General features: G+C 46.0%; 8 protein-coding genes and 1 long non-coding RNA gene across 24 annotated transcripts in view; 5 read left to right on the top strand and 4 right to left on the bottom strand.

Annotated features, from left to right (window-relative positions):
• Positions 1-7,859, top strand: part of VDAC3 (voltage dependent anion channel 3) — a 53,914-nt gene extending 46,055 nt beyond the window's left edge. For all 8 annotated transcript variants that reach the window (XM_065584758.1, XM_065584759.1, XM_005286481.5 and 5 more), the window contains 3 exons: positions 166-316; positions 3,330-3,387; positions 4,500-7,859. In XM_065584758.1, coding sequence (XP_065440830.1) covers positions 166-316; positions 3,330-3,387; positions 4,500-4,591 — 301 coding nt within the window. In that variant the 3' untranslated portion in view covers positions 4,592-7,859. The remainder of the gene's footprint in view (positions 1-165; positions 317-3,329; positions 3,388-4,499) is intronic.
• Positions 5,216-27,916, bottom strand: IKBKB (inhibitor of nuclear factor kappa B kinase subunit beta). Of its 5 annotated transcripts, none has more exons than XM_005286470.4 (21): positions 27,766-27,916; positions 27,336-27,455; positions 26,606-26,700; positions 24,362-24,479; positions 23,476-23,545; positions 19,262-19,350; positions 17,926-18,015; positions 17,388-17,512; positions 16,643-16,750; positions 16,190-16,319; positions 13,153-13,347; positions 12,795-12,903; positions 12,280-12,403; positions 11,741-11,892; positions 11,560-11,621; positions 10,314-10,423; positions 9,999-10,048; positions 9,303-9,402; positions 8,928-9,075; positions 8,130-8,257; positions 5,216-6,405 (listed from the first exon to the last, which is right to left on the bottom strand). In XM_005286470.4, the coding sequence occupies exons 2-21, from the start codon at positions 27,435-27,437 to the stop codon at positions 6,225-6,227; spliced, it is 2,286 nt and encodes a 761-aa protein (XP_005286527.2). In that variant the 5' UTR covers positions 27,438-27,455; positions 27,766-27,916; the 3' UTR covers positions 5,216-6,224. The 5 variants fall into 5 exon arrangements, 4 of the variants coding, with proteins under 4 accessions (XP_005286527.2, XP_008170085.2, XP_065440819.1 ...); XM_008171863.4 differs by lacking the exon at positions 27,766-27,916 and having other exon boundaries at positions 5,216-5,877; positions 6,315-6,405; positions 27,336-27,449; XR_010598667.1 differs by lacking the exons at positions 8,130-8,257; positions 27,766-27,916 and having other exon boundaries at positions 5,216-5,877; positions 6,315-6,405; positions 27,336-27,449.
• Positions 27,917-28,128: 212 nt separating this feature from the next.
• Positions 28,129-31,652, top strand: LOC135981585 (uncharacterized). Its single transcript, XM_065584750.1, has 2 exons — positions 28,129-28,392; positions 30,243-31,652. The coding sequence occupies exon 2, from the start codon at positions 30,262-30,264 to the stop codon at positions 31,498-31,500; it is 1,239 nt and encodes a 412-aa protein (XP_065440822.1). The 5' UTR covers positions 28,129-28,392; positions 30,243-30,261; the 3' UTR covers positions 31,501-31,652.
• Positions 31,653-49,149: 17,497 nt separating this feature from the next.
• On the top strand, positions 49,150-75,248 carry PLAT (plasminogen activator, tissue type). Of its 4 annotated transcripts, XM_065584748.1 has the most exons (15): positions 49,150-49,248; positions 51,752-51,919; positions 61,954-62,052; positions 63,059-63,098; positions 63,531-63,662; positions 66,235-66,348; positions 66,729-66,903; positions 68,255-68,346; positions 68,618-68,789; positions 69,168-69,253; positions 69,645-69,840; positions 70,905-71,041; positions 71,117-71,257; positions 73,045-73,190; positions 74,081-75,248. In XM_065584748.1, the coding sequence occupies exons 3-15, from the start codon at positions 61,990-61,992 to the stop codon at positions 74,237-74,239; spliced, it is 1,653 nt and encodes a 550-aa protein (XP_065440820.1). In that variant the 5' UTR covers positions 49,150-49,248; positions 51,752-51,919; positions 61,954-61,989; the 3' UTR covers positions 74,240-75,248. The 4 variants fall into 4 exon arrangements, with proteins under 4 accessions (XP_065440820.1, XP_065440821.1, XP_005286526.2 ...); XM_065584749.1 differs by lacking the exon at positions 51,752-51,919; XM_005286469.5 differs by lacking the exons at positions 49,150-49,248; positions 51,752-51,919 and adding an exon at positions 54,611-54,758.
• Positions 75,249-83,950: 8,702 nt separating this feature from the next.
• Positions 83,951-98,866, bottom strand: AP3M2 (adaptor related protein complex 3 subunit mu 2). 2 transcript variants are annotated; one of them, XM_024108230.3, is made up of 9 exons: positions 98,846-98,866; positions 96,600-96,948; positions 91,060-91,231; positions 90,398-90,535; positions 89,686-89,771; positions 88,675-88,808; positions 87,570-87,777; positions 86,193-86,337; positions 83,951-85,697 (listed from the first exon to the last, which is right to left on the bottom strand). In XM_024108230.3, exons 1-9 carry the CDS (start codon positions 98,848-98,850, stop codon positions 85,597-85,599), a joined length of 1,338 nt encoding a protein of 445 aa, XP_023963998.1. In that variant the 5' UTR covers positions 98,851-98,866; the 3' UTR covers positions 83,951-85,596. The 2 variants fall into 2 exon arrangements, with proteins under 2 accessions (XP_023963998.1, XP_005286524.1); XM_005286467.5 differs by lacking the exon at positions 98,846-98,866 and adding an exon at positions 97,891-98,156.
• A 5,241-nt stretch (positions 98,867-104,107) lies between these two features.
• LOC122172717 (mediator of RNA polymerase II transcription subunit 15-like) lies at positions 104,108-125,200 on the bottom strand. The gene is made up of 6 exons (XM_065584755.1): positions 118,583-125,200; positions 114,141-117,653; positions 112,751-112,860; positions 107,904-108,008; positions 105,150-105,208; positions 104,108-104,167 (listed from the first exon to the last, which is right to left on the bottom strand). Exons 1-2 carry the CDS (start codon positions 118,983-118,985, stop codon positions 117,151-117,153), a joined length of 906 nt encoding a protein of 301 aa, XP_065440827.1. The 5' UTR covers positions 118,986-125,200; the 3' UTR covers positions 104,108-104,167; positions 105,150-105,208; positions 107,904-108,008; positions 112,751-112,860; positions 114,141-117,150.
• A 3,088-nt stretch (positions 125,201-128,288) lies between these two features.
• Positions 128,289-211,983, top strand: KAT6A (lysine acetyltransferase 6A). The gene is given in 20 exon segments (XM_065584788.1): positions 128,289-128,425; positions 130,012-130,060; positions 130,176-130,945; positions 163,186-163,294; positions 165,698-165,813; positions 166,012-166,093; positions 166,934-167,069; positions 169,115-169,133; positions 169,136-169,390; positions 169,393-169,435; positions 172,296-172,414; positions 183,994-184,109; positions 185,576-185,717; positions 186,180-186,341; positions 187,428-187,521; positions 190,475-190,706; positions 193,169-193,370; positions 194,509-195,198; positions 196,651-196,951; positions 206,809-211,983. Coding segments are annotated over 18 exon segments (6,024 nt in total). The 5' UTR covers positions 128,289-128,425; positions 130,012-130,060; positions 130,176-130,342; the 3' UTR covers positions 209,412-211,983.
• LOC135981594 (uncharacterized) lies at positions 175,244-177,582 on the top strand. The gene is made up of 2 exons (XM_065584789.1): positions 175,244-175,966; positions 176,961-177,582. The coding sequence occupies exons 1-2, from the start codon at positions 175,390-175,392 to the stop codon at positions 177,434-177,436; spliced, it is 1,053 nt and encodes a 350-aa protein (XP_065440861.1). The 5' UTR covers positions 175,244-175,389; the 3' UTR covers positions 177,437-177,582.
• Positions 211,984-266,921: 54,938 nt separating the features above from the next.
• Positions 266,922-272,532, bottom strand: LOC135981583 (uncharacterized). The gene is made up of 2 exons (XR_010598666.1): positions 271,923-272,532; positions 266,922-268,305 (listed from the first exon to the last, which is right to left on the bottom strand). It is a non-coding gene; the product is annotated as an uncharacterized LOC135981583 (long non-coding RNA).
• Between the last annotated feature and the right edge of the window lie 14,617 nt (positions 272,533-287,149).

The raw sequence follows: 287,149 nt of genomic DNA, 5'->3' as shown, positions 1-287,149 counted from the left end.
CCACAGGGTTAGGGTTATCCTCAGGTTTATTTGGGAAGTGGTGGTAGGAACTTACTTTGTTGGAAAGACGGTGAGAGGGAAAGATGAGACTTCATAGTGATCAGAGGGTTAAACACCAGCAAACAGGAGAGATCTTCACACACTCTTTTTATCTGTTACAAACAGGAATGATGGCACTGAATTTGGTGGGTCAATCTATCAGAAGGTTAACGATAAAGTTGAGACATCAGTAAATCTTGCTTGGACTGCTGGCAGTAACAATACCCGTTTTGGCATTGCCACTAAGTATCAGCTGGATGAAAATACTTCCATTGCGGTAAGTATTTCACCAGATTAGCATTGAAAGCACAACTGAAGTTTGCTTAAATGCTGTAAACTGATGGCACAGGGTGGTTATTGTTTAAACCTATGGCACCTTGTGTTGTTATGCTGTCCCTTTTCAGTTATTGGTGTATGGAGAATGTATGTTGTAGACTGTTGGTGAATTATGGAATATACTTAAGCCTCATTCTGTCTGTCTCTCTCACACACACACACTCTCTCTCTCTCTCTCTCTCTGGCTTATCTATACCGACCATTGGTTTATGACAAGCTGGAGTGTAAATATACAGCACTCTAGTGCAGTGACTCTCAACCTTTCCAGACTACTGTACCCCTTTCAGGAGTCTGATTTGTCTTGCGTACCCCCAAGTTTCACCTCACTTAACAACTTGCTTACAAAATCAGACATAAAAATACAACAGTATCACAGCACACTATTACTGAAAAATTGCTTGCTTTCTAATTTTTACATATAATTATAAAATAAATCAATTGGAATATAAATATTGTACTTGTATTTCTGTGTAAACTGGATAGAGCAGTATAAACAAGTCATTGTCTGTATGAAATTATAGTTTGTGTACTGACTTTTAGTGCTTTTTATGTAGCCTGTTGTAAAATTAAGCAAATATCTAGATAAGTTGATGTACCCACTGGAAGACCTGTGCGTACCCCCAGAGATACTCATACACCGGTTGAGGATCATGCACTAACTGGCTGTGTGGACTGTGCTACCGCCCACTAGAAGTTCCATAGTGTGCTTTGACCAATTGCAGTAGGCTTAACATAGCTTAACTGCAGTTGGTCAGAACTTTTAGGTTATGTCTACACTGCAGTTAAACACATGTGGCTGGTATGTGTCAGCTGACTCAGGCTTGGGCTACTGGGCTGTAAAACTGCACTGTAGACATTCAGGCTTGGGCTGGAGCCCAAGCTCTAGGACCCTGTGAGGGGGGAGGGTCCCAGAACCCAGGCTTTAGCCTTAGCCCAAACATCTAAACCACAATTTTACAGCACTGCAGCCTAAGCCCGCTGACCCAGGCCAGCCACAGGTGTTTAACTGCAGTGTAGACATTCCCTACAGTATACCTGTAGTGTGCTTTGACTGACGGCCAGTAAGATGAGCTATGTTAAGCCTCCTGCAGTTGGTCAAAGTACACTAGGGAACGTCTAGTGCGTGTAGCAGAGTCCACACAGCCTACTACAGGGCTGTAGACTTGCACCCCGGCTTTCCCTACGCTAATTCTCCATATAGACAAGCCCTTAGCTATGAGTGATGCAGTGTGATTTCATAATCTGCCATTACTTTACTTTAGCCCTGTGTGAGGCACTATAATGAATAAGTTAAGGGAACACAGCAGGTGCAGTATATCTAGATTTCAGGAAAGCATGTGAGAAGGTGACTTTTTTGGGGGTGGGGGGGAATAATTTAACTAGCTAATTTGAAACAGGTTGAAATTTGCTGAAGACCCTAACCAAATAGAGAGGTAATGATAAACTGTGGTTTATTGAGTTGATGGGAGGTGAATTACAAATGGTACAAAGGAGTATTAACCCTTCTCTCCAGAATGGGTTAATGCATGCAGTCAAAAATCTTACTTTAATACAAATACTGTCATATTCACTTGCAAACATCTGTTTTCTGGTCACTATAGCGCCTAATAATTTTGAAGAATTACTGCTTCCTGGGTTTCTCCCTCTTTGAGATCATCTCTTGCAGAAAGTAAAGTAACTGCATTAGTTACTGCCCATATGTCTGATCTTCCTGGGTTAGTTCAACACCTTTATTTAACTCCTGGGTTGAACTTCAAGGGTCATGTCACTTACAGCGGAGGGCTCGCAGCTCTGAAAGTCACCCCCTTTGATGATTTTTAAGATTATGTATGCCCATGTTGTCATAAAGAGGACCAGTAAATCAGGAAGCAATTATCCATTCAACAGGTGGGAGATGGGTGAGGTTAAAATCCTATCACTTTGTGCCCACTGTGAGCAACAAATCTTGTTTTTAATCTCTAATATGACAATGACAACATGGTATTGGGTAAGTAACTCCATCATCTGGGAATTTCGTTAGTTTACTCTATGTACTATTTCCTCAAGATTCCTAAGTGGAGGTAAATAAAGCAGACATAACATCTCTATTCCCCTCATTCCTGTTTACACCCATGAACTAGTCAGAGGCTGAGCACAGTCCCTTAAAAACTTTTAGATAAATGTTACTAAGTCCTTCCACACTCTTCAATTTCTTCTGCCTACTTAATAAGTAGTTGTTACTCACGTTCAAGTCTCTTGAGTAACAAGAAGATGGTTGCAAATTGAAGTGCCTAGAACAATACACAGTTGGCAAGACTGGAGGGGAACTGTGTGGAAGAGCTTGAGGGATCATAGGTAGCAGCAATGGGCTAAAATTGAGGGGGAAATTGTGTTTTTTTGTTTGCTGCTAGCCTATGGCCTGGTCCCCACTTAGTCCGGACTTCAGACTAAGATACGCAAATTCAGCTACGTTAATAACGTAGCTGAATTCAAAGTACCTTAGTCCGAACTTACCGCGGTCCAGACGCGGCCGGAAGTCTCCCCCCGTCGACGCCGCGTACTCCTCTCGGCGAGCTGGAGTACCGGCGCCGACTGTGAGCACTTCCGGGATCGATTTATCGCGTCTTAACCAGACGCGATAAATCGATCCCAGAACATCGATGGCGTGCCGCCGGACCAGCCGGTAAGTGAAGACTAGGCCTATGAAACAGAATAATCGCTCAAAGAAACTGGCACAAACCCCATTGATCTAATTTTAAACAGAACTCTTTATAGAGCAAACTACTCTGCATTTGCAGGGGCATATATTTTTGAGAGCTCTTTTCCATTGCTGGTTAATATGTCTACTTTCTGATGCTTGTAGATTTCTCTGCGACTGCTGCTGATTCCAGTGGAAAAGTTATTGTGCCTGCGTGCCTATAAAAGTAGGAGTGATGGTGTTTTGACGTGCGCTTTTATTCTGTCTCTACCTTTAGGCTAAAGTGAATAATGCCAGTCTGATTGGAATTGGTTACACTCAGACCCTTCGACCTGGTACGTAAGCCCTGACAAAAAATACTAAAGGGAATCACTTCCTACTGGGTTTAATAGAAAAGAAGAATCTTTTAACTTGAGCTATTCAACAGAATGGGTAGCTATGGAGGTGGCAGCCATTAAGTAATCAAGGATTAGCAGTCTTAATAATAGAATATCAGGGTTGGAAGGGACCTCAGGAGGTCATCTAGTCCAACCCCCTGCTCAAAGCAGGACCAATCCCCAACTAAATCATCCTAGCCAGGGCTTTGTCAAACTGGGCCTTAAAAACTTCCAAGGAAGGAGACTCCACCACCTCCCTAGGTAACGCATTCCAGTGCTTCACAACCCTCCTAGTGAAATAGTGTTTCCTAATATCCAACCTGGACCTCCCCCACTGCAACTTGAGACCATTGCTCCTTGTTCTGTCATCTGCCACCACTGAGAACAGCCGAGCTCCATCCTCTTTGGAACCCCCCTTTAGGTAGTTGAAGGCTGCTATCAAATCCCCCCTCATTCTTCTCTTCTGGAGACTAAACAATCCCAGTTCCCTCAGCCTATCCTCATAAGTCATGTGCTCCAGACCCCTAATCATTTTTGTTGCCCTCCCCTGGACTCTTTCCAATTTTTCCACATCCTTCTTGTAGTGTGGGGCCCAAAACTGGACACAGTATTCCAGATGAGGCCTCACCAATGTCGAATAAAGGGGAACGATCACGTTCCTCGATCTGCTGGCAGTGCCCCTACTTATACAGCCCAAAATGCCGTTTGCCTTCTTGGCAACAAGAGCACAGTTGACTCATATCCAGCTTCTCGTCCACTGTGCCCCCTAGGTCCTTTTCTGCAGAAAAGGAATTAATGGAATTATTCTTTCATGTTTGCAGACCTACATGAGTCACTTTGCTTTGTGGGTGTTTGAGATACTTGTGTATACAGGTGGTGCCTAAAATGAGACTCCTCATTTCATTTAAGTCTCTGCCCAAGTCAAACTGCAGATAAAGATTGAGGTACTCTAGCACAGCTGTATTATTAGCTGTTACTATATACCCAAATTCCTTATTTGTGGTATAGCATGAGTGACTGACTGCATTTTATTTGAGTGTTAGCATCAAAGTTTGTTTTGTTTTTTGCAGGTGTGAAGCTGACACTCTCAGGTTTGGTTGATGGCAAGAACTTCAGTGCTGGTGGTCACAAGGTTGGGCTGGGCTTTGAGCTGGAGGCTTAATGCAGTTTTAAGTGGAACAGCAGCTCTGTTCCTGGAGATGAAGGGGAGGGAGAAAAATAACCCAACATGTTTTGGCCTTAAAATTCTTCTGTGAAATTTCAAAAGTGTGAACTTTTTTTATTCTTCCCAAGAATTGTAACTCTTCCCCCACCCCCACAGCTATAGGGTGTAAACTCATAAAAGGAGATACTTGAAGGCATGCATGGAAGTTGTAAAGGTTGTGCCACATTTCAGTTCCTCAGTGTTATTTTAAATTTAATCCTTAAAGGAAAAAATCCCAGCTCTCCCAGCTAGCATATCACATCCTGCATGTCCACACCTGATGACCTCTTATGAAATTGGTCTCTGTGCAGTAGTGAAAGCTTTGGTTTCGCATCAAAGTGAAATAAATCAATCACATTTGGAACATATCCCTTCTGCGTGTTCAAGATTGCTTTAGATTTGGCAGGATCTGTTAAAAAATGCAACTAAAATAGGTAACCTGTTTTTTTAAACATGCTTGGTGCTGGTTTTCAGGGACAAAACTGAATCCCATGGAGCAGTAAAGATTCAGGAAGAATGAATCAGTGATGTGTGGTTTTTTTTTGTTCACTAGTTGAGGGATGTCGCATAATGAAAAGGATATTGGACTAACTCAAACTTTATTACATACTTGTATAGTGAAAAATATTTCTCCTTAAAATTTTATTTAACATTCAAATAGAGCAAACTAAAAGTTTACATATTTCAGATAGTTCGTTCCCATACAAGAAACAAGTATTAGGTAAGTACAGACATTACACTTGAGAAAAAGTGCAACCTAGTATGGTTAGCCAAATCTGTAAATTCAGTACTTTTTCATAAATGTCAGGAAAAGGCATTCAGACAAGATTACTTGTAGACACACACTGTCTACTATTCAGCAGCTGGATGGGAGTGGTGGAAGATGACAAAGTATCTTCAGTTGCTGTTGTATAGGGTGAGTAAGACATTTCTCATCAATTTCTTACCCAGATGCTGTATGTTTGTGGGGGAGAAACAGCAATGAGTGATCAAAATTTGTGTCTTAAAATTAGGCTGCCAGCTTTCCTTAAAAATAGGAATACATGTTAGTGTAACCACTAGATGGCAGTATAAATAGAATGCAAGGGATTTCATTTTCATGTGCAGTAACCTGTCAGGCTTAACATTTTTTACATGAGGAGTTTATCTGGCTTGAGCTGTGCCCGAAGTGATTTTTACATCTGGGTTTGTTCTGGGTTATTTCTGTCTTCCCCTTCAAGCTGCAACCAGCTCCAATCCAGAGACTAAAAATGAAGCAGAAACACTAATTAGAGTTTAGATACCATCTTCCCAACCCAAAGCAAAGCTACTGGATTTTCTTAAAGGAAAATACTATAAGCACATCTTGGGCATTGAAACTTTATGCCCAAAAAAAAAAATTAGACAATACTTAAGGGGAAAAACTTACAGGAGAAGGGATGTACATTTTTTCTGGGTTTACTTAAACACTAAAAGTTTCTTCATACAATGTATTACTGACATTTCTAGAAGTCTCTTGTAATATTTATTTCAGTAACCCCATTTTGTATAGGGAATGAGGTCTCTTTCTGCCATTTTAATTATTAGTGTATGCAGAGTGTTAGAAATCTATTCAAAACTTCTTACAGCCCTTTGGCTTCCACATTACTTGGCCAGCACTCCTCCCAAAAGTATGCTTATGGTTTAAAGTGATAGAAGTTACCATAAAGCTCTGGTCCTGCTCCTTCATTGTGTCATGCATCACACTTTCTAACTGGCTGCAGAGATTCTGAGATTCCATCAGTAGTCCCTCACTGAAAAGAAAAGTTACACAAATGATTACATCTATTGAAACTGGAAGTCTCACCTGTTAGAGGTACATCCTCACATGCAGGTACCTGTACAGCAGGGGTATATACTCAGGCTAGCAAGCCTAAACTGATAGCAAATGTTATTTTACCAATCTGTTGTTGTTGCCACTTACATCAACTAAAAGTGTTATTGCAGTCTATGGTACCTTAAGATTTACTGATAAAGTGACCTAGAAAATGCATTCAAGATGGCATCAAGCTTGTATCCCTGTTCACTCATGGAAATTGTATAAGAGTCCAGAAATCAAAGACTAGAATTTTACATGATGGGCAAAATAAGCCTGGCTCTGACAGACTATTACATTTTTAATTAACCAAAGAGGAATTGGTTCCATTTTACTCCTGTAAACCAGCCACAATTACAATTGCTTGTCCCAGTTTTTAGGGCAAATATGCAAATTCCCAATGCCATTGTGCTCTAAAGTGACATTGCTTCAAGTCCAGCCCTGCCATGTGGTTTCACAGTGAAGTTTTAATACCACATCTCCTTCTTCCTGTTACTGAGACAGAACCCACAAGGGAACTGACTAGACACAAAGTGCACATTTACACTGGAGCTGGAAGGTGTAAAATTCCAGTTGTGTTCTCTCTAAGAGCATAGATCCAGCAGCATAAGTAGGATGACCAGACAGCAAGTGTGAAAAATTGGGACACAGGTGGGTAATAGGAGCCCATATAAGAAAAAGACCCCAAAATCAGGACATCTGGTCACCCTCAGCACAAGCCGAAGGAGGGCCTAGCCACAGAATATGTACCTAGTGTTTCAGATAGCTTCCTGGAATAGGATCCTACCAAGCAGTACTCCTGGGGGAATCCTGTGCTACTGCATGTGCACATAATTAATTTTGCACAGGAAAAACAGTTGCTGCTGATCTGCCTTTTGCCCACCAGAGGGCACTGTGGTGATAAACCAAGGCAGTAGTGCTGAGCCTGCAGAGCCGTCTTTACAGCAGGCCAGGTCAGGCAACACCATGGGGGGCTGTGAGACAGGGGTCATAAGGTCTAATGGAGGTGGACAAACTGGGGCAAGGCCTCATGGTGACAGGAGGGGACCTGGGGCCACATGTGCCTGACACTGGGAGAAACTTCCTAACAGTCCATTTCCCCCCCACCCATACCTAACAACTCTCCAAGTTTACACCCAGGCTCCTTCCCAGCAATTATTTCCCTCTCCCTCAGCTCCTCCATTACCCGACTTCCCCCACAGCCTTTGCACTACTTTTGGGGGGGTGGAGGAAATATGATTCTATAGGGTAGTTTAAATGAATTACAGAGTTCTGTATTAATATGGCTAATAAGGAATCTATTTGTCAAAAAACATTTCTGAATCTTTGACTGTATTGTTACAGACATACTTGCTGACAGGTATTTTGAAATAAATTAACAATGTAATCACACCAGTTTCAATTATTTTTGGTATTTTGACAAAAAATATGCAGAATTTTGCAAATTTAATTTTTTGGCACAGAATTCCCCCAGGAGTAACACTGTGTATGTCTCCTCGAGCTGGAACTTACACACCTTTCAACTCTACTGTAGACATGTCCAAAGTAATCTTAAAAATCCTTGTCTGCTAACAGTAATCTTAGGTGTTAGCTGTAACCATCGCTAAACAATGTGTCCATTTAACATATGCATGGATGTAACTCCATCATTCTTCACTTTACCTTTTCTTGATAGATTCTGGTAAATTGTAAGTTACAGCTGGGACCTGCGACAGCAGCTGACCTGGGTTACTAAGCCGTGATGCATTCATACTCTCTGGGCTGCCACTGACAGGACCACGCACCTTACTCTGAAGGGAGAAGGCAGACAGGAAGGCAGATTCAGATTGCTGCCTGCATTTTATTTCTACATAAACTTATTTCCAGGACCAAGTGCTGCCATTTCTCTTAATGGCAAGTAAGGATTTGGGGTTTTCTTTAATACTAAGCTAGGCCCAGATTTTTAAACCAAAATTCAACAGAGGGAGGTAAGGATATCAAGATTTTACCTCGTGTTTTTCAGTCAGAAGAAATGTGATCTCAGGTCTCTGTCTATGCAGCATTTTTCTGGGTGCTGCCTTTAGCCCTGTACAGACTTCATACAACCCTCAGTAGCTGGTCACCCCACTAGAGTTGCAGAATATTGACTGCAGTTCTATTTTCTTCCCTCAGAATTCAACAAAATTTATCTTTTGTAGTACGTTCTTTATAGCAATTAAAGGACCACACCCACCCCTTAATGTATAAATGCCCTGGAAAAGAACAAAGCAGAGCATAATTGTGTTGAGAAGGGGGGGGGGAGGGTTTCCCATGTGAAATTTCCAACACTGGTGATGAAATAGCTGCAGGCCACAGCATTTCAAAGAAGGGGTTCTAAAACCAGTGCAGGCTCTTGGATGAACAACTGCAGCTATATTCAGGTCTCTACCATCAAAAGGGGTGGGGGGAGGAGAAGAGGCCATTAACTTCTGTTTCACTCACACAAGCAATTTTCAGCAGGTTCCATAATTCTTTCTGTCGTTTTTCCTGAAGCCTGACAACTGTGTTCTCATCTTCATTCATCAGGTTCATCACTTCCTCCACTCTGGGGAACAATTCCAGTGCATTCTGCTTGCAAATTACTGTCTTACTGTAAAGAACAATAATCAGGTCAGATCAGCAGCTGCACTGTGTCAGTTAGAAGCTCCAATTGTTTAACTCCTAATAATTGGAGAAGAACATGATTCTTAATGTGTGAAGTTGTCTGAATATATCTTACTGAGACTAATACATCTCCTCATTGTACTAAGAGCAATAGAGAAGGCTGCCCAGATGTTCCTTGTCTCTCTTTCATAAAATGGATGTTCTGGGACTCACCTGAGCTGAGCATAAATTAGACGGACTGTCTTTTCAAATGTCTGGATTGCCTGCAGGAGCAGTCGCACTATTTCCTGACTGTCACCACTGGTCCTCTGGTCTAGAGAGATGAAAAAGGATCAGAGTGAGTTCATTAGAGAGACTATCATTGTTTCTGTAGCACTGTGTCCTAGGCTCTAGCTCTTTGGAAAGAAGCCACATGGCAGGGGGCTGTAGCCCAGAGATTATACTGGGGGATGGGTCTGTGGCCATAGGGAGGAAGGGCTGGGCGCAAGTCCTGCCTACAGCACATGCCTTCAGCAGTAGTTTGGGGAGAAGGGCCCAAAATGGCTTCATCCTGAAGAGGCAGCCAGCTGCTAGGACCAATTGGTCAAGAGATCAAAGCTGGCCTCCGTGCTTTGAATATTCATAGATTCGGAGACTGGAAGGGACCTCAAAAGATCATCAAGTCCAGTCCCCTGCCCTCATGGCAAGACCAAATACTATCTAGACCATCCCTGATAGACATTCATCTCTTTCCCAGGGTAGGGGTAGGGGTAGCAGTGCTCTTTTGGAACTGGAAAAGAGGAGAGAGATCATTTGTTATTGGAGTGTAGGCTACAGGCCTGGAATGGAGAATTCTCAATACTGTTGAATGCTCTTTCCAGTTAATGGTCACACACAGCAACAAGACAACAGTGGCTACAGGTTCTTTACCTCTTGGCTTCTCCCTTAGTCGCCGGTAAAGTTCTCTGGCTTGTTCTTCCCTACAAAATAAAAGACAAGTGTTTCTCTGGAACCCAAATTGTAATTGGCCCCTTCAAGGACTCTTAAAAACCCTTCGCATACCTGACTATGCAGCTGCCAGGCAGCTGGGCTATGTCAGCAGTCCAGTGCTGGCTTTTTGTTAGGCCCTGCCAACCCAGTCTGTGGTCTGGGCTGATGAATAGGTGCCTCTGATTGCTTGCATTCAGAAAGGAGCCACTGTGCTAGAAATGCTAGCACCACAGGCTAGAGAGGGTTCCAACTTACAAATCCTCCAGGGTGCCCCCTTGCTTCCGCCCTAGTGGGCTTCTCTGCAGGTCCACAATGTCTGCCTGCAGGGCCATCATCCTCTTCACCAGCTGATCCACATCTTCCTCCTGAGAGGAGGAGCTTCAGTTAATAACATTGTTCCCAGACATAGGCCCGCCACAGGGTGAGGGAACTCTGGTTCTAACTGGCCTTAAATGGAACAGGAATTGCTTTCCCTTTTCATCCACAATCCTGCAGTCTTAGACAAGGAAGAAGGGCCTTGTGCAAAGACTGATGGGATATTTCCCTTTGATACCAGTAGATTGATTTGATTTAGTCCTCTCAGACTAGCCCCTTCTAATGACCTTGCTGCTTTGGATACCTTAGCTCAGCTTGTGAAGAGACACTGTTTGTTCACATTCTAAGGTGAACCTGCAGCTAGTGACAAAAAGAGGAACAAAATTTCCTCTCAGCTGTTCCGAAGGACTATTGTAATTCTCACCTCACCCACCAACACCCTTAATCTTACCCCTCAGATATCAGCATCCCAGTCCTCACATCCAGAGTCTACCTCAACCTGTGACATACTAATGTCAGGAAACAGGATCACTGACTCCTCCTTAGGCAGAAACCTTCTGTCCCCCTGTATTCTGAGGAAAGACGGTATATGGGCAGGTAGGAGGATAGTCACCAAGGAAATCACTTTTCAGTAGGCTTCTGCTCAGAGACACAGCACAGCTACCAGGGTCTAACATTCTGTATTTCAGATGCCATCTCAAGTTAGCCTGTCACTCAGTCCCAGTATTTGGGACAGGTAAGTGAACACACTGAGCAGATGGTAAAGAATCCCCTTTTAGAATTTGGTATTAACACTTCCATTCCTACAGCCTTTCTGAGCACTGCAAGCCAACCATTTTCCTTTTCAGTTTTAACTTCTGCGTGAGCCACATCCTCTTCTCATTACCCCAGCAACAGCCCCATTGGCAACAGTACAATTGCTTTTGTCTATAATTGGCCCTGTTACAAGTATCTCTCAGTTTAGGCATTAGGAATCATCTCCTCCATATCTTTCTGTCCTGACCCTTCTCAACACAGAAAGGGCTGCATAGGCCTGTGGACAAGGAAAAACTGATGCAACCTAAAACAAGGGAGGGGCTTGGTTTATCAGGCCAGTTCAGCCCTGGAGCGGAGGATGGAAATGCAGGGTAGCAGCAGAAAGCCGCCTCTTTCAGGCAGGCAATTAAACCTAAATCTAGAAACATACCCGCCCACAAAGCTCCACAGCCTGCTCCATATCCCTCCAGGCAAACAACAGCTTCTCAGAGGCTGAAAAAAGACGGAAGAAAAGTCCATTACTCTGCTGCATTGGAGGAAAGGAAGCTACCATGCTGGGATTGGAGGAGCGGATGGAGGACTCCCCTGCATGTCACAGGGGCTGTACTCACTGATTCCAAACTCTGTCTGCTCGCTGTACTTCTCCAGGTCAATCTGGATGCTGGTTTTAAAGAAATCCAGCTTTGCCTTCAGCTGTTGGGACAGGGAGGCCATGGAATTCTTCATCTTGGAGAGATTGCTATTGTAACGCAGCAGATTCATCCTGTGGAGAAAGTGAGAAGGGTCATGTCGGTCCAACCCCATAGGAGTTGCACATAGTGTCTCAACTGATCCCACACACAGCTTTCAGAGTCACTCTCATTCAAGCTTACAGATCCCAGGATTCTCCAGTTGAGCCATGATCAGCCCACATTTTCCTGTGTCACCAAGACAAATGAACAGGGCTAAGTGGAGCTGAGATTGCACAAAGACTACAAGGTTAGAGGCCACAGCTCTTAGCTCTCCATTAATTGCAAATAACTCCACCTTTATCAAGAACTTCCCCCTCCCAGATAGTGCACCACTGTAGGGCAGGTTTCTTTTCCTGTTATCCCCCTCTAGCCAGGAGGCCCAAGTGGAGCCAAGTATTCCCAAATGGACCCCACTGTACATGGCTGCTCGCTGCCCCTGCTGAAGCAGGTTACAATCCTCCTTCAGAGTCCGAATCGTGTGCCAGACCTGACCCCACACCTTCCGTAGCTGGAAGAAGGACAGATTCTTCTTTGGATCCTGAACTGGAAACACAGAGAGAGCATATGTTGTTAAAAAAAAAAAAAGGACTTACAGGAGCAGTGCAGGAGTTAGCACCCAGTCCAAGTCTGAGATAGGGTGCTACCTCTTCTTGAACCTGCACAGCCAAGTCTCTGTGCCCATCACATCCCGTATGGGGCACTAGAAAGGCTATTTCACTGCAACTGGCCACAGTTTGAGAGTCTAACTCAACAGGTCATGATTCTTCTCTACCCTCAATTAAATCCCACCCCAGAGATGGAATGCTATGACAATCTGCTTCGCTGCCCACTCCACTCTCAAGAGCAAATGTCCGCCCCCTACAGCTCGCATATACAGCAAGCTCTCTGTGCTGATTCCCCATGGAAATAACCCATGCCCAGGGGAAGTCCTTACGGATGCAGTCAACACTTTCTGGATGAGGCCGCAGGAAGATCTGCCTCTCATAGGCAACTTTACGGTTGTCAAAAAGGAAAAGGAGGTCTGTGTCCGTGGCGTCATTCACCTGCAGAGATGAGACCTATCTCAGTACTCTCAGATACAGTATCCCACAGCAGCCTCCACTGAAATAACCCAGAGCCAGCTGGCTCACCATGGCCCAGGATAGTGTGAGCAGCAGGAAGGAGGGCTGCTCTGCTTCAGTGAAAACAAGAGTGGGGTGGAGGGAGTGTGAGGCTGGGGTAGGTGCTCAGAGTGCAAGTGCCAGCAGGTGCAGGCTTGGCTAGCAGGGTTCAGGTTTCAGCCCCACGCTCACCTTGCTGTCAGCCATACACTGAATAGCCAATTTTTGAGGGTATAGTGCAAGCCCCGCCTCCTGCAAGAGCTCCTGCTCCTGCTCTGGAATACCAGTATCTGACTGAATCCTGGCCTTCACAGTCTGCGAGGTTTCCTCTTCTGTCACAGGGTACATGTGCAGAGTGCCCGTAACCATGTTTAGGACGCGAACCAGCTGCAAGAAAAGAAGTGGGACATGGGAAGAAGCCAGGGCATGGAGGTCATGGCTGAGCAGAGATGCCAGGACTCAGACCAGGGGATGGAGAAGGAAACTAGGAACACCAGGACCATATGGCCACTTTAGGGCTGCTTGGCAACATCGTGCCAAGATCTTTGACCTGCATCAGACAGAAGGGAGGCCACGTGACACAGAAAACAGGATCAGCAAGTCCTCTTCCCTCCGCCAGAGCGAGAGAGACACAGACACTCAGTGGAATAACAGACAGGAAAAGCCCTGTGAATACTTCTCCTCAGCTGGCCAGGAAGAAGCCAATGTGTCTTGGACTTCGCCCTTCCACATCAACCATTGCTAATTCTCCCTGAATAGTTTTCCAGAGTACTTTTCCTTGATTGTTACCAAGTGACTATCTTTCAGCCTCCAGTAAATCTAGGTCCCCTTGTGGCTTCAAAATAAACAGACTTTAACAAGTTCAGAACTGGTAAGTAAGAAAATCTAAGGGTTAAACAAGTTCACGAGAACTGGCAGTTTCTCAAGGAGACACTATTAAATGCATAACTTCAAATTATTCTGATATGAAAGAAAGATAGGACAAATATTAAGAGGTCAATATGGCTCCATCACGAGGATTACAATAAAAAAGTGGAAGCATGGACAAATTGCTAATGAGGAGTACAAAAGAATAACAAGCATGTAGGAACAAAATCAGAGTTATATACCTAGCTACTAACTGATGACAAGAAGGCTGAGGAATTTAATGCCTGTTTTACTTCAGTCTTGTGGTTAAACAGTGACCACATACTCAAACACACTTATTAACATCAAGGGAGCAGGGACAGACACCAAAAATAGGGAAAGACAGGTTAAAGAAAATTTAGATAAATTAGATGTACTCAAGTGGGCAGGGCCTGATGAAATTCATCCTACGGTACTTAAGGAATTAACTGAAGCAATCTTGGAACCATTAGCATTATCTTTGAGGATTGGACAAGGGAAACATACTACCTGCCTTTAAAAAGGGGAACAAAGAGGACCTGGGGAATTACAGACCTATCAGTCTAATTTTGATACTTGGAAAGATACTGGAACGAATTATTAAACGATCAACTTCTAAGCATGTAGATGATAATAGGGTTATAAGGAATATCCAGCATGGATTGTCAAGAACAAATCATGACAAACCAAGCTGATTTCCTTCTTTGACAGAATTACTAGCTTGGGGGGGGGGGAGAAGAGCAGCAGACATGATAGATCTTGATTTTAGTAACACTTGACACAGTTCCACAGGAGGGTCTCATAAGCAAACTAGGGAAATGTGGTATAGATGAAGTCACTGTAAGGTTGGTACACAACTTGTTGAAAGACTGTATTCAAAAGTAGTTATCAATAGTTTGCTGTCAAACTGGGAGGTCATATCTAGTGGGTTCACACTGCAGAAGTCAATCCTGGGTCCAGTACTGTTCAATATTTTACTTGGATACTGGAGTGGAGATTAGGCTTACAAAATTTGTGGATGACACCAAGATGGGAGGGGTTACAAGCATTTTCAAGGACAGAATTCGAATTCAAAATGTCCTTGACAAATCAGAGAATTAGTCTGAAATCAACAAGATGAAATTAAATAGAGGTAAGTTCAAAAGAAAAATAATGAAATGCACAACTACAGAATGGGAAACAACTGGTTGGGTAGTAATACTGCTGAAGACAAGCTGGGAATTATAGTAGATCACAAATTACATATGAATCAACAATGTGATGCAGTTACAAAAAAGGCTAATGTCATTCTGGACTGTATTAACAGGAATGTCACGGTAACTGTCCTGGTCTACTTGGCAACAATGAGGCCTCAGCTGGAATGCTGTGTCCAATTCTGGGTACCACACTTTAGAAAAAAATGTGGACAAACTGGAGAAAATCCAGGAGAATAACAAAAATGAAAGATGGTTTAGAAAACCTAATCTATGTGGAGAGGTTAAAAAACTGGGTATGTTTAATCGTGAGAAAAGAAGACATGGGAAACTTGATAATCTTCAAATATGTTAAAGGCTGTTCTAAAGAGGATGTTGATCAATTATTCTCCATATCCACTGAAGGTAGGACAAGTAATAATGTTATAATCTGCAGGAAGGGGAGACTGAAGTTGGATATTAGGAAAATACGTTCCAACTCTCAGGGTAGTTAAGCTTTGGAACAGGCTTCCAAGAGATGTGGTGGAATCCCTGTCATTGGAAGTTTTTAGGAACAGGTTGGACAAACACCTGTCTGGGATGGTCTAGGTTTACTTGGTCCTACCTCAGCACCAAGGGTTGGACTTGACTTCTTCAAGTCTCTTCCAGTCCTACTTTTCGGAAGTTAGCAGAAGGACCAAACTCTGTCATTCTGCAGCCCCAGAGAGCCTAAATAAACCACCCACACTTTCTCACCACAACATAGACCAATTCAGTACTGAAGGAGCTTCCCAACATGGGGCCCGTCCATTTTTGTGCCACAACTTTGTCTACTTGACAGCTCTGCAACTCTACTCCCTGCGGATCAGCTCTGCATTTGGGGAGACCAATACTGACCTCCTTTGAAAGTGCTTTGAGATCTACTGATGTAAGAGTTCAGTATGATTACTGTTATTTAGTACCAGGCTGTAACAAAAACTCACTCTTGTGGATATACTTGCTCAGACCAGCCCTCAGCAGGGCTTTTCCTTCTTACAAAGCAGCCTCTCCCATCTTAATGGGGTTTCCACACATCCTTCCTTAGCCCATGACTCAGGCTTCTCTCATAGGCTAACATAAGCCACGCTCTCTGGACACTGGTCTGTCCATGAAAATCCAGTCCCAAGACTCACCTTTAGGTTCAGTATATCATCCAATGCCTTGAAACAGCCATTGGGTCCATAAACAGGGTCTGTCCCTCTCTGCCGCGGGTGCCACATTAACATGAGCTGCAGCCATTTCTCCAGCCGCCCAGCCAAAATGCTATGAGGCAGAAACAAGAAGAACCAGAGAACAAAGACGTGTTTCAGTTGGCCATACCAGTTTGCATCTACAAAAAGAGATCCAAAGCTCAGACCTCCCCCCAATCTCTTAACTAGAGAACAGAGAAAGGAGCATGGAATCTTCTACAGCAAGCTAACAGGAGCCTCCTGTTTTCATCTACAGAAACTTCAGCCAGATGAGACCATGTGCATTGGGTACTAAACTTTTCAACAGATCAGCAGGTCATAGAAACAAAACAGACCCCTTCTTATTCCCAGGAGGACATATCCAGCTTATCCCCATGGGGTGCATTTGGGTCTCACCTGTTTAGATTATTGGGATATGGTAAACTGCTAGAAAATTTCACTTCTCCAGACAAGTCTTCATAGACAACAATATCCAACTCGCTCTTCTGTCGCACTTTTGTGTGCCTAAAGAGTTCAAGCAGGTACAGTGTCAAAGTAAAGAAAGTTCTGCGATCCCTCTGCATGACGACAACTGCACCTCACCCTTTCCAGGACACACATTAGCCTCTAGCCAATTTCACAACACACAGAGGCTGCTGAAAACACAGACACACAGCTAACAAAATCAGTCCCAAATATCTTATTCAGACATTTGCAACTCCCCTGCAAAACATCCCAACTTGAATTTAAACCTGACAGCAGATATGCTGATGCTGCTCCAGGTTAATTCTGTTTGCCCAAAGATTGTCAATCTCACTGGCCCCATAGATAACGTAGGTCTGTCCAAAAGAGATTTACCAGGGAAGACTGAGCCTAGCAGCCAACTCAACACTCAAGTGAAAGGATCAGCTCTCCCACCCCAATGTGAAGGGTGAGATACTAATTCTGCCAACCCCAGGAACCACCCAAGCTGCATGACAGTCAAGTGTTTGAAGCCAGGAAAGCTCTTACAATGCCTAAATTCAAATCCCTAGTAGGCCATGAAACAAATAATGATTAACCCTAAAATTGATAACCCCTTCCATCAAACACCATGAAAACAAGACAGTAGTTTGGATGCCAAAGAGAGTTCCTCCTCCTTCTCTGGCCCCATCTTACTCACCATTGCACAGGCTGCCAGTTGGGCAAAAATGGTCTGAAACCTGTTATGCATTCAAATGCCAGTGTGCCAAAGCTCCAGTAATCCACCGTCACTGTGTACTTCTGCTGTTCCAGCAGCTCTGGAGCCTGGGTCAGCCAACACAGGTTAAAGATTAAGCCACTTTTCTCTCAGACCTCAACTGCACCTGCCTCCTTAGATGTTCATTACTGTTTGCGCATCACTTTGGAAAGCTCATGCTAAGTGTTTTAACACTCAGGAACCTTATTGGCCTCTTTGACCAGTCCTAGGGGTTAATGAAACTCACACCCTCTATGCAGCAGAAAGTTAGCAATGTAATGTGAAAACCCAAATGTTGGCAAAGAGAACAATACAGCCTGTTCTTTTGCTTCAGCATGTGTATCCCAAACACATCCATACCTGCATGGTCGGAACTCCTCTCCCACCCCACAGCCAGATTACAGTCCCTGCTCCCTCCTGCTGCTCTTCCCCACAGACCTTGCTGGTCACAGCAACACTACAAGCTAAATCCACTCCTTACCAGGTATTGCAGCGTCCCAACGAAGGAAGTGCACAGACTGCCCTGATCCAGCTCCTTAGCATACCCCAGGTCAATGATCTTGTGTATTAACTGAGAGAGACAGATGGCAGACAGTAAGAGGACTGAAAACACATTCTGCAAAGAGGGCATGCACTTCTACAGAGAGAACAGATGATTTCAGTACTCATAAGCGCTGGGAGAAGGGCAGGAAGCATCAAGGCAGTGTTGTGCTCCTGCATGATCATGAGAACAAAGCCGCAGATAAAGCAGCTCCCCAGGGTCATTATGAGCTTGAAATGCAAGGAACTTGAGATGTTATTGCTGACTTACAATAGAGCCCAGTCTGAATGGAGGGACTTTCCTAGGAGAGCTGGATCACTCTGGTCTTTGAATAGGAGTTTATTTTTATTTCCTGAGGAGATGTTCACTGCTCCCTTGAGGAGAAGCAAGAAAGATGGCCAGATCTGTGCCTCTTCTGGCACAACGCTGCCATAGCCATCAAGTGGGGGGAAGCCTCACATGGGTAGAGCCATTATAAGAACTCCTGTGCTGCACCCCTGCTACCCTTATGTAGAGGGTGTGACCTGGGAAAAGTGGGCATGGCCATAACTTTCCCTAGTTACTCTGGTGTATGTCGTGGTCCAACCTGGCCCTAGGATCAGGGAAGCATAGAGATGGCTTAATGGTTCCTTGGAACCACCACATGAGATGTCATGTGCCACCCATGGTGCCCTGACTGGGAAAGGGCAGTCCAAATAGTCATGCTTAGACTGGCAGTCTGCAGCAGTACAGTACAAAGCCCAGCCACCATTTCATCACACAGCGAGGACTAGGCACAGAGTGTTTAAACTAAAGCCTCGTGGGAATTGCTTCTGCACATCAGCGAAGCATCAGATAGGCAGAGCTATCTGGTAGTCTGAGCTCAGTCTGTGGAACCACACACCCCCAGCCAATTTCCAAACAAATCTGACACCTATTACCGCTTTGGCAAAGTCACTTCCTCTCTGCCTCGCTTCCCAGTCTGTAAAGGGTGGGGGTGGGGTGGGGAGAAAGAGAAGGATATAACTCATAGTACTTGGATGTTCAGATAAATCATTAAATTAGCAGTTTGAATAAATACCAAGAATTACAAGATGAAACCACCACCACCTCTCAGATCATGTTCAGACACCCTCATTGGGCTAGTCATTTTAGCTTGCGAGATCTCAGAGAGGGATCATATTTTCATCTTCAGCTCCTAGTCATTCACTCTCTCACTCACACACACACTTTCATGCTCCCGCCCTTACACTCCACTCGCTGTATATATGGCCAAAGTCACCCGGCTCCTGCTCACCCTTTGTTCTCCTTGCTGTAGGACAATGTTCTCAGGTTTCAGGTCTCTGTGGATGATCCTGTTCTCATGAAGGTACCTGAGAGCAGAGGCTGAAACAGAGAGAGGCAGCTGTTACTCAGCACAACTAACACCTCCCAGCATTACTCCAGAGGGGCTAAGCCTGCAGGTTCTAAAAAGCAAACACGGCTAAGAGGAGAGAGGAGATTACAGTGAGGGAAGACAGGGTAGGGGATGCAGTACAACGAGAAGGTTTGGCCTGGAAGCCACTTGCAATATGCTGTACCCTGAAGTAGCAAGGACAGGGGCTGGTACAGCTGCTCCAGGATATGGAAGCAGAGCTTGTTGTTGGCAGCTGCTCTCTTTGCATACATGAAAGTTCCATCACATCCATGGAAAACCCTCAATGACCTATCCCAATCTAGTTCCCCCTGACATCCCCCCAGGAGACAGGTACCTAGGGGAGCTGCAGCAGGGAGGAGATGAGGCTCCAGGTGGGAGAGGGGCTGTAAGGGCCAAGCCCACCTTAGAGAGAGGAAGTGCTATGCTCAGCATTTCCAAGCCTCATCTGTCCTAACATCAGTGATGACCCAGTAGCCACTGTGCCAAGCCAGGTCTGCGTTGCCCTCAGTCCTTTGGCTGGCTGCAGCCCTCCCCACCAGGGAATACTTCGACCACATCCAGCTGGTATAGCCATCTCTGCAGCGTCCAGGCTCACACCTAAGGCAGAGAGCATGCCCAGGGACAGAGTCATGGCTGGAAGGCTGATACACTCCAGCTATGCTGAGCCAACACGATCATCCCAGGATATGGGGAGACACAAAGAGGTAGATCAGAGCCACTTCCCCACTTTGTGTGTCAAGAGAAACTCCGGCTGAATGGAGAATTGGGACCAAAGTCTGCATTTTTCATGTTCAGCCAAGCCAATCCCTGAGCAAAACCCTGCAGCCGTTAGGTGGGGACACAGCTCACTCCGGCTGTTTGTAAGGAAGAGGCTAGCAGCATTTCCATAGCCTGCAGCTGCACTTTCCAGCACTAACTCAAAGGGACTCACTTCCCACTCCCTCTACATCCCTCATGAGGCAACACGTCACAGAGCGCAGAAGAGAATCCAGTGCCTCCAGACTCCCCTACAACCATCAGTCTGCCTAGCCTTACTTCAGGGAGACATCAACAATCACCCTACTCCAGGGGTGACTTTAACCCTTAGGATGCTGACTAATCCCCAGCATGGCCAGATCCCAGGGTTTCAGATGGGCCACTAGGAGGTACTACTGAGAAGAAGGGAACATTTCTAGCTAACCAGGGTCAGGGCCTTGGATCATTAGACCCGGGGTTGCTCCCTCCATTACCTGTCCTCTCAGCATGACACCCCCTGCCTCTGTTACCAGTCCTCAGCCTCTCCTGGGGCCAAGAATGAGCACAGGGGAGGCAAACAGAAGCTGTCACTGGGCCAGAGGTGCTCAGAGTGAGGGGCAGGAGGAGGAGATTCTGTTCAGCTTTTGTGCCTCCAAGAAGAGCAGTTTGCTTCTCCTCTTGCTCATTCCCCAGGCCCACACCAGCCCAACAGGCACTTCTTAAACTCCTTCCTCCGAAATACACTGCATCTGCCAAGACCTACATAAGAGCCGCAAACAGGCCACATGGATGGGGGCCTGGCTGCCCTGGAGAGGGTTCCTTCCCATGCTTCACCACAACAGCAGACACTTTGAGGTGCACCTGTCCACAATCTCTAAATACTCATGCTTGGGGATTGGAGGCTGGCTGTGCTGGGGGCATCACCTCATTACCATAGGTCACTTCGGGTGATATATGTTCGAGGAAAGGGGGCCTGTTCAAAGCAAACAGTCCACAACAAGCGCTATAATGTCGTTGTGCGTTCCCATCAGTCTCAGATGCTATGGTGATAATGTAAGTCAATGAGGAGCCCACCCCAGCCCTGAGAATGGGCTGCAGCTAGGAATCCCTATGAGGAACACAAGCTGGAACTCGCTCATCCTGCCTAGCACCTCCCAGGAAATCCCTTGAGCACGTTTCTCGCTGGGAAAGGAAACACACTACTTTCCACATCCCAATGTCAGAGACGAGTCAGAGGCCACTTCCCTTCTGGGGAGGCTTTCAGAGCAAGGCAGGAAGGAGAATACTATTAGACACCTACCTAAAGGGGAGGCATCCAGCGTCACAAACCTACTTCACATGGAACTAAAATGGCTCCCTTCCCAGACTGGGACAGCGGCAGGCCCTGCTGCCACAAAGCAGCAGTAGGCAGACCCAAAACGAAAGAATTTGAAGAGCAACTAGCAAAAGACACTAACAGCAAATTCTTTTGCAAGTACATCAGAAGCAGGAAGCTTGCCAAACAGTTAGTGGGCCACTAGATGATCAAGGTACTAAAGGAGCACTCAAGGAAGACAAAGCCATTGCGGAGAAGCTAAATGCATTCAGTCTTCACTGCAGAGGATGTAACAGAGATTCCCACCAGGGAGATTCCCACACCTGAGCCATTCTTTTTAAGCAACATATCTGAGGAACTGTCCCAGACTGAGGTGTCAATAGAGAAGGTTTTGGAACAAACTGATAAGTTAAACAGTAATAAATGACCAGGACCAGATGGTATTTACCCAACAGTTCTGAAGGAACTCAAATATGAAATTGCAGAACTACTAACTGTGGTATGTAACCTATTGCTTTAATCAGCCTCCATATCAGATGACTGGCAGATAGTTAATGAAATGACAACTTTTAAAAAAGGCTCCAGAGGTGATCCCGGCAATTACAGGCTGATATGCCTAACTTCAGTACCAGGCAAACTGGTTGAAACTAGTAAAGAACAGAATTATCAGACACATAGATGAACAAGATTTGTTGAGAAGAGTCAACATGGCTTTTGTAAATGGAAATCATGCCTCACCAATCTATTACAATTCTTTGAGGGTGTCAATAAACATGTGGACAAGGGTGATTCAGTGAATATAGCGTACTTAGACTTTCAGAAAACCTTTGATATGGTCCTTCAAGGCTCTAAGCAAAGTAAGCAGTCATGGGATAAGAAAGAATCAGGAACTGGTTATAAGACAGAAACCAAAGAGTAGGAATAAATGGTCAGTTTTCACAGTGGAGAGAGGTAGATAGTGCTGACCACCAAGGATCTGTACTGAGACCAGTGCTGTTCAACATACTCAACTGATCTGGAAAAAGGGGTAAAAACTGTGAGGTGGCAAAGTTTGCAGACAATACAAAATTACTCAAGATAGTTAAGTCCAAAGCTGACTGCGAAGAGTTACAAAGGAATCTCACAAAACTAGATGGCTCAACAATAAAATAGCAGATGAAATTCGGTGATCAATGCAAAGTAATGTACAGTGGAAGACATAATCCCAGCTATACATACAAAATAATGGGGTCTAAATTAGCTGTTACCACTCAAGAAAGAGATCTTGAAGTCATCATGGATAGTTCTCTGATAACATCTGCTCAATGTGAAACAGCAATAAAAATAGCTAACAGAATTAGGAAAGGGCTAGATGATAATAAAACAGTAAATATAATACCATTATATAAAATCCCTCTTATGCCCATACCTTGAAAACTTCATATAGTTCTGGTCGCCCCATTTCAAAAAAGATATATTAGAATTGGAAAAAGTACAGAGAATAGCAAGAAGATTGATTAAGGGTATGGAACAGCTTCCATGTGAGGAGAGATTGAGAAGACTGGGACGGTTCAGCTTGGCAAAAAGTTGACTAGTTGACTAATGGGGGATCTGATAGAGGTCTATAAAAATCACAAATGGTATGGAGTAAGTAAGTGTTATTTACCTGTTCACATAACACATGAACCAGCAATCACCCAATGAAATTAATATTCAGCAGGTTTAAAACAAACATAGGGAAGTACTTCTTCACACAATGCAGCCAACCTGTAGAATTCATTGCTAGGGGATGTTGTGAAGGCCAAAACTATAGGTTCAAAAGAGAGTTAGATACATTCATGGAGGATAGCTCCATCAATGGCTATTAGCCAAGATGGTCAGGGATGCTACCCCCTGCTCTGGGTGTCCCTAAACCTCTGATTGCTAGCCACCAGGTCTGGATGACAGGGGATGGATAACCGCCCTGTTCTGTTCGCTCCCTCTGAAGCATCTGGCACCAGCCACTGTTGGAAAACAGAATACTAGGCTAGATGGACCCAGTTTGGCCATTGTTATGTTCACTTACCGATATCAGAGAGCAGGATGAGAATGGCTCCCTCCCGTAAGCCACAGCAGTTCTCAAACTGGTTCAAGTACTGCAGAGGATCAAAACAGAGTGTAAACTAATCTCCTCTGTGCCCCAGTCCTGGGTTTGGCCCCAATCCTGCAAATGCTTATGGATGTGAGTAGCTATGCAGAACTCAATAGCATTACTCACATGTGTAAGTGTCTGCAGGATTAAGTCCTTAAATAGTAAAACTACAACTTCAAACACCATTTCCCTCTCCACAGATAGGAAAATTGCCATCATCTTCTCCAGCAGCTCTTCCAGGAGGAAGAAACCCCTTCACAGCTCCTCCCCCGTGTCCCGCAGCAGTTGGCTCAGCCAGCCAAGCACCAGTCTCCCTAATTGCAGCCATGTGCTTTGGGCACTATCTGCATTTGGGCTTTAAGCAAAAGTTAGAAAAACAACATCAAGACCAAAAAGAACAAGTTCTTTTTCCTGCTGACAGCTGGGAGCTTATCATTTCTGAGCAGAGGTCCACCCACTGACCTGGTCTGGGATGTTCTGGGCCATACTCACATCCTGTTCTCCATCTCTTACACATCCCTTGCTCTCTACGTGTGCATCCCACAGACACACATTTGCTCACTGCCCCCAACAGAAATGGAAAGTTTCTAATAAAAATCCAGAAAGAGGATGTAAAAATGCATCCGGGATCAACCCTGCCCCTTGCTCAGAGGAGGCACAAGCAGGCACAGCCCCAGATCAGGAGGATTAGGTGGCAACAGTATGTGGAAGCAGCTGGGGAAATCCCACTGAATCACCCACAATTGAGCCTCTTCAGAAAAAAACCTACACTTCCCCCAGTAGCCCCTGCCCTCCCAGGATCATCAGCCCAATGCCTCACCTTGCGAAGGTCTCCACCCTGGCAGTATTCCATGGCCAACAGAGGCAAGTCAGTGGGTGCAAGGTTCTGCATCCCTTCAGGGACTTCGCGGGCAGCCACCACATTGGGATGATTCAGTCTGAGGAAAGGAAATGAGGGAAGCATGAGATCACTGGAACCAATTCATCTCAGCCTCCTCCCAGCAATAACGGAAAGGGCCAGCATCCTGAAAAGTGATCATCCAAACGAGAGCTTTACAGTCTCACACACAGGTAGGTATTAAGGAAGGTCACAATGGGACTTTAACCCTTCGCACACAGAACTAGTGCACTTCAAAAGCTTCCTTCACCCTGCTCAATCCACTCTCCCCCCCAGGACAGGGCTTTAGTCCTAACTCGTCTCCCAGTTGTCCGTTTCCTCATTCTCTCTATAAGCATCCAAACTTTGACATGCAGCCTGCTCCTAGCCCCATGAGAAGTCAGGGCTACATTCAGCCCATTGCAGCCTGCACAAAGCGGGCTGATTCAGCAGGGATATAAATGGTGGGGTAAGTTAGCCAGGAAACTGGGTACCTAGCAAAGTCATGTAACTTGCACTGATGGGGCTTTCAGTGCATGTGCAGGACACTCACAGAAGATAGCACAGGAACAACAACAAATAGGAAGGTGCAAGAGGAAGCAGCTCCCTAACATGCACTGCCCCCAGGCTCCTGGGGCCAAACACAGCCCCAGCCTCCATGGACCAAAGCACCAGGGGCAGATCTAGATGCAAGTTACAGGACTTAGCCTCAGAAAAGGAGGGTGAGTGACATTCTCCCCCAAGAAATGTGACCTGCATTCAGCACACCGCATTCCCATTACTGCTGAACTGGGCTCAACTGGAAGCTGAAGAGTGTTGTAGGCATCTCCCTGTATGACACACCCTTCTGCATGCACTTCACAAGCATTATAGGCGCACATGCTACATTACAGATGCTCAAATGGAGTCTGAGTAAAGTCCCCTTTGAAAACATGGGTCTGGTTTTGTGAGCCCTATTCCTATTAGATGGAATATATGAGCCCAGAGATGTTAACAAGAGTTTCAGTCTTAAATAAGGTTTGTTGTACAGAGACCTCAGGCTGCTTAGTACCATGGCAAACAAACAATATTAAACACCTCTTTAACCTTTTATTGAAGACACAGATAAGGGAAAACAGTGAATACTTTATATTTCAAATGTTTTAACTAAGGCTTTCATATTAACATCCCTTGCTCCCTTTCGCTGAGAAGAGTTTCTAGAAGGAAAGATACCCTTGTTTAAGAGTCTCTTCAGTTGCATTACCATGAAAATAATTGTCCTTTTTGGGAAAGAGAAAGGAGGGGGATAGAAAAGAGAAGAAATAAGATAGGGGTGAAAAAGGACACGTGGGGAGGAGGCAGGGGAGAAAAAGGCTCACAGCCCAGGTGGTGTTTGGATTTCAGCCAAAGACAGTAGAGATGGTGACGTCCCCTGAGTCACTCTCTCTGCCCTAGTCTGGTGAGCACTTCTCGCAGAGTCAAGATAACAAAGGACAAGGATCCCAGAAAATGGAGGGGTTAGTAGCTGAGATGGTGCAGTTTGCCCACTGACTTTTTCCCTGAAGTCTTTCTTTAAAGGACCCCAAAAGGAGTGATAGGTGGGATAGCCCACCCTCTCATTACTTTGTCCACCAATTAGATCTAATTGCCAACACACTAACTTTCGTTCACAGATTTTTGGTGTCACACAGTCTTGCTCTTAACAAAGTTCTTCAATTATATCACTAGGCCTTTTCGTGAGGACTAATTCAACCTGTCTCCATTTCACACCTTTTCCCATTAACATTATTATAAGTTATTGTGACCTTTTATAAGCTTTCATTCACTTTTTACAGTTGAGCTCACAATTAGGGTAAACGTGTAGGTCCAATTATCACAACAGTGCTCTACAAACTTTTGTTTCCCCACTGTCTCTGCAGAAGCAGCAGCAAATTACTAAAGCTTATTTCACATCACTGATGATGCCGATGCACAAAAACAGAAGGAAGTAAATAAAAGGCAGTGGCACTGATTCCTACCAAAACAGATCCCCTCTGGGGAACAGTCAATGGAGAAGACATGTCAAGAAATAGACTTCACCTTCGAAGTGCTTGACAGTGGCCATCCCATCCCTTCCCGCGCTCATAGATTCAGACTCTTCTACACACAGATCTAGGCCCTCAGCTGCTGAGCAAGATATCAAGGAGTAAGGGATCACACAATGCTCACCTTTTCATTATCTGTATTTCCAGACACCATCTCTCCCGATTTCGGAGACTTAGCTCCTGACGACATTGTTTAATAGCAATCTGTTCCCCTGTTTCCTGCACAGACACAAAGAGAGTTAGGACAAAAACATGTTTCCACCAGAGATGTATTGTGAGGACCAACAGAAGATGTAGCGGCCCACAAAAATGTAAGGCTATTCTTGGGGATCCTCCCAGCTCTTCTTCAAGGCCCTTCCCAGGGAGACAGTCATTTAGAGCACCAAATATGCACCAGAACAGAAGACACCAGCTCATGCCCCCTTCCCCAACTCCTCAAAACCAAAATAGTACCCTGAATTTCACGCTCATGCTTGCAAGTCTCCCCAGTGAGGCTAAATTCTGAACCATGGAAGTTCACCCCTCTTTTCATACAGAATGTGTCCAGAGGCCAGGTTAGCAGAAACAAGAGTCCAGCAGAGTTGTCATGCTCACAACTCAAGGAACTGGTTCTCAGATTGGTTGTTTTCCATAAGCCTTAGCTGGCTGTGGGGGTTCAACATCAGAGGAAGCAGCCAGCAGCCATTTGCTTACAAGACGCAATGGAACATCTAGGCTGCAAGCAGAGGAAGAGATCAGAGAGAGCTGGAGGCTGAACGCTCTCACTCCCTAGGTGTATGAGTGGATGGTGAATGCGATTGGAGCATAAGGGACCAGTAGCCTCTCCCCCATCCCAGAGAAAAGGGAACCCCTACCTTGTTGTGCCATCTGAGGACATTTCCAAATCCCCCTGTCCCAAGCCTTTCCTTCATCTCCCAGGGACCACACGTCTGGATTTGCAGGGGAGGCCGGCTCATTGCGGTGAATGCCTGTGGCTAAAGGACGAGAAGGGAAGGGACAGAGACCCTGTTATTAACTTTCCTGTAAGTGAGTTAGTTACTTTGGCAACACACGAAGAGGGCTGAAGACATCACACCAGGGCCCATCTGCCCGGGGGAGGGGAGGCTACCGGGGGTCACAGACCCAGGCGCGGGGCAGTTCGGCCTTGGCCCACGGGATAAAGGAGCGGCCCAGGAGTCCGGGTCTCCGCTCCGAGGGGAAGAGCGGCCGGGCCCGGCGCGGCCGCCCCCGGCGCCGCCCCGCCTGCCCGAGGGGGGGTGAGCCGGGCTCCGCGGCGCCCCTCACCTGCCGCGGGACGAGCCTGGCGCTGCCGGGTCTCGGGCCCAGGCTCCGGCGGCCGACCCCGCCCGCGGGACTCAGCAGCAGCCTGGCACCAAGGCCGCAGCAGCGCGCTTCCGCCAGCGCTTCCGGCTCTGACCTCACACGACACGTGGTGCCGCCAGGCGGCGCCCCCTGCCGGCCGCCGGGAAGCACGGCAGCGCTGCGCCAGGGCAGGTGGGAGCAGGGATCCCAGCCCCCCGTGGGGACAGCGCTGGCTGCAGCTCCGCTCCTAGGCGCGGACGCGGTTCCGAACTGCAGGCGGCTGTACTGCGATTGCTCTGGCGTTAAAGGCGGGGGTGTCACCAACGAAGCTGCAAATCCGTAGGGCGTTTGGCCTGAGGGGGAGAATGGAGAAAAAACTTTCCAGCGACTGGGAGGCTACTAGCTATAGCACTGGCAACAGGATTAAAACCCCAAGTCAATAGGACAACTGATCTACGTAAATGCTTGCCCCATCGGGGCCTTCATAGACCAAATGGCAGGGTTTGCAGACACCACTTCAGTTCCAAAGAGTTACTTTTGGCTTTGCTTGATTGAATAACATTTTCTGTTTCTACTGTAATGGGAGCTGCCGCGTACAAAGATAACAAGGTGAGTGAGGTAGGAGGGCACCCCAAGTCAAGTGCAATGCACCACTCCTTGCACACTCTACCTTGTACTTCATTCAAGCTCTCTTGGCTCTAGCAATTTTTCTGCAGGCATGAGTTCGCCCCTCCCCCAGGAAAGCTGGGACAAGCTGTTTAAGTAAATAGAATCATTTTGGTACCACTGGTTTCTCTCAAATGAGAGCTAATGGGACAGTAAAGAATGTCTTACCCAATGGCCAACACACTCCTTGTCACTGCCTGCTCTTTCCCACACTCTCCCTGCTTCTCATCACAATCTCTCCCTTCCCTGGCTCTTTTCTCCCCCCTCACCTTATCCATCTCTCCCTCCCACCCACTGTGCTCCACAACTCAGAACATTGTGACAACTCACCCAGAGATTGGCAGAGATGCTTTTCAAAAGCCTGGTGAGCTCGGAGAATAGGAAAGACAGGCAGGCACCTGAGTCACAGTTTCTCTTCACTGCAGAGCCAATCATTTGTTTATCTTGTTCACACCCTGCAGCAAGGAGGAAGGAAGTTCAGCTCTGAAGCACCTATCGTTTTTAAAATTCTCTGAAATTAGGGATTACAGCAGACCTCAGGGATCAAGAGCTTTGTTTTTCTCACTAGTACCCTCCTAGACAATTGCTAAGATCTGACTCTTGAAAACTGTCATTTCTCATCTGCCACCTAAGATAGGTGAATTCTACACATAGCCACGCAGGTAAACAGGACAGGGGTCTCTGACTGACTGACATACATACACATCTGCCTCAGGCATGTGAAAGGGGATGGCTGGTTATGAAACATCATCAATCCCTTCAGTACTCTGAATCCACCGGGCAATCAGGAAAGGCTTGAGTTATAGTAATGGTGGGTACAATATTCATAGATAATACTCACCTATCTCACAGGGTTGCTGGGAGGGTTAACTAGTTAATATTTGAAAAGTGCTTTGGAAATGTGAAGTGCTCCCCCAGATTAATAGATTACTATTGTTAGTTAATGGATTAGAAGGGTCTAGCACCAATAGTTCCAGATATTTAACATTTTGATTATTTGACACAATGGCATCCACATACTAATGGGATTTTAAAATTGGAGCACAGCAGTAGCCCTACCTTATCCGGAATAGGCCAACGAGTGGGAGTACCAAGTTCACCAAATGGGTTAAGCTCAACCCTGCCAAGGTCCCATGATCTGAGGTTAGGAGCAGGTCATTAATTACCCAGAAGAGGGCAGAGTCACAGTGCTATGAATGGGCCATAAACCAGACCAAGCACATTCCAGGAGAGAAGATTTAATCAAGAACCCTACCGCAGGTAGATTAGAGAGGTTGCTGATGGGGGCAATTATACATATATGGCTGATGTGCTCCAGTGAGAAGGTGCTTTTGTTCAGAGGAGATGAGGTCAGTGAGTTTGATAGAGAAGGGAAGGGAGATGTGGAGCAAATGGGCTGCCCAGAGAGAGTGTAGAATTTATGCTTACTTCTCAGGCCTTGGCTACACTTGCAGATGTACAGCGCTGTGAGTTAAACCTGACTTCGTGCAGCTGAGTAGGGAGAGCGCTGCAGTCTGTCCACACTGACAGCTGCCCAGCGCACTATCGTGGCCACATTTGCGGCAATTGCAGCGCTGTTGGGAGCAGTGCATTATGGGCAGCTATCCCACAGAGCACCTTTTCCCATTCTGGCGCCGTGGGTTGTGGGAAGGAGCTGTGGGTTGTGGAAAGGGGGCGTGGGTGCAGGGGATTCTGGGTCCTGTCCCAATGCCCCGTGATGCATCGCTTCGCATCCCAGAAATCCCTTTGTTTCCGTCCACCTTTGGCGTCATCTTTCAACGGTTTCTGTGCAGCGCGATCTGTCTGCGGGAAATGGAGTCCGAACTGCTGAGGCGTATGCTGACGAGTCTCGCCAGCACGTCACGTTTGGCTATCGAACTATTCCTTAAGATCCAAAGTGACAGTGAGAGTGAGGGTGAGGATTCCGACGATGCTATCGAGACACGTAACGCGTACGACACGAAATTGCTTGTGGCATTCACGGACATGCTTAGCATCGTGGAACGCCGCTTTTGGGTTCGGGAAACAAGCACCGAGTGGTGGGATTACATCGTCATGGAAGTCTGGGATGACGAGCAGTGGCTGCAGAACTTTCGGATGAGAAAAGCCACTTTCATGGGACTGTATGAGGCGCTTGCCCCCACCCTGCGGCGCAAGGACACGAGATTGAGAGCTGCCCTGCCAGTGGAGAAGCGGGTGGCTATTGCAATCTGGAAGCTGGCAACTCCAGACAGCTACCGGTCAGTCGCAAACCAGTTTGGAGTGGGAAAGTCGACCGTTGAAATCGTGTTGATGCAAGCTTGTAAGGCCATTAATCGCATCCTACTCAGAAGAACCGTGACTCTGGGTAACGTGCAGGACATAGTGGATGGCTTTGCACAAATGGGGTTCCCTAACTGTGGAGGGGCAATAGATGGGATGCACATTCCTATTCTGGCACCACCCCACCTAGAATCCGAGTACGTTAATTGGAAGGGGTATTTCTCTATGGTTCTCCAGGCACTTGTGGATCACCGTGGGCGTTTCATTGACATTAACACAGGCTGGCCTGGAAAGGTGTATGAGGCACGCATCTTTCGGAACACTTGGCTGTTCAGGAAGATGCAGGCCGGAACTTTTTTCACGGTAGGGGAAGCTGAAATGCCCATTGTGATCCTTGGAGATCCCGCTTACCCGTTAATGCCGTGGCTCATGAAACCCTACACAGGGAGCCTAGACAGCAGCAAGGAACGGTTCAACTACAGGCTGAGCCAGTGCCGAATGACCGTGGAGTGTGCCTTTGGCTGTTTAAAGGCCCGCTGGCGATCTCTGTACAGGAAGCTGGACTTGGCCGAAAGCAGCATCCCCGCAGTTATATTTGCGTGCTGTGCCCTCCATAATGTTTGTGAAGGGAGGGGTGAAAGCTTCACTCAGGCATGGACCTCCGAGGTTCAACACCTGGAGGCTGAATTTGCACAGCCAGAGAGCAGGGCTATTACAGGGGCCCAGCGCGGGGCTGCAAGGATTAGGGATGCCTTGAGGGAGCAATTTGAGGCTGAAAACCAGCAGTGATATCTGGTGCCCTGCACGGGAGGAAAGTGCAGTAGTTCCAATCTTTAGGAATCAGTGTCTGCTTAGCAGACAAGCAGACTTGCAGGGCCTGTTTATTTCCTGGGCTAAGGAGTCTTTTACTTTATGCAATAAAGAATGTTTTCAAAGCCAAAGAATCCATTTATTGAAAAGAAAAAAGGGGGTGGAGTGGGGAACAGTGCAATCACAGATTCGTGTATGTCCTGTCTGGTGTGCTGTGCAGTGAGTGCTGCACTTCAGGATGGCTATATTGCATGGTGATGGGGGTTGAGTGCAGAGGGTAAGGGTTGTGGTCTTCAGGGTTGGGTGGTGAAGGTACTGGTGTTGGAGGCAGCGAGTGGCGTGAAGAACACGGAAGTTGGGGACAGTGGGTTGGAGGTGACAGTGCGGCACAACGGAAAGAATTTTGGGACAAGGGATGTGGGGGGGGTGGCGTTTTCGGTACTGCTCCTCTTTCTGCATGGCTACCAGCTCCTGGATAGCATCTGCTTGGCGCTCCAGGATGCTGATGAGCCTATCAGTGCTTTGCTGCCGGTGCGCTGTGTTTTCCTGGCAGATCCTGCTTTCTCTCTCCCTCCAGTCCTGTGCCTTCTCGTTCTCTTTAATAGATTGCCACATCACTTCTTGCAGCATGTCTTCTTTGCTTTTTCGCGGTCTCTTCCTGAGTCTTTGCAGTCTCTGAGCAGGCGATAAGAGGGACGGCTGAGGTCTCAAGGTTGATGCAGCTATATAGGCAAAACGTAACATTTAAAAGAGGCAGCATTGTTTATACCAGACAGAGTAATGATCCCTCTCCCCCCCCCCGCACTTAAGGAGTAGAAAACACACAGGATCTATACAATAGCATAATTTTCCCGTCCGAAACAGAGCACACATTCCACGGGAGCCTCAAAATGGTGAGTAATGGGGACTGATTGTTTCAGGGCTGCACTGTCCTCTAGGTTTCTGTGCCTTGGGGAGAGCCAACAGCTTCAGGGGGCACCTACACTGAACACTGTCCCAACATTTTCCACAGGAGTTCGTCCCGGACGATATCTCGCTGCTGAGGGTGACCTGGGAAGCAAGGGAGGGTCTTCTACTGCAATGCGGCTTCCGCCCTGGCCCATATGCAGCTTACCTGTGTGCAGCAATGGTCCCCCTGCCCCTCGCGGCACAGTGGCGCAGACATGTTAGCCTGGCTGGGACAAGGACCACGGTGGCTCTCCCGATAAACCTGCGCAAGTGCATTGCACACGTTCTGGATAAGACATTCGAAGAGATTACCGAGGCTGATTACCGCGATGTGATAAACCACATCAATGCACTATACCGCATCTAGGCATGCATGCTTAACCCTCCTCTCCTAAAGAGCCCGCACCGAAAAAATTCCTTCCCGAAAAAAAACAAACTCTTACCGGGAACCTGCTCTTCTGTTTGTCCTCCACCAAGTACTGGCCGCTGCGACTGGTTACCATCCTCCTGGCTCAAGAAGAGCTCCTGGCTGCATGGCTCCAGGGATTCTGGGGTGTCTCCATCCGGCCCACCACCATCACTCCCGTTTTCTTCCTCCTCCTCCCCCCCCCCACACCAGCTCTGAAGTGTCCATGGTGGTGCTCGGAGTGGAGGTGGGGTTAACCCCAAGTATCGCATCCAGTTCCTTGTAGAATCTGCAGGTCGCAGGGGGAGCACCCGAGCGGCCGTTTGCGTCGCGGGCTTTGCGGTAGGCACTCCGCAGCTCCTTGACTTTAATCCTGCACTGTAGGGCGTCCCGGTCATGGCCTCTTTCCATCATGTCCTTTGATACCTTCCCGAAGGTATCGTAATTCCTACGGCTGGAGCGCAGCTGGGACTGGACTGCTTCCTCCCCCCAAACACTGATGAGGTCCAGCAACTCGCCATTGCTCCATGCTGGGGCTCGCTTGGCGCGTGGAGGCATGGTCACCTAGGAAGATTTGTTGATAGCACTCCACGCCACGCCGGGCTGAGCAAACAGGAAGGGGATTTTTAAAATTCCCGGGGAATGTAAAGGGTTGGTCACATGGTTGGTTACCTGAGGCCAGGGCAGTAGAGTTTGAACTGATGACCAGAGTGGCTAGAACAGGCATTGTGGGATACTGTCAAATAATTCTGGAGGCCATTCACAGCGCATTGGGTGGCCACACTGGCGCCACAGCGCTGCACTCGCTATTCCTCCCGGAGAGGTGGAGTACATGCAGCGCTGCAACCAAGGAGATACAGCGCTGCAAATGCCTTGCCAGTGTGGATGGGGAGTGAGTTACAGCGCTGGGGGCGGCTTTACAGCGCTGCAACTCGCAAGTGTAGCCAAGGCCTCAGTCTGCAAGAGGAAGAAAGGCTCCAGGGTGCTTGAAGGAGACCAGGATGGAGGGAGACTCATTAAAGGTGGGACTAGGAGTCTATAGTGAGATATTGGAGCCTTTGCTGATGGCCAATGAAAGAAAATTAATCTTTTCCTTCAGTGCAACCAAGAAGATCAGCTTCTGATGTCTCAGATCACCATGAATTCCAAATTGCACCATTGCCACATTCTCAGGAGGGATGGGTCCAACCTGTGGGCTCAAGTGAGCACATTACTGTACCATTACATTTCCTCTAACATCCAGTGGGCTGGAAATTCCCCAAGGAGTGTAAGGTTTACTAATTATTTACAAGACATTTCAGCAATCTGGTATGACCCTTGTCCAAAGCTCCTTTTAATAGCAGCCTCATATATTGCTCCCTTCTGGACAGAGTCTTTCTTGTGAATGGATACAGCCCACAGATACACAATACTATGGCCTGGCCAGAGGAGGTTCTGAGTGACTCTCCTTACTGAATGCAGTGAGGGCCCAAAGTGCATAGCATGTCTCAGGATCAGACCTATGCAAATTTAAGATTCACATTTCACTTGCACAGGAGTCAGGAAATTCACATTTAAGGTTCCCATAGCAACAGGAACTTGGCCCCCCCTTGCGTGTATGTATTACAAAAGGGTCTTTTTATAGGAGCATATAACACTGGGCTCTATCAGTTGACAAGAAACAGCATAACACAAAGGACATTTATTATATATAAAGGAAAATGTGCAAATATACAGACTCATAATACATAGGCTAGGAGGGAGTTTTACCAGACCTGCCAGAGAAGGGACAAGTAGGGAAGCAAAACAAGGTTATAGTATCAGTGAAAGGCTGGTGAGCAAAGCTCTCCCTGAGGAAAAGAACCAAGTTCTCTAGAGGGTATATGTTGTAAAACTGGTGTGGGCTACCTAGAAAGGTCTCCATTTCTGCACGTGGGGTTACACAGTCAACTCTCTACTCTCTGGGGTCACACAATTCTACGGCACCTGGGATCCCACAGTCATTCCCCATGCCCTCTGGGGATGCAAGGGTCAGTACAGTCATGGCTTTATCCCAAAAGCTTTTTTTTGTACAGTAATAACTAAGGCTGTTGATTAATCACAGTTAATTCATGCGATTAACTAAAAAAAAAAAAACTATTAAAAATTAATTGTGATTAATTAACAGTGCAATTAAAACTGTAAACAATAGAATACCAATTAAAATTAAATATTTTGGATGTTTTTCTACATTTTCATATATATTGTATTCTGTTTTGTAATTGAAATCATAATATATATTACTTTTATTATAAATATTTCACTGTAAAAATGATAAACAAAATAGTATTTTTCAATTCACCTCATACAAGTCCTGTAATGCAATCTCTCTGTCATGGAAGTGCAACTTACAAATGTCGATTTTTTTTTTTGTTACATAACTGCATTCAAAAAACAAACAATGTCAAACTCCAGAGCCTACAAGTCCACTCAGTCCTACTTCTTGGTGTTCAGCCAATCGCTAAGACAAACAAGTCTGTTTACATTTACAGGAGATAATGCTGCCCTCTTCTTATTAACAATGTCAGCAGAAAGCGAGAACAGGCATATGCATGGCACTTTTATAGCCGGCATTGCAAGGTATTTACGTGCCAGATATGCTAAACATTCATGTGCCCCCTTCATGCTCTGGCCACCATTCCAGAGGACATGTTTCCATGCTGATGACGCTCATTAAAAAACTAATGCATTAATTAAATTTGTGACTGAACTCCTTGGGGGCAAATTGTATGTCCCCTGCTCTGTTTTACGCACATTCTGCCATATATTTAATGTATTTCATGTTATAGCCGTCTCGGATGATGACTCAGCACACGTTGTTCAATTTAAGAACACTTTCACTGCTGGTTTGACAAAACGCAAGGAAAGTACCAATGTGAGATTTCTAAAGATAGCTACAGCATTCGACCCAAGTTTTAAGAATCAGAAGTGCCTTCCAAAATCTGAGAGGGATGAGGTGTGGAGCATGCTTTCAGAAGTCTTAAAAGAGCAACATTCCGATGTGGAAACTACAGAACCCGAACCAAAAAAGAAAATCAACCGTCTGCTGATGGCATCTGACTCAGATGATGAAAATGAACATGTGTCAGTCCACACAGCTTTGGACTGTTATCGAGAAAACCCATCATCAGCATGGACACATGTCCCCTGGAATGGTGGTTGAAGCATGAAGGGACATATGAATCTTTAGCGCATCTGGCACAAAAATATCTTGCGACAATGGCTACAACAGAGCCATGAAAATGCCTGTTCTCACTTTCAGGTGATGTAAACAAGAAGCAGGCAGCATTATCTCCTGCAAATGTAAACAAACTTGTTTGTCTGAACGATTGGCTGAACAAGAAGTAGGACTGAGTGGACTTGCAGGCTCTAAAATTGTACATTGTTTTATTTTTGAATGCAGATTTTTTGGACGTAATTCTAAATTTGTAAGTTTAACTGTCTTGATAAAGAGATTGCACTACAGTACTTGTATTAGGGGAATTGAAAAATACTATTTCTTTTGTTTTTTTAGAGTGCAAATACTTGTAATCAAAAATAAATAAAAAGTGAGCACTTTGTATTCTGTGTTGTAATTGAAATCAATATTAGAAAATGTAGAAAACATCCAAAAATATTTAAATAAATGGTATGATATTATTAACAGTGCGATTAATAGCAATTAATGTTTTTAATCACTTGACAGCCCTAGTAAGAACGACAACACTACTTGGCAGTAACACAGCATTGTAGGCATTTAGAATGAACCATAAACCATAGCCACTCTATGGCCAAACCCAGTAAGGCATGTTCAGGCTTAGCCTTGTTCCTCACAGTCCCCCATCCCCACAAAGCCAGGACTCGGGACAGATGGCCTATCAGAATTCACAGGTATTTATTCATTCTATTATTGTATGTTGGATATTTCCTTCTCAGATAGTGCAAAACCTCATAAAAATCTTTGTGCTACATGAACTCACCCTACACAGAGCCAGGACATTATTAATATTTTTATTACCGATTTCTGGTAGTGCGCACTGTGTGCTATGCACTTGTTAAATATACATGGAGAAACAGTCCCTGCCCCAAAGAGCTTACAATCCTGGACTAGCAACATACAAAGGGGGCAAGAACAATAAAATGTACAGTCAAAACATTCATGGTTTTCCTTTGAGTCTGCAGTCAAATGCGCAGTAACACAAGATTGCAATGCACCTAACCTGATTCAGCTCCCATTTCCTCAGAGAATGGAAAGGACACACCCAAATAGTCAGAAATCTCCTCTTAACTAGGTGTCTCACACAGTGACAATCACAACTGATCACTATAGGCGAGTGGTTCTCAACCTTTCCAGACTACTGTAGCCCTTTCAGGAATCTGAAGCCCAAGCCCTGCTGCCCAGGGCTGAAGCATGTAACTTAGCTTTGAGGGGCCTGCTGTGGTGTGGGGCCACAGGCAACTGCCCTGCTTGCCAGCCCTGCACCTGCAACCCCCTGGGGCTCACAATCCCCAGGTTAAGCAACACTGATCTAGAGGAGATGATGTACCCCTAGAAGACCTCTGCGTATGCGTATCCCTGGCTGAGAACCAAGGCTAAAGGTCATGGCTGAGGTAACTAACTGGTCCCTATATTTAATCTAGATGAGGTCAATGACTGGTCCTTACCCATCATCATAGTTACTGATAAAAGTGAAGCTGCCTCTGTAAAAGAATGATGCTCTCTGTAACTCTTAATGGCCTGTTTCCAGCTTGCACTCCATGATGCAACTCTAAGATGCACAGAGAGTCATTAGTTATTAAAACATTCAGCTTGGACATCTGCATTAGTTTAAACACAAAACATCCTTTCCTGAAAGTGACCGGAACACACACAATTTTTCTTCAGCCTGCCTCTTCATCATTGTGGCTGATGTAGGAGTTATATGATTGGGGGAGGGAGTGTATAACAGTTGGAGGGGGGTGTGGATGAACAACCGTTACCATACAAAGATAGGGGAGAGCAGAATTTGGGCAATTAGCTGAAATGTTAGAACCTGTTTATTGTGTGTTTCGAAGACAGTTGCTCCATCCCTCATCTATGTTCTTTCTGTTTCTACCAGCAGTTGAGATAAGTGCCCACGCTGCACTCCCTAGGTTTGCAGACTTGCCATCCACTCAGTAACAAGGGCCAGGCTGTGCTGAGCTGAAGGGATAAGGAAGCGAGAACTGCGTGATACATAACTAAGGAGCTGCATCACTGCAGGAAGAACACGCTAAAGTACACATGAAAAATTCACCATACAATCATAACACACCAAGGGTGCAGAAAGAAACCAGCTGAAGGGGCAGCCCCTAGAAATCTGCTCCAGCTCTGGGGCAGCTCTAACCCCAGCCCTGAAGAGACACAGTGAGACAGCCCCATGTGGGCCTTGCAGAGAACTCAGCTCTGCGTGACTGGGGATATCACTTGTTTAGCTCTGGCCAGCTCTTGCAGTAACTGTTACAAATTAAAAACTTTGTTCTTGTTTCTGGGATTTGTCAACAAAACAAGTCAGAACAAGTCTGTTTGGAAAGAAGCTAAACTATTCACTGACACAGTGTTCTGTAGACAGAAAAGATTAAATGCTCAACTTAGCTGGAGGGAACTAACTACTCTATGAGATCTGGAGGCAGAAAAAGGAGACCAGTAGCAGAAGGAGCTGCCAATCATAGAATATCAGGGTTGGAAGGGACCTCAGGAGGTCATCTAGTCGAACCCCCCGCTCAAAGCAGGACCAATTCCCAACTAAATCATCCCAGCCAGGACTTTGTCAAGCCTGACCTTAAAAACCTCTAAGGAAGGAGATTTCACCACCTCCCTAGGTAACCCATTCCAGTGCTTTACCAGCCTCCTAATGAAAAAGTTTTTCCTAATATCCAACCTAAACATCCCCCACTGCAACTTGAGACTATTGCTCCTTGTTCTCAGTGGTCATCTACTACCACTGAGAACAGTCGATCCATCTTCTTTGGAACCCCCTTTCAGGTAGTTGAAAGCAGCTATCAAATCCCATCTCATTCTTCTCTTCTGCAGACTAAATAATCCTAGTTCCCTCAGCCTCTCCTCCTAAGTCATGTGCTCCAGCCTCCTAATCATTTTTGTTGCCCTTCACTGGACTCTTTCCAATTTTTCCACATTCTTCTTGTAGTGTGGGGCCCAAAACTGGTCACAGTCTCCAGATGAGGCCTCACCAATGCCAAATAGAGGGGAATGATCACATCCCTCGGTCTGTTGGCAATGCCCCTACTTATATAGCCCCAAATGCCGTTAGCCTCTTGGCAACAAGGGCACACTGTTGACTCATATCGAACTTCTCGTCCACTGTAACCCCTACATCCTTTTCTGCAGAACTCCTGCCTAGCCAGTCGGTCCCTAGTCTTTAGCAGTGCATGGGATTCTTCCGTTCTAAGTGCAGGACTCTGCACTTGTCCTTGTTGAACCTTATCAAATCTCTTTTGGCCCAATCCTCTAATTTGTCTAGGTCCCTCTATATCCTATCCCTACCCTCCAGCATATCTACCACTCCTCCCAGTTTAAACAACAAGGAGTCCAGTGGCACCTTAAAGATTAACAGATTTATTTGGGCATAAACTTTTGTGGGTAAAAAAAACTCACTTCTTCAGATGCAACAGACTAACACGGCTACCCCCTGATACTTGACTCCTAGTTTAGTGTCATCTGCAAACTTGCTGAGGGTGCAATCAACATCATCCTCCAGATCATTAATGAAGATATTGAACAAAAATGGCCCCAGGACCAACCCTTGGGGCACTCTGCTTGATAATGGCTGCCAACTAGATATGGAACCATTGATCACTACCCATTGGGCCCAATGATCTAGCCAGCTTTCTATCCACCTTATAGTCCATTCATCCAGCACCATACTTCTTTAACTTGCTGGCAAGACTACTGTGGGAGACTGTATCAAAAGCTTTGCTAAAGTCAAGGAATAACACATCCACTGCTTTCCCCTCATCCACAGAGCCAGATATCTCATCATAGAAGGAAATTCGGTTAGTCAGGTATGACTTGCCCTTGGTGAATCCATGCTGACTGTTCCTGATCACTTTCCTCTCCTTGAAGTGCTTCAAAATTTATTCCTTGAGGACCTGCTCCATGATTTTTCCAGGGACTGAGGTGAGGCTGACTGGCCTGTAGTTCCCCAGATCCTCCTCCTTCCCTTTTTTAAAGATGGACAGTACATTAGCCTTTTTCCAGTCATCCAGGACCTCCCCTGATCGCCACGAGTTTTCAAAGATAATGGCCAATGGCTCTGCAATCACATCCACCAACTCCTTTAGCACCCTCGGATGCAGCGCATCCGGCCCCATTGAGTTGTGCTCATCCAGCTTTTCTAAATAGTCCTGAGCCGCTTCTTTCTCCACAGAGGGCTGGTCACCTTCTCCCCATACTGTGCTGCCCAGTGCAGTAGTCTGGGAGCTGACCTTGTTTGTGAAGACAGAGGCAAAAAAAGCATTGAATACATTAGCTTTTTCCACATTCTCTGTCACTAGGTTGCTTCCCCCATTCAGTAAGGGGCCCACACTTTCCCTGACCACCTTCTTGTTGCTAACATACCTGTAGAAACCCTTCTTGTTACTCTTAACATCCCTTGCTAGCTGCAACTCCAAGTGTGATTTGGCCTTCCTGATTTCACTCCTGCATGCCTGAGCAATATTTTTATACTCCTCCTTGGTCATTTATCCAATCTTCCACTTCTTGTAAGGTTCTTTTTTTGTGTTTAAGATCAGCAAGGATTTCACTGTTATACCAAGCTGGTCGCCGGCCATATTTACTATTCTTTCTACACATCGGGATGGTTTGTTCCTGCAACCTCAACAAGGATTCTTTAAAATACAGCCAGCTCTCCTGGACTCCTTTGCCCATCTCCCAGGGGATCCTGCCCATCAGTTTTCTGAGGGAGTCAAAGTCTGCTTTTCTGAAGTCCAGGCTCCGTATTCTGCTGTTCTCCTTTCTTCCTTGTATGAGGATCCTGCACTCGACCATCTCATGGTCACTGCCTCCCATCCACTTTTGCTTCCCCTACTAATTCTTCCCTGTTTGTGAGCAGCAGGTCAAGAAGAGCTCTGCCTCTAGTTGATTCCTCCAGCACTGAGGGGGAAGGAGAACTGCGGCCCCCAAGAGGAACAGGGAACAGCTGTGTAAAGCTCAGATTATAGTATGTCAGGGTGGGGAGCAAAAGGAAGAGAAACAAAAATGGGAGAAAAAAACAAGGAGACAAACAGAGAAGGGACAAGCAGGACTGGATGGGGCATCATAGGAGTTCTGGGCTAAGACAGGGCAACACTGGCTGGAAACTGAAGAGAATCTGTGGGAAAGAGAAGGGATTCATGATTTAACGCTTATTCTCAGTTACTGGAAGAAGCATTTACTCCTAAATGAGAATATTAATTCTGGTGAATACTCACTGGGAAGAGGGAGTTCTAAGAAAAATGAAACAATACTAGACTCTGGAGGTCACCATTTTCTGAGGTTAAACAGTTTACCTTGTTGCTTCATCACCTCCTGAGTCTTGTGGTCACTTATCAGATGCTCCATCACCACAATGACCACATTAGAACTCAAACCCAGTAGTTTTACATCTGTTCTTTTAGCCTGAGACATTATTTTGCATTAAGACTTCTGAGGGATGCCAACCCCAAAAATGCATATAACCTGCACCCTGTTTTACGTAACTAGACATTTAAGGCTTGTCTATGCTATAAAAATTATCCATCACTGACAAACAGGTACAACTGAACCTGGAACGAAGAGGGTTACCTCAATCAGGGTATACTTGTTAAATATACATGGAGAAACAGTCCCTGCCCCAAAGAGCTTACACTCCTGGACAAGCAACATACAAAGGGGGCAAGAACAATAAAATGTACAGTCAAAACATTCATGGTTTTCCTTTGAGTCTGCAGCCAAATGCGCAGTAACACAAGATTGCAATGCAGCTAGCCTGATTCAGCTCCCATTTCCTCAGAGAATGGAAAGGACACACCCAAATAGTCAGAAATCTCCTCTTAACTAGGTGTCTCACACAGTGACAATCACAACTGATCACTATAGGCGAGTGGTTCTCAACCTTTCCAGACTACTGTATCCCTCTCAGGAATCTGAAGCCCAAGCCCTGCTGCCCAGGGCTGAAGCATGTAACTTAGCTTCGAGGGGCCTGCTGTGGTGTGGGGCCACAGGCTACTGCCCTGCTTGCCAGCCCTGCACCTGCGACCCCCTGGGGCTCACAATCCCCAGGTTAAGCAACACTGATCTAGAGGAGATGATGTACCCCTAGAAGACCTCTGCGTACGTGTATCCCTGGCTGAGAACCAAGGCTAAAGGTCATGGCTGAGGTAACTAACTGGTCCCTATATTTAATCTAGATGAGGTCAATGACTGGTCCTTACCCATCATCATAGTTACTGATAAAAGTGAAGCTGCCTCTGTAAAAGAATGATGCTCTCTGTAACTCTTAATGGCCTGTTCCCAGCTTGCACTCCATGATGCAACTCTAAGATGCACAGAGAGTCATTAGTTATTAAAACATTCAGCTTGGACATCTGCATTAGTTTAAACACAAAACATCCTTTCCTGAAAGTGACGGGAACACACACAGTTTTTCTTCAGCCTGCCTCTTCATCATTGTGGCTGAAGTAGGAGTTATACGATTGGGGGAGGGAGTGTATAACAGTTGGAGGGGGATGTGGATGAACAACAGTTACCATACAAAGATAGGGGAGAGCAGAATTTGGGCAATTAGCTGAAATGTTAGAACCTGTTTATTGTGTGTTTGGAAGACAGTTGCTCCATCCTTCATCTATGTTCTTTCTGTTTCTACCAGCAGTTGAGATAAGTGCCCACGCTGCACTCCCTAGGTTTGCAGACTTGCCATCCACTCAGTAACAAGGGCCAGGCTGTGCTGAGCTGAAGGGATAAGGAAGAGAGAACTGCGTGATACATAACTAAGGAGCTGCGTCACTGCAGGAAGAACACGCTAAAGTACACATGAAAAATTCACCATACAATCATAACACACCAAGGGTGCAGAAAGAAACCAGCTGAAGGGGCAGCCCCTAGAAATCTGCTCCAGCTCTGGGGCAGCTCTAACCCCAGCCCTGAAGAGACACAGTGAGACAGCCCCATGGGGGTATTGCAGAGAACTCAGCTCTGCGTGACTGGGGATATCATCTGTTTAGCTCTGGCCAGCTCTTGCAGTAACTGTTAGAAATTAAAAACTTTGTTCTTGTTTCTGGGATTTGTCAACAAAACAAGTCAGAACAAGTCTGTTTGGAAAGAAACTATTCACTGACACAGTGGTCTGTAGACAGAAAAGATTAAATGCTCAACTTAGCTGGAGGGAACTAACTACTCTATGATTTCTGGAGGCAGAAAAAGGAGACCAGTAGCAGAAGGAGCTGCCAGTCTGATTTGGAAGGAGAACTGCTGCCACCCAAGAGGAACTGGGAACAGCTGTGTAAAGCTCAGAACACAGTATGTCAGGGTGGGGAGCAAGAGGAAGAGGAACAAAAACGGGAGAGAAAAACAAGGAGACAGAAACATAGAGAAGGGACAAGCAGGACTGGATGGAGCATCATAGGAGTTCTGGGCTAAGACAGGGCAACACTGGCTGGAAACTGAAGAGAATCTGTGGGAAAGAGAAGGGATTCGTGATTTAACGCTTATTCTCAGTTACTGGAAGAAGCATTTACTCCTAAATGAGAATATTAATTCTGGTGAATACTCACTGGGAAGAGGGAGTTCTAAGAAAAATGAAACAATACTAGACTCTGGAGGTCACCATTTTCTGAGGTTAAATAGCTTACATTGTTGCTTCTTGTGGTTACTTATCAGATGCTCCGTCACAACAATGACCACATTAGTACTCAAACCCAGTAATTTTACATCTGTTCTTTTAGCCGGAGACATTATTTTGCATTAAGAATTCTGAGGGATGCCACCCCCAAAATGCATATAACCTGCACCCTATTTTATGTAACTAGACATTTAAGGCTTGTCTATGCGATAAAAATTATCCATCACTGACAAACAGGTACAACTGAATATGGAACAAAGAGGGTTACCTCAATCAGCGTGGGACGGCATGGCAAAGACTCGCCGCATCCAGTGTGGGAGGGGAGGGCAAGGGCAAGGGCACACTGTGTCCTGCACTATTTTAGAAACTGTGATTAAATCTTCCTCTTCCTTTTGATGTCTGAAGCAGAATTTTGTAGCATGGTCAGGATTGTTTGCACTGTTATTGTAGCCATGTTGGTCTAAAGATGTCAGTTCTAAGGCTAAAGGTGTCAGGACTCTGGAGGCCTGGTCCTAGCGTCTCCCGTGCACAGGAGGGCCGGGCTTTAAAGTCTCAATCTTGAACCTATTGGAGACTGATTTATCTTTGACACCTGCACACCCTCCAGATGTCTAAACTAAAGGATTGGCAGAAACACCATGAGACTATGACAGGCTCAGTTACTATTTCTCTAGAGATCTATACCAAGCTCATTGCTGTGGTTCCTTGGTATAGAGTCCCCTACAGAGGACAATCAGTGGGAGTGGGGTAAGGAGAATTTGTGGCATGCTCCTGTTAATCATTCACAGATCAACTAGTTTCCTCCAGGGCAGCCTTATAAAGCCAAGACCCAGTAGCTAATCAAGGGAGTCAGGCAGGGCCAGGAGGAGATGATGAGTACAGGGTGAATCCAGCGCCAAGAATCCTAAGAATTCTTTTAATTAGCTGACCTCATGGCAGGTGTCAAGTGAAATTATGGCCTCTGATATGCTTGGCTCCAGCTGACATTGGGCAGGACTTATTGAAACAAAGTAGAAAAATGCCTCTGGCCAGAAGGCAATAGGAGGTTAGGCACTGACTGCACCGAAAGGAGACACAGTCAGAGAAGCTGCCCTTTCCGCCCATCCCTTTTGAAATACTCATTGCTAGATACCATCATGCCAGGGCCTAGAATCCACTGAGAGGATGCAGCCTAAACAGCCTGTCTGGAAATTCCCCAGGACTGCAGTTGAGGGTTGTTAGCTACTGTGTTCATAGACAAGAACCAGGAGCATGAGGTGCTCACACTGCGCGGCATGACTATCTGGGTAGTTAGACCAAACCTGTCTCTGTGGTATCCGAGCACCTTGTTACTGTCTGCTCCTATCCCATCCCATTAACCTAGACTTGCTGGTGTCTGACACTCTCCTTAACACTGAAGTAGCAGATTGCTGCTGTGCAGCAAAAGCATTCAAGCCCAGCCACCAGGACTGTAGCAGGTTAATCTCAGGCTGAAGTTTGGGGCATCCCTGCAGGGGATGCGCTGAGAATCGTTCCCAAAGACGCTTAGTTGCGTGGCCACAATCTTATCTCACTGCATCACCTTCCATTCTCAGGTTAGCAGAAAGGTCCCCTGCTGGGCAGCGACCTCTCTTCTAGTTGTGACATGAATATACCTTCACTATAGACCCAAGCTGGCAGAGGGATCAATCAGACTTTCAGGAGAGGGGGCCCCAATTTGCAAGACACTCCTTTAGATCTCACAAGCAGCTGTGGGATATGCTGCTCCCTGGCTTAAGTCTCTGCAGGCTCTGTTCACCTCTCATGTGCTGCACAGAAGCAGCCGTTGTGTTTCCAATAGGTCTTTTAAAAACATACTATTGGACTCTTAATACATTCCATGGGTGGCGTACCCAAGCCCACCTATCCACTGATGCTTTAAAAACTCCCACACCCCAATCTTGATCTATGCTGGTTATGTGATATGTGTGTACCTCGTGAACCTTGTAACCAATACTCGCAATCCCCCAAAACCCAAGCCCGACCCCAGATGTACAGTACCTTCCCTCTTAACTTGTGTAAATTTGATTTCAAACATTAACTTTAATAAAAATTTTAAATTTGTTTCTTTACCATATTGAGCTAAAGTAGCTTTGTCCTGATATGGAAATGTGCATTCACTGTGTCTTGGAGTAAATGAGTCAGTGACACCTTACCCCCTCCTTCTCCACCTGCTCCCACCAGGAAATACCTAGGCAAAAGAACCAGAAACTCAGGGCTTAGCTACACTTGAGAATTCACAGCGCTGCCGCAGCAGCACTGTGAAGCGTAAGTGTAGTCACGCCGCCAGAGCTCTCTCGCAGCGCTGCAAGTACTCCACCTCTCCGAGGGGAAGAGCTTGCAGCACTGCAAGCGAGCGTGCAGCGCTGCAGGCGCTGATTACACTGGTGCATTATAGCGCTGCACTCGTTGCGCTCGGGGGGGGCGTTTTCACACCCCTGAGCGCAGCAAGTTGCAGCGCTGTACAGCGCCAGTGTAGCCAAGGCCTCAGTCCCAGTCACCACTGCAACACCACACCAGATTCTTCAGGTTCATCCCAACAAAACCAGTTCCTCTCATAATGGCTCTAACAGCAACTTTGTTGGAAAATACTGCTGAAGCCAGCCCTGAGAAGTGTGTGGCAGTCAGGGCTGTTTCTTTCCCATTAAGCACAATATGGGAAGGTGAGCTAGTGGCTTTCTGGAGTACTAAAGGTAGGAGCTCATAGCAGTCAGCTGATGCATATAAAAAGGAACCAAAACAAATGTCTCTCTTGAGCCACAAGGAAAAGACACCTGGTGGAAACCCAGAGCATTTGTGACAAGGTGAAAGCAGATAGTGAGGGGACATACGTAATGGCTGCCACTTCACCTAGTCTTCTTTCATCAGCATGCACTGCTGCAGAATGGGGAGTCTTTATTTGAGAATGACATGCTTGGGCAAGTTACTTCACCTCTCCTGACTCAGTTTCTACAGCTGTAAAATGGCTTTTGTACCCACTCACCAGCCTCTCGGCAGTTTAGGGTCAGTTAATGCCTGTCCAGTGTTCTGAACACGTAAAATGCTAAGCACTGTTATTCTAACAGCCTATTACTGACCCCAGGACCATAGTGTGACACCCTCTTCACATCCCAACCCTCCTACAGCATCTCACTCCCTTCTAATCAGCTGATATTTAGATCACACAAAGATGCCAGCAGGTAGAGGTGGGCCAGACATTCACCTAGTGTGCCACATTTTAAGGGGCACCTCAATAGTCCACTGAATAGCAGTGCTCAGATAGTGGGCTATTTTGCAGATACTTAAAGAAGCTCTTGAGCCCTCCTCCACAGACTCTGGTGACTCCATCAGCTTTGAGAGACACCTGCCCACTTCTAAATTCTCTTTTGAAGTTGTTAGTATTGGAGCATGTATATTAAAGTATTGCTCTGCTGAAAGGTGTTAATGACTACTACCAAGCGGGTCTTTGATCTACACACAATCAGATTTGGTTTAAGTCAATGGCTGTGCTAAGCACCCTTCTCACAGGTGAAATGGAAGGAGCAATTACATGCTCTTTTATGTAGTGATAACTGGAAACAGGAAGAGGTTACTGCCCAAAGTCTCGCAAGGAAGCCTCAGCAGGACTAAGATGTGTGGTGTGACTGATTTCCCTGGGACTGGGTGCAATCACAGGGGCTAGGGGAGTGTATGCAAGCTGCTTGTGCTGGAGCAGAGAAAGACAGCAGAAAGCAAAAGAATCAGTGGTTGAGTGTGGCCCTGACATGGAGCAGAGAGACAGAGCTCCTTGGGCACATAAAGTACTAGAGGAGCAGACTTGGAAATAGCAAGAAAAGAAGATGCCTACTGTTGTTTCTATTGTGTTCAAGGAAACAAGACTTTGGTGTAATCCTGTTTATATACAAGAAATGCACGCAAAGAATATACCTAATTCATATCCTCAATTTCTTTTTCTAGTGGAGAGAATTCTGCAAGGCTCCAAATATTGTCTAACCACTCGGGACAAAGGGGCAATAGTAAATTAACCTGTTGCAGATAGAGGCCTCACATGATCATGCCCTGCTTTCTTGGCTTCTCTTGCTGAGTCATCCCCTTACATATTCTGTTGGCCCAGCTCTCTACCCTGGGTGGCTTCATAGTACATTTAAAATGAAAAGCTGAAGTTGTGGCCCAGCAGAAGCCCCTGAACAGCTTCCTTCCCTCAGGAAGCCTCAGCTTATGACACACCCTTGCTGCAGTAATAAGTAGGTTCCTCCCTACACAGAGGAAGTCCAGCTGGAAACAGTCAGCCCTTGACCCACCAAGCCATGTCATGTTTAGTCCAGCTGGGTCTGACACACTCCCACAAAGCCACACACATATCTGGGACTGTTGAATTAAATTTGAGTATAATAAGATACTCCCAGAAGCACAGTTAGATTTGCATCCAGTCTCTGATGTTCCTGCCGCTTCACATTGAATACGTAGATGGATCAGTTCATGACCTCACCATTAGACATAAAACATGACCTTTAAAGTGTGATTCAGTACAACAGCCTGCACCATGACAACCATCAGATAGGAAATGGAGACTAGCAGATAAGGTGCTTCCCCAAAGAAGGCCCCTGAGAACTTCTTTCAGACTCTTGTGGTCTGGACTGTGGCACAGAAAGAAATAATCAGGAAAATGTGCAATAAATGTTAGAAACTCAATTGGACTAGGAGTTTCCATATTTACCCACTGTGAAAAAAAGGAGATCTCTGCAAAAAGTTAGGGACTTACCAACTGGAGGAGACACCCATGAACAGGGAGGCTGGAATGAGAGCTGGCTTTCTCTTATTGCAGGGGAAGTAGACTACCTGTGCAGTCTCTGAGAGTAATGAGGACAATCTGTGTGAAATAATCTTGGGCTGTGATAAGAGAAAATGTGTGATATTCCAATGCCCCTGGATCTCCCAATTCCAAAGCTCACTCAGGGCTACGGTGCATCTGCTTGAGCCTCTCACAGACAGCGATGGGTATTACTGAGAAGGCTCAGAGCCAGCAGATAAGCACAGACTGTATTTTCTGTGGGGGCTGTGTGAAGCTTACTATGTTCTGTACTCATCCTATGTACAAACAGAGGACTTCAGTCTTATCAATCTGGCATCTTTCAACAGCATTAAACCGACTGGAGAAAAAAATTAAATCCAAACTTTCCTGTGCTGGACCTGATCTGCTAAGTGTGCCAGCCCCTGGGAAAGGGAGTAGTGATTCTCTGCTCAGGGTCACTTCTAAACTCCTTGAAGAACTTCAATATCTATGAATAAACAATAGTGGATTGCCTAACCCCTGCAAATGCCAGCTGATCTCCTAGCCCCACAGGGATTCCAGCGGACACAGAAGCTCCTATAGTGTGACTCATGGTTGCCCTTTGGCCACTTTACAGTCATTAAAAGGAGCCAAAGAGCAACCACAGGCCCCTTCCCTGGTGAACAGTCCCCGCACAGCACACACCCCTCCAAGTGCAAAGCCTGTTCTACCAGCCGCATGCCAACCCTGCAGAAGTCCTATTTGGATACAAGGTCAGTTCTGAGGTGGGCTGACAGAGGAAGGGGGTGTATTGAAGCAGGAGGAGGCATATCCAGGGCAGACCTGTAACTTAGCAATTGCTTAGCTGCCACAAGGCAGCCCTAGCCTGCCCCAGTAGCTGAATTGTCTCCCAGCAGCCCCAGAATGGGGGAAGTACAGCTGCATGTGTTTAGTCCATAATCCATCTGAGCACCTAGGCAGAACTAGATGGGTTAAAGAACACTAGGATGTCTGCAGGTGCAGCCGGGGAAACATCTTGTTGCCGTCTAGCAATCAGAAGTCCATAATATGCTAATTACCACTAATATGGTCTAGAGTCAGTGTTATCTAATTTACACAGCTTTAATTTACTACAACAAGGGACTTAAACACCTAAGGAGGTTCTCAGACAAACAAACACCTCAATCAAGTTGGAGTTAAGGTTAATTCGTGTCAATAATTTAAAGGGTAAAGCATATTAAACCCCTCCCCCAAAACACATCCTGGAATGCCAAGAATCATAGAATCATAGATTATAGGACTGGAAGGGACCTCGAGAGGTCATCGAGTCCAGTCCCCTGCCTGCATGGCAGGACCAAATACTGTCTAGACCATCCCTGATAGACATTTATCTAACCTACTCTTAAATATCTCCAGAGACGGAGATTCCACAACCTCCCTAGGCAATTTGTTCCAGTGTTTAACCACCCTGACAGTTAGGAACTTTTTCCTAATGTCCAACCTAGACCTCCCTTGCTGCAGTTTAAACCCATTGTTTCTGGTTCTATCCTTAGAGGCTAAGGTGAACAAGTTCTCTCCCTCCTCCTCATGACACCCTTTTAGATACCTGAAAACTGCTATCATGTCCCCTCTCAGTCTTCTCTTCTCCAAACTAAACAAACCCAGTTCTTTCAGCCTTCCTTCATAGGTCATGTTCTCAAGACCTTTAATCATTCTTGTTGCTCTTCTTTGGACCCTTTCCAATTTCTCCACATCTTTTTTAAAATGCGGCGCCCAGAACTGGACACAATACTCCAGCTGAGGCCTAACCAGAGCAGAGTAGAGCGGAAGAATGACTTCTCGTGTCTTGCTCACAACACACCTGCTAATGCATCCCAGAATCATGTTTGCTTTTTTTGCAACAGCATCACACTGTTGACTCATATTTAGCTTGTGGTCCACTATAACCCCTAGATCCCTTTCTGCTGTACTCCTTCCTAGACAGTCTTTTCCCATTCTGTATGTGTGAAATTGATTTTTCCTTCCTAAGTGGAGCACTTTGCATTTGTCTTTGTTAAACTTCATCCTGTTTAACTCAGACCATTTCTCCAATTTGTCCAGATCATTTTGAATTATGACCCTGTCCTCCAAGGTAGTTGCAATCCCTCCCAGTTTGGTATCATCCGCAAACTTAATAAGCGTACTTTCTATGCCAATATCTAAGTCGTTGATGAAGATATTGAACAGAGCCGGTCCCAAAACAGACCCCTGCGGAACCCCACTCGTTACGCCTTTCCAGCAGGATTGGGAACCATTAACAACAACTCTCTGAGTACGGTTATCCAAGTTTAAAGTTAAGGTAAAACTACAGCTTTTAAAATTATCGATCCCTAATACCCAGATTCGTCCCATGAAGAGAACACTTGTCTTCTTACGGCACCATAGTTGTCAAAACTCTGACTTATTGATGACCACGTAGACAAACCACAGAAACAGACATACAAACTTTGCTAGTTCATGAACCGAAAAGAGCCTTCTCTATTATTTCTAAAGTGTGCACGTGCTACCAAATATAAAGGTGTCATTAGACACAGAACTGGCATATCTTTGTGTACAAACCTTTGAAGCCAAGATTGTAAAATTATGCCTCTACGTGGCAAGATCATAGGATGCAGTAACAACAAAGCATCACAGAGATGTGAAACCAGAAATAAAGCTACACTCTTGATAGGCAGCTTGTAAGCTGTACAAAAGTGTCTCATCCATATTTCACCCACCAGTACTGCAGCTTCATGAAGGTGAAGGTAACTACACAGGAAGAAAGCTGGGATGGGCCTTTTTGCTTGTTTTTATTTTGCTTCTTTCTAATGTATAAAACTGACTTGAAAGGTTATGAGAAAAAAGAGAGTTTTCTTTGTGCTTGTCTTTGCAATTAGAAATTCCAGCCCTGCACCCAGGTCTCTAAGTGCCCCTACCTGGACATTTCCATACTTTCCAATATTTGTTCTTAAACTTTACGTTAACTGACCATTCCTTGGCTTTCTGAACTGTGTTTTTATCACACTGCACAATACCTTCAATGCTTTTTCCATGTAGCTACTGATTTGTTTTAACAATCCAAACTCCAGCTTCACTAAATTGTTTTGTTTTTAATCTGGAAGCAGAGATATGCCAGCAGCAGATAGCCTGTGTCTGTCTTTAATTCCCAATAAATGGTACCCTTTCCCTCTCAGTTAGCAGACATGTTCTGTCACCTTTTTGTCAAACTGCTACAGAAACAGTTTCTCTCCCTCACAGCAACAGCTGATTGATGGTCCAGCTGCCCTTCAATCAGATGCTACATCACTGCCCACAGATCTAATACCCAAGCCCAACAGCACCGTTGCTACTTGCTTTGTGAGTGACTCATGAAGAGAAGGATGTGATAAGGCCCCAGTCAAGCGAAGACAAGGCCTCAGAGGGAAGGTATCTCCTCACTGCATGGAAATCATGCCAAATTCAAAGGTTCACCAGCATAGTCTTAGTTTGACTTCTATATCTGGGGGGAAGCTCCAATCAGGCCAATGGGGAGGGGGGAATTTTGCACCTGCCTGAGGCTTGCAGTTTGGGGGGGGCAATGTCCCCCTGCTTCTCCCCAACTATGCCCAGGCCAGCACTTCCTCTTGCTAAAGGTGCCAGGTAACCCTCATCACAGAGCCTGACAGGGGCTCTTTCCAGCTATTTCCTGGGTTCACAAACTGGGAGTCCTGACTCCTCAGGGGATCATGAGGTTATGATGTGGGGGGTCGTGAGCTGTCAGCTGCCACCCCAAATCCCACTTCATCTCCAGCATTTATAATAGTGTTAAATATAAAAGTGTTTTTAATTTATAAGGGGGGGGATTGCACTCAAAGGTTTGCTGTATGAAAGGGGTCACCAATACAAAAGTCTGAGAACCACTGAGCTATTTCCTGAAAGTGAAAGCCTTTCACACACTGTTTTCCCTGGACATACTATCAGACTGTAATTTCAGTGTGAAGTTGAGGGCAGGAATCTGATTCCTATTGAATCAGCTTCTTCATAGTTCCCGCAAATCTGTTATTGCAGCAATTATCTCATCAGAGTAAACCTGTGTGCAATGATAATGCCATAGTGTCCAGCTCTAAGGCTGCCACCTTGTCCTTTGCCCTTCATGCTTACATACAGTAGTACCTATAAAGCTATATGTCAGATCGCCCTCTCTTCTGAGACAAGCCCCTCCCCCTCAGCTTCTCTGCTTCCATAACCCCCCATATGTAGTATCCTTGTCTTATATACTCAAGTCATTAGTATTTACTGATGCAGGAGATGAGACTAGAGGACCTAATTGTCCCTTCTGGCCTTAAACTGTATACAATTCCTCATAAGAGAGCTAATTTCTCAGACTGCTTCTCTAGGACTGAACTCATCTGTGCCTTGGCAGGGTAACCATTCCTGCTCTAAAAAGTCCATCAGGGTTTTCATAAAGCATTACAAACTCTCCAGTCTTTCCCCTCCACATCCATCACTGACAGCAAACCCACCAAGTGTCAATTCCTTTCTTTTTAGCAGCGTTGCCTATTGTGGCCTTTTCCTGGAAAGGAGTCTGTAGTTCATGCTGCTTCCAGCTATTTCAGCCAAATGCTCCATCTTCATGATCTGAACCCAACCCAATCCAATCTGCCTCAGGGAATCAGAAGTTAGGGACAGAAAGGTTCGAGGTCGTGTTTAGTCCTGTCACCCAATCCCTCCTCCAATGGGATAAATCAGCTTTGTCCCTATGGGAATTTCTGAAGGGCTTTAATTGATTACTGGTTTTAGGATGTTGGTTCTAAGGATCAGAGTCATAGTCTTAGATGGACTCAAATCATGAAAAATAATTTAACTTGTTGGTCCTTAAATTCCTATTCCCAGTTCCCCCCAAAACGCTCTCCAGCCTTGAGCCTCCCACCCAATGTCTATTTCCCAAGAGCCCTAATGAGCTCCCCAGACAATTTAATCTCTGAGTGTTAATGATGTGACCTGGTGACAATCAGTCATATGGGGCTACACTAAAAGGCTGAGGCATATCCAGGATCTCAGATGAGGCAGCAAGAATCTCCTGAGAGCAAAGAGAAAAGCTAAGGAATCTCTGTGTTAAAGATACAGGGTGTATAAAGATCCTAGTGGTTAACAAGGGAACTGGGCAATAAGAATTCAAACCTCTGCTGTTGTTAAAATCAGGTAGCCTCTATTTTAAGAGCATCATCAATGTGGGTGGCCCTGCACAAACATGTAAGACACAGTCCCTGCCCCAAGGAGTAACGGCCTAACCTTTAGAGAAAAGTGGCCATTTGAGAGAGTGTAGTATCCACTAGGAGGTAGACTGGGTGCATGGAGGCTCTTATCTCCGGTGCTAGGAGCACATTATCCCAGCACAGGGCCTCAGACTGCAAAATTCAAACCTAGATTCAACTTGTCCAATATCTCTCGCTGTGTTTGGACTCAGGGATTTTGTTGAGGCCCTCGTCTACTCTCCCCCTTCTTCCAGTTATCTCCCTCACACCCTTTCCTGCCCTGTCCTCTCCCCCGTACACTGCTCTGTGCTCTCTAAGACTGCCAGGGCAGGTATTGTTCCACTCACAGATCGGTGTCTCTTTTTCAAGTGATGTGAATAGGCACCATTCAGAGACGGACGCCTGGTGCATTACGTGCCTGAACTGCATCATCTGCTTGTTTAGTGTGGAAAGCTCCCTGGAGGAGGGACATGGTCTTTCTCTATAGTTTGTACAGCACCAGTTAAGATGATGGCCCAAGGAAATAATGAACTTTTGTATATCTTGGGGCATTGTGTGGGTGATTTTCTCCCCCCCCCCCCCATTCCTGGAACCGTGATGAAGGTTCTCTTTGTAAGTGGCACTTATCTGATCTGTTCCTGGCTCTCAAAAGGAGTCAAGAGAAAAGGGAATGTACCAAAAAGAGACGCTGTGGAGTCACTAACTGCTTTCTGATCAGGACCATGAATAATACTGATTGGATGAGAGCCAGGATGTGTTCTGCTGACTTCATCAGGCACTTCCTCCCCCTCATCTTTGGAAAAAACTAACCCAGCCCATCCTGACCTCATCGCCACAGCCTACCACCGTGTATCTTTTCCTCTGGGTGAAAAAGTCCCACCCCCTTTCCCCTGTAAAGTCTCCACCTCCTTGCCTGGCATTTTAAGAAGGACACTGGAGCTATTTAGAGAGATCAGAGCTTAGACATATTCAAAGCACATCCAGGCTGCACTGAAAGGAAACCATCAGCAGAATACAGAAGAGAAGTGAAGGTATGTGTTATTCTGCACCTGTCTGTGCAGAGTCTTTCCCTTCCCCCCTATGGCTTAGTATTGCAATCAGAGCAGGGGTAAATAAGGTCACACTTCTGATATTAATGATTATTTCTTAATTAATTAGCATGATGTACAGTGCTTTAGAATGTGGAATTTAACTTAGCTGTTTCTTTTCAGCCTCTGGGGAGAATTATGAAGTTGGGAACAGATGATGCTTTCCAGTTCTCTCAGGAAAGCCTTGCTACCCCAAGTCAGGGAAAAGTAGAGCAGCTAAAGGACTGACAGCCTTTGGCACTGAACTGCACTTGGGTAGGAGCCCCCTGCACAGAGAAAAAGAAAAGAATAGTGTACATAAAAAAGAAGAAAAAGAAAAGAATAGTATAAATAAAAAAGAAAATAGTAATATAAATAAAAAGAACAGATATAACAAATCTTCCAAAAGCAACAAAAGACCGAGAGTGCCAGCTGTGCCATTATCATTTGTCCTATTCATGAGAGGGGCTGAGGTCAGACTGCACATTTCTCTTCAGGATTCCCGTCTAAGCAGGGATGACAGAGGGGCCTCCATGGGCTCTCTAGGCTTCTTCCTCTTCCCAAACACAACCAGAGCTACAGCAAATATTCAGAACAATTCCCAAGGGTAAATCAGACTTCACAGGTGTCAAGGGAATGGTGTATTTCAGAGACCGTGAAGGGATAGGATATAAATATAAATGCCCTGGCTATGGAGGTGGCAGACAGGAAGAAATAGTAAGAAACTAGGCACCACAATGCTCAGTACAGGATTGGGGCACTACAACTCCTCTCAGCAGGCAGTAAAGGGGAGAAAGGCACTAAGGCGCTTTCTCCCTGCAGACAGGAGGGGCAGTGAGGCCCGGACTTTATGCCCCTCTGATGAGCTAAATCAGCTTAGAGAAGTACAATCAGCACAAATGGCAAACAGCTACTGATTCCAAATCCAGAGTCAAGGCAATGGGTTCTAATGAGAAGAGGATGGAACTGGGAGTCAGGACTCCTGACTTTTAATCTCTATTCTGCCTCAGACTGTCAATGTGACCTTGGGTGAGTCTCTTCACCTCCATGGGTCTTGCTTTCCCCACCTTTAAATTGGGAGTAACATTTATTTACCTATTGCTGAGGAGAGTTGTGATGCTTAAATCATTAACACTGAACATGTGACGTTCAAAGTAATCTTGTTTCTGAGGCATCTGCAGAGATGTAGCTGTGTCTGTAGAATGCAGCATCCTTTCGCTGTGTTGATTCCAGATTGGTAATGAGTTTTGTGCTACTAACACAACATGTGCTTTAGGTGCACTAACTCCAGAACTGTTCCCCGGCTTTGTTTAGCACAAGGTTATCATGATATCATCAAGCAGGTGCACCAGGATCCAAGTATGTGTTTCTGGGGGGTGGCAAAGCATCATGAGGCAGATAGACTAGTTACATGCTACCCAGCTCACTTGGTGTTATGCAGAGGTTTGCACTTGGGATGGTGCTGCACTAAGGGCATGTCTGCACTATACTGTATCTGGGAGGGAGGGAGCCGCCCAGTCTGGATCCACAGACTCATGCTAGCCCATTAAAAATAGCTGCGTAGACACTACGGTTCAGGCTGGAGCTTGGAATCTGAAGCCTTGTGGTGGGGAGAAGAAGGTAGCTTGAGAGCCTGAGCTGCAACATCAAAGCACTGTCTACACAGCTATTTTTAGAATGCCAGCATGAACCTGTTACCACAAATCTGTGGATCCAGGCTGGGAGGCTTGCTTCCAGATGCAGTGTAGACATCCCTAAAAGTGCAGCCCATTAACCTCTGCACTGATTCCTAATTGATTTCTACAAAAGGCAGCCTGGGGGTGTTTGCTCTAGTCAGACTGTAAATGCTTTAGGAAAGGGTCTGTCTCCTTAGGTGTTTGTGCAGACTGAGCACAGCAGGTCCTGGAGATCCTGGAGTGCACACCCTCTCTGGGCTTCACACCACTTAATACATTCCTTAAAACCTCAATCCAAACATTTTAAAAACACCCTATCGTAGCCAACCTCCTCTTTCATCCCCCCCCCCATCCTATTTTCCCCTCCCTCCTCTTTGTTTCTCTACTTAGGGATGGTCTATACTGGGGGATGGAGGGGGAATCGATCCAAGATACACAACTTCAGCTACGCGAATAGCGTAGCTGAAGTCGAAGTATTTTGGATTGAATTACCTGGGGTCCACATGGCGCGGGATCGACGGCCGCGGCTCCCCCGTCGACTGCGCTACCGCCGCTCGCTCTGTTGGAGTTCCGGAGCCAACAGTGAGCGTGTTCAGAGATCGATATATCGCGTCTTAACGAGACGTGATATATCGATCCCGGATAAATCAATTGCTACCCGCCGATACGGCGAGTAGTGAAGACGTACCCTTAACTTCAGACAAGAAACTAGTTCATTCAAAACAAAACATTTGCCCATTTACCTAAATATGCCAGGTCTGCACAAATCAAGCAGATTCTAATCCGTTTAGAGTTCCATAAGAATCTAGCCAGAGAGTAAATTTAAAGTGACAGCATCAATTAAAGTATAGTATGACCTGGATTACCTTTAATGTATTTTATACAGAACGAAAGTGTCAGCACAGTAAATCCAGCCCTTTCTATTTTATCACTGGATTAATTTACCAAGGGTCATGGTGGATTCTCCATCACTGGCAATTTTTAAATCACAAGTGGATGTTTTTCTAAAAGATTTTCTCTAGGAATTATTTTGGAGGAGTTCTATAGCCTGCTTTATATAAGGAGGTGAGACTAGATGATCACAATGGCCCCTTCTGGCCTTGGAATCTATTTGCTGGTCACAGGGGCCGAAGCAACAGGCATAACTAGGCCAGAGGCAGGTAGCCGAAAAAGATTATTGCTAGAAGGTCTCTGCTTCTATCCATGTAAACATTCTCATATTTTCAGAAATCCATGTGCTTTCCTAGATAGGGCTTATCATTAAGACCACTCTGATTGATTGGGTAAGGCACAGCTGAGGCCAGGGATAAGACTAACAACACACATTGGGCAAACATCAGTTACCAGCCTTCCAAGCACACTGGACATCAGAACTGCCCAACAGCTACAGATAGGGGATTATGCACTCATTTTTGTGTATTGGAGAGGTGCTGGCTGGAAGGAATAGCAAGGGTTATTGGAACAAAGGAATCAGATGACATCCATGAGATACAGGAAGTACTATCTGGTACAAAGAAAATTAAAGGATATGAGCTGCAGGTCAGCACTGCTAGAGTGTACAGTAGACTACATTAAAAACTGACTAACAAGCTAAGTGTAATTGGGACAGAATTTGTTTTATATTTAATTCTTTCTTTAAGTAACTCTGGTGCTTTTTAAATGGAAGATTCTCCTCTCATACCAGTCTCCAAGATTTTAATACAAAACCTTTCAGGATATAAAAACATCTCTGATTCCTTCTTTTTCCTATCCAAGCTCCTGTTCCACCTGATTCCACATAGCCAGGCTCCTGGTAGGTGACTACCCAGGTTAGCTCCAATACTTTGTTCTACTGCAGGAAATTCAGACTTTGCCACAACTGGCTTATTTCCAGGGAATCCTAAATTTCCTCAGAAGAAATGGCTCAGCAGACACACTTCCACAGACAGATACTTGCTGGAGGATTAGGTCAGAGATTCTTCCTTTCGGATGAATAAAGTCTCACTTCCCTTACATAATGACAGGTTTCAGAGTAGCAGCCGTGTTAGTCTGTATCTGCAAAAAGAACAGGAGTACTTGTGGCACCTTAGAGACTAACAAATTTATTAGAGCATAAGCTTTCGTGGACTACAGCCCACTTCACGAAAGCTTATGCTCTAATAAATTTGTTAGTCTCTAAGGTGCCACAAGTACTCCTGTTCTTTTCACTTCCCTTAATGAGGTTTCAGAACCTCCATTCTCATGTGCTGCTTTAAGAGGAGGAATTGCAGCCTCCCTCTGGCTGGCAAGAGTGACATTGGTCCTATGGTGCTAATTTACATCAAGTTATGGTTATACTGCAGCATCTGCAAGAATTCAAAGTCATAGCATAGCTCTGATTTCAGGCAACAGCCTGAGGACTTCTGTGTAATAAATTGGCACTAGATTTGATCAACAGTCTTGTGACTTTAGGGTAACAAAGACAGAGATGCTAGTTTGCTACAGCACTCCTGGGGACTTCAGAGGCTTATGTCAGATTCATGTCCATATTCCTGAGAATCATTGCCTGTTTGTAAAATGTTTCTGCACTTAAAAATAAATAAATAAATAAATAAAAAAGGCCTGCTATACAGCAGGGACCCATTTGTAAAATGAATTTTGTAAAGCCAGGGCCCTGAGAGTCTTTCTTGGGAGATTCTGTGAACAGAAGACAGAAGCAAAATCCCTTAATTTTATGATGCTCTTGTCACAATGTAATGAGAATCTATTTACATGACAGTTGGACAAAAACAAAAATCATTAGTTTCTGACAGCAGCACCAGTAACACTGGGGGTTCTGAAATCTCACATGCTGGGTACAGAGGGCCGTCACTAGCAATCTCCTGAGAAGTCTTCCCACTCTGGCACTATATCCTACCTTGTTCAATTGGAAAAAAATGTCCCCAGTATGATTTTAGGTGAAAATAACTTACTTGAAGGGAGCTGTGCAAGTATATGGCACTTTACTGAATGTCCCTAGGAATTTACCATCTAACCCAGGCAAATATGATACCTGGAACCAGATATCTGATACTTAATTATAGGCTTGATCCAGGAAACACTTGGTGAAATTTGCTGGCCTGTGTTATGCAGGATCAGAAGGACCTTAACATCTGTGGCTCAAAAATGTGGAAAAACAAAGTGTTGGAGTGCCCTTTAGTGCTATTTTGCTCCCAGAGTGGAAGGCCTATGAACTGTATACTAATTCTAATCTACCTTCCTCAGTAACCTAACCTCTGCTGTACCACATGCCCTTAACATTAGTATAGAGCCTCTTTATTATCCCAGTGTGACTCCTGGTTAGACAGTCAGGTTTATTACAAGTTCTTGAATTCAGTAACATTTCTGAAAATGATGATGAACTTCCCCCTGCAGTTGTTAAGCTCATGCTCTCAAGGTCAGGATTTGCAGGAGATTGCTTATATACCCTCCTTTCCCTAACTTTTATTATTGCTATGAGGTCACTGAGCTAACTGAAGAAAAAGGAAGCCTTTGTAGGGAATGGTCACTGAGATGAAAGTAGTGCTATGAGACCAGAGCAAAGCTGCACTGCCCCTGTGGGGAACAGATCTCCTCAAAGAGCGCCTCAATGCCTACACCCCTTATTCCAGGGTGTTCTACTTGTGCTAGGATAAAAACTGCCTGGCTCTATCCAGGGGCAGTAATGGATGTTATCAGTCTGGACTGGAGAATTTTATATATAAAAATGCTTTAATCTGCTCAGGACTGAAGTTGTATTATAAAAGCTTTCCGCAAGGTGCTCAATGGGGCTCTCTCCTCTCTCCAGCAACTTCCCCAAACCACAAAGTAATTCTCTACTGCTATAGTGAAGAAAACTGCCTGTCTCTTGCCTTTGTTTGTGAACAGACTGGGGGAGGGGATACTGGAGAGAATGAGATGGCAGAGTAGAGCTACAGAGATCAGAGCTCATGTTGCTGCCATTAAGTCGGTCACCAAAGGAGGCTGAAAATGCTGCTCAGTAAAGGGGCAGGGAACACACAAGACTACTGAACTCCTCAGAGCCCGGATTGTCCCACTGTAAGCAGTAGTGATCTGGGCAGCTCCAAGCAGCCAGGTAAGAAAGAGGACAGGGGAAGGAGAGAAGGAAAGTAATGTATTCATTGGAAGAGCTGGATGCAGGCACAGGTCTAAGTCCATTCTTCCTCTCAATCACATCAGATGAGCTAATGAACTGTGCAGGAACAGATTGTTTCCCAAGGTTACTGTTGTGGGGGACAGACCATGTAAAGATTTCTCATAAGGGCTGGAATAGAACTTTGTCTGAAGTGACAGCTGCTGAGGTAGATTAAAGGGAATGAGAGAGTGTTTTGACTACAGGGAAGTGAGTCAAGGAAAGAAATGCATGCTTGGATAAGTGAGATGGAGTGCCAGACCACAAGCTAGCATCCCAGCCAACTAACCTACTTTCAACTGCCTGCAAGAGGGGCAGGATGATAGTGGAAATAAAGTCCAGACCCTACAGAGAGTGGAGGTTAAAATACTGAAAAACAGATCTAGTGCTTTAAATTGATTAGTTCTGTCCACAGCCCTATCAGACACCCCGTTGGCCCTTCAGCCTTTTCCCTCTCCCAGTGCTAACCAATCCATCAGCAGGCAGCATTATCCTTTGAGTGACAGCATGTGTGTGTAGGGGGGTAAGGATGGGAGTGGTCAGGCTTCTGATTCTATGCAAAAAATTTACTAATTCCATCTGGAAACCCTCTCACACAGACTTGTGACCTAGACTGGAACCAGCAAGTTCTTGCTCAGCATGGGTGTTTCTTGGGCCCCCGAGAGCAGATACCCCAACCTAGACACTGCTACTCTTTCAGACACCTTGTTTTGGCATCTCTTGACACTATAGTCTGTTTTATTAGACAAATATGGGAGTCACCATTTCTTTTGTGCGAGTCTAGAGTTCTTGGCTGCCACTAAGCACCCTTGGAATCCCACAGCCTGCAGAGAAGTAAACTGGACTTGTCTCTTGCCAATGTCATCCCCAGTAGTGCCAGACAGGCACTGCTTAGTGCCAGAGCCCAGGAACTTGGTTTCTGCCATTTACCTATGGGAGGTGGCAGTGCTTAAAGTGGTCTGAAAAAAGTAGGGGGTCTATCATAACCTGGGAGCAGCAACTTTGGTAACAATGAAGTGCAGCCTTCAATGATGCAGCTCAACTTTTATTTTATTCTTTTCCCCACTCCCAGGTCTGCAACCCCCCCTCCTCCCCCTGCCACTTTAAGCAGTGGGAGGTGGGTCTGGTTCCAGACTGTCAGGGGCCCTTCCAAGTTACACCAAGGCTCTTAGGCTCTCAAATTGCAAAGCCAACTCAGGGATTTAGCCACTCCCTGCAAGCCTCCTTCCCTTTGGAAATCACTGGGAGCTGTGTGGATAAAAACCCTTGTTGTTTGCTTTGACAATATCAACCTCTGCTCACACTGGAGGCTCCTTGCTCACCCCCACCCCCACCCTTTTTTTTTTTTTTAAAGATTCTGAGATTTGAAGGAAACACTGGAAAACAGAGAATGGAAGGAAAACTCCTGTGTCTCTACCTGCTGATGGCAGCAATCACCACTCTGCAGTGCCAGGTAAGAGGCCAACATGCCAGTGCCACTCTGGGAGATCCCTGGAGGGTCCTGGCACCCCTTGGCGCCCTAGCCCTGGCCTGGCAGCACTCTCCTCTCTTCTTGCCGGAGCCTCCATTGGTCTCTGCTGGTCAGGAGAAGGGACTGAGTTACACAGTTATAGAAGTCAGAGACAGAAAAGCCGTAAGAGGGTCCCAAAGTTCAGCCCCGGGTCCAGGCTGCGATCATTCCCTGCAGTGAATTATCCAGGGCAGTTTTTAATTGTATCAAGCAATGCACCTTCCATCACTCTATTTGGGTGACTGTCCACAGCCAGATACCCCTGACGGTTAGAAAAGGATCCATCATGGTCAGCCTTTGCTTGATTTCCCCACATCAATCTTACTTACACCATCCTATCATCCTCAATTACACTTGACCCTTTGAATTTATGCAGAGGGTTCCCATATCCCCTAGCCTCAGACATTGTGTGGCCTCCAAACTGTAGATCCAGACGAATTCTAACTTTCTTCGTTCTTAATCTTTCCTCATTAGCAAGCCCCTCCGCCCTTCAGTCATTTGTGTGGCTTTGTGTTACTTGGGACCAGATTAAAGAGATGTTCTTTGTGAAGTATTTCTATTTCATAGACCCTTAATGGCTCCACTCGATTTTCCCTCTACCTCTGGGCCTGGGGAAGGGCTGTTGCCTAAATTCTCATGTCTGGCATTTACACAGAAATAGTGCATGATCGTTAGCACATGTAAATTGTGTACAACTGGAAGGATCCTTAATGCACAACCCCAGGAACTTGAGCCAATTTGTGCTTGATCCCTGCTATCCTGGACTATTATAGGTGTGTCTAAGGCACTCCCCCCAATACCAGGAATGCCACATTGGGGAGGGTGGGAGTGGGTCTCAGAGCTCTCCAGGGTTGCAGGGCCTGGTGAAAGGAGTCCAGATTTTGGGAGCACTTGGTAATTGAATCTCTAAGACAGCAGCCACTCAGGCTTCCTCTTTCTCTGCTTGCAGGAGTTCCTTGTGCGTCTCAAACGGGGAGCCAGATCTAAAGGTAAGGAGGGGAGAGGAAACCCATTTAACTTGGGCTAAGCAGATGTGCAAGGCAAAGCAGGCTAGTGCTGAGGAAGTGAAACCAGGCTCATGCTCCAACTATGCCCATTCTCATAGGCTGTACTGACAGCGATTTGACCATGGAAGATATGGAGAACATACCCAGCATGCTGTAATATCTTACACAATTCAAAAGACAAGGAAGATCTTTCCCCCTCCTACACACACACAAAGAGGCCTGTGGAGCACAGAATTCTACATCCAGCAGCACAGCAGGGAGAGGGACAAAGCAGCTCTGGCCTGGGAAGGGAAGAGAGCTCTGTTAACAGAGGGGACCATTCTGCTGTCCAGGGAAGGGAGCGGAGCAGAGCCTCTATGGTCAGACAGCCCCATTTGCCTTTTCCTAAGGAGGATTTCCTGTCTCCAATTGCAGCCACTTGCACAGATCGTTCATCCAGACAGGTTTACCAGCAGAGAGAGACCTGGCTACGACTCGCAGGAGCCAGAGTAGAATATTGTGTGTGTGAGAACGGCTGGAGTAGTTGCCACAGCGTGCCTGTCAGAAGTGAGTATGAAGCAGGAGCTGGGAAGGGAAAGGGGAGCATCTGCATTTCCAGCATTCAGCCCTGTTAGACAGAAAGGGGAACTCTGCTCTCGAGGGAATGATGATTGTGCACATATAATCTGGGGTTTGCATGGATGCACTAGGATGTGCCTACTCATTGAAGCAGGAGTAAGAGTGCAGGCTGGGCCAGAGGGGTAAGTGGAGATAAGAGCCAAAGCATGTGCCAAGGTGAGTGGGGAAGATGGAGGAAAGGGGTGGAGGTGAGTACAAGCTGGACCAGCAGCAGGAAACAAGATATATGTCTGGCAACATGCCAGAGAGAAAGGGGCAGTAAGGAGGCTGACAGGAGAGGTCACAGATCATAGTTTATGGCCAAAAGGGATCAACAGATCATCTAGTCTGACCTCCTATTTATCACAGACTAGCAACACCACCCAGCACCCACAGTTACAGCAAAAATTATACAGCCCACAAGAGAATACACTATTGTGTGCCACAGGGAGAGAATAGGAGGGATAAAAGTTCACCAATGTCTCCGGCCCCTGCAGTGGCAGAGAAATGATTAAGTGAGATACACCCAAATAATCCTGGCAAGTGACCCGGGCCCACAGAGGAAAGCGAAAAAACCCAAGCTTTCTGCCAAACTGACTTGGGGGGAAAATTCCTTCCCAGACCCACATATGGGGTCAGTGATACCCTAATCATGTGAGCAGGAACCAGCCAGTCAAGCACCAGATACACAGGTGCCACCTCAGAGCCCTGAATCACTCTGCCCAATGTCCCTTTTCTAGCTTTGGCCAGGCCTGATTCTTCAGAGGAAGGGGGAGTCCCTTTGATCCCTGCCAGTTGCCAGCTGAAACCCAGAAGCTTGAGCTTTTAGGAACATAAGACAAACTGGAAATGAACCCTAGGACTGCTGAGTCTTGCCCCTACCATCACAAGCAACCCCATCATACCATCACTCATAAATTTGTCCAACCCTCAATTAAAACTAAAGTTGTTTGCCCTGATAACTCCTACTGGGAACAGTCTTTTTTCCAGCCCGAATTTGTTCATGGCCAGTTTATATCCATTTGTTTGTGCCCCCACATTGTCCTTTAGTTTAAATAGCTCTTCATCCTCCCTGGTAATTACCCCCTTTTTGATGTTTTTATACAGAGTAATCCGAGCCCCTCTCAGCCTTCTTTTTGCTAGACTAAGCAAGTCAAGTCCTTTGCATCTCCTTTCCTAAGACAGGCCCTCTGTTCCCCTGATCATCCTAGTAACTCTTCTCTGCATCATGGGTGACCAGCGTTGTATCCAGTATTCCAAATGAGGTCTTACAAGGATACCTTGTACAATGACATTAGTTCTTCTCTATCTCTACTGGAAATGACTTGTCTGATACATCCTAGGATTGAATTTGCCTTTTTCACAGCTGCATCACACTGGTAGATCATAGTCATCCTGTGAGGGACCCCCACAGCCGGGTGTCACTCCTCATCTGTCGCCTCCAAATGATGAGCTCCCAACTTGTAGTAGAAAATCTTATTAGACCCTTGTACTTTGTAAGGTTGAATTTCATCCCATTTCTGTCACTCCAGTCTTCGAGATCATCCAGCTCTTCCTGTATAATATTCCAATCCTTCTCAAGATACCTCCCAACTCTATATCGTCAGCAAATTTCATTAGCACATGCCCAAGTTTTGTGCCAAGGTCATTAATAATAATATTGAATAAGATTAGTCTCAATCCCTCATTGGTCTCATCTGGAGAACTCATCTGATAACTTCCTCCAGTCCGATAACTCACCTTTCAGCACAACCCACTGCCCTCTCCCCTTTAGCCAGTTCCTTATCCACTTTACAATGCTTGTACTGATCCCCATCTTCCCTGATTTAACTAACAGTTTCCCATGCAGTACCATGTCAAATGATTTACTGAAGTCCAGGTATATTAAGTTTATTGCACTTCCCTTGTTTAAAAAAAACCAGTTATTTTCTCCAAGAAGGAAATCAGGTTAGTCTGACACAACCTACCTTTGGTAAACCCATGTTGCATTACATCGCCTTTACCATTACATCCATGAATTTAATTATTCTTTCCTTCACAATTTGTTCTAAAGCCTTGAATACTACTGAGATCAGACTAACAGGTCTGTAATTACCCAATCACTTCCCCCCGCCCCTTCTTAAATATAGGCATGATGTTAAGTATTCTCCATCATATGGTACTAGCCCCAAAGAAAAAGATGTATTCAAAATCCTTGCTACCCGACTAGCAGTCTCGTGCCAGTTCTTTCCATATTCTGGGATGAAAATTACCTGGTTTCCGCCCCCCCCAACATTTGAGCACATTAACATCTTTAAGTTTTCCTTCCACCTCAGATGTGGTAATTTTCATTTCTAGACACTCATTTCCAACAGATGTACTGCATGTATTCACATGTTCCATATTATCATCCTTATTTAAAACTAAAGCAAAGTATTCATTTAATTTTTGGGCCATACCAGTTTCTCAGATGGGGAGATATTCATGGCTGCCTGAGGATGTGAAATCTAATGAGGTTTCCTGGCTTGTGTTTGCTTGACAGGATGTGCTGACAAGAAATGCTACAATGGGGGTCAGTGCAAGCAGGCATTATACTCCCCTCTGCACTTCATCTGCCAGTGCCGTCAAGGCTTCTCTGGGAAGCACTGTGAGATAGGTGAGTGCATGTGCAGTGAGTACAGCTACATATGGCTGGGGGAATGGCAAAGGGTTTGGCTGCCCAGAGGTTGCTGCAATGTAACAGGCCCTGAGCTATGCTGTCTCTATTTCAGAGCTAATATTACAGGGGATCTTAGGCTGCATCTGGGGGAAGGATACCTGTGCTGCGGCCTGACCATAGATAAATACTGTCTAGCCTCAGGGCTGAAGACCCTCCGCTACATGTGGGGTCTGGACTGTTGAGGCATTTATGCTGGGCTAGTGACTGTGGTACCTAGGGTCCCTCCATAAGGGAACAGCTCTCAGAAGCTCACGGGAGGGAAGCAGAGTCCATGTGGGACCAGTTTGAAGCTACCATTTTGCTTCCCTGTTGCTTAGATACCGAAGTCACATGTTACAAAGACTTGGGAGTAACATACAGGGGGACGTGGAGCATGACGGAGAGTGGGAATGAGTGCTTAAACTGGAATATCAGTGCTTTGGCTCAGAAAAAGTACAATGGGCGGAGACCAGATGCTGCTCAACTGGGACTTGGCAATCACAACTACTGCAGGTGAGAGGCAAGGGAAAGGAGCTGCCCTTGTAGTGATGGGGGTATACAATGTGTGGTGCTGTGTGTATGTGCAGGGGGGAGGATCACAGTGCTACGTATAGCATGGGGTGGAGGAAGATTGTATGCAGCGTAGGGGACCTAGCACAGGGTGACTGGCCCCTCTAAGAGGAAGCAGGGTCCAGTGCAGCTCTGACTGGTTATATGCCTCCCAACTGGGTTTAAGAGAAGGCATCTAGGCCCATAAAGGGGCAGGTGAGAGTTGCCTGAGAATAGAAGGGAGACAAATGGAGCAGCAGAGAGTTGTCTGAGGAGAAGAGATGAAGCAGAGCAGTAATTGTGAGTTGCCAGCAATAAGTGCTGAGGTAAGCTGTTGAGAGGACTAGCTATTGCTTCGGAACCCTGCCAAGTTGCAGGAAATTTTGTGAAGAAACCCCTAGGAATGAGAAGAATCAGCTTAGTCAGTGTAAGCTGGGCTCAGAAGCAAGAGGCTGCGGATGGTCCACAGGAGCAGGGGTAGGACTCACTGGTGATGAAGTGTGAGGGCGTATAACACTGTGGGGAGGCCCTCTCATGGGTGACCTGACGTGGGGTTACTGGAGAACACTGATGGGAGAGAAGTGTGTCTTGGAACTCTCAGGGTGGTGGCCTGGAGATGGGTCCTGAAGCAGGCTCACAATGAACGGGAACAGAGTGACTAATGGTTCTCGGGTGGGTGACCTGGGAATGGTGACCTTGGCACATGACTGAAGAGCTGCTGTAACCTTGTTTTGCTTTGGGGTTTTGGGAGGAACTGTGTTTAGCATACGGGGTCTGTGGCACTTCATGTGAATAAAAGGGTTTGAATTTGGTACTGAAAAAGACAATCATTCTTTGCATGAGCAGATGAAGGGGAAACTAAGGAAGGTCACACCTGATCTGCTGAGGTTGCCCATGACAGGGTTTCCCTGTAACAGTACCATGATGAAGCGGGGACTGTATGTGGAAAGGGGCCAGGAAGCTACTTCCTTCCTGGGCCCTACATTCTGGCTCTCCCACAGGGAATTTCACTCTGCTTCAAGCTGCATATCTAATCACCCCCTTTGTTCCTTTCTCGCACCCTTGCCTCTGTACCTGAAACCCCCTTCCTGAACCAATCTACCTAACCACAACCTGCCTCTCCAAAACCTCCTTAAATAACCCAATCCCTAGTGCTCTCAGCTTCAGCACTGCACACGCGCAAGCTACAAACAACACTCTACTACTCCTGCCTTCCATGTAACAATCAACATTCCTCAAGTTACTCAGTTAGACTGCAAGGGCTGGACTGTGCATTGGTATGGAGTTATATACACAATGTTACCATCTCTCTCAGGAACCCAGATGAGGACTCCAAACCCTGGTGCCATGTCTACAAAGGGGGGCAGTATACCTGGGAATACTGCAGCACACCTGCTTGCTTTAAAGGTATGTGCAGGGGCAGAGGGGATACCTGCTGTGGAGACTAGATTTTTAAGGGTTCCCTGGGCCCACAAACATTTCCATAGTCTGCAGAATTGAGCACTTTAAACTATATTTAAGCTTCTAACCTTTCTGGCTGAAAAGGCACAGACATCAGCAGTCTTACTGATGTAGTGGTGATTATTAGTTGATGCACTATATAAACAGCTGAGGTGGTGATGCTGGGAACAGTTAGCAGCTGGTACTAATCAGTTAATCTGCAGATTTCTTGTTGCAGGAAAGGACGACTGTTTTTCTGGGACGGGCATAGAGTACCGGGGCAGCCACAGCACTACCAGCTCCGGTGCCGCCTGTCTGAGATGGGACTCCAAAATCATTGCCAACAAATTCTACACAGCTTGGCTGGTCAATGCCCAACAGCTGGGTCTCGGGAGCCACAATTTCTGCCGGTAGGTAGGGAGTTAATTCACAGTTTTTAAAAGGAACCTCCCTTGCCCCATTCTCCCTAAGGTGCAGCTCTGACCTGTCATGTGAATTAGGACATAGGGGATACACAGTACTGCAGGGAACATGCAGCCTGGCCATAGAGTGATTATCTATGTGATGTCACTCCATGCACGCAGTTTTCTGCAGATACTACTAGGCACAGCTCTGGTATCCTCCAGTGAAAGCTCACAAGATGGCCTTGTCCCTAAGTTACACTCGAAGGATACAGACGGTTTTTGGAAAACAATGCTTTTTTCCATTGTCCCCTCCTCCACCGGGCTCTCTACAGGTCCAATGGGAGTGTGAGCAGCTGAAACATCTGCCCCTTTTTTGTGTTCCAGAAACCCTGACAATGACTCCAGGCCATGGTGCCACGTGCTGGAGGCAGGCCAGCCAAAGTGGGAATACTGCGACGTGCCTGTCTGCTGTAAGAGACATCCCCACACTTGCTCTCCCTGTCTTCTCTTCCTTTGAATCCCCACTGATATGCTTCTTGCTACTGTCACACTCAAGCCCCTTTCAGTAAGTAAGAGCTGGATTGCAGCTGTGGCAGAGCAGCAGGGGAGTCTGTGGCTCCACACAGGTGTCTCTTCCAGACTTGCAAGGAAGGCAGCAGAATGGGGGGCACAGGCAGGGCTTCCTTGCTCTCTTTCCTGCCTGTGTGCCAGGTTTCCAGGGGGTAACAGAAATCAGGTCATCAACAGCATTGTGTTCAGTGCTACTTCAGCAGATGCTAAGCACATAGAGACCTTTTAGCCCATGAGAGAGCAGAATAAGGGCCACAGCACAAAGCCTATTTCTGTGTTTGTCATCCACAGCCACGTGTGGCCTACGGCAGCACAAAGTGGCCCAGTTCCGAATTAAAGGCGGCCTCTATGCAGACATCACCTCCCACCCGTGGCAGGCTGCCATTTTTGCCAGGTATCGGCGAGCGACTGGGGAGCATTTCCTGTGTGGAGGAATCCTGATCAACTCCTGCTGGGTCCTGTCAGCTGCCCATTGTTTCCAGGAGAGGTGAGAGAAGAATCCAATTAGCGCCTCTGCCACAGGGACTAGATACTGGGTCTCCCTATTGCAGTAATATGAGATCTCAGTGCCCTGACTACCGAGACACTGAGCCACGGTGGGAGCTGCTGCATGCAGAGGGAGGCGAGATGAGTAACTGTGCCCTTCAGAACCTCTTACTCCCTACATTACTTTCCCAGCTATGGAATAAGATCCTCCTCCCCACCACCACCTTTGGGGATGTAGGACAGCTTAAATAGATACAAAGGTCCCCTCATCACCTCTCTCACTGCTGCAGCTAGGAAGGCACTCTCCTGCAGCAGTAGCACTGTGAAGGAAGGTGAGGCTGTGGTCTCTGGGTAGGCCTACTGTACTTAAGAACTATAGTGTAGGAATAGTGGGGTTTAACCTCCGCAACTGCCTGACAATGTCATTCTCTGTGAGTTAACCCTGCATCTGCTAAGCTAGGCTCAAATCTGGGGAATGGGAGGGATGTTGCAGTGACTGCTTTCTACAGAAAATTAACTACACAGTCATGGAGACCCCTATCCCACTGTGCATGGCTCCATCGAGACCCCATCTGGAACCCTGCACGCTACTCTAGTTACTGAGTTTAAGAAAAGATTATCTGATTTTTTTTTTCCTGAGAGAGAATACAAAGGAAGCATCTGGAGTTATCAGAAGTCCTACAGTAAAGAGATGGTCAAGATGAACATGACCAGCATCAAAAAAGGAGATTGAGAGGCAAACAAGCTGTGGGACATAAGATACCTCAAGGAGACTAAGACTAAATCTGTTATACAGGGCAATGAGAATAGAACCTGGGGCAGCCTGAGACATGACTGGGTGGGGAGAGAGAAGGGGAAAGCAGATGAGCTTTTCCACTGTATGCAATAGTCAGTGCTATGAGGGAGACAAGGATGCCCTGAATATAAATCCAGACTGACTAGGTATGTAAGGAGTAACAATTCTACATGAGAGAAAGTTGAGCTCCTGCTGGGCAGCTGACACCTTCAAAGGATGGGTCTCTGGAGTTGAAGCTGGGAGACACTCAAAGCTCTTTCATTGTCCAGGTTTAGTGTCAACCGTCTAAAGATTGTACTGGGTAGGACCTATCGAATGATCCCTGAGGAGAACGAGCAGCAATTCCAAGTGGAGAAATACATCCTGCATAGCAAATTTGACCCAGAAACTTATGACAATGATATCGGTAAGAACTATCCTAGCCACAGGTTCAAAAACTGCACCACCAGCCAAAGCCTGTTCTTATACATTTTCTTTTCAGTTCTGTTACAGCTGAAGTCTGGGTCAGAACAGTGTGCTATTGAAACTGACACTGTCCGCACTGTCTGCCTCCCAGAGCCAGGACTTCGGCTGCCTGACTGGACGGAATGTGAGATCTCTGGCTACGGCAAGCATGAGGAATGTAAGGAGATGATGTACCCTATGTAAGGGATTCTTCCACAGGGCTCCTGTCCCTCACCTTCATATTTTAAAAGAACTAAGTGGTCCCTGGAATCACTACTACTGTAGTTAGCATTACAGTGACTGTACACATCAGTTCTGCCCAGAGTTATACCTGTAGCACCCTTGTGAGCTCCCCTCACGTGGGCTACAACCGTCCCTTGTCTGAAACCTACAGACAATTGGAAGTATCTTGGGAGGTGCAAGACTCCAGCACAACGAATGAGCTAGGTGGAACGTGGCAGCCGTAACTCTGCATTTCCTCTTCTCAATTTACATGTAGAAATATTCTCTCACTCTCATTCGGCTGGAAATAATTCTCCTGTCAAGGATTATTGCACAGTTGCAGATAGTGGTGCTATCTGTATGATGCTGAGTAAGAGAACAGGAACAAGAGAAACAGCAATAAGAACAGATGTTTAGAAGCCAACTAAACCACACCTAGATTATTTCTAGTTGTCTTTAAAAAAAAAAAGTGTTTATCCATCTAGATATGCAAATTGCTGTCTGATGAAAATAAGTGTTCTTATGGCCATCTTCTTCCTCTCTCCCCTGGCTCCTTCCTATTGCCTGTTATCCCTACTCTTGCATCTTTTCTCTTAATAAATTGCATGTCCTTCAAAGTAAGGGCTGACTGTTGTTGCAGGATCCAGCAAGTGGAGCCCAGATTCTAACTGGGACCTCTCCCTGCTGCTGTAGTTATATCTCCAAGCGTATATCAGCGTACTTTTAAGACAAACAGAGGGTTAAGTGACGAAGTGTTAAAGGAAGCTAATCCTTAATCATCCTTTGGTGAAACCTCATTTGAAATCAAGTTTTATGTTTCTGAAAAATCACTTGACAGATAACTATTCTGCCAAGTTTCAGCCCAATGAAGCTTGAAATGGCCAAGATATTAACCTCCCAAAACAAAAGCTTTGTCCCTTCTGAGTTCAGTAGAGCCATAATGCATTCCTATCTAGTTACACAGTTACATAGGCTCGAGTTTGCATGTACACAAATAGGACATCTGGTTTCCATTAGAGCAAGTCAAATCCCCTAAAGCCATAACCCCTTTCAGAGAGTTCACAATACCCTCCCCCACCTCTTTTCCTCCCCACTCCATAACTTTACACAAGTAACAAACCATTTTACCGAACAAAAGCTTTGGCTGAAATGGAAGGCTTTTAGTCGACGCAATTTAGGACACTACAGCCAGCTGAGAGAAGCCATATCTTGTCCCACCTAGGTCCGAAGCAGTTTCCCAGTGCCAAAACAAAACCGATGGATTTTAAAAGTGACTCAAGTAGATAAGAGTTGAGATTTTTCTGTACCTACTTTAGAAACTTTGCTCTCCCTGATGATAGTTCTGGAATGGGGAAGGTGACTTGCAAAACCCCAGAGGTATCTGGGGACAGGTGGGGTAGTGCTCCAGGAATAGAAACTGTGTAGGCTCTCCCCCTGCATAAACTCATGTGTGTGTGTGTGTGTGGGGGGGGGGGTGACAGCAGGATCCACAGGGACTGGAGCAGCTGCCATTGCGCCAGGGAGTGGGATCTGGAGGGATTGGAATGGGCCTGGGAGCAGATATGTGAACCCCCAGGACCCTCCTTCCAGCCAGAAACCAGCTGTTCCCCCCCCCACTCCTCCCCCCACACACCTCATTAAGTCTCAGTATCTCCCGAGTCCCCTTCCTATCCCTTCACCTATCCATTTACAAGGAACTTCTGCTTCCCCCCCTCCAACCAAATACATCCATTTCCCTTGCAGTTTCTCCTTTCTACTCGGAGCGGCTGAAGGAAGGTCATGTCAGACTGTTTCCAGCTAGTCGCTGCACATCACAGCACCTGAACAAGACAGTCACTGAGAACATGCTGTGTGCAGGGGACACCCGGCAACTGGATGATGCCTGCAAGGTAAACCTACCTCTGTCCCTACCTGTTCCCTCTAGTTTCCTCCAGAAAATAGTTGCTAACAAAGCACTATTCTCCAATAAATCAGAGCAAATGCAGCCCTGCATCAGCCTATGGTGGGCTCTGGAGCAAGACTGTCCCTTGCTGCGAAGCTTGCAGCATCAGCAACTAGGAAAAGAGGCCACATTTAACCAAAATAAACCTAGGACAATGGGCATTGAAAACCCAAACTGCAGGAAATGTTACCAATAGCTGGGCAGGAAACCCCACCTGGTGCAGGGTTTCCTGTAACTTTCCTTTACAGAAACAGAACATGAGGTGTTCATCGGGGGGGGGTCTGTGATAGGATAGGGTACTGCCCAACAGAAATGGGAATAGACTAACAGGCAAAAAGGAGAGTAGCATCAGAATTGGGGGGCACAAATAGTTAAAGTTCCTGAAACAAAGCCCCACGTATCAGCATCCGTGATTCCCTAATGAGTATGTTCTCTACATACCTCAGCATTATACAGTGTCACCAGTTTACACAGTTTGGGGCGGGGGAGGGGGGGAAACCTGACCAAGATTCTTCTAGGATTATTGTACTTTAAAGATTCCTCATGTGAGTTTCAAAGGGATGATGCTGGGAAGTGTTTTAGGATCTCACTTTTTCCTTGGTATAGCAGAAGGGGTGTAGGATGCTATCCTAGTAAACACAGATCCTAGTTTTTCAGAGGGGCTTTCAGCGACTGTACTTGAAGCATGGCACCTTTGAAGATCAGGCCCTATGCAAAGCCTAAGCTTGGCAGTGCAGAGGAAGTATCTATGGGGAATCTAATATGGGAAGGCTTAGCATCCAGTCAGCAAGTAAAGAAAGCGAATGAACCTCTTACTAACCTGCTTTCTCCTTGTAGGGTGACTCCGGAGGGCCTCTGGTCTGTATGAAGGATAATCGTATGCATCTGATTGGGATCATCAGCTGGGGAATAGGCTGTGGACGGAAAGACACACCAGGCATCTATACAAATGTGACTCGTTACTTTGCCTGGATTCAGGACAACATGAAACCCTGAAGGAGGAAAATGAACTACTCAAGGCCTTGCAATCATGCCGCCATCCCTCCCTTACAGGAGGTACTAAGGATGCTGACAGGAGCTGCTGTTTACACAGATGCCCTATGATCACTCACCTGTAGGGTGCAGCAGAGTGGAGGGCGGGGCATACATTTTTTAGGTACTTTCTCTCTCTTTAGAGATTATTAGAAGTCATGGGTTTTGTTTGTTTGCGCACCAGGTCATACAGGCACAATGAAAAGCAAGTTCTACCCCCACGAGGACTAACAGCAGAGTCTATGCATCCCACAGCAGTGAGAGTATATAGAAGGCAAAAAGGGCACAAGTCTAAACTCTAGAAGCCATCTTCTCTCTCTCTCTCTCTGAGGGTAAGGTTATGACACTTGCACTATACTCCAAAGTATGTATAGAGAAACACGATTGTAGCTGCACTGTAGAGCTTGGACCATGTCCCATTTCCACCCCCACCTCAGGGTATGGGCTGCTGTTTAAATCCACTCCCACCTCCATATTTTCTTAAAATAAAAATACTGAGATTATTTGGCACTAGCCCCACCTCCCCAAGGTGCCCTTGAAAATCGAGAGAGGGGCAGACACAGTGAAAGATCATAGCTTAGGATGCAAAGAGAGAAACCAAGTTTTGTGATCTCAGGTGAAATAGCCGAAGGTGAACACACACTGAAAAACAAAGGATGAGAGCATGTTCTACCACCACCCTGGTTCTGTGCAGTGGGATTCCTAGAATAAGTGAGTACTCTGCCTGATGTCAGTTCACTCATAGGCACAAACATATTGTGAGTCCATCCACTTGCTCAGAACAATCTTCTAATGTGACACTTATCTCCTGCAGCATTTTTAAAGATTATTTTTATACTATGCAGATAAATACAGGAAAGTTTAAATGTCAGTTTTGTTTTTTTGTATGACAGTATAATTCCTACCACTATGCTGACTTTCTGGCAAGCCTAGGCTTATCTCTAGGAATATTAAACTATATTGGTCTTCTGAATTCAGCTTTGTTTTCATTGACAGACTTTATATTAATAATGACTTTGGAGGTAATAAAGACTGATTTACATTGCAAAAAAGGGCAAACATCATTCTGGGATGTATTAACAGGAGTGCAATATGTAAGGCACAGGAAGTACTTGTACCACTAATCAGCACCGAGGCCACAGCTGGAGTACTGTGCATCACATGTTAACAAAGATGTGAAATTAGAGTCCAGAGGAGAGCCAACAAAAATGCTAAGAGTTTTAATAAACATGACCTGTGAAGAAAGATTGAAAGGGTTTATCAAATATGTAAAGAAGATGGTAATTGATTGTTCACCCTGTCCACAAAGGGGTAAGACAAGAAGGAATTGGCTTGTTTGTAGCAAGGGAGATGTAGATTAGATATTAGGAAAAACTCTTAGTATAAGTTTCAGAGTAGCAGCCGTGTTAGTCTGTATCCGCAAAAAGAACAGGAGTACTTGTGGCACCTTAGAGACTAACAAATTTATATGTGGAATAAATATTGAGGAGATATATATACACACATACAGAGAGCATAAACAGGTGGGAGTTGTCTTACCAACTCTGAGAGGCCAATTAAGACAACTCCCACCTGTTTATGCTCTCTGTATGTGTGTATATATATCTCCTCAATATTTATTCCACTCTATATGCATCTGAAGAAGTGGGCTGTAGTCCACGAAAGCTTATGCTCTAATAAATTTGTTAGTCTCTAAGGTGCCACAAGTACTCCTCTGCTTACTAGAAGGATAGTTAAGCACTAGAACAGGTTACTAAAGAGGTTGTGGAATCCCCTTCATTGGAGGTTTAAGAAGTTAGTACACTCAGGGGTTTGATTAGCAAAACTGATGAGTTGCTACTGCATTTGTACTTCATTACTAGCTCCAGCAGCACTCAAGCTTCATCCTATCCCACCAGATGGGCCAGCTAGCTTGAGTACCATTTAGTTTGAGCTAGAGCTTAGGGCATTAGGGACAAATGCCAGTTATACTATGAGCTAACAATGCAATGAATATAAGCTCTGTCCTGGCCCAGTTTACTTTGGTAACTTGAACTGTTTGAGATTGGCTCTGGTATGAGCAGCAAAGCAAATTACATGGGTTGCTCAGCTCAACTGCTTCATAACAGTGCTGAAGTCCAAAATGTATGAATAAACACAGGACAAGGCATACACTAATGGGTTTAAGTTGCAGCAAGGGAGATTTAGGTTAGACATTAGGAAAAACTTTCTGACTGTAGGATAATTAAGCACTGGAAGAAATTACCTAAAGAGGTTGTATAATCTCCATCACTGGAGGTTTTTAAAAACAGGTTAGACAAAGACCTGTCAGGGATGGCCAAGATAATACTTAACCCTGCCTCAGTGCAGGGGACTGGACTAGATGACCTATCAAGATTCGTTCCACTACTGCATTTCTATGATTCTACTCTTGATAATACACCAGCTACTCTTCCATTTGCTTTCCTTCTGACAGACAGCTGAACACTTAGACAAGAAAAAGGTCAAATAGGTAATGATGGAGCTGTCAGCAGAAAAAAATTTAAGCCTTTTGTATGTTACCCTTGATGCCTGGAATAGCCTCCCTGCCCTATATACTCAGGATGGTCACTGAAGACCCTTCTAAAAATTCAAATTTTTACCCCTCCCCTTTCACTCCTAAATGTCACTCTGACATTTAAGCCATTGCAACACAGAAACCTGTAATCTAAACCATCCACAATGCATTATATGTCACACTTACCTCTTGCACATACATAATTTGTCTACAGCTTTTCTTATCGTACCGCTCAGTTCTGCCACCCTTACTCACATTGATTAGTATCACACTCCTCAAGCAATCCCACAGAAATCAATGGGATTGCTCTCAGAGTAAAATGCCACTCAGCACAAGCAACACTGACAGGGTCAAGCTCTTGGCTCATAAGTCCTTCAGGGCACAGACTTTTCTTATCACTGTCAAGAGCTATATAGACATATGGCATTTGCCTCTCACTAGTATTGTGTCCTGCTACTCAGTACTCACTGGTGTGGCAAGCCCTCTGGAGTGGCAAGCCCTCTGGAGTAATGTCTGGGTGTTTTCTAGTCATGTTTCACCAGGATGGGCTCCCAGTCCCACTGACTGCAGGATGCATAGGGAGAAGAGATAGGATTCAGCATAGAGTAAACATAAGAACGGCCATACTGGGTCAGACCAAAGGTCCATCAAGCCCAATATCCTATCCTCTGACAGTGGCCAATGGCAGGTGCCCCAAAGGGAATGGACAGGTTATCATCAAGTGATCCATGCCCTGTCACCCAATCCCAGCTACTGGCAAACAGAGGCTAGGGCCGCCATTCCTGCCCATCCTGGCTAATAGCCATTGATGGACCTATCTTCCATGAATTTATCTAGCTCCCTTTTGAACCCCGTTATAGTACTGACCTTCACAACACCCTCTGGCAAGGAGTTCCAGAGGTTGACAGTGCATTGCATGAAAAAATACTTTCTTGTGTTGGTTTAAAACCTGCTACCTATTAATTTAATTTGGTGGCCCCTCATTCTTGTATTATGAGGACTAAATAACACTTCCTTATTTACTTTCTCTATACCGCTCATGATTTTATAGACTTCTATCATATCCTCCCTTAGTCACCTCTTTTCCAAGCTGAAAAGTCCCAGTCTTTTTAATCTCTCCTCATACAGAAGCCCTTCTATATCCCTAATAATTTTTGTTGCCCTTTTCTGAACCTCTTCCAATTCCAATATATCTTTTTTGAGATGGGGCGGCCACCTCTGCACACAGTATTCAAGGTCTGGGCATACCATGGATTTATATAGAGGCAATATTTGGGAGTGGCCTTTGTTGTACCTGTGCTTAATGCCAGAACTGTTAAGGGCAGCTCCTTTTCCAGAAACAGGGTTGCTTGACTTTTCCCTGGGTCAAGGAGTTCTCAATGAAATTTGCTGGCACAGTTTATAAGAGTTACTACTGAGAAGGTATAATAGCCCCCAGCAGCCATTAAGCCTGTGCTGAACATATGTGCCAGAGTCAGAGATTTTGATTTTAGATCCTTATGCATCCAAATTCCTAAGATACACACAATTTTCCTCTCCTCACAGAGAGGCTTATTCTGGATAATCAAGAAATACAGTATTACTATTTGAAAAATAATAGTTTCAGGGCAAACAAAGGGAGGAATTTGGCTGCATCCCACTGGGGCTGCCCAGGCATGTTCAAACGGGAATCATTTTAAATTTAATTAACCAGAGCCGTTTGGCCTCCTAGTTTGAAGATGAAAAGTGAAAAGACAGCAGCCTCTCAGACTGGGTAATGAAAACCACAGACTGTAGAGACAATGCCTCAGTGCAGAGGTTGCTGACTCAGCAGCACAGCAGGTTCGAGCACCAGGGTTGTTTGCAATGTCCTGTTCAGGTTTCAGTGCATTTTTAGCAAGATTCTCAGCCTGCAGTGGTGAAAATATGGAAGATTTTAGAGATTTAATTGAAACAAAACAGCAGTGTTTATCAAAGAGAGATACTTTAACAGACTTACTACCAAAAAAAAAAAAAAGAGAAGCATTCTGTTCCCAAGAGGATTAGCAGGGCTCTGCAGTGAAGTTTTCTTTCCTTGGATGCGGGGGTGCAAGTTTATAGATCTCTGTTACAAAATCTGCTAACAGTAAAGAAGATAAACATTCCTTCCCAGACATCAAAGCTGAGTCTTGAGCCACAACAGCAGTAGCTTGTAAGAAGCCTGTTTTATTGGTCAGAAAGTATCTTTTAAATTAACATTTCCTTCAATTGTCATCTGATGTGATGGAGCACAGGCTTCCTCTGCACCAGACCTTTGATTTATAGCACAACCTACCATTTAAATGTTGAAGAGGTTGAGATAATTTATTAATTAATTTAATTATATCCAGATGGGAACATCCCTTGACAGGAAACAGCATAGGCTAAACCCTGGTACCATATACCAAGACAGCCAATAAAACTTACACCATTATTTATTTGCATTATAGCAATGCATAGATGCCCCAACCAAGATCAGGGTCTCATTGTGCTAAGTGCAGTACATTCACATAGAGACAGTCCCTGCCAGAAAAGTTTATGATCCAAATAGATGAGGGACAAGGGTAGGAGAAAGTAAGTATTATCCCTGTTTTACAGAAGTATAAACGGAGACAAAGATATTAAGTGATTTGCTCAAGGCCAGATAGGGAGTCTGTGGCAGAGTTGGGGACTGATCTCAGCTCCCCCAGGACTGCCTTACCCACAAGGCCAGCTTTCCTTATTTGGTCAAGGTGTGTACATTAGAAAACATTTCTGTTGGTTAGTGATATATCACAGCTTTGAAAAAACTCTGGTGATCCACCACCATGCTCTTCCACCAAAGACAGAGGCCTATGGAACAGTTGGCATACTGAGATTAGAGTGTTCAGAGAGGCCCATCCCTCCCACTCTGGCCCTGGGTGAAGTGAATTCCCTGTAGAAAGCAACCCTGTCTTTCCAGCCACCTGCTTGTAAACAGGCTCCTGTAGAGAAAGTCATCCAGAGTAAACCCCTCAAACTAACCTCAATGTAAGTTAGCCCCATTCCCACAGTATAAGTACCCCTACAGTCCCCTCTGCAATGCACAGGATATTTATGAACAAGTTCTAGCTTTCTCCACAGTTATCTAGTTGCCTTTTATAAATATTACTCTTAAAGAAGAGGAGACAGGTCCATTTCCATCTTCCCTAAAATCATCTCCAAACCTGCTGGGCCTCAGTTCTCTTGGCATGTGCAAGTCCATCAGCCTCCACCAGATGCAAAAACATAATACACCATTCCAGTGCAAGACATGAACAGTGTGTATAGGACAGTAACTTTGGTCCCATGTTCTATTCCAGGGGTCCCCAACGTGGCGCCCGCCGGGGCATCTATCTGCACCCGCGTACTGGCCGGCGGACAAGCATCCGCCGAAATGCCGCCAACAAGCAGCGTCATCCAGAGGCGTCGCCGCCAAAATGTTGCCAAAAATCGGCGGCATTGCGGCAGCGACGCCTCTGGATGATGCTGCTTGTCGGCGGCATTTTGGCGGCGACGCCTATTGATGTTGCCGCTTCTCGGCGGCATTTCAGTGGATGCTCGTCCGCCGGCCACGGTCCACGGTAGCTCATCATCTGGCACCTGCCAGACGAAAAAGGTTGGGGACCACTGTTCTATTCAGTAAAAAAAAAAAAAAAAAAAGTTCATTATTTGAGTTAGGACACCACCTACTTGGCACAGGAAAGAAATACAACGGAACCCCACAGAGATGTAAATCACAGAAAGCAGGTGGAAGCCTCAGATAAAGGGTTTGGCATCATATGTATTTCCAACTCTATGTTTCACAAAAAGAACATGAGTACTTGTGGCACCTTAGAGACCAACAAATTTATTAGTCTCTAAGGTGCCACAAGTACTCCTGTTCTTTTTGCGGATACAGACTAACACGGCTGCTACTCTGAAACCTATGTTTCACAAGTTACTCACTGGAGGATTATCCTGAGACAGCCGAGGGGCAGAGGCAATGCTGTAAGTTTCACTAAGGCAGCCAGCTTTGGCAACCATCTCTATACTGACAACTCACATCCACTCCTGGCCTGGAAAGATAATGGAGCGGCTGATATGAGACTCGATTAATACAGAAGTAAAAGAGGGCAATATATAATTAATGCCAACCAACACCGGTTTATGGAAAATAGATCTTGTCAAACTAACTTGATATCTTTTTTGATGAGATTACAAATTTGGTTGATACAGGCAATTCTGTTGATGTAATATATTTTTATTTCTGTAAGGTGTTGACTTGTATTGCATGACATTTTATCAAAAACAGAATGATACAGAATTAACATGGCACACATTAAATAGATTAAAAGCTGGTTGATAAGTCTCAAAATGTAATTGTAAATGGGGAATCATCATCAAGCAGGCGTACTTCCAGTGGGATTCCAAAGGGATTGACTCTTGGGCCTATGCTATTTAACATTTTTATCAATGACCTGGAAGAAAACATAAAATCATCTCACTGATAAAGTTTGCAGAGGACACAGAAACTGGGGGCATGGTAAATAACGAAGGGGAGAGGTCATTCTGACAGAGCAATCTGGATCATTTGGTAAGCGGGGAGCAAGCAAGCAATGTGTGTTTTAATACAGCTAAATGTAAATGTATATATCTAGGAACAAAGAATGTAGGCCATACTTACAAGCTGGGGGACTCTAGCCTGGGAAATATTGATTTGGAGGTTGTAGTGGATAATCAGCTGAACGAACGTAAGCTCCCACGGCAACTGTGGTTAAAAGAGTTAGTATGATCCTTGGATAAATACACAGGGGAATCTCCAGTAGGAGTAGAGAGGCTATTTTACTTCTGTATTTGGCACTGTGTTTGGTGTGACTACAGCTGTCAAATTCTTGTGTCCATAGTTGAAGGATGTTGATAAAATTGGAGAGGATTCAGAGAAGACCCACGAAAATAATTAAAGGATAAGAAAACACGCCTTATGTGACAGAATCAAGAAGCTGAAACTATTTAGCTCAACAAAGAGAAGGTTAAGGGGCAACTTGATCACAGTTTATAAGTACCTACATAAGGAACAAACATTTGATAATGGGCTCTTCAATCTAGCAGAAAAAGGCATAAACATAATCCCATGATGTCAAGTATCAGGGGGTAGCCGTGTTAGTCTGTATCTACAAAAACAACAAAGAGTCTGGTGGCACCTTATCTGTTAGTCTTTAAGGTGCCACCAGACTCTTTGTTGTTTTTATAATCCCATGACTGGATTGTAGACAAATTCAGACTAGAAATAAGGCACACATTTTTAACAGGGATGGTAATTAACCATTAGAACAATTCACCAAGGGTCATGGTGGATTCTCCATCACTGGCAACTTTTTAACCAAAGATCTGCTTTTAGGAATTTTTTGGGGAGTTTCTATCACTTATTACACAGGTGATCACACTAGATTATCACAATGGTCCCTTCTGACTTTGGAATTAACGAATCCTTCCATTCAATCCATCATATCAGCCTGTTACATACATCTCTTGGATGGCTTGTGGTCAGTTTAATAAGGACAAGACAGTGAACTCCCCATCTTTCTTCCCAAAATCCCTGCCTCCTCCACTGTTTGTCACTAAGGCCTCTAGCCTGAGGAGAGAGTGGGAACCTTGACACCTTCCTTTCCCTCAACCAGATTGTGTCCAAATACTACCACTTATTCCTCCACAACAGCTCCAAGACTCAACTTCTATATGTAGCACTCTCATTCTGGCCCTTCTCTTATCTCGGGTACTTCCTCTCCAGTCTCCTTGGAAGCCCATGGTGCCATCTTTAGTTTATTAAAAAGACAACCTACCATTGGCAATAGCATTTCCCTGACCTGTCACTGACCACATCATACTCAACTTAATTTATCTCACCTTCAAGATTTTCCATTAGTGTGCCCTCAAGCACTTAACAGACCTTATTTCTCATTGCATTATTCCCATGCCTCATTACTGATGCCAGCCTCAATGTCATTTGTTCTGCTTCTCCTTTCAACTTTCTTACCACTCTGCTATTGCCTCTGATGCACAGCTCACCCTTCACTAACAGGTCTACAAAGCCAAGACCCACATCTCATTCAAACTCCTCAAGAACTTCCAGCCCATTGCCTACCAAAAGTTTGCCAGCTAGACATTTATTCTAATTAAAATACACCGCAAGGCCGCCTAAAATCCCACCTTCCTTTCCTCCACCAAGTCACGTCCTAGCCATCACAGTAAACTCATTAAATGTTTCCCTCCCCTCTACTTGGTGCCTTGTTTGGCCCTACATTCTACATTAGCTTGTAATCTCTTCATGGAGGTATTTATTTATTTAGATTATGAACAACAAAAATGCCTATCCAAGGCTCTAGGCATCCTAACAAACCATTTAACCATACAATACAATGAAATCCCAACCACATTAAAGTAATTATTTCAACAGGAACATAGCCAGACAAGAAACCTACTGAACTCCTTCCTATTCCTTCATAATTTTGGGAAGCACACTCAGCCCTCTCCAAAAAACATATTGAACAGGTATCTTTTGCAGCATACCTGGACAGTCCAGGCAGGCTGCAAGAGACCCATTTGATAGGGTTTTTGTAGAGAGGTCACCAAATAAACACTGGAATAAATTGCCTAGGGAGGTTGTGGAATCTCCATCTCTGGAGATATTTAAGAGTAGGTTAGATAAATGTCTATCAGGGATGGTCTAGACAGTATTTGGTCCTGCCATGCGGGCAGGGGACTGGGACTCGATGACCTCTCGAGGTCCCTTCCAGTCCTAGAATCTATGAATCTATGAAATTCAAGATATGTTAGACCAAGGAAGGTGAATAAGATCTAGAGTCTCAGAGCCTCACAGAGAATAAGCTATCAGCCACATCCTGTCTTTTATAATGAGGTACCTACCATGTCTTCTGTTTTGGGAGGCGCATAGCACATCTTTCGGTGCCATCAGAAATAGTAATCCCAATAAACCAATTAATTTCAGCATGGTAGCTAGCTGACTTGGGAAAAATTCAGATATTGATACAGTGATCAGCTCACTGGGGTCCCCATCATCCAAGACCAGTTAGCATGATCTAGCTTCAACCATGCACACCTTCTACATCCCTTTTGAACCCCAGACAAAACACTGAACACAGACAACAGGTAAAATTGACCTTTATTAATACCCCGGTAGAACTGTTACATTTGCACTCAGCATGCTCAGATCCTAGGCTACACTGCAGTAGCATTCATATTAGTTGTACAGGAATCTGTAATTCAAAAATGAGGTACCACTCACCCATTACAAACATCCATCACACACAGATCAGAGCAGAATGTAGGTTATCCCACAGTGGGTGTCACTCCTCTTGGTCACACACACACACAGGTTATGTGTGCTCGACTGCACAGCCAAGGAAGCTTTCCGGGTTATGTAGTCATATGCTCAGTAGTCCACAGGTAAGTTCTGTTGCTCCAGAAGAGCACATATGGCTTTCAGTGGCCAAAGAGCACATGATGGGCAACCTGGAGTTATATGCACACTGTCCATGTATACTTTACTCTGTGCAGCACAGGCTGGAATGGGAACAAATGTGACAGTCTCTCGTAGGACAGATGGCCCCAGAGGAATGACAACAGAGGCTAGAGTCTACCGGCACAGTAGCAGAACAAGGCAGGGAGTGGAATCAGGTAATACAGCCAAAAACATCATACAGATACCAGGACACAGGACCTTAAACAAACACGTCAGTGAGCAGCAGAACCACCACAGCCATTGTTACAGATAGGGAGAGAGGCATCGCTCTCACCCCACACTTTGCCAGGACAGAGCCTATCCTCTTCATTCAGCAGCAGTTAGGGTTGCCATCAGACATCACTTCATAAAGATGCTTAAATAATTATATACACAACTGTTCCCCCACTCCCAACAAGGGAACCAAGAGAAACCTTCCCGCCCCCAAATACTGAATATAGAAGAGAAGCAGGGTCTCATGACAATAAGCATGTTCAGATAGCCCCATCCTTCAGACATCACAAGGTAATCCCTGCTCCAGTCAGCTCTTGGCAGGGCATAAGGCTAGGTTTAGTTGGGAATTTCCAGTCTATTCTCAGAGGCTCAAGACATGTAATGATCAAGAGAGCTCTATGTAGCAAGAGATAACCAGATTCACTCTTCCAACTTCCTCCCTACTCCCCTTGTGCACCTTCTGAACAGGCTCCTGCTCCCTTCTTCCCATTTCTGGAAAGGAAATGCCTCCATCTCCCTTTGCCTCTCCAACTGACCCCTTCTCACATGACTAATCCTATCTCTCCTTCCAGTTCTAACAGGAATTGCCAGTTAGGGAGAGGAGCAAATTCTAAACCATTAAACTTTGAGTCCAGCTTCTTTAACTGAACCTTGTTCGATCTGCATAGAAATGCTAGCCAACCTAGCAATGCCTGGTAGGGGGCTCACAAGGGGAGTAGGCCTCCAGAGTGTCCTTTGCCAAGCAGGTTGAGGATGGTAAGAACTGAGTTGACATATCTGAACCCGCAGCCCCGAGGGACTGGAACATTTCTCCTATTTTCTTTTGACCCCACCTGAGAACGTAAGACTCAGCTAAAGTTGAGATGGTTTCAGGTCAGTCCTGCTCTTCCCTGTATATGCCATTCCCAATCCGCTAGGTACTGGCATCCCTGGAGGAACTAGAAAAAGGCAAGGGAGCAACCCCAAGGGGTTGATAGCGGGCAGAGGCTGGATCCAACAACTGGGTACATAGGAAATAAGAAAGTGCTTGTGGTTCTTGCCTCACTCTTGGGCTCTCTAAGTTCGGACTTGGAACTTGCCAGCCTTGGTCATGTATTTAATGCCCTTGAACGGTTTGTACTTCTCCCCATACATGTCCAGGCGATTCACCTTCAGCCCTAAAAAAAAAAAAAAGTTGAAAAGACAGTGAAACTTTGGGGATTGGAGGAGAGCTGCAATACTGCCACAGATGATGGGGAAAGGCCTTGAGAGAGCACAAAAGCTAGAAACAACATGCAGGCAATACTGGAAAACAGAAGGAAAGCAAAGGGACATAGGCTGCTGGTCACCACCTGCCCCAACTTTAACAACATTGTTCACACACGCTGTACACTTCCCTAAAATGCTTTACAGAGCTCTAGAGAGGGAGAGGAATTAAGGGGGGCACAGACAGGCTGTTCCACACAGCAGTCAGGAGAGACTGTATGAACAATCCCCCAAGCATACACCAGTGTGTACTCCAACTACAGAGACTATTTCAGATCGAAAACCCAGTCATGACACTCACAGGGCCCCATATGCATCCAGAAGCACATTCTGTATGTCAGACATACGCTCACCCAGTGCATGAAGTAGAATAGGACTGTGCAGGCTCCAGGCTGACAGCCACTTACCAGAGATAGCCAGCTGCTGAATTTTAAACTGAAGGTTGATGGTGGGATTCTCATCAGGTTTGGATGTGCCAGCTTGAAGGCTCATAGTCCCCTTCAGACTCGGCAGCTTCTGGGGGTTTATTTTCCCTACATCCCATGAGAGCAACTTCAAAGGACAGAAAGAAGGTATTGAGATAGATGGATGTAATGATGATGCCCTGTAACGCAGTGGCTCAACCGTTCCAGACTACTGTACCCATTTTGGGAGTCTGACTTGTTTTGCATACCCCCAAGTTTCATCTCACTTAAAAACTACTTGCTCACAAAATCAGACATAAAAATACAGAAGTATTACTGAAAAATTGCTGTGTGTCTCATTTTTACCATACAATTATAAATCAATTGGAATATAAATATTGTACTTACATTTCAGTGTATGGTATATAGAGCAATATGAACAAGTCATTGTCTCTATGAAATTCTAGTTTGTACTGACTTTGCTAGTGCTTTTTACGTAGCCTGTAGATGAACTGATGTACCCCCTATAAGACCTCTGCTTACCCCCGGGGTACACGTACCACTGGTTGAGAGCCACTGCTGTAAAGGACCATCCCATTGATGGTTTTGAATAATGATGCTTTCAGCCCATCCCAGTATTTGGTTCTTTGCATTCAAGCCATGAAGAGGATTTAATGCTGCATGGTGAAACTGTGGGTCTGATTAAAGGAGTGCGCCCCCCAGTGGCCAGGATTGGCACTGCCAGTGAGACTCCACCTCACTTTCACCCAGTTGGGGCATCAAATGTTCCCTGTAAAGGAATCTGGGCAAACGGACCCAAAATAAACAAACTAATAAAAATAAGTATATCTCCTTTAATAAGACCTTATGGCAAGGAAATTAAAATCCTTCTTGTTGAGCATTACAATCCTTGTAACTCTGTTCCCATTCCACCCAGGAGTGAGTGACCAAAAATCAGGTGTTTTACTGCAGGAGATAATCCCCATCTCCACTTCCATGGTATTGCCCATCCCAATTCAGAGGGAGTTGGCTTTTGCTCAGGGGCCTGAGCTGATCAGTCTGCATCACAATGGGCAGAAGTGACTGGTTTTGGCCCACTATATAAGAATTCCTCTCAGTACAGGGCAGGGGGCTCTCTCCAGGTAGGGAAGGCTCTGCTGGGAGTGATGCTCAGGGCCAAACAAGTGGAGACATTTCTTGAGACAAGAAGCTCTCCTCCAGATCTTAGGCCAAAACCCAGAGAAAGCAGTGTATGCAGTTTGGCCACTGTCGGAAGACAGGATATTGGGCTAGATGGACTTTTGGTCTTATGTTCTTACCAAGAGAGTGGCCCATGTACATCAGGCTACAAGAAAATCCCACTGCATCCTTTTCTCTCACCTTTGTAACTGGATCAAAGGTGTGCATTCCCTGTGAGGGAGTGAGGCTCATGTTCAAGACCCCTTTTGGCATCTGGCTGGTGACCATCACCCCCTCTACAGTCTTTCCCATAGTCTGCTTGGGTCCCACAGTGATCTCAAAGCGTCCCAATGAGCTGCTGTCACGGAAACTGATGTTGTGTTTAACATAGACAGGAATTGCCACCAAGCTGAAACAAAGGACAAGTCACTGCTATTGTAACCTATCCCTCACCACTTTCTATTCCACAATCATCACCCAGGCCCTGCATAGCCAACACTACAAGACATTCCTTCTGCATAAGGAGGAAGAAAATGAGTGTTGTATCATAGCTAAAGCCCAGACCAGGAAGTCAGGATGCCATCTCAGCTCTGTTAACCATATCCTTTGGTAGGTCACAATCTTTCTGCACCTCAGTTTCCCACTTCCTCACATTGCTGGTGTGTCAAAGATTAATTATTGTTTGGAACATGCTTCGGGGGTGAAGGATGCTGGTTTTTCTTGCAAAATGGGACCATGTTGGCAAGTTGCTCTAAGCAAAGGCAGCAGCACTGCCTTGGACTATGTAAGTGTGTTTGCAGCCTGACGTCATCCTTTCTGCTCTTTTCTATACAATGCAGGTTTCAAGATGCACTTTGCTCAACCAAGTCTAATAAATGGCTTCAGCGTCTAGAGCCAAGACGTGCATCTTTTCATGGTGAAACTCAAACTGCTGGAATAAAAACTACCAGTTCCATTAAAACAGACACCAACATCATTGGATTATGCTATTATTTTACTTTATTTTAAGGAGCCTCATTAGTATAATGAATTAAAATAGACGACAGACACTACTGCCTACTTTGTCCCAACCGTAGATTACACACCTGCCACTGGAACGTGGACAGAGTTGGCTTGCAGAACTGAAATTGCAAGATTATTGCCTCAAAGAGTAAAGAGTTTAAATTAAAAAATAGCACTAGTTTTCCCAGCTCCTCACTCAGCAAAGGAAGCAAGTGATCCTTCTCTAGAGACCCTATTTAGCAATGGGCAGGAAGGGACGAAAGTCCAGATTTTGAAAACCCTCAGTTCTAAATTCCCTACTTACTTCTGAGCGCTGACATGATAGGAGAGCAATCGGAAATTTCCATCTGGTGGGATGAAAGAGAGGATCCGCTCTGATTCCCAGCGCTTGAAACGGACACATGGATGGAAGCTGACATCATCCAGTAACCGGGGGTTCTGAAGTCCAAGAAACCAACAAAATTTATGAAAAGGAATCTGTCTATGCTCTTTCCTCTTGTTCCTTTCCCGTGTCCCACCTCAAGCATCTGCCACGTGGCACACAATACATTCTCCCATCAGACATGCCAAACCCGTGAAAAAAAACGCAGAAATTGGACTTGCTTTTGGCTTAACTGGCTTGTGAGTTGCTTGTTGGCTTGTAGCTTTTTTTTTTTTTTAAATCGGTTTCCCGCAAGCAGGGGGAGAGAGTCAGGGGTGCACAGCGGGCCCACCATAGTTCCAGACTGCACACCGGGAGGATCTATTCACACAGAGTGGTGGGGTTCTTAGGGATTGGCTTGTTTTGGCCTTGTTTTGAAATGGGATTACCTTGATTTTTGGCTTATTGTGAAAATCAGGGTGCTTATTTACCACATGACAGTTGGCAAATGTCTCCCATTCTGTTCTGTAGCAGTGTTAAGCTGTTTAATATTTGTGTAACAGGTGTACCTATAGTGGTGGTAATTCTATCCTAGCGTATAAAAAGCCTATCTACTTAGTCATGTCAAATAACTACCCTGATGTGAACTCATTACAAATGAGCCCCGGGAGAAAGCTGCCTTAGGCAGTGCTACATCTTGGCGCTCAAGTGAGCCTACACACTGTTGTAGGCGACTTCTAACAAACATCACCCCCCCTCCCCCACTCAAAATTGTAGATGTTTATAGAGATTTTTCATCATATGCATTCCTTCTTCCCTTCTCTACTTGGTATTCCTGGAATCTGTCATAGCTAGAGGCACCTAGGAGCCCAGTGAAGGCTATTTGATTAAAGAATCCTGCACTTCCTCTATACAGTATCAAGAGGACCGATCACCCCTTTCCTTGAACTTTACCATGAAAGAGAGGGTGAGGTCTGGCATTCCAGTCAATTTAACACAAGCATCAATCACCCCTTGGATTTCAGCTGTAATTGTGGAACCTATAATAGGAAGTAAAACAAAACAGGTTATGGAAGGCAACTGTGGACCTGATTGAAATTCATCCTGGACAAGTGGGGAAGACTGCAACACAGAGCGAACAACCAGAGTTAAAACCAAACCCTACATAAAATTCTGGAGCCTCTAGCTTGCTCAGTACACTAGCCTACCTATTCCTAATGTCATCTAGAGACGATACCAGAGTAATGAGAACTGCTAATATGGGCTCTCACCTACTTTACAGCTGACAGTGACAGCCTTCACCTCCAGTGAACCTATGGGAAGATGCACTAAGATTAAGGAAGTAATTTCAAGAACAAAGGTTTCCTCTCACCTTCTATTTTCAGATGTAGAGTTGGTAATAAAGGTTTCATAAAGGAGCAGAGGAAGATGACAAGACTACTCAGTGCCCAAGACAAACTCTATTCAGGCCTTACAGCTTGAATCTACTGACACTTTACAGAAACTTAAGACTAAACAGCACATCTAAGCTGTCAAGAGGTCAGAATGAGAACAGTTTCCAAGAGCTTCCAACACTCCTCCCTCCTCTAAGAAAAATACACATCCTCTCCCTCTAGGCACTCCCAGAGCAAGATCTCTCAGCCTTAACTGGAAGGAACGCTCATACCTGATTTGTCAATGATTGCATCTATCTCCTCAATTACATCAAAATATGCTTCATTATTGGTGTATTTCACACCGGTACGTCGCCATGGCACCACTGATAGTTGTCCAGTAGGGAGCTGGTCACCTACATTGGTGCTTCCTGGAAGGGTTAAAGAGATCAGGATGAACACAAGCAGCTACCAAAGCCCCAGAAGAAGCCCCGGTCCTCACCCATATAGAATATTGATTTGTTCCTGAAGTCCTCAATCTCATTAAATAAGAGCACAGTCACTCTCCAATGACTCATAGTATGAATTCACCAAGCATTACCTCTCCTGCCACCCCTCCCACTAACCCCTCATATGAGAGGAGGAGGAACAGTCCACTTAGGAAACCAACCTTGGCCATAAAGTCATTTCATGGATCTGACTAGAGTGCAGGACAATCCATTGCGGGCAGATGACTTTTTAGATAAAGGAGATCCTATGTCTAATGCTGGAAACTGGACTACCCCAATGCCAATATGCTAACATGGGCTCCCTTACAACAACAGCTACACTGGAGGTTAGGAGGATATGGTCAGAATATCAACTTCTCCTCCTCCCTCCCCAGCATTTGGAATCACTTCAGCAGAAGGATCATCACAATGACTCAACCCCTTTCCCACTCCGCACTCCCCTGTACCTGTAATGGTGTTGACAACAGTTCGCAATATGGTGGGGGGTTTTATCAGCTCCTTCAGGATATTGGACTCAGTAGCCAATGGGAATCCATTGTCCAGCATCTCCTCCAGCACCTCATAAACCACCACCACATTGTCCTTGATTACTACTTCCGAGCAGACACCAAAATAATCCTGTGTGAAACAGACACAATTACCCACCTTCCCCACTAAGCATATTCACAAGAACAATTGTGAATTTTAATGCTGCTAAAAGTGAGAGACCAATGGGTCTGATAATTAGAGCCAAGTATTAGAGCTTGTCTACACTTGAAATGCTACAGCAGCACAGCTGCGCCACTGCAGTTGTGCCACTTTACTCTTCAGTGTAGACACTACCTACACCAACAGGAGGGGTTCTCCCATCACTGTAGGTGATTCATCTTTCCCAGAGGCGGTAGCTAGGTCGATGGAAGAATTATTTTATTGACCTAGCACTGTCTATACCGGGAGTCAAGTCGGATTAACTACGTCACCTAGGGATGTGGATTTTTCACACACTTGAGCGACATAGCCAGGTTGACTTAACTTTTTAGTGCAGACTAGGCCTTAGCTATGCTGCTTTTCTCACACATCCGAATCTTCACCTGCAGGACTCTATAGTCCTGCTGCTTGAGGGGAACAACCCCCTCTTGAGACACAGCTATTCCACTTCGTTTTGTTACTCACATTGCAAAACACAGTATTATTATACTGGTGTAACTCACTTCAGTTTTTAAAGAAAGTTGTAAGTTATTTATACAAGGTCTATCTCTTGTATGGGGGAAGGCTAGGGGAGAGCTGGAAAACTACAGCAAGCTGATTTTGATGCTGTTCCTTTCTACCTGGTCTTGTTTTACAGGGAAACACATTCACCAACTGACATTTCTAAAGTGCCTCCCTCCCACATTGCTCTCGGTCTTTTCTCCCCAATGCCCTTTCCGATTCTTATATACTGCCAACAAAGCCCAAGGTAACTTGAATGGTCTGCTAACACTAGGTCCTGAGAGCAAAAGTCTGGTATTCCACAATCTGTTGAAGAGCCTGAGAAGCAATTCTCTCCTTCTGAATGGCAGAAACCCAGCATGCAATCTTGAGAAGTGGGTAAAAAGAGAAACCTGTAGCATGAATAATAGAAGATCCCCAGCCCAGCATCTGCTTCAGTCACTCGGACACTCAATGACAGTTGGTACAGCTTGGCTATGCTTCCTTCACTGTTTCTCACTTCCCACCCCCCCCCCACATGTATTTAACAGTATTACAATTTCTGGTCAGAGCATAACAAAATCAGGCTGTGAGCCCATCAAATCTTACCAGTTTAGCAACTGGGATGGGAGATCCCCAAGAAGGAAGTAGTGTTGGTGATTCAGCAGTTCCCTTTGATTGAGCATTAAATCAATGCCACAGCTTGATGCTAGGGGCTGTGTGTGGCTTAAGAAGTCATCTTTCAGTAAAACCAAGCTCCTGACCATGCATGCTTATTAGAAAGCCAATGCATTTTTCATAAAAGCAAGAGTGTTACTATGCTATTTTGCCAAAATTCTGATGTGTGTAACATCATCCTGCCTACCTAATTCTACCCCACCCCACTCACAAATATCAACTGAAGAGATGATTCTTCTTTTTCCTATCCTCAACTGTCACATAGTACCTGTGTGATGTTAAGCAGCTACCATGTGCCATCCAAGAGATGGTTGCAGGTCAGTAGGGGTTAAGCTATTATACATGCTCATGCATATTTATTTTATCTATACACTGGCAACGCTTTATACACAAAAGGATGATGCAAATGCCAAGTATTATCATCTATGAAGTTTGTGAAGTACTCTGGGATGCTTTGTAATGAAAGGTACTAAAAAATGTTAAAATATTCTAACAATATATTTGCCCTGGTGGTATGTGTGTGTCTATCCAGGGCTCTTATACAGCTAGTATGCAGTGAAGTGCACCTGCACCTCTTTCTTGTTCGTTTCTCATTCTCCAGATCCTAAGTTTTCACTAAAAAAAAAAAAAAAAAAAACTCAGTGTCTAGCTACTATGGTTGTTGAGACAGTCTTGAGAATGCAACCTGAGTAACTAGTGCAACAGATCTGAATATACTTACACAACCTGTGGCAGCAAGCCTCCCAACCCAGGTTGTCAGACATGGGCTTGCACTACTGTGCTAAAAATAGATGTTGTAGACATTGTAGCTCAGGCTGGAGGTTAGGCTCTGAAGCTTAGGGAGGGTAGTGGTCTTCAGAGCCCAGCCTCAATTTCAAAGTGCTGTCAGCACAGCTATTTTTAGTAGGCAGTACAAGTCCAGTGCGATGGGTTACCTAGGGAGGTGGTGGAATCTCCTTCTCTAGAGGTTTTTAAGGTCAGGCTTGACAAAGCCCTGGCTGGGATGATTTAGTTGGGGATTAGGTCCTGCTTTGAGCAGGGGGTTGGACTAGGGGACCTCCTGAGGTCCCTTCCAACCCTGATATTCTATGAAGCCTGTCAACCTGGGCTGGAAGGTGCTGCTGCCGGCTGTGTAGAGGTACCCTTGAGAGGTGTGAACTGCCTCATTTATCTGACTAACTCAGACAGCCAATGATAACTTTGATACTTGAAATATTAACTATTTTACTGCTCATCAAAGCCTGTAAGGAAGACGGGTTGGGGGGGGGAGAATCATAGAATGACCATCTGAATAATGTACTCATTTTGGCACTGCTGTGAGTGAGCTTGAACAACAGTGCCACTTCTCTCCAGCCCCCACAACCAAGAAGGAGCCAAGTCCAAAGAATCTAGCAGAGCTCCCAGAAGAGAGCCAAGCTCAAGCAGCTTCCTGGGGCACATGAGCCTCATGAATGGGAAGCCAAACATGAAGAACCCATGGGTACATTCTCCATCTGAGGGGGAGCCCAGCACAAGCCCAATAAGCATGAGCAATCATATTCTGAACAACCTGTACAATCTATTGCAAATAGCTCCAGACTCAGACTCCATGGGCAGAAGGGACAGCCACGATCATGTAGTCTGACCTCCTGTGCAACATAGGCCACAGAACTTCCCAAAAATAATTCCCAGAGCAGATCTTTTAGATAAACATCTAATCTTGATTTTAAAATGGTCAGTGAGGGAGAATCCACCACGACCCTCGGTAAATTGTTCCAATGGTGAATTACACTGTTAAAAATGTACACCTTATTTCCAGTCTGAATTTGTCTAGCTTCAATTTCCAGCCATTGGATCATGTTGTACCTTTCTCCGATAGATTGAAGAGCCCATTACCAAATATTTGTTCCCCATGAAAATACTTAAAAACTGTAATCAAGTCATCCGTAACCTTTTCTTTTTTAACCTAAGTAGACTGAGCTCTCTGAGTCTATCATTATTATAAGTAGGGTGACCAGATAGCAACTGTGAAAAAACGGGACAGGGGGTGGGGGATAATAGGCACCTATATAAGAAAAAGTTCCAAAAACCGGGATTGTCCCTATATCTGGTCACCCTAATTATAAGGCATCTTTTCTTATCTTGTCTTTCTCGTGGCTTTTCTCCAAGCCCTCTCCAATTTATCAACATCTCCTCTGGGAAAGGCTTGGAAGAGTACCATCAAGTTTCATGCTCCACCTACCAGTCTGATCCCTGAATCTACCTAATTTCTGATCCCATTCCCCACTCACACCTCCCACATCTGAATTCATGTGTCTGACTATAGTGCTCAGAAGCAAAGCACACATGATAAAGAAGTTTTACTAAAGGCTCCTATTTTCTCTCTTCTGCTGCAACTCTGGTCATGGGACACCTCAAATTCTGATCACAGGATTCAGAGCTTTGCAGGCAGAACATGATGTCTGCTTTCCTTCCCCAGATTGCCTGAGGATCCCACTACCACTGTACTCTGAATATTAACAACGCTCTGGGGCAACTCTAATGTGACTCATCTTTCTGTGAAACAAGATTGTACTTTAAATTCACTACAGGAAACTCAGAGAAACCAAATCCAAAGATAACACTCCATTATCTGAAAGAAATACAGTTAGTTGCCCAAATTCCTTCTGAGGGAGAAAAGTCCAATTAGAACAAAATTAGATTCAAAAAAATCCCACAGGAAGCAACTCCACTTTGGGATAAACATACGGTAAGTAACAGCCCATACAATGCCATAACCCTTGCAAATATAAGTTGATCCTGATGTCCTGTTTTTCTAGTGCAGCTGCATCTTGACTGGGAATCACCTCGCTGCTGATCCAGTCCTGGTCTTCTCATGAGCAGAGTGACAATGATGGGACACAGACAAAAGAGGAAGCAAATTACTGGTAACTTAACAGAGTTCCTTTTTTTTTTTTAAATTAAATATAACCATATCATCACAATCTTTCAGAACTTTTGTGTGTTTCAGTCCTCCACACTCATTACTTCACTGCCACTATAATCAATAAAATAGAATGTCCTGGTGAAAAAGAAAAAAATATTCAGTTACAAAGAAACTGACAAAGTCAGCTCCTTTATGATCCAACGCAGGATTTAAGTCCCAGATCTGCAAAGGTGAAAGGCTATTGAGTTAACTCTCAGCACTATCTAATACCCTTTTCCACCCTGCAGAAGATCCTGCAAACCCCAAAGTTGTAAATTATCATCATGTTAGGGTTATTTTGTTAAATTAATGGAAATTTGTTTTATATGATCTCAAATGTCTATTTGTTTGCAAGTACAATTCAAGTTGTTCACTTTGATTTACTGTATAAGCACTAAATGGCTAGGTGTTGACTAAGTGAAGCATCATCCATGCATGCTCTGCTGTGAATCTCCAAAGTTAATATCAGCTAGTGTATTTGAGCTAACAGTCCCCAGTTTTACATGTCAGGTGACAGGATGTTCTCAGAGGCAGACTTTGGATTTGAAAGAGCTCAAGCTTGTTGATTTTTTCAGCCATTGTGTGAAACCTATCTCTTTTTACAGACTTTTGACTTGGCAAGTATCAGAGGGGTAGCCGTGTTTGTTGCTTTTTACAGATTCAGACTGAGGGTCCTGTGGCACCTTTGAGACTAACAGAAGTATTGGGAGCATAAGCTTTCGTGGGTAAGAACCTCACTTCTTCAGATGGCATCTGAAGAAGTGAGGTTCTTACCCATGAAAGCTTATGCTCCCAATACTTCTGTTAGTCTCAAAGGTGCCACAGGACCCTCTGTTGCTTTTGACTCGGCAAGAGCATGAAGTGGGGTGCAATTGCACTGAAAGAGCTTTACCTTTGTCTGAGTTCTTGCTGAAAAAAATGATCTGTTGTGTTAAATTGTGTATGTGAATTCAAGGAATTGTAGTTGAGCACATTAAACAACTAAATGGTAGAGACCTAATTTATAAATCCACTTTTGTTGGTCTACACCAGCCAAGCAAAGCATGCCATGCAGAGAAAGGGCACTGCTGCGAAAAAACTCTCTGTGGCAGTCCTAATGAACAACATAGTATTGCTGCAAGGCGATCTTTACTATTATAAGACAGTGAATGTACAAGTGATAGATAAATAAGAAACATAATGTCCTGCTTTTCTCACCTGGAAAGTGTCCACAACCCGATGTAAGAATTCAATGACAAAGAGGGGTGGCACTTCTGTCTGAATCACTGCCACAAAAAAAATCTTATGACGATAAACATTCAGGAGGTAGTGATGAGGTGTGGGGATCACAGGAGGTACATTTTCTGCCTCTGTAGCCCTCTCCTGTGCTTCAAAAAAGTAGTCACAAACAGAGCGGCTGACAACACTTTTCCAGTGCTTCTCCAGAAAAATATCCCCTGAGGAGTTGATCAGGAAGAGGCTGTGAATCATGGTTGAACCCAAGGGAGTACAAGTGCTGGAAACACTTTGCCTACCCAACAGGACCCTGTTCTGCAGTAGTTTGATCCTAGAAAACAAAATGGCCCATTCAAGAGTTGATCTTCGACGCTATTTAATTTTACAGAAAGTAACAACATGCACACGCTTGAATTTTGTAATTAGACTGTGTGGAGGGAGTATAGTCTTGTGTCTAAAGAAGTCAGGAGACCTAGATTCTGCTCCTGAGGCCTTGTCTACACTACAAATGTTTTGCCAGGATAACTATACTGGCAGAACCCCCTAATGTATATGCCACATACGCTACCAGGAATTTTTCTGTCAGCATAGTTAACATCATTCAAGGAGGTGGTGGGGTTATGCTGACAAGAGCACTGTTCTATTGGCATATCTGCATGGATATTGGAGTTTTGCCAGCATAGCTATGCTGGCCGTCTGTATTTTTTTTCACACCCCTAACCAACAAAACTTCATACCAGAGAACTGGCCTAATTGTGCCACTGACTTGTTGGGTGATACTGAGAAAGTCACTTTCCCTCTATACCTCCATTTCCCCAGCTTTAAGACAGAGATAATGACACCACCCCGACACTGTAAAACACGTTGTGGTCCTGGATGTAGAGATTCCGTACGAGCCTGTGCATTCCCTGTGTAGCCTCCTCCTGTTTGGACAATACCAAGTCACAGGGGGTGGCTGTCTGGGGCCATGGTGTTTTTTTTTTTTTTTAGAGTCATAATACCCTCCGGGAGCTCCCTCCTGCCTTATGTGGTACCATCACTCACTGCAGCTAAGCTACAGGTAGCCCTGAGTGGGGGCCACACGGCTAGGGGGGCTGTGCCCGCAGGGAGGGGCTCTGGCGTCACCAATGTGACAGCGGAGGGGGCTGTGCCCGCAGGGTGGGGCTCTGGTGTTACCGCTCTGACAGGGGTCACGGAGCCAACCCCCTTCAGCCTCCGGGACTCCGCGGGGGGAGGGCGCTAGGGGACCAGGAGGCCGCAGGGCGCCACTCACCTCCCAGGTCTGTCTGGCTCGCACCACGTTCCGGACGCTCCCCTCGCCTTGGCGGCGCCCCCCTCAGCAGAGCAGCCGCCCCCAGCCCCGGCGAATGGCCGCGGCAAAGACTGGTCCGGCCCCGACGCGCCTGGATCGGTGACGCCCCGAGGATTCTGATTGGGTGACTTGCGCCCCAATTTACGACGAATAGGTTGCGAAAAGGCAAATTGCTTACGACAAGAACGACATTGGTGCGCGGGCCTCTGATTGGCGTATCCCCAGGCAGTGCGCTATGATTGGTGCAAACTCTAGGACGGCCCCAGCAACGCCCCACCCCCCGGCTCAGCGTGACGGGAGTCCGCCCGACGGACAGAGGGCCAGTGCGAGAGCGAGCGACCACGTGCTCCGGGCCCTGCTGCACAAAGAGAGCATTTCCCCGGACCTCCGCCATCCCAACCAGACTGCGCCCCCTACTGGTCCTGGGCATATTGCGGGCACCAGCTGAGCTCACTCGCCCTTCCTCGCCTTTCTGCACCAATGGGCTTGGGCTGCGCCCTCCCTGCTGAAAGTAGAGCTCTGCCCCCACTGCTAGACATCACCTGTCAGCAGAGTACCCCCGCTCCTTGCTGTGGGGGGCATAGGCCAGCTCTTCCCAGCACTGAGCCAAGGACAGGTATAGCACCAGGCACCAGAGCCTGATCAGGTCTCTGGACCGGAGTGCCATGCAAGGACAGCTCACACAGTCAGAGATGAACAGGCATTCAGCAAGGGTGACCAGATGTCCCGATTTTATAGGGGCAGTCACAATATTCAGGGCTTTGTCTTATATAGACACTTATTACCCCCCATCCCCGCCCTGATTTTTCACACTTATTATCTGATCACCCTACATTCAACATCACCCAGTATGGCCAACAGTCAAAAGTCAACCCCACCTTCAAACCATTTTTTAAAATGGGTGCTTTTTCTTCACCTCATTTCTAAGCCTGTCCTTGCTCTTTCTCATTTCTGTGCTCAGCTCACGGTTTCAGATTTCTCTCTGCAAGCAGGAGGGCTGGAAACTTCCATTTTTTTCTAGAGGTAAATGAAAACCAAGATTCTCATATAGTCACAGCCCTCCAACAGCTGGGGTTTTAAGAAAAACCATCACAAGCATCAGTAACAATGGAATTTACTATAGTACCCAAAGGGCTCAGTCATGTATCCTTCGTAGCCCTATGGTTCTGGGTGCTATAATCACCTGAAGAAGAGCACTGTGTAGTTCAAAAGTTTGTGTCTCTCATTAACAGAAGTTGGTCCAATAAAAGATATTACCTCACTCACCTTGTCTCTCTAATAATCACACATAAGCCCCAGCCCCCAAAAGCTTACAGTCTTGGTTAGTGAAAAGATGCAACAGCTGGAGAGGCTGCACAGAAATAACCTCACCTTATTCTGGTGATTAGTCTGTCTCTCCGGTGGGGGTGGACAACTCAGATATAAAAGCAGCACAATGAGAAAGAAACCCAGTAACAAACTCATAGTGGAACACACAAACTAGCTGACTCCCTTCCTCTCACCCCCATTTCTCTCTGTGGGTGTCTGGCTGGCCAGCTGGTTGTTCCCACCACTCCCATTCTATATCTCTTCTAGTTTCACATTGTGTAGGCCTTGTTTTCTCCTGTAGTGCTTGGATCTGGAGAGCGCTCCCCAAAATGTGTTTCCTCCTGCTCATGGAATATGGCAGATACTGTTCCATTAACACTGACAAGAACATCTATTGTTCCTCCCTCAAATCCTTTCTAAGGTCTGGGAAGAGAAACATGCTGTTGCTTTCAGACAGGATATCCTGTTGCTGCAATTTTAGCAGCACATCTCTGTTCCTTCATGTCTACCAAAAGCTAAAATAGAAGCACCCCCGTTATTTCCAGTGTCAGTGTTTCCTCCCATCCATATTCTGAAATATCTCACCACAAATATAGTTTTTTCTCAATATAAGCTTTCTGCAGTCATGATTAAGGCTAAGATTTTGTCATGGATATTTTTAGTAAAAGTCAGGGACAGGCCAAGGGCAATAAAGAAAAATTCACGGAAGCCTGATAATAATTAGAAAAGGCAGACATGTTCAATAAATATTTCTCTTCTGTATTTGGGGAAAAACAGATGACATAGTCTCATCCTATGATGATGATAACATTCTTTCCATTACACTAATATCTCTGGAAGATATTAAAAAGAAGCTACTCAAGTTAGACATTTTAAAATCAGCAGGTCTAAATAACTTGCATTCAAGAGTTTTAAAAGAGCTGGCGGGGGAGTTCACTAGACCGTTAATATTGATTTTCAATAAGTCTTGGAGCACAGAAGACTGGAAGAAAGCTAAAGTTGAGCCAGTTTTTAAAAAGAATAAATGGGACGACCTGAGTAATTCTCCAGTCACTGACTATTTTTAAATCAAGCTTGGATGTTTTTCTAAAAAATGAGCTCTAATAATTTGGGCGGGGTGGGGGGGATTCTATGGCCTGTGTTATACAGGAGATGAGATTTTGTGATCACAGTGCTCTCTACTGGCCATGGAGTCTATGAATCTATGATATACAATTCAGCAGAGATAGCACCCCATTTATAAGCATGTGAAACATGGACAGTTTACTGCAAACACATTAAGTATCTTGTAAAATTTCATGTGTGCTATATCTGTTCTATTCTAAAGCTCTGGACACTCAATAATAGACTTAAAAGTGGCAATTCTTCAACACAAACATTTCAAAAACAGACTCCAACAAGAAACTGCAGAAGTGGAATTAATTTGCAAACTGGACACCATCAAATTAGGCCTGAATAAAGACTGGGAGTGGATGGGTCACTACAAAAGCTAATTTCCCCATACAGTTCTGTCTCATCTTACGGGGGGTTCTGTTCTGCGGTTAGTGCGTAAAGCGAAAACCGCGTATAGTCAAAATTACATTGAGTTTAATGGCAGGCGGAATCGCCCGCACTACAGGTACAGTATTAAAATTGTTATTTTTCTCTTTTTGTTTGTTTGTTTTTGACAATCGCGTAAAGCTGAAATCGCGCATGTTAAATGCGTGTAAGATGCGACAGACCTGTACTAATTTCCCCCTACTCACACCTTCTTGTCAACTGTTTGAAATGAGCCACCCTGATTACATTGCCCTCATTACCACTACAAAAGTGATTTTTCCTCCCTTGGTATTCTACTGTTGAGAATAGCCCACTTCCACTTTAATTGAATTGTCTCGTTAGCACTGACCCCCCACACTTGGTAAGGCAACTCCCATCTTTTCATGTCCTGTGTATATATATACCTGTCTACTGTATTTTCCACTCCATGCATCTGATGAAGTGGGTTTTAGCCCACAAAAGCTTATGCCCAAATACATTTGTTAGTCTCTAAGGTGCCACAAGTAATGGCTGAGCCATTACAGACATTGACTATCTCCCCTTGTAAGTACTCTCACACTTATTATCAAACTGTCTGTACTCGGCTAGCTTGATTATCACTTCAAAAGTTTTTTTTCTCTTAATTAATTGGCCTCTCAGAGTTGGTAAGACAACTCCCACCTGTTTATGCTCTCTGTATGTGTGTATATATATCTCCTCAATATATGTTCCATTCTATATGCATCCGAAGAAGTGGGCTGTAGTCCACGAAAGCTTATGCTCTAATAAATTTGTTAGTCTCTAAGGTGCCACAAGTACTCCTGTTCTTCTTTTTACAAGTACTCCTCGTTGTTTTTGCTGGTACAGACTAAAACGGCTACCACTCTGAAAATGATGAGACAAAGTCTCAAACATTAAAGTCCTTGAAAAAGCAAAAAACAACCAGCAACAAGGCAATGTAATCAAAGCTCTGCTTAAACAGGCAGGTCATAGTATAAGAATGGGCGATGATAGACTCCCAACAAAACTTTTCTATAGTGAGCTGAAACTCAGAAAATGCAAGAGGGGTAGTCAATGAAAGCCCTTCACACTTCAGCAGAATCTCACCTCATGCAGCATAACTACTGATAACTTTGAAGACAGAGCCACAGACAGATCTGAATGGAAAGCAACTATCCATAAAGGTTGTAAACACTTTGAGGAAGACAGATGTGAAAAATCGATCAAAAAGACAGCCAAGTATCAAGAGGGAGCCTGCACATTCCTGTGTGATATCTGTTTGTGATCTTGCTCTTCACGGATTGGACTATACAGCTACATAAGAACACACATGACACCGTGACATCACTGTTAGATGCAACAGTCATCTACCTATTATTTAGTTAGTTTAATTACTAAGATACATTCTCACACTATTAATTTATTCTGAATTTAAAACTTTTAGTAACATAGGTCTGTTAAAAGACACTCAAACAGGTTTTAAACATAGGATCCAGGAGACAGATATGGTCTGTTTCTGTTATTTATTCAGCCTATATGACAGATTCAGATTTTGCAGAATGCAAGTTTTCATTAAAAGAAGCATATATCTAGCTCTTACTATTGTAAAGAAAATCTTAAAAATATGAAACATGTGTAGCCTATACCTAACTGAGGCAGCGTGGTTTTCCTGAATCTGTACACAGCCTGAAATAACAGCTCTAAGAGATGTGAACTAGTCATCTAATTGGGATGCAACTCTTGAATCACATCATGAGCCATATTTTACAATAATAAAGGTACATGACTGAGCATGTAACTTGCATGGTTATTACCACTTTGTCAACAAATCAGTTAATTGCGTGCACAAAAAAACAAATAATTTTAAACAGCAATTTGTCTTCTCAACAGAATTAATTTGGTACCCTTACTGTAAATAACTGAATATGCTGTACACGACAACACAGAATATATGGCAATGAAGGTGACAACAATGTGAGTCCTTGTAGTCTCCCCCGTTCTAATGCAGCACTGAAGGCATTAACAATCCTTGGTCTCTTGACAGCCACACTGGGCAACCCACCTTCCTCCATCAGAGTGAAGTAGGATGACATTTTTTCAACAAATATGTTATGTGCCAAAAATACACTTTTGATTGAGCTGAAACTATTCATAAATGTGACCAAGTTAGTTTGGGCCAGCTTCAGAGAAGTGAGAGACAGCATGTCTGTCCATCTATCAGCCTAGCAGTTAGAGCACTTACCTGGGATGTGGGAGATGTGTATTCAAATCCCTCCTCTAAATCAGGCAGACAGAAGATTTGAATCCACAACTCCTACCTCACAGTGAGAGGCTTAATCACCAGGGAATTGTCATTTTCACTAACTCTCTCTCTCTCTTTGGCCCAATGAATATTTAAGTATTTATACAAAGTAAAATACCTTTCACAGGAGAACCTGAGAGTGACTCATCTCAGAACTGTCTATAGCCTGGTGGTTAGAATGCTCATCTAGGAGGGTACAGCTCTGAGTTGAATCCCTAAGCCAGTGTGTGGATTCAAACCTTAGTCTTCTCCTTCCCAAGCAAGTGCCCTAACCACTAGAGGTCACACACATATTTGCTGACAAATTCTGAACATTTTCGGAATCTATCTATTGTTTCTGATTTTTCGGTTTGCAGGTTGAACCAAAAAATAAATTATTTACCCAGCTCTAGATGTAAGATGCCTTAAACAAAACCTTTTGAAACCAACCCAAACCAGCAGGGGGCACTATTGAGATTTGCATGCAGGACACTGAAAGTCTGCTGTCTATATTCCTCTACCTCGATATAACACCACCCGATATAACACTAATTCGGATATAACGTGGTAAAGCAGCGCTTGGGGGGGGGCGGGGGGCAGGGCTGCGCACTCCGGTGGATCAAAGCAAATTCAATATAACGCAGTTTCACCTATAACGCGGTAAGATTTTTTGGCTCCCGAGGACAGCGTTATATCGAGGTAGAGGTGTACTTCTAATTCCCCTACCTCTCTAGGTGTCATGTAACAAAAATTAGATTCACACTGGTTCTCCCTATATTGGCCTAAACTCTCCACTCCTCCCTTGATTTATCCAGAACCCTAAAAAGGCTAAATCCTCACCTGGAGAACATACAGATCATTGTAGACCTCTGTTTTTGTGAACAGGTTTGCACAAAAAGATGAGTCTTTCACTGTGTCTTAAAAATGGCAAGACTCCAATTCTTCTTGTGTATCCCATGTAATGTTTACACAAATGTACCAATATATATTTCAAATTTAAGGTGCTAACCCTGGTGAATGAGGTCCTGTCTCTGACTTGGTTTGAAAAGTAATTGAAAAACCAATACATACCTCAAAAATACATGGTAATGTTATCTCCACAGAACCTTCAGCTACTGTATCATGGGTGATCTACAATAACACAAGTACAAATTCAAGGACTAAAGACAAGATTAAAACATGTAATGTAATAAACTTAATGAGAATCAAGATCTCCACCTCCTTAAAGTCCTCTGCCTGCTTTTCCTTTGCTTCTGGTCTAAAACTGCTGTGTACTGTTTCTGTGAACTATTAAACAGTTGCTGAATTTCATATTAGAAATAATTCAGAGGAATAATAATTATAACCATCAATTTAGGCCCGAAAACACAATTTTCAGATGAAAATTAAGTAATGTGAAATGAGACCCTGCCAAGCAGCTTCTGGGCAGCAAGCAGCAAAGAGCTGCTATTAGCATGTCTGAAGCTCCATTGACATTGGGACTGTTCTTAAGTCCTTCACAGCCATAAATCAGTAACCATAGCATCTGTCCTTACTGGGATCATCCATGGACTTAGTACCAAGCAATTGGTTATTTATAAGTTTTCACATTCCCTATCAATGTCAAGGAACTTTTTGGGGGGATTTTACTTCCCCTTTTCAAATTCAGTAAAGGCTTGAACTGAGAGGCTTAGGTTGGACTTCAGCTGTTAAAAACTCTAAATACAAATAATCTTCCAACCTGCTCCATAACCAACAGCTGAGAACCAGGACAGACAGAAAGCAATTTATGGTGAAGAGGGGCTAGAAGAAGAGTCCCAAAAGAGTGCTCTAATGGTTAAATGCGGAGACTGTGGAGTAAGCGCAGCTCTGGCCACCCTCCAGTTTAATTCATCTTAGGCTTTGTCTTCACTAGGAAAAAAGGAGTATTTCGCCACATATTAGCTTTAGGCTTCCCCCTAGTTAGTGTTTACCTCAACCTGCTAACGTGTGAAAACTAAAAGTGCCCTGTCCACACTAGGTTGTTACCATATGTTAACTAATATATGGTAAAACATCTTTTCTTCCTAGTGTGGATACACACTTGGATTGGGAGATCTATCTTTCTATTTAGGTACTTTCTAACCCCCATTACCTTAGCATCTGTTGCCTCCCAATCTGAAAGAGGAAGAAGAATCTCTCTTCCTTCCCAGCCTGTAAGAGAAATAATTTGATTAGTTTATAGGCAGTTTGTGTGAGTGAGTGGGTGTGTTGGGTATCCATTTGTGTGTGAAGAAATTATTGAAGGGAAACTAAATTGAAGAGATGAGATTTACATTTAGAAACCATCTTAATTACATTGGTACAACTTTCTTGTAGACAAGATCTTAGTTCTGAATATGGTGAGGCTTGGTGTCACTCTTAGCTCTTGCAGAAGTGAGTTTCAAAGTGTAGGTCTGGCTCCTGTGAAAGTTCTGTCCCTCACACTCAGGGCCGGCTCCAGGCACCAGCTTGGCAAGCAGGTGCTTGGGGTGGCCACTCCGGAGAGGGGTGGCAGGTCCAGGGATTCGGCGGCAATTCAGCGGACGGTCCCTCACTCCCGCTGGGAGCGAAGGACCTTCCGCCGAATTGCCGCCGCAGATCACGATCACGGTGGGGGTTTTTGGTTTTTTTGGGCTGCTTGGGGCGGCCAAAACCCTGGAGCCGGCCCTGCTCACACTCATGAGCCTCCTACTATTGGTCAACAGTTTCATTGTTTTTGGGGAAAGCAACTGTTGTGGGAGATCATCACTGTGGACACAGAGATGATTTCTTGGGTGGCCAGGGCCATTTGCGTGGAGGGTTTTGAATATCTGAACCAATACCTTGAAATAGACTCTGTATTCAGTGAGGACTAAATACAGAGGAAGGAACACTGGGGTGATGTGTCCACTAAAAAGACAACTGCATTTTGTATTGATTGATGATTTTCCAGGTGTGAAGCTTCATTCCTAGATATGAGTTGCAATAAAGGAGCCTGGAGGTACATTCATGGACACTACAAATTCTATTAGGCCAAATCTCATTTCTGCTTTTCCCTTCTAAGAACTGTTTTGTTTTTCTATTGCAGGTAAACTCAGCCAGAAAGAAATTTCTGTTAATCTACCGAGGAAGATAAAAACACAAACTAATACTGGAGTACATTTACTTTTTAGTTGCAAAAGTATATAGATGCAAATTACCTGCCTCTCTCATGCTCCTTGCAAATTGGTAACGTGGCCCTTGATGGTGAAATCTGAATGACCCTAGATTAGCAATTGGGTTTCTAGTACAGGCAACACAACAGACATATAAAAAAAGGGGTATGGATGAAATGAAAATGATGACTCAAGTGTTTTCTTCTATGATTTGATTATGCTATGTTTAAATATGTGTTGAATTAATCAGTTCTCAGTCAGAGACAAGTAGCAGAAAGGAACACGTCATTTTACTGCTCATTAAATAGATTTTGGCAACTCGTACTCACACATTTCTTAGGGTACGTCCAGACTACTCGCTGTATCGATGGGTAGTGATCGATTTATCAGGGATCACTATATCGCGTCTTGTTAAGACGCGATATATCGATCCCCGAACTCGCTCCCCGTCGACTCTGGAACTCCACTGGAGCGAGCGGCGGCAGCGGAGTCGACGGGGGAGCCGCGGCCATCGATCCCACGCCGTGAGGACGAGAGGTAAGTTGGAATAAGATATGTCAACTTCAACTACGGTATTCCCGTAGCTGAAGCTGCGTAGCTTACATCGACACCCCCTCCAGTGTAGACCAGGCCTTATCCTCAGTTTATGCCCTTTTCTTTCTCTGCCTGTTACCCTGGCAAATGCATTCCTGACACCCACATTCCCTCCATCCTTTAAAAATGGATATCCCTCAGTCATACCCTCGTCTCTTCTAGGGAATACAAATTCTTTCCTATAACCTTGGCTTAGGTATGTACCCTCTGAGAGTTTTAGCACTCTCATTGCCCTCTTTGGTGCCTTTTTGGGGTGTGCCTAGCTTAGTGTGAGCACTACTGGAAACAAGAGTAATCTTCAATATCCTCTTTGCTACACGGAACCCTGAACTGTGTCCAGCACTCCAGGTTTGGTCTCACTGCCCCTGTGACCCTTTCTCATTCCTGCTATATCCCTCTATCACTACCTCCTTTTTGCTCTTTGATTTCTTGTTGGCTGAGCTGGTAAGTTTAGTTTTCTGTTATCATTGTTCTCCAGACCTTTCTTCTAATCAGTGCCTTGCTGATGGGGATAATTTAGGGCAGAATCCACTTTGTCCTTTTCAGTCCTACCTTAATTATTTTATTATATTTTTCTACATTAAAACACAAAAGTCCCTTGTCAGCTCCAGCCACCATTTAGTTCTGTGCCTTTCAATCCAATGCCCCGCTCTATGATACCAGCTGGTCTTCCTAGTTATGTCTTCAGCAAATTTGCACATCTTGCATATTCCCTTTTCTATGTCATTGATATATTGTGAGCAAAACTGGGCCCAACAGCAATGCCTGCAACATTTTACTTGTCACACCTCTGCTACCTGATCTGTAACCATTTTCTCTCATCTCTGTTACTAAGTCAATTGTTATGCAATTGAGAATTTCAGTTGCTAATATTAGATAGCCTTTTATTTTGCTGCTTCACTACTGTCTGTTCTCATTGTCACTTTCCAAAAGCAATTAATCAAGTGTGTTAAACATGCCTTCGCTTTTGGAAATCCCTGGGTACTGTCTTTCTCTTACAACATACTGGTTTAAGAAGGGCACCCTTTCTGGCGTCCTGAATGAGCTGCATACATGCAATATATGCAGCAGAGTAACACCTACCCGCTTCACTGTGCAGGCTAGTTAATTATACATAAACACAAACAGCTCTTTGTTACCTGTCCATCTGAAGATCATTTCTCCCTCCTTATGGTGATGTCATCTGCTTTTTTTTCCCATCTCGGCTCTAGAGTTGGCGATGCCAGGAATATTCCTTTCTTTTCCTTTGTAAATCCAGAATATAAATCACCCTTTATTAATGAGCCTTCTAAATTAGTTCAGTGACTGTTACCCTCTGTCAATGCAACATGCACACATGGTGAGCTATTGGAGCACTATATCAATGAAAGGAGTTGTTACTGTATCACAATAACATTTAATTATCTTTAATATAGCACCAAAGATGTATATGGAGCTGATCAGTAGATAATATGTGCCTCTGCCCTGAGGAGCAGCTTCTCATCATTATATTGCTATTATACAAAAGCTTTTCATTATTATACTGCTGTTTTATCACCAGTGTCCTAACTCGGCCTTAAATACATTCCAAATAACATGCAGAATAAATTTAAACAACGTGCCCAGCGGCTTCCTTAATGAGAGGTGTATTCCAGGTATACATGGCAGAAACATGGACCTCTGAGTCTGATAGCTAGGATATAGGAACTCTACACCCATTGGGAGGTATTTACAGTAGTTTATGGCCACTTTCTGACAGCTCTACATGATGCCACATGATCCATCCTCTGTCACCCATTCCCAGCTTCTGGCAAACAGAAGCTAGGGACACCATCCCTGCCCATCCTGACTAATAGCCATTGATGGATCTATCCTCCATGAACTTATCTAGTTCTTTTTTGAACCGTGGTATAGTCTTGGCCTTCACAACATCCTCTGGCAAGGAGTTCCACAAGTTGACTGTGCGTTGTGTGAAAAAATACTTCCTTTTGTTTGTTTTAAACCTGCTGCCTATTAATTTTATTTGGTGACTCCTAGCTCTCGTGTTCTGAGGAGTAAATAACACTTCCTTACTTACTTTCTCCACACCAGTCATGATTTTATAGACCTCTATCATATCCCCCCCTTAATCATCTCTTTTCCAAGCTGAAAAGTCCCAGTCTTATTAATCTCTCCTCATATAGAAGTCGTTCCATACCACTAATAATTTTTGTTGCCCTTTTCTAAACCTTTTCCAATTCCAATATATCTTTTTTGAGCTGGGGTGACCACATCTGCACGCAGTATTCAAGATGTGGGCATATCATGGATTTATATAGAGGCAATATGATATTTTCTGTCTTATTATCTACCCCTTTCTTAATGATTCCCAACATTCTGTTCGCTTTTTTGACCTTCGCTGCACATTGAGTGGATGTCTTCAGAGAATTATTCACAATGATTCCAAGATCTCTTTCTTGAATGGTAACAGCTAATTTAGACACCATCATTTTATATATAGAGTTGGGATTATGTTTTCCAATGTGCATTAGTTTGCATTTATCAACCTTGAATTTCATCTGCCATTTTGCTGCCCAGTCACCCAGTTTTGTGAGATCCTTTTCTAGCTCTTTGCAGTCTAATTGGGACTTAACTATCTTGAGTTTTGTATCATCTGCACATTTTGCCACCTCACTGTTTACCCCTTCTTCCAGATAATTTATGAATATGTTGAATAGGACTGGTCCCAGTACAGACTCCTGGAGGACACCACTATTTACCTCTCTCCATTCTGAAAACTAACTATTTATTCCTACCCTCTGTTTCCTATCTTTTAATGAGTTACTAGTCCATGAAAGGGCCTTCCCTCTTATCCCATGACAGCTTAGTTTGCTTAAGAGCCTTTGGTGATGGACCTTGTCAAAGGCTTTCTGAAAATCTAAGTACACTGTGTCCACTGGATCCTCCTTGTCCATGCTTGTTGACCCCCTCAAAGAATTCTAGTAGATTGGTGAGGCATGATTTCCCTTTACAAAAACCATGTTGTCGTTTTCCCCAACAAATTATGTTCATCTATGTGTCTGACAATTAATGCTGTTTGAGTTCCTGAGGGCTTGTCTACACTTAAAATGCTGCAGTGGCACTGCTGCAGCTGTAGCACTTCAGTATAAATACTACCTATGCTGATGGGAGAAGTCCTCCCATCACTGTAGGCCTCCCCAAGAGGCAGTAGCTAGGTTGATAGAAGAATTCTTCCATTGACCTAGTGCTGGTCTATACTGGGGTTAGGTCGGTATAGCGATGTCTCTCAGGGGTATGGATTTCCCTGAGAAACATCGCTATACCGTTGTAAATTCCTAATGTAGACCAGGCCTTAATTGTGCATTTCTTACCCGAGAGAGACAAGGTGAGTGAGGTAATATATTTTATTGGACCAACTTCTGTTGGGGAGAGAATCTGGTCCAATAAAAGATATGACCTCACACAGCTTGTCTCTCTAATATCCTGGGACTGACATGGCTACAACTGCAACTACACTGCACACAACATTTCTTATCTTGACATCTTTGGATTTCTTTCAAGTGTAACCTTAACTAGAAATTTTGTGGATTTATTATGCTTCATTTGGGGATAATTATAATATCCCTATTAGTTATATTTTTACCCTTAGTGTATTCTCAAACTCAGTTCCACCTTCATGTAGGTTTTATTTTGTCTGAGAAGACATATATGACTCCCTTTTAAGAACTATCCCTACTATCTCTGCAGGAAAGTCCTTTCCCCTTCCCCAAGATCAGGGATGAGGCATACTGGATGGTCAGGGTTTGTGGAAAGCTTGCCCTGCTGTTCTGCTTTAGCTAAACAGAAGACCAAGCCAACGCCTTTCACCAGCACTAAATCTACACAATTTTTTAAAGCCAAAGGTCGTATACAAATTAGCTAATTAAATCATTTGCACAAAACGTCTCACATGGAACTGCACAAAACTTGGTAGCTATAACCATTCCCTATTTTCTGCACAAGTCAACAGCAGTCCTGGGCATTTGGGAATACCGAGGCATTGCTATGATAAAAGGCCAAAAGGTAAATGAACTCTAGAATAAAGCATGAAATGTCACAGACATGGCCACATAACCGCATTGTAACAAACTGTAAAAAGTCCATGATTTTTCCCAAACATAATTAAATCAGTGTCTAATTGGGATCATTAGGGCTTTTATCTTCTGCTCCCTATTGGATAAAATTGAGAGTCCCTGCAGTTTGAAAGGGTCTTATCTGTATTGATGAAGTCTGCCCCAAATATTATGAGTTGTTCTACAGACTTTGTGATTGTGAGCTGACTGCAGAAGGTCATCTTTTCTGCAGAGGTTTTTCATCTCTAGAATGGTCAGAAGTTTCAGTCTTTCCTTCCAGTCTTTGACATTTTCACAGTAACCTAACTAACCTTGCCCAGGAGAACCAAAATGAACTGTTTTCCCCCATCCCTTTCCTAGTACAAAGACCACACAGGCCTCCCCAACCCCTAAGGAATTGGCCAGTCTGGAAGCAATGAAGATTAGCCAATGTCCTCAAGTTTATTAATTGCTCTTAGTTTATTCATTGTACAACAGCCAGAATCCTTCAGCAAGGAGAGATTTAAAATAAAGATATATTATTTATTATAGTGTATTTATATTTTCTATTATACATTAAGGTCTTGACCACTCATGAACATTAAAGATCCTGTGATGCTTTTCATAACATTATGGATATTAACCCAGATGTCCTGGCCAAATTCCAGCTTAGGAACTACATCCTGCCTTCCTAAATGGGATATAGGATTCCTCTTCACTCCCTCTCCAAAACTGTTATGCAGTGTTAGTGTGTACTGTCAGACAGCTGCTGCCTTTGACCCCAAAGCAGATGCACTTTAGTTTTGGGTGAAGTGATCCTTGAGTAGAGCTTGTGTATCTGTTTAAGTCTGTAAACTATTTGGGATCCTTGGCTGAAAAGAGCTCTCAGGGGTAAGAAGAAGAAAGAGCCACTTTAAACGCCAGATCATCATTATGCCTCTAATATAGCACAGCTGTGGGTCAATGGGTTGAGAACTCTATGTCTGCACAGATCTCACCTTTACATGGATTTTGAGAGAGTTGGATGTTAATTGATCCTAATGGATAATGTGTTTATACTAGTAGATTTTATTTGAGGGAGAAACCATAAACATTTGATATTCAACATAAGGATCTATGTGAATAAAAGCAACATTATTACCAGGTGAAAATGGCTACAGAACAACAAGGAATGGATAGTAATGCATGCTATTTTTAATCACCATAATATTTGTGGCATTAATGATGCCATACATATTATTATTATAAAAATTACTATTAAATAAATACCATTTATTTGGTTTTGGGTAAATCCCTAAACAAATGGGATATTTGTTATCACAATACTTTTCCCTTTTTAAAAGAAACAAGTTTTCCTGCATTGGCTAAGCCTGCTACAGAGCTGTGCCAAACAGAAGATACAGCAGTAAACTCTGTAAACAGTTCTGTACAGGTCTTTCTTCTCTATAACTTTGTCATGAAAAATCGTGGACGCTTCTTTCCCAAGGTTAATTATTTTATTGTTTAAAATAAAGTTAAGAGCCCTGCCCAGGCAAAGAAAAGCAATGTTAGTATTACTATTTTCTATTCATCTATTTCTAGGGTGACCAGATGTCTCGATTTTATAGGGACAGTCCCAATTTTGGGGCCTTTTCTTATATAGGCTCCTATTACCACCCCTACCCCGGTCGCGATTTGTCATATTTGCTGTCTGGTCACCCTATTTCCAAAATCTTGTTATTCTTTTTGCATTTTTAAAAAAAACGCAAATAATTATACATATTTTATCTGCAAAAGTTCTCATGCCAACTCATGAGCAACCCTACAGCAAATTAATGAACACACAACAGAACAGTTTTTGTCAAGGAAATAGATTTTCCATTTCAAGTTTCCAAGGAGTTATGGAAAAATAATCATAAAATTATTATGTAAGATACCTTGACAAGATCCTGATAGCTCTTCTGGCCTTTGAGAGACACCTGGATCAGTTGGGACACTACTCTGAAATTCAAACTTTTCCAAGAATGTTCTGGTGTCCTGCTAGTACCTGTGGAGAGCAATTTGCAGTTACACAACTGTTTACTGCTGCAGAAATGCAGCTTGACTGCTTCTGAGCTGTCAAAGTGGAGACCATATTGCATTCTAAACTAAATAAATGCTCTTCCCAGGATTGCTGGGGATTTTACTATAAACCTAAAGGGGAAACTAAAAGGAGAAGAGTCCAGTGAAAGATGCTTCCAGCGCTGAATTCAGAGTGTTATTGGTTAGTATAGGAAGAGCCTGAGGAATCAAAGGTCAGCAAAAAGCCACAGCTGAGTTAAGAAATGCATATCCCAGTGAACGATGGGTGCAGCCACAGTCAAAGGACTGAGCATTGGAGAAATGATGTTGCCAAAGTGTACATTATCTTGATGGGCAAAACAACTTTTTATTATCTGCAGCATGCCATATGCAATGATCTTGCTGGTGTAACTGTCAGTTTGTGCTGTGAAAATGGAAAGCAGGGTGAAGGGGAGAACAGGCAGTATTTGACTTCTGAACAAATTCCTTATTTTAATTGTATCACTTTGAACATTTTATAATTTGATACTAATAAATCCAACCTAATGTAATCAGAGAAAGGCATCATTTAGTTTCACATTTGTGTGTTCAATCCTCTCAGTTTCACTTTCCTTACTTTCAACTCCCAGAAATTATCCTCACCTCATCATTATTTTTCTCACATTCAGCACCACAGCTCTGGGACCACAGGACCTGTGCAGCACCCCCACACCTGAGTCATGTGGGCTTGGGGGGAAAAGACACTGCAGGAAGGAGCCAGTTTGGAGAGAGGTGGGGAGAGGAAAGGGAGGAGGCCGAGAAATTCTTAAGCCTGCAAGAGCAGATGCAGAAGTAGCTGGAACAGGGACTTGTGGACACGGATGTCAGAATCCTTTCTGCTTTCGGACTCTGCCTTTCAACTGCTTACTCCAACAACTGCTGCCCTCATTCTGTCTCTTCCGCTTGCCCTGAATGCTCCCCTCCCTGCCTTCGCCTGCCCACTGTGTTTCCATTTAGCTAATCCCATAACAATTCCCCCAAAGAATTAAACAACAACCCATCAGATCCCCACAAAACAATCTTGACACCAGCATGACATTTGCAAACCATCATTCTGCTTGTGTGTTCTGTCTTTTCCCCTAACCTTTGCCTGTGCTGTCAATTTAAACTGAAAACCCTTCAGGGCAGGGACTGTCTATTACACTGTACAGTGCCTAGCACAATGGGACCTTGTTCTCGGTTGCTCCCCAGACAGTATCATAATGCAAATAATAAATAGTTACTTACCCAAACAGTCCCTTTTAACTTGGATAAATTATTGTAGTTAGTGTTAAACAAGTTCCTCTTGCTCCAAAAGAGAAGTTTCTGAATTCAAGACATTAAATGGAAAGAAAATTAGAAAAAGCCACAAGTTTACTTTACTAATTCCCTGTCTCAAAACAGCTTACAATAATAGGACAAACCTATTCTTGCTTTTATTAAAATATATTTAAATGCAAGAAGGTCCATCCAAAACTACAGAAGACCCCTGTCCTGCAAGTTATTGGTCAAAATCATAAAACTGCCCATAACACTGTATAGATAAAATTGTACTTCCATGAATATACAAATCAAAAGTCAGATCTAAAGCAAACTAAACTTTCTAAAAAGAACAGGAGTACTTGTGGCACCTTAGGGTATGTCTACACTACGAAATTAGGTCGAATTTATAAAAGCCGGTTTTATAGAAATCGGTTTTATTCAGTCGATTGTGTTTGTCCCCACATAAAATGCTCTAAGTGCATTAAGTCGGCGGACCGTGTCCACAGTACCGAGGCTAGCGTCGACTTCCGGAGCGTTGCACTGTGGGTAGCTATCCCACAGTTCCCGCAGTCTCCGCCGCCCATTGGAATTCTGGGTTGAGATCCCAATGCCTGATGATGCAAAATCAGTGTCACGGGGGGTTCTGGATACATGTCGTCAGGCCCCTCCCGCTCCGTCAGAGCAACGGCAGACAATCAATTCGCGCCTTTTTACCTGGGTTACCTGTGCAGACAACATACCACGGCAAGCATGGATCCCGCTCAGCTCAGCTCAGCTCACCATCACCATATGTCCTCTGGGTGCCGGCAGACATGATACTGCATTGCTACACAGCAGCAGCTAATTGCTTTTTGGCAGTAGATGGTGCACTATGGCTGGTAGCCGTCATCAGCTATCTGGGTGCTGGCAAACGTGGGGCTGCATTGCTATACAGCAGCAGCTCCTTGCCTTTTGGCAGTGGATGGTGTATTATGACTGGTATCCGTCCTCCTCGTACTCCTCAGTGAGTTCGGTCAGAGGCACCTGGGCAGACATGTTTTGTCTCCTGGAGACTCAGTCCTGCCGGCAGTCCTATTGAACCGTCTTGACGATAATGGCTAGCAGTCGTAGTACAGTATCTTCTGCCAAGCACCCAGAAGATGCCGATGGCTATCAGTCATGCTGCACCATCTGCTGCCAGCTTAAGATGTAAAAGATAGATGGACCAGATTTGTTCTGTATTCATTTGCTTCCTCCTCCCTCCGTGAAATCAACGGCCTGCTAAACCCAGGGTTTTGACTTCAATCTTTGGGGGGGCCATTCTGTGTGACAGTTGTCTGTGTTTCTCCCTGATGCACAGCCACCTTTGTTGATTTTAATTCCCTGTAAGCCATGTTGTCACTCGCCCCTCCCTCCCTCCCTCCCTCCCTCCGTCAGACAATAGTTTCGTGCCTTTTTTCAGCCCAGACACCATAGCGCTGGGATCATGGAGCCCGCTCTGATCACCGCGGCAATTATGAGCACTATGAACACCACGCGCATTGTCCTGGAGTATATGCAGAGCCAGAACATGCCAAAGCAAAACCAGGCGAGGAGGCGATTGCAGTGTGGTGATGAGAGTGATGAGGAAATTGACATGGACATAGACCTCTCACAAAGTACAGGCCCCAGCAATGTGCAAATCATGATGTTACTGGGGCAGGTTCATGCCGTGGAACGCCGATTCTGGGCCCGGGAAACAAGCACAGACTGGTGGGACCACATCGTGTTGCAGGTGTGGGACGATTCCCAGTGGCTGCGAAACTTTCGCATGCGTAAGGGCACTTCCATGGAACTTTGTGACTTGCTTTCCCCTGCCAGAATACCAGGATGAGAGCAGCCCTCACAGTTGAGAAGCGAGTGGCGATAGCCCTGTGGAACCTTACAATGCCAGACAGCTACCAGTCAGTCGGGAATCAATTTGGAGTGGGCAAATCTACTGTGGGGGCTGCTGTGATCCAAGTAGCCAACACAATCAAAGACCTATTGATATCGAGGGTAGTGACTCTGGGAAACGTGCAGGTCATAGTGGATGGCTTTGCTGCAATGGGATTCCCAAATTGTGGTGGGGCGACAGACGGAACCCATATCCCTATCTTGTCACCGGAGCACCAAGCCACTGAGTATATAAACCGCAAGGGGTACTTTTCAATGCTGCTGCAAGCCCTGGTGGATCACAAGGGACGTTTCACTAACATCAACGTGGGATGGCCGGGAAAGGTACATGATGCTCGCGTCTTCAGGAACTCTAGTCTGTTTCAAAAGCTGGAGGAAGGGACTTTCTTCCTGGACCAGAAAATAACCGTTGGGGATGTTGAAATGCCTATCGTTATCCTTGGAGACCCAGGCTACCCCTTAATGCCATGGCTCATGAAGCCGTACACAGGCAGCCTGGACAGTAGTCAGGACCTGTTCAACTATAGGCTGAGCAAGTGCCGAATGGTGGTAGAATGTGCATTTGGACGTTTAAAAGCGCGCTGGCGCAGTTTACTGACTCGGATAGACCTCAGCGAAGCCAATATTCCAATTGTTATTGCTGCTTGCTGTGCGCTCCACAATATCTGTGAGAGTAACGGGGAGACATTTATGGCGGGGTGGGGAGTTGAGGCAAATCGCCTGGCTGCTGATTACGCGCAGCCAGACACCAGGGCGGTTAGAAGAGTACAGCAGGGCGTCTTGCGCATCAAAGAAGCTTTGAAAACCAGTTTTGTGACTGCCCAGTCTACAGTGTGAAACTTCTGTTTGTTTCTCCTTGATGAACCCTCCCCCCCGCCCCCCGGCTCACTCTACTTCCCTGTAAACTAACCACCCTCCCCTCCCCCCTTCGAGCACCGCTTGCAGAGGCAATAAAGTCATTGTTACTTCACATTCATGCATTCTTTATTAATTCATCACACAACTAGAGGGATAACTGCCAAGATAGCCCGTGAGGGGTGGGGGAAGAGGGAAGGAAAAGGACACACTGCAGTTTAAAACTTTAACACTTATTGAAGGCCAGCCTTCTGATGCTTGGGTAATCATCTGGGGTGGAGTGGCTGGGTGGCCGGAGGCTCCCCCACTGTGTTCTTGAGCGTCTGGGTGAGGAGGCTATGGAACTTGGGGAGGAGGGCTGTTGGTTACACAGGGGCTGTAGCGGCGGTCTCTGCTCCTGCTGCCTTTCCTGCAGCTCAACCATACGCTGGAGCATTTCAGTTTGATGCTCCAGCAGCCGGAGCATTGACTCTTGCCTTCTGTCAGCAAGCTGACTCCACCTATCATCTTCAGCCCGCCACTTGCTCTCTTCAGCCCGCGATTTAGCCCGCCACCTCTTCTCTCGTTCATACTGTGCTTTTTTGCAATCTGACATTGACTGCCTCCACACATTCTGCTGTGCTCTGTCAGTGTGGGAGGACATCTGGAGCTCCGAGAACATATCATCCCGAGTCTGCCGTTTTCTTCTTCTAATCTTCACTAGTCTCTGTGAAGGAGAAACATTTGCAGCTGGTGGAGGAGAAGGGAGAGGTGGCTAAAAATGACACATTTTAGAGAACAATGGGTACACTCTTTCACGTTAAATTTTGCTGTTCACATTACACAGCACATGTGCTTTCGTTACAAGGTTGCATTTTTCCTCTTATATTGAGGACCTGCCAGTTTGGTGTGAGAGATCACTCACGCAGTGCCAGGCAACAGAATTCAGCTTGCAGGCAGCCATGGTAAGCCACAGTCTTTTGGCTTTTTTAACCTTCATAACATGTGGGAATGATTTCAAACAGCAGCGCCCTCATTTCCCATACCAAGCACCCGTTGGGTTGGCCATTTAAAATGGGTTTGCAATGTAAAAGGAGGGGCTGCGGTTCCCGGGTTAACATGCAGCACAAACCCAACTACCCCCCTCCCCCACACACCCAATTCTCTGGGATGATCACTTCACCTCTCCCCCCACCATGTGGCTAACAGCGGGGAACATTTCTGTTCAGCCGAGCAGGAACAGGCACCTCTGAATGTGCCCTTAAGAAAATCACCCCATTTCAACCAGGTGACCGTGAATGATATCACTCTCCTGAGGATAACAAAGAGAGATAAGGAATGGATGTTGTCTGCATGCCAGCAAACACCGGGACCATACGCTGCCATGCTTTGTTATGCAATAATTCCAGACTATGTGCTACTGGCCTGGCGTGGTAAAGTGTCCTACCATGGCGGACGGGATAAGGCAGCCCTCCCCAGAAACCTTTTGCAAAGGCTTTGGGAGTACATGAAGGAGAGCTTTCTGGAGATGTCCCTGGAGGATTTCCGCTCCATCCCCATACACGTTAACAGACTTTTCCAGTAGCTGTACTGGCCACGATTGCCAGGGCAAATTAACCATTAATCATTAAACACGCTTGCTTTTAAACCAAGTGTAATATTTACAAAGGTACACTCACCAGAGGTCCCTTGTGCGCCCTCAGGGTCTGGGAGCACACCTTGGGTGAGTTCGGGGGTTACTGGTTCCAGGTCCAGGGTGATAAACATATCCTGGCTGTTGGGGAAACCGGTTTCTCCGCTTCCTTGCTGTGAGCTATCTTCATTGTCTTCATCATCATCTTCCTTGTACCCCGAACCCGCTTCCCTGTTGTGTGATTCTCCATTGATGGAGTCAAAGCACACGGTTCGGGTAGTGGTGGCTGCACCCCCTAGCATGGCATGCAGCTCCACGTAGAAGCAGCATGTTTGCGGCTCTGTCCCGAACCTTCCGTTTGCCTCTCTGGCTTTGTGGTAGGCTTGCCTTAGCTCCTTAATTTTCACACGGCACTGCTGTGTGTCCCTGTTATGGCCTCTGTCCTTCATGGCCTTTGAGACTTTTTCTAATATTTTGCCATTTCATTTACTGCTACAGAGTTCATCTAGCACTGATTCGTCTCCCCATATGGCGAGCAGATCCCGTACCTCCCGTTCGGTCCATGCTGGAGCTCTTTTGCAATCTTGGGCCTCCATCATGGTTACCGGTGCTGATGAGCTCTGCATGGTCACCTGCACTCTCCACGCTGGGCAAACAGGAAATGAAATTCAAAAGTTCGTGGGGCTTTTCCTGTCTACCTGGTCAATGCATCTGAGTTGAGAGTACTGTCCAGAGCGGTCACAATGAAGCACTGTGGGATAGCTCCCGTAGGCCAATAACATCGAATTCCGTCCACACTACCCCAAATCCGACCCGCAAAGGCCGATTTCAGCGCTAATCCCCTCTTCGGAGGTGGAGTAAAGAAACCGGTTTAAAGGGCCCTTTAAGTCGAAAAAAAGGGCTTTGTCGTGTGGACGTGTCCAGGCTTAATTCGATTTAACGCTGCTAAATTCGACCTAAACTCGTAGTGTAGACCAGGCCTTAGAGACTAACAAATTTATTTGAGCATAAGCTTTCATGGGCTAAAGCCCACTTCATCGGATGCTGTAGCCCACGAAAGCTTATGCTCAAATAAATTTGTTAGTCTCTAAGGTGCCACAAGTACTCCTGTTCTTTTTACAGATATAGATGAATACAGCTGCTATTCTGAAAGCTAAACTTTCTAAGGAACTGTGAATAACACAGGGAATGAGAGCATACAGTACATGCAACGCAAAACAAAAAAGCAGATCAAACTTGCAAAGGCAAACGACATTATCTAGAGTGAATGTCCTTAATCCTGGAAAATGAGATTTTCCTCAAATCTTACATGTGCTGCTTCAGCATCATAGAGGTGCAGCACAGATAAAAACCAAGCCCCAATCTTGCAATTAGAGCCACGAAGAAGAGTCCTTGTGCTCACACAGAGCCCCACTGACTTTGAGACCTAAGTTTGTATACAGATCGAGTCTTTCCAGGGAGTGGCGTAGCCAGGTTCTAACATCAGGGGGAATGAACACATAAAAAAAGGCACCACCCGACATATCAAATTACTAATTACATACTTTTAAATTTGTTATACATAATTATTTTGTACTTAAAATAAAAACACAAGAATTATATTATTTTACAAGTATGTGAGCCCACTTGACAAGTTTTATTGTCCTTGGGTCTGGCTTCCATCCCCTTTCCAACTGTTGCAGCTGTCTGGAGGTGCTTGCCTGTCACGCCTTCCTCATTCATTCAACAGGGCAATTGATTAAGGGGTGGGGGGAAATCTTAGTCTATTCTTAGCAAAGAGACATTTATCTTCTATCTTATTCTATCCTTAGGGGCTATAACATTATACCAAGGGCAATGCAAAGTTTCTACATGAGGCTTTGATACAAAGTTTTCATATACCTAGGCTCATCAGTACAAGGTTTCCATATGAGGCTTTGATACAAAGTTTCATGAAAACAGAGGTCACACGTGGGTAGACCCACTACAAGGTTATAGGAAGAGGCACAATGTAAAGTCATATGAAAATTATCAGAGATTTATCTTGGGGAATCATGGATGGGGGTGGGGGGTGGGGCAGGCTGGCTGGCTGGCCCTGCTGCTCTCCTGTTCTACAGGAACAGAGGTGACTCTAGGTACCAGAGCCATCAATCCATCACCTCTCTCCAGTGTGCCATTTAGTAAAAAAAAACAAAAAACAAAAAACAAAAAAACTTTAAATATCCAAAAGCTTGTTTTAGTTCATATTCCTGTGGTTGCCTGGTGTTGTTGTGTATAAACTTCCCCCATAAACACTCTATTCACAGTTCCCCAAAACTTAAGTGTGGCAGACGAAGTTCATAGGCCTCAAGCCTCATCCTAACTGCTTAAGCTAATGTCTTACAGGATACAGTCCTGTAGGTTACTTGCATTATCGCTAAATAAAATAAATGGTAAAGCTAGCTCTGTGGGCTACAATTGTTTGAACCATCTACAAAAAAAATTCTAGTTTTTTATTCTTAGCTATAAGTTTTTATAGCAATTTCTATAGAAACCTATTTAATGTCCTCCCTGTATTGGTTTAATCCCTATTTAATTCTGAGACCTTTCCATAAGGAAGGAGGCAAATAAATGTCCTTTCAGCAACCACCCACATACCCAGTTTTTTCACAAGCTAAGGAGATTTTTTGGGGAACCCCTGTTTTGAAGTATTGGTAGCAAATCATTGCCTTGTAGCTTGCCCTGACATTATTGAAATTGTGATAGAGGGAACTCTGACCCAGTTTCTGCAAATACACACATACATAACTTTGAACTCAATGGGACTCCTCACCTGTGTAAAATTAAGCTTGTGTGTAAGTGTTTGCAGGTTCAGATCCTCTGGTAGCAGGGGCAGACTTTATTATTATGGAATATGTGCCAACTTCTGAAAGCTATGACACAGAACAAAGGTTGTTTGTGGGAGAGAACAGTGATCCACCACACAACTCAAATTTTGACCCAAGATTAGATTTGTAAAAACAAGGCGAGAAGAGAGATTTGGGATGCATTTTTCTGAGCATTCCAATTGAAACAGTTTGGGTTTTCAAACAAATAAAGGTTACCCTTCAGTGTTTGCAACCCAAACTTCACAGCTCTGCGAACCTGACTGTAAACAAAGGTGGAACTGACTTTATTTATTTCCCTTGTCAGCATTGAGAGAAATGCAAAAAGCAAACAACAAAAATAGTGACAGGTGAAATGGATTTTTAAAAGGCTTTATGTTTCTAATATTCAATGTTCTTTCCTACCAGATTTCTGTTTTGTTTCCACCCGGCCCCGCCCCTCCCTGCCTCTATTGGACCGCTCTCCAAATCCCCACCCTGGCCCCGCCTCTTCCCCAGCACGCTGCGTTCCCCCTCCTCCCTCCCAGGCTTGCCGCGAATCAGCTGATTGGTGGCGCAAGAGCTGGGAGCCAGGGGGAGGAGCAGAAGGCAGGGGGCCCTCAGGGGAGGAGGCGGAGGTGAACTGGGCAGGGGGGTAGGGACTGGGGAGCTGGGCTGCTGGTGGGTGCTCAGCACCCACCAATTTTTCCCCATGGGTGCTCGAGCCCCAGAGCACCCAGAGAGTCGGTGCCTAAGGCGCCACTTTTGAAGAAAGCAGCCGCTCCCCCCTGCTCCCACCCAGCTACGCTCCTGTTTCCAGGACAGAAGACTTGTCTTTCTGGTAACACACATCAGCTTGTAATGTATTACCTTTTCAGGAAAAAATAAAATAAAAGGATGATGTGACATCAGAGAGCACCCCCCAAACATTCTCTATTGTGACTCTTAGGCCATGCCTACACTATGGGTACTACGGTGCTGGAACTACACCACTGTAGTGCGATAGTGTAGATGCTTCCTACAGCAATGCAAAGGGTTTTTCCATCAATGTAGATAATCCACTTCCCAGGGCAGTGGTAGCTAGATTGACAGAGAAATTCTTCTGTCGATCTAGCCATGTCTACATTGGTGGGTAGATTAGCTTAACTATGATGTTAAGGGTGTGAATTTTTCACACCTCTGAATACTCTACCTGTGTCAACTTAAAAATTAACTGTAGATCAGGCCTTACTCTTTTATACCCTCTGCAACAAAAGACTGAGGCCTGGGCTGCACTTAAAACTTAGGCTGGCACAGCAAGGCTGCTCAGGGTCTGAAAAATCCACACTTCTGAGCACCGTAGCTATGCAGAGTGCACCCCCGGTGTAGATGCAGCTAGGGCAATGGAAGAATGCTTTCGTCGACCTAGTTACCATTGCTCAGGGAGGTAAAAACAGTCTCCAATTTGTTCCATCTTCATCATGCCAGCACAACCCGAGAACTGAATGTTTATCTCAATGGTCAAAAGGTGAAGCATGAAGTAGAACTGGTCTATCTAGGTTTGACCTTAGACCGCACACTGAGTTACCATGCTCACCTGAAGAAGACAGCAGCTAAGGTTATAATGTTCTTAGCAAACTGCAGGTTCATCATGAGGTGCTCATGCTCCAACTGTGCAGACGTCAGCTCTTGCCACCTCGTAATCGGTGGTGGAGTACTGTGCACCAGTTTGGAGTCGATCATCACACACCAAACTGGTGGATACGCAGTTACATGCTGCCATGCGTATCATCTCCGGCACCCTGCATCCAACTCCACTCCCATGGCTTCCAGTTCTGAGCAATATTACTCCTCCTCATAACAGACGAGAGGATAAGAGCCAGGCAGGAAGGTGTGGGGAGCCACGGCGGACTCTCTATCTGCCTGTGGTGCAAGGGGCCCGAGCAGCCCCTGGCCCGTGTCCCTGCTCCCAGGGCTCCCCGCCTGCCCGGGGCAGATGGAGGATCTGCGACTCCATGGCTCCTCACAGCTGCCCACACAACTCTTACCATGGCCAGACTGCAGCTCCAAGGCCCGCCCCACTGGCCGGAGCCAGGTTGGGGAGAGCTGCGCGGGCAGCTGTGGGGAGCCAGCATGGAGTTGCAGACCCTCCTCCTGCCCCGGGTGGCCGGAGAGTGGGGACATGGGCCGGGGATTGCTTTCAGCCCCCCACTCCCTGGGCAGGTGGAGGGTCCACCACAGCTCCCCACAGCTGCCCAGGCTCCACATTGGCTTGGCCGTGGGGTGGGGCCTCGAGGGGAAGAGGAGGAGAAGGGGGCGGGGTCTGCCTGGGCGAAAAGTGGGAGGACCAGGCCCTTCCACTTTCAACAAGTAGGAGGGCTATGACCTGCTGGTTCTGGCACCACTGGCCCGGGGCCCCAGCCACAGGGGAAGGAAGAGCCGAAGCACAGTGCAGTGGGAAGCAGGAGAGAGGCTGGGGGTGGAGTGTGGGTGGGGCCATGCAGGCAGTTTGGGTAGGCTGAGCCTTCCCCTGACTTTGATGCCTGCTGCCCTGCCCAAAACTGGACACAGCTATCGACTTTTCATTAATTTACTTGTACTAGAAGAGGTAGTAGTATACCAACATTCATTCATTCAGACAAACTGCTCTGCATGGCCCCCTCTTGCCTGTGTACATAGGGGTGGTTCCTTGAATCCTCCTGAGAGATTTCGTTGAAACATTCATGGAGGTACTCTGCAGTCCTCTCCTGAAGGTTTCTAGGGATGGCAGCATTATTTCTTCCTCAAAGGTAGGACACTTTCCCACGTTAGTCAGCTGTAACTTCGGCAGGCACCATTGTAGTACACAGGCTAGCAGTATATGGGCCCAGGCACCTTCGGGATGCCAGCAGCAGCTGTGTTCTCTATGCCTCTGTTACACTCAGGAGTGAGATATCAGCTAAAATGACCACTGCCTGTGGAAAATGGTGCCAGTATTCAGTACCATTGCTCAGTACTCATAGTTGCATGCAACCGAGCAATTCCCTCCTCATCTCCCTTACTCCTGGTAGGCTATACTCACCACGAGACTGGTGCTGTGAGTGGGGCCATGCACAAGCACTCTGAAGCAGAAGTGACAATAAGCATGTCTTATTTAAATCTTTAGGGGAGCAAGGGAGGGAAGCTCTGAATCTTAACTTTTACTTTCTGTTGTGACTATATTGACAATGCTACCTCTGTGTGTTTTATCTGCAGCTGCTGCTGTTGCGGCCTTAAGGGGTTCCCATTCCACACCTGTGGGAAGGGGAGTCAGATAAGGAGAAAAAAGATGACGACTCAGGATGACATGTTCAGTGCGATCCTGCAAGCTGGTGCTGCATCAGACTTGAGCATAGTGCCTGGAGGGTGAACACTGCAAACAGCCTGGAGAAGGAAAGAGCAAACAGAAGGACTAAGAATTTCAGCAGTAATAGGAGAGGGAGATGCACCAGGATGTTATGGGGCTTCTCTGGCAGCAAACAGATGCTGCAGACTCTTGTGGACCTACATGTTCAACAGTTATAGGCTCGCCTCCCATAGCAGTCCATGGAGAACTTTATTACATCATCTCCCTAAAGCGCCCTCAACATTCATCGTGATATCAGGGGCCACATCTCTACCCCACCATTCCACCCCATGGGACATTAAGGACAATCACAGCTTCACAGGCACTGACCTGTGAAAGCCATGGTTGCTATATGTGTAGGTAAAATGGCATGAATGTTTTTTCCCTTTGTTAAGGTCCGTCCCATTAATGTATTACGTTTTTAATGTATTTGTTTTTAAACGGCACAAAGTTTTCTTTGCACTGGTATTGTTACTGAATACAATTCTATTATTTGGAAATTAATCTTTATTAGTTCACAGCATATGCTGTGGAGTGCCGAGCAGTTCTGAAAGCACCCACTTGTTACTTTACAGGTATGACACAACTCATATGACCAGTAACAGTGTAAAAATCCTAAATGTACAGCAAGCATCGAAAAATGCATAGGTGAATTAACAGCACTATATTCATAAGCGTACACCACATAATTTCTAACAGGCCCTAAAACAGCAGGGCCAGGTAGAGCACAGTACAACACAATACATTACTATGGCTTACCATTAAAGAGCTCTTTCAAAGCCTCGCTGAGCCGTATAGATCTGAGTTGAGCTTTTCTAATAGCCCTTGTGTCTGGCTGTTCAAACTCAGCAGTGAGCCGCTCTACCTCAACCATCCACCCTGGTGGCAACTTTTTCCCCTTTGCTTCACAAATATGCAGGACACAGCAGGAAGCTATAACCATTGGGATTTTTTTTTTAACTGAGATCCATTCTTGTCAGTAAACAACATCAGTGTCCCTCCAATCCACCAAAAGCACATTCAACTGTCATTCTGCACCTCCTGAGCTGGTAGTTGACTCTTTCCTTGGTGCTATTGAGGTGGTTGGTTTACAGCTTCATGAGCAAGGGGTAGGCTGGGTCCGCCAGGATCACTGCTAGCAATTCAACATCACCATAGCTAATTTGCCAGTTGGGCAAGAAAGTCTCTGTAGCTTTCTGAACAGTCCTGTGTTCTTAAAGATGCAAGCATCATTGACCTTCCCTGACCAGCCAAAACTGATGTCAGTGAAGCATCCCCAGCAATCCACCAATGCTTGCATAACCATAAAAAAGTAGCCGTTTCTATTGATATACTCTGTGGCAAGGTGGTCTGGCACCAAAATAGGGATGTGTTGCTCCACCGCAGTTTGGGAACCCCACTGCTGAAAATCCATCCACTATGTCCTGCACAGTGCTGAGTGTCACAGTCCTGCATAGCAGGAGATGATTAATGGCCCTGCACACTTGCATGACAACAGACTCCACAGTGGATTTTCCATCTCCAAAATGACTTCCCAATGATTGGTAGCAATCCGGCTCTGCGAGTTTCCACAGTGCAATTGCCACTAGCTTCTCTACTGCCAGTGCAACTCTCATTTTGGTGTCCCTGCACTGGAGGTCTGGGGCGCGCTCGGCACACACATCCAGAAATGGGACCTTGTACATTTGAAAGTTCTACAGCCAATGCTCCTCATCCCAAGCCTGTATTATGATGCAATCCCATGCAGTGCTCCACCATCAGCAGCTGCTCTGTGAATGCCATCAACAACCTTGAATTGTTTCTTTCTATGTCCCTCAGCAATTTGTCCTCCAATAACTCATCATGTTCCTTGCTCATTCAGTTCTTCTTACAGCTCTGCCAATACTGGAGGAATGCGTGTCCTATGCTTGTAATGCTTATGACAATAGTGGAGAGCTCCATGCAACTGTCAGAGATGACTGACAGTGAGGATGGCTACGTGGGTTTGTGGGATTTTTAAAAAAGGTCTGAAAAGTATGGGATATAAGTGACATTATGGGACGGAGACAGTTGCATGCTGGGAGGTTAACCCCATGCTCCCAGTCACCCCTGCACAACCCCTTTCTGCCCCACAATGCATTGCCAAAACTTTCCAAAAGACAGTGTGCTGGATGGTGTCAGGTTGCACACTGGGATACCTACCCATGGTGTACTGCACTGTGCATTGACACAAGCACTCCTGGTGAGTATGTGAAGCACTGACACAAGAAGCCAAGTGAGTACAAGTGCTATACTAACTGTGGCAGTTTTATGCCAACATCACTTCATGTGGATCAAAGTTTGTAGTGTAAACATGGCCCCACTCCTACATATTTAAAAAGTTTAAGGTCAGGTCTACACAAAGTTAAGTCAACCCAGCTACGTCGCCCAGGGGTGTGAAAAATCCACACCCCTGAGTGTTGCAGTTAAGCAGACCTAACCGCCGGAGTAGACCAGTGCTAAGTCAATTGAAAGATTCTTCCGTTGACCTGGCAACCATCTCCTGGGGGAAGTGGATTAACTATAGTGATGGGAGAACCTCTCCTGTTGCAGAAGTGAGTGTCTACACTGAAGCGCTGCAGCTGTGCCACTGTAGCGTTTCAAGTGTAGTTGAGCTCTAAGTTTATCGGATGCTGTTTATCATCCTCCACAGTTACTGTTGAAATAGAAAGGTTTCAGAGTAACAGCCGTGTTAGTCTGTATCCGCAAAAAGAAGAACAGGAGTACTTGTGGCACCTTAGAGACTAACAAATTTATTAGAGCATAAGCTTTCGTGGACTACAGCCCACTTCTTCGGATGCATATAGAATGGAACATATAATGAGGAGATATATATACACACATGCTCTCTGTATGTGTGTATATATATCTCCTCATTATATGTTCCATTCTATATGCATCCGAAGAAGTGGGCTGTAGTCCACGAAAGCTTATGCTCTAATAAATTTGTTAGTCTCTAAGGTGCCACAAGTACTCCTGTTCTTCTTTTTGAAATAGAAAGTATTTCTTTAATATTGTAAGACATGAATATGCCATGCCGCTTCTTTACAAATACAGGACAGAAATATTTATTGAACACTTGTCCATTTTACCATCCCTGCCTAGTACTGGGCCTAGATCATTGCGGGGTTCCTCTAGTCCTGTTAATTATCTGATCACACATTATTCCTCATCCCCTCTTCCTCTAACCCCCCCATCCCTCTCTCCAATTATCCCCTGCCCCATTCCTGCCAACCCTTCCCCAAACCCCATCCACCCCTATAACTCCTCCTGCTTGTTCATCCTCTCCCCAACCCTTCTATCGCCCATAAATAACCCCCTCCCCAAAGTCCCTCCAAACACCCCCCATCCCCCTCTATCCTCCCCTAGACCCTTCTCCCCAAAGCCCCGTGCCCCTCCCCAAATCCCTCTATCCCCCCAGACCACTCCCCAGCCCCTCACAACCCCTCCCCCAACTCCTTCCCTCCTCTGGCGGCCCTCTCGGTCCCCTCAGGCGCGCTGCTCTCGGCACGGCACCCTGACGGCTCCCCGACCCCTCGTAGCCGGGCTATTCTCTCGGCGAATCCCCCTCCCGCCGCAGGCTATTCCCCTCCATCGCCCCCTCCCCCCGCCGCAGCGCTCCGGACCCAAGATGGCCGCCGTGTCAGTTTGGGGCTTCGCCGCCGTCCGGCCTCCGGCTCGCGGTTTGCGTCTCTCGCAGGCCCCGGTAAGTGGCGTCGTCTCGGCCGCTCTTGGCTCCGGTGCCCGGCGCCGAGGGGGCCGAGGGCAGGCGGCTGGCCGGGCCCTGCCGCCCCAGGGAGCGGGAGGCCCGTCGGGTGCTCCAGGCCCCGCGGCCTGTTCCGGCCCCGCCGCCGCTCTGCGCCAAGCCCGGGCCCGGCCGCCCCGCTCCCCTGCAGCGCGCTCGAGCCCAGCAACCGAGGAGGCGGCGCCCACGGGAGGCCGCGGATGAGGCCGGCGGCGCGGGCCGCGGCGCTCGGGCTGAGTCGGCCTCCGACTGCGGCTCCTGGTAGCGCGGCTCAGGCGGGCCCGGCGATGCGGGAACACCGGTCCGGGCTGGGCTGCCTATTCCCAGGGAGAGGCAGCGCGGTGCCCACTGGGGTGCCCTCTGCCGCTGGGGCCGGTGCCCTGATTCCCCGGGAGCGGAGTCCGTGCGCCCGAGCAGGGTCCAGGGGGTCCGGCCGGGGCGCCGTCCCGCGAGCTCTTCTGTGCTGTGGGCTTTCCTATAGCACGGGTGGGGACCGGCTGTGACAGGTGCAGGGGTACTTGTCATGCAGCTGGAGAATGAGTGAGGGGCCATCACCCCAGGATGACACCAGCCTCAGCCTGGCCTCGCTATTAAGAATGTTCTAGGACAGTGAAATGCCCTGATGGGAGATCGCAGGGTCCCCTTCCCTGGGGTCCAGGTATGGGGTGCCTCAGAGGCATCCCCTGTCAGTTACAGTTTAAATAGAAAGGTGCAGACAGATGTATGTGCGGTCATACCTATCCTTACGTCTGTTATAGTGGTAATACAACCCCTGTTTAAATACTGTTTTCTTTCTGTGTAGATTTTGTTTTAAGCAGAGGTTCTAAACTTCTACCTAATTATTAAACTTAAACCTATATGCGGGGGACAGTGTAGATGATCTAATTTTCATGTTTTAAAATCCTTTGTTATTGGCAGATTCTCTAACAGTTACTAGAAAGCAGGATACCGGATGGAAGAGCTAGAGGTACTAGGTTAACTAACTTGGAACTTACAAAATCTGTAAAAATGGTGAAGATTTCAATAAACTGTCTACAACTCCTTGAATGTAAATGCAGGAGGCAAAACGTATCATCTGCCTGTGGCATTCGGAATCCTTTAATTACTTTGTATTGAAGTTTCAGGCTAAGGCTATGTCTTCACTGCCAAATTAGGTGTGTGTATTGCATCAGGATAGCTGTCATGATGTAAAATTGTAATGGAGATAAGGCACCAGGTAGTTTTTACCTTGATGTAGCTAACTGAGGTCAACCCTATATCTCCCACCTGGGAGTTACGTTGACTAGCTACATCCAGGCAGAAACTACAGTGCTTTGTCTCCAATAGGATTTTACATTGTTAGCTGTCTCGATGTAAAATCCAAACTTTGTTTTTAAGTGAAGACATAGCATAAGTGTTACTTCAGCATTGTTACAAAATGTGCTTCAAAACTTCAGTGATAGATTAGAAGAATTTACAATATTCTTGTATATTTGTGACTATACAAACTAGAATGGGACACTTGTGACTTTCTTTGTGGGCGTGACTATTTTCTCATTTTCTTTCAGATTTAATGTTCCAGTTTTCCTGATGTGAGATTGGAAATCCAAAGTTGAGGTGAGATGTGCTGAGTTCTTTACAACTTTGTGAAAACCTTTCTCTGGAGCTGTTGATGGATTTATTGAAAGCATGAAGAAATTCCTAACAGAATATATCATTTTTCTACTTTCAGTTTAAAAATATTAATGTTTGAGAAACAGAGAGTAATTCAGCTCCAAAAACGTGTATGCTATGGTTAACTGGTTCCCATCCTCCAAAAATCTGTTTTCCCATGGTGTGAAGCTTATTCAGCATCGGGATAAAGGATAACGACTCTATGGATATACAGAATTCTTCACCATGGTAAAACTCGCTAACCCGCTGTATACGGAGTGGATTTTGGAGGCAATCAAAAAGGTGAAGAAGCAAAAACAACGCCCTTCAGAGGAGAGGATATGCAATGCAGTGTCTTCATCCCATGGTTTGGACCGTAAAACTGTTCTGGAACAACTAGAATTGAGTGTTAAAGATGGAACTATATTAAAAGTCTCCAACAAAGGTCTCAATTCCTACAAGGATCCTGATAATCCTGGGAGAATAGCACTTCCTAAACCTCGAAACCATGGAAAGTTGGATGGTAAACCAAACGTGGACTGGAATAAACTGATCAAACGGGCAATTGAGGGCTTGGCAGAGTCCAGTGGTTCATCCTTGAAAAATATTGAACGCTTTTTGAAAGGTCAGAAGGATGTGTCTGCATTGTTTGGAGGTAGTGGCACTTCCATCTTTCACCAGCAATTGCGACTGGCTGTCAAGCGTGCTGTTGGCCATGGCAGACTCCTTAAAGATGGACCTTTGTACCAACTCAACACTAAAGCAGCCATCAATGCTGATGGGAAAGAGAGTTGTGAGTCTCTTTCCTGTCTGCCTCCAGTGTCGCTCCTTCCTCATGAAAAGGATAAGGTAAGAGCCAAGTATACACCAACATTTCCTTGGAGCTGATGATACATGGTGATACAGGCTCAAAATTTGAGGTCACTCTCTTTAATATGTAACTGGTAAGTTGAAAATGGGCAGGAGGCTTTGAGAAGTCTGCAGCAAATGAATAGTTCTGTTTCTTCCCAGTTTCTGAGCATGAGCAGAGAAAACCTCATGGTTGGTAATTTGTGCCTGCTGCTTGGAAACTGCAAATGACAAACTTCCCTTCCCAACATTCATGGTGTTGAATCAAAGGGTTGGTTGGAGACTCTCCAGAATATAAGGTTGTGTTTGTCTGATATGTTTAACTCCATTTATATCAACAGGAAAAGCAGGGAATTATCCTCACATGCATTCAAATTGGGTGGATTATTAAAAAAGAAAAAAAAATTCAAGGTTTTATTTTTTTCAGTTAGCTACCAGCCCAATTCACTATTTCGGACCTATTATTTTATTTTTTATGTGTATTCTGATAGCATCTAGAAGTCCTAATCAGCTATCTGAGCCCTATTGTGCTAAGTGCTTTCAACGCATGCACATAATGAATGACAGTTCTTGCCTCAAATAATTAAGTTTTAGCTTCTGAAAAGTCAACAGATGGATAGAGCAAATGGGGGAAGGGATGGACTACATGGAAGGTAATAGTGGAGTGAACACTTTTAATGTATCTTAATGAAACCAAGTTATTTATATTGTATCATAAAGAAACTCAGGTATAGACTCATTGTAAAACGAAACACTTATTTTCTGTGTTTTAGTGTCTCCTATTCTGTGCATATTTTTGGCCTGTTTCTTTCTATCCCTCTCCCTGTATAAGATTTTTGACCTCTCCAACTTCAAGTTCGAGTTGGCAGAGTGAAATTGACACCCAGTTCAGTTCGTTCTTGCCCCTGTTTTACCACTGGGGATGTTATGTCAATGAGTTTGTTTTCAAGTAAAGACAAAAGTTGCCAACAAAGGGTCCCTTTGCACTGCAAGTCTCTAATGCCTTCTGCAACAGTGCTGAAAGTGACTTTGTCCCATCCACGCTACTGGCTAAATTTATTTTCAACTCTGATGTGGGGGAGAGGGGGTCTTGTTGCTGACATCCTTTTGTTACTGATGAGAGCTCAGTGCCTCTCTAATCAGCTTCACACTCCAGGCAGGGTTCTTTCTTATGGTCTTTACAAGCTTTGAGGCCTTGATGGCATTAGGAAGTTTCTTTTCTAAAATTTCCAACTACTGCTACCACTAGTAAAAATCCATCAATGACTGTACAGGTGAGAGCACTATTGTAAACAGAGCACTGTTACTTTCAGCACTGTAGGACATAGACCTGCACTGAGTAGAATTAGAGAACAGTATACTTAATCCCTGTGGTTTCCTGGAGCTCTGGCTAGTCTAGTCTAAGCTAATGATCTTACTACTAGTAAAGACTGGTCTACATTTTTTTGTACTACTTTAACAATATCGGTTACTAAACCAAAATAGTTTCAGCAGTATGGAAACTGTGTGTACACAAGCAGTAAAACCAGTAGCAGCTGAACCGATAGTAGTAACAGTGGGGAAACTGTAGCACATCTTAGTGTCAACTGTCTGAGAGAGAATGTCTGGGCTCTGAAGCTGGTTGCGTATTAATACTGTGGCATCAGTATGATTCTTCAGTGGAATTATTCCATGGTAGTGTCTTAAAATGAGGTTATCTAAATGCAGTGAAGGAAAATATGGAATACCACAAATCCTGTGTCTTATTTCTTATTTTTTTTTTGTCCCCCAAGTATATCCCCCAGTAAAACGTTAATGAAAATTTCAATAAAGATGTTTAAAAATGCCCAACCCCCGCTAGAATTACAAACATGCACTTCCTTGTAACTGCTCAGATCTGGGATTTCTTCTGTAACCTTTGCATTGGAGCTATGACAGAAAGTTCATCTGGCCATGTACTGAAGAAAACTATAATGACTAATCCTGCTGACTTTAACCATGTTCCTTCTTGAACTCCACGATGTTTCTCTTCAAATACTCTTGGCGTACACTGCATAACCCATGCTGAGTTTCTAACTAGCTTCACTAGGGTCATTACTGACTGTCAAGGTGTGTTGTCTTGTTAGCATGCCTTCAAAGTTCTGCCAGTTCTAATTGGTCTGCAAGTCATGACATAGTTAAAGCCACAGGCATTTGGGTAACTGGGAGGGATGTACTTGTGATGTGACAAAGGCAGGGCATCCAACTTTTTGTCTGATATAGTAACAGTTACAATAGATGCCAGCATGGCAAACCTTAAATAAACTTATTTGAATGTTAAAGGTTGAGAAAGATACTCTTTGTTTCTGTTGCCCTTTTGTTTTAATTAATCTGATGTTTATTGTCAGCACTGGAGACTTTAGTTCCTTTATCCACAGAACAAATACAGTACGAGTAATGGTAGTGCAGCGTTCACCTCATAGTCTTTAACTTTGACCTAGTGAGACCACTCAGGTTGAGAAGAGAGCTCAGTCTCCATACCCAATTCAGGGCATGGATTTGCTGCTGAAACTATCAACAAGGTAGTTAATTACCCAAAGACCATAACTGAGACTATGTCGATGCTGCAATTAAAAACCCACGGCTGACCCGTGTCAGCTGACTTGGACTTGGACTCTGGGGCCATTTATTTGTGTGTAGATGTTTGGGCTCAGGCTGGAGCCCGAGCTCAGGGGTCCTGCGAGGGAGCATGGTCTCAGGGCCCGGGTTCCAACCCAAGCCCGAATATCTACGCTGCAATTAAATGGCTCCATAGCCCGAGCCTGAGTCAACTGACATGGGCCAGCCGTGGGTGTTTAATTTCAATGTAATCATACCCTTTGAGTATGAAGAGCTGTCTAGTAGGAAATGACCTGAGACACAGTTTATTTCCTTTGTAGACCATGTGTGGAATAGCCATTAGTTGGTGATAACTTTCACCCACTGCTGTTCTGGGCTGGATTTGAACTAGCAATCCAGATGTGAAAGGCTCAATATACTATAATGAATCCCCTGAGCTGTTCATCCCACCTATGTTTTTAGAAGAGTGATAATTGTATAATTCTAACATTTATTTGCAACAGATGAGCCTCAGTCAGTCTAGAAAAACTATGAATAAAAGAGATCATTTGGGTTTCCCCACTATCACTTTCTCTTAACCGTTCATTGTATTTAAATAACTGTTAAAGGGGTGTTGCCAGTTTAAAGAATCATATGGTTCAAATTTAGGATCCTAAAGTAATGTTTAGTCGTCTAAATAACGCTGGCCTGACTTCCAGAGATGCTGAGCAATAAGAGCTTCCTCTGAAGTCAGTAAACGCTGCAGGTACTCAGCATCTTTGATGAATGTGCCATACTTATTTAGTTGCTTAAATGTGGATTTAGGAGCCAAGTGTAGGCACTTGATTTAGAAAATTTTACCCGGAATTTTTCAGTTAACGTCTTTGCTATACTATTGATAATGCTTTAAGTTAGAAACAGAACACTTGACAAATCTAATTTACATCTTATGCAATTTAGTATATGCATTTCTCTTAGCTTGAACAATGAAACTGAAAACCAAGTATCAATTGTCTATAGTTTCTAGTCAATTTCACCTTCCGGTTTTCATGTTAAGTGCACAGTTATGTTTGGGTGGCAAACACTCCGGGGGAATGTTTATTTAAAAATGTTTCTATTGACATGTAACGAAAACCTCTTTTTATAAAATATAATTTTTATGCCAAATTTTAGCAGTGTGTACTTTTAATACCACATGACAGCATTCAATGCAAGGAAAAATCCAAAACACAAACTTTGGCTTCAGAGATTAATGCAATAGAAACACCCTTCTAACTGCTAAGTCTGAAGTCTCCCAGAAACATTATCTAGATTTTGAAATGGGTTTTCGGTGCAGAATTCAGCATTGAGGTTTGGTTATCTGTATATGATGATAGTTAATGATAGACACCTTTAAGTTCTAAAGTTCTGTGCTTGCCCTCATTTCTGTTCTCTGGTAGATGGAAAGAATTGTCTTTTTTGTTATTGTTCACTTCTCTATGCTTTAATCTGTAGCTTCTATTGGCCCTATTTTCTGTTGGGGTAGGCTTGTACGGTAAAGTGCAGAGAAAGGAATTTGGAGAGCAACAGGCTGAAATATTCTGGGATAACTGGGGCTTGGTTGAAATGGCAGTTTTAAGATTGTTTTTAGTTATTACATTATGAGTTTCTGTCCTACCTGCTATTTCTTTACCTCATATCTGTGCAGTAATACTTTTATTTAGAATCATAGAATATCAGGGTTGGAAGGGACCTCAAGAGGTCATCTAGTCCAACCCCCTGCTCAAAGCAGGACCAATCCCAGACAGATTTTTGCCCCAATCCCTAAATGGCTCCCTCAAGGATTGAGTTTACAACCCTGGGTTTAGCAGGCCAATGCTCAAACCACTGAGCTATCCCTCCCCTTTGCTTAACTTCAGGTACAAAAGTTTGCAGTTGTCTAGCAATAAAGGTTAATTTCTCATAAGATTACTTGTGTTTGAGCTCTGTGGTTTGTTTGATTGAATTGTGAAACATAAACAGTAATTCATATCTAAGTAAGTTTGCATATATGAAGTATGTGTTATGTACCGTGTTTAATTCTGGGAAATTTCCTAGAGATGCACTAGCTTTTGGATGTTTGAAGAGGGAATTGCAGTATTTCAAAAGAAAGTCTTCCCTGGGTATTGAAAATCTGAAAATAAGCAACTTTGCATCAAAAAGCAGGGATTTCTAATTTTTCTTGCCAAGATACTGCATTGTATTCTAACAACCTGTTAAATCTGCACATCTGACTACAGGTTTTTGGTTTAAAGGCCCTTCATCAACTGATAATTTTGTCACAGGAGACCTGCTTATTATTAATTATTTATAGTGTGGTAGCTCCTGCAGGCCCAAAACTCACTGTGCTAGGCACTGTAAAAACACATAAATAAGGTCCCTTCTCCAAAAAGCTTACAATTTAAGCATAGAACAGTTGGTTACAACAAATATGGGGGGAAGCACAAGGTATCAGTAAGATTGTTCTGATCTGTGTGATAAGCATCCTTCACAGCACACTAGCTATCTAGTCATAGCTGATAGACACTACTCTGTCCTAGCAACAGTGGGAGCAAAACGCTACATCCATAGTTCCAAGATCTCAAAACACATAGCAGACATATACTATCATGATTGAGCCTAACAGAAAGTGAAGCCTAGGCCTCTGTGAGGGCTGTTTGGGTACGTCTATACTTACCCACTGGTTCGGTGGCCAGAAATCGATCTTCTGGGATTGATTTATCGCGTCTTGTCTAGACACGATAAATCGATCCCGGAAGTGCTCGCCGTCGACGCCGGTAATCCTGCCCTGCAAGAGGAGTAGGTGGAGTCGACGGGGGAGCCTGCCTGCTGCGTGTGGACCCGCGGTAAGTACCTTTAAGTTCGAACTAAGATACTTCGACTTCAGCTACGTTATTCACGTAGCTGAAGTTGCGTATCTTAGTTCGAACTGGGGGCTTAGTGTGGACCAGGCCTTTGGCATGATCTGTAAGTTGCCTAGTGTGTGATTGCGGGATTTGGGAGTAAGGATGGAGGTTGAACTAGTGCAGTGGTTTTCAACCCTTTTTCATTTGCAGACCCCTAAAAAATTTCAAATGGAGATGCGGACCCTTTTGGAAATCTTAGACACAGTTTGCGGACTACCAGGGTCCATGGGCCACAGGTTGAAAACCACTGAGCTAGAGGGAATAATTGAACTATAGCTCAAACACAGTACCTGGTCTGCACAAGACTGCAGTCAGAAGCTAATAAGGGTGAGGGGAGAACAGTATATTGTGTATTGCATTACTTTATTAATGCAGTGTTAAGGATGCATAGTTTAAAAAAAGTCAAATGCAGAAGATAATCTTATTACAGCAACTATGAGTTGGCCACATAGCAGATGTTGCATATTTTATTGTATTTACTAAACATAACAGAAATGTTTAACAAGCAACAGGAATCAAATGTACTCATCTCATATGCAACATGTCAGTTATTTTTGCTGTATGACCCTGATTTTAACTGTAACTTTAAGATTCTATTAATGTAGTTTTTTTTCATTAATAAGATACGATATTCTACCCTAATGGTGCAAAAGGTTGCAATACAATTGTAGGTGGTGCTGTGGACTGTTACTGTAAGTCTCTTTATGATCCAGTAGGTGTTATCCCTATTTTATAGACAGGTGAACTGATGCCCAGGGTTACACTGCACATTAGTGGCAAAGTTCCTATAGAACCCCGAAGTCCTGATTCCCAAAATTAAGGATTCTTCAAAAGTCATAAAGAAATCGGAGGCTGCCTTATTTTCAACCAGCATTACTATTCGACTTGACTGAATAATGTTTTCAAGGTTAACTTTTAACTTGTCCTGATGAATGATATTGCTTAGTGGAGGGAGTGTGTCCCCTGTCCTGATGGCCTGTGTTCAGGAATTAAACTGTACTATGAAATCACAGAATCATAGAAATGTAGGGGTAGAAGGGACCTTGAGAAATCATCAAGTCCAGCCTCCTGTGCTATTGTAGGACCAAGAAAACCTAGACTGTTCTTGACAGTATTGTCCAATTGTCTTATAGTTAGAAAGTTTTGTCTTATAGTTAGAAAGGTCTGACCCAGTATGGCTGTCCTTATGTTCTTATGAGCAGTTAGAATGTAAGAATGGCCATACTGGGTCAGACCAATGGTCCATCTAGCATAGTATCCTGTCTTCCAACAGTGGCCAATGCCAGATGCTTCAAAGGGAACAGAACAGGACAATTATCAAGTGATTCATCCCCTATCTTCAGGTAGGTCTACACTTACCCGGTAGTTCGGCGGCGAGCGATCGAACTTCTGGGTTCAACTGATCGCGTCTTGTCTGGACGCGATAAGTCGAACCCGGAAGTGCTCGCCGTCGACTGCGGTACTCCAGCTAGACGAGAGGAGTACCGCGGAGTCGATGGGGGAGCCTGCCTGCCGCGTGTGGACCAAGATAAGTTCGAACTAAGGTACGCAACTTCAGCTACGTGAATAACGTAGCTGAAGTTCGAAGTACCTTAGTTCGAATTAGGGGGTTAGTGTAGACCTGGCCTTCCAGTCCCAGCATCTGGCAGTCATAGGCTTGGGGCACCCAGAGCATACAGTTACATCCCTGACCATCTTGACTAATAGCCATTGATGGACCTATCCTCCATGAATTTATCTAAATCTTTTTTGAGTCCAGTTATAGTTCTGGCCTTCACAACATCCCCTGGCAATGTGTTCCACAGGTTGACTGTGCGTTGTGTAAAGAGGTACTTCCTTTTGTTTGTCTTAAACCTGCTGCATGTTGTTTGCATTGGGCAACTTCTGGTTCTTGTGTTATGTAAAGGGGTAGATAGCACTTCCTTATTCACTTTCTCCACACCATTCATGATTTTATAGACCTCTATCATATCCCACCTTAATTGTGTGTTTTCCAAGCTGAACAGTCCCAGTCGTATGGAAGCTGTTCCATACCCTTAATAATTTTTGTTGCCCTTCTCTGTACCTCTTCCATTTCTAATATATGTTTTTGAGATGGGGTGACGAGAACCCACACAGTATTCAAAGTGTGGGCGTACCACGGATTTATATAGTGGCATTATATTTACTGTCTTATTATCTACCCCTTTCCTAATGGTTCCTAACATCATGTTACCTTTTTTGACTGCCACTGCACATTGAGCAGATGTTTGCAGAGACTTATTCACAATGACTCCAACATCTCTTTTTTAAGTCGTAACAGTTAATTTAGACCCCATAATGTTGTATATGTAATTGGGATTGTTTCCCAATATGTATTACTTTGAATTTATCAACCTATTAGTGAGAAAGCTTGGCATTTCCATCATGAATGAGAGTGGGACAGTCTTTTTAAAATAATCTGGAAGGATCTGTACCCCTTGTGTTAATTGATTCTCATTTCTACTTTCCTTGGAATTTTTATTATGTCAGTTAAAAGTAGAGAGGGCTGTGTTATTCTGCAAATATTTAAACACTGTCCTGCAGGAGATCTCCCTATAATCACAGAACTATGCAGAAGCAATTCTGGCACTGAAGAGTAGGATAGTTTCTATCACCCAGTAGTGTCATGGGAGAAGTGTTTACTTTAGTGCTGTAGTTATCTGTTTGCCATAAGGAACATAGCTGATATGGCTGTGCAAAATGTCTTTATTTATTGCACTATAGGATTGTCACTTGATTGGAGAATATAATGGACACAGCATCCTTAAGGTCTTGTTCTTGTGGGGCTCTCCTGCCCCATCGCAAACAGCACAGAGGCAGCTCTAGGCCACTGTACTATGGTTGTCAAAATTGAAGCTAAACTTCATTTATCCAAGAAGAAAATTCACTTGTCAAAGACAGATATGCACGGTGGATGGTCTTGGGGGGAGAGGGGACTTCATTAACATGATAACTAATGTTGCCCTTGCTGTACTGTAGAACCTTTTAAAATAAATGCCTATTCTGGGTCTTGAGGCACAAGTCCATTGCTAGTAAGTAAAGTTGTTTGTGGCTTGGTTTTCTGCTGGAGTCTGTGCACAAAGGATCTGCAGCAGCTAGAGTGATGTAATTAGACTCAGAGTCTAGTTGTGCTGGCATTGGCTCCCAGCTGGAGCAGGATTAGGATTTGCTCTGTTCCAGCTTGTTCCTTGGAAAGGGGAGACCGTTCTCCTCTGACAGGAAAGTCATGGCTTCTAACAGATGGCCTCCATCTGCACTATGTGTAATTCTGGAAATCCAAGTGTCATAAAATTACTCTGAACTTGATTTGCTTGATTTAATGAACAGGTGAAGCAGTTTCTAATAGCAAATGTGTCAGAAATGGACTCCGTTTTGGGGTTTCCTTGATAGTAACAGGAGACAATGCACTATGAGTGTAGCATAGTCTATATGGAACTTTGTCAAAGGAAGTAGCTAACTCTAGAATATTGGTACTAAAAAAAAATCCAAAAGTTGGTGAGCCTGTGGAAAGACATTGGAGTGTTGTGGTGATACGGTTGTCTCAGCTGTGCACGTTAGAAAAACTGGGTTCTAAACAGAATATTCTGACACAATTTCAATAGGAGTTGAATACAGGATACCGGTCTTTAATTAAATGAAATTGGTCCAGCATGTTGGCTGGAACCCTAGTGTTAGTACTTTCTGTCCAGGAGACTGTTGGCGGATGTGGAATGACACATCCCTGAAGTGCAGTTAATAAAGGAACCTTATTTATCAGAGAGCTTTAAAATATGGACAGACTGGGAGGGTGCATGCTGGAGTACGTTGCTAAGTACACAAGAGCTTGATTCTGGTGTTAAAGCTCTGTTATGTAAGGAGAACAAACAGCAGTGAGAATGACAGCAGGTCACTGACTCTCCTCCAGTTTCCTGGCTGAATTGGTGCACTGCTTTTGTTTTTCCACTCCCTGAATGTCGCTGCTGTGGTTGAAATAGCTGGTTAAGAATGGTTTAAACTTTGGATAAAATAATTGCCTACTAACCAAAAGAAAATTCTGAATTCCTATTAAAAAGAAATACTTGATATGCTAGCAATAGAAAATCTGGCAATACAAATCCTGTGTGTGACAGAAGACTGCTGATTCCTTTGACCTCTGCTCTCTCTGCAGAGACGGTAGGTGGGTGTGTATTGCTGTTTGCATTTCCAAAGGATCATGAACTAAATTTGACCTGGAGAGCTGTTATAAGTAGTGTTAATCTCCATTCTGTTTTATTTAGCAGAGCGCTTTGTCCCTTTATTTTCCAAATCTGAGGACTACAGTGAGAATCCTTATCTCCTAAGGCAGGGGTCAGCAACCTTTCAGAAGTGCTGTGCCGAGTTTTCATTTATTCACTCTAATTTAAGGTTTCGCATGCCAGTAATACATTTTAACATTTTTAGAAGGTCTCTTTCTAGAAGTCTTTAATATATAACTAAACTATTGTTGTATGTAAAGTAAATAAGGTTTTTAAAATGTTTAAGAAGCTTCATTTAAAATTAAATTAAAATGCACAGCCCCCGGACCGACGGCCAGGATCCAGGCAGGGTGTGCGCCACTGAAAATCAGCTCGTGTGCCACCTTCGGCACGCGTGCCATAGGTTGCCTACCCCTGTCCTAAGGGATCTTACAGAAAGGTGTTCACATATTCTGTGGAGCAGTACTGCTTCCCATATCAGGTGGGATACTGTAGGAATGGTGTTAGTTTAAAGCCTGTTCATTATCCAGAGATCCAGCAGTATTTAGGGACCCCTACCTCCATAATACAATAAAGCCTGTAGACTGCTTAAGAAGTTTCACTGTAGGTAGTGTAGGCAGTGTTAGATTACTACACATGTTGGAATTCTTCTGAATCACCTATGCTTTCTTAACTGTCCATACTCCCTTATCAGTTCAGCACATTTTTAAGAATTAATTGGACAGAACAAATTCCATATCTCACCGTACTGCTACGTACATAGAGTATTGTTACTTAAACATGGGACTGGGAGTTTGGACTCTCCTGACTTGTTAGTTCCCTTGCTGAACCCTGGGCAATTTAATCCACCACTCTGTTTACTTATCTATAAATGGATATTGCTGAAAATTGCAGAGGTGCTACAAATCATAGGAAGGGTCACCCATTCTAACTCTTTGCCCTTGCTTTCTAGTGTTTGGTCTAGTCTGGTTTTAAAAGTCTCAAGTCTTTTGCACAGCACCCAGTGTTGGGGGTTGTGAACTTGTTTGTTGTGGGATTTTTTTCTTTTTTTCTGTGTTGGACATATTCATGAGGACTATGGCTCAAGGACATGAGACTCTGTTAAATCTTGCTGTGAAGGGAGGCCTTAGAAAGCTGTTTGTAGTGGCTTTTGGTAGAGAAGGGGTATATGCAGAGTTAGTTCATAGCATTGCATAATTAAGTAAACAGAGCTTAACTATAGTTGTGACGCTGGATCACATAGTTTCACCTGTGTGGTAGGGCTGAGTAAATTGGAAATAGAATTCTTGAGTTCAAATTTTTCACCAGGCAGTGAATTCTAGTGTCTTTTTAATCCCTTTATAACCACTCTGTCTTTATGTCAGGCAGTGTTTTTGTGTAGGGCTCTGTATCATATTGGATGCTCCTGTGTTAATGGCAGTTCAGATTCAGACTCTGATCAAGGTGTTGTTTCTTACCTGTGACAGGAATGACTAATCATGGTGTGAAGCTCTAATAGTACCCAAAGCTAGAAAGAGTCACTTTGCTTGTGGAAATTATTTGTATAATGACCAGAAAAAAACTTGTTATTGTTAGAAACGATAAAAAGACATTTATTTACTGGTGTTCATCAGGGATTGGGATTTGGAACCAACATAATTCTGCTGGTTTGGTTGGTGTATATCTCTACTATTGTTTGTATAAGGCTATGGACTCTTGGCGAAAAATCTCACTATCTGAAAAGGAGTGTTACGACCAGCTACAATTTTCAGACTCCTCGCACATAAAGATGACACAATAGCTTTCCTGAAAAATTGGGGAAGTACCTGCAACAAGAGCAAGGCAGGGGATATTTGCAGAATGCTGCTTTGGGTAGAGAGAAACTTCATATCATTATCAGTAACTAGTATTGTTAGAGTCCTGAATCAAAGGGCCAGATATGATCTGCAGATTGGGCAACTCCATACTTCATTGGCTGATATCTTGAAGATGGAAAATTCTCCCAGGTGAATCTGACCTCTGCAAACAAAGTGCCAGATTCTCAGAATTGAATCAAGGACCTGCTGGTCCTGGGAGAAGTTCTGCTTGCATGAGCCTGGGATTTTCTCTTCTGTTAGGCATACTACTCTACAAGATTGTCAGCATTTGAGCAGATGTTTTATTGGTTCTGGAATGGTTCAAGAGATGTATCCAGAGCTATATAGTGCTGATGGTAATTTAGGAGTCCCAGTCATATGAGACAAAGGCCCATTATTAACAAGCACTCCAAGCACCCTGCTTCATGTTGTGGGTTTAGAATTGGTGTGTTTCAAAGGTGAATTGCAAATGAAAAAAGATTTTCTATTTATTTAGATATTTATTTTGTCCCCATCATTATAGCATCTGAATATCTTTCATGCTATAAAGTTCCTTTGTGATGACTATCTAATAATTTTTTAATTTCAAAATAAAAATTTGTTTCTCTTTGTTATATGTTTGAAATTTCATCCCGGCACCTTTTTTGCCATTTTTTCAGTTGGCTTTTCATATGATGACATAGCTGCCATGAGTTCAGCCTCAATGTACCGTGCTAAAATCTGAGCAATTAACTTCCCCATGTCACCTCAGCCCCACAAATATGGCAATCTTTCAGGTGTCCCCTCCAGTGTGACGTAAGCCCCTCTTCATAAAAATAAAAAGAGCAGATATTTGTATTTGTATTGTTCATCCTTTTAGCTTCAGATGCCTCTTACATTTCCATTAGGAGAAGGGATAAATTAAAAGAGCTTGTGTGACCATTATTTTATTTTTCTATCATCATCTCTCCTTTTTCTTGCATGTAATCCCTGTCCTCGCTTCCTGCCTCTAAATTATTTTCGTTGTCCTTCTTTGGACCTCTACTTTTTCTGATGTAGCTCTTGAGATGAGGTGACCAAACTGTATTCAAGTTCAGGATGTGTTGTCTATTTGTATAATGCCATTAAAATAAATGTTGTATTTTCTTTTATCTTCTTTGTAGTGCAGTGTAATAATTTGTCCTCCATAAGAATGTCTGCGCTGCAGCTGGGAGAGTGCTTCCCAGGCCACGTAGACATATATGCGCTAGCTTTGCTCAAGTTTCTGTGCTGCTGCTTTTAGTATACTTTGTGGCATGGGCTAGCCGCCTGAATGCAAGCCTGCCCAATACCCTAGAACCCTAGGTCTGTGCTCAGGTGACTAGGCTGTGTCATCACTAGGGCCCTATCAAATTCACGGCCATGAAAAACATGTCACGGACCGTGAAATCTGGTTTCCTCCCATGAAATCTGGTCTTTTTGTGTGCTTTTACCTTATACTATACAGATTTCACGGGGGAGACCAGCGTTTCTCAAATTGGGGGTCCTGACCCAAAAGGGAGTTGCAGTGGGGTAGTGGTATTGCCAGCCTTCTCCGTTGCCTTCAGAGTTGAGTGTCTGGAGAGCAGCGGTTGTTGGCTGGGCACCCAGCTCTGAAGGCGGCACCCTGCCAGCAGCAGCGCAGAAGTAAGGGTGGCAATACCATACCATGCCACGCTTACTTCTGTGCTGCTGCCTTCAGAGCTGGCCGGCCAGAGAGTGGCGGCTTCTGACTGAGGGCTCACCTCCGCAGGCAGCAGTGCAGAAGGTAAGGGTGGCATGGTATGGTATTACCACCCTTACTTCTGCACTGCTGCTGGCATTGGCTCTGCTTTCAGAGCTCGACTCCCTGCCAGCTGCCCAGCTCTGAAGGCAGCCCCACCGCCAACAGCAGCGCAGAAATAAGGATAGCAGTACTGCAATCCCTCCTCCCCCCCACCCCCCAAATAACCATGTGGAAACCCCCAACTCCTTTTTGGGTCAGGACCCCTACAATTGCAACACTGTGAAATTTCAGATTTAAATAGCTGGAATCATGAATTTACTTCTCTGGTTCTAGTCTTTCCCCTCTTCTTGCAGTTGCTGTCACATGAGGCAGATTTTGGGTCAATTTGAGCAGCAAGTACCTTTTGAAATAGCTTTGAGTATTTTGAACCAGAATAAATGGGTTGTGGCTTAGTCCTATCTGGTAAATTTAATATACTATAGCTGTTGCAGTTCTCTTAATAGTCACTATGTGGTATATTATACATTCTCTTACAAGAGCAATGTAAACACCTAAATGTATGTTTGTACAATGTGATTTCAGTACTTCTATTTCCCAACCACATGACTATGTTGGTCCTTCTTCTCCAAAGCAGCATTGTGTTCTAAACCTTCTGGTGTATGTGGACGTATATGCAGTAGAGGTGGTGCTGATATCTGATGAGCATCTGACAGCATTGAAATAGCCGTAGGAAGCATAGCACATTCAAGTTGTTGACCATGACTTGCACTGATCTTATGAGTCACTGATGTAACCCAGGTTTTTCTGTGGGGTTAAAAGAAGAACAGGAGGACTTGTGGCACCTTAGAGACTAACAAATTTATTAGAGCATAAGCTTTCGTGGACTACAGCCCACTTCTTCGGCTGTAGTCCACGAAAGCTTATGCTCTAATAAATTTGTTAGTCTCTAAGGTGCCACAAGTCCTCCTGTTCTTCTTTTTGCGGATACAGACTAACACGGCTGCTACTCTGAAACCTTTCTGTGGGGTTAGAGGATATATTTTTTTTTCTCCAAGAATTATGCGAGTTGCAAAACTGAGCAACTGGCAGAATGCAGTGTTTTTGTAGCCGTATTGGTCCCAGGATATTAGAGAAACAAAGTGGGGGAGGTAACACCTTCTTCAGGAGAAGAGCTCTGTGTAAGCTCAAAAGCTTGTCTCTCTCATCAACAGAAGTTGTTCCAATAAAAGATGTTACCTTGCCCACCTTGTCTCACTGGCTGAAAACAGTCTTTTTAATTAAAGGCTTTTCTCCTTTCCATAGGCAGTTCTCTTCCTGCAGATGTTTTTAGAGGGGGTGCAGTCTCTGAATCTGTACAGCACATTGATTTTCTAGACATCCTTTGTATAGTAACAGCGTGTGCTGAGAGGTTGGCAGCCTATAAAACACTGTCACTCTCTCTCTCTCTCTGCCTCCCTCCCTCTCTGGATCTGATGACATTACACAGATAGATGTGCTTGCAAGAAAAACAGCAGAAGGAGTTGAATGTCTGCCAAAAATCTACAGCACTAAGCTGGCTGCTTCTCATCTTGTTTTCCCGGATCTCTTATTGTGTGCTTGTATTCTTCACTTGCCAGGATTTTCTTTGCTGAGCAAACAGACCAGCAGTGAGATCTCTCCATTCTTACAATTTTGCTTTCTCTGATACAGGGATTCTCTCCCGAAGATCCCATCTCCATTCAGCCTTATTATAATTATCCTAATAATAAAAATGTTTGATAGGGTGGGATATTAAATACAAAAATTGGAGCTGATTGGACATGTAAAAGTGTTTGCTTTTAGTGTCTTGTTTGAGTCTCAGAATTGATGAAAACAGGAAGTCTTCTAGTTGTGAAGGAAAAGATTTTTCTTTCTGTTCTCTTTGAAAGAGTGCTACATTTACAAAATCCCTTACAAGACTGCGCAAGAAAGTGAAAGAATCAGTGATAAGAACAGCACAGAAGATGAAGTAAGAGATAACTCAGGTTTTTAATTGTACTGAGATTTCTTAAAATTCTCTTAGGATAAGTGAGTTCTATGCGAACTCTCTGCAGGCATCAGTTATATGAAATAGACCAATGCTTATTCCCAAAGGAAGTACCATAACGCTTTCGCCTGCTGTACCAGTGGGTTGCTTTAATAAATGGCATGGCATGGTTGCCAAATTGGATTATCCACAAAGGGCAGTGGCTGCTGGTTGAGCACAACTATCCTGAGTGAACTTGTTTTCAGTGGAGGGATATACACTTAGTTCCTCCACTTTAGGCTGCAGAAAAAAATTTTTATTTACGGACAAAAAAATCCAACAATTTGCAAGCTAGTTAGTGCAACCAACTCTTAAGCTTTGCCAGTTCTCCTCCTGCCCTGTCCCAAACATGCGAGGAAGAGAGAGAGAAGGAAAGAGGAAAAACACATGTGACAGAAGCTTCATGTCACTTCATGCACCACTGGAAAGCATGCAGATACCCCTTGATAGGCATGGTATAAGAACTTGAATAGAGTAGCTGGAAATCTGACATGCATATTTTTATATGAAACAGAAACTGTTAATGAGACTGTCTGACACCATTCAAAAGTGAACTGCAAAACTAAATGAAAATTTAGTTAATATTTTAGGTTAGTTGTTGTGGAATGCCCCTTAAAATCTGATTAGTTGTATTTAGTACACATCTGGGATTCAATTTTTATTTTAGTTTTGCAGTTCATCTTTAATAACATGCTGGGTTGCTTCAGGCTGTTGTCACCTTACACTATGTTTCATCTGTCTGAGAGTTCTTGTAGGAGATAAACAGAAGCATGTTGCATATGCACATTTTAATGGTAATGAGTGGTTTTAGATTCAGTTGTAATAGAGGGGATAGCAAGATACTGTAGGAGAAAAGTTTGTCCTCTACATGAGGTTTGGCCCTTTTCAGCTTCTCAGGAAACTCCCGTTGTCTCTGCTCTCTGACAGAAAGTTTCACCTATATTTCATCCATGGATGAAATCCTCATTGAGGTCAATGGCAAAACTCCCGTTGACTGCAGTAGGGGCAGGATTTCACCCCAAAACTTCAGTATTCTGAAATATTTTAAAACAAAGTGGCTTCCCTGGCAGAGATAAAGGCAGGGTTACCAATCACTGACAAGTGATCTCTGTAGATGGGTAAAGTATGAGAAAAGCACATGTAAAGTGGGAGTTCTCTTCTGTGGAGGTGATCTTGGAAGTTAGTTCCTTGGGAGGAGGATGCTGGGATAAACAATGTAATGAAGTACACTCACTGCAACATGCCTCTCACACCCACCTGTTTAGTTAATTGGACCCTTGCTCATTAGATTGTACCTATCTTGTTTGCTCCTGCTTGCTTAGTGCGATAGTGTAGCCTGCTGACTCTAAATTCTTCAGTAACCACCCTCAATTTCTTATGGTCAACTGCACTAGATATCATGACATTTTGATAACTTCAAGTAAATTCAGAAACCGGTTTTTATTTAAAAATGAAAACAAATACTACAATCAATTTAGTATTCCATGTGTTTATTTTAATGTTAAATTAATCTCAGATCAGTTTTTATAATGTTTTTATGAATGTTTCCACCGTTGCCTCCAATATTCACTTGATGATGTGCCACTGGACTTGTATTGGCAACGTTCCTGGTAGGGGAAAGCAGTCAGGAAACACAGGAATTTGTCCGACGAAAGATGTAGCTTTTGGCTACTTGATAAAGGGCTAGTTGGGGACACTTTGAGAAGTGGCTTGGGATTTTAGCACTTAGAATGTGCTTGAGCTTCTTACACTGGAGAGGACATGCATATCCATCTTTCCTTGTCCTGAAGTAGGAGCATAGAGGACTAGAAACTTGAGTGGTGGCTTGAGCTATCTGCTCCTGAAACCCTTGGCATAAACCAACTATCCCCATGCCACTGTTGCATTCAGCAATGGTGGATAAACATTAACTGCTTGTTTCTGCTAAAATGATTGAACAGTGAAATAGCAATGATGGCCTTTAAACTGTCAATAGGTTTCAGCATAAAAACTATACTGAAATGAATTGGCACATTTCACCTGTCAGTGATTGCTTCAGACAGACTGTTTGCATACTTAGACTATGTCTACAGTTCAGCTTATGTCAGCAGAACTTATGTCATGCAGGGGTGTGAATAACCCCCCCCCCCCCCAAGTGACATAAGTTACACCGACATAAACACCCTGGTGTGGGCAGCGCTATGTCAGTGAGAGAGCCTCTCCTGCCGACATAGCTGCTGCCTCTCATGGAGGTGGTTTTATTATGCCAACAGGAGAACTCTCCTATTGGGATAGAGTGTCTTCACCAGATGCACTGTATGGGTAGAGCCCTTAGAAAAGAAATTTTGCCTTAGGTCAGAGATTCAGATTTTAGTCTTTTGTCTCAACCATGAAGGCTACAAAAATTTAGGTTCTAGACATGGGTGGCGGGTGAACCCCAGGCTCGGGGAGGCTTGCCCCCTGGTCCGGCTTGCCCCTTCTGCCCGAGGCCCCTCCCCTCCCACTGAAGCCCAGGGGTACCCCCTTCCCCGTGCAGCCACCAGGCCTCCCCCGCCCTGGGCCGCTCGAGCACATCCCACCCCCAGTACGCTGGCTGGGCAGCATGGCCCCTGTCTTCCAGCCCTGGAGCACCGGGTGGGTGGTGGTGCAGAGGAATGAGTACAGTTCTCTCCTATGTAGGATTTTAAAATTACAGAAAGGTAGGACTTCCACAAGCCCTTGCTGATTTTAAATATTGCCTCCCCAGATGCCTTACGAAAAAAGCAATATGCCTAATGTGAAATTTTAAGGTAACATTTTTCATACCTAGATAAAACAAGAGTTATGAGGTGGAAATGTGATTCTGTGAACGAAAATACTATTGGGCATAGGGCCCTTGACAAGGAAATATTTTCCATGTTGTGTTAGATATTAGTCATCACACTGTGTAAGGAGGTATAAGGCACAGCATCTGAATGGTGTTAATGTAATATACATCACAGGAGTTTTGGAATACTGTATTATCATTAATACATAAATGTTGAATGGGGAGAGGCCACTTAGTCAGATATACTTATCCATGGAAATTTACAACAACAAAATTTGTTGGAAAAGGAGAACTTTTCAGATGCTTCAAAGGGAATGAATAGAACATGGCAGTTATCAAGTGATCCAGTCCCAGCATCTAGCAGTCATAGGCTTAGGGACACCCAGAGCATGGTTGTATCCCTGACCTTCTTGGCTAATAACTACTGATGGATCGATCATCCATGAACTTATCTAAATATTTTTTGAGCCCAGCTATAGTTTTGGCTTTCACAACATCCCCTGGCAACGTGTTCCACAGATTGTGCATTGTGTGAATAGTACTTCCTTTTGTTTGTCTTAAATCTGCTACATATTAATTTAATTGGGCAACCTCTGGTTCTTGTGCTATGTGAAGGAGTAAATAACACTTCCTTTTTCAGTTTTTTCACGCCATTCATGATTTTATAGACCTCTATCATATCTCACCTTAGTTGTATGTTTTCCAAGCTGAACAGTCTGACTTTTTAATCTCTTCTTACACGGAAGCTGTTCCATACCCTTAATAATTTTTGTTGCCCTTCTCTGTACCTTTTCCATTTCTAATGTATGTTTTTTGAGATGGGGTGACCGGAACTGCGCACAGTATTCAAACTGTGGGCGTACCATGGATTTATATAATGGCATTATGATATTTACTGTCTTATTATCTACCCCTTTCCTAATAGTTCCAAACACTGTTAGCTTTTTTGACTGCCACTGCACATTGAGCAGATTTTTGCAGAGACCTCTTCACAATAACACCAACATCTTTGAGTGATAACAGCTAATTTAGACCCCATCATTTTGTACGTGTAATTGGGATTGTTTACCAATATGCATTACTTTGCATTTATCAGCATTGAATTTCAGCTGTCATTTTGTTGCCTTGTCACCCAGTTTTGTCAGTCACCCAGTTTTGTGAATTACCCCGCAATGAATTACATGCATGTCTGAGGCATCCATCATCCTAGTAACTGTGGGCTTGATTTTCAGAGGTGTTTGATTTTCAGTGCCTGTAGCTCACATTGCCTTTAGTTGGAGTACTGGGTGCTCAGCTTTTCTAAAAATCTGGACCTTGTGTTCTTTATATCATAAAAGTGTCATATTTAACAATCAAAAAGATAGACACACAAGGTGGGTAAGGTAATACCTTTTATTGGCTCAACTTCTGTTGGTGAGAGAGACAAGCTTTCGAGTTTACACACTACTGTAATCTAAAATGTCGTAACACTGTAAGTCTGGACAATTGCTGAAGAATGCTGCACGTTTTTATGGTAAGTGTTATCCCCATTTTATGTATTAATAAACTGAACCAGAGACTAGTGAAATTACTTGCCATCTTTCCCATTAGTAAGTAGGAGGGAATTCACTTTCTGTTCCAGAAAAACGGTGCATGTCTTCTGGGAGTGTACTCTAGGGATTTGAGCACTTACCGTTAAAGAGAATCACTCTTTATTCTGTTATTTTGCTTACCTGTTTTGGGTTCTGGCAGACCTCTTGCAGGGATGAGTTCTAGAATGCACTGCTGCTGACTTCTTGTATTAAAATATGTGAGGGATTTTTATTTAAAACAAGGCTTTAATTTCAACTTTAAAAAAAAAATACTGTGTGCTTTTTGCATTTTCTGTATGCTTTGGCTCTCTTCCTGGCTGTCAGCATGTTTTTGTGGGAGGTGAGAGGACAGAGAAATAAAGGAGCAGGAAATACACACATCCCTTTGGTATGAAGTGGTAAAGCTGCCAGCTAAAATAGCTAGTCTCATTAAAATCAGCTACAATACTGAAGGATTGGAGAGTAGCAGCTGTTGTACCTATATTTAAAAAAGACAGTAGGGGTGACCCAGGGATTATACAAGTAAATCTTACTGCTGTACCTGATAAACCAGTTGAATTTACAATTAAAAATAGAATTATAAAGTACTTAAATCATGATATGATAGGGTCTAACCAGCACAGATTCTGCAGTGGAAAATCATGCCTCACTAATCTACTAGAATTCTTTCAATGTGTCAAGATATTGGTGGATAGACGGGAACTATTTGATGTTTATTTAGATTTTAAAAAGACCTCGGAAAAAGTCTTTTACAAGGGATTCCTAAAGAAACTAAGGGGTCAGGTGAGAGGCAAAGTACTGTATGGATCAGAAACTTGACTGAGACAAAAACCAAAAAATAGGACTAAATGTTTAGTTTTCACCAGGCAGAAAGTTAATAATGGCGTGATGTTAAATATATTTATTAATGATATGAAAAGGGAGATGAGCTGTCAGGTGGCAAAATGTGCAGGTGACACAAGTATTGAGGTTAGTTAAGACCGGAGAAGATTGAAGAACTTCAAAAAAGATCTAACTAAGCTAAGTAAAATGGTTGCACAATGACATACGAAAGTCAGTATGGATAAATGCAAAATAATACATATTGGAGGGAATTATTTGAACTTTTCATACACCTTACTGGGTTCTAAATTAATTGTTCAGTTCTGGTCTAAGGATGTAAAACGTTAGCCGATAAGCATTAGTCTTACCAGTTAACCCCCAGGCCACCTGGCTGACTCCAGTGGCCCCGCGCTGGCCGACCCCAGCCCGGTCAGCGGGAGTGGCCCCAGTCCCTCTCCTTTTAATCAGTTAACCATTTACCCTATATAATTTTAATTGTTTAAACTGTTAACTTTTAAAATGATATTTACATCCCTATTCCGGTCATCGCATCTCAAAAAAGGAGATAACAGAATTAGAGAGGGTTCAGAGTCTGACAACAAGAATGGTTAGGATCATGGGAATACTCTTATATTAAGGGAGATTGAAAAGGTTGGAACTGTTTACCTTGGAGAGGAGACAAATAAGAGGGGACATGATAAAAATATACAAAATAATGAATGGTGTAGAGAATGCCAGTTGGGATCTTCTCTTCACCAAATCCCATAATACAAAAACAAAGAGACATTCAATGAAATTGAAAGGTTACAAATCCAAGACTGATAAAGGGAAACTCTTCTTCACACAACACTATTAGCCTGTGGAATTCCTGGCCATTAAAATATCACTGAGACGAAGATCTTAGCAGAATTAAAAAAGGAGTGTGCGTGCACGCGCGTGCACACACACACATAGGTAACATGAATATCCAAAATTATTGGAGGGGGGGGCAGGGAACTGTTATGAACCCTCCTGTTTCAGGGCATGCACCAACCTCTAGCTATTGTGGATTAGGAGGAAATTTTCCTGGTGTCAGATTGTCCCATAACTACCCCACTTCAGAGCTCCTGCACCTTCCTCTGTAGTAACTGGTACTGTCCGCTGTCAATGACAAGATTTTGGACTAAATGGGTTATGGGTCTGATTCACTATCTTAATTCCTTGTGTTCCTAATTGAACTCCTTTCCGTTTAGCTTTACTCTTACAGACTAACTCCGTTTTTGGCTACATGATTACATATATTTGTTCGGACTTAAATAAAAAAATGCCTCCCACCAGCTACAGTTGTTGAGGAAGTATCCTATGCAGGGGACCGTCATTTTCAGTTAATCTATTTGCAGGGTATGTTAATGTTCTTTTAGCATCCTTGTTCCTGTGGGTTTGGTGTGATTCCATTCACATGGCTGAATTAAGAGGACACTTTTCAATGTTCCTACCATACTAATTTTTCACTTTTATCTCCTTACATCAGCCTAGTAATGAAGTGCAGAATACAGTTTGGGAAATCCCAATTCCAAATATCTACTGATGGCTTCTATAGAGATTTTTATTTTAACACAGGAATTTTTCTTTTTTCAAAGAAAACTATTTAGCCTCCAGATGACTCAGAGATAGAATGTATGTAGAGGACCTTCGGCTACATCTGCTACTGCCAGCAGAGGGGAGGATGTTTAGGTTACATACCTTTCCACATGGCAGATCCTCTGTCCTTAACTCAGGCTGTCTGGACTCCCTACATGTACAGTGTTGTGAGCTCCGCCAGTTAAGTTCCTCTAAGAGAATGCCACTGTCATGGCATGTGCAGAAGGGTGGGCTCCATTATGCAATATCACACATTTAGGAGAGATGACAGTTCAGCGTAGACCAGTGGTGTCAAACTTGTTCTTCAGATACATCAAATTACATTTAAAATTATTTTCTGTGAGCTACAAATATAAAGCATATATACCACCCTTGGCCTGTGGTCGATCTCCTGCTTTGCATTACAATATGGCCCTTATCTGAAAACTAAACTTTTAGGTAAATTACTGTTGCGTTGTGCATTACTTAGTGGGAAGATGATGCAAAAAATCTTTAAGACACTTTTTACTGGGATTTGCAGTTACTTATTTTAGGGGCACAGCTGTGGTAATATTGTAAATTAAGTGCTTAAATGCACACCTAAATTATTGGAAAGTCTGGCTTTTTGAGTGTCATCATTAGCCTTAAGATTTAACACCCCGTTGAGATGAATGGAGGAAGTTCATTTATTAATGCTTATTATTTTATTATTTGTATGACAGTAGTGTCCAGGGTGCCAGCTTAGGTCCCCACAAACACTTAACATCAAGATAGTCCCTTCTGCCAGAGAACTTGAATATAAGATAAAATAAAAGGCGAATGAAACAAACAGAGAAGGAAACAGAGAGAAACAATGAGACAATAAAAGTTCATACCTCTCAGCTCTCTTTTCAGGTTTTCTGTGGGCTTTGGAGAACAACTCTGTGTTGGTTTTACATTGGTCACATTCATTTTTGGAAGGTTCAAACTGCAACAAGAAGAGCTAGAAATATACCTTATTATTTTTAAAATAAATTTGGTATTAAAAATGATTTTTTAATTTTTAAATTAAAGGTTGGCTCTGGCCTGTGGGATTGGTGTTTGACAGTGATCTAGGCTACTTCACAATCGTATATTCAACTCCCCTTGTTATTTTAGTTAGAGCTGATTGCTTTAGAAATAATGGAAAGCTGAAGATTCCCTTGCTACAAGCTTTTGCTGCCAAAAAGGGTCATTGTTTCTAGCAAATTGGCATTTATTCTCCAGTGACTATTAAACTTGCTTGTAGCAGAACTTACATGATCCACGACTGCGTTCAGAATCTGTTATCTTCATCAGAGAGTGAAATAGTATTTTTGTGTTTGGGAGATATCTACATATTAAGAGTATGAAACCCATGGCAATTGCCATGAGCTCCTTTTCCACATAGTTTAGAATCATGCGATTCCTGGCCCACAAAGTTTTTTGTCCTTCTGTCTTTGCACTGCTAAATGAAAACTGTCTGCCTCCCCTCTACCTGATACACAAACAAGATTGGACTCCAGGGTCAAGATTGTTTATTGCTAATTTAGTAGATAGGTTAATAGGGTCATCATACTTCAGGTATTCAATTCAAAGATGACTTTTCTTGCATAATCTTCAGTGTTTATATTGTGTGCAGCATCCCAGAAACTCTACTCTTTCTGTCCAAGTGGTGCACACCTTTATGGTACCCAGATTCTTCACTCCTTGAATCCCTGAGAGTGGCAGCCAAAAATGCTCCCCTCACCCTCAAAATTGAGAACTCCTTAGGGATGGTCTACACTGAAAACTTACATAGCTGTGTCTCTCAGGGATGTGATAAATCCACACCCCTGAGTGAAGAAGCTACACTGACCTAATCCCGGCTGTAGACGGTGCTAGGTCGATAGAAGAACTCTTCCATGGACCTAGTTACCATCGCTTAGGGAGTGGATCAACTACAGTGATAGGACAGTCACTCCCATTGCTGTAGTGAGTGTCTACACTGAAGTGCTGCAGCTGCAGCTGTGCCACTGTAGCATTTTAAGCATAGATGTAGCCTTAGTCAAATGAGGTGGTAGCCATGATGATAAGCTTCTGTCACCTCCAGAATGTATTGTCTACCTGAGAGCTTTCCTAAAGGACTTTTCACCACCGTATCTAGTCCCTTACTGTTGTGACATATCATACCAGGGGCTGGTCTTAAAGGTCTCCCAAATGTTAAAGCTCATGCAGCATGCTTACTAACCGATACAATGAAAGGTGGGTCTGGTGATATATTTTATTGGACCAATAAACAATATTACCTAACCTACCTTTTCTCTCTCATTTCCTGGGACCAACACAGCTACAACAACACTGCATACCCTGTTTCCCCGAAAATAAGACATCCTCCGAAAATAAGGCCTACTTACAGTTTTGCCTCTCGTTGTAATATAAGGCATCCCCCCGATAATAAGACCTCCCCGATAATAAGGCATCCACCGATAATAAGGCATTTTTCATTTCTGAAAAATAAGACATCCCCTGAAAATAAGACCTAGCGCATCTTTGGGAGCAAAAATTAATATAAGACACTGTCTTATTTTCGGGGAAACAGGGTACTAATCAATACAATCAACTGAATGTATCACACTGATCTTTTGTGATCTAGATGGGCTGCATATCCAGCTCTGAGCCAGTCTTACCATGTTAAGAGCAAATTGCAAGATGTCGCTTTAGTTCAGTTTTTTTCCAGTGGAAGAGCAGGCTCACTTGCTCTACAGAATCTGGTCCTTCTGACAGGAGCCTGTTGAAGAGATCTGGTAGGAGAGCTATGCTTCTGTTGGTGAGCAACCCATATACAAACAAGACGTATGGGAGGGTGGGGGGGGGGAGAAGAGACCAGATACCATGATTAAACAATGTTTTAGAAATGAAAATAACTTAAAGCAAGCAGGAGAAACCTACAGGAGATTGTGTGCTGCTGTCACACATAGCATTTCCCCAATGTTGCTAGCAGCAACCCTATAAAACTGATGATTCTCCTCAGTTTCCCTCTGCCATTCCTGCTGGCACGGGTTGAACCTTCACTGTGGGGTGCTCATCAAACAGGATCACAAGGTGGAAGGGAGGACAAAAATGGAAGGAAATTGGTTTGGTACTTTAGAGGCAACATATCAAAGATTAGGCTTGAGTGCTTCATGTTGCCCTTTGGCTGTATGAAAGACCACCATTGATGAGCTGTTGTGGGAGCCATATCTAGAGGAGGTAATCTTTCCAATACAAACAGAATGTAAACCAGTGCAATGCTATCTTCCCAAGTCTGTAGACAAATTTTCTCAGGGCTTGTCTACACTGGCAATTAAAAGCGCTGCAACTTCCTTGCTTAGAGGTGTGAAAAAAAAACCCCTCTAAGTGCAGCAAGTTGCAGCGCTGTAAGGTGCCAGTGTAAACAGTGCCCCAGCGCTGGGAGCCATGCCCCTTGTTGAGGTGGGTTTTTTTAGAGCTCTGGGAGAGCTCTCTCCCAGCACTGCGCCGCGACCACACAAGGCACATTAAAGCGCTGCTGTGGTAGCGCTTTAGCGTTGCCAGTGTAGACTAGCCCTCAGTTCCTGTGCTATTTTTGAGTTTTCCCAAGCTGCAGTAGAGGGTAAACTGACCTAATCTTGCCAGTATCACTGTCACCTACAGGTTTCTAAGTAGTTGGTATGGAAACTGACAAGAATGAAGTCAGTTTCAAAACTTGTGTAGCTTGAGAAAATTGAGCAGCAGCAGAGACTGACCCTGGAGCTGTTCACTTTGGAGAAGTATTGTAGCAATGACATGTACACCAGATGTACACTGGCCTCCCACCAGGAGGCTCTAGAATGAGGTAAAGTGAGAAAGGCGGGGACTGTTCTTCCTTTCATCTAACTATTATGTGCTATAGGCAGAGAATAGGAGGGACTACAATGCAAAGTGCTCAAGGCCCTGCAATGGCAGGGAAATTAAGTGAGATATACCCACCCAGATAATCTTCGCAAGTGAGCCACACCCACATGCTGCAGAGGAAGGTGACCCAACTCAAAATTTTTTGTTTCAATTTTGGGCAATTTGACAAAAACAAAGGAGAACTAGATTCAAAAAATGGCAGGGGGAAGGAGAAAGAAGACTCCCTATAACCTTTAGCCCAGTAGTTAGGGAGCATATCCAGGATGTGGGTACCCTGATTCAATTCCTCTGCATGATGAGGAGAAGGGATTTGAACAGGGGTTTCCTACCTCTCAGGTGAGAGCCCTAGCTACTGAAATTATGGGTTACAGTGGAGTTGCATCATAGATGTATTTAACTTAAATTTAACTTCAGCAGGGCGAGCTGAAGCTGCGGGGGAGGGGGAACAGCTGGGGACTAGACTCCCCAGCCGGGAGCTCAGGGGCCGGGCAGGATGGTCTCGTGGGCCACCGGAGTGGGTGCCCACCCGCCCCACCCCTAAGAGCCAGAGGGACCTGCCGGGGGGCGAGGTGGGGAGTCCCGGCGGTGCTTACCTGGGGCGGCTCCTGGGAAGCATCCGGCAGGTCCCGCTGGCTCCTAGGGGCGGCTGAGCATAGCTGGGGGGGAGCAGGTGGAGCACAGGGCCGCCCGGGTGGGGGGCAAGTGGGGCAATTTGCCCTGGGCCCCACAGGGGCCCCCATGAGAATATAGTATTCTATAGTATTGCAACTTTTTTTTATGGAAGGGGCCCCCAAAATTGCTTTGCCCCCTGAATCCTCTGGGCGGCCTGGGGGAGCAGCCGCTTCCCCTGCTCCCCTCCTAGCTACGCTCCTGTCACTTCAACTTACCGGTTGTTAAATTTAGAGGCCCTTTTAGAACCAGTGTCCCATGCGGGACAACCGGTTCTAAAAGGGCTTCTAAATTTAACAACCGGTTCCCGCGAACTGGCTCCAGCTCACCACTGCTTACATTCTCTTTGAGCTTCACCAGAGGTGCTTGAAAATTCTTGAAACTAATGTATGTGCACTTAACTAGTTGTGCATATGCAGTGGATCTGTTTAAATGTGCCACATGTAGGTTTAAGGTGGTTTTCTGCTGTATAGGCTGAGTTTGTAGTTTTCAAATAGACATACCTTGATTAAAACAAAATCAATCCAGATTGCTGGTTTTCATTGCGGATTATCTCCTTAGTTTCATGTTTCAAATTTAGCTATTTGGCTGAAGACCTATCTTAAATGTGATGAGAATTTTTTTGAAATGGGATTTTTTTTTTCATGGTGAAAGTTTGAAGGGATATTGCTCAAACCTTCAGCAGCAGCAGCAAAAAAGTGCAGTTTTAGGCAGAGATCAAGTACAGAAAATTTGATTCAAGGTTACAGTGTTAAGAAGTTTTTTGTGTATGAAAGCAGCAGAGGTCTTTATTTGAAACGGTTTTGCAACCAGTCATCAGTACAATGAAGCAATAGCAGTAAATTTTTAGTCCACTTCTGTGCATAGTGTTATAATACATGGGAAAGAGTGAACTAACATAGATCTCAGTTCTGCAGTTAGCTTTGTGTACCAGGACCTTTGTGCATATGCTAAGCCTGATTTGACTTGAGTGAGGCATTGCACATATGCAGGAGTTCATGCTGGTGTATCTGATATCAGAGCTATGGCATGATGTGTCACTCCATCACCTGTTTGTTGCTTCTGTTCCCTTGTCTATGTTGTCTCTTTAGAGAGTAATTTCTTCAGGCTGGAATTCTCTTTTTTTGTCTGTAAATCACTTAGCACTCTTGGTGCTGTATTATTTGTAAAAATACCTATCTCTCAAACTATTGTATATACATATGAATTAAAAGCTAATATTCCAGTTGTATAATATAATTATCTCTCTGATCAAAGTGATTGAATCATTCCATTGTAAATTTATGGAAATAGGACAAGTTAGAACTGAGGAGAAAATAAGATTATTATTACTAGTGAAACTTTTTGGATATTGCTTTAACAATATATTGTGAGTATAGTTCTTTAAATTCATAGATCTCAGAGTTCTTTCTAAAAGTGAGTGGTGGCATCCCAATTTTACAGATGGGTTAACTAATATTACCTAGGGTTACTATACGTCCGGATTTTCCCCGTCCGGGGGGAAATCCCAAAAAGCCGGACATGTCCAGGAAAATCGGGACCGGAGGGGCTGGGCCGGGGGCCAGGCCGGGCGCCGGCGGTGCCGAGGGCCAGGGGCGCTGAGCGGCGGGGCCGAGCGGCGGGGGCCAGCGGTGCCGAGCGGGGTCTGGGGGTCAGCGGGGCCGAGCACCGGCGGGGCCGAGCGCTGGGGGGCCGGCGGGGCCGGGGGCCGGCGGTGCCGAGCGCCGGGGGCCGGCGGGGCCGGGGGCCGGCGGTGCCGAGCGCCGGGGGCCGGCGGTGCCGAGCGCCGGGGGCCGGCGGTGCCGAGCGCCGGGGGCCGGCGGGGCCGAGCGCCGGGGGCCGGCGGGGCCGGGGGCCGGCGGTGCCGAGCGCCGGGGGCCGGGGGCCGGCGGTGCCGAGCGCCGGGGGCCGGCGGGGCCTGGGGCCGGCGGTGCCGAGCGCCGGGGGCCGGCGGGGCCTGGGGCCGGCGGTGCCGAGCGCCGGGGGCCGGCGGGGCCTGGGGCCGGCGGTGCCGAGCGCCGGGGGCCGGCGGTGCCGGGGGCCGGCGGGGCCTGGGGCCGGCGGTGCCGAGCGCCGGGGGCCGGCGGGGCCTGGGGCCGGCGGGGCTGAGCGGGCCGGGGCTGCTTGGCCGGGGGCCCGGGGGCTGGGCCGGGGGGTGCTGAGCGGGCCGGGGGCCCGGGGACCAGCAGTGCTGGGCGGGCCGGGGGTGCCCGGGGCTGGCACCCCAGGGCCCGAGCCGACCCAAGCTGGAGAGGCCGGGGGGGCCAGACTGGGCCGCGCCTCCCCCCCCCACACCACCCTTACCTGCTTCAGGCTTCCCGCGAATCAAATGTTCGCGGGAAGCAGGGGAGGGGGCGGAGTTGGGGCGGGGACTTTGGGGAAGGGGTGGAGTTGGGGCAGGGCGTGGGCGGGGCTGGGGGCGGGGCCGGGGGCCCGTGGACTGTCCTCCTTTTGGAGGCTGAAAATATGGTAACCCTAATATTACCAGCGGGTTAAATGACTTGTTTGAGGTCGTACTATGGGTTGGTAGCAAAGATGGGAATACAACACAGGTCTTCTGACTCTCAGCCAGGTGTTTAGTCCATTAGATCACCACTTTAGAGTCTGGGCCAAATACATCCCTGATGTAACTCTTGAATGTCAGGGGAAGTACATAGATTTTTACTGTAATCACCAGAATTGTGCACAGTGTTCCAGTTGTGATTTCCGGTTTCTTTATTTTGTGTGTGCTGGGTACTGGTGTGATGTATGTACCTGCAGTCTTCTGGTGCCTCTGTGACGCACATATACGCACATATACATACGAGCGGGAGAGCAGGCTGCTAGTAGTTTAATTACAGCTCTGCATTCTTTTGACATTGTATATGTAGTGGTGACTTCTTTCTATGTAATTTGCATTAGCAATTCATATTTCCAGATGACAGCTCTAGTGTGAGACTTGAACACTCATGTGGCTTTGAAGAGTAGATCAGAAATCCTTCAGGCTTATTTGAATGTATGGAGTAATTTTATCATCCTACAGTCCTTTAAAGTTGATGAGGCTTCACTAAACAGTAGCCTGTAAAGTTTTTCTTGAGATATGTGAGTGACTGAGATTAGGATCTGACACAGAATTCAGTCCTAAAACAATGAAGTTTATTGTTTATATTGAGTTATTCTGTTCTAACAGAACAGAGCTTTTATGTCCAAAGCAAATATGTAAGTACCTTTAATTGCTTAAATTCTACTTTCTGAGTTGGTGGTGTTTTGCCACCTTTGAAACAAGGTAGCATAATATAAAATCACAACTTGGATGTCATTGTAGAGCTCTCTTCTGATTACATTGCTTCTGTCAAATAGAACTTAACCAAAGGAACCTTAGCATCTTGTTAGCCCTTAATTCTGACTGAATTGGAGATCTATACAATTTCAGATGTTAGCATAAAGATATCATTATTTATTGTCTAATGGTCAGTTATGTTAAATAATTTTCTGTTAGCAACAGCATTTATTGTTTCATATACTAACTTGTGTCTGAAAGATTATTTTGATATAGTTCAGATTCATTATGCAAATGGACTATAGGACTTCAGTCTGAAACAAAATCTCGCTTTGGAGGGGAGATGAGAGAAGGGGCACAATGAAATCCAAGATGTGAGATGGTCTTATTTAGTGAGCAGGTTGCTGGCAGAATTAGACAGGCAGAATTCAAAACAAATTAACATACTAGGTTTAAAAGAAGTTCATGAATGAGAAATATTTTCTGATTAAAAAAATGTTAATGATTGATCTAATCTATCACTGATTATAAATAATGAATTAAAAATGTCAGTAATGGTGGTTCTGAGTTTGAGTTTAAACCCTAAAATGATTGTACTGCATGTACCATTGCTTGAAAGAGGAGGACAGCTGTTCTTGTTGGGATTCTTATTGAGTAGGAGCTGCAGTGGCCCAGAGGATAGAGTACAAGACTAGGACTGGAGGGATGGGGGTTCTGTTTCCAGCTCTGCCACTGGCCTGCTAGGTGACCTTGAGCAAGTCACTTCACCTCTCTGTGCCTATGTATCCCCATTTGTAAAATGCAGATAATGATACTTTGCCTCCTCTGTAAAGTGCTATGAGATCTGATGAAAATAAGTATGTAAGAGAGAGGTGGTAATGTTATGGCAGAGATCATGTTTGTTTAATAATAAGGTAATTTGCACTTAGCGGAATAAGTGCTGCATAGAAAGAGGACACTGCAGCTAAGGAGAGGCAGTGGGATAAAAACACCTGACAAGAGAATACAAAACGAAGAGAGTAAAGGCAATTTCCTAAAATATCTCAATTCACATAACATAACATCAATGCACCAGCAGATCACATAGTTCCCAGAACTAACCTTGAACAACTAACTGTCTGGTTCCTAAGCCTAACCAGGAATGAAAAGATAAGGTTTGTGGGTGCTTAGTATTATCCTCTCCTCTCCCAATTTTAAACAAAGACAAGGGATCCATGCACATCACCATCCTAACTGTGGAGGGAGATATTTACACCTGGCTCATCCTACCTGGTTTTCCCTTCCAACAAGAAACATGTCAGATCCTGCCTAGTTTCTTCCTTCAAACAAGAGAAGAAAGTGTCTGTGTGTTGTGTCCATCTATTCTTGTGTAGTTTGATCTCTTATCCAGAATTCTAACTGGAAATGGAAGGGAATCCCTTAGCTAATTCATCCCAGGGATATAATTAGATACAGAACCAGTGGGATAAGCACTTGGAGATTTATCAGTAGGTTATTCTTAAAATCTCCTTAATCTGAGGGTGCGGGTTAAAACTTCTGATCTTATCCATACTTTTGTTGTTGTTGTTTTTTCCCAAGTAATCATGCCTTTCCAGGTCCTGCTGTGCAGTTAGCATTTAGCCCCAAGATACACACTGTAGTAATTTTCTACAACATTTGTCTTGAGTGTTTCCATCTTGTGGACACTGTAGAAAACACAGCTCAGTCTCTATCTGGTGTGTGGTGTGCACTGAAGTCTGCACTGGTAGAGAGAAGTGACATAGCAACTGAATCCTCCAGGTTGTATTACTGCTACATAAAATCAATCTTTTGCTTGCAATAAGACCACTGTTGGATTGGTCCAGCCACATTGAAGCGTCTTGTATATAAATGAGATCTGTGCATCTCTTTCTGGCTTAGAGTTGCATCCAGTAGTAGATGTGATGAACATCTAAGATTGTATAATATATTGGAGCACTTAGTGTGTCATTGTGTAATTAAAAACTGTATCATAATGCAGATGTACAAAGGGGGGCATACTGAAAGTACAGAATTAAAGTTGGGAAATGCCAAAATTAAGGTTGAGTGCTTAACCTGCAACCTTAGTGTTCTCTTGATACAGTTTTTTAATGGTTTTTATGTGTATGTTAATTTGCTCTTAAAGCTACAATTCCCAGACACATCCATATAATGTATGTTGTATCATGGGGTTAGCACTAAGTTGAATATAATTCTATGTAATTTTTCCTCTGCATGCTATGTAAGTTGTATAATTAGTTGAAAATTTGTTCAACGGGTTATAGATTGATTAATGGTTGAGCACTTTGATCTCTGCTTTTCCCTCACAGCCAGTTGCTGAACCAATCCCAATCTGCAGTTTCTGCCTTGGTACAAAAGAACAGAATCGTGAGAAAAAACCTGAGGAGCTCATCTCGTGTGCTGATTGTGGCAACAGTGGTAGGTGACCACTTATAGTGCTCCTGGAAACAACTGTATCTCTCAAATGTGGCCACCAGGGGCCTTTCTTGCGGCCACAGCCTCCTGGGCTGTGATGGGGAGGTGGGGGTGGGAGGGTGGGAGGGAGGGAGGGCGGGCAAAGTCGCACCCGTTTCCCCTCCCTGTTGATCCTGGATGCACCACCTTGGTGTTGATTGCTGGGGCTACCAGTAGGGATTGGGCCCTGCCCCCCTCTGGAGTCACCTGGGGCACAATGCTGTAGAAGCAGGCAGCCAATGAGTTCCCCGCCTTCTCAGGAGTGTTGGGGCTCAGACTTTGGGCTTCAGCCTTGGGGTGGCGCGGTGGCAGTCTCTGGACATGAGGCTTCAGGCTCCAGCCCCCTGCTACCTCCCTCAACCCCCATCTCCCCCGACCCTCCCATCCAGGGATTAATTTGTCTCCAGGCTTGCCAGGGCTGAGTAAGTCTGCTGTGAAAAGTGATACCTGTATGTTTAAGATCACTTTTCACAACAGACTTACTAGCTATCAGTAAATATATACACATCCAGATCATTATAATTTGTGCATATTTATTTGGTTTTCCTAAAGCTAATTAAGTATTTTAGGAAAAAGCGTGAGAGCAGCCACCAGCAAGAGTTGGTGGCCGTATTCTGAGGCCACCAAAAATTTTGTCCTGAGAACCTCTCTAATCTAGTATGATGTCTCCACATAACTGTCTGGATGGGGAACAATAGGGTTTGGCTAGCTGATCTTTATGCTCCTTCAGTTTGGGGGACAGTTGCATTTAACTGCCACATAACTAGTTCAGTAAGCCCTTAGTAAAATTTTTAGAAAGCTGTCTTCTGTATGGCCAATTTTGTCATCTCTTTGACCCCAGTTTAACAAAGCACTTAGGCATTTAAGTAGGTACTTAAGTGCTTTGCTAACTGAGGCATTTATACCACACTTATCCAAGACCTCCTGAAGGTGTAAATTTTTAACGATGAGAGTAATTAACTAGTGGAACAATTTGCCAAGACTCATGGTGGATTCTCCATCACTGGCAATTTTTAAATCAAGACCTGGATATTTTTTAAAAGATCTGCTCTGGGAATTATTTTGGGGAAGTTCTATGGCCAGTGTTACACAGGAAGTCTGCCTAGATGATCACAGTGGTCTCTTTATCGATTCCAGGATCAGAAGGGACCATTGTGATCATCTGGTCCAACCTCCTGTATAACAACATGCTGTAGGACTTCTCCAAAATCTGTCTCTGTCTCTCATCTTAGTATCCCACAGTCATCCTCTGTGTCTTTGTTCTATGCTGATGACTCACTTGATTCTTTAGCTGCTCATCTCCTTGCCCTCACCTCATGGCCACTCTAAATCTTGCCACTTTTTCTTGCATAACTTCTCTAAGATCCAACCTTTCCTCTCCATCCACACAGTAAAAATTCTTATCCAAGTTCTCCTCATCTCGTATCTTGTCTATAGCAACCTCCTCCTCTCTGAGTTTGACTAATCCTATCTTGCCTCATATATATCCATTCAGAACGCTTGCTGCAAACATCAATTTTCAGACTCGCTGCTATTTCTTCTCTACACGACATCAAATGCAAACTACTTATCTCACTTCACCGCCTATAATCTATGCCAGCATTCATTGTCCATTTGTTAACCCAGATTATTTGACATTTTTTCTTTCATGCTGCACCATATGCCTGGGAGAACTTCCCAATAAACATCTACAAAGCCACCTCATTGTCCCCTTGCCAATCCCTCCTTAAAACTGTTCTGCCATGATGCCTGCAAAAAACTTGACAGTGGCTAGGTAGCTGATGTACTGTGACCACTGCTTAACTTAGCAACCATTACTATCTCATTTTTTCCTTGTGCTCCCTCTCTCTTTGTATCTGTCTGTTGTACCTTGTCCTATACTTAGATTGTAAATTGTTGGCGGTAGGGACAGCCTTTTTGTTATGTAGTTATAACGTGCCTGCAGTCTGGCTCTGATCTAAAATTAGTTACAAACGACTACAAAAAATATCAAGTTAGAAGTTCACTTTAGACAGAAACCTCACAAGAGAGTCATCTGCTCATGTGTTCAAAATGATATACAAAGGACAATTTAGCTTTAAAAAAAGATAGAGTAAATCAATGCACAAAAATTTCTTCAGTTAAGTCCAAATGTATTCAACTAGGAATGGGGCTGCCAAATTTCATGCAATGTATCTGATTTTGAGCTGTAAGTAAGTATGAGCTGGAGTACCAAGTCCTGGTGAGATCTGTGTTGAAATAGAAGGAGCTTCTGAGTATCTGAAACTGTATGTGAAAGATATGACTAATTAGACCTCCTTATGTATGTCCCAGAGCAGTGACAGCAGCAGAATTGCTTCCTTGGGGTTATCTATCCTTTTTTCATAGGTCATCCGTCCTGTTTGAAGTTCTCTCCAGAGCTAACAGTTCGAGTGAAGGCCTTACGATGGCAGTGCATTGAGTGCAAAACTTGCAGTTCCTGTCGAGATCAGGGCAAAAATGCAGTGAGTACTTCTGGAACCAAACATTTACAGCTTCTGCTTGACTTATCTTTGGTTACCTAGTGAGACTCCGAACTAACCAGTACTGTATACATTTATGGTTGGGAACTTGACATAGCCTGTCTGGGATCAGTGGTAACTGAGAGCTGGACCTGATGCAGTCCTTTGGTGTGAAGCTAACCAGATCTGTCTCTTCCACAGGATAATATGCTATTTTGTGACTCATGTGACCGAGGTTTTCACATGGAGTGCTGTGACCCACCTCTCACCAGGATGCCGAAAGGTGAGGATTCTGTGTAACAAATAGGGGAATTAAAAGAGATGTTGGGGGAGAGGTGAATTGAAAGTATTGGCATATCAGAAAATAAGAGAATTCCCCTCTCCTCCTTACCCATCTTTATCTCACTCATTGCACCACTTTTCAGGTATTAAAAGCCATAGCACAAGGAGAATCTGTACTTCATGTAACCTGCAGATGAGAATCCTTTATTCTCTTCCTCTCCTGCTTTCAATAGAAAGAATCAAAATGTTAAATTCCTGGTTTAAAAGTTTTCAGAGGTCTGAGGGGATGGAGGTTATGGTAGCAGATTATCATTATCAACTTCTTTGGGTGAGTGAGTAGCTTTGTGTAGAAGAAAGAAACTGATATGCGGTCCTTGAAGTGGCAGCAGATATTTCTGTTTGTGTAGTTAGTAGCTCCTGGAGCATAAGCTCAATTTATTCTGTTCTTCTCGTAACTCAAAAGCCATGTATAAGGGAAGTCTGTCGAAGTCTTCCCACGTGGTGTGGTGATGTCTCCACCTAGTTTGGAGGCACTATCCTTAAGTACAGTAGGAACTCATTAAATGGATGTCCTTCTGTACTATTTTTCTAATAATCTGATGCCTGGGCTCCTCTGTACTTGCAGGAAGCATGCTTAAAAACTTACCTATAGAGCCTTTCTGGAGTGAGTGCTTCCACCAAGACAGGATTTGAGTTTAGGTTGCTAGGACAGAAAGTTTTCTTACAATCTTATAGTAATGGGGATCTGTCAGATTGTTCTTCCCTCCAGCTGGAAGGGACCTGTACTCTTTCTTGCCTCAATTTTTTCCTTCCATCCGTGATGAAGCTTTGTGTCTTACAGGTATGTGGATATGTCAGATATGCCGGCCACGGAAGAAAGGAAGAAAACTTCTACACAAGAAGGCAGCACAGATAAAACGACGCTATGCCAACCCAATAGGACGTCCCAAAAACAGGTTAAAGAACCAAAACACAACGTAAGTTGCTTTAAGGAGAAAAGGAAAGTGAGTGCAGGGGAGGGGGAATAAATGGGCCTTCTGTGGGGGGCTTAGTGTCCTACCTAGGGTGAATATCTCTTAGCCCTGGTCTACACTAGGAACTTATATTGGTATAGCTATGTCTCAGGGGTGTGAAAAATCCATACTCCTAAGAGATGTAGTTATTCCAACCTAACCCCTGCGCTAAATTGATGGAAGAATTCTTCTGTCAAACTAGCTACAACCTCTCAGGGAGGTGAATTACCTACATTGACAGGAGAATCCCTCCCATCCGTGTAGGTAGTGTCTACACTGAAGCAGTTGTGCCACGGTAACATTTTAAGTGTAGGCATACCCTTAGTACATAATTTTTCCACAGTACTAATATTAACTGTTTTACACAGAATTTAATTTCTCAGACTACTGTGTACAGTCAAGGAGTGTTGGGGCATTTGTTCAGTTCTGCTTTCTCCCTTTGCCGTAACTAGATGTTTAGATTTAAAGTATTTAGATTGTTACTTCAGACTAGCTTTGCTGATTTACAGCAGGATTCTATTGCAGCATGGCACTGCTCCTGTCAACGTAGGTAGCTGCACTCTATAGTCCTCTGGGAGGAAATATTGCTGGGAGTTAGAAAAGTTGTAGGTTACATACATTGCCACAATTAATGAGAAATCTGAAACAGAAGCGGATGAATATGAGCATCCCATCGAGGTGATATTTTGTGAGGGTCTTAAAAGGGCACTGATGCTTAGGTCAGTGGAGGGAGCATTCTCTTTTGTTCCTTCATTGTAGTGGGAAGTCCTACAACATAATGGGCTTAGATGAGACCACTCTAAAACCTAATAGAGTACCAGAAAGGCAGGTCATGTGTATTTCACAATTTCATGACTGCAAACTTAGCTGCAAAATTCAGATATCAAGCTTGCATTTAAAAAAACATGTCTTTAGCCTCTATGGGTATGTCCACACAGCAAAGAAAAACCTGTGGTTGACCCATGCCAGCCACCTCTGGCTTGGGCTGCGGGGATGTTTCATAGCTTGTGTAGGCTTCCAGGCTTGGGCTGGAACCCAGGTTCTAGGACCCTTGGAGGAGGGGGACAGGATGGTGGGGGTGTGTGTGTGTGTGTAAATGAAATAGCCCTGCAGCCAGAGTCCCGTGAGCCTGAGTTTTTCTTTGCTGTGTAGACATAACATTAGGTTGCAAAGTAAACCTGTGAAGAAAATACCAGTTGTTTCATTGATGTCTGCCTGAGTCAACAGACATTCTGAAGCAATAGCTCTGAGAAGCATGAACTGCCTTATCCATTTCAATGGGTTTTTAAGTCTAAAACCTAAAAGATGACAGTTTAAATCTCAACACTCTTAATTTTTTCACTGGTGATTGTTTTAGCAGAAACAGCCAGCTAATGTGCATATCCCACAGTCCTTAATTGTTTGCTCAGCTGTCAAAGCCTTCAGCTTCTTCCTGATGCTTTCTACAATGCAGTTGTGCTGGCAATATAAAATCTTTGGCATATCAAAAAATGAAGATGTGAGGGACAGCATAAATAAACTGACTTTAACATGAACAATACTTGCATCTGAAGAAGTGAGGTTCTTACCCACGAAAGTTTATGCTCCCCAATACTTCTGTTAGTCTTAAAGGTGCCACAGGACCCTCTGTTGCTTTTTACAGATTCAAACTAACACGGCTACCCCTCTGATACATGAACAATACTAATACTGTGGCTGCTGGTACAGATTGTATAATTCAATTTCATTTTTCATTCAGTAAAAACCTACATTTTTATATTTAAATGAATCAGCTAGAGAATTTCCAGTAACCAGGAATAGTCTAGGAATTTTGCTGTGCAACTTAGGCCTAGACCGTCATGCAGTAAACAGGGCTGTGATTACCACTTATTGAATTGTGCAGTTGATGTCTATATACCATGATGATTGGTATGGTACATAGATGTTAAACCAGTTTATTACCTTACCTAAATCTCTCTCTCTCTGCCACATCTACTGACTGGCCCTTTTTTCGCCTACTGGTTCTTTAGATCGAAAGGCCCCTTCAGTAAAAGTTTCGAACTGGCCCTGGTCGGGGCCGGAAGCGCAAGATCACTCTATCCAGCCAGTCAGCGTCATCAGCAGAAGGAGGATACCTGGAACGGATAGAGGCCCTGGACTTCTGCAGAGACGGCAGCACCACCTTGAAATTTAACAAGAAAACCAAAGGGCTCATTGATGGCCTTACCAAATTCTTCACCCCCTCCCCTGATGGGCGGAAAGCTCGCGGGGAAATGGTGGACTATTCTCAGCAATATAGGATCAGGAAAAAAGGGGCACCAGAAGATCTAGCACTTCAGACTGGCCCACAGGTAAAGGATCTGTCCCCTTGCCAGTGAAGGCAGCCTCTTTTAAGCCAGGAAAGGGTTCACGGAGGTAGAAGATATTGAACAGATAAGAGCTGGTAGATGGTGGAATTTTGATCTAGAGAGTAACAGATTCAAGTGCAAAAATCAATTAGACATCATAATAGAGTGACAAGGTAGGTGAGGTAATATCTTTTATTGGACCAGTTTTCTGTTGGTGAGAGAGGACAAGCTTTTGAGCTTACACAGAGCTCTTCTTCAGGTTTGGGAAATGTACTCTGTGTCACAGCTAAATACAAGATGGGAACAGATTATTTAGCATATGTAGTTAAGACATATTTAAAGGGACTGTTCAAGGCAAAGTGGCCAGTTAACACCTTTCCAGTCATAGAGGGGACAGGGGAGGAAGTGGGGAGGGGGGGTTAAGTGGGTTATAGATTGTTGTAGTAAACCATAAATCCAGTGTCTCTGTTCAGTCCATTATTTTTTAGTATCTAGCAATGTTATGAATTTAAGCTCCCAGGTGTGTCTTTTGAAGGTGTTTACGCAGGTTCCCCCAGTTTTTTTGTTTGCTTTTTGTTTTTGTTTTCCTTTCCCTCCTATGATTGGAGAGGTATTAATGGGTCACTTCACCTTGAATGGTCCCTTGGAGTGTTTAACTGCTTATGCTAAAAATAAACAACCAAGGGAGTCCGGTGGCACCTTAAAGACTAACAGATAATCTGTTAGTCTTTAAGGTGCCACCGGACTCCTTGTTGTTTTTGTGGATAGCCAGAAGACTAACGCGGCTACCCCCGATATTTGCTTATGCTAAACAATCTGTTCCACCTTGTATTTAGCTGTGAGACCGAGTACATTTCCCAAACCCTGAAGAAGAGCTCTGTATAAGCTTGAAAGCTTGCCTCCCTCACCAACAGGGGTTTGGTCCAATAAAATATATTACATCCCCTATCTTCTGTCTCTAATATCCTGGGGCCAACACAGCTACAACAACACTGCATAGATGTCATGATTGAATAGTAGGCTGGAGAATGGAAGTGAGCTGGAGACCTTGGCTTCCTATATATATATAAAGCAAAGAAGTACTTAAATAGATAGATACAGTTCCAGTCCAAAAGGAAGGGGCTAAGGGTGGCCTGAGAAATCTGTAAAGTAATGTCAAATATTGTTTGGGAAGAATGAGTGATTCAGAGGCAGGGACTAACTTAATAGAAGTTTTCTTATAAATAGGGAGGTGGAAGTATGAAACAGAGCAACTAAAAACAAACCTGTATGATAGAAAGAACCCTTGTGAGTTTCTTTTGTGTGGCATAGGCCACCTGTAGAAGGTCTGTACTGTTCTGGAATGTGAGGAGATCCTGCTTTGAGCAGTCCTGAACACCATTATATGCCACTAGATGGCACTCTGGAGAACATTAACTCCCCTCACTCGGTCTCCAAGTTTCAAGCACTTTTTTCAGCTAAAGAATGCAGTCTGGATTGCAAATCAAGTGACAGTTTTTTATGCTCTTTTCAGTCTTGTGTAATTTCCTATAATTATATGTCAAGTAATATCCCCTTTTCCAAAGCACCAGAAAACCAATAAGATGATTAATCACTTAGTCATTGATTACTTTACTTCCCTTGTACAACCAGTAGATAATATTCAGCAATGCCATGCAGGAAATCTCTCTTTAGCAATAATTATTAATATGGATACAGTTTTGTCACAGTAAAATTAAGCAAAATTCACAGAACAATCATGGGGGGCAGGGGGGAAAAGGACAAAATCAGGGTATGGTCCCAGCAGGGCTGAAGACGAAGCCAGAGCCTCACTATGCACGGGGCTGACAGCCAGAGCTGAAAAAGTTATGGAAATCTGTTAAAGTCATGGAATTTGTGACCTCTGTGACCAAATTGTATCCTTAATTATGAACATCAGACTGGTTGTCTTTGGAAGTGTAAAATGGGCACTTGATGGTTGTGGGATGGGATGAGTGCAGTAATCTCCACCACTCTCAAATAATCCCCAGCAAGCAGATTTAAATTGCTGATGTGGCTGCAGAGATGGTTACTTGAATATTGAACCGAGAATGTTGTGGCTCTTTGGAGTTCAAATGCCTTCTCTGGTGCTGGTGAAAAGATGGGAAAAGGTGCTTTCTGCAAAATGCAAGCCTTACAGCTTTCACTCAGATTTTTCATGTAGTGAAATATTGAGGGGTGTATAGCTCAGTCTGTTTTGGGAGGCGCAGAGAAAGCCCATGTTTGGCTGACTGGATCCCTGCTTACCAGAAATAGGCAGTAAGCCATATGTAATTTCCTTTGTTTCTAAATTCTCATTGTGTGCACGTCACTATAATAACATGAAAGCTTAAGAGACCAGCTATTTAACCAGGTCCAGTATGTTTGCATTATCTCTTTCAGGGCCATCAATCCAGAACTATCTATTCTGGTATGGTCTCAAACAAAAACATACCCATCAGAAACGTGGCAAAGAGACTAAGGCTATGTCTACACTAGAAACCTTACAGCAGCACAGCTGTACCGCTGCAGCTGCGCCACTGTAAAGTCTCCCGTGTAGCCACCCTAAGCTAACCAGAGAGAGCTCTCTGGTCGGCATAATTAAACCACCCCCAACGAGCGGCGGTAACTATATCAGCGGGAGAGCATCTCCTGTCAACTTAGCTCTGTCCACGTCAGTGCTTCTGTCAGTGTAACTTATGTTGATCAGGGGTGTCTTTTTTCACACCCCTGAGCGACATAAGTTTTACTGACAAAAGTCCTAGTGTAGACATAGCCTAAATGCAGTTGTCTCTTCTTACTAGAGGAAAAGAATGCACTTATAGCTTTGCTAATGATCAGTGAGAAATTTCTCTCTTATTCACAGACAATCAGGATGGCTGGGATGGAAAACAGGAAAATGAGGAGCGGCTTCTTGGTAGCCAGGATGTCATGACCGAAAAAGATATGGAGTTGTTCCGAGATATTCAGGAGCAAGCGCTGCAGGTAAAGTCAAATTATTAGTGTCTGGGAAATCTTAAACCTGTGCTATAAATAAAAACATGGAGAAAAAGAACTCCTACTGAATCCTGTCAGAGCAGCTAATTGCCCCTTTCTGAGAGGATGTATAGTAATGGGTAGTTGATTCAAAGAGGATGAAAGCTGTGGCTGATTAGCTTCACAAACTGCAAAAAATTCATGAGAAGAAGAGGTTTATGTTCTAAAATAATGTATGTTATAGTTATACTATTGTTTATCATGCACCTTTGACCATCTTACTTGTCCTCTGTCCAGTCACTAATGCACACCCCCTGAGACTTATTCTAACATTCTAAGATCCAGCAATCATTAAAAAAAAACCAACAATCACCTGCAAGGTAAATGTTCTCTTCCGCAAATAAGGAAGCCCTCCCTTCCACTCAAACACTCTCCCCCCCCCCCCCCCCAAAGCAAACAACAAAACACCCACAGAAAACAAAACAAAAAAGCCTCTGCCTGAAGCCCAACATGGTCAGGATTCAGCTGTAGTCCAGTGACCACATTTTTGATAAAATCTGATATTTCAGATTTTGCAATGCAGGAATCTGAAATATTTTGCCATTGAAAAGGAGAGATCATCATAGCTTCTAGCTTTGGAAGATTTTGAGATATTGGACTTAAAAATCATTACATTTTTATTGTTGTATGTAGTGTAGGTGTAGCCATGTTGGTCTCAGGATATGAGAGAGACAAGGTGGATGAGATAATGTCTTTTATTGGACCGACTTTTGTTAGTGAGAGAGCCAAGCTTTCGTGCTTACATAGAGCTTCTGAAGAAAAGTTTGTGTGTAAGCTCAAAAGCTTGTTCTTCTCACCATCAGAAGTAGGTCCAATAAAAGATATTACCTCACCCACCTTGTCTCTCCAATTATATTTTTAGGTATTTTTGGTCAAACTGAGAAAGATCCCATGCAGAGTGAGTGAGAGACTGATCTAAAAAAATATAAACAGTGTCTTTTTTACTCTGTAAAACTATCTTTGTGTGGAATATCTGTGAACATTTTAGTAGTATTTTTTTCCTGCATGTCCCCTTAATCATTCTTTGCAAAGTTTCAGAGATCTGGGCCTAAGGAAATAGAAAATTTATACTTAAGTGCTTTGGGGGTTTGTATCTGTCTGGCACTGCCCTGCCCCATCTGATTAGTTCAGTACCTCTGTCCATATATGCTGTTTGTCTGTAACTGAATGTAGTGCAGTTATTCCTATAGCATCATTAGTAAGGCTATGTTTTAGTCATGGGTATTTTTAGTAAAAGTCATGGACAGGTCACAGGCAGTAAACAAAAATTCATAGCCCGTGACCTGTCCATGACTTGTACTATATACCCCTGACTAAATCTTGAGTACTCTCGGGGTGAGCGACCCGGGGGTACTCCTATTGTGGGTGGGGGGGTGGGGAGAAAGGAGGGTTGGCAGGGACAGCAGGCTCCCTACCTGGCTCCGCACGGCTCCCTGGAAGTAGCGTCATGCCCCTCAGCTCCAAGGTGGAGGCGTGGCCAGGGGGCCTCAGCACATTGCCCCCACCCTGAGTGCCGGCTCCGCAGCTCCCATTGGCCATGGTTCCTGGGAGTGCTGCGGGGATGGCACCTGCGGACGTAGGCAGCACACGGAGCCACCTGGCTGCCCCTCTGCCTAGGAGCCGAGGGACATGTTGCCGCTTCCGGGGAGCCCCCCGAGGTAAGCGCCGTCTGGAGCCCTCATCCCCTCCTGTGCCCCAATCCACTGACCCAGCCCTGAGCCCCCTCCCACAGCCAAACTCCTGCTGCTGCTCGGGGAGCGTGGCCCGAGACTGCCCCAGCAGTGGCCGGTGCGTCTGGCCCAGGGTGATGATAGAATCATAGAACTGAAGGGCTGAAAGGGACCTTGAGAAGTCAACAAATCTAGCCCCTTGCACTGAGGCAGGACCAAGTACACCTACACCATCTGTGACAGGTGTTTGTCCAACTTGTTCTTAAAAACCCTCCAATGATGGGGATTCTGCAACCTTTTTTGGAAACCTGTTCCAGAGATTAACTATCCTTAGAAAGTGCTGCCTAATGTCTAACCTAAATCACCCTTGCTGCAGATTCAGCCTATTAGTTCTTGTCCTACCTTCAGTGGACATGGAGAACAATTGATCCCCACTCTCTTATAACAGCCCTTAACATACCCATAGACTGTTATCAGGTCCACCTCAGTCATCTTTTCTCAAGAATAAATATGCCTAATTTTTTTTAACCTTTCCTTATAGGTCAGGTTTTCTAAGCCTTTTATAGTTTTTGTTGCTCTCCTCTGGACTCTCTCCAGTTTGTCCATATCTTTCCTAAAGTGTGGTGCCTGGTATTGGACCCAGTACTCCAACTGAGGCCTCACCAGTGCCAAGTAGAGCAGGACAATTACCTCCTGTGTCTTATGTTTATTCCTGTTAATGCTTCCCAAAATATTAGCCTTTTTCACAACTGCATCACATTAACTTATATTCACTGTAACCACCTGATCCTTTTCAATAGTACTGTCATGCCAGTTATTCCCCATTTTGTAGTTGTGCATATGATTTTTCCTTCCTAAGGCCTGGTCTACACTAGGCGTTTATGTCGAAGTTAGCGCCGTTAAATCGAATTAACCCTGCACCCGTCCACACTGCGACGCTATTTAGTTCGACATAGAGGTCTCTTTAATTCGACTTCTGTACTCCTCCCCGACGAGGGGAGTAGCGCTAAATTCGACATGGCCATGTCGAATTAGGCTAGGTGTGGATGGAAATCGACGCTAATAGCTCCGGGAGCTATCCCACAGTGCACCACTCTGTTGACGCTCTGGACAGCAGTGCGAGCTCGGATGCTCTGACCAGCCACACAGGAAAAGCCCCGGGAAAATTTGAATTTGAATTCCTTTTCCTGTCTGGCCAGTTTGAATCTCATTTCCTGTCTGGACATCGTGGCGAGCACAGCAGCACTGGCAACGATGCAGAGCTCTCCAGCAGTGATGGCCGTGCAGTCTGGGAATAGAAAGAGAGCCCCAGCATGGACTGATCGTGAAGTCTTGGATCTCATCGCTGTGTGGGGCGATGAGTCCGTGCTTTCCGAGCTGCGATCCAAAAGAAGGAATGCAAAGATCTACGAGAAGATCTCTAAAGACATGGCAGAGAGAGGATACAGCCGGGATGCAACGCAGTGCCGCGTGAAAATCAAGGAGCTGAGACAAGGCTACCAGAAGACCAAAGAGGCAAACGGACGCTCCGGATCCCATCCCCAGACATCCCGTTTCTACGAGGCACTGCATTCCATCCTCGGTGCTGCCGCCACCACTACCCCACCAGTGACCGTGGACTCTGAGGATGGGATACTGTCCACGGCCGGTTCCTCGGACATGTTAGGGGACGGGGAAGATGAGGAAGGAGATGAGGAGGGCGAGGCAGTCGGCAGCTCTCACAACGCTGATTTCCCCGACAGCCAGGATCTCTTCATCACCCTTACAGAGATCCCCTACGAAGCGTCCCCAGCCGTTACCCCGGACACAGAATCTGGTGAAGGATCAGCCAGTAAGTGTTGTAAACATCTAAACATTTATTTTTAACAAAACAGGAATATTAACAATTAAAAGAATGGGTTGTTCATGATTAGTGTGCCCTAGGCGCTTAACGGTTTAGTAAGGGGCAGTGCAAGTTTTGAAAAGAAATCTAGCAATGTCCGGTTTTCAGTGATTGTCCTGCACAAGCCGCTCTACTGTTTATTCCCTGCTACTGCAGCTACAGTAAAATGCGGTCTATGTGTCCGGGGATAGAGCAGTAATCCTCCTGGGACATCTCGATGAAGCTCTCCTGGAGGTAACTTGAAAGCCGTTGCATGAGGTTCTTGGGGAGAGCGGCCTTATTGGGTCCTCCGAAGTACGACACGTTGCCGCGCCACGAGATTATCAAGTACTCGGGGATCATTGCTCTGCACAGCAGGGTGGCATACGGCCCTGGTCTTTGGAGGCTTTCCCGGAGCATTCTCTCTTTGTCGCTCTCGGAGATCCTCATCAGGGTGATGTCGGCCATGGTGACCTGCTTTTAATTAGGTAGGGGAATGTTAGTGTTGGGACTGCTTTCCCGTTCCTTTACAGAACTGTAACCGCTGGTTTGCAGCCACGCGGTGGAGGCGGGAGAGGGGCAGCCGAAAGGGATCGTTCCCGGGGACAGCCGCGAGGGGGTGGGACAGGGGCAGAGTTCCCGCTTGCCGGATTGCTGGCAGCAGGGACTGACATTGATTTAAATGTGAAATGAGGCCAGTGGTAATATAAAAGTTTTAAACTGCCACAAGTGTACGGCTTACCATGTCTGCCTGCAACAGAAATTCCGTTGTGCTGCCTCGCTTCTCAAATGTGCTGTTCAAGACCCCAGGCACTGAATGCGAAGGCCGAGAATTCGACCTTGTGCTGAGTGCGCATGTGAAAGGTGCTGTGCATGGTCTTGTTCACAGAGAAAGACTATGTTCTTTGTTCACAACTACATTTATCTTTCTGAGGAATTCACTCCCTTTTTCCCATTTCCACAGCCCCGTCTGCGACTGTCTCACAACCTAGCCTGGAATCACACTCCCAGAGGCTAGCGCGGATTAGGCGTAGGAAGAAGAGGACACGGGAGGACATGTTCTCTGAGCTTATGGCCTGTTCCCAAGCCCAGGCAGCACAGCAGACCCAGTGGCGGGAGAACTTGACCCGAATGCACCAAGCCAACATGGATCGGGAGGAGAGGTGGCGGCAGGAAGACCAGCAGGCGACTCAAACGCTGCTTGGACTACTGAGGGAGCAAACGGACACGCTCCGGCGCCTTGTGGTTGTTCTGCAGAAATGGAGGCAGGAGGACAGAGCCCTGCTGCAGTCCATCTCTAACCGCCCTCCCCCGCCACCAAGTCCCATACCCACCTCACCCAAAGTGCAAAGAAGGAGAGGCGGCAGAGTCCCTGCTAAGTCTCACTCCACCCCTGCAGAGAGCTCTAGTAGCAGAAGGCTCTCATTTCCCAAAATTTGAAAAGTTCTTTCCTTCCCGCCTGACACAAGCCCCCGTCCAAGTTTCACCTCCCAATGCCATGTGTAGTTGATAATAAAAAATTCGTTTCTGTTAACTACTGTTTCAATCATGTTCTTTTGGAGGAGGAGGGGAAAGGGGGTTGGTAATTGGACAGGACAGTCTCCTTTGGCAGGGTACATAGTCGGGGGCAGGCACAGCAGCAGGGCACATACACAGTGCAGTGATGCAGTGACTAGTTGCTCCGGTTAGTCTGGGAGGTTGTTTTGATGTAATGTTGGGGGGGGGGTGGGTTGCTCTGTGACTTTGTGGCGGGGGAGGGCAGTTACAGATCTTAAGCGCCGGTCCTTAGGCAGGATCACAGAGCCACACAGCATGGGATCTGTAACCGTCCTCCCCCTGCCACAAAGTCAAATAGACCCCCCATACACACAGTCCCGATCAGGAGGGTTGACAGGCTCCGTTGAAACAAGCATCCCACCACAGCGGAGCCTGTCAATCCTTGAGTTTAGAAGCTGCATTCGCGTCACAACACTACACCCGCCCCGCACCACAGTCTGCGTCCCAGTTTTAAAAAATTCCCGCGAAAACAGTATTAAAGAAAACGGTGTGCTTTAACAAAGTAGAACTATTTTTATTTCGACACGTGTGTTGGAGGGGGGGTGAAGGGGGTATGTAACTGGATAGGCTAGTCAACATTACCTGGGTAAAGAAACGGGGGCAGGTTTAGCTTCTCAGTACACAAACTATAAAGTCACAGGTTACCCTGCTCACTCAGGAACTTTGCTTTCAAAGCCTCCCGGATGCACAGCGCTTCCCGCTGGTCTCTTCTAATCGCCCGGCTGTCTGGCTGTGAGTAATCACCAGCCAGGCTATTTTCCTCAACCTCCCACCCCGCCATAAAGGTCTCCCCCTTGCTCTCACAGAGATTGTGGAGCACACAGCAAGCTGCTATAACAATGGGGATATTGGTTTCGCTGAGATCACAGCGAGTCAGTAAGCTTCTCCATCTCCCCTTGAGACGGCCAAAAGCACACTCCACCACCATTCTGCACTTGCTCAGCCGGTAGTTGAAGAGTTCTTTTTCAGTGTCCAGGGCGCCAGTATAGGGCTTCATGAGCCAGGGCATTAGCGGGTAGGCTGGGTCCCCGAGGATGACTATAGGCATCTCCACATCCCCAACAGTTATTTTGTGGTCCGGGAAGTAAATACCTTGTTGCAGCCGTCTAAACAGACCAGAGTTCCTGAAAACACGAGCGTCATGAACCTTGCCCGGCCATCCCACGTAGATGTTGGTAAAACGTCCCCTGTGGTCCACCAGTGCTTGCAGCACCATGGAAAAGTATCCCTTTCGGTTAATGTACTGGGTGGCCTGGTGGTCCGGTGCCAGGATAGGGATGTGAGTTCCATCTATGGCCCCACCGCAGTTTGGGAATCCCATCGCTGCGAAGCCATCTATGATCGCCTCCACGTTTCCCAGGGTCACTACCTTTGGCAGCAGTACATCAACGATTGCCTTCGCTACTTGCATCACAACAACCCCCACGGTAGATTTGCCCACCCCAAACTGGTTCGCGACTGACCGGTAGCTGTCTGGCGTTGCAAGCTTCCACAGGGCTATGGCCACTCGCTTCTGTACACTCAGTGCAGCTCGCAACCGGGTGTCACTGCGCTTCAGGGCAGGGGACAGCAACTCACAAAGTTCCAGGAAAGTTCCCTTCCGCATGCGAAAGTTTCGCAGCCACTGGGATTCATCCCAGTCCTGCAGCACTATGCGGTCCCACCACTCAGTGCTTGTTTCCCGTGCCCAGAATCGCCGTTCCACGGCATCAACATGACCCATTGCCACTGTGATGTCCTCGGCGCTGGGTCGCCTGCTTTCTGACAGGTCTGTGCTACTCTCAGACTTCAGGACATCACCGCGGTGCCGTAGCCTCCTCGCCTGACTTTTCTGCATCTGCCTCAGGGAAACCTTTATGATAAGCTGCGAGACGTTGAGAGCGGCCACAACTGCAGCGATGGTCGCAGCGGGCTCCATGCTCGGAGTACAGTGGCGTCCACGCTGTCAATGACTGGAAAAGCGCGCGAACTGTTTTCCCGCCGGCGCTTTCAGGGAGGGAGGGCGGGAGTGATGGACGGATGACGACAGTTTCCCAAAAGCACCCTCGACTCATTTTGTTACCCAGAAGGCATTGCCGGCTACACCCAGAATTCCAATGGGCAGAGGGGACTGCGGGAACTGTGGGATAGCTGACCACAGTGCACCGCTTCGAATGTCGACGCTATCACCGTTAGTGTGGACGCACAAAGTCGAATTACTGTCCTTAGTGTGGACACACACGTTCGACTTTGCAATATCGATTACAAAAATTCGATGCAAGTAAAATCGAACTACTCTCGTAGTGTAGACAAGGCCTGAGTGAAGTACTTTGAACTTGTCTGTATTGAATTTCATCTTGTTGATTTCAGATCAGTTCTCCAATTTGTCAAGGTTGTTTTGAATTCTAATCCTGTCTTTCAAACTGCTTGCAACCCCTCCCATCTTATCTGAAAATGTTATAAGCATACTCTCCATTCCATTATCCCAGTAATTAATTAATAGATTGAATAATATTGGACCCAGGACTTACCCTTGTGGTGGGACTCCACTAAATACGCCCTCACAGTTTGACAATGAATAGTTGAGAACTACTTTTTCAGTACAGTCTTTAAACCAGTTGTGTACCCACTTTCTAGTAATTTCATCTAGACTACATTTCCCTAGTTTGCTTATGAGAATGTCATGTTGGACTGTGTCAAAAACCTTACTAAAATCAAGATGTATCACATCTACTGCTTTCCCTGCTATTCAGTGGGCCAGTAACCTTGTCAAAGAAGGAAATTAAGTTGATTTGATATGATTTGCTCTAGCCAAGTCCATGCTGGCTATTTCTTATAACCTTGGTATCCTCCAGGTGCTTACAAATTGATTGATTAATAATTTGTTCCAGTAACTTTCCAGTTATCAAAGTTATGCTGACTGTTATATAATTCCCTGGGTCCTCTTTGTTCCCCTTTTTAAAGATACGTACTATGTTTGCCCGTCTCCCGTCCTCTTAGCTGTCATCCATCCTCCATGGATTCTTGAACAGTTCTAAAATTGCTTCAGCTAGTTCCTTAAGTATCCTATGATGAATTTTATCAGGCCTTACCAACTTGAATACATCTATCTTATCTAAATATTATTTAACCTGTTGTTTTCCTACTTTGGCTTTTATTCCTTCCCCCTGTTGTTAATATTGATTGTGTTAAGTATGTGGTCATCATTCACTTTTTTTAGTGAAGACTGAAGCAAAATAGACAGTAAACACCTCAGCCTTCCTAATGTCATAGGTTATTAGCTCTCCTTCCCTGTTAAGCAGAGGATCTGTACTTTCCTTTGTCTTACTCCTGCTCTTAATGTATTTAAAGAACCTCTTCGTATTGCCTTTTATCTCTCTTGTTTAGGTATAACTCATTTTGTGCTTTAATCTTTCTGATTTTCTCTCTACATACTTTTGCTATCCTTTTGTGCTCTTCCTTAGCAGTTCATCCATGTTTCCACTTTTTGTAGGATTCCTTTTTGATTTTCAGGTCATTAAAGAGCTCCTAATGGAGCCATATTGGCTTCTTACTATTCTTTCTAGTTTTCCTTTGCATGGGGATAGTTTATACTTGTGCTTTCAATATTGTCTCCTTGAGAAATTGCCAGCTCTCCGAACTCTGTTTTCCTATATAAAAATTGCATTAGCCTATATAAAATCACCATCTGGCTGGGGCCTCTGTGATATTCTGTCCATTTTTATAGTTTTCACAGTCTTGAATGATCTGTTCCTTCTAAAACTACAAGTTTTGCTCTTTCCTTAAGTATAACTATCCCTATGCAGGTTGTTCCTCTTACTCCAGATATTTGGGCTTCTGTTTGTTTATCTTTTGTTATTCCATAGTAATTGGAATGAACCCAACCTAAATATAGTCACTACATACAAAGAGCGTTAATGAATAATGAGTTGTGATAAGTCTGCACTAAACCACAGCAGTGAGATAAACCAAACTAATATGAGAGCCATTAACCCTTCAGATCCCAGCACAAATGCAGCAGTACTGTACAGAATTGCTTGTTTCTGATACTATTACATGGGTGACTTTAAAAAAACAAAACAAAAAATCCAACCCCATAATAAAGTGCCATAATGACTAGCTTTTTCAGTCAGAGAATTTTGGCTTAGAAAAGTAAATGAAAATCTGAAACTAATCTTCCAGGAGTTTGGACAGAAATTTAGTAAATAGATGCCATTGTCAAACAGTTGCTGGCCAGAAAAGGAACAAGTTTTGGAAAAACAAACTTTAGATGTAATGTATTTGATATTGCAAATAATCTGGTGAAGGCAAATGTAATTTTAAAGTGAAGTAGTTTGTGGATTGGTTTTGGCAGGGATTGGGTTAAACAGTGGTTGAGATGCAGTTGATGCGAGTGCCTGTGTAGAGCTGAGCTAAATGCTGCACCTGAGCAAACGGAAATGCACAAGCTGAATAAAGTAGCACAGGGAAGAGACTGAATCTGTAAGTGCGTGAGGCGGAAGTAGTGTAGGGGCAGACCGCAGCAAGCCTGTGAGTTGTTCAGTACGTCTCTTGGTGGGAGCTTTCTCCTGACCACTGCAATGTGCAAGCAGCTGTACTGGAGCTGGGTCTCCACATTTACACTGGGCATTCATTTGGAGGAGAGGTTGATTGCTGATGCGAGGGCACAGACGCAGGAGACATTGCCACAGGTGCACATTACTCTTTGTTCTTCTTCCTTGAAATATGCCTGGTGATGCCTGGGATGATTGTGTTGGGACTGACTGCCAACTCTGCATTGTTGCTCTCAGGAGCAGTGAATGAGGAGTATGCAGTACTGTTCGACTAGACAAGAATAGAGATTCTTATCAGAATACAGTGTTTGGAGATTCTTCACTGGATTTGAATAGATATAAAAAGCTCCCTACTCCTTTCTTCATAAATTAGCTTTTGTCAACAGGTGTAATTCTCACGTTGCATATATCCCATTCTGAAATGTGTTGTGTGATTGCACTTTCATTTCACCATGGGATCCAAATACTAGCCTAGCACTAGTGTTAGCTTTTAGCACCAAAGGTTGTTTTAATCCAGCTAGCGCAGGTTTTTTGTCTTTCAGTAAAATCTTTTTACTGTCCAGGAAGGTAAAGTCACTCCTTCATTTAGCTCCCTTCCTATTAGGGACAACCCCCCAGGGCTTTTCCTAAAAGGGAAGGGCCTATGGAATCAATAAGCTGAGGGGAAAAGGCATTTTTTCAAGTAGAGGAACTTTTGATCATACACAGATACCAAACTGTAATTTTTGAAATTTTTTTGGTCGACCTCTGAAAAAACTTAGACTTGGTAAGAATGGAAGGAACTATGAACCGAGTACCTCCATTACTGGTTAACCCATGTGGTGCTTTTAGATAAAACTCTAGGACAGGAGGCTTTTGCTCTTTTCTGTATCTTGAGGTATTTTGTTCAAATGTGTATGCCTAGGGGAGCTGAATGAATAATAATCTGAGCTTCCTTCCTTCTGCATTAGTCCTTAACAGATAGAGTTATACTAAATGGAAAAATCTGGATTTGGGATGGTAGCATCTCATGCCATAACCCAATTGCCAAGGATCTTTTTAGCTATTTCATTCTACTGGAAGACATTTATTTATAGGCATTTCACTGACACTCTTCACATTAATATCTGACAACCTAGTGGTAAGAGGTCTCATTTATTAATAACTGTGCAGTCCAGGCTGAGACATGTGACAATGCAAAGTCACTGAAAACCTTTGGATTTTAACCATGTGAGTGTTGGAGCTTTTTGAAGTAATGTGGCCATGGACGGACAAGTTGAAAAAAAATGGAGAGGGTGTGCAATTCCTGGATTCCAAGGCTTATATCCTGGAGAATGTTTGCCAGCAAACTCAGACAAGGAACTGTAAATAGGAGTTTGGGTAACATCCTAAACCAGTGACCACACCCTAAATAGAGATTTGTTTGCCACTGTTGTAACGCTCAGCAGTGCATGTGGTGTGTGTGGGTATACATTATCACTGGATATATGTATGTGTATGTCCGAACACCATCACCAGTTATCTATCTCTCTGCTTAGATATTGCTGTGATGGGAACATAGGAGCACCTAGACTGAAAGAAGATTAGATTGAGTGATTTATAAGAGTGTTTGTTGTGTGCTGGCTATATCTGGGGCTGTGACCTGCAGCAAATGTGGGTAATATTAAATGCATCTGATTGGCATAAAGATGTTTGCTAGCCCTCCCGTCTCTGGATTGGGTGCCATACATAAAGAGTAAGTGGTATTGCTGCTGGCTTTAAAAGCGGATGTCAGCATCTTTCTGTTTCTCTATGGAGCCATGTAGAGGAAGACAGACTAGATGGATATAAACATATTTCTCCCCCCCTCCGTCCCCCCATCACCACTGTATTCCTGAAACTGATGAGTATTTGATTTGCTAATTTACAAAAATATTTTTTCTTGAACAGAAAGTAGGAGTGACGGGGCCCCCCGATCCACAAGTCCGCTGCCCTTCGGTTATCGAGTTTGGGAAGTATGAAATCCACACCTGGTACTCCTCCCCATACCCACAGGAATACTCAAGGTACAGTGTGCAAACTCTTCACCGTCATTGGTGTTTACAAATTGTGTGATAGTTACTCTGGCAGGTGCAGAAATCTCAGGCTGGTGAACTGGAATTTTAGCATATAAAGAGTATTTAAATGTATGTGGTTTATAATAAATAATGAAACGAGTGTCTTGGGGTCTGTTAAGGCCTAATCAAAAAATTGATAAATTCTCTCATCCCTATGTACTGCAAGTATTAGAAATGCATTTGAAAGATATCATAAGATGGATATGCAGAGAGTTGAGATGCTGTGTTCCCAGGGGAGAGAGCACTCCCAAGCTAAGTGATCTGGCAATACATTGTTACTTAAACATGTAGATGACTGGAGAAGCTGGGTTTGAGGTCTCATCAGTTCTTTAGTTTTAGTTTTACGTTACAATATAAACTGTTAAAGTTTGTGCTGAGATGAACTTTGAAATAATCTGATTTAGAGCTGCAAAATAGTATGTATATATTCTTGAAGGAGATGGGAAAAGAAATAAGCAGAAAAGTTGTTAAGAATAATTTATTTAAAATTACACTGTATGAACTGTAGCTAAATTATTTTTGCTTCTAGATATTTATTTACAGTTATCAGCATAATGCCTCACATTTATCAAACACAAATATGGTAAATCTCTCTGTTTCCTGACCTAGGAGACTACCATGTAGGAGACAGTAAAATTTATTTGGTCGCTTTTATATTGTTTTCTATTCGGTGAAAACTTTGCAAACTGTCTAAACCACAAGCTGTTCAACCTTCAGAAAAAAAGTCAGTTCAGAATGTGGGCCAGCTTTAAATAAGACCGTAGAGGGGAAAGATTGAAACTACAAAACACCCTCTCTCACCCAGTCATGCGGCTCGGGGATCACTATAAAAAATCATTCTTACTCTTCCAAATGCTGAGGGATTAGTTAAAATAACTGTAATTAACACTGTAGCTGGAGAGAGTAATTGGAGTCAAGTCAATAATAGCAGGCTCACCATCGACCCCATCACAGTGAATGACTTGAACAGAGAAAAGCTTCATAGAAATTAGAGATTGAAAGGAAAGAAAATTACAAAGCCCTCATCTAGCACCCCCACCCACCTCCTGATGCTGAACTGTTCCTTACAGTACAGTATTTCTCCAGAGTTTTAGCTGACACACACAATGGGACCTTCACCACTTCTATTGGATACTGTTTCATACTTTAGCAGAGCTCAGTACGTGGAACACTGAATATATGTAAAATGTGTATTCAATAGAATAAGGAAATGGGGTGGCTTGAGGTATATTTTATATTTTTGGCTGAAACAGATATTGGTTATGTTGTTTGGTTAGTGAGACTGCTTTTATCATTTTCTTTTCCCTCAAGTTCTGTATTAGCAGGACTGAGGAATTTAGTACTTTTGTTATAGTTAATAAGCAAAAGCATACAATGTATTTATAGATTTTGATTTTCTTTACCTTTACTTACAGGCTACCTAAATTGTACCTTTGTGAATTCTGTCTAAAGTATATGAAAAGTAGAACTATCCTCCAGCAGCACATGAAGAAATGTGGCTGGTTTCATCCTCCAGCCAATGAAATTTACAGAAAGAACAATATTTCAGTCTTTGAGGTAAGTTAGGAAAATGAGTGATAACTGCTGCTTTCCTGTGTCATTTAAAATGTGACACTGATGCCTTTACAACATTCATATAGATCATGTGGGTTTCATATACCCTTAAAAATCTTGCCCTCTCTTTGTCCTTAAATCATTCAGCTCTATAAAGAATGAAGAAGTGAATGATAGCCCTGAGTGTCATAGTGCTAAGTTCATGGGTAGATCAGTAACCTCAAAATATGTTAAAAGCCATAAATGGGGTTTAATTTATCCTTCAAGCTGATATATTAATATAACAGAGTGATCAGTGCCCCCAAAGTGTACCCTACCACTTTGAGAATTATCTGAGCCACTATGCATTATCTGGAAATCCTTTCATTAATGTTTGAGGGTTAGAATAAATTGAGATATCCAGCAGAATCAGATAATTGTATGGTGATAAGTGTAATGACTTCATTTGTTCTCTATTTCTGTAAGGTTGATGGCAATGTCAGTACCATTTACTGCCAGAACCTGTGCTTGCTGGCAAAACTCTTCCTGGACCATAAGACACTCTATTATGATGTGGAGCCATTTCTTTTTTATGTGCTGACACAGAATGATGTCAAGGGCTGCCACCTTGTAGGCTATTTCTCAAAAGTAAGTATTTTAGCATGGAGTAATTTTGGATTTGGACTTGGAGCTGGACCTGTTCTGAGTCAGTTTGAGATATAGTGTTGTCAAAGCATCTTTCGTTAGTTGTGGCAGTCCTGGCCTTAGACTGTGTATGAAGAATTCAGGGACATGTAGCAACTAATAAAGCCAAATTTCCTCTTAATATTGTTGAACAGAGCATATCCTCAAAGGAACTAGTACAGCACTTAGCAGCTCAAAGGGAGAAGTTTTTAAATGACTTCCTATTCCCTTGATGGTGATAGGTAGAACGGCTTGTGAAGTAAACATTGTTACCCACATAAAGCTATCTAAGCTCTTCCTCAACAGATAAAGTCTTTTCTTGGTCTGCAATTTGAACCTCATTTCAAACCTTTTATTTTGTATGCTGGGAATGCGGAGACTCCACTGATGCTGAAAATATCTTAGTGTTCCCCATATAGAAGCCAAGCATAGGAAGCCAAACATAAGATTTCAAATAGCTACATTTTCAAGTCTCTTTGTCCCAGCAGTTGTTGTTTTGCTTGCAATCCTAGCCATCAGAGCAACAAAGCAAAAACCAAACAGAAAACCCCAGTGGCTGTAATCAATGGTCATCTTTCAACTTCTAGACCAGCACACGGTGACTTGGATTTTGATTTCAGTTACAGTGGTGTGAATCTTGGGTTGGTTTAGATTTACACCAATGTTACTTGGATATTAGAATCTATCTCAGTGTGTTTAGCACCTCCATTTTGGTGCTTTTGAGTGACTGGTGGGGACTTAAATTCCTACACTGACCATCATTTTTATCTTTGTTTCTAAGCTGAAGAAAGTAGCAGATGTCACTGTCTCAGTCTTTTCACCCTCTTGGGGTGGTTGTTTCAGTAGTAATGACAATGACTTGGTACTGTTCCATCTTAACTCATTGGGGACTGTGCTTTGCTGATGCGCATTGCTGTCCCCAAGGAGCTGTGACTGGAGCTTTCATTCTTAGCCTTTAGCTCAGGATTAATTACTAGCTCACACACCGCAGCTTCTTTTCTATCTCACTAAACCATTGTTTTTCAAGTTTCTTTCTCTTTTCTCTATCAGGAGAAGCACTGCCAACAGAAGTACAACGTTTCCTGTATAATGATTCTTCCCCAGTACCAGCGTAAGGGCTATGGCAGATTCCTCATTGACTTCAGTAAGGATCACTTTCACATTCATATTTTTTTCATCTTTTCATATTTGTTTGGCCTTTCATATTTTTAGACGGGACTAGACGGGGAAGATGTACAGGTATCCAGGAACTTTCTTGGGTGAAATACCTTCTCCAGAATTAGCTCTGTTCTGAGAGCACAAAAAAACATTCAGACTTCTGGGCTCTGGTCTTTAAACTGGTGGAAAGCTAAATGCTGAAAACAAATACATCATTCTCCCTTTGATTCCCATGTTTACCACATAAGTGCCTTATGCCAAAAGCTGTAGAGATGCTCAGTGGAGAGTTTCTGGCAAAAACTTACCCTACTTTAGTAGTTCTTTCTGAAATAAAGTAAACCCTAAAATTACATTGCTTGTTGAAACTGTCAGCAGCTAAACTAAGTGACTTCTAGTTTCTCAAGCAGATGCTAATAATAGTTTGTTTATTTTATCTTTTGATTTAGAGTAATCAAAACCACCTATACACAGGCTCTGAGCATTCTGTCAATTATATAAAATTATGAACTCAAAACATATTTCATTCAGGTCCTCTTACTAACCAGCGGCTCTAAATACAAACAATAACATCCCATTACATTGGTCAGTTCCTCAGTCTCCACTGTCAGCTTGTCTGCACTTACCAGCACAACGATACTGGTATAATTATACCACTCTAGTTCTACTGAGGTAACTATTATTATTCCAGCTCAGTACTAATGTGGACACGAGAACGAATGGATATAAACTGGCCGTGGGGAAGTTTAGGCTTAAAATTAGACGAAGGTTTCTGACCGTCAGAGGGGTGAAATATTGGAACAGCCTTCCGAGGGAAACGGTGGGGGCGAAGGACCTGTCTGGTTTTAAGATTAAGCTAGATAAGTTTATGGAGGGAATGGTTTAATGGGATAACATGATTTTAGTCAAAGGAACAGCGTGCCATCGCTGGTAAATAGTATAATGGCCAATGAGGGTCTGGCTGGAGAATCTTGCCTACATGCTCGGGGTTCTACTGATCGCCATATTTGGGGTCGGGAAGGAATTTTCCTCCAGGGTAGATTGGCAGAGGCCCTGGAGGTTTTTCGCCTTCCTCCGCAGCATGGGGCAGGGATCGCTAGCTGGAGGATTCTCTGCTAATTGAAGTCTCTAAACCACAGGATTTGGGGACTTCAGCAGCAGAGTCAAGGGAAAGGGTTGGGACGGCTTTGTGGCCTGCATCATGCGGGAGGTCAGACTAGATGATCATAATGGTCCCTTCTGACCTTAAAGTCTATGAGTCTAAGGCTAGGTCTACACTACCCGCCTGAATCGGTGGGTAGAAATCGACCTCTCGGGGATCGATTTATCGCGTCCCGTTGGGACGCGACAATCGATCCCCGAATCGACGCTCTTACTCCACCAGCGGAGGTGGGAGTAAGCGCCGTCGACAGAAAGCCGCAGAAGTCGATTTTGCCGCCATCCTCACAGCGGGGTAAGTCGGCTGCGATACGTCGAATTCAGCTACGCTATTCACGTAGCTGAATTTGCGTATCTTAAATCGACTCCCCCCTGTAGTGTAGATGTACCCTATGAGTTTAACTCCCTGTATGGCCACTCTTATTCTAGAATTAGTGTCCACACAGGTTGTTATAGTGGTACAACTATACTGGAATAGTTCTGCCAATAAATTTCCCTGGGTAGACCAGTCCTAACTCTCTTCAAGGACCAGGTGAAACACATGGGCCATACAAAATGCCCTGAAAGTCAACAAATCTGGGTTATTTCAGACTAGGAGTGGAAGCCCCTGGCTCTGGTAGGGAATGACTTGTCTGCCAGCCACCGCCTTTGTTATATCTAGCATCCTCGCCTTCTCTGATCACAACTATGGCAGTATGTCACAGGAAGATAGGCAGTCTTAGGCCCATTAGAGCTCTCTAGGTCAGTACCAGAATATGAGACGCTCAGGGCTCTAACTGAAGTTTCCCAACATAATATTTTTAAGAAAAAATTTGGGGTTTTTTTTAGTTCAGCCAAGTGGTGGAAATACGTGCTTCCCCTTGAAATCCTCAGTCATCATTTTAATCAAGTTTTGTGCCTGAATATTCCATTTTACAAGCACAAAAATATTTGGGTGTGCTCTGAGGAGAAGGTAGCTACTGTTTTAGGCTGAAGTCAGTTATGAAATATTTCTTTTCCCTCCTGTCTTTCATTAATGATTAAAAACAATAGAGTAACAGTTCACTGTTTTGTAATTGCTATATTAGTGTACTCTAAAATAAATTTGAAAAGGATATTTAGAAGGCTTTCTGCACTTTAACTGCGTGCTCAATATCCAGAGACTAGTTCCAAGGCACTTTCTCATTATATTCTTCTTCTTGACCTGAAGAAGAGTTCAGTGTAAGCTCAAAAGCTTGTCTCTCTCACCAACAGAAGTTAGTCCAATAAGAGATATCTCCCCCATCTTGTCTGTCTAGGTTCAAAATAGGCAGATTGTGCCATCTAGTGGTAATAGCTTATAAATAAATATACAGAGATATACCTATCTCATAGAACTGGAAGGGACCCTGAAAGGTCATCAAGACCAGCCCCCTGCCTTCACTAACAGGACCAAGTACTGATTTTGCCCCAGATCCCTAAGTGGCTCCCTCAAGGATTGAACTCACAACCCTGGGTTTAGCAGACCAGTGCGCAAACCACTGAGCTATCCCTCCCCCCATAATCTGTAATCAAAGCAGGATGCAGTTTATAAATCTCTGAATGCACTATAGAATAATGGAGGTTAGAGATGGAAAAGATCTGACAGATTATTCGGTGTCTCCTGTAGATGCAGGATATAGTCTTGGTTTTCAAACACTTTCCATCCCTTTTTTGGAAGAATGCCACTGTACAAACTTCAGTATAATGTTGGCATTGGGATAGGATGTAATAGTTGGTATCTACGTATGCCAGTATTTGTGAGAAGTTGCTTTGTGTTTCCTTAGGCTATCTGCTATCAAAGCGTGAGGGCCAAGCAGGGTCCCCAGAGAAGCCATTGTCTGATCTGGGCCGTCTCTCATACATGGCTTATTGGAAAAGTGTAATATTGGAGTGCCTTTATCATCAAAACGACAAGCAAATCAGCATCAAAAAGTTAAGCAAACTCACTGGAATCTGCCCTCAAGACATCACTTCCACTCTGCATCACCTGCGAATGCTTGACTTCCGCAAGGACCAGTGAGTATAGCAATCCCACTGGTTCCCAGCTGGGATCCAAGTACAGCTGTATAGAGTTGTGGGAGGGATCACATTCATAGACTGGGGTGGTGTAACATCTCTCCTGCTCCCCAGGGACCAGCTCTGACTGCTCAGACAGCATTAGCAGGAGAGATCACACAGTAATATGCCAATAATCTGGGTGAATGTTGAGAAGGGCAAATATATAATCTGAACATCAAAGCCAAGTAAAATACCATCAGCTCTTACACAATAGCAGTGATGTGTTTTTGTTTTTGTTTTACTTTTCCTATTTCTTTGGGGAGGTGGTATGGTACGGTGTCATTCAAAATCACATGAGCAAAGGTATTCTTTGTCCCGCAACAAAGGTCTTGTTTACATTATAAAAGTGACCAGGTCAGCTGCTCAGGTTATAACAGTCATGTCCCCGAACACAGTTAAAGCATATTTTTGTAGTTGGGACTTAACCTTTTGACTGTGTTCTTGAGTAACATTAAGTCTTTGATATGTACCCTAAATAATGAGTGTCTCTCTCTCTCACCCTTTCCTTCCCTTCATTTTAGGCTGCCTCTCCCCCAGTTTATATACACCCAATCCCACAGTCTTAAAACCCTCATCTAAGAACATAAGAATGGCCATACTGGGTCAGACCAATGGTCCATCTAGCCCAGTATCCTGTCTTCCAACAGTGGCCAGTGTCAGATGCTTTAGAGGTAATGAACAGAAAAGGGCAATTATCAAGTGATCCATCTAGTCATCCAGTTCCAACTTCTGGCAGTCAGAGGCTTTGGGACCCCCAGAGCATGGAGTTGCATCCCTGACCATCTTGGCTAATAGCCATTGATGCACCTATCTTCCATAAACTTATCTAATTTTTTTTTTAACCCAGTTATATTTTTAGCCTTCACAACATCCCCTGGCAACAAGTTCCATAGGTTGACTGTGCATTGTGTGATGTACATCCTTTTCTTTGTTTTAAACCTGCTGACTATTAATTTCATTGGATGACCCCTGGTTCTTGTGTTAACTGAAGGAATAAATAGCACTTCCTTATTCACTTTTTCCTCACCATTCATGATTTTACAGACCTCTATCATATCTTAGCTCAGTTGTCTCTTTTCTAAGATTAACAGTCCAAGTCATTTTAGTCTCTCCTCCTATGGATGCTGTTCTATACTCCTAATCATTGTTGCCCTTCTCTTTACTTTTTCCAATTATAATATATATTTTTTGAGATGGGGCAACAAGAACTGCAAGCAGTATTCAAGGTGTGGGCATACCATGGATTTATATAGTATCATATGATATTTTGTGTCTTATTATCTATCCCTTTCCTAATGGTTCCTAACATTTTGTTAGCTTTTCTTTCTGTCACTGCACATTGAGCAGATGTTTTCTCAGGACTATCCACAATGACTCCAAGATCTCTTTCCTGAGTGGAAACAGCTAACTTAAACCCCCATAATTTTGTGCGTATAGTTGGGATTATGTTTTCCAATGTGCATTCCTTTGTACTTATCACCATTGAATTTCACCTGCCATTTTGTTGTCTGGTCACCCAGTTTTGTGAAATCCCTTTGTAACTCTTTGCAGTCAGCTTTGGACTTGACTATTTTGAGTAATTTTGTATCATCTGCAAACTTTGCCACCTCACTATTTACCCCTAAAATCAAATGAGGTTGTAATGTTCAACTTGCAGTTTGCTCTGTAGCTAACAATATCATTTTTACCAGTGGCAAGGAATGGAAAGACATTAGTGCTGTCTCTCTAAAGCAGCGACTTTGAACATGTGGCCCAATTAGCACATAGCTGCAGCCCAACTCAAGTGTGTGCTAAAGGCTCTGGGCTGCCGGCTCCCAGCTGCCCTGCTGTGCAGCGGGGTCCATGTTCCGTGCTGCCCTGCCTCAGGGTGGGCTCTGGGCAGCCCTACTGCAGGACGGGCTCCAGGCAATCCTGCCGTGGGGTGGGCTCTGGGGTCCAGGCAGCCAAGTGCCCCACGGCCCCACGCAGCAGGGTCTGGGGTCAGGGTCCCTGCCGCACAACCAGCTCTCCGCTCTTGGCCCACTCTGTGGAGGAGTCTCTGGGCAGAGGGCTCTGAACATAGGGGGTTAGGTGGGCGGGGGAGTTAGCTGGGGGGGGGCACTGTGGTTCTCAGCCTGCAGCCCAGCTAATACTTTGTGGGCCACATATGCGGCCCACAATGATAAATAAATTGAGAACCACTGCTCTAAAGACTGAAGATGCCCTCCCTCCCTCCCAGTCTTAGGATATCTCAGATGATAAAATATTGTCCTGTCAGACTGTCCTCTGCTACCTTTCCTTCCTGAATCCTGACATGATGGGCATCGATTGAGGGTACAGAGTCCTTCTATCATATCTTGCTTTGCGTCGGTTTCTCTCTGTCTGTGTCTACAGCGTGCACCACACATATGGCAGACTGAAGGATTTTTCTCTATTCCTAGATTTGTTATTGTTCGTCGGGAGAAACTTATCCAGGATCATATGGCAAAGCTCCAGGTGAATCTCCGGCCTGTAGATGTAGATCCAGAATGTCTGCGTTGGACACCTGTTATAGTTTCCAACACTGTTGTCTCTGAGGATGAAGAGGAAGAGACTGAGGAAGGAGAAAATGAAGAGCAGCACCAGAAGGAAAGAGAGGTCAGTGTAAGAGTGAATCTGTTCTCTTTATGTAGATCATAGCCATTTGAGTCCTACTCAGTCAGCTCTTGTACCTCCCCAGACAATACAGGTGTTTTGTTTCCAGTCTAGAAGTTTAAATGGGAAGCTGTGGGGTTTTATTTAATGGTAGAAGACATCAGAATTTTGGTTAGGTTGCTTGTCTATTTTCAGATCAGAAACCAGAAAAGTGAAATCCAAAGGGGGCATAGTCTGGAGGGAAGTAGCACCCATCCTGGTGCAGTGTGGTTGGAAATTACAAAGGGACTGCTGTCACTAAACAATTACTCATTTTTTTTTAACCTACAGAAATGCCCAGACCATACCCTGTAAAAATGGAACCAAGGTTGTTGTAATTTAGAAATTCTCCTATGGATTTTTTTTTCCTTAAATAATATTTGGTTTTTCAAAAACATTAGAGAACCTAGATATATTCAAAGTTAAGTTTACACTTAAAAATGCAGAAGACATTAGCCAGTATGAAAATACACAGTGAAGAGCACCAAACCAGTGTAACTCTGTCCTTGTATCATTGCCCACAAAGCAATGGGAAACTAGGAGGCCATCATATCCTCAAGCAGTGCACTTTGTCACGTCAGTAACAGCATTGAGGAGTGACCCAAATAGATTACCTTACTCTTGTTGACAAGCTGATTGCACACTGCTATAGCATTTAAACCATGAAATGCACTTGACTCTACATTGCTATAGAAAATTACTTCTGTTGTCTTTGACCATATACCATAGCTGGAAAAAGGGCTTTTATATCCCACTTCCTCCAAGGTCTAACAGATACTGGACTTTGGTGTAAGATTATTATATTTTCATTCCAGCAAATATCAGTAAACTAATGGCCACTGGTGGTAGAAATAAGCTGTCAGGCAGCTTGTGGGAGAACATTATCAAACATTATCAAACTGGGATTTTGGACCCCCTTTGCAGCCCTTTGAGAACTATCCATTTACCATTCTGCAGCTCCCAGGAGTCATCCCTGGTACCTTGTTCTGAGTCCTTCAGTTTCCAGGACGTCGCCTTGTCTTGTCAAGAGCTTTTTTAGGGTGGGGTTCAGGATGGAAACATAATTTAAATAAAATATGTGAAATTTATTTGTTTTTATTTAATTCAGGTGATAAAATCTGTATTGTGGGAGAAGAAGGAGCAAGAGCCTTATTCTCCTACAGAGAGTGAAAAAAAGCCAAACGTAATTCCAGACAATTCTACACGGCCAAATAAACAAGTTCTTCCCCTGGATAGTCTTCCTGCAAACAGCCAGACATCACGGAGAGGCCGATGGAGCCGAAAAGGCAAAAAGCTGCAGGAGCCCTTTAGTGAGAAGGAACAGAAACTGCTCATGGAGGAAAAGTCAGCAGTCCCCAGTGGACGATGTAGTGAATGCGAGGAGAAGTCAGCAGCCTCGCGGGGGCGATGTGGTGAATGCGAGGAGAAGTCAGCAGTCTCCCAGGGACGATGTGGAGAATGTGAGGAGAAATCTCCAGCCGCACGGGGGCGCTATGGTGAAGATGAGGAAAAGTCTGCAGTCCCTCAGGGACAGTATAGCAAAGCTGAAAAGTCATCAGCCCCCCGGAGGCGATACAGCGAAGGCATGGAAATGTGGAGGGGGCAGCTAAAGAACAGCACCGAGCCCCTGAAATGCAGATTCACAGAGGAGTGTGACAGATTACCCCGGCGCTATAGTGATGGGGATAGGACTCTCCTGAGGTGCTTTAGTGAGAGTAGCGAAGAGGAGGAGGATGAGCCTGTGAGTCCTCGTTCAAACTCTCCACCTGTTCTCACCAAGCCAACATTAAAACGAAAGGTACGTGCTTCTTGTGCTCCTTCATCTCTGGCTGCATGCTGCATACGTGTTCTCCCTGGATTGGTACCATCTTGGGGTCCATTGCTGAAGAGACTTGGTTTAAAGCTACACAAGTTACAATATAGCATCTGATCTGCCTCTTTTCAAAGAATCTGAGAGACTGTCCTTGTTTCTCAAATGTGTAGAGAAGGCAATGTGTGGGGAACACTTTTGCTAATTCTTTTAGTAGACACCGTCTATTGTATCAGGAAGTTACGCTTTCCCATGTTCCCCTAAGCTTTTTATTTTTAACGCCCTTCTGTTATAAAATACATCTATGTCATGTCATATACAATGCAATAAACATGGAAATAGCATTAATTGGAAAAGAAGCTTCACAAAACAGCGTTAACTAATCAGCAAGTTTAAAATAAATTGCAATGTGAGGGCTTCACCATGCCTGACTTTGGAAATATGAATTCTATAAACATGACCAAGAAAACCTTGTGTTTAGTGGCAGGATGCTGCAAACAAAAAGTAGAAATCATCTTTTCTGCATGATCTGTGTAGTTGGTTTTAATTCACATACATATGTGCTGAAATGATGTTAGTTAGCTGTGATCCTGTTGGACAGTAAACCTGCCGAACAGTTATATAGCAGGTCATGGATGGATTGTTGATCCTCAGCTCTTACAGTTTCTGTTCTGTTACACTGGTGTAAATCTAGTTAACTTCATAGAAGTGTGGCCGAATGAATAAAACACTGGACTGGAACTCAGAATAGCTGGGTTCTAGCCTCATCTCTGCTACTAGCCTATAGGGTAAGCTTGGGCAACTAAGTCACTGCTCTGTGCCTCAGTTTCCCCATCTGTAAAATGGTGATAATGACTCTGATCTCTTTTGCAAAGTGCTTTGAGATCTACTGACAAAATTGCTATACAAGAGCAGGGCAGTAGTAGTAGTAGTATTCCTCTGTATTTTCATCTGAATCACTGAGGGCAGAATTTGGGCCATGGTTTCAGTAGTGTCTAGATCAGGGGTAGGCAACCTATGGCACATGTGCCGAAGGCAGCACATGAGCTGATTTTCAGTGCACTCACACTGCCCGGTCCTGGCCACCAGTCTGGGGGGCTCTGCATTTTAATTTAATTTTAAATGAAGCTTCTTAAACATTTTAAAAACCTTATTTACTTTACATACAACAATAGTTTAGTTACATATTATAGACTTATAGAAAGAGACCTTCTAAAAACGTTAAAATGTATTACTGGCACATGAAACCTTAAATTAGAGTGAATAAATGAAGACTCGGCACACCGCTTCTGAAAGGTTGCCGACCCCTGGTCTAGATTCTGGAGGGGAGGCTATCCTGAGCCCATGCAGACTGTTGAGTTCAGAAGTTTGTTTGTTCCATTTTTCAGTGGTTTATTTTTGCTGTATGTGATCAAATGCCTTTTTCCCCCCTCCACCCAGAAACCAATTCTCCATCGGAAGAGGCGAGTCCGTAAGCGCAAGCACCACAACAGCAGTGTTGTCACTGAAACAATCTCTGAGACCACAGAGGTCCTGGATGAACCTTTTGAGGACTCGGACTCTGAGAGACCAATGCCCCGATTAGAGCCTACCTTTGAGATCGAGGAGGAAGAGGAAGAGGATGAGAGTGAACTGTTCACCCGGGGCTACTTTCGCCACTTACCCCCCCAGGATACCCTCAGGCGCAGACCCTCCTCTAAGAGGAAGTCCAAAGATGAAGAGGAGTCTGATGACACTAACGGTATGTTTCATGAGCAAACTGTGAATTGGCACCTTGATATAGTTAAGGGTGTTGAGTGAGTGATAGCCTTAATCCCTCAGGAAGTGGTATACACTGCCCTGTAATTTCCAGACAAAATATCTAACTAGGCACAGATTACCAATCAAACCAACCTCTGATATTTATAACTCATATGAAAAATGTATTTTTATATTTAAATATCATCTCAGCATGTGAAGAGATAACAGGTCATCTTCACATTTCATCTGTTCCACTTCCTTAGTGAAGGAAATATATGTGGCTGCAGTAATGGTTACGCAAAGGTGTCTCTTAGAGAAATAAAAGCAAAGCAAATCCCAGCGACCTCTTACTCAGCATTCCCTTACAGTGACTAAATATTGGGTATACTTGCCCTCCATTTCTCATCCTTCCCCAAAGTGCTCTGGTCCTAAACCTTTAATACAGACAAGAAAAATAAATTTGGTCTGAACTGTGGCATTTAGTGTGCTGTAACACTATAGACGTAGCATCTCTCATTCAAGTATTTCACTAATAACCTAATTCACAGTTGTTATATGCTCCATTATTGCCTAATACATTGCATGTACCCTGTGGGAGCTCTTTGATTGCCTACATTGTATGAGGGCAAACAGCCAAATAAAAATAAAGGACCATAAGAAAGAGATGTTTGCTGTTCTCATCCCACCTTCAGTGATTCTTACTGGAACTTCCTAAGTAATTCATAGTACTCAACTGGCCTCTCATTAGCAGAGGAGAATCATCCCTAAAAGTACTTAAATGCTGAAGAGGTAATGATGCAATTCTGTCTATCCTTGCTATTTATATAGCACCAATCACCATTGTGTTCCTATGGTGTTAATCCCCACTTACATTAAAATTAAATGTTAATGTAACATGGATTGGGCAGAAAGAATAACAAAATGTCATAACATGCAATAATTAAGATTGAAAAAAATAACTTGAGCATGTTTCACATCACATATGTTTTAGGGAATTCATTTTACAGCTTGAACATTGTTTTGTGATGGTAGAAATTAGAGATGAGAAAAGATCTATCCGGTCCATTTTAAGCTATGAGACTTCCAGTACTTTCCCTGGGAAACTATTATATAAACTAATACATCACATTTCCAGGTTTTCCCTGATGTTTGACCTACATTTTTCTTCTCTTAATTTTATCACGTCTCCTAGTTATGGAAAATTTAAGTTCTTCTTAGAGCAGTTGCTCATGTCCATTCCATGTTAGGGGTGTGTGCTCACCACATGCACTGGTGCAAGAAGTTTTTCCCTCAGTGGTATCTGTAGGGGACTGGCTCTGGCGCCTTCTGGAGTGGTGCGCATATGTGCCGGTACAAGGTATGCCACTGGCTCCCCCCTCCCTCAGCTCTTTCTTACCACCAGTGATGGTGCTGGAGGGTCTCCTTGCTTTGGGAAGTGTTTTTTTTCCCTATCACTCATTGTGTAAATAATTCTTAGATAAGTAGTTTTCATTCTTCTCTTAATAGTTAGCTAAATAATACTGTAAATAAGTTAGATAATCCCCTAAGGGACTTAGCTCAGGGATGTGGCATGCCCCAGTCCCCGGGCTTCAAGCCTTGTGATCACCGCAAAAAGCCGATGCTGGTCAGTGACCCTCATCAGAGCTGCTTGATGCGTTTGGGGGAAACTCACATTACTGAAAAGTGTCGCATCAGCAAAAGTTTCAAGCCAAGAACTAAAATGGAGTGGAACATAAGACTAAGAGCGCTCCTCATGGAGTTGACTCTTGCACTGGTCTCAGCCACCAAGATTGGACTCCTCACCAAGCACCGTGGCATCCGTGCGAAGTGCCAGCTAAAAAGCAGAGAAAGCACCCCAGGAGAGGACGCTCCTCGACATCCCGTACTGGGAAGGGAAAGTCCGGAGAAGAGCATAGGCCCATGCGGGATAGCACATCTCCGAAGCTCAGCCAGGCACCTGCATAGCTGGCTAGGCTATCCAGCCTTCCTAGGGACCCACCAGCCACTCCAGGTAGTGGCAGAGGTCCCCGCCACCAGGAGATTCCATCCAGGCCAGAAGCCTTTCAGGCTGCAAAAGACATCATGTCTTTGCTGGTGCCACCAATGCCCCGTCAAGTCGTCGTCATCTCCAGAGGGAAGCTGGCACTGAGACCTGGCCAACGGTCTCCATCAGCATAGCATCATTCCCTGGCACCACGGCGGTCGGCGTCGAAGCAGCGATTCCCGGGGACACACTTCCAACCTGCCCATAACAACCGGAGCGCCTGGCACCATTTGCCAGACTATTGGCATTGGTCCCCCGAGGTGTGGCATCACTCGCCGAACAGTCAACGCAGAGCCGAAGCATGCCACTGGTCCCCGGGATCATGGCACCGGTCCCACCCACTCCTCAGGGCAATGGAGATCATCAGGACCACAATGCCGATCCCCAGGACCACGTGAATGGTCCCTGGAGCTGAGACGCAGATTGCCAGACTTTCTGCACCAATCTCCGGAGTCGAGACTTTGTTCTCTGTTGCCCGATTGTCGATCGCCAGACTCCTGGTGTCGTTCCCAGAGCACAAGGCGTCAATCGCTAGTGTACCGTTGCCGATCCACCGAGCTCTGCCACCGGTCCCTGGACAGGCAGCACTGGGACCCTGAGCCCCAGAACTTCTCCCCCAGCCGCAGATGCCGGGATGGTAGGCGCGGAGGGGACATGGACGTGGTGTCAGTGCTGCCCGGTCCCCAAGGGAGGAACTTTCTTCCTCAGGCTCGGAAGCTGAGGAGATGGCAAGTTCCTCAAGCCAGGCACACCCAGCCATATCTGGGGGGGGTTCCAACAGGGCTACCAGCTGGTGCATGGCCCCAGGGCCAGTGGCCTACCTCATGGCACTTTTAGAACCCATGGCATTGTGGGGGAGGAACAGCTCAGTGGTTTGACATTGGCCTGCTAAACCCAGGGTTGTGATTTCAATCCTTGAGGGGGCCATTTAGGGATGGGAGGGATGGAATCTGTCAGGGACAGTACTTGGTCCTGCTAGTGAAGGCAGGGGACTGGACTCAATGACCTTTCAAGGTCCCTTCCACTTCTGTGAGATAGGAATATCTCCATATATTTATTTATTTAAACCCAGATGCACCGTTCAGTGTCGGGGGCATCAGAGAGGAGGTCAGTGGCAGTCTCCCACCACCCTCCGGACTCAGAGGAAGGGTCTGAGCAAGGTGCCCAGGAGCATTCTCCGACCTTGGTGGAGGCCACCCATGCAGTGCGGGGGACGCTGAGCCAGCCCCTCCTCCCACCGTCGCTCGACAAGGCAGTGGTGGGACCGTCCCAAACAGTGCCACAGGACAATGCCAAGGCACACCAGGAGCTGCTAAAGCAGGTGGCCGCAAACCTGGAATGGGAAGCAGAGGAGCAGGCAGAACCCTCTGATACTTTATTTGACATTTTGGCCCCGGTGGTCCTGTCTAGGGTGGCATTCCCAATCCACGAAGGAGTGGTAAAGCTGGTAAAAGCTTTATGGCAGACTCTGTCCTCTCTCCCGCCTATCTCCAAATGGGCAGAGAGGAAGTATTATGTCCTTGCGAAGGGCTTTGAGTATTTATATTTATATTCCCACCCGGCTCTGAACTCTCTAATGGTCTTTGCGGCCAACGAGAGAGACAGGCAGGGACAACCTGGGACAACTCCCAAAAACAAAGACGGCAAGAGGCTAGACTTATTTGGCAGAAAAGTTTATTCATCTGCCAGCCTCCAATTACGAGTGGCAAACCATCAGGCCTTACTCGGTAGATATGATTTTGATGTGTGGCAGTCTATGGCCAGCTTCACAGACTCACTGCCAGAGGACTCCAGGCAGGAGTCCCTGGCCATTTTAGATGAAGGGAGAAATGTGGCAAAGTCCTCCCTTCAGGCCGCCTCTGACACGGTGGACTCAGCGGCCAGGTCCATTACTACAGCTGTCGACAGAGGCTCAACAATCAATTCAAGACCTCCCTTTCGATGGCCTAGCCCTATTTGCAGAACAAACAGACATGGTTACATGGGCTTAAGGACTCATGGTCTACTCTACGTTCCCTTGGTCTCTATACACCGGCCTCTGTTAGAAAGAGGTTTAAGCCACAGCAACCTCAAAGACCAAGTGGTCAGGCCTGACCGGAGCCCTACGGTAAGAAGGGCAAGGGCTACAAGCGCCGTCAAGGCCAACAATTAGCTCCTTCCTCCCACATGGGCTCTTCCCCACTACCCGCCAGAAGCAAGCGGGTATTTTGAGGGTGTGCCTAACGGCAATCTCATCTCTCTTCAGGGACCCTTCTCACAAGCAACTTCTTACTCAAGAGGTGCAAGCCCTCCTGTGAGTAGGGGCCGTAGAGGAAGACCCCATGCATCTAAGAAGGAAAAGTTTCTACTTTCAGTACTTTCTGATACCGAAGGCCAAAAGGGGTCTGTGTCCCATATTGGACCTGTGAGGCCTCAACAAATATCTCAAAAAGTTGAAGTTCTGCATGGTCTCCTTGGCCTGCATTCTCCCCTCCGTGGATCCTGGAGACTGGTACACCGCCCTCGACTTGAAGGACACGTATTTTCATATTTCAATTTTCCACGGACACAGAAGGTTCCTGCGGTTTGTAGTGGGACGAGCTCACTACCAGTTGGTAGTGCTTCCATTTGGCCTGGCTACAGCGCCAACGGTGGTCACAAAATGCATGGGTGGTCGCAGCTTATCTGAGGTGCCAGAGCGTTCAGATCTACCCTTACCTCGACAGTTGGCTCATCAAGGGTCGTTCGAGGGTACAAGTTCATCGCAGCATCGAGTTGGTCCAAGTCACTTGCTGAGCCTTGGGTCTATTGATAAACGAACAAAAATCCACATTGATACCAGTGCAGAGAATAGATTTCATTGGGGCAGTTCTGGACTTTATCTGAGCCAGGGCCTTTCTCCCAGAACCCAGATTCAAGGCAATGTCCGGCCTAATCACTCAACCCACCAGTCACGCAATCACCACGGCCAGGTTATGCATCAGGTTGCTAGGGCACATGGCGGCATGCATGTATGTAATTCGACATGCACAACTACATCTCAGACCCCTCCAGATGTGGCTGGCATCAGTCTACACCCCAGCCAGGCACCACCTGGACAGAGTCCTCACAATTTCACAATGAGTACTTACTGCTGTGGAATGGTGGTCCAACCCAGTAAATATGCCCGAAGAAGTACCCTTTGCGAGCCCGAAACCCACAATGGTGCTAGTGTTGGACACATGGGAAGCCAATTTGGATCACTAAAGACCCAGAGGTTGTGATCCCAGGAAGAGCTGGTATTGCACATCAGTGTCAGGGAGTTCAGGGCCATCCATTTGGCTTGCAAATTGTTTCTTCCCCAATTATCCCATCAGGTGGCACAGGTGTTGATGGACAATATGGCCTCCATGTTGTATGTCAACAGGCAAGGAGGAGCTCGGTCCTCTGTCAAGAAGCCCTCCGGCTGTGGGATTTCTTTATCTGGCACCCCATATAAATCAAGGCTGTACATCTCCTGGTGTCCAAAACATGCTGGCTGGTTGCCTTAGCAGGTCATTTTTTTCTCACCACGAGTGGTCCCTCTACTCGGAGGTCATCAGAATGATTTTACAGAGCTGGGGAACTCCCCAAGTGGACCTGTTTGCCACCAGGTGGAACAGGAAGTCCCACCAGTTCTGCTCTCTTCAAGGGCTTGACAGCGGATCACTCTCAGACGCTTTCCTCCTGTCTTGGAAAAATGACCTGATGTACACCTTCCCACTGATTCCACTTCTCAGCAGGACTCTCTTGACAATCAAGAGGACCGAGCCAAGGTCATCATGATCGCCCCAGCATTGGTTCGGCATGTTCGTGGATTTGGCAACAGAGTCCCCATGGACGTTTCCCAACTGCTCAGACCTGCTCTCAGGATCACGGGAGGTTGCTGCACCCGAACCTCACCTCTCTCCACCTCACAGTATGGATGTTGTGTGGCTGAACCCAAAGGAGCAGGCCTGCTCTAGTCAAGTCCAGCACATTCTGTTGGAGAGTAGAAAACCCTTCACTAGAGCGACTTACCTGGCATAGTGGAAGTGCTTCTCCTGCTGGCCGTCGGCGCAGAGGATCTCCCTGATCCAGTCTTCTCTGCAGTCCATTCTGAACTATCTGCTTCACCTAAAAACATCAAGGCCCCGTCTTCTCCTTGATCAAGGTGTACCTGGCAGCCATTTTGGCTTTCCATCCCCACATCTGGGGCAGATCGCTATTCTCACATGAAATGACGATCAGGTTCCTTAAGGGCCTTGAAAGGCTTTTTCCCCCAGTCCGGGACCTGGTGCCCCAATGGAACCACAACCTAGTCCTCTCTAGGCTCACTGGCCCTCTCTTCGAACCTCTAGCCTCCTGTTCTCTTGCGCATCTGTCGTGGAAGGTTGCTTTCCTTGTGGCTATCACTTCAGCGAGGTGAGTTTCCAAGATTAAAGCCCTCACCTCAGAGCCCCTATACACTGTGTTCTACAAGAACAAGGTTCAGTTGCGTCCCCATCCTACTTTCCTTCCAAAGGTGGTGTTGCCTTTTCATGTTAACCAGGACATTTTCCTCCCGATGTTCTGCCCAAAGCCTCACGTGTCCAACGAGGAGAGGCATTTGCACACTCTAGATGTCAGGCGGGCTCTGGCTTTCTACTTAGAGCATACCAACCCCTTCTGTAGATCGACTCAACTCTGTTGCGGTGGCTGGCAGGATGAAAGGCCTCCCAGTGTCTTCTTAAAGGCTTTCGTCTTGGATTACTACCTGCATCTGTACTTGCTACGATTTGGCGCAGGTTGTACCTCCACCGATAGTGACGGCACATTCAATGAGAGCTCAGGCATCGTCAACAGCCTTCCTAGCACAAGTCCCTATCAAGGATATCTGCAGGGCCGCAACGTGGTATTTGGTGCACACCTTCACAATCCACTACACCATCGCCCAGCAGGCCAGAAATGACACTGGCTTTGCCAGAGCTGTGTTGCAATCAACACGTCTATGAACTCCTACCCACCTCCACAGATACTGCTTGGGAGTCACCTAACATGGAATGGACATGAGCAAGCATTTGAAGAAGAAGAAAAAACGGTTACTCATCACCGTGACTGTTGTTCTTCGAGATGTGTTGCTCATGTCCATTCCATGAACCGCCCTCCTTCTCCTCTGTCGGAGTTTCAGCAAGAAGGATCTGAGGAAGGGGAGAGCCGGCGGTGCCCCTTATCTCAGCGCATATGCACGCCATTCCTGAGGGCACCAGAGCCAGTCCCCTATGGATACCACTACAGGAAAAACTTCTGGCACCAGTGCATGTGGCAAGCACACACACCTAACATGGAATGGACATGAACAACACATCTCGAAGAACAACAGTTATGGAATGTTAGTAACCGTTTTTTTTAAAGAACCAAATGGGGCAGCATGACTAAATGTCAATTGAATGGGAAGTAAGACAACACCTTTCAAATAATTTTGTATTATTTAACACTAAAGAGAGAGAGAGAAAAATTGTTTAGAATGACTCCATTGGTTTAAACTCAAAGTATGAAAACATATAGGAACTAATAATTTTTCAACGATTTGCTGCGGGTAGGACTGAGTCCTACACGGTGCTGAGAGACTAATAGAAGTGTCAAAAACTTCCAACTTCCCCTTGACTTCACAAACTCTACTTGACAGTGCTCAGCATCTTGTGGGAACAGGTCCATAAAGAGCAAGAATGTCTGTGGTAAACGATGAAGACTACAGGCTACTGATACAGAGCAATCTAGATCTTTGGGTTAGCTGTGTTTAAGCTAACAATATGTGTGCTAATACAGCCAAATATAAAATTACGCTTTAGGAACAAAAAATGTAGGCCATACTTCCAGCATGGGGAAGTCTGTCGTGGAAAGCTGTGACTGAAAAGTACTTCAGGTAGATAATCACCTGAACATGAGCTCCCAGTGTGATGCTGTGGCAAAAAGAGCTAATGTGATTCTGGTATGTATAGACAGGGGAGTCTTGAGTAGGAATACGCAGGTTACATTACCTCTGTATTTGGTACTGCGACCACTACTGGAGTATTCTGTTCAGGTCTGATGTCCACAAGATTTATAGACTTTAATGTCAGAAGGAACCATCATGATCATCTAGTGTGACCACCTGCACATTGCAGGCCACAGAACCTCACCCACCCAGTCCTGTATTAGACCCCTAACCTCTGGCTGAGTTACTGAAGTCCTCAAATCATGGTTTAAAGACTTCAAGTTACAGATAATTCACCATTTACTCTAGTTAAAACCTTCAAGTGATTCGTGCCCCATGCTGCAGAGGCAGGCAAAAAATACCCAAGGTCTCCGCCAATCTGACCCGGGGGAAAATTCCTTCCCGACCTCAAATACGGTGATCAGTTAGACAAGAATTATTAAAGGATTGGAAATCATGCCTCATGGTGAGACTCAAGGAGCTTAGTCTGTTTAAGTTAATAAAGAGACGGTTAAGAGTGACTTGATCACAATTTATAAGTACCAACATGGGGAGCAGAAATAGAGGGCTCTTCAGTCTAGCAGAGAAAGGTATAATGCGATCCAGTAGCTGGAAGTTGAAGCTTGATACAGTCAAACTAGAAATAAGATGCAAATTTGTAACTATTGGAACAGTTTATTAAGGGCTGTGTTGGATTCTTCATCACTCAAAACTTTAAATCGGGATTGGATATTTTTGTAAGAGAAATGCTCTAGTTCAAACAGGAATTAATTCAAAGAAGTCCTAGGGCCTGTGCTATACCAGTGGTCAGATTAGATGATCACAATGGTACTTTCTGGCCTTATATCTATGAATCTATAATAACATTTGGAATGTAGCTTAAATATGAAAATTGATCCACCAAAAAATAGACAAAAGAGAGAAAAAATTGGCTTCCTTTTATTATTTATGCAGAAACAAAGTGTTCTTAAGCTGCCAAATTAAATTACAGTAGAATCTCAGAATTCTCACCTTGGGAATGGAGGTTGTTTGTAACTCAGAAAAAATGTTATGGTTGTTTTTTCAAAAGTTTACAACTGAACATTGACTTAATACAGCTCTTAAATTTTATTTTGCAGAAGAAAAATGCTGCTTTTTTAACCATCTTAATTTAAATGAAACAAGCACAGAAACAGTTTCCTTACCTTGTCAAATCTTTTTTTTTTTTTTTTAGACTTTCCCTTTATTTTTTTTAGTACTTTGTTTAACATAGTACTGTACTGTATAGGGTATTTGCTTTTTTTGTCTCTGCTGCCTGATTGCTGACTTCCGGTTCCAAATGAGGTGTGTGGTTGACTGGTGAATTCGTAACTCTGATGTTCTACTGGATCTATATAATTACTTGGATTTTTAATCAATTTCAGCAATGACTGGAAAGGGAAATAGTTCTGGATCTTAGATCTCTTTTGAAGAACAGAACTAAATGTAAACACATGTGCAATGTATGTTCATAGGTGTGGGAAGTATCTTGCTTAAGTGGAATATTTTCCTATTAAAAACACATTCCATTAATTGTACTTGCAAAGTTATGGTGGTCCTTTCTAGTTCTTCCAATGTATAGTATGTTATTGAATTTGGATTATATATTAAAGGCTCAAAACTCTAAAAATATGTTCTTTGCAAATGCAATTCATTTCATGTGTTATTAATGAGCAAATATTGAAGTGAAGGAAAGGGTTAAAAATTATCTGTTCTGTTTTATTGTTCATAAACATTGAATTAATAAATGGGGTGGAATGCTTGGGACTTTGAAATGCGGGGAGGATTCCTTTGAAGGCAGGGAGAAGGAAACATTGAAGTAATTATGAAAAGTTTAAGCGATATTTTTGTTTTGTTTTTCCAGGCACCCCTACCTTGAAGCCAGTATCTGTGCTCAGAAAATGTGAAGCAAAGGTTTCTCCATTTGAGCCAGATACTTCCACACCCATGAAAAAGAAAAAGGGATGGCCAAAAGGCAAAAGTCGCAAACCAATCCACTGGAAGAAAAGACCTGGTAGAAAACCAGGGTTTAAACTGAACCGGGAAAAGGTGCCAGTGTCTGCTCAGGATGAGGGAGTTGATGCCATGGTAACTAATTCAAAACCAGGGCGTAAACCCAAAATGCAGGAGAAAGAAGAGCCTCTTGAGAAGAAAGAAGAGCAGCCCCTCGCTGAGGAAAAGAAGGAGGAAGATGTGCAAATGGAAACAGAGGAGGTGGGAGAGGGAGAAGAGGAAGATACAACCAGCAGTGAAGTGAGAGCAGTTTCTCCTATGGACAGCAGCAGCAGTCCAGCAGCAGATGTTAAGGAGCCTGAGGTAGAGGAGGAAGTAGAGGAGAAGCCACGGGTATTAGAAGAGCAAAGGCAATCAGAAGAAGAACCGCAAGAATTAGAGGAACCTGAGCATGACCATGAGGAAGAAGAGGATGAGGTTGCAGTAGTTATAAACCAAAATGAAGACCATGATGCAGATGATGAAGATGATGGCCATCTGGAATCTGCAAAGAAGAAAGAATTGGAGGAACTGCCAATTAGAGAAGAAGTAAAGGAGGAGCCTGATGTCCAGGAGTCTTTTTTAGAAACAAGTATACAAAGCAGTAGAGAAGAAGTAAAGGGCAAAAATGAAGCAGAGGCAGATTCTGAGGAAGAGCAGGCTTCCCATGAAACATCAGTGGGCTCAGAACATGTCCCTGGCTCTGAAGACGATCATGAAGAAGAGCAAAATACTAAAGAAAGGTTAATTGAATTAAAAGAAGAGGAAGAGATTCCTCATAGTGAACTAGATCTAGAAACTGTCCAAGCAGTCCAGTCCTTGACGCAGGAGGAAAGTAATGAACATGATGTAGCGTACCAGGACTGTGAGGAAACTCTTGCAGCTTGTCAGACTCTGCAGAGTTACACTCAAGCTGATGAGGACCCTCAAATATCAATGGTTGAAGATTGCCATGCCTCAGAACACAACAGTCCAATATCCTCTGTTCAGTCCCATCCTAGCCAATCTGTGCGTTCTGTCAGCAGTCCCAACGTGCCTGCTCTGGAGAGTGGTTACACCCAGATAAGCCCTGAACAAGGATCCCTGTCCGCACCTTCTATGCAGAACATGGAGACCAGCCCCATGATGGATGTGCCTTCTGTATCAGACCACTCTCAGCAGGTGGTGGATAGTGGCTTCAGTGACCTTGGCAGCATTGAGAGCACCACAGAGAACTACGAAAACCCCAGCAGTTATGACTCCACTATGGGAGGCAGCATTTGTGGAAATAACTCTTCCCAGAGCAGCTGCTCCTATGGGGGATTGTCCTCCTCTAGTAGCCTAACTCAGAACAGTTGTGTTGTCACTCAGCAAATGGCAAACATTGGCAACAGCTGCAGCATGATGCAACAGAGCACTGTCCAGCCTGCTGCAAACTGCAACATTAAGTCACCTCAGAGCTGTGTGGTAGAAAGGCCTCCAAGCAACCAGCAACCAGCAACACAGCCGCAGCAGCAGCAGCAACAGCAGCAGCCTCAGTCACAACAGCCTCAACCCCCACCTCCACCCCAGCAGCAACCTCCACTGTCTCAGTGTAGCATGAATAATAGTTTCACCCCAGCACCTATGATCATGGAAATACCTGAATCAGGAGGCACTGGCAACATAAGTATCTATGAGAGGATTCCAGGAGATTTTGGTGCTGGGAGCTACTCTCAGCCATCAGCCACATTCAGTTTAGCCAAGTTGCAGCAGCTGACAAACACCATTATGGACCCTCATGCCATGCCTTATAGCCATTCTCCTGCTGTGACATCCTATGCAACCAGTGTTTCTCTGTCCAACACAGGATTGGCTCAGCTAGCTCCATCTCATCCATTAGCTGGGACACCGCAAGCACAAGCCACCATGACACCTCCACCAAACTTGGCATCCACCACCATGAACCTCACATCACCTCTGCTTCAGTGTAACATGTCTGCTACCAACATTGGTATCCCCCACACACAAAGGTTGCAGGGGCAAATGCCCGTTAAGGGGCATATTTCCATTCGTTCTAAATCAGCACCACTGCCCTCTGCAACTGCACACCAGCAGCAGCTCTATGGCCGCAGCCCACCGGCAGTTGCCATGCAGGCTGGCCCTCGTGCACTAGCTGTTCAGCGAGGTATGAACATGGGGGTTAACTTGATGCCAACTCCCCCCTACAATGTCAATTCCATGAATATGAACACCCTGAATGCCATGAACAGCTACAGAATGACACAGCCCATGATGAACAGCAGTTACCATAGTAACCCTGCGTACATGAACCAGACAGCACAGTATCCTATGCAGATGCAGATGGGAATGATGGGGAGCCAGGCCTATACCCAGCAGCCTATGCAGCCAAACCCTCATGGAAACATGATGTATACTGGCCCCTCCCATCACAGTTACATGAATGCTGCTGGGGTGCCCAAGCAGTCGCTCAACGGACCGTACATGAGAAGATGAGCGAGATGAACTTGCAACCTAAAAACTTAAATATATATAAATAAAGGAACCTTTTATACTGACGAACCAGAGAAAATGGACCTTTTTCCAGTTAAAAATATTGCTGTAGATTTAGAGGATTTTTCTTTGGTTTATTTTATTTTTTAGAAAGCCTGGTCTTTATTCTTTTTTCGTTCGTTCATTTTGGGGTTTTGTTTTCTTCAGAATCCTGAAACATTTTACAGCTGAAGTCATTTTAAAATGGTTTTAGGGGGAAAACGTGCACAAAAATCTTTTCATAATTTAAAAAGAGCCTTACTTTGCTGACCACACAGACAGAATATCTGTAACAATGAATCATCTTTTTAAATTTTATTTTCAAGTGTATGTTCCCCACCCCTTCCTCTTCCTCCCGTATGTCCCTCTGTGTGCAGCTCCCAATGCTGCAGTCATTAAAATGTCAGACATCTCAAAGAGCAACAAAACCCATCCCTCTAGTCCCCACCTTGCATTTCCTACTTAAGTCCAGCAGGAGGCACTTATGGGAGACTCAGAACGGGACATGGAGGACAAACTAACTCTTTATTCCAATGAGGCAGGAAAATTTCTCCTCTTAACCCTTTCTGACCCTCTCACTCCTCAGTACAATTCGGAATTATATGTAAACATAAATTCTTCTCACACTGATGTCTTCATAGATTAATGAATTGAAATACAGTCTGTATGTTTCATTCTGAAAGTATAATGTCACTTTAAAATGTTCTCCAGCACACACACACACTGTCAGTCTGAACTAGCATTAGCATCTCAAAGGAGAACTGTATGGAACCCTAATGCAGCCACTAGAAGGATAAGAGATGGTTACTGTGCATCAGAAAGAGAAGAAAATGGCTATAGGGTCTTGTTTTGACAACCTGCAAATCAGCCATAACTGAGATCCCAAACTCGTTTTTAATATCTGCTTTGAAATGCTAAGGGTCTTGGTTCTGAGCCTTGGAGTCTGACTGAGCTCAAGAGCAGCCATTGCCAGTGATCTGCCTCTGTTCCTTTACTCACATAATCTTGGAAGATGAAGCGTACGTTTAAGTGACTTGACAGGAAACCTACAGAGTCTTTGTCACTATTCCTGCATGTGGGGGGAAATTGCTGGGTGTGTCCTTCTTCCAGGGGAGTCATGGTGTTAAAACAGGCACATTCCTGCTTTCCAAGTTTCTTTTGAGATCATTGCCTAAGAAATTCATCACATTTGAGTCTGTGTGTGGGAAGTGAAGGGAATTTCAGCTTCTCTCAAGGGAGGAAATGGGAGTGGGACAGTCAGCAACAGCAGTGGGACCTAGTCAGCAGGATTTTATAGTGTGCTTGTTCCACGCTATTCCCACTGTTCCTATTCTCTTTCTGCTACTCAACTGTGTATCATAAAAGAGAGTGACTGCACCTGTTGGCATGCCATCAAATATACAAAGAAGGGCCATTATTTACCCGTTAGTGTAAAACTCTCTCTTTTATTGTATATTCTGTAGAGATACAGACAATAATAAAAACAATTAGTTGTAAACAAAACAAAACAAAAAACATCCAAATGAAGATTTGAGGTTTCTTCAGATGCACTAAAACGGACCTTTCTTCAATAACTGCCAAATATAAAAAGGCAGAATTCCAAGGACTTCCACTCCTTATTTCTTTGTTTTGAGCATGTGCGAGGCTGTGTAGGATCCCGTTTCTCTGTATATACTATTCCGGTTTTAACTCATCCATGTAGAAAGCGCACTGTGCTGCCCTCTCCTTCCTAGATCTTCAGCTGTGTCATTGCTTCGTGGTTGCGGGAGGGAGGGCAGGGGAGCAGGGAAAGAGAGGGTTAAAGACAGGAGGAGAAACTGTTGAAATGAGGGCTGTGAATTTAGTTTGTTTGCTGTTATGTTTGGTTTGGTTTTTGTATGTTTTTTTAATCAATTGGGCAGCTCCCTTTTCCACAAGCCTTTGTGACTGTAGAACTATTGTAGAAAAAAAAGTTCTTTTCTATATTATAAAAAGAAATTATCCAACACAAGTAATATTGGTACCTACCATTTTTTCACTTCTGTTTAAAAAAAAAATGTATTTTTAGCAAGATAACTTGGGTAATCTTCTAAAAGAAATTTAAAAAAATCACTGTTAGTGACTTTGATGCCTTTTAAAATAAGAGCTTTTTCATTTCATTCCATCTTTAAAATTTTTTATCTTTGTTGTAGAATATTAAAAACTATTTTAAGAAAGATAAAAATTCTCTTTAAAGAGATCTCTAGAGTGTGTGAATAGAGCTCCAGATGCCTCTAAAAGCCGCATGTACAAATGAAGCTAAGTCTATTCCTGTCTGTTTATATTTGCTTTTCCTGTTTTGTAACCTCTTTGTACTTTGTTCATGGTGACTTGTAAGCTAAGGGGAAGGGGGGCCTAGATGCCTTTGTAATTCTCCATGTCATGCGCTCCTGGCCGGCTGGCCTCCCTTCCTCTCCTTGTATGTAATATCACTTTTTTTTCCCTTTCTAGCAAGTACTTTCAAAAGAACTCTGTACATTTTAACATAAAAAAATAAATTATGTTGAGCCATTTTGGATGTCTGTTGTGCATGTGGAATTTTTCTTCCTCCAGAGCATTTGAGAATTTAATCCTGTAACTGTTGCCAGGGGTCTGTAGATTTAATTCCCTCTTGTATGACTGTTGATCCAGAAGAGGTACAGTACCTTAGGGAGACTGTGCACCTAAATCCAAGAACAATCTCTGCCCATAATGTTACCTCCTCTGAGTAGAAGCTGCACACCAAAGAAAACTGAACCTTTCTCTCAAGAGTGTAAGGCCTGCTCTAGAAAATCATTTGACGAAATGGTCAGCTTCTTTCTTCCTGCCCAAAGGGATGGTTAGGAGTAGGGGTGACCAGATAGCAAGCATGAAAAATCAGGAGAGGGGTGGGGAGTAATCGCTGCCTATATAGGACAAAGCCCTGAATATCGGGACTGTCCTTATAAAATCAGGATGTCTGGTCACCCTAGTTTGGATGTATGAGGAGTTCATCCCAGCTGCCTATCTGCACAGGCATTTGCATCCCAAAAAAGCAAAAACCAGAACAATAGGCAACTTCATTTTATTTGGAGAAATATTTGTTGTCAGCCACAATCACTTGATTCACTACGGATGATAAAATTGAGAACAAAACTGCCAGTTGGTTCCCTGGTATTGCAAGCTGCCTGGTATTGGTATGTCTCAGCTACAAAATACCAATGATTACACACAGTTTGAAAATATGGGTGTGGCCCCTCTGAGTTACATGTTTTCTGTTGCCTGTGTGAACAGAAAAACCGATGTTGGAAACCACATGTCCTGATTTTATAGGGACAGCCCTGATATATGGGGCTTTATCATATATAGGCGCCTATCACCCTGTCCCAATTTTTCACACTAGCTATCTGATCACCCTGTGGTGTCTTAGCCATAAGGCCATACTCTTCTGCCACTTGACCATGTTTTTACAAGTGTATTAAATGACTCTCTTGTGCAGACCGGGCCTAGTGCTCCCTCATCAGGAAGGTTATCTGGAGAGAACAACCTCCTGACCGACACTTTGCCAGTTTTTGTACTTTGTGTTTAGACCTTTTTACAGCTTGGGGAATGCTTTCTGTCTCTGGTCAGCACTGCAGTGAGACCTTGATAAACTCTGGAAAGATGGGGAAGGTACCTCCACTATAATGGTGGCCTCTGGGATTTTCAGACCATTACTAAAAGTTAACAAGTTAAAAACAAGTTAAAAATTAGTGTATCAGTAGGAACCCAGTTTCTGGCCTGAGCTGGCTCGTAATGCAATATTCAATTAACAGTCCCTGGTTCTTGACTGACTCTCCCCTCAGCTCCCTGGGTACTGTTGATTTTAAACTCAGAGCTTTGTTGGGGTTTTGTAAGAACAAGCAGATTTTGTTGAGGATACAAACAAGCTTGCATATAATGGATTTAAAAATGAGGTCAAGAATCAGTTTTCAATGGTAAAATCATCTTGAGGGGTTTGATTTGTGCTTAAAGAAAAGAGGAAAAAAGAAAAATAGTCTCAGTATAGCGAGAAATAATTCAATACCTGTGATCCAAGCTTTTCATGAAGTTCCAAGTTTCCTTTGGTAATTAAAAACAGACAATAATTTGGATATGAAAACCAGAAATCCTGTCCAAGCAATCACTGGCACTGTACATGTGCTGTGCACAAAGATCCTAACACATTAAGACAGAATTAGATCAGTTCAAGAGTGCTGAGCCTTCAACAAGTGTCTGTTCCTGCTTGTCTATTACTAGATTTGGTGGCTATATAAGAAGAGCTCTGGGCATGAGCATCCTGCAGACCTAAAGAGCTTTTAAAGCACTAGATCAGGGGTCTCAAACGCCCAGCCCAGGGGCCATGTGCAGCCCTGTAACCTCCTCAATGTGGCCCGCGGGGCTCCAGCAATTTTGGGGCTGGGTTTCTCCCTTGGCCCTGCCTGCCGTCCCCCGTGTGATTTAAAATGGCCCAGGGCCCTGCCCACCACTGGCAGCGCAGCAGAGCGGAGCGGCTTCCTGCTTGCTCGCTAAATGTGGCTGCCGACCCCTCCCTTTGGCCCCGGGACAGGGCTGTGCCTCTGCGCGCTGCCCCCACCCTGAGGGCCCCTGTGGCCAATGGGAAGCTGTGGGGGTGGTGCTTGGGGGCAGAAGCGCATGGAGGCGCCTTGGAGCCCCAGGTAAGCGCCTCACCCCCCAACCCCTTCCTAGAGACTGCACCCCCATCCCCTCCCCACATACCCCTTCCCACCCCCAAACTCCTGCCCCCACCTCCCAGAGTCTGTATCCCCTCCCTCTTCACCCACACCCCCTCCCACCCCCAAACTCCCTCCGAGAGCCTGCACCCCTCCCCTTCCTTCCTCCCAAAGCCCGCAACCCCACCCCCTTCTCCTGCACTCTCACCTTCTGCCGCAGCCCAGAGCCTGCACCCAGCACCCAAACTCCATCCCACAGCCTGCACCCCAGACCCCCTCCCCCACCCAAACTCTCCCAGAGCCCAACCTCTCACCCCTTCTGCATCCAAACTCCCTCCCAGAGCCTGCCCCCCAATCCCCTACCCCAGACCTCCTCCCCCACCCAGAGCCTTAGGCAGGTGGGGGGCAGAGTTTGGGGGGGCTGGTTCTGGGTACCATAAGTGACATTATTGGCCCGCTGGGAGGATTTGAAGACTGGCACTGGCCCTAAGATAAATTGAGTTTGAAACCCCTACACTAGATGGAGGCAAAGTTTCAATAACCGTCTTTGTGATTATAATGAAAATTTCACCCAGGTGCAAATTATGTAGAAAATAATTGTATTAATTTAGGCCTCTTTTTATGTTTGTTAATTTTATCCACAAACTTTTATTCATTACTCCAAATTGTTGGAACATCCTATGTGAACAGATTTCTGATGAGTTGTTCGCTATTTACAGTACTGCAGTGCTCTGCTATTAATTACTTGTGTGACTGGTCACATATGGCATGATTTATGGATTCTGTGCCCTAATTGGATGCCAATCTTTCATAAATAGGAAGTAGAGGGAAATCTGAAAGTTCAGACACTTCTACCCCCAACCTTTCCACAGACACATTTGCACAAGTATTTGAATGATTTTTCCACAACCCAAAACAAAACCTCTTGTGAATATTTGTGGAACATTAACAAAAAGGACTTGGAGGGTCAGTAAAGTGATTTTGTGAGTTTTATTCAAACTGTTCAAATAAAACTTTCCAGTGTCTGCAAAGATCTGATAAGAACAAACACTGAATTACACAGGGTGCTGCTAGCCCCTGAAGTCACAGACTGTCTCCTTAAACTTGTTACTATGATTGTAAGATACACATTAATAAAGATATAGATTAAAAATTAATTTTACAGGACACAGATTTGTTCAATTTTTTTCCGACTGTTTTTAGGTTAGTCAAACATGAAGTAGATTTGAGAGAAATAGGCTAACCTGAGTTAAAGGTTCTCACTGCAGCTTTCAGTAACTGCTTGTACTTAGCAAGGTGCTCCAGTAATGTAACAGCTAACGGCTGTCAGGATTTCTACTGATATTGTGTGTGCGCCTATATAGCTATATATTTAGTGTCCCAGTATCAATGCAAGCGTTCAGGTTCAAAGAGCCATTATATTATAAAGCAATCTTTTCTGTCTTTCATCACTTTCTCAAAAAATGTTCCTTATAGAAAACTTCTCGGTCTTTGTCTCAGCCCCATTTTTTAAACAAAACTGGTTCAGGGCCTTTTGAGTGAAGCACACAAGACTGTTTTTAAAAATGTTTGTTTATTTGGTTGCATGTTTTTGCATTGTGTACCAAGCATCATGTGAATTCATAGGGTTTATAATTTGACCATTAAAATGTGCTTTGGGTTGAACGGTTGTTTGCAAATAACTCTGCCTGGGAGCTCTTTTATTTATCAATTTTCAAAGCCATCATTCATTTTAAAGGTACAATATAAAATCTAAAAATAAAATAATTATCAATTGAGGACACTTATCTGCCCTCCAGCGACTCTCACTGGCTTTTTCTTCAATAATTAAATATGATGAGCGATTAGGCCAAAACATGGTCCAATTGCTGTGGGTATTTTAAATTAAAATGGCCAAGATTAGCGTCTCCTTTGTAAAATCATCACTTTTTGCAAGTCAGATGTGCAGTTACTTTTAAGTAACAAGTTTGTAACAAAAAACGATAAGCGTAAAGACATTCCAAGTCCTTCCCTACTTTCCTTGTGTCTAGGTGTATTACTACATGCACTGGTACATAACACCTCTCACCTCATTTTATGAGATCCGTTCAGTACTTAATCAGAAACAGGTCAGGAATGAGTAGAGTCACTGCTAATGGTGAATTTAAATTCAGCTGCTTCTGGGTTTTCCCAGTTCTCCAGGTGGTTCAATCAATTCTAAAAAGAAAAGCAAATCTCTGTATTTGACATAATAGTTTGTAACAACTTCCCCTCCAGCTTTGTGGCCCCCCACAAAATAAGTGTTTATGGATATCTTTGTATTGGATTATAGAAATTTGTATTTCCAGAGTTAATGAGCTGATAACAATAACTCCTACTTCGAAATGTTTTAAAAGGGCATTCTTTGCTCCAATAGGCTGCAGTGGCTTCTTTCTATAAACAGCTGTGTCAGTTGTTATAATAAAAACGAGGAGTCCTTGTGGCACCTTAGAGACTAACAAATTTATTTGGGCATAAGCTTTCATGGGCTACAGCCCACTTCATCAGATGCATGGAGTGGAAAATACAGGAGCAGGTATAAATACATGAAAAGATGGGAGTTGCCTTACCAAGTATGAAGTCAGTCTAATGAGACAATTAAATTAAGACAATTCAGTAGGATCCCAAGAGAGGAACAATCACTTTTGTAGTGGTAATGAGAGTGGCCCATTTCAAACAGTTGACAAGAAGGCGTAAGTAGCAGTAGGGGGAAATTAGTATGGGGGAAATTAGGTTTTGTAATGACCCATCCACTCCCAATCTTTATTTAGGCCTAATTTGATGGTGTCCAGTTTGTAAATTAATTTCAGTTCTGCAGTTTCATGTTGGAGTCTGTTTTTGAAGGTTTTCTGTTGAAGAATTGCCACTTCTAGGTCTGTTATTGAGTGACCAGGGAGACTGAAATGTTCTTCTACTGGTTTTTGAATGTTATAATTCCTGAGGTCAGATTTGTGTCCATTTATTCTTTTGCGTGGAGACTGTCCAGTTTGGCCAATGTACATGGCAGAGGGGCAATGCCGGCACATGATGGCATATATCACATTGGTAGATTTGCAGGTGAACGAGCCCCTGATGGTGTGGCGGATGTGGTTAGGTCCTATGATGGTGCCCCTTGAATAGATATGCGGACAGAGTTGGCACTGGGGTTTGTTGCAGGGTTTGGTTCCTGGGTTGGTGTTTTTCTTGTGTGGTATGTAGTTGCTGGTGCGTATTTGCTTCAGGTTGGGGGCCTGTCTGTAAGCAAGGACTGGCCTGTCTCCCACGGTCTGTGAGAGTGAGGGATCATCCTTCAGGATAGGTTGTAGATCCTTGATGATGCGCTGGAGAGGTTTTAGTTGGGAGTTGTAGGTGACGGCTAGTGGCGTTCTGTTACTTCCTTTGTTGGGCCTGTCTTGTAGTAGGTGACTTCTGGGTACCCTTCTGGCTCTGTCAATCTGTTGTTATAATGGATCCTCAGTTGAGGGGCTGCTTCTTGTTAACTTGATGATTACCACATTCAGGGCATGGGAGTGGGTGATCCTAGGAGCAAGGACTGGAGGCTTCCCAAGGCTTTTGATATTGTCTTCATGGAATCCTATCATATTGTAGGACTGGAAGGAACCTTGAGAGATCATCTAGTCCAGTCCCCTGCACCCATGGCAGGCCTAAGTATTATCTAGTCTAACAGGACCTCATAAGCAAACTAGGGAAATATACCCTAGATGAGCCTACTATAAGGTAGGTTGGAAAACCATATTCATAGAGTAGTCACCAATGGTTCACAGTCAAGCTGGAAGGGCATAGTGAATGGGTCCCACAAGGATCTGGCCTGGGTCCAATTTTATTAAATATCTTCATACATTTATTGGATAATGGCATAGAGATTACACCTATAAAGTTTGTGGACAATACCAAACTGGGAGGGGTTGCAAGCCTTTGGAGGACAGGATTAGAGTTCAATATTATCTTAAACTGGAGAACTGGTCTGAAATAAACAAGAGGAAATTCAATAAGGACAAATGCAAAATACTACACCTGGGAAGGAATAATCAGCTGCACAAATACAAAATGGGAAATGGCTGCCTAGGAAGGAGTACTGCATCAAAGGATGTGAGGGTTTAGTGAATCACAAACTAAATATGAGTCAACAAAATAAACCTGCTGCAAAAAGAGCGAACATCATTCTGGGATGTATTAGCAGGAATGTTGTAAGCAAGACATGAGAAATAATTCTTCCACTCGACACAGCACTGATGAGGCCTCAGCTGGAGTATTGTGTCCAGTTCTGGGCACCATACTTCAGGGAAGATGTGGACAAATTGGAGAATGTCAACAGGAGAGCAACAAACTTTATTAAAGGTCTAGAAAACAACCTATGTGGAAAGATTGAAAAAAAACGGGGTTTGTTTAGTTTGAAGGAGAGAAGACTAAGGGGAGGACATAAGTCTTCAAGTACATAAAAGATTGTTACAGAGAGGAGAGTGATGAATTGTTCTCTTTAATCTCTGAGGCCAGGACAAGAAGCAATGGGCTTAAATTGCAGCTAGGGAGATTTAGGTGAGATGTTAGGAAAAACTTCCTAACTGTCAGGGTGGCTAAGCACTGGAACAAATTGAAGTGTTGTAGGGATGCTGTGGAATCTCCATCATTGGGGATTTTAAAGAACAGGTTAGACAAACACCGGTCAGGGATGATCTAGATCAGTGCTTCTCAAAGTGGTGGTCCGCAGTCCGGTGCCGGTCCGCGAGCCATCGGCTGCCGGTCCGCGGCGAGTTTCCTCATAAGAGTGTCGAATAGGATAATAATATGGCACCGGTCCCTGGCACATTGGAAAAAAAATTGCCGGTCCCCCACATCAGATAACTTGAGAAGCACTGGTCTAGATAACACTTAGTCCTGCCTCACTGCAGGGGACTGGCCTAGCTGACCTACTGAGGTACCTTCCAATCCCACATTTCTATGATTCTATCAGGTGATCTTTTCTTTTAGAATCTTATTGTACAAACTATTATCAAACCTTTCAGTGAGAGCAAGATCAAGGAGGCTTTTCAGAACTGCACCCAGGACCCAGAGCTGCACTGGAGCTGAAACTGGACAGCAATACAGTAAGACTGTAAGTCTCTTGCAGCATTGGCCTGATCAGCTGCCACTGCAGTCTGTGTATTGCTGTGCGTTTAAAACATGCACTCTGTGGGGGGGTCTTTGATGTCAGCAGGTTTTCTCTCAATCACTTTGATACATGGACCAAAACCATCACCACTCAACTCTTTCAATATGCAGGGAGGAGCTGCAGTGCAACCCGACAGCAATGTATGAACTTCCACCCAGGATATCAATAGTGTGGCTTTGAAAGAGGCTAATAGAAAGGAAGAATGATCTTAAAGGGGGCTGACAGCTCTCAAATCTCATCAGTGAGATAATTATGGAAAGGCTAAAAAGAATAGAACCATCTTAATTAGGTTCCCAACTCAGGGAGAGAGCTCCTCACCAAGGTCCTGCCACTGCAGTAATTGGGCAATGCAGACAGACCGAGGCAGGCTAAGCCTACAGCAGCTAAGGTTTGGCCTGCAGCATCTTTTATCTTCAGAACATGTCAGCCAGAATAATTTAGGCTAAAAATAACAGCTTGAAATTGAGCTTTAGACTGTAAAAGCCTCTTGCCCTGACACAGGGCACCCTAGCAATTTAATTGAATGAGCTAGCTCCCTCCCGGGTAGGGCAGGGCTAAGGCTACAGCTTCCCTCTCACAAGTTGCAAAATTAATTAAATATTTGCACAGCACCTTGAACACACAAAGCACAATTTCCTCCTCCTCTCCCTCTTCTAGTAGAGGAGCTCTTGTCCACAGAGGAGATCAGTGTATGTGGCAGCACACGTTGGGCTTTCTCATTTTTGTTTGTGTTTCTTTGTACTCCCTTGTCTGACTATTTCCATTCAAGGCCATCCATCCCAGGCTGGCTGGCTCTTTAAGGGAAGATGCGCTCAGCCTTGCCTGTGACCCTGCAGCTAAACCCTGTTGATCCTGATCTGCACTCAGTTACAGTTACAGTTCCCAGCTGTGAAAGGGTCAGAAAGATCAGTAGGGAGAAGCGAGAACTCTGTGAGGGGGAGACCCATGAGAGTGGGACAAGGTGAGTTTCTGCTCTCTGAGAAGGGCTGGTGCTGAGGCAGGCTGGAGAGAACCACAGGGAATAGGTTAGGCTCCTGTGGGAGGCTCTGGGATAGAGGCTGTAAGAAGCAGGGAGGCAATGCTGAGCAGAAGGAGCAAAGAAGGAATGCTACAGTCCCTGGGAGTAGTGGTGAAGAGCAGGGAATTTCCATGTAGCTCCCCAGGGGCAGAAGGATCTTCTGTTTGGACGTTGGTGTGGATTCTTTAGTTGGAATCGTTACTCCAAAAGGGGACTGAACAAAAAGGGGGACCTGGATGAAGGGCTGGGCCACACAAGATGTAGCTAGAGAGAGGTTTAGCACAGGGCACAGAAGTGCTACAGCAGTGAGTGGAGCTGCTTACACCATTGTCTTGTCTTTGTCCCGGGCCTGGCACACTGAGATCCTGGTGACCTCTGATTAGGGTCCCTAGGTGTCACTGCAATACAAATCCTAAAACTTTGTATTTTTGGGGGGAAACGGTAAAAGTTTTTTATTCTGAATTAGAGCCCAAAATGTTCCTGTAAAATAACAATTTCCTACTGCCACCCACACATTGCTTTTTTTGCACTTTGTGTGTTTGGGCCAGGGAGAGAAGCACATTTGCCTCATTTCTCCGAACTCCCCTCCCTCCAGCCTGCACTTTAGCCTGCTCTTATCTCTGCTCACTAGGAAACAGGTGTGATGGGTCTCAGGGAACCCAGGACGGTGAGAACTGTTACCTCCTACCTCCAGCAAGAGAGATTCATTCTTGTAGTGGCTGGGTGCCAACTCCCAGACACTGCCACCCCTTTGGCCACTCAAACAATCTCCTCTTATGCCTTGTAGGTTAACAGTAGGTGCACCCTGATCCTTGAGCTCCCTGCCTGTGGTATCCAGCTCCTGGCACTGCTTCTCACAACATTTCCAGATCCTCTGCACCCAAAAGTGCAGTGTACCCCAACTTACCAATTCTACCGTAAACTCCACAGCACTTTGTGAGCACTTATGATACAGCAAAAATAGGTTTATTTAAGAAAGAAAAATGACTGACTAGAAGAGCGAGAGTGGTGGAAGCAAATGGTTATATACAAAAGAAAATCTAACATGCAAACCTGGGTGGACACTTACTGATGGTTACTTTTCCTGTCTAATGGAGTAGATCTTTTTCACCAAAAGTTCAGTCTCTTGAAGCGCTGGTTGGGTTCAGACTAACTAGCTTGTGCTTGGGGTGGCACCTGGAGGGGGGCGGCGCGGTGCTCTGGCTCCGGGGAGAGGGGGGCCCCGGCCGGGGCTCGCCGCCCTCCCCCCGGCGCTCTGGCCGCTGGGGAGAGCGGAGCCCCGGCTGTGGCTCGCCGCCCTCCCCCTGGCGCTCTGGCCGCTGGGGAGAGCGGAGCCCCGGCCGGGGCTTGCTGCCCTCCCCCCGGGGCTCCGGCCGCCCTCCCCTGCGGCCTGGGGCGGCAAAAAAGCCAGAGCCGGCCCTGACTGGGCGCAGCATCATTCCCCACACTGTTACACTGAAAACAGTCTTTGGTTTTGATTATAGATGAGGCAAACAACTGTCCTGTTGTACAGTTTATTTTTTACTTTATGTGGTTTTGACTGTTGTTTGTTGCCTCTGTTGGTTTCCCGTTCAAAGTTTTTGGAGTGTCCCAGGCCAAACAACTGTGCCCTGCTCTGCATCACAGGCCCGACAGGGCCGAGTGACAACTCCCGTTGCCTGAATGTCCCATTATTGAGACCTCCTGCTGACTAATCTTTACTTTTTACTTCCAAATCCATGTAGCGTACTCTCAATGTAAATACATTATTCCTGAGATATTACCTGTACATACATCTCGCAATGATTGTCAAGCTTGACAAGTAATTAGCTTTCTGTAGATATACTTACATGGTATTCTTTATGAAGTGAGAGTTGTTTGCAAAGAACAGGGGTTCCTTTGCCAAGGGGTCTCTGTGTCCCAGCAAGCAGCAAAAAGCTATGAGCCATCCACTGCCTAAGTCCTGACTCCACCCTGCTTTTCATCAGTCAGAGGAGTCACTGGGGCAGGGCAGGGCAGAGGAGGGTGAGCTGACTGACAGAACTCTTAGGAAGCACACTTTGCAAGTCCTACCCCCTTTCACTCCTCAGTCCTTGCCATGCTGTTGTAGTAAGGACTGCGGAGGTTTCTTTTCCCTTACATACAGCAGCCCCTGTGGCCCACTTCTCCCAGACCAGGAGGCCGGAGCACAAAAGAAACCCAATTTCAGTTATCCACTACTTCATGTCTGGGGTGTTGCATATCATAAACCCTCAGCATCAGAGAGTCTGGAAATGCCCCGTCCAGTGACATGGAGAGATACACCTAACAATCGACACTTGAGTCTTGGTGTGAAAATGCAAACCTGCTGTTCCAGAAACACACTTCAGTGTCTGTGACCCAAAAGAACCATCAGCAAATGCATCATTGGCCTCCAAGCTCCACAGCACAGGCCTGTTGGACCCAGAGCGCTATGGGGGCACGTGCACGGGCTTGTTGAACCTGGATCCCTGTGGGACTGTGTGTGGGCCCAGAGTGCTGCGGGGACATGGATGTGCGGGCCTGTTGGACCTGGAGCACTGCGGGGGCACACGTGGGTGTGGGCCAGTTGGACCTGGAGCACTCCAGGCACGTGCGTGCACAGGCCTGCTGGACCTGGAGCATGGTGGGGGGGCGTACGTGGGCCTCTTGGACCTGGAGTATTGTGGAGATGCGCACATACCCTGGCCAGTTGGACCTGTAGTGCTGGGTGTGTGTGTGCACAGGCCCGTTGGACTCGGAGCACCCAGGCGGGGTCGCCTGTGTGGACCCAGAGCGTTGGGGAGGAGGAGGGGGCGTGCATGGGCCGTGGGAACCAGAGCGTTGGAGGGGAGGAGGGCACCTGCGTGGGCCCGTTGGACTCAGAGCACTGGGAGGGGTGGGGCGTGTGCGTGGGCTTGTTGGCCCCAGAGCGCTGCAGGTGTGCCTACTTGAAACCCTGCTCAGCTCTACCTGAGAGGGGCTAAGCTGTGAACACTCGGCCGATTTCCTCACCTGGAGCTCCAGCCCACTGTGCCCGCGAGGGGCCGGTTCCCCAGCAGAACGGCTGTTCCAAGCCACCGTGGCTTCACCGGCGGATACAGGCGTCTCTGGCATGGGCTGAGCCTCGCTGTCCTTCTGGGGCTTGTGTGAGGGAATGCCTGACGGCCCATTTCCAAGCCCAGCTACCCCCCGTGGGAGCAGGACTGTGGCCGCAGGAGAACAGGGCTGGTGGGACAGAAAGTGTCGCCCGTCACCTGTTGCCTGCCACTTTGCAGCCTCTTAGCTTCACAGTTTGTTTCCTGACACTGAGCCAGGTCCCATTGACATCCGGGGGTGGGGCGGGAGGGGGCACAAGCCCGACCACATCTCAGGGCCCCTTCCCTAGCTAAACGGGAGGAGCTACTGGATCTGCAGCTCAAGGGACAACAGAGGAAGAACAGGGACGGGCATGAGGTAAGAGGCCAAATCAGGGGCCCCGATGGGGACAGCGAGCAGAGAACCCCGGCTGCGCCCACTGCTGCTGCAAGGTGTCTAGGGAGCCAGCGGCTGTGGCCTAGAGGTGCTCGGCCCGGCCGCGTGAGCGAAGGGAGCAGCAAAATGGGCCCACAATCGCAGAGCACCTCCCCGTCCAGCCTCTCTCCTGTGCAATGGCCGGCCACCTTAGCCAGCGCTAGGAGGGGGTTGGCAAGGAGGTCTCATGGCTGCATGGGGCCACGGATCCTGAGCCCCGAGGTGAGCCGGTTACCGCAGCGACCGTCCCCCCAGGGCCTTGTGCTTGTGTCAGGGAACGCTTAGGATCACAGAGAACGCGGCCTCCAGGAAGCGCCTTGAGAGAGAGGGCAGAGCCCGTGGGGGGAGGAACGAAGCCAGCGCTGCACTGTCAGGACAGTGCTCTGCTCTCGCATGCAAGGCCGGGCATGTTGCACAAGGGAAGGACACGGTCCCTGCCCCCAGAGCAGGTGAGGCTCAGGGAGGGAGACAGGCTGCCTAGATGTCCTCATAGTCCCTATACCCACAGCTTCGATCCAGCAGGGGTATGAGGTCAATACTCTGTCCTCAGCGCTGACAAACCAGCATGCAAGGGGGACGCTGGGCCTTGAGATATTTCTCCTCTTAATTTAACAGTGAAGGGCCTGACTGGATCTGTGCCCCCCGGGAGGACTCTGGTGGGAGGTGTTTGAGTCTGGTCCTGGGCTCAGCTGTAGAGTGGGGAGGAGCCTGACTGGGCTGGGTGGAGGTTGGGGGAATCCTTTGGGGGAGGGGCCCAAATGGACCAGGCCCCAGAGGCAGGAGGTCTTTGTAGGAGCACGAGGAGCCCCTCTTGCTCACATTTTGCACATGCCACACAAGGACCAGGCACAACAGCTGTCTCTGTGCCCAGGGAGTGAAGCCTCCTGGGGCTCATGAGGTGAGTCCTGCCCAAGGCGCAGGAGGTACCATGGCCCTGTAGAGCCAGCCAGATCAGGGAGAGCCAGCTTGCACCTTCCCAGAATCCCCCAATAGTGCAGGGCCAGTGCGAGAGTCTGTGCACTGCCATCAGATGGTGCATTCTCTGTCTCTACCTGGGGCCTCACTAGATGCCAGCTCAGGCTTGGCTCCATGGGAGTCTTGACACCTGCTTTTGGGGCAGGCCGGGAGCAGGGGTGGTTTGTCATTTTTATTCCAGCAGTGCCATAGGCTCAATCAGGTACCACATGGCACTAATGCACAGGGAGACGTGGCTCCAGCCTGGAGGAACCTACAATTTAAATATGCTGGCCAGACAGACGGCACATCTGCAAGGTCAGATCTTTGCAACTGACCTCATATGCCCCCTTGTGCCCTACCCCCCTCCCTCATTTCATCAGCACCAGCGAGCGTGTTGATCCCTGTTACCTCCCTCTTCCGCACTGCATGCGCCCAGGCTGCTGCTCCCAATCCCCCAGGCCAGGTCGCTATTGGGTGCAGTTAACAGTTCCACTGACATCATGGTTCTGAGAGCGTGGGCTTCTCCGGCTGCTGGTTTCACTGCTCTCTCTCTCTGGCTCCCCCAGGGAGCAGGCGTCTGAAGGAGAGTGCTGTGCAGTGCGAAAGCTCCTCTCGCCCACTAGCAGAGGTGGGTGCAATGCACGATATTGCCTCACCCACCTGGTCTCTCTCCTATGGGAAATGACAGGCGCTTGGCTGATCCAGCGTCACCCTGCAGGCCACGTCTTTGAATGCTCATACGCAAAGGGCTGGCTGCTGTAGTGTGCAAGCCCCTGGTTTCCTAGTGTGGGTCACACAGACCTTCATAAGGAACCATGCAATGCTAATGGCTTTTACAGTCAAGTGCCACCAGAGGAATCTGCCCTCTCTTGGTCATGCCTGGTTTGCTGGGGTGAATCTGGACAGGCTGATTTTCCTCCCCTCAAATTAGTTGATGATGTTCCTGGTTGGGGCTTTGGGTGTCAGAGATCTTGGGGCTGGTAAGGAAGAAGACTCCTCTCACAGTCAGTGGTCATCCGCCTTACATTAGAGTAATCCGCCTTCTACGTGAGCTCAGCTGGGGACCTACCAGTCTCAAGGGGTCCCTCTGGGACAATAACTAACCATAAATACGTCACCCTTTGCTAACCTTGCCCCCGTGAGGAGCAAGCCCAAAGCACTTTACAAACATCTAATAAATATGTATCCAATCCCCCTCTCCCTGCCACCTCAGTGGGGTGGACCAGTGCTGTTACCAGTTCACAGATGGGAAACTGAGGCACAGAAAGGGGAAAGTGAGTTAGCCCATGTCATAACTATAAAGGGAAAGGTAACAGCCCTCCTGTGTACAATACTATAACATCCCTCCTGGCCAGAGACTCCAAAATCCTTTTACCTGTAAAGGGTTAAGAAGCTCAGGTAACGTGGCTGACACCTGACCCAAAGGACCAATAAGAGGACAAGATACTTTCAAATCTTGGTGGGGGGAAAGCTTTTGTTTGTGCTCTTTGTTTTGGGGGTTGTTCGCTCTTGGGACTAAGAGGGACCAGACATCAATCCAGGCTCTCCAAATCTTTCTGAACAAGTTTCTCATATTTCAAACTTGTAAGTAAACAGCCAGGCAAGGCGTGTTAGTTTTTATCTTTGTTTTCTCAACTTGTAAATGTACTTTTTGCTAGGGAGTTTACCGCTGTTTGCTGTAACTTTGAACCTAAGGCTAGAGGGGGGTCCTCTGGGCTCTTTAAGTTTGATTACCCTGTAAAGTTATTTCCCATCCTGATTTTACAGAGATGATTTTTACCTTTTTCTTTCATTAAAAGCCTTCTTTTTAAGAACCTGATTGATTTTTCCTTGTTTTAAGATCCAAGGGGGTTGGATCTTGATACACCAGGAGTTGGTGGAAGAAAGGAGGGGGGATGGTTAATTTCTCCTTGTTTTAAGATCCAAGGGGTTTGGATCTGTATTCACCAGGGAATTGGTGAAGAGTCTCTCAAGGCTACCCAGGGAAGGAAATTAGCACATTTGGGAGTGGTGGCAGCGGACCAGATCTCAGCTGGTAATTAAGCTTAGAAGTTTCATGCAGGCCCCCACATTTGTACTCTAAAGTTCAGAGTGGGGAAGCAGCTTTGACATGGTGGCAGAGGTGGGATCATTTTAAACCAAAAGCCAGTAAGATTTGTTTTTTCTCCTTTCTAGCTGCTTGGAAAGCAGAGCTGAAGGTAGATGCATATCTGATCTCTCCTTGCCTGAAGGCAGAGGTGTTAATTTTTTTTTAACAAGGGTCTTTGTTAAGAGAAGGGTTCAAGCAGTGAGCAAACAGCTGGCAAAAGGAATTTACAAGCTGAATTGTTTTTTTTCTTTCTACCTCTCGGGTATAGCTAGTTAGAAAGTCTCTGTTACCTAAGCAGCCTGAGCTGAGTGCATCCCAGTTTCAGTGAACTGCAGAGGGGCTGTGACCCAGCACAAGAAAGTAGGAAAATGACTACCAGTAAAGCAGTTAAACTAGAACTGGCCAGACTAGAAGCAGAAGAAAATGAAAAGAAACATCAGAGACTGCTCCAATTAAAAAAACTCGAGAAAGAAGCTGCTATGGAGGAGAGAGAAAGAGAAGAGAAAGCCAAAGAGGAGGCCCACAGGAGAGCTATGGAGCAAAAAGAAAAAGAGATGGAGGAGAGAGAAAGAGAGAGGAAGCACGAACTGGAATTAGCACGGGCTAGGCCGGATATACCAGCCAATCCTAGCAACCCCTCTCCAGATACCACTTCCCATCCCAGAAAATTCCCCACCTACAAGGCAGGCGATGATACTGAGGCCTTCTTAGAAAATTTTGAAAGGGCCTGCCTTGGGTACAGCATCACTACAGACCAGTACATGGTAGAGCTGAGGCCGCAGCTCAGTGGACCCTTAGCAGAGGTGGCGGCTGAAATGCCTAAGGAACACATGAACAGTTAAGAACTTTTTAAAAACCAGGTCAGAATCAGAATGGGGCTAACACCCGAGCATGCCCGTCGGCGGTTCAGAGCCCTAAAGTGGAAACCCGATGTGTCATTTACCCGACATGCCTACCACATTGGGAAAAATTGGGATGCCTGGATATCAGGAGCAAATGTTAAATCTACAGAAGAGTTGCCCTTCCTAATGCAAATGGAGCAGTTTTTAGAGGGTGTTCCTGAGGAAATAGAAAGGTACATCCTAGATGGGAAGCCCAAAACTGTAACCGAGGCGGGGGAGATTGGACCAAATGGGTGGAGGTGGCAGAAAAGAAAAAAAACTAGTAGCAGTTGGAGCAAATATCAGAAGGGGCAACCCGAAACAAAACCTTACCACCGGGGACAACCCAAGACCCCACCTACATCCCAAGGGAAACCCCAGACGCCTTCTCACCCCACCACACCAGTCTCCACCAACCAACATCGCCCCGGTGATACCTTAGCAGGGCGATGTTTTAAATGTCATGAACTGGGACATATAAAGGCCCACTGCCCCAAGAACCCCAACCGATTACAGTTCATTACACCACAATCACACCAAAGATCCCCAGGCCCAGATGCCTCTCTCATACCCTCGGAGCGAAGGGAAACCTTGAGAGTGGGCGGAAAGAAGGTTATCGCTTGGAGGGACACTGGGACACAAGTGTCAACTATCCACCAATCCCTAGTGGACCCCAAACTCATCAACCCCGAGGCTCCGGTGACAATTCAACCCTTCATGTTACACTCTGTAACCTTGCCTACAGCCAAGTTACATGGCCAGTACAAGGGCTGGTCAGGAATGTGGACTTTTGCAATCTATGACAATTATCCCATCCCCATGCTGCTGGGGGAGGACTTGGCCAACCATGTGAAGCTAGCCAAGAGGGTGGGAATGGTCACCCACAGCCAGGCTAAGCAAGCTTTCACCCCCATCCCTGTTCCTGAGCCGTCCACCAGGGCCCCGTCTGTGTTACCAGAGACCCAGACAAAGGTGGTGGAACCGGATCCCCTGCCAACGACTGCAACAGCCGTAGTGGATCCAATCCCAGAGACCCATCCAAAGCCAGTCCCAGAACTGGAACTGGCAACACAACCAGCGCCAGAACCATTGCCAGCACTGAGTACAGCGTTTGCAAACCCGTCTACAACTCCAACGCCAGAGGGCACCAGTGAGCCTGAACTGGCCGAAGCAGCAGATAACCCTACCCAAGAGGCCCAGCCAGAGCCTGAAATACAACATAGTGCACCAGCGGACAGCAGTTCACAGTCAACGGAAACAGCCCCAGCACCTGCATCGCTTCCAGAGGGACCAAGTCCAAGTCCACAGTCCAAGGAGGAACTGATGTCTCCAGCATCAAGGGAACAGTTCCAGGCCGAGCAGGAAGCAGATGACAGCCTTCAGAAAGCTTGGGCGGCAGCACGGAGCATCCCACCGCCTCTCAGCTCTTCTAACTGATCACGGTTTGTTGTAGAACAAGGACTTTTATACAAGGAGACTCTTTCTGGTGGACACCAGGAAGACTGACATCCTCAAACACAGTTGATGGTTCCCACTAAGTATCGGGTAAAGCTCTTGAGCTTAGCCCATGATCATCCCAGTGGCCATTCTGGGGTGAACAGAACCAAAGACCGGTTGGGGAAGTCCTTCCACTGGGAGGGAATGGGCAAGGACGTTGCTAATTATGTCCGGTCTTGTGAGGTGTGCCAACGAGTGGAAAAGCCCCAAGACCAGGTCAAAGCCCCTCTCCAGCCACTACCCATAATTGAGGTCCCATTTCAGCGAGTAGCTGTGGATATTCTGGGTCCTTTCCCAAAGAAGACACCCAGAGGAAATCAGTACATACTGACTTTCATGGATTTTGCTACCTGATGGCCGGAAGCAGTACCCTTAAGCAACACCAGGGCTAACCGTGTGTGCCAGGCATTAGCAGACACTTTTGCCAGGGTAGGTTGGCCCTCCGACATCCTTACAGATTCGGGAACTAATTTCCTGGCAGGGACCATGAAAAACCCGTGGGAAGCTCATGGGGTGAATCACTTGGTTGCCGCCCCTTACCACCATCAAACCAGTGGCCTGGTGGAGAGGTTTAATGGAACTTTGGGGGCCATGATACGTAAATTCGTAAATGAACACTCCAATGATTGGGGCCTAGTGTTGCAGCAGTTGCTTTTTGCATACAGGGCTGTACCACATCCCAGTTTAGGGTTTTCACCATTTGAACTTGTGTATGGCCGCGAGGTTAAGGGGCCATTACAGTTGGTGAAGCAGCAATGGGAGGGGTTTACGCCTTCTCCAGGAACTAACATTCTAGACTTTGTAAGCAACCTACAAAGCACCCTCCGACACTCTTTAGCCCTTGCTAAAGAAAACCTAAAGGATGCTCAGAAAGAGCAAAAGGCCTAGTATGATAAACATTCCAGAGAACGGTCCTTCAAAGTAGGAGACCAAGTCATGGTCTTAAAGGCGTTCCAGGCCCATAAAATGGAAGTGTCGTGGGAAGGACCATTCACGGTCCAGGAGCGCCTAGGAGTTGTTAACTATCTCATAGCATCCCCCACCTCCCACATAAAGCCTAAGATATACCATGTTAATTCTCTTAAGCCCTTTTATTCCAGAGAATTAAAGGTTTTCCAGGTTAAAGCCCAGGAAACAGATGACGCGGAGTGGCCTGAAGGAAAAAGTGACGGTGGCGTGGAAGAGGTGAATCTCTCCGCGACCCTTGGACGTCTGCAGCGGCAGCAGATCAAGGAGCTGTGCACTAACTTTGCGCCAATGTTCTCAGCCACTCCAGGATGGACCGAATGGGCATACCACTCCATTGACACAGAGCTCCAGGAAGAAATCACAGCCAGTGTGGAACCGGCTGTCCAACACTATCTGTGATTTGGGAGGCGTGTCATAACTATGAAGGGAAGGGTAACAGCCCTCCTGTGTACAATGCTATAAAATCCCTCCTGGCCAGAGACTCCAAAATCCTTTTAACTGTAAAGGATTAAGAAGCTCAGGTAACCTGGCTGACACCTGACCCAAAGGACCAATAAGGGGACAAGATACTTTCAAATCTTGGTGGGGGGAAGGCTTTTGTTTGTGCTCTTTGTTTTGGGGGTTGTTCGCTCTTGGGACTAAGAGGGACCAGACATCAATCCAAGCTCTCCAAATCTTTCTGAACAAGTCTCTCATATTTCAAACTTGTAAGTAAACAGCCAGGCAAGGCGCGTTAGTTTTTATCTTTGTTTTCTCAACTTGTAAATGTACCTTTTTGCTAGAGTGTTTATCTCTGTTTGCTGTAACTTTGAACCTAAGGCTAGAGGGGGTTCCTCTGGGCTCTTTAAGTTTGATTACCCTGTAAAGTTATTTTCCATCCTAATTTTACAGAGATGATTTTTACCTTTTTCTTTAATTAAAAGCTTCTTTTTAAGAACCTGATTGATTTTCCTTGTTTTTAGATCCAAGGGGATTGGATCTTGATCCACCAGGAGTTGGTGGGAGAAAGGAGGGGGATGGTTAATTTCTCCTTGTTTTAACATCCAAGGGGTTTGGATCTGTATTCACCAGGGAATTGGTGAAGGGTCTCTCAAGGCTACCCAGGGAAGGGAATTAGCACATTTGGGAGTGGTGGCAGCGGACCAGATCTAAGCTGGTAGTTAAACTTAGAAGTTTCATGCAGGCCCCCACATTTGTACCCTAAAGTTCAGAGTGCGGAAGCAGCCTTGACAGCCCAGATCACATAGCGCAATCAAGAGCCGAGAAAGCTGATCTCACAACTTCTGCTCCAGCATTCTAAGGCTAGGTCTACACTACCCGCCTGAATTGGCGGGTAGAAATCTATCTCTCGGGGATCGAATTATCGTGTCTCGTCAGGACGCGACAATCGATCCCCGAATCGACGCTCTTACTCCACCAGCGGAGGTGGGAGTAAGCGCCGTCGATGGGGAGCCGCGGAGGTCGATTTTGCTGCTGTCCTCACAGCAGGGTAAGTCGGCTCCGATAGGTCGAATTCAGCTATGCTATTCACGTAGCTGAATTTGCGTATCTTAAATCGACACCCCCCTCCCCCGTAGTGAAGACCTGCCCTAACGCTCACCCACATGCTTCCTCTAACACCAGGCCTGTCCCCATGGTGCACACTCAGGAAGATTTCTATAATGCTTCCCCACTTGTGGCACCTTCTCTTTCATATTCAGGTTAATCAGTGCTGTTGAAAAGCTCCCAGCAGGGCCCCTGAGTCTCTCTCCTTCCCAGCAGGGACTGTCAGGATCTGGACAGGGAGCAAATGAGATGCTCTAGCTGCTTCGCTCTTTTGCTAGCAATGGCTTGGCTGGTGCTAATCGCTGATCCAAGTGCACCCTACCACTGCAGCTGGGGGAGGGCACTGGCTACAACATGGCTGACGCCAGGACAAAGGCAAGGACAGCGTGGTTGAAATGCACAGTGGATGGAAACCCTGCCATGGATACGTCTCCCTGCAAAAGAGGTGTGTTCCCAACTCAGCTTAGCTAGCTCAGGTTAAGGTATCAAGGAAGACACAGCAGCTCAGCTTTTGACTTGAGTTAGGGGCTCCAGTTAAGGCCTACTTGGGCCTGGGGTTGAACTGAAGGGGCTAACCCAAAGTAAAAGCTGAGCTGCTGTGTCTTCACTGCCATTTATGACCCAAGTTATGAGCACCCCTCTTTCTGCAGTGTAGATGTACGCAGTGGTTTGTGCATTCACATGCTTGGTCATGCCCAAGGCTTCAGCCCATTGACAGAAGTAGGTAGGGTTCTGATGACATTGCTGGTCAGGGGACAGCTCCTTAACCTGCACCCCTTGCTCAGCTGCCAGGGTGCGGGGTGGTGCCCTGTGAGGTGCGGCTGTATTCCTGTACCTCCTCAGTCAGGCTTCCAGCTGCTCCAGTGCTTCTTTCTCCCCTTTTCATGCCTGTTTTTCCCATTTATTTTTATTATCCTTTGCCTTTCAGTACGTTATCTCATATTGGCTTATAGGCCTCATCCTATGTGTACCCGTGTGTTAGCCCCTTACGTGTGTGTGGGGGGGATGAGGGTTGGGGGGGGGGGGTTCCCCTTGCCTGGCTCTATTTTAACTCTCTTTTAATTTGTTTAATTCTTTCCTGTTTTCTATTTTGGTTAATGTTTTATTCTCCTTTGGACAGTGTGATGGAAGCTGAGCCTCGAAGGAAGAGGTGTCCGGCGGCCTCTGCAGGTGAAACACTGGAGAAAGGGCAGAGGTGCACAAAAATATAGGAGCTGCTATCCCAGTCAGACCAGGGATGCATCCAGGCCGGTCTTGTCTCTAACCGTGGCCAGGAGCAGGTGCAAGATGCCCCACGCTCTGAATGCTGGTGGAACCTGCCCATAAGGTCAGTAGCCCATGTCACTTAGTGATTTAATCCTGCCCTGAAGCAAGAGGCTTTTTAATCTGTTCTATAAAATATCCTATGTCATGTCACCCCAGGGTGATCTCATTGTCCATATGAACATCCAATCCGCTCTTGAACCTACAGAGCTCTGGGCCTCCATGGTATTTTGTGGCAATGAGTTCCACAGAGTAACTGCTGAGTTTAAAATGCTTCCTTTAATCTGTTTTAAATGTGTTGCCTTTGAAGTTTAGTGTTAAGTGCATTAGCTGTCCCTGTTGTTCGTCTGTCATAAGACCTTCCCTGGCCCAGTGCCTATTCTCTGTCACATCGATGCACCGAACAGCCCCACTCGTCTCAGGCTGGGCTGAGAGGCAGGGTTTGATGTTCGCTACACAGAGCCGGTTGCTGGTGCCCGAGCCATGCATAAAGCTGCCAAGGCAGAGAGTGAAGAGGGAAGGGGCTCTGAGCGAGGGGAGGTGAGGAGCCCCTCAGGAAGAAGACAGCATGGTGGGGGTGAGAATCAGGAGCTCCTGGAGTCATGGGAATTGGGGAGGAGACCTGTCAGCACTGAATACAGCAGGGGGAGTGGGAAGAACAGGGCTGGAGAAGAAGCTATGGGCTGTGCTGGGAGAGGGTGGCTGGCACCTTAGGCAGGCAGTAGGATGCCAAGAACAGGAAGAGAGGGAGGCTAAGAGCTGTCTCTAACAGGCCAATTGGCAGATAGGCAGGCTGGTGATGGGGTGGGGGCAGTATGAAGGGGCAGGGAGTCAAGAGCTGGAGTTCTGGTGGGACAGAGAAGAGAGAGAGGCAGGTTTACCGGAGCTGAGCCCTGGGGCTGGGAAGGTGTAACAGAGCGCCAGGTGCTCAGCACTTCTCGGGTCATGCTGGGTTGCTATAACACTAATTGCAATACCGTGAGCGTTCTGGATCCTGCAGCGAGCATGGTGTGACTGCTGAGCGGGGAGCAGAGCAGCGGACTGGCTGAGGAGCAGGGTGGCTTTCCCATACAAACATCTCTTGTGACACAGACTGAGGGAGCAAGACAGTTCTGGTGCCCCAGGGATGAGGTGCAAGAGCCAGCCAGGGGCCAGCAGACTTACAAAACGCAAACATAAAAAGTGTTTTGGGACATTTCCAGTCTCAGCAAACGGCTTGTGACCAGGGTTGTTCTCAGCTCTCCTGCTGCAACTTTCTCTGAGGCTCGGCCATCTCGCTGTGGCAGGAGGATCAAGCTGAGCCCGGCTTGCTTTGATCCCATTCTCACTGTTGTACAGAGCCTGCAGCCCATGTCTGGAGCTGGGGGCCTCCTTCCCATTCTGTCCCAAGTTAAGCTCTTCTTCATTGGGCTTTTCCTCTGGAGCAGCCCAGGGAGCACATCACAAGACAGGGGAGCCAGTTCTGCAGCTGTTGGGATGTGATGAGTGTGCATAATGAGCCAGCCCCAGGAGAGGCTCTGAGTGTGAACGAGGCAGCAGCAGGCAGGCCGCACATCATTTGTTGGCTATTTGCCAGTTAAGGAAAAACCTAGGGCAAGCGCTACAGAGAACAAATCTTGAGTTTCAGGCTTCTGACCTCAGCAGTTTGAGCCCTGACGCCTGCTGAGTCTCCAAAATTCTATTTCTGTCCTTGTCCAGTCTCAACCCACCACTGCCCCGATTCACCCGGCCACCTCTGAACATGCAAAGAGCCCAGCCCCCAGTGCCAGCATTCAGAGGTTTCCACCTGAACTGGCCTCAGAGAAAGAGGTGACTTTCTCTTTCTGCTCTTGTGGAATGATGCATTGTGGGATTGTTCTGTAACCAATGCAACCCTCCGAATTGCAGCTTGCGTTTGATGGGGAGAGGGACTGTGGAATTCAGCCTTGCAGGTGCCTCACTGGGGCCATTTGTCCTCTTGCAGCCACGCTGTTAACATCTGTCTGCTCAGGGAGTCCTGTTCTGGGCTCTGTATAGGCTAACGGCAGCTGCTGCAGGAGATGGGAGCAAGTGAGAATGCAGCTAAATGGTGCAGCTGCTGCTCCAGCTTCACGCTGCAGGGCCTAGGGGATGGTGACTGCTGCAGCGGCAATTTCACTTTCTCTCTCACTAAAACAGTGATCAGAAAGCGGCCGCTGCTAATGCAGGGACAGTGCCAGAGCCCATTTGCAGCACGCACGGAGGCTGTGAATCAGTCTGGGATTGATCAGCTCTGCTTTGCCTTCTTCAGAAGGCTCCTAAATCATCCTTTGCAGCATCCTGCTCCTGCAGCTGCTAGTAGCTACAGTCACATGCAGATGCTTCCCCTCTCTGAGCTTGAGCCCTGCATGGTGATTTCACTGGTGCTATGGAGGCTCCACTCTACCCATCCTGGTGAATGGGTTCCTGGCTTGCAGAGGCCAGGACTGCACTGGGGCAGGGTGACCAGATTTCCCGTTTTTAAAGGGACAGTCCTGTTTTGGGGGCTTTTTCTTATATAGGCGCCTATTACCCCCCACCCCTGTCCCATTTTTTCACAGTTGCTGTCTGGTCACCCAACTCCATGGGCAGTGGCTGTGAGGTTACGGACAAGTGACCCGTGCCCTGATGGTAGGAAAAGGCGCCAGGCAACACCCGGGTTGGAGGGAGGGTTAGCTTGAGGAACAATGGATTTTCCCTGGCTCTGGTGGCAGTGGGCTCCAGGAATGAGGTTTCCTGGTTGGGCTGGGGCCTGTCATTTGTCTGTGAAGTGCCCAAGTGTAATGAGGAGACAGGTGCAGGGATTGCACGGCTTGATCCCTCCTCTCTCAGTGCAGTGCATGCAGACCCCGTGGCTCGGAGCATTCCACGATGCCCCTCTGCATCCCAGAGCATGGGGAGGGGGCATGCAAACAGGCATTGACTACATGGGGAGCCACCAGGACGGGGAGCTGCTTCTGAAGAGCGGAGCCCAGGCCTACTGGACAAAGGGGCTCAAATCCAGGAGTCGCAGCGAAGGATCTGTTCCGGGAAGGGTTAATTTGTCACTTTTACCTTGGTTTTACCTAATGAGCAGGGTCCCTGAAAAGCCCCTGCTGGATGGACAAAGATAGAAGCTGGCCCCTGGTTTAATCGCAACGTCACCGCCATGTTCCTAACCGAAGAGGCTGCCCCAAAAGGTCCGTCCCAAGTTTTACACTGATCCTTGTGCAGGCTGGGGCAGGACTTTGGGAGGTCAGTGGGTGCACTCTAGATACCCATGCAGTGCAGAGACCATCTGGAAAACTCCGAGCTATGCATCTTTCCATTCCATCAACTCTTCCATGACCCGCGTGATAGCGAACAAAGGGCAGGCAGGCAGATGAGAACAGGAGGAGAAGTGGTAGTGGGGGGGCCCAGGCGATGGGGTGCAGAGGCCAGGAGTGGGGTGGGTGGCACATGATGGATGGGGAGATAGAGGGAGGGGGAGACAATGGCGGAACCACCGGTAGAGAAGCAAGGGGGAGCTGATGGGGAAGCTTTGAGTGGAGGAGTGACAGGTGACTGGGAGCAGAGGTGTCTGTGAGACACTTTCTCTGTTAAGAAGTGAGTCCAGACTGTGGAAAAGTTTGCAAGGCCTTGAGTTAAGGGGCTCCCAGGTCCTGGGGCTGATTGGTTTGGGGACCCAGCTCCCTACATGGAGATGCTCGCAGCTGTGAGCTTTGGCAGGTGAACAGAGGTGAAACCTGCACACGGAACATTTTCCCGAGAGCCGCAGTGGATTCTCCCTCACTGATCATTTTGAAGTCACGAGTGGATGTTTATCTCAAAGGTCTGCTGCAGGAATTATTATGGGGCAGTTCTCTGGCCTGCGTTGTGCGGGAGGTCAAACTCCTGGTCACAATGGTCCTTCCTGGCCTTGGAATCTATGAATGGTGTGAAGGGGGCTGACCCATTTGGCGCTCACTGGGGATCCCGGAAAGTTCCCAGCGGCACTCATTGCCAGGGCTCATGCTCTGCTGGGTGGCACCTGGCAGGGCAGGAGCCAGCCGGGGACTGCGGTTTACTTTTCTGAGGCTGTGTAACCAAAGGCAGATAGAAACCATGGTTTCTCTCTTCCATTCACAGCCAAGATCCCTCCCCTCCCCTTGCCGCTCAAGAAGGATGCTGCTGAGCCGCTCTCTGTTCCGGTACTTGGCACGTCCCTTGCAGTCTCCTCTGTTTTCCAGGCAGAGATGCTGCCTGTCTCCTGAGCGTGTGCAGTGATTTCCCCATCGCTCTCCTTGAAAAGAGCTAGAATCTAACCTAGAGAGTGAGCAATGCTGCTGCTGCACAGAGAGTGACTGAGAGGGAGAGAATGGGAGAGATGGGAAAATGTGCCTGCATCAGCAGCATTGCAGTGGTAAAGCCATCGACTGGCTATATGCATGTTAGTGCTCGCAATGCACTGCTCCGGGGAGCCGAGGAGTCAAGATGAAACGCACCAGCCTCCTCTTCTCACTGCCTTTCTATTGTCATCATGCATTAATTGTTGAGAGTTATTTTCCTTCCTGTAGCCAGCTGTCTGCATCTCCCCTTGTGCTGCAGGAGAGACAGTGAGGGGGGAGAGAGCACAGCACCAGCCAGGTTTCCTGTCCCACAAGAAGGACTCTGAATGATGTGCCAGTACAGTCAGGCTCTGCTGCAATGGTGCACAGAACCTCTGGAACAGCTGGATTTAGGATTATTAATGCTTCATAAAGGTGCCCTGGACTTCATCTAGCAACTAGCTGGAGGCATCAGCTGCCCTTTGGGGCTTGCAGTCTGCTCTTCACCTTCCCGTCATTACTGGTGCTGCTCTCATCTGGGTCGTCAGCATTCCAGCCAGGTGAAGGGACTTTCTCTGTCCGGGAGTGGAGGGTGTCTGGCAGGAAGGGCCGGTGTGAGCGCTGGGGAGGATTCCAGCCGTGACCCACCATGGCTCAGGCAGCCAAGCAGCTGAAGAAGATTAAAGATATCGAGGCTCAGGCTCTGCAGGAGCAAAAGGAGAAGGAAGAATCCAACCGCAAGCGCAGGAATCGCTCCCGGGACCGGAAGAAAAAGGTGAGTGGGGCTGGGGTAGGCAGCTCTCTGCACAGATCCCTGTGTTGTCAGCAGCCAAGACACAGAGCAACTTTCAAGGGCAGGTATTTGCTGTTTGCCCTGAGAATTCAGGGGGTTTACACTCAGTCTCATTCCAATTCAAGGCTTTCATGATCTGCCAGTGACAGATTTGCTCTCCAGGGCAGAAACTCTGGCTTGTAGCTTCATGCAGGCGCCTGAAAACTGCTGTCTGTTGGCAGAACAGAGAGGGCTGGAGACGTGCACCCCTCCTAATGTAAGCACTGTATGTATAACCTGCCAATCCCCACCTTCCCCCCATTCTCCGGATGCTGCCAGCATTCTGCAACCAGACAGAAACAAAAGGGGCCCATGGCTAAAACCAGGAGAAAAGGATGGAGAGGGATGGTGACACGTATGGCTGGGTTCCTTCTTGCACCACCCGAGGGGAGGGAGGGAGGGGGAATCCCACACCAAGGGTCCATCACCCGCTGGCCTCAGGCACAATGGGGTGCATGGGGCCATAGATCAGTGCAGACTATCTAGCTTTGCCTCCACCAGGCACGCCCAGGAGCCCTGGAGATGTGCCTGGATGCAGCTTCTCTTTGAAAAGTTGCCTGCCTGAATCTGCTTGCTACCTGCCTCTTGCGGGAGAGGGAATGTGGCCCGAGCACTGTTCTGCCCTTTGGAAGTGTATTTAAATGGGACACTTCAGGGGCCACACAGAGCTTTTAAAGCAGGGCCCTGGGGTATCCGCACTGCACAACCGCAGAGAGCAGCAGTGAGGAGAGAGGTAAACCGAGGCGGGAAATCCCAGGGAGAGCTCTTGTGCCGTGTGAGGTCGGGGCTCAGAGACGTCCCTGTGCCCCCCTTGTGAGGAGCCACAGCTGGCAGCTTGTCAATAGCTGCTCCCAGAAAGGCAACAGTTCCTGACCGTTATCCTGCTGAGATGAAAGGGGCAGCCTGGGCTAACCTGCTCTCCGCTGCGCTGCTGCTTGACTTCAAAGCCCTCCCAGCTGGGCAGCCTCCATCCCACTCTGTATGAGCAGCATGGTGTTACCTAGGGGCTAGCGCAGGGAGCTGGGAATTGGGACTCCTGGGTTCTGCTTCTGCATCTGCCACTGACTCACTTGTGACTTTGGGCAAATTGTGCGCTTCCCCTGTGCACTGCCCATTGTAATGGGGCAAGTTGCTTGGCCCTGCCTGACGGATTCAGCAGGGGCTGCACAGGTTGGTAAAATGCCTGGGGCTCCTCAGGTGCCAGCCGAGGGCAAAGCACCCTTGTTGTTAGTTCCCTGTGAGAGAGACGAGCTCCCCGGCTGCAGGGAGAGACTGTGGGAGTGGGGTGAGGAGCTGGAGCAGGTTGCTAGATAAACACAAGCAAGGTGTAGGCAGAGGAGCTCTGCTCCATGGGCAGGCCAGATCCTATGGCTCCAAAAGAGCCTTGTAATGGGCTGCTTGAGACCTGCGCAGCCCGGAAAGCAGCAAGCAGGGTCCCCTCTGAGTAAGCAGCAGAGTCCTGGTACTGGAGCATCATGGGAGAGGCTCCCTGCAGCAGCTGACATTGCCCAGGAAGCTAAAGGGCTCTCCAAGTACCCGTCTATAGGCAGTAGTTCTAGTGCATGCCTGTCGGGCAGGTGGGAACTGCTTGGCTTGCGGATCTGTGATTACAGTCCTGTGCTAGGCCTCTGAATGGCTTCCCTGGTTACCTTCACTGGGTCCCCTTGGAGACCAGGCCAGGTGCAAGGATGTTCTCTGTGCAGGACTTAATGCAAGTCCATCTGCCAAGCAGTGAATGGCAGCCCTGGGCAGCTGTCTCTCTGCTGGGAGCACTTAGCTTTTACGAGGTCAATGGAGGATTTTATAGCAGTGATCTTTGCAGTCTGGAGACCCAAGGGCCCTATGGTTGGTGGGGGGTGTCTCTCTGGTACTGTGCCCTTTTAAGTGGTAACTGCTTGGTGCATAGACAGGAGGCCTGAGTCTCATTTGCAGCAAGGTCTCTATGGCACGATGGCAGTGCAGTTTACGTTGCCGGAGGGCTGTGAGGGGGGCCTTGGTGCAAATGAGAATTGGAGCCAGGTGATTCTGATATAACAGTTGTTACAACCTCCATCAGCCCCATCACTAGGACTGTGCCTCTTGTAGCAGCAGCGTGAACAGAGACACAGGCCCTGGTGTCTGATTCCTGCTCAGTGGAGCTGGGCTGGAGGCTCCTGGGGTCATTCTGGGTTTCTGGTTTGTGCTTGGGGTTTTCGCAGTGTCTGTCTGGATGTCAGGTTCCTGCCTTTTGAGTCTGTACTGGGCTTTCTGGGAGTCTTGGATTCCAGCCTCTCTGTCTCTCTGTAAGGCCACCTCATTGCCCTCCTTCAAACTCACTTCTGCAGCCATGCCTACAAAACAGTTAACAACTGGATGTCCTGTGACCAGTGCCAGTTATGCTGACCAGTATCATCTCTTGATGTCCTTTTGCTCACCCGTCTCTGTATCTACTTGTCTCTGGCGTTATAAGCTCTTTGGGGTGGGGACTGTCTTCTTCTGTGTTTGTACAGGGCCTAGCAGTGGTGCCTTAGTCTCTGGCTACTGTGATACACACATGGTTATTAATGTTAGCATTAATAATTGAGAGGCCAAACTGGAAACACAGGAACTGACAAAGCGGAGCAGACCAATAGTTTGTCTATTTCAGTACCTTGTTCTGATGGCGACAAGCATCTGATACTTCAGAGGAAGGTGCAGATGTCCCATGAAGAAGTTTCTTCCGAGCCCCTCTCAGAAGTTGCTTTAAGCTCTGGAGCCAGGAGGGTTTTAAATCCTTTAGAATTTCTTTACCTTCTCTGATGTATTGGTGAATATTTTCATTAGCCATATGAGTGTCTAATCCTGTTTGAATCCTGCTAAGGTCTTGGCCTCACTGATATCCAGTGGCAATGAGTTCCACGAGCCAATCATGCATTGTCTCAAAAAAGCTTTTCCTTTTCTCAGTACATTTGTTTCCTTTCAGTTTCATTGTCTATCTCCTTGCTTTTTGTATTATGAGAGGGCGAATAGGCCTGCCCAACTGATCTGCTCTATCCCAGTCATCATTTTGGGCACCTCTCTTGTGTCACCCCCTCATTCATCTCCTCAATAAGCCAAAAGCCCCACCAATGTTTTAAATTTCTTCTCATGATGAAGTCTCTCCAGAACTCTAATAATGTTGTCACCCCGCCTGGATTCCCTCCCTCCTTTCCACATCCTTTTGGAGTTAGGGTGACTATTTCCAAGCATGAGATTCCTGTGGAGGGTGTACCAGGGATTTATACAATGGCATTCTAACATTCTCACTATTATTCTCTGTCCCATTCTGTATACACCCTGACCACAGCTGTGCATTGAGCAGAGGTTTTAGCTGAGCTGTCTGCTAAACAGCTGGGCTGCTCTGAGAGGGTGATTCCAGAGCTGGTGACTTGGGATTTAGGTTGGTATCTTCGTGGGAGTCTGAGTATGGCCCTGGGGAGCTGGATTTCCAAGCACCCTGTTCCATTCACACATTTAGCTGACGTGTTGAACCACAAGACATGTTGATGTCCAGCCAACGTGCCAGTGGCTTTTCTGCCGGCTTTGCTGACAGACAGCCAGGTGTGACACAGAGAGACTGTGAGCAAGGGAAGGTACCAATTAAATATCAATCGCCATTGGAGAAGTCACCAAGCACTGATTGATCAGGCGGGTTGGGACAACTTTCTACTGTTCCTGTCATTGTACCCCAGCTCCAGATTTCCGACAATTCTGTATTTGAAAAACTCATTGGGAGGACTGGAATATCGAGATAAATGTCTGTCAGATTCTGGTGGCTGGGCCGTGTGGGTTTTCTCTGTATTTGGGTGGCTATCGCCATGGGGCAAGGGGTTAACAGACAGATTTGCATTCTCAGCTATGCACTCGGTTCTACAGGTGATTTTCAAGGGTTCTGAGTGGGCCATGGTAAAGGTGAATGGAAAGACCCCTTCCTTTCATTGCATTTTCACTGTGTCCAGTGGGGAGAGATGCCGTGAGAGGTAAACAGCTCTAAATATGGAATCACCACAGCATTTAGGAGATACGGGATAGCTCTTGTAGATCTCCTGCCTCTGCCAGTGACTCGTGGGAGATAGCTCATGACCCAAAGGCAGCCCATTTTAAATCACCCATTTGTAAGAGTGGAATCAATGTAATGTTTTGAGATGGTTGGTGAGTCAGAGTCTGGTATCTCTGTGGGTTGAGTCCATACCCGTAGTACCGACAGACTGTTATCAAGCATGGCTTATTATTATGGCTGTATGTCAAAAAGTGAACAAATGGAGCAGGCCCCCTTTTCAAGGGCACTCCAGAGGTGATGTGGTGCTCAGCAAACTAGGTGCGTAAAAAGGTACAAATGATGTAATATGATTCCTGCACTAACTCTTCCAATCAGATTGGGACCCAGATGTGCATGTCAGCCCTTTATCTAACGTGTGTCGCTATGATGTGATTAAACACATGACAGGGAGGCGGAGGGCCAGCTTCGCCTGCACCTCATGCCGATGGTTAAATGGTTCTGGGTTTCTTGGACTGAGACTTGTTTTTAAAATATTCCTTTTATATTTTCAACAAATTGTTCTCCCCATTAAAAGTTCCTGATGCTGCTGGCACCAGAGTCCCATATTGCTGAGGGGAGGGAGCCGAGGCCTCATTCCAAAGAGCAAAAAGAAGCGGCTTTGTCTGAAGACGGAGAGTAATTGTGCTGCTGAGCCTGTAAGCTCCTTGGGGCAGGAACCTGCCCTTGATGCAGTTTCCGTGAAGCACCTGGTGCCCGTCTGAGTGTTATAAAATAACTAATAATCATAGCACTTCAAAGTAAGGGCAGCAATGCCAATAACGTGCAGAAAACCCCTGTACTAAGAGAAATCAGGAAAAACAGAATTGCCCAGAGAATCTTTATCAACATTTAAATGATCTCCATTATTAGCAGTTGGGAGGTGATTGTAAAAGACTTTCTTCATTCACCCAGTACGTTCAGAGTGAATTTTTGTTTGTTTGAAGTTGACATGTTACCACAGCTATTCCCCTTACTATGTTAAAATAAGTCTACAGAGAATTTAGTGCTGCCAAAATGTTTCAAAGATGACTTTCTGCTCAGTAGCCTCAGAAAATGTAGCTAGAAAAAGAAATGACACCCTCAGAGACAAAAATTCTGATCGAAGTGTCTACGTAAAATGTACAAGATCAAAGAAAATATTATGGTTTTAATCACTATATTTAAGAGCGATCCCTTTTGACTCCCAGGTCCTCCTCGTGAGCCTTTCTTTACCAGTCAAGTAACAGTAAGTGCTCAACAAGGTTATTGAGGTCAAGCAGAGGGAGCTGAGGGAATTCTGAAATCTCTCAGAACGTGGAACTGACTCAATTTTTTTTTTCTTAAAGTGGGAAACAAAGATTAGGCTAGTCATTACTGGCCAGTATCCTGCATACACTCTGATACCAGGCAGTAAAATATGCTCCTGAGCAAGGGCTCCAGAAAGGGATTTTGTAATTTCCTCCTTATACAAACCCTGATTTTATCACCTGTTCCTCTGTGAGTCTTTCTGCAACACAACCCACCTTCTTTTCCAACTAGAAAGAGGCTTAAAAATGTGGGTGCCTAAAACTAGGCCCCTAACTAAGTGGCCTGCTTTTTAGAGGTGCTGAGCACTCACAGCTCTCTTGAAGACCGTGGAACTTCAGTAACATCTGGCTGCATTTTGCCCCGCTTGGCCTAGTTTCTATTTAAGATCCTTTACCTGCAATTTCCTCAGCCCTGTCTCTCCCGTTTGCTTTCAAGTTTGCCCCCAGTTAGCGAGGAGTTAGACTCATAGACTCATAGACTTTAAGGTCAGAAGGGACCAGTATGATCATCTAGTCTGACCTCCCGCATGATGCAGGCCACAAAAGCTGACCCACCCCCTTTCCCTTGACTCAGCTGTTGAAGTCCCCAAATCCTGTGATTTAAGGACTTCAAGTTAACACAAACAATTCCTCCTTGGTATCTGAGACTCTTCTGCCTGTTTTGAAACAGGCAGTTCCCAGGAATTGCTGCTAGATACACCACCCTTAGAACATAAAGGGAGGCAGCATGGGCCAATGGATAGGACATTGCCCTCGGTTCTGTTCCTATATTGGCCACTAACCTGCTGTGTGACCTTGGGCCAGTCACTTCTCCTCTCTGCCTCTGTTTCTCCTCCCGCCCTGTGTCTTATCTACTTAGATGGTAAATTCTTCAGTGCAGGGAGTGTCTGTGACCAGGGATTTGTACAGCCCCCAGTCCAATGGGGTCTCAGTGCAGCTCTAGATGCAAAGGTCAAGCTACTACTACTAAATCCCCCAAAGAAGCTCACTGCACAAAATTCTACTGCACCCACGCTCCTACTTTTCTGCTTCCTGGAGACAAGCAGTGCAGCTTGGGGGCCTGGGGCCACTTTCTGAGCACACGCTATGCTTGCCCCATATTTTGTGTCATGTCCTTTGTCCAGGCTGCAGCAATAAATGCTTTCAAGAGCTGGCTGATGCAGTTACAACCTGGAAGAAATCACCGCAGGAGAAACAAAGAGGGACGCAGCAGGAAAGGGGGACGAGAGATTGTCAGCTGGGATCTGAAATCGGCAGAGAATAGAGTCTTTCATGTGGCAGGAGAAGCCTCTTCCACAACCAAGGATGAGACTATGGGAAGGAACAGAGCCCAGTCTTCGATGAATGAAGTGAAAAGGGCAGAGGGGAGAGAGACTGGGCTGATGGTTTTCCTCTTGTGTAGTGATTAAAGCCCCGTGGGGTCAAACGGTGTGAGAGGTAAGTTGGGGCGAGGCCAGGGGTGTAGGCAGTAGTTCAGAGCTTCGAGGCCAAGGGGGAGGCAGAGGTGCTCATTCTTTGCATATGTAAGAAGCTGCGGGGGGGCGGGGTGTCCTTTCAGGCCATCGTACAGCTGTAACAGGAGAAGCCAGACACCCCGACAGGATCACTTGGTGAGTGCACGAGCTGCTGGAGCGTGAAGCTGGCAGCTGGAGCTCTGCCAATAAAATGACATTGGACCTGTTCCTGTGTGTGCCTGGATTGACATCTCCCAGGGCAGTCAGCGTGTGCTGGGGCTGAGAAAGCCGTGGAGGAAGCAGCTGCAGTGGCCAAAGCCAGAGGGAATGGCCAAGCTGGGGCTGCAGCCTGCTCAGAACACACCCTGCTGTCCCAGAGCACGGCTGGGCCTTCAACAGTTTACATGTTCCTCAGTGGATGTTGGGCCTAGTGAAGACGGCCTCTGGGCTGGGTTCTTGCGCTGAGTGGCAGTGGATCCTGCCACGAAGAAGACTTTATTCGCAGGCACCTGGTGCTGATGCCAGGTTTGGGGCTGTGACGGTTGGCGGGGCTGCATTCCCTGGTGTGTTTCAGAGAGTGCAGCTGCTTTGCTTCCTTCTCCTCTGCTCCTGCCATGGGGCCATGGCTGAGATCTGCAGATTCCCATCAGCTAAACTCCTTCCTGCACTCGTTCTGGCCTGGCACCAATGGGACACCATCGAATGATGCAGATAGTGAGGCAGGTGAGGTCAGGAGAGGCCTCTCTGAGATGATAATGTAGCAGTGTGGGTGCCAGGGCCCTGGGGTTCCTGCCAGCAACCCCCACCGCCACCACACAACAAACGTACTATTCAGGAACACTCCCCCAGTGCAGAGCCAGGGCCCAGACTGGGAGCCAGCTGTGGAGTCCCTGTGCCTGGCCCTGCAAAACCACAACACGCCCTCCATGCACACGGCCTCTTGTGAACTGCAGCTGCGTGGCGGCTGTGAGGACAGATGCCAACTCTGGCTTTTAACTCTGCTTATGCACTGGAGAGATAGGAGAGATTTTCTGTTCTCTGTGAAATGCCCCACCGGAGGCAGAGGGCACTCAGGAGGGCAGAGGGGAGTGTAGCGGTATTGTTGTCATTCATTGTATTACAGGCTCCCGTGTGCTAGGCGCCGTACCGGCACAGGACAGGATGTGCCCTGCCACTTGGGGATAGACAAGACTGACACGCACAGCAAATAGTCCAAAGAACTGAACTTCTTACACTTTCTCCTGTTTCCTCCCACCCTGCCTTTCCCCTCTGTCCAGCTGCCAATCAAACTCCTCCGTGCTCGGCCCCATAGGAGAACAGTCAGCCTGACTCTGAGTGGGGGACAGGAAGGACGACCTGCCCCAGGCTCTGCAGGCCTGAGCGGACTGAGCATCGCCCAGGTCCAGTCTCCGGCTGCTGCCGGAGTTGCAGGTTTTTGACATGTCTACGACCTGATGAGGGCTGTATGTTCCTGAGGTGAACAGGAGCTGCCACGCTGGATCCAAACAGCGGCCTCTCTTCCCAGTCTCCTCGCTCTGACTTGTGTCTGTAGTGGAGGAATCTGAAGACAGTGCAAGAAGTACTGTGGCAGCCAGTGAACGAAGGAGCCACTGTTCCTTAAGCTGCCTTTGTGGATGGTGGCAGTAACCAACTGGCTGGATATTTACTTTTTGCTTCATCCTTCCTTCTCTGACGGTTGCTGTGAAAAGGCTTTTCCCTGCCGAGACCCATGCTCAGGGCTCTGTATTTCTCCGTCTGGGAGCAGCCGGTGCCCAGGAGGCACTAGACTTTGCTCCACCCGTGGGAGTGCCGTGGCGCGATGTTTCCCAAACAGGTCAAGGCGTCTTTGTGCTGCAGGTGCTAGTGAGGCCAGTCACCTGCAGCAGGGTGAACGTTCCGGTCCTGGCAGGTAACTGCAGAGTCGTGGGTTTGTTTTAAGTAGCATTTCTTTTTAAAGAGTTTACACTACAGTACTGGGGGCAAAGCAGGGCACATGAAGTGATCCAAGCCTAGATGAGCAGGAGCCAAGTGGGATAAGCAGCGGCGTGAGGAGAGAGTGGATGTGGCTCAGTATTCAGCCACTCTGGGGCACCGATGGCATTCACTCACTACTGTGTGGTTGCTCAGCTGCAGATGCTCCAGACAAAGATCTAGTGGAAGGGCTGTTCTTGGCCCTGGTCTACGGTTACCTGGTGAATTAAGCAGCTTCTGCCTCCATCCCTGGAGGAAAGTGATTTCCACCTGGGGAGCAGCACAGCTCCCGTGATTGCTCTGCTGGCAGCAAATACAAGACTAAGGGCTACAGTCCTTGTTTCCTTAGGAATTAGAAACTAGCAAGCACCCAGGAGGATAAGGTGCTGGAGAAGGTAGTGGGTCCAGGGCTGCTGGAAAGAGACCCCTGCCTGCACCAAGGCCCAGCACTTCGCCTCCCCTTTGCTGGTTCTCCCCATTTTGGCTCTTGGGTTTGGCTGCCTCCTTTGGCACAGGGATCAGCATGTGCCTGCAGCTGAGGTTGAGGCCTTCCTGGCATGCACTTGAGAGCAGCCTGGCTTCTGAGAGCAAGCTGAAAGGGGAGTGGGACCAGCTGGCTGCCCCAGGGAGGGCAGGGCTGGGGGGCTGCTTCTTGAGACAACCCCAGTGAGAGCTAGGCATGGGCCTGGGAGGTTCTAGGCGCAGCCCAGGCTCAGGGCAGGGTTGATACCATATCTTCTGAGGCAGCACCAGCGGCCATGGCTGTGGAAAAGGGTAGTTCTGTGATTCTGCTAGTGTGATGCGAGGAGGGGACTGAGCTGGGCACTCTGGGCTCGGTGCATTCCCAGAAAGGCTCCTGGTGTCAGCTCTGTGTGAGTGCGACGTGACGAGTGTCGGGGACATGGTGAGCTCTGTATCACAGAGGGACCTGGTAACCTCTGAGGGCAGGATGAGGTGTCTGCCACGACCCTGCTGTGGAGAGGCGGGGCTGGGGGAGATGCAGCAGGGGCTATCACAGAACCTGCCAGACCAGATCCTGCTCAGACCCTGTGCAGAGTAGGGATCATGGGTAAGCTTGGATAGAGCGCAAGCATTAGCTGGATTCTCAAAAGGAATTTGCAAATCCTTAATCATTTCTGGCTAACCTAGGTGTGAGCACCAGCACCAAGCAGTGCAACCTGCTGCTAGCACCATGCAGTCCTTGGAATGGTGAGCACTTGGCTGTAGGTGACTGACTGTCGCTTCAACCACAGGAGTGTTGGTGAACACGGGTGAGAGGGGGTGAGCCGTAGTGCGTGTGCTGCAGCGGGATGAGCTTGCTGCTACGCAGAGGTGGAGGGGCTGCGGGGAGAAGTGAGCCCTTGTCTCAGGTGGACAGGGCACGCAAAGGAGTAATGCAAGGTGATGGTAACACTCCAGGCTCCTCTTTTACAGTGCCGGATGAAGCGAGTCCCATCAGGGTTCCTGAGGATGACGTAGGCTGCACAGCAGGAAAGGTCAGCCCCTCTGACTGGGGAGGCTCAGTAAATATGCAGTCTGCGTTTCAGGCTGGGCTGGGGTGCGAAGGGGCTCTGTGTTCTGTGAGGAATGACGACTTGCTGTAATGCAGTTTATGTGCCGAGTCCTGTACAAATGGAGACTCTGTCAGGAGTCAAGCTAGCATCGGTGCTCGGTTTTATTACCTGCCACTGCAGGCTGGGGCCTATAAAGGTTTCCTGCCTCCCCAAGCCAGCTGGTCTCCAGCTCTCTCTCTGGCTTGCAGGAGGAGACTCATTCAAACTCACCCTCAACTAAACTCTTTGTCCGATTTCACACACTGCTGTTCACAGTCACCCTCTGGCCATTTCCATTAGGCTGCAATGCTGGTTATAATGGAAGCATCTGTGCTCCCAAGGTCTGTATTATATCCAGTGACTGCGTTAAGTACGGGGGTGGGGGTGGGTGGCCAAGAACGGGATTGCAGGACGGGAGAGCAGTGTAGAAACTAGACCACGCTCTGTCCTCCTCGGCAGCCGTTGGTTAAGGAGGCTCGTAGGTATTCAGGACACGTGCGTGGTGCTGTGAATATTGCACTGCGCATGGGACACTGGCCTCTTTCAGAGACTCCGTTTGTTCAGAAGATTAACACAGCTTCTGGACAATTATATAGTAGCAAAAACTTCACTGCTGTTTGCCTGCTTTCTCCTCCATCCTTTCCCTGCTTTTCAGAGCACGGGTGGTGCCTGGGAAGTGCCCATTGGAGCCATCACCTCTCTCACAATGCAAACTACAGGTATAAGGGCTATGTTTTACTCAGGAGCTCAGTCTCTCTCCTTGTAACCAGTTGTCTGCAAATGCTGAGGTGTTTTCTGAGTGGAGAGCAGCTTGTCCCGTGCTTCGCTCGCCAGACATTTGAGAGCAGTAACGGACTAGGAGCCTGCTTCTTTGTCCTTTTCATCCTGACATTTTCAGTCAGCAGTGAGCCAAAGTGCACAGGATGGTGTGAGGGGAGAGAGGAACCAGCTGGTGGCTAAAGCCGGAGCAGAAAATAGGTGGTCTGGCTGGGAGGGATGTCGGCTCACACCTGACCCCCACCCTGCGGGACTTAGCCAGTGTTTGGGAGGAGGGGGCCCAAGGAGGAGTAGTGATGCCAATCTGCATTGCTGCTATGCAGGCTGTTCAATTATTCAGGTAATACTGGGCTCCAGTATGCGCCTGGTGAGCCTGCCAGAGATGAGGGGATTGGACAGCGAGGGGAGAAATGTCTAAAACCTTGCAGAGTTCAGGAATCTGATTGTGGAGTAACTCCTGGTCCCTGGGCAGCACCCATCCCAGCCAGGTGCTTGCCCCTATCCTGCACCCCAGTCAGCAGGGCCAGGATACCAGCCCAGCCCTACTCGCAGACCCTGGTGTCTCATGCTGCAAGGGGGACAAAGGGAGATGCTGTGCTCTGAAGGACCCATGTGTGCGTGTGCAGGGCTCTGCGTTTGCCATAGAAAGCTGGCTGCAGGTCACTGCTGCTGCTGCAGAGACACGGCAGCCGGAGTACAGCTCAGAGGAAGCATTTACAGAATGCTAAAATTAGAAGTTTTGTTTGAATTATGCTACTTTGGTTTAATTGCCTAAGTATGTCAAGGTTCTTCAGAAACCGACCCGTTCTGCCAGCCAGGAGCCCCACAGAGAGCTTGGTACAGGAATGGGTCAGTTATTAGACAGGCTTCTGGGCTCATTGCCCCATTTACATCTAGGCAGCAGCCTTGCTTGCAGCTCTTGACAAGACCCTGATAACGTCTTGCCCTGGGTAAGAAGATCATTGATGTGAGAAGCTCATGTGGGCACAGAGCTGCAGCGCTTCAATGCTCGCCATGGAGCTCACGGCATCCTGAGGGCTGGGGAGTGTCTGACAAACACCTCGGTATAATGGGACTGCACAAAGCTCCAGAACCTTGTGCAGATTCACGCTCCCTTTCTGCCGCTAAGCCACATAGTGTTTTCAGCCATAATGCAGCTGGGAGCAGCAGAATTCTAACTCCCTTTCCATTCAGGGGCCAGGATGCTGGTGGATTTTGCTGAGTGGCAGAAATACGCATGCAAGACCCATAAATCTCATTGTCTATGCCTGTGCAGGGGCTGGGAGAGTAGGGGAACGGCCTAGTAAATTTGGGGTTTCCGAACACTCCAGTTCCTGGGATTGTTAGTGAAACACAATCGACAATAGAACCAAAACACCAGGTATTGAGCAGAGTCTGGGGAGGTGGAGGGAGAGAACATAGCAGCAGGGGAACCTTTAGACAACAGCCAAGGTTTCTATATTTATACAGAGAGATGGGGGGGGGAGAGAGAGAGAGAGTGAGTGTGTGTGTGCGCACGCATGTGTCCAGGTCATTGAAAAGGCTCATGTTTCAGCAGAAAGGTACTGCAGCAAGGCAATGAGTGGGCATGCAGGTTCTGTCCTTTGCTGCAGTGTGGTGACAGGCCTTGCACAGGACCTGGCGGGGGAGGGGTTGCATGTGCATGCTAGCCAGGAAATGCAGAGTGCTGAAACCTCCTGTGCTTGCGTATTGCTGTATGTTGCCCACTGCTCTGCAGTTCCTACAATATAATAATAATAAGAAATAATCTTGCATCTATTCAGTGGCTCTCATCCAGAAGAATGGGACCCTAAGGTATTTTTCAGCTAATTTGTGTATCCAGGGGTCATTTTATTTCTTTCATGCAGCCACGTCTGGGTAGGAGCACAATGCATCTTTCTCAGCACCTGCAGATTAGAACAAGCAATGAAGAATAGGATAAATCCCAGTACAAATCTGTTGGCAGGCATGGTGGGGTGAGCTAAGGACATGGTGGAGATTATATATCGTCCTTCCCTAAGAACTTTGTGTGACATACATGCTGTGAGGCAGCACAGCTTTCCTCTGCCATGCACGTGTCACTAATGGCTCTGGACATCAGAGAGGTTTGTGATTAGTATCTCTAGGTTCTTATACCACATTTATCCCATGGTATCTGGGTGTTCCATGGTATTTGAGGCCTTCAACCCAGCAGAACAAATGCCTGGATTCAGTGTGTCCTTCTATGGGATGTGGCCCCAGGCATGGCCAGCTATCTGGGTGATTCACTAGGGTGGGGTCCCCTCTGCATTCTCACTTCAGGGAAGTTGTGAAGACACGCAGGCCCTGTGGTTCTCCCTAGCTCCCAGACTGGCTGACACCTCCTATCACCACACAAGATCTCCTGACATCTTGGCCTAGAAGAGGCAGACCTGGAGGGCTCTGCTGATAGCAGTGCACTCTTCAGAGGTTGAGGATAATAGTCTGAGCCCACGTGCATTGTTGTTTAAAACGAACAGCCTGCAGCAAGCTCTCCTTCTTCAGAAGTGCTGCAGTCTGTCCAGTGATGGCCTCGAGCCAGTGTGCTGTGCTGGGAGGAAGAAGGGGAGGGGAAGGAGGATTGGTGGTTCATGAGGCACACTGGGTCCTTCCCTTGCTAGTGTGTGGCTCTGAGTCCTGTTATTTGCCTGGTGGGATGGAGCCCTTGGAGTCCATTGTGCTAACGCAGGGGGCGCTGGACAGTTTTTAAAGCGTGTTGTTCACCTGCAAGATGATGCTGGCTCCTTCTGAACGATCAGGTAAAGCTCTCGTGAGGCACTCTTGGAGTGACTGTGTTATCACTTTCCGAGCTAACCCGTGGCCATGCTACTGGAACAGGCAGCCTATTGCTCTGCAGCATGGGGTGTTCTCGTGGCAATATTGGTGTTTGCATAGAAATACGTTCTTGGGGGGCTGCTGTGGTCATATATAAAACTTGACTGACTCAGCTTGCCAGGCGGTCTGGAGTGGCTCACGCACATGGGTGCCAACTTCAGGGTAGACTGTTACAAACGAGGGCACAAACTCCCAACTGGCTGTTGTTCTTTAATTAGATTTCACCAGCCAAGTGTCAAGTGTGAACTCCTCACGCACTAGAACAGCCTTAATATGGCATTACAGACAGGCCCCGTGGGCACTGTCTTTCCACCCAGGTGAGCCTGCCTTTTCGACAGATGGTCCCTTACACCAAAAATCACCGTGCTATTCAGGTAACTCCCAGTCCAAAGGACCAGTCACTTACCCAGGTCAATTGCACTTCAGCTCACACACCAGAGACAGTGTTTGTAGCCAATCCTGTAATAACTAAAGATTCACTAACCAATGAGAGACAGTCTGAGGTTCTAAAAGACAACAGAAGCTGCTGTAATGAGCAAACTGTATATGTCTTTAGGGCTAACCCAAGTTAAGCGTCTGGGGATCCCTTGCTTATGCTTAGAAGTACATCCCTCTCCAGATTCCAAGCAGCATAGTGATAATAATTTCTTCTTCACAGGGATTTTTATTCCCTTCCCCCAGAGTTCAAGCTGTGGGGGCGTGGGGAAAACAATCAACAAAGTCTTTTGTCCATTTATGTTGCACAATGGTTTGTCAGGAGTCTATAGGCCTTCTTTTGTTGGGCAGGAAATTACAGCTCTTGTGGTAAAGTAGGATTCCACACTTGGCAATGCTTCTCTCCTGACTGTGGGGATTACCAATTTCATCGCAAACATTTAAACACCTTATCACACGGGGCACAGAAATTATAAGTGTGATTGATGCCAGCAGCAACTCACAAAGATTTCCTAAAGTCCAAACACTGAACACATCTATCTAACTCTGATCCCTATTTTAACAATACTAACACACACTTGCAGGGCTGGCTCTAGGCACCAGCAAAACAAGCTGGGGCTTGGGGCGGCACATTTTTAGGGGCGGCATTCTGGCGCTGGCCATGCCGCCCCTAAAAACGTGCCCTGGCTGCCCTAACTCACCTCCGCTGCTGCCGCTCGCGCGCCGCTGCTCGCCCTCCCTCCCAGGCTCTCAAACCCGGGAGGGAGGGGGAGATCCCAAGTGGCCGCGGCGCGCGAAACAGCTGATTCACGTGCTGCGGCTGCTCGGGATCTCCCCCCTCCCTCCCGGGTTTGAGAGCCTGGGAGGGAGGGGGAGATCCCAAGTGGCCGCGGCGCGCGAAACAGCTGATTCACGTGCCGCGGCCGCTCGGGATCTCCCCCTCCCTCCCAGGTTTGAGAGCCTGGGAGGGAGGAGGAGACACCAAGAGGAGGCAGGGCTGGGGATTTGGGGAAGGGGCGGAGTTGAGGCGGGGCCGGGGGTGGGGTAAGAAAAAAACGGGGGCGGGGGGCGGCCAAAATTGTTTTTGCTTGGGGCGGCAAAAATCCTAGAGCCGGCCCTGCACACTTGAGCCAGACTGGCTTCCAGCTATGCATGTGTCAATGTTCAGTGAGGCCTAGGGGCCTTGTCATGAGCTGGTGCCTGGTCTGCCAGCATCACACAGATGTTTAAAATGCAGAGCCCTGAACATGCGCTAGTTCCCATTTGGTCCTGTTGTCCTTTACAACAGTGTGTAAAATGAAGCTGTTTCTAAATTACTCAAGTTCCAAAGTCTCAGAAATGACTAGTCTTTTGGACACCTGAGAGAGACTAAACTGGTTGGAGGAAATGATGTTTAGAAACTCAATTTCCACCAGGCTAAGACAGTGAGAACAGGTTCCAACATGAGGCAAATTCCTACAACTGAGATGTGCTTCCTCTTGCAGATCTGACATAGGGATTACAATGATGGGGCAGACTAATGGGCTGGCCTGGGCTGTGTCATACGTCTATCAGTAGTTTTTGTCAGATGCTTCTGAAGAGAGCAGGGAAACCCTATAACCCATCTATTTATGAGTGTATGGGGAGTGTACTTTCTCAGCCTCGCTGGGGATCAGTAGTGCCTGCCGCCTGGTGACTGAAAGCTCTGGCTGTATTCAGGCTAAGGGCATTGCAGAGTCTTGTGCTTATACACATCTAAGCCCTTTCTAGGTTCATGCTGTATTATTTGCCTCAATAATATCCTTCTGCAGTGAGTTCCATGGGTTTAGTTGGGGTGCAAAACTTGAACAGTACTGTTAGCTGAGCTTGCAGAACTCCGTCATTCAGTTTCTCCCCATCTGCTCATTCTTGTCTCTGCCTGATTAACCTCATGGTAAGGCAAAGTACTCCAGTTTAACTGGGTGGGGCCAGTGGCAGATTGTCACCACCACTTTCAGACTTCTGCAGCACTGAGATTGCAGGAAGAGCAGCCGCAGTATCGCAGGATGAGGGAAGGTGTAAAATGCCTGCTGGGCACTGGAACCCAGATACACCTGGGACTTATCCCCATTAACAGCAAGAGTACGCTTCTCAAATGTACCAAACCAGTGCCTTCAAGACAGCAGCGACTTGATAGGGAAGGGCAGGTTCAAAGGCATGTAAGCAAGGGAGCAACCCACCTTATTGCTAAGACGTTTGATTTTAATATGGTTACCTGCTTTTTTTTCATTCCTGGAACATCGAATGAACAAGGATTCCCCCCAGCCAGTGCTCTTAGCACAGCAGCATGGTGGCAGGTGTTCTCACCATCTTTCTACCAGCACCTGCCAAGGGATCTTAGGTCAGCAGTACATGGGGCAGAATGAGGGAACTGATTCTGCCACTCCCAGTGCTGCTACCTGCTCTATGGGTAATAGAGGATTTCAGGACGGATGCTTGGTATCATCTGCTAGCACTACACTCATCCTGGGGAGAGAGGACTGGACAGAAGCTGAAGGGACAAGCTAGCTTGATCAGCAAAATAACCTACCTCTAAAAGAGAACAGGGCCAGGCAGCTCAAGCACGTGAATCAGAGAGACAGAATCTCGGTCAAAGCAGAGTCATGCTCTGGGAGCTCTGGGCAGCCACAATCTAGCATTGCTCCAAGCACCTGAGTTCAGACCTGGGCGATGCCAGTCTGAGGGCAGCTGTGGAGTGCTCAGAAGCTGCCAGTGTAATTGGCATTCCCTTTGCCTTATGCTGGAGGCACTAGACACGTGAAATGCACGTTCCTTCGGAGCAGACTCGCTCTCCTCTTGCCACCTGGGGCTGGCAGCTGCCTGGTTCCACACGTGTCTCGTGCTGCTCCCAGCAGTCTGTGCACTGTCGAGTGTGCAGAGAGAAGGGCTGGTGCTTTACCGCAAACATCCTGCAGCCACGGTGAGATCAATGGAAGTTTTGCAGCAGGCCTGGGCCAGGAGTTCCATGCAGAGTAGGCCACGTGTGGCACGCTGCTCTCTGTATACGACACTGACGGGGTCAGCGCCTGAGCCTGAAAACTGCCCAGTGCCTCGTGGGAGGCACTGAGCATTCTCACGGAAGTCAGCGGAGGAGCTCGTCGTCTGGCAGGGCTTGGTCTCTAGCTCAGCAAGGAGTATCGTGTGCTAGGATGGAGCTCTAATCTCCCTGAACCTCAGCGGTGTTTCCAAGATGGTTAGATGCAATCTGGAAATTCTGTGCGGGTCATGGGCTGTCAATAAATTGATGATGTTGCCCTGGGTTGGACAAAGTTTGGGTGCCCTGTGCTAAGGCATAGGTCTATAGTTTGTTAAACTAGCCAGTCCTGATAGATCATACAGGGAAAAGGGGGGCTATCTGGTGGAGGAGAGCGCTTCAGGGCTCCTTCCTGAGTTTTCAATTTAATGCTCCTGTGCAGACATGGGAGAAGCCTGAAGTGGGTAATGTGCTTTTTGTCCTCTTGCTTACAGCTACAGCCACTGCCATTAACTCCCTGCCCCTTTCTAGCCAGCGGCTGCTTCCTGCACATCATCACTCCTAGCCAGCAGAGGGTTACTGGGATATAATTCTTGTTTGCTTAGTGATTACAAGGGAAACAAAAATTCCCAAAACATATCCATCTGGCATGTTTATGCTTAAATGAAAACATGAATACAGTAGATATGAAAACCATTGATGTCAATGGGAGCTGCTGGGTCACTGCAGAGCTTTAGAGCAGTTAGGTACGTGCCTAAGTATGGATTTAGGAGCCTACTTGCATCTGAAGAAGTGAGGTTCTTACCCACGAAAGCTTATGCTCCCAATACTTCTGTTAGTCTTAAAGGTGCCACAGGACCCTCTGTTGCTTTTTACAGATTCAGACTAACACGGCTACCCCTCTGATACTTTTGGCCAAGATTTTCACAATCAGGTGTCCGAAATGTGTATATATAATATAAACTTGTGTGTTTTATGGAGGCTGTGGAAACTATATACTCAAGTATATGCAGCTTATGTGTATGTTTATGGAGGCTGTGTATTGGAAGGTATAGAGAGGAGGGATAGGAATTATTTAGGCTTATCCTAAGGCCATCACGGGGTAAGGGGAAGAAATTAAAGAAAGGGAAATTGACACTGAGCACAAGGACATATTTTAACTGTGGAGCAGGTTCGGAATGAAAGGGCTCAGATCCTCATAACTGGTATCATTTAGGACTGTGGAAAATGTAGAATACATTAAAACGTTTGAAGTGTTTGCAGGAGCCCGGATGTGTAAAATTCTCCCTATAAGGGTGCTCAGATTATGGCTTATCGAAGGTTCACTGTTCACTGAGTATATTTCACACATGCTGCTAACATTACACATTGGAGAAGCAGGGTTACAAGACTGTCTGTCCAGCCATAACCTATGTATTCATTAAACCACTACAGCAAACCTGATCAAACAGTTGGGAAATGAATCCTGTGGTAACTGAAGAGCTGTGTCTGCAAACTGCAAGATGTTTGGATTCTGAACCCTATGACAAAGCAGCGGGAGACCCAGGCTTGGTCTCCACTACCAACTTATGTAGGTATAGCAGCATCGCTCAGCGACATAGTTCTACTGACCCAATCCCCACTGTAGCTGAAGCGAGAAGCTCTGCCATCAGCGTTGGTGGCGTCTTCAATAAGTGCTGCTGTTGCACCAGTGCCGCTGCAGTGCTGTAGGCATAGACAAGCCCTTAGTCTCCTTTCCTTTGCAGAAGCATTCCCAATAGTGTTTTGTTCCAAAGCATGAAGCATGATCAGCAGAAGGCTCAGTAATGCCAGTAGTAACAAAACTTATTTCCCCCTCCACTTCTCAGTGTGCGCGTTCTAGTGAGATGTGCTTCCCAGCCCTGAGCTGAGCAATTGGCTTCCCCTTTTCCTTTAAAGGGAATTCAAAGGAATGCAAAGGTTGAGTGACTGGGTTCGATTGGTAAGTTAATTCTATTAGCAGGTATAAACATCCACAGCCTTTATTGCATCACAAGGATGCTCAGTCCCTTCCCTGTCCTCAGTTAAAAGGCAACATTACCTTCCTGTTCAGAAACATTGAAAGACACACTCAAAGGGTTTGGCTTAAAATGTGATTTATGGCTGTGTGGATGAGCTTTGAAAGCAAAGCCCTGCCCGTGGGGTTATCAGAGCTCCTGTGACGCTTTCCCCTTTTAACTCTGCTGCTTTGCCCAAACTCCACCTCAGGTAATTGTATTCTGCCTCCTTCGTTCCTTCTGGAGTTGTCACTGGAGACTGGCTTATTGAATTGCTGTGTGGTGTTTCTGTGGGCTGTTTGAAGGCTATTTCTGCTTAGCCTAGAGGTGGCTGCTTTAGTTCAAGCACGGGGCAAATGATCCTTAGCGCCTGCTTTGTAAGAGGGCTGAGTCTTTGCACTGTGTGGATGAACGCGGCGATAGACGTGGCAGAGGTTAGTACATGTGAGTTTTCTCTTGCTCCATTTCAGGTTCATGTTTTGAAGCTAATTTTGGCTGCATTTAGAATAAAGATCTTGCTTAGGAACATTTTAAAAATTGAAATAAATAAATAAATGCCCCTCCTTGCCCCCCCCCCCCCACAGGCTGTATGGATCATCCCAGCCAGTTAGAGTGGGGAGGGGTGGGAGTGGTTCATGGATCAATGTCTGCTAAGGTTTCTTGGTGCTGACAGCTTTGGTTTCATACAGAGCCTTGGGGAGTCCTGGAGTTAAACACTACATGAAAATTTGGCTTTGAAGGCAAGCAGTTTTGCAGGCCTTTTAAGCTTGAAGGTGTTCGCATAGCACAGGGGGTCTCTGTAGAGCTATCTCGCTCTTCGGAGAGGAGATCAAACTGCCTGCTTTTCCTGGGGCTCTCAGAGCCTCTTTGTCACTTGGGATCCTTCCTCCTCCTCCCTGCTGCAATGGGAGACGGAGGCAGGTCCACACCACATGCTGCCTGGCATTGCTGGTGTTTCCACTGCCTGTGCTGGCACCCGTTTGGCTTGCATTGACTCCTCTGGAGTAGGTGCCCTCGTGGAGCCCCACTCCCAGAGTGGCACAGCAGTCACAGTGTTAATTTGAAGTAATGCCATTTCATCATTTCTGAATCATGTAATGGGAGATTTGTTAGTAATAACCCAAGTTAGCCTGCAAGCCCAGCTTGTCAGGTGTTCCATTTTAACCCGCCCGGAGGGGCGGTGGGGGGGGGCGCTGGAGTGCAGGCCCCAGAGTGCTCCGTGCAACGGCCTGCTCGGGTAGGCGGGGAGGGGGCTGCCTGTGGGTAGGTATTTGCTGCTGTGGGGGACCACCCCTGTCAGCAGGAAGGGCAGGTGCATCCTCATGCCTGCCAGACTTCAGTGCCATTTGACACGCTTTAAACGGATCATCACATCAAAGGCTGGCAAATCCCCACTCTGGCGTTGCCATGGCAGCGACAGCGGCTCCCAGGACTTTCATGTTTCTCAAGCAGGATTTTGTAGGCCTGGCTCCTTGGGGCTGTCCTCCCCACCCAACCCCTGTGCCAGCATCCCCGCTAAGCTGTGTTGTAATGGCGCCTCCTGCCGGTAGGCACTGCACACTCATCAGTGTCTGGTGCACGGAGAGCTCTGTCATCATGAGATGTGCTCCGGGGCTCCCCCTCCTCCCATGGCTGCTCCCACCTGGGGGCAGGGCTCCCTATGCGAGGACAGAGCCTTTAATTGCTTTTTGTGTGAAGCCCTTTGAGGTCCTGGGGCGACAGGTGCTGTGCACATGCCATACGTTAGCATTACTACAGCAGAGATACCGATAGGCCTGTTCCTGGCGATACGGATATTACTGTTACCTCCAGCTAGTTGAAACTCTTGTGTTTGCTTGGACCAACTCCAGACCCTCACTCTCCTCTGTTGTAACTGCCACTGGGAATTCAATATGCCCTAGCAAGATCTCTTGTGGGTGCTTCTGGCACCCATCACTAATCACCTCCAAGGGGATATGGGAATCAGAAACCCTGTACACCTTTCCCCTGGAATAGCCGTGGTGAGCTGCTTAGCGGCCCCTTGAATCTGAGTGGGATGCGCTCTTTGGGAGAGCACTGGTGTGCTGCTTGTTCAGCTCCTGTTTCCCTGTATTTCTTGTAATCAGCCGTCAGTTACATCTGCTGGCCCAGTGGGGTCAGAAACCATTTATGGCTGTCGGGAGATACAGCAGTACCACCAGGTACCATGTGTCTCACCATTGTTCACAGGAGTTACGGGGTAGTTACCATGATAGAAGTTTCTGTGAATAACTTGAATTAATTACAAACCCATCTGCTCTGGCTCGTCACTGACACTGTGTGCACAAGATACTAACTTCCCCTGCTTCTGTAGAGAAGTATTTCTGGGTCCAAATTCATATAAAACTTTATTTTATAGAGACCAGGCCTTCAATTCAGACAAATAAAGACTTCCTGCCCGCCTAGGCCCTGTACTGACCAGATCAATATTAAACAAGAGGCACAAATTCTTAGTTTACTCTAATATCCATTTAAAAATTATCAAAAATCAAATAACTTGATTTCTGGCTTCCTGCAGACTGGAATTGCAAAGGATGAGGAGGCAGTTAGGTGCCCATTTGCAAAACCAACTTGTGTGCCTTACTCTCTCAGCTCCTCTGAAACTCCCAGCCTTAGCAGATATAGACTGTTGCCTTTTTCCATTTCCCCAGAGGGGACTGGCTATGTCTCTCTTTTCCCTGGCACTCTTCTTCCCTTCTCAGCTCCCCTCTTGTTTTTGCAGTGTTATTCTCCTCTCTGCCTCTTCTGGAGTTTCTCTTTGGTCTGGTCTACACTAAGGTTCATAATGGAGGAAGCGGTAGTAGAGAGAAGGTGTCGGCAGCTGCTGGAATATTAACTGCTGTGTTATGAAGACCTGGACAACACTGTGTGAAAAATCCCAGCGCCCCCTGGAGTCCTGTCTATACTAGGGCTCCTGCTTTTGCTGCCAGTGGTGGGTACCCAGAAATATTGTAGATTCTGATGCTGAATTACATGCCTAATCTGTGGTGCTGGCTGCATGGAACCTAGTGCCATGAGCCTGGTCTGGGGCTTCTCACTGGGATAGGTTGGCATGAGCAGAGACAGGGCCAGGAGACCTACTCGGGGCATTTTGAGACCAGCCGCTTGGGGAGTTGGAAAATCCCTTCCATCGCTGCAGGAAGCATCTACGCTCTGGTGCTACAGCACCATAGCTGCATGGTGCTGCTGTGGTGCCCACAGTGTAGATATACCCCCGGGCTTTGCTTGTAGGCATGTCTCTTTCTGTGTTTTCTACATCGTAAATGCTTGAGCTTGGCTGCTGACTGCAGCTCTCGGGGCACAGGCCTTTCCGCGGGCTGCTTCTCCTTGTCCACGTTTTCACACCTGCCAATCAGCTCTTTCCCCTCCTTCCTTCTGCCTTTCCCAGACTCCAGCAGGAGTTAGCTCCGAATTGGGGAGCAGAGCTCCCTCCTCCGACCGCAGGTCCCCGCTGAGCCCACAGGACATTTCCCATGGAGACTGCCGTCGCTACCTCTGGACGCTGCTCCATACAAGCCCTCCGGGTGTGGAGCAATGGCCTCGGTGTGTCGCCTGCCTCCTCTCCCATGCTGCGTAAGGGAACATCCCTGGTGCTTCTGGCTCTCGCTGGCATGTCTCAATGCAACACTGAGTTGCTCAGAACAGCCTCACCAGCTGGGGTGTGGTCCAGCAAAAGCTTTCTGGAGGGGCGATGGGAACCATCCACCCCATTGCCCTAGCTGGGTGCCTCTGGTCCTCTACACATTCATGTTCACCTTCCTGGGGCTTCTATGCCTGTAAGTAATTTTTCTGGTTCCCTGCTCCCATGAGGATGCCCCTCCCTTTCTGTTGTTTGGGGGTCTGGCCCCTGGTTGCAGCTGCTCTGCTTTTCACCTGCAACCCAGTTTCCCTGAAGAGCCTCCTGCCCTGCCAGCCCTTTCTGAGCTGTAGCTGCTCAGTCTCTGCTCAGCCTGTTCTGGGGCTGCGAGGTAACAAACCTGCCCTCACTGCAGAGGCGTTTCACTTACTGGTTCTGCTTCTCTAGTTCCCCCTTGTGCTCTTCTCTCTCCAGGGTAAGGCTCAGCCAGGGGCACAGGCAGGAGTGCTGTGGGGTGCAGATGGGAGCCCCAAAGGGCCCAGGTGGTTACAGCAGAGCTCTGTAATGGCCCGGAGGGACACAGATTGCCCCTGGAAGCAGCAGTGCGGTGTTACCTACAGCAATGACTCAGGGTGCCTACAGCGCCTGCCTCTGGGAATGTGCCTGGCCTGGTACCTAACATCCAGAAGGTCTTAGAGTCCGCAACAGCTGGAGCAGTCCCCACAGCAGCCTGGGCTGCAGACCTTTCTACGCTATTGAGGATGTTTTTCAACAGCAGAGTCTCCTGTGAAAGGTCCAATTCTGCAGGTTCAATAACCTCCAGTTTCTGGGAAAGTCAAGTTCTCGGCAAATCCAGGCTGCAGCATATTGCAGCATTTGCTTGGAAAACAGAACATTTTTCACCTCGCAGACTTGGGCCAGATGGTGCAGGGCAGGAGGGCAGGAGATGCAGACGCAGTGCTTGTCAGAGACATGGCAAGCGAGGCAGTAGGCAGGGATGGAAGGTTTTGGTTTGAAATCAGTGGTCCAAATCTTGCTCCTCCTTTACCCCAATGCAGTCCCAATGGTGACAGTGCATGAACTGGTTTTAGTAGCAATGGAGTTCCTTGAGACATAGGGGAGACCAGAACCCAGCCACGTGTATGCAATGTGACTTAATCAGAGCCCTGCTGGGTCCTTCATTGCTCTCTGCTGGAAGCCTCATTTGTTCCTGCTACACACCAACCCTGCCCCTGCACTGAAGTGAGAATAGACAAGGGAGACAGGGTCTATTCTAATCTTTACCAGGGTTCTGTTCAAGCCTTCTCTAGAGGTTAGAGCAGGAGGCAGGGGGTCAGGACGCCTGGCCTCTAGTCCCAGTTCTGCCTCTGACTTTCTGCTGGGCAAGTCTCTTTTCCTTGGTGCCCTTCAGTTTTCCTGGTTTGCCCTAAACTGAGTCCAGAATAAAAATGGGGAGAGAAATGCTTCCCTTTACAAGGCATCATTGACTTCCAGATGAGCTGGACGCAATGGTTCTGAGCCTCAGGGGGCTGGGAGCCTCAGGGAGCTGGGCTCCGAGTGGGTCTGTTTGTTTACTGAGGTGCAGGGAATGATGGTTTTTAAAGGGTGTTGTGTGTGACACAGGGCTGGGGACTGGATAAGCACATGGCTGGTTGGACGTCTTCCCTCTTTCACTCCTATCACAGCTCTGAGCTCCCCAGCCTTGATGCCTTTCTGTGAACTCTGGTCCTTGCCAGAGCGCACTCAGAACCCGTCCCCACGTGGAGGTTAGTCACAGGACCCCTGCCTCCAGGAAGATGCTTCTTCTCTTGGGGCTGCTCTGGGCCTGCTAGGGGTTCCTCCTCCATCGGTGCGCCTCCGACCTTTGCCCCTTACCCTAAACTCACTGTTTTTCTTTGGCCTGGGGAGATAAGGAAGCAAAGTGCGATCGCTGCCCCTACTGTTCCACTGATGTCTTCCTGCTGCTGCAGGGCAGTCTTTCAAAGTGCTGCAGGAAAAACCCTCTGGCTGAGGGTCCAAGAGCTTTGTTTTCAAGGGTCTGAGCAAGAGTTAACATGCGACTAGCTGGCAGTTGAGCTGCAAGAGTCGTGCAAGGAAGTGGCACAGGTGCTGCCTGGCACAAGTCCCTAACCGAGGTGCCTGTTAGCTCACAGCACAGAATGGGGATGGCAGTGGGGGAGTGCCACTCCTTTTTAAACCAGAAATGCTGAAACCTGGACGCGTAAGTGGCAGCTTTAAAGGAGAGATTTTAGTCTAGCCCCTGTCCATTTCATGCCAGTTGGATAGTGCTTGCACGTGGCATGGGAGCAGTTGGGGTGACATTTTGCAGTTGGCAGTGGCAGGTTCCATTTCCTGCAGTACATGGCCCTTGCTCAGTAGCTGGTAGTGTGTTACGGGGCAGGTTCCAGAAGAGGCTCTGGTTCCAGAGTGAATGCATTCTGGTCTTGTTCCTGAGGCCAGAGAAGAGCACTGGTGCTGCAGGTGCTCAGTGAAAAGTTGTCAGCTAGGGGGAAATCAAATAGTCGATCTCCTTCCATTTTAGAACAATAGTGAGGCTCCCATTAGCTCAGCTGGGTCAGCAGAGCTTTGTGCTCACTTCCCAAAGTAGAGTCTGAGCGAGTGTTTCTGGGACTGTGCTGCTCACATCCGGAGGCATCTTAAGTAATTGAATTAGATCTTAGGAAAAGCTACCACAAGATGAAATCATCCTAAATGCTGCTCAGTGAGAGCAGGACTGTGGGTATACAGCAGAAATGTGCACGTCTCTCTCAGATCATTCATTAATTACCCTGCCATAGAACGCGTAGGATTTAATCAGTTCTAAAGTAGATTTTCTCCATATCAGAGCTACTTTTTCCTCCAGAACATTGCAGTAGTGGGAGAAGGGCTCAGGTTAGCATCTACTGAAGTGGAATTTGGTAACACAGGGCTGGGCTCTTGCGGTAATGTTTATACCATGTGATACACAGGCCAAGGGGTAGGAGAGCTGGCTAAAGGAAAATCAGCGTTCAATGGGAAAGTTAATTCAGCCTGAAAGCTGTGCACAACCATCAGTGCTTGGGGTGGATCTGCTTCTAGGAGGAAGCATTCATCTCCCTGTGTACACATGTGCACTCGGGATTTCGGACAGGTTTCCCCATTCCTGGGTCACTGGGACAGGTGGCTGCTCTTTGCTAAGTCCTGTTGTGCAGCTACCGCAGGGCAGCAAGTGGGAATCTTCCTTCCTCAGTGTGTTGGAACAGGGCTTATGGGAGTGAGGCCTGTGCAGAACTGAGAGGCTAGAGAATTGGCCCAAAGCTGCCATTTACTAACTGGGAACAGCACCGTCTCCTCTGGGTTTATGTTACCAAAATAAGAAAGCACCTGCTCTTGTGCACCTGTGTGTGCTGTGCTGTGAGGGACAGCACAGCCACTAGCTACCCAGTCACAGGTCAGGCCTGCCTGGGAACCAGCATTTGTCATGTCAGTTTCTTAGCAGGGTGGTGCCTAAAGCCAGGTCTAATCCTTCAGCAGCTTCACCCTTTGCAATACAAAACACTCCAGTCCATGGGACACTCCTTCCATAGAGGCTTGCTGCATTGCCTGTGAGGGCGCAGGGGAGACCTGCTCCTGCAGATTGCAAAGCATCTAATTCAACAGATCTGTGGGATTGATCCTAAAATCCCACCAGCTGTGACATCCCATGGCACCCCAGAGCCCAGGCCTCAAAGCTCAGTTACTTGCGTAGTAAGTGGTTTAATGATACATGGGAAAGCAGGAGAAAACAGAATGGTTTTGTACCCTGCCCCCCTCCCCCCCCCAGTAGGTTTCCTCAGGTTGGGCTGTATTATGCCTAAATTTCAATACACCTCAGAGTAAAAACAACCATCTAAAGAGCAAATCTGGGGATGCTCCTGCTAAATAACGCAGCCTCAGAACAGTCAGAGCCAGAATGACAGCAAAAGGAAAGGTCAGAGCACGCTTTCGTCCGTCGAAGTCCGGAGGCTGAGGCTCTGCTCAGGAGTCCTAGCCTGCACCTTCTCTGCCCGGTGCTCCACAGACTGTCCCAGAAAATGCAGGTGTTTGCCTGTCTCTTCTCCTCCGTGCGGCTGGATAGAGTGGGGCTGTCAAACCATTGACACTAGGCGCGAGATCAGTTCTGCTTAGTTAATGAGGCTGGCTCTGTCCTTTGCCGAGGAGGGAGTCCTCACCGGGGAAGTGAGCCTTTTGCTCCCGTGTCACTCAGTTGCCATCAGCCCCCCAGTGCCCTCCCCAATTGCCAGTCTTCCGAGGGGCCCTCTAGGAGTCATGTGTTCTGTTGCATATATGTGCCCAATGTTAACGGTCTGGGCTGAAACGTCCCACTCTGCCTGTCTGCCTCCGGCTGATTTTTTTTTTTTTTTTTTAAATTTTAACTAAAAGTTTGGCCATTTCCAAGAATGAGAATTGGGGAAAATACATTGTTTTGACCATGTTTTAAAAACCTTCTTAAAGCCATTTCGTTGAGGAGCTCTAGCATCTTCATGGTTTGCATAGGACAGGTTTTGCCCTTGTGTCAGGAATTTGCCTTTTGCCACCCCCATGAAAATGTACCCAATTAGAAGCCTCTGCAGAACTGCAATTCGCACCCGCTTTATAGAGGTTTGTGAGGCTGGCAGTATTATTCTGCAAAGCATCTTTCTGCCTTGAGCATGCACCATCTCCACCCAGCTCCTACGAAGCAGACAGAGCATATGCCATCCCCATAGAGGTAGTGAGCATGCACCATTTAGAGGGTATAGGAGCTGATCAGGACTTTCTCTGCAATTGTTTCTCCTCCTGGCAGACAGGCACTGCTGGGGTGTTTGGGCACTGAAATGCCAGGAGTGTTCTCAATGCTCTCCCTGCTGTCTCTGGGTTATGTGGTAAAGGAGGCTGTCGTCCCTAGAAGCCCTGTCTCGGTTGTTTCAGAAGGGTGGAAGCATGTTGTGAATGAGGCAGGAAATTGCAGGAAGAATAGGGGTGGTATCATGGCTACAGCAGCTGAAAGCTGTCCTGGGGACCTGGATTTCATGCCTGCCTCTGCCACAGAGTTAAACCAAAATGTTTGTAACTGGTCACTAATTGCATTGGCCTTGTTTTCTGGTTATCTGCCTTGAGACACCTGGTGCCAGATTTGCAGAATTGCGGTGCACTCACAACTACAATGGAGGGAAAGGGGAGCTCGGCTTTGAAAATAGGTGCTGGAGCTGGAGGTGCTGCCACAGCCCCGGGCTTGAAGGGGTTTTCATCATACACAGGGTTTACAGTTAGGATCAATGGCTCTCAGCACACACACTATGCAAATTGTTCCAGCGCCCCTGGTTTTGACAATATAAAGTACTATAAAAGTGCTAAGTTCTCTAGGGCCTGATGTTCCAGGTGTTTCACGTTGGGCACCCAAAATTATCTGACACTTCTGACAATTTTGGCCATAATCTCTCTGGGTCTCAGTTCCCTGCCTATAAAATGGTGATAATGGCCTCTAACCCCACAAAGGTATTGTGAAGATACATCTGTTAATGTTTGTGAATACTCAGATACTCCGGTGAGAGCACCATGGAAAGCCCACAACGAAGTTAATAAATGGGTAAACGGTGCAGGGTTTGGATGGTACGGGAAATAAGGCCTAGGGCTGCACACTGAGTGAGAAGGATAAAAAAAAATACTGAATAGCTATCCATTCAGTGAGCACCAGGATCCTGTGTGGACTGCATGTGGGGGAGGGGGTGAAGTGCGTGATCATCCCTGATGTTGCCTGCCCTAAAGGGCTCGAGGGGACAACAATGGTCCGTCGCCCGGTGTGCTTGGCACCAATAAAGACACCGAGGGGAGAAAGCAAGCCAAGTTTATTTCAGAGCTCTGAAATGGCACTAGGAGACCATCATGTCTCAAATCCAGTGCAACAAATACAAATAACTTTTACCTTTTATACTTCAAACTGTTTACATACATCTCTTTGTTTGGCTGTTCCCCCTTACCCCTCCCTTCCAGACAACTGTTACAATAAGCTCTACATAAGCTTGTGAGAAAACTTTCTCAGTCTTTGCGACCTTGAGTTAAACGCCTGCAAACTAACTACCCCGCTTCTTATCTCTATTATTTCTGCTAGTGTGAGTGAAACTGCAGCCATCTGCTAAAAAGCTGACATTACATTTCTGCTTCAACCTACTTCAGAGCATGTAAACAGTTAGCATAGAAGTAGGTGAGAGTTCCCAAGATGGAGTTTGGGGGTTCAGATAGGCCCAGAGCAAAAGAGCTTCATCGGCACTTGTGGCCTTCCACTCTCCCGAGTTACCTGGTAGCTATGCCTAGTGGACCCCAACAATCCCTCCTTTGAGAACACTCAACAAACCTTTGTCAGAGTTTTCTCATACTCTAAAGACAGAATGCGATTAAGCTCCATGCAATCAGGATTATCAATGAGAGGGTATAAGGGAACTTCTGGAGTATGGGAGGTACAAATCTTACGTATGAGCACTTTACAGCAAATGAGCAAAAGAACAAAAACAAAACATACCACCACACCTGTGAGCAAGATGCGAACAATGTTTCCCCCTATATCCCCTAGTTCTCCTAAACCAGGTATCCAACCCCAAAGGGAATCCAAAATAGTGGGTTCTCCTTCCTGGGCCTTCCACTGGTTAAAGGCCCGTTCAGCTGACAAGATGTGCTTGTTAATGTCCTGTGAAAACTCTGGGACATAGTTACAACACTCTTCTCCAATAAGGGCACATACAATTACAACAACCCAAATGCCCAGAAGATAAGAAGAATTATTGACACTAAACAAGTCAAAAAATAACAAGACCAAATACATAGGCCAGGTCGGCCTTCTGTGAGAAAATAAAACCAATGCTCAGGGTTCTCGCGGGGAGTATGCTGTGACTGTTCAGAAAGATCACAACGCATTCCCAGCGACCCTTACTGTCTTTTGAATAACAGCTTAAGTCCCAAATCGTCGTTAGCAGTCTTCTCCGCAGGCTGGACAGTCCACTGTTTAGGAGCGGGCACTGCTTTCAGTCGAGAGTGATGAATCCAGTTCTTGTGTCCTTCGACCTTTGCCGCTGTATGGGTGACAAGCAGGACGGTGTGGGGTCCTTTCCACTTCTCTTGGAGAGGCTCGTCCTTCCAGGTTCGCACAAGAACGGAGTCACCAGGCTGCAGGGAGTGGACCGGAGTATCCAGCAGAAGAGGCTGTGAATCTTTGGTATACCTGTGAAGAGAAGAAAGAACAGCAGACAGAGAGCACATGTACTGAGACAAGAAACCACACCCCATTTCCCATTCCCCTGCCAGAACTGGGGTACCATTCATAGGCCATGCTCTTCCAAACATAATCTCGAAGGGACTAAGCCCTATCCTACCCTTAGGGAGAGCACGAATGCGAAGTAACACAAGGGGCAAGGCATCAGGCCACTTAAGAGAAGCCTCCTGACAGACCTTTGAGAGGTGTCGCTTGAGTGTCTGATTTGTGCGTTCCACTACTCCACTGGCTTGTGGTCGCCAGGGTGTGTGGAGCTTCCAGGGGATTTGCAGAGCACTTGATATCTTTTGAACAATTTGAGATGTGAAGTGTGTTCCATTATCAGATTCCATCCACTGAGGAAGGCCGAAGCGAGGAATGATTTCCTTGACAAACTTAAGAGCCACTGTTTTGGCAGTGTTGTTGCAACATGGGAAGGCCTCAGGCCATCCGCTGAATCGATCCACTAAGACGAGAAGGTACCTGTACCCTTGGGTCCTGGGAAACTCAGTAAAGTCTATTTGCCACACCAATCCTGGGCCTGGGGTAGGTTCCAGGGTGGCTGGTGGCACTGCTACTCCTGGTCGAGGGTTATTCTTTTGGCAGATTAAACATTCAGCTTGTACCTGTGATGCTAGGGGTTTAAGTTCGGAGGTTAGAAAATATTTATTCATGAGCTGGGTAAGAGCCTCTCTGCCTGCGTGTGTGGTCTGATGCAGTTTCTGCAACACTGGTCGAATCAAGCCCTTGGGCACGAGGATTTTTCCCTCTGTGGAATAAAGCCATCCCTCCTTTTCCTGGAGACCAAGACTGTCAGCCAGGTTTCTGTCCTCTTGGGAGTACTGAGGGGCTGCAAGCTCACCCACTGATGGGATGAGGGCATGCATTTGGGCATTCTCCTCAGTTGCTGATTTCAGGGTAGCAGCTCGCTTAGCTTCCCTGTCTGCTCTGGCATTACCCTTGGTTACATCTTGATCTTCCCTTTGATGGGCTTTGCAATGCACCACTGCTACTGCTGAGGGGAGTTGTACCGCTTCTAACAGCCGGAGAATTTGAGACCCATGCTTGACCGGAGAGCCTTGGGCTGTTAGCATTCCCCTTTGCTTCCACAAACCAGCGTGAGCATGCAGTACCCCAAAAGCATACTTCGAGTCAGTAAAGATATTAACCCGTTTGTCTTTTGCCAGCTCAAGTGCCCGAGTCAGGGCCACTAGTTCAGCAAGCTGGGCAGATGTTCCTGCCGGTAAACTCTCAGCTTCCACGGTATCATGAAGAGACACAATAGCATAACCAGCCCTCCTTTGCTCATCCACAACAGTACTACTTCCATCTGTATACCATTCCAAGTCAGCATTTGGGAGTGGCTGATCTTTTAGATCTGGGCGGCTAGAATACTGAACATCTATGATTTCTAAACAGTCATGTTCCTGCTTTTCTGTCTCTGGTAGCAGTGTAGCTGGATTAAGGGAGGGACAGGTCTCCAGGGTGACTTCAGGATTCTCTAACAGCTTCGCCTGGTACCGAGCAACCCGAGCCTGTGTGAGCCAAAGACCACCCTTAGTGTCCAGCAAGGCTTGGACCATATGGGGAACATACACTTGCACAGTTCCTCCCAGTGTCAGCTTCTCAGCTTCCCCAAGCACTAGAGCAGTAGCTGCGACCGCCCTCAAACAGGCTGGCCATCCCTTTGAAACTTGATCCAGTTGTTTAGAAAAGTATGCCACAGGACGTTTCCAGGCACCTAATAGCTGGGTAAGCATTCCCAAAGCTACCCCTTTTCGTTCATGCACATACAGTTGGAACGGCTTAGATATATCGGGCAAACCCAGGGCTGGAGCTTCCATAAGCTTCCTTTTCAAGATTTTAAATGCCCTGTCCGCTTCTGGGGACCAGTGAAAGGGGTCATGTTCCGCTCCCTTAACACATTCATACAGAGGTTTAGCCCACAGTCCAAACTCTGGAATCCATATTCTGCAAAAACCTGCCATGCCCAGGAATGCCCTAAGCCGTTTACGGTTGCTGGGGATGGGAACTTGGCAGATAGCCTCCTTCCTTTCGTTTGAGAGCTGTCTCTCTCCCTGCCTGATGTGAAATCCCAGATATTGAACCTCTGAAAGAGCAATTTGGGCTTTGCTTTGAGATACCCTGTATCCTCGCAGTCCAATAAAGTTTAGGAGACTCACAGTAGCTCTGAGACAAGGGATTAGACCCACAGCAGCAATCAACAAGTCATCTACATATTGCAGCAGGAGGGCTCTGTCTGAATTATCCCACTCCTCCAAGTCTCTGGCCAAAGCCTGTCCAAACAGAGTGGGGGAATTTTTAAATCCTTGAGCCCATACTGTCCAACAAAGCTGCTTTTTAACCCTTCGTTTGTCCTCCTTATGCCTTGCAGAATTTTGCAGATCTCACAGTTGCTTGGGCACATTCAGGCCCCCCTTTCTCTTGGTTGTCAGCCAAGTCTTGGCTGTGAACAATGTCCTTGGATGGCCTGCTAGCTGTATTTTCCTCTCAGTTAACTCATTCTGTTCTCTTTCCTTCTCCCTTTCTCGTCTTCTTCTAACTTCCAAAGGAACCTTCCACTCTTCACTCATACACCTCTTCTCCAACCATTAACACATACTCATTGCCATCATACACCTTTCCCGTAACATAACTTCTGTACAGAGCTTTGAAGCAACAAACCAGGACGAGCACACTCACTTCTGAGGATTCCACTCTGTACAACCTCTGGTGTCCAATAGCTTTCCCTTTTAAACCTTAAATGCCTTCTCTGTCTTCATCCTGCCTTGGCTATAACCTGATTCCGCTCCACTTCGGACAACAGGGTTCTCATAAGTATATTACAATCATCCCAGTCAGGCTTATGGCTAGCTAGACACCCTTCAAAGATAGAAATGAACTTGCTTGGATTCGTTGAGAATTCTCCTGCCTCTGCCTTAAAAGCAGCTAGATGTACAGGGTTAAAAGGTACATGCGAGTAGACCGATACTATCTGTGCTGGCCGTTCATGTGTTCCCGGACGGGCTACCACACTCTCAGTAATCAACGGATACAATCCCATGGGGGGGGTACTCTCTAAAGCCTGTGGGGGTGGAGGAGCCGAAGGGGACACCGATTCTGGCATTACAACAGTGGGAGGGTTCTGGGGTTTAGCAGCCGTTACTACCGAGCCTGTCGGAGTCAAATGGCACTTGAGCAAAATATCAGTCCTATTTCTTAACACCATAAACGTATACGCATAGAGATGTTCATTCCATTTACCGGTTCTCTGACAAAACAAAAGCAATTGAAGGATCGTGTTGTAATTAAGTGATCCTTCCGGTGGCCACCTTTCTTGGCACTCTAGCTGGTACTGAGGCCAATCAACTGTACAGAACCTTTTCAATTTACTTTTAATCAACTGATCAGATCCAAACACCTTCCAGTTCACCAGAATGCATTCTAAAGGTGTACACTGTACCCTGCCGGCTGTACTCTGTCCCTGCCCCATACCAAGGAAGACTCTGGGCGTCCCCAGGTCACAACAGGCAGACTCTGGGCGTCCCCAGGTCACAACAGACAAGTCCCCACTGGACTGTTCCTACCTTATCCAAGGGTCCGGTTCTGCACCGTCACCGTCGCCCTATCAACGGGACTGGTTCCCCACCGTCGCCCTATCAACGGGACCGGTTCCTCACCGTCGCCCGCAGCTGCTTCTCCACTGTCTGTGTGCGTTGCACCGTTGTGCCCTCCGGGGTCGAGCAAACCACGTCTCCGCCGAGGCCCCCGATGAAGTCACCGGTGCGCGCTGGGCGTCGGTCGTTGCTGTAATCCGTCGGCCACCAGGAGGGATCCGGGCAAGGCTAAATTTCAGCCTCGAGCCCACCCAGGGACGCCAAAACTGTTGCCTGCCCTAAAGGGCTCGAGGGGACAACAATGGTCCGTCGCCCGGTGTGCTTGGCACCAATAAAGACACCGAGGGGAGAAAGCAAGCCAAGTTTATTTCAGAGCTCTGAAATGGCACTAGGAGACCATCATGTCTCAAATCCAGTGCAACAAATACAAATAACTTTTACCTTTTATACTTCAAACTGTTTACATACATCTCTTTGTTTGGCTGTTCCCCCTTACCCCTCCCTTCCAGACAACTGTTACAATAAGCTCTACATAAGCTTGTGAGAAAACTTTCTCAGTCTTTGCGACCTTGAGTTAAACGCCTGCAAACTAACTACCCCGCTTCTTATCTCTATTATTTCTGCTAGTGTGAGTGAAACTGCAGCCATCTGCTAAAAAGCTGACATTACATTTCTGCTTCAACCTACTTCAGAGCATGTAAACAGTTAGCATAGAAGTAGGTGAGAGTTCCCAAGATGGAGTTTGGGGGTTCAGATAGGCCCAGAGCAAAAGAGCTTCATCGGCACTTGTGGCCTTCCACTCTCCCGAGTTACCTGGTAGCTATGCCTAGTGGACCCCAACACTGAGGTAAGTGGGGAAATGGGATCCTGGGAGGAAGCACAAGCAGGAGAGTGCAAGAGGGGAGGACTCCAGACTCATGCTGAGAAAGAGGGACGATCGATGAGTTATCTTAAGTGCCTATACACAAATGCAAGAAGCCTGGGAAACAAGCAGGGAGAACTGGAAGTCCTGGCACAGTCAGGGAACTATGATGTGATTGGAATAACAGAGACTTGGTGGGATAACTCACATGACTGGAGTACTGTCATGGATGGATATAAACTGTTCAGGAAGGACAGGCAGGGCAGAAAAGGTGGGGGAGTTGCGTTGTATGTAAGAGAGGAGTATGACTGCTCAGAGCTCCGGTATGAAACTGCAGAAAAACCTGAGCGTCTCTGGATAAAGTTGAGAAGTGTGAGCAACAAGGGTGATGTCGTGGTTGGAGTCTGCTATAGACCACCAGACCAGGGGGATGAGGTGGACGAGGCTTTCTTCTGGCAACTAGCAGAAGTTGCTAGATCGCAGGCCCTGGTTCTCATGGGAGACTTTAATCACCCTGATATCTGCTGGGAGAGCAATACAGCGGTGCACAGGCAATCCAGGAAATTTTTGGATAGTGTAGGGGACAATTTCCTGGTGCAAGTGCTGGAGGAACCAACTAGGGGCAAAGCTTTTCTTGACTTGCTACTCACAAACAGAGAAGAACTAGTAGGGGAAGCAAAAGTGGATGGGAACCTGGGAGGCAGTGACCATGAGATGGTCGAGTTCAGGATCCTGACACAAGGAAGAAAGGAGAGCAGCAGAATACGGACCCTGGACTTCAGAAAAGCAGACTTTGACTCCCTCAGGGAACAGATGGGCAGGATCCCCTGGGAGAATAACATGAAGGGCAAAGGGGTCCAGGAGAGCTGGCTGTATTTTAAAGAATCCTTATTGAGGTTGCAGGAACAAACCATCCCGATGTGTAGAAAGAATAGTAAATATGACAGGCGACCAGCTTGGCTAAACAGTGAAATCCTTGCTGATCTTAAACGCAAAAAAGAAGCTTACAAGAAGTGGAAGATTGGACAAATGACCAGGGAGGAGTATAAAAATATTGCTCAGGCGTGCAGGAGTGAAATCAGGAAGGCCAAATCACACTTGGAGTTGCAGTTAGCAAGAGATGTTAAGAGTAACAAGAAGGGTTACTTCAGGTATGTTAGCAACAAGAAGAAAATCAAGAAAAGTGTGGGCCCCTTACTGAATGAGGGAGGCAACCTAGTGACCGAGGATGTGGAAAAAGCTAATGTACTCAATGATTTTTTTGCCTCTGTCTTCACGAACAAGGTCAGCTCCCAGATTGCTGCACTGGGCAGTACAGCATGGGGAGAAGGTGACCAACCCTCTGTGGAGAAAGAAGTGGTTCGGGACTATTTAGAAAAACTGGACGTGCACAAGTCCATGGGGCCGGATGCGCTGCATCCGAGGGTGCTAAAGGAGTTGGCGGGTGAGATTGCAGAGCCATTAGCCATTATTTTTGAAAACTCATGGCGATCGGGGAAGGTCCCAGATGACTGGAAAAAGGCTAATGTAGTGCCCATCTTTAAAAAAGGGAAGAAGGAGGATCCGGGGAACTACAGGCCAGTCAGCCTCACCTCAGTCCCTGGAAAAATCATGGAGCAGGTCCTCAAGGAATCAATTATGAAACATTTAGAGGAGAGGAAAGTGATCAGGAACAGTCAGCATGGATTCACGAAGGGGAAGTCGTGCCTGACTAACCTAATTGCCTTCTATGATGAGATAACTGGCTCTGTGGATGAGGGGAAAGCAGTGGATGTGTTATTCCTTGACTTTAGCAAAGCTTTTGATACGGTCTCCCACAGTATTCTTGCCGCCAAGTTAAAGAAGTATGGGCTGGATGAATGGACTGTAAGGTGGATAGAAAGCTGGCTAGATCGTCGGGCTCAACGGGTAGTGATCAATGGCTCCATGTCTAGTTGGCAGCCGGTTTCAAGCGGAGTGCCCCAAGGGTCGGTCCTGGGGCCGGTTTTGTTTAATATCTTTATTAATGATCTGGAGGATGGTGTGGACTGCACTCTCAGCAAGTTTGCAGATTACACTAAACTAGGAGGCGAGGTAGATACACTAGAGGGTAGGGATCGGATACAGAGGGACCTAGACAAATTAGAAGATTGGGCCGAAAAAAACCTGATGAGGTTCAACAAGGACAAGTGCAGAGTCCTGCACTTAGGACGGAAGAATCCCATGCACTGCTACAGACTAGGGACCGAATGGCTAGGTAGCAGTTCTGCAGAAAAGGACCTAGGGGTCACAGTGGACGAGAAGCTGGATATGAGTCAACAGTGTGCTCTTGTTGCCAAGAAGGCTAACGGCATTTTGGGCTGTATAAGTAGGGGCATTGCCAGCAGATCGAGGGACGTGATCGTTCCCCTTTATTCGACATTGGTGAGGCCTCATCTGGAATACTGTGTCCAGTTTTGGGCCCCACACTGCAAGAAGGATGTGGAAAAATTGGAAAGAGTCCAATGGAGGGCAACAAAAATGATTAGGGGTCTGGAGCACATGACTTATGAGGAGAGGCTGAGGGAATTGGGATTGTTTAGTCTCCAGAAGAGAAGAATGAGGGGGGATTTGATAGCAGCCTTCAACTACCTGAAGGGGGGTTCCAAAGAGGATGGAGCTCGGCTGTTCTCCATGGTGGCAGACGACAGAACAAGGAGCAATGGTCTCAAGTTGCAGTGGGGGAGGTCCAGGTTGGATATCAGGAAAAACTATTTCACTAGGAGGGTGGTGAAACACTGGAATGCGTTACCTAGGGAGGTGGTGGAGTCTCCTTCCTTGGAGGTTTTTAAGGCCCGGCTTGACAAAGCCCTGGCTGGGATGATTTAGCTGGGAATTGGTCCTGCTTTGAGCAGGGGGTTGGACTAGATGACCTCTTGAGGTCCCTTCCAACTCTGATATTCTATGATTCTATGATTCTATGTAATTAAAGACAGTATTATTTCATAATATGCACACGTAAGGTGGTTGCATGGGCAACCTTAATTCTGGCAATTTGTTACTTTTCAGTGCTTGACTTTGTAACCGTAAATTTTTTCACATATTCCTTTTGTATCTAATTAATAGAAACAGAGTCTTCCTTGGTATTGAAAGAATGGCAGTTCAGGTAGGAATTTCTCTCTAAAGACCATAGGGTGACGGGCTGTCATGGAGTGTGGGGGGACATAAGGCCCTGCACCCCCGGCTTCCTGCGATTTACCATGACTCTCAGCCAGCCAGTAAAGCAGAAGGTTTATTTAGATGACAGGAACACAGTCCAAGACAGGTGTTGCAGGCACAGACAACAGGATCCCCCCCAGTTAGATCCATCTTGGGGTCCCAGGGCACCACAGGCCCCTTGGGAGGTCAGAGCCCTGTCTGCGACGAACTGGGCCTGTTCTTACTGTGGTCTGTGAATGCTGACAGGGGAGTGTGGCTAGGATAGTCTGCATTGGGGGATGGGAGTCTGCCCGAAGGCGAATACCTGAGCGTGTAACATGAGAACCCAGGAAGGGGTTGGAGGCCAGGTGACACCTTGGCCCGGGAAACTGAACAAAGGCGGTGGGAGGGGTCGCTGAAGGCAGAGTGCTGGAAGCAGGCTGGAGAGATGGCTGGGAGGCAGAGATGGCTCTGACCCCCCAAAGGGGGGTGGGCTGGGATGCCCTGGGACCCCAAGCTGGACCTAACTGAGGGGGGCCCTGTTGTCTGTGCCTGCAAGACCTGTCTTGGACTGTATTCCTGTCATCCAAATAAACCTTCTGCTTTACTGGCTGGCTGAGAGTCATGGTGAATCGCAGGAAGCCGGGGGTGCAGGGCCCTGAGTCCCCCAATACTCCGTGACAGCCTCCCAGCCCTTCCACCAGCCAGCTCCTGAAACTCTCCCTTCAGCGACCCCTCCCACAGCCTTTGTTCAGTTTCCCGGGCAAAGGTGTCACCTGGCCTCTAACCCCTTCCTAGGTTCTCACGTTACATGCTCAGGTATCTTCCCTCAAGGCCAGTCTCCCATCCTGCAAAGTAGACCGTCCTAGCCAACCTCCCCTGCCTTCCCAGCCAACACTCCCCACTCAGCATTCAAAGACCACATTAAGAACAGTCCCAGTTTGTCACACGGGGTCTGGCTTTTGTGCTCCCACAAGAACCCCACCGAGATGTAGGTTTCTACTCCAAGCTTCAGACAACAGGCCTTCAGTTTTCAATCCACAGTAATTACCTTGTTTTGCCTTTTTTTTGTTTTTAATTTGTAAGTGAGGTTCTCCACTGCAGAGCGACTGTAGCAATAACACCGCCCTACTCCGAGCTGCCCCGTGCAACATCTGCAGTGTCCTGTCTGCTGAACAGCCCATGTCTCCTGGTAGTATTGTCCACACCATACAACTGCAGAGGGGTCGCATCATTGCACTGCTGACTGAGTTCCAGTTGCAGAGTCTAATTCTGGGCTGAGCTACTTGTAGGTGCGGGGTCAACACAGGTGTAATGAAGGGCAGCATTTGAAGGCAATGGTGTTGCACAGGGGTGTGTGATACCATAAGATGCAAGGCAGGGGAGAACCAGAGCCTGCATGTCTTGCTAACTCTGTGGCTGGAGGAATGAACCCCTCGTATGTGTGAGATGAAAATGGCTCTTCAGTCATCCTGCCTAGATGCTGTCATTTTAAACATGGCACTTGGTCTTTTCCTGAAGTGGAGTAGGCCATTCACCTCAATCACAAGCCTGAGCCCAGCCCATACCCCTTCATTGCTCCACTGCTGCAGGTGTGACCCAGCACAAGAATCCAGTTGTTTGACTTGGAAACATCTTCTCCAGTGACTGCCCTTCTTTTTGGATGTAGCTGCCAAGGAAGGGATGAATAGACACAGATTATAAAGCCAGATGAGATCACTGTGATCATCTAGCCTGACTTCTTGTATAACATGGACCATAAGACTGACCTGAATTCATTTCCGTTTGAACTTGAGCAGAACTTTTTGAAAAAACATCCGATTTTGATTTTAAAACTGCAAGCAATGGAGACTCCACCATGACTGAACTGTGAACTGTTCCAGTGATAAATTACCTTAACTGTTAAAAATTTGCATCTTCTTTCTAGTCTGAATTCGTCTAGCTTCAACTTCCAGGCATGGGATCTTGCTATAACTTTGTCTGCTAAACTGAAGCACTAGAAATGCTTTTCAAAGTTGTGCTCTCCATGTAGGTATTTATAGACTATGATCAAGTCAGCCTGTAACTTTCTCTTTGTAAACTAAACAGATTGAGCTTGAGCCTATTGCTATAAGGCATATTTCCCAACCCCTTAATCATTCTCGTGGCTCTTCTTTGAACCCTCTCCTGTTTATCAACATCCTTCTTGAACTGAGGACACCAGAATTGGACACAGTATTCCAGTAGCAGTTGCACCGGTGCCAAATATAGACATAACATAACTACCTACTCCTGTTCAATATTCCCGTTTATACATCAAGGATCACATAAGTCCTTTTGCTACGGTGTCGCCCTGGGAGCTCATGTTCAGCTGATTATCCACCATAATCCCCCAAATCTCTTTCAGAGTCCCTGCTTCCCAGGGTAGAGTCCCCCATCCTATAAGCAGGGCCTACAGACTCTGTTCCTAGGCGTATGACTTTACATTTGGCCATATTGCAGCACAGCACTGGGCAGGAGATACTAGACTTGCAATCTAGACAACAGAACCTATGATTAGTTACAAAGCACCGACGCTTGTGCCAGCGGCGCTGCATGTATGTGCCAGCTTGTTGGCATGCAGTCTCTCAAACATGCCCCTTTGGGTGTAAGAGATGAGGGGTTTTGGGTGGTGTGTGGAGTTGGTCTTTAATGAGCAGAGGGAGACTGGTGTAAGAGGAGGCAAGACTGGAAACTCTTGGGTGCAGGGGCTGTCTCTTTGCTTGTGTCTCACCGACAACAATAGGGCCCTGTCCTGCTCTGTGAGCGACTGCAGTATAAATATTACATAATGATCTCCAGGAGTCTCCTTGAATAAAGCCCCAAGGAGCGTGTCTCAGTGAGAAATGGATTTCCCTGACACTTCATTGTTTTGGTGGCTATCCTGGGCAGTGTTTGTTGTGGAGTTTGTTCTCCTCTGATGTTAGTGGCATTCGCTCAGTTTGTATTGCTGTGTGCAGATGGCCTCACGGGCTGCCTGAGGGGCGGGTCAACTACAGCTAGTCAGAAAATGGAAATTCCTTATGACTATTTTCCTCAAAGTTTTATTAGGATGAAAATTCTGCAGCCAGCTGCCCTCCAATGCCCAGCGCAGCACAGCGCTCCAGACGCTTGACAGCACTGCCTCCGAAGGGCCGGGTGGCTCGTGCAATTCCAGAATGTTTCCTGCAGATCATCATTTTTTTACGTCTGCCCAGCCACTTGTCACATCCGTTCAGAGAAGTGAAGAGCTGAATAAGCTGCAGCAGATGCCGTGGTTTGAATATAGATTAGAATTAATTGAATTTCTGGTGTGAACATTCCTGCCCTGATATTGATATCTGAGCCCTTCCTCAGACATTAAACAATTCCTATAGCAGAGGGCAAGTGTGGCACCCCTCTGTACTCCTGCAGGAAATGCGAACTCTGGCTTTCTTTGAACGCTGTTCTCTATGGCTGCGAGCAGTGGAAAGGCAGAGCTATGGTCTCAGGAGGGACCACGCCACAACGCTCCTCCAGGGAGCAGCTTTACTCCACAGAGCTAACCCTGCTTCCCAGTGACAGAGCCTTGGCACTCACGGATGGTTGAAGGGAAGAGGACTGAGGAGCAGGCGGGACAGAAGGGTGGTAGCGAGGAAGGCATATGGGTGGGTAGGAGGAGAGAGTGATTTTAGCCTGGGTTCATGATTGAGACCCTGGCGAGGCTTCTACATCACTGCCATGGGAGGAACTTGGGGGGCTGTGCACAGTGGAAAGGGTCTCCGCAGCAGCCCTGCATGGGCTGTCATGGAAGGACGTGATGGGGATGCGGCTAGCTTGGAGCGGCTGCAGCCTCTTTCCAGCTCCTAGCCTGGAATAGCAGGGGAGGGGGCTGCACAGCAGCCCTGCTCACTGACTCCATGTTGAGCAATCCACATACCCAGTGCCCGACTCTGGGGCTTTGCAGGATGGGATTGGAGTAGATTTCACCCCCCGAACTCAATAGGAGCACAGAAGTTTCTGGACGGGATCAGACCAGGGCTCCAGTTAGCCTGTGTCTGGCAGTGACCAGCACTAACTGCAGCGGGGGCAGTGATGGGCTAACGCTAACCTGCCCTCAGTGGCCATTTCTTCCCTAATCTCCAGTGGGTAGAGGGGGTGCATGCCTTGCCATAGAGGGTTTGTAGCCCTTTCTAAACACTCATTTATCCATTTAATATTTACTGTCACAACTCCGGGTGTTTCTGTTATCCATGTACATGTACAGTCTCAAGCCTGGGGAACCTTGCCTTAAGTTATCTGGTGGCAGAGATTTCTGCTTGCTAAATCATAAGCTGGGTGAGAAAGTATTTCCCTCTGTGGGTGGGGATTGGCCAGCCCAGGTGGCAAAGCCCTGTGGAGAGGCTGGGTCTTTAACAGCCTGCTCCCTGACGCAGGCCTAGGTGGGAAAGGGTTTGACAAAATGCAAAGCAGAACCAAATTTATAAAGATGGCTTCTCTCCAGCTGTCTGAGCCCACGTGACCCAATAAAGGGCCCTGGTTTGCAGGGCCCGACATCCTGGCATGTTGTAGGCCTAGAGAATCCAGGAGGCTGTGCGGAGAGTAAAGGGCATATTAGGAAGGGCTTGAGCCCACCTGTGGGACTAGTCCTGAACTCTGATTCTCCCATTGCTCCTGTGGAGAGTTCCCACTCTCCTTCCTGCAGGAATGTGCGAGGAGCAGGAGCCGGTGGCGTCTCCTGTTCCTTCTGCACCCTCAGGATTCCCAGTCTGCCCTGCACACTGGCATACAGCATTCCTGGCCACCAAGAGCAAGGTGTCGGCCTTCCGTTCGTCTTGAGTTCCCCAGGCAGGCATGCTGTCTGAGCACCCAGGTGCAGCTGTAATCTCTCCAGTTACAACAGGACCAATGGATCCAACCAGGATCAATAGCTGGGATTGATTCACTGCAGGCTGATGAGGGGCTCAGCATGTCTCTCAGACCAGTGGCTGCCCAAGAGAAAGCATAAACCTGCACTGTAAGCAGTAATTAAGAAGCAGTTTGCCCTTGGCCCATGCTGCTGGGCACAGTGCCAAGCTCTGCAACTTCCCAGAGCTGGGATTTTTCAGAAGAGATTCAGACTGAGACAGGTGCCACTTGGCTCTCTGACCAGCCTGGCCTCTAGCCGGGAAACAACAGTGGGTGTTAAACCCGGGGGTGGGCTGCTCTCTGCCCTGGGGAGATGGAAGAGGGGAATGGAGTAATCCAATGGGCACTCCTCTACAAGTACAAAAATTGCCTTCTCCATTCGGGCGAATCTAGAGCTGAGCTAGCGGCATAAATGCTTATCCGTGAATATTCATTCGACTCAGCAGCAGCTGGGTTTGCGCCCCTTTCGTGTTTACATTCTGTGAACATGTGAGCGCTTGAGCTTTACTTGCACAAAATGCATGTGACCCAGATGGTATGTGCAGTGGTAAAATTGACAGTTTTCATTAGCTAAGTCATCCAGCCAGGGAATGAAAAGAATAGCAAAGTGAGTCATGTAACAAGGCAATGCAGCGCTTATTCTCAATGTGCTGTGTATGTACAATTCCCAGACCAAGAACTATCCGCTAGAGAAATTCACAGAGAACATAGAATATTTCATGTGTTTGAAAACTTCACCATCTGCTTGTGATTGGTTCATGAACAGGCACAAAAAGAAGCGATGTGCCAGGAAGTGGGGTGTTGTGAATTATTTGCTCAGTTCTAGGAGAATTCCTTTGGCCCTGGAGATATGAGCCAATCCAATTGGTATAATGTGCCATGATGTATTAGCAGCCAGGTGCTGGTGAGGAGCCCACTGTCCCCAAATGAAGCCAAACATACAGGTCAAAAGATTTAAAAAATAATAATTAAAAAATAATTCAGACTTCAGGCCCCCAATCCATGTGTATTTGGTATCAGTCAATTTCACACTGAGGCCTGTCCCTTTTCTATAGACTTTGTCAGCCGGACTCTAATGGGGACTGGCCTCACCACATTCCCTCTCCTAAAGCTAGGGTGACCAAATGTCCCGATTTTTGGGTCTTTTTCTTATATAGGCTCCTATTATCCCCTACCCCCATCCCAATTTTTCACATTTGCTATCTGGTCACCCTACCTAAAGCCCCAGCTGCTCTTGACTGGCTCTGCAAGAATACCATCATATGTATTTCAGCTGGGATTATTTTTAACCATCCTAGACACTCTCCGGGGCACACAAGTGGGGTGAGGTGATGGCCTCCCTCACTCCAGTCAAGTTCTGGAGAAATCCTTGATATCACGGTAGCATTTAAAGCTATTTAAAAGGCATGACTCTCCTTTTTGTTCAGCCCGGCCAAGTGGTGTTTCATTATCATCATTCATGTATTGTGTGTATTACAGGAGTGCCTGGAGACCTACCTAAGATCAGGAGTACCTTGTGCTAGGCACGTTCCCTCTTAGTAGCATGTTGTCCACAGACATGGAAATGCAGTTGTCTGTATGTCTATCTGATTTATTGCAGTTTTTTTATTATACATAATTTACTAATGTTCTGAGATTTTAGAAGGGTTAAGGAGGTGACAGCTCTCCAAGCCAATGGAGGGAGAGAAAACAGCAGCAGCAGAGAATGGGAGACAGTTACATGTTAGCATTTGGCTTGGAGAGATGTCACCTCCTTGCCCTTTCAAACCCTTACTCCTGGAAGTAAGGGCAGCTCTTACTCACTGCAGTCAGTGGGACTGTTTGTGTGAATCAGTGATGCTTGAGTGAACAGTGATTTGCAGAGTCAGACCCTAGATCTTGTGCCTGAGAGGACATTATTCTCTTGATGCTTGCTGTAACGAAGGGTTTGTGAATGGCAAGGATTCAATTTATCACATTCAGCTCTGTCAAATGTCATGTAATTTCATCGGTTCATGTGCATTAGTGTTGTGTGTGTTATGATAGTGCCTTGGGACCCCTTGAGCTGGGTGCTGTACCCCCACAGAGTAGGAGTCTCGAGGCCTTATAATCTATATATTGCCTGTGAGGCACCTTCTAGTTAGATTTGAATCAGGGGTTAGGGGGTTCCGCGCCTCTGGATTTTTCCCTGTTGGGATCCTTGCCAAGAGGAAGGACAGGGAACTCTCCTGTTTGTGTAACTGAAAACTTCTACCAGTGTTGGAATTGATTGATTTGGAAAGGTTTTTGCAATTGGCTCGGACTATCTGGCCCTGCAGTTTTAAGTTTCTCAGTTGTTACTGCTCTTTAATACCTTTATCTACTGTATGATTTTGTGATGTGTTTCTGGCTTTCAAGTGTGATCTGGTGACTCAGTATATGTACAGTTGAAAAGTCTGGCTTTCATGTTCTAAGGCTGTGTTACTGCATACAGAGTTTGCTGTAAACCCGAGTGAAAGCTGATTGATTTCTCAAACTTTGTTCAAATTTCTCTTGTCTCTCCATGGCTGTCCCTGCCACTGAGTAGCTGAGGGATGTTCTTTATGTCTAGCTGCAGGACATCAGTCAGTGCAGACCAATGTGAGTTCATGTCACAATCTCGTTATGCCTCTATCTGTGCAGCATGTCTCTCCCAGCCGCTTGTGCATTGTCCCAACTAATTGCTATCAGCTCCGAAGTCCCAAAGCACCTGGTTGGCCCATTTCTAGGAAGGGCTGTTTCCACCCTTTCCCCTGCCTTATTCTCACAGAGAGGCCTTCTCTACTCCCACTGCTGTAAAGAAAATATATCCAGTTGGGGAACTCCTCACAGCACAGTCAGATCTGGTATGGTAAGAGCCATTAAGGCAGCATTTGCTGATAATGACTGTGCAGTTACCGTGGGCATCTGCAGGGCCGCCCAGAGGGGAGGGGCAAGTAGGGCAATTTGCCCCGGGCCCCACAGGGGTCCCCACGAGAATATAGGTTTCAGAGTAGCAGCCGTGTTAGTCTGTATCCGTAAAAAGAACAGGAGTACTTTTAGGAGTACTTGTGGCACCTTAGAGACTAACAAATTTCTTTGAGCATAAGCTTTCGTGGGTTACAGCCCACATAAATTTGTTAGTCTCTAAGGTGCCACAAGTACTCCTGTTCTTTTTACGAGAATATAGTATTCTATAGTATTGCAACTTTTTTTAATGGAAGGGGCCCCTGAAATTGCTTTGCCCCAGGCCCCCTGAATCCTCTGGGCGGCCCTGGCTATCTGCTATTCTAAATAGAGCAAGAAACTGGTAACCCTGCAGTTCCACTCTGAGCTAACTCCTGGTGAATGGTGAGCCCCAGGTCTTGCTGTGCCATGCTAGGTCTTTTACCCTCTGCTTTGCACTCCTGGGTTGCCTGGGCCAGCTCTGCTGTAATGAGAGCATTCAGCATGAGGGAGGCAACTTTCTAGCTGTCAGCCTGAGTCCTCCGAGCCAGTGGTTCTCAACCAGGCAACTTTGTCTTCCTGGGGTACGCAAAGGTCTTTCAGGGGGTACATCAACTCAGCTAGATTCATAGATTCTAGGACTGGAAGGAATCTCGAGAGGTCATCGAGTCCAGTCCCCTGCCTAGTTTTACAATAGGCTATGTAAAAAGCACTAGCGAAGTCAGTACAAATAAAAATTCCACATAGACAATGACTGGTTTATTCTGCTCTGTACACCATACACTGAAATGTAAGTACAATATTTATATTCCAATTGATTTATTTTATAATTATATGGGAAAAAATGAGAAAGTCAGCCGTTTTCCAGTAATAATGTGCTGTGACACTTCTGTATTTTTATGTCTGATTTTGTAAGCAAGTAGTTTTTAAGTGAGCTGAAACTGGGGGTATGCAAGACAAATTAGACTCCTGAAAGGGGTACAGTAGCCTGGAGAGGTTGAGAGCCATTGCTCCAAGCCACCGGCCCCAGCTCAGACCTGCCCCACCCAGCTGATAAACACAGCAGTAACTTTGGTATCTGCTGGGTGTGCAGAACCCCCAGGAGAGCAGCTGGGCAGCATGTGTAGTTTCTGACATTGGGCTCTCACACTGGATGTTGCACTGTTCAGGCTGAGCTGCCAGAAAGAGGCTCAGAAAACCAGGTCCAAATCAGAGTGTCTTTCAGATTTTGCTTCTCTGGATTATTTCTGCGGGCTCCTTGGGGGGTTTATGGAGGTTGACTTGGAGGGGAGCCACCCAAGCACCTCAAGGTGGATGTAAAGCAATTTAGTCCAGGGGGAATTCTGTGCCACTGCACGTGCGCAGCATTCATGACCCCCGCAGATTTCTTTGCTTCCCCACAGAAAAATGACTTCTGGCAGGGAAGAAAGGGAAGTTGCAAGAGCAGTGATGCACCACTCCCTGGCAGTGCAGGTGCATCATTTCAGGAACCCAGAGCAGCCAGCGGAGAGGTAAATCACCGCAGGACTGGGGACACCCCAGCCAGTGGCTCCTACCCTGAGCCGGGATCAGCTGCTAGTCCCGGCTGGGCTGGAGGCAGGAGAGGATGGGATTTCCTCTTCCCCTGCAAGGAGTGGCTGCGTCTGCGTCGGACCCACCCCCAGAAACCTGCCCCAGCTGCAGGAAGCTCAGCATCCTCCCCTGCTTCCTGCCCCCATCGCTCCTCGGCTGCAGGCGAGGGGTTATTGTATAGGGAGCTGCTCCCCCATCCACCCAACCCCCGTGCATCCAGACCTCCCGTACCCAGACACCCCCACCAAGCCTCACCCCATACGCCCAGAACCCTCCTAGCCCTCCATACTCAAACCTCACCTCATTGAACCTCAACCCCTGCATCTGAAGCCCCCCTGTCCCCACACCCCCTTCCTCCGGACCCCTACCCCTGCACCCAGAGCACTCTCCACTGAGTTCCCTGCACTCAAACCCCCACCCTGATGAGCCCCACCCCCTGCACCACCCTGAGCCCCCACTTCCAGACCACCATGCCATTGACCCTCAATTAGCTACACCCAGACACCCACCCCACCAAGCCCCAGTCACCCAGCACCCCCTGCTGAGGCCCCCCAGACCCCTCTGCTGAGCCCCAATCACTCTCACCTGGAAGCCCCTGCAGAGTCCAGTTGCTCCTGCACTTGGAACACGCCCCCCAACAAGCCTCCGTGCCTCCAGATCCCCCCACACCTAGACCCCCCCACTGAGCTGCCTGCACCCAGATTGTCCCACACAGAATCCTCTCACCCCACACCTGGATCCCCCCCACACTGAGCCCCTCCACACTTGGATCCTGCCTTGTTGAGCCTGCCTGCCCCACACCTAGTGCAACTGGCAGAGAGCAGCAGGGCCCCAGGGTGTTTCTGGGGCTGGGGCAGGCCCAGGCCTTGTGCTGTGTCAGGGTCGGGTGCAGCCTCACCACTGAGTCCGTGTCCCCAGGGTAGGGGACGGGGATACTGGAGAGGCTACAGGGTGTTCTCCCACCTTCATGCAGCCAGTGGCCTGTGCTCCCCACTGCCATGCTGGAACCTCTGCATTTATGTATTAACAAATAAAACTTTCAGAATTTTGCAGAATTTTAAAATATTGTGCACAGAGTTTTTAATTTGTTGGCACAGAATGCCCTCAGGAGTAAAAGCAGCAAAAGGGTTTGTTAGGTAAAGGGAGAGGTTTCCAGGTCCTGGAGGAAAGTGCCCCTCACTTGCTGGGGTGAGTAAAATTAGCCCAGGCTTTTTCCAGGAAGGTGTGGTCTGCCCCATGTTTCTGGGAGCTGGAAATTGGCTTGGTTTGGCCGAGGCACTTGTTGCATGGTGCTTTCTCTCCATAAAGGCGAGAGACCAGAAGGGTGGGTAGTAAGAGCTATAGCCTCTCCTGCGTGTGTGTATGTTCATCAGACTACTGGCCTGCCTGCTCTACTGCAGAGCTAACCGACAGACATGGACCAGGCCAGGTGTCCCATGCGCGCTGTCAGCAGTCTGCCTTGGGTGGCTCTTTGGAAGCGAAGGGGCTGGTTGTCAGAAGGGCAGAGCTGCGGCCACACCCATTGAGGTCCCTTGGAGCTATGGGGTCTCAGCACCTCCCACGACTAACCAATGCAGCAGCAAGGCAGGTGGCTAGACAAGGCTTGCGGAACCTTATTCCAAACTGCAGAGGACCTGCAGCCCGCAAAGAGCCTCCTGCTCTGCTTTAAGGGGCTGTATGCAGCACTGCAGAGCACTGCTGATCTTCTCAGCCCTGCCTGCATGACTGCTGCACTGTTTTCCATCCCAGCTCCCTCTGCACCCCAAGCCGAGTACTTTTCTGTATCCAGGGCTAGGCAGCA

This window comes from Chrysemys picta, chromosome 2 (genome assembly GCF_011386835.1).
Source record: "Chrysemys picta bellii isolate R12L10 chromosome 2, ASM1138683v2, whole genome shotgun sequence".
Lineage (NCBI taxonomy): Eukaryota > Metazoa > Chordata > Testudines > Emydidae > Chrysemys > Chrysemys picta.
Note: the sequence above shows the minus strand (reverse complement) of the source record. Positions and strands in the feature narration are given on the sequence as shown.

Coding starts and splice junctions, on each gene's coding strand:
- IKBKB (XM_005286470.4), bottom strand. CDS start 27,437: ATGAGCCGGCCTCCCCTGCAAATCCAGACGTGTGGTCCCTGGGAGATG. Junction 16,320..16,642: donor TATCCCAATAATCTAAACAG/GTGAGACCCAAA, acceptor TCTGCCTCATAG/CATTTTGGCTGGGCGGCTGG. Junction 12,404..12,794: donor AGAAAGTGTTGACTGCATCC/GTAAGGACTTCC, acceptor CTGTGTTTCCAG/TTCAGGATCCAAAGAAGAAT.
- LOC135981585 (XM_065584750.1), top strand. CDS start 30,262: ATGGAGTCCGAACTGCTGAGGCGTATGCTGACGAGTCTCGCCAGCACG.
- PLAT (XM_065584749.1), top strand. CDS start 61,990: ATGGAAGGAAAACTCCTGTGTCTCTACCTGCTGATGGCAGCAATCACC. Junction 69,254..69,644: donor CTGCGACGTGCCTGTCTGCT/GTAAGAGACATC, acceptor TGTCATCCACAG/CCACGTGTGGCCTACGGCAG. Junction 69,841..70,904: donor GCCCATTGTTTCCAGGAGAG/GTGAGAGAAGAA, acceptor TTCATTGTCCAG/GTTTAGTGTCAACCGTCTAA.
- AP3M2 (XM_024108230.3), bottom strand. Junction 90,536..91,059: donor TGTTGTCAACACCATTACAG/GTACAGGGGAGT, acceptor TAACCCTTCCAG/GAAGCACCAATGTAGGTGAC. Junction 85,698..86,192: donor TCAGCAGCTGGCTATCTCTG/GTAAGTGGCTGT, acceptor TTTTTTTTTTAG/GGCTGAAGGTGAATCGCCTG.
- LOC122172717 (XM_065584755.1), bottom strand. CDS start 118,985: ATGAAGGACAGAGGCCATAACAGGGACACACAGCAGTGCCGTGTGAAA. Junction 117,654..118,582: donor GGGCGCACAAGGGACCTCTG/GTGAGTGTACCT, acceptor CTCCTCCACCAG/CTGCAAATGTTTCTCCTTCA.
- LOC135981594 (XM_065584789.1), top strand. CDS start 175,390: ATGCAGAGCTCTCCAGCAGTGATGGCCGTGCAGTCTGGGAATAGAAAG. Junction 175,967..176,960: donor ATCTGGTGAAGGATCAGCCA/GTAAGTGTTGTA, acceptor CCATTTCCACAG/CCCCGTCTGCGACTGTCTCA.